The sequence below is a fragment of the Bos indicus genome, chromosome X, assembly GCF_029378745.1.
Source record: "Bos indicus isolate NIAB-ARS_2022 breed Sahiwal x Tharparkar chromosome X, NIAB-ARS_B.indTharparkar_mat_pri_1.0, whole genome shotgun sequence".
Lineage (NCBI taxonomy): Eukaryota > Metazoa > Chordata > Mammalia > Artiodactyla > Bovidae > Bos > Bos indicus.
The window spans coordinates 84961038-85186444 of NC_091789.1; the positions used below are offsets into that span (position 1 = coordinate 84961038).

The 225407-nt window shown below is 39.9% G+C and overlaps 4 protein-coding genes, 1 non-coding gene and 1 pseudogene across 20 annotated transcripts; 2 read left to right on the forward strand and 4 right to left on the reverse strand.

The window, feature by feature from the left end:
* Nucleotides 1–1014: 1014 nt before the first annotated feature.
* OGT (O-linked N-acetylglucosamine (GlcNAc) transferase) lies at nucleotides 1015–43406 on the reverse strand. Of its 2 annotated transcripts, none has more exons than XM_070783751.1 (22): nucleotides 43147–43406; nucleotides 39580–39730; nucleotides 38467–38710; nucleotides 28581–28649; nucleotides 25190–25306; nucleotides 22310–22389; nucleotides 21641–21836; nucleotides 21212–21352; nucleotides 20549–20649; nucleotides 20238–20391; nucleotides 20033–20134; nucleotides 19656–19835; nucleotides 18640–18798; nucleotides 18434–18523; nucleotides 16398–16523; nucleotides 15831–16001; nucleotides 15602–15718; nucleotides 15340–15510; nucleotides 13815–13967; nucleotides 10981–11233; nucleotides 10613–10736; nucleotides 1015–3332 (listed from the first exon to the last, which is right to left on the reverse strand). In XM_070783751.1, exons 1-22 carry the CDS (start codon nucleotides 43181–43183, stop codon nucleotides 3158–3160), a joined length of 3111 nt encoding a protein of 1036 aa, XP_070639852.1. In that variant the 5' UTR covers nucleotides 43184–43406; the 3' UTR covers nucleotides 1015–3157. The 2 variants fall into 2 exon arrangements, with proteins under 2 accessions (XP_070639852.1, XP_070639851.1); XM_070783750.1 differs by having other exon boundaries at nucleotides 39580–39760.
* LOC109554866 (suppressor of cytokine signaling 6-like) lies at nucleotides 43247–48387 on the forward strand (annotated as a pseudogene).
* A 22690-nt stretch (nucleotides 48388–71077) lies between these two features.
* Nucleotides 71078–185087, reverse strand: TAF1 (TATA-box binding protein associated factor 1). Of its 15 annotated transcripts, none has more exons than XR_011565168.1 (39): nucleotides 183740–184868; nucleotides 183484–183600; nucleotides 179010–179129; nucleotides 177662–177903; nucleotides 177050–177268; nucleotides 176446–176676; nucleotides 175887–176094; nucleotides 174517–174693; nucleotides 174030–174157; nucleotides 173825–173932; nucleotides 173533–173706; nucleotides 172615–172788; nucleotides 172278–172382; nucleotides 170563–170763; nucleotides 170252–170393; nucleotides 169750–169880; nucleotides 168996–169076; nucleotides 164750–164899; nucleotides 164455–164574; nucleotides 163757–163932; nucleotides 162808–162986; nucleotides 161129–161342; nucleotides 160530–160695; nucleotides 159015–159226; nucleotides 155692–155800; nucleotides 155387–155485; nucleotides 152415–152592; nucleotides 149323–149390; nucleotides 147888–148010; nucleotides 146995–147087; nucleotides 146826–146910; nucleotides 124930–124997; nucleotides 124265–124381; nucleotides 120405–120530; nucleotides 119524–119625; nucleotides 119112–119268; nucleotides 118380–118557; nucleotides 78120–78340; nucleotides 71078–73640 (listed from the first exon to the last, which is right to left on the reverse strand). XR_011565168.1 is itself a non-coding variant. In XM_070783692.1 (39 exons), the coding sequence occupies exons 1-39, from the start codon at nucleotides 184993–184995 to the stop codon at nucleotides 114924–114926; spliced, it is 5670 nt and encodes a 1889-aa protein (XP_070639793.1). In that variant the 5' UTR covers nucleotides 184996–185087; the 3' UTR covers nucleotides 113489–114923. The 15 variants fall into 15 exon arrangements, 12 of the variants coding, with proteins under 12 accessions (XP_070639794.1, XP_070639795.1, XP_070639793.1 ...); XR_011565169.1 differs by having other exon boundaries at nucleotides 71078–71649; nucleotides 73520–78340; XR_011565167.1 differs by having other exon boundaries at nucleotides 71078–71649; nucleotides 73467–78340.
* On the reverse strand, nucleotides 167237–167308 carry TRNAS-GGA (transfer RNA serine (anticodon GGA)). Its single transcript has one exon. It is a non-coding gene; the product is annotated as a tRNA-Ser (tRNA).
* Nucleotides 184997–199741, forward strand: LOC139181543 (uncharacterized). Its single transcript, XM_070785057.1, has 4 exons — nucleotides 184997–185048; nucleotides 185121–185268; nucleotides 191263–191548; nucleotides 192082–199741. Exons 1-4 carry the CDS (start codon nucleotides 184997–184999, stop codon nucleotides 192781–192783), a joined length of 1188 nt encoding a protein of 395 aa, XP_070641158.1. The 3' UTR covers nucleotides 192784–199741.
* A 1265-nt stretch (nucleotides 199742–201006) lies between these two features.
* LOC109555416 (rho-related GTP-binding protein RhoG-like) lies at nucleotides 201007–211335 on the reverse strand. The gene is made up of 4 exons (XM_019956273.2): nucleotides 211198–211335; nucleotides 210433–210529; nucleotides 205831–205931; nucleotides 201007–205655 (listed from the first exon to the last, which is right to left on the reverse strand). The coding sequence occupies exons 3-4, from the start codon at nucleotides 205831–205833 to the stop codon at nucleotides 205065–205067; spliced, it is 594 nt and encodes a 197-aa protein (XP_019811832.2). The 5' UTR covers nucleotides 205834–205931; nucleotides 210433–210529; nucleotides 211198–211335; the 3' UTR covers nucleotides 201007–205064.
* Between the last annotated feature and the right edge of the window lie 14072 nt (nucleotides 211336–225407).

Below are 225407 nucleotides of genomic sequence, written 5' to 3' on the forward strand. Positions count from 1 at the left end.
GCAATCAGTGGCTAAAAAGTGGCAAGGAGCTAGAATTCAAATTCCAGTAGCACTAATTTAGTCTGAAGCACCAAACTGCCTATCTACATATATAAAGGTACTTTCTGAGTTGATAAGAAATTGGGTTAAAAAAGGTTTATCATTATAACCTTATCTCTTACAAGAAACTTTCAATTTACCTCTATAAGCTGCTTCCATAAAATGAGGCTTACATAACTGTGTGCCTCAGAGGTTTGGGGAAAGAATCTGAACATTAGCTGTAGTTAATATTAAAAGGCACGTGCTTCAAGTAAAGAGTGGATTTAGGACTGGAATCAAATGACAAGTTACACAAGTTTATTCAAGGTACATAAACTCCTTTAGACTGGAGGCAGAAGGAGCTGAAGCAGACTGAAAATAACTGATGCAGATTCCTGATAAATAGTCAAGAGGGTGGTGGTAGGTATTTATGACTAAGTTACTGGATACCTTTCTTGTTCCATCTTCCAAGAAACAAACACCAACCTATATTAGGGCTTTAAGGGTTACAGTCCACAGAACTTAGGAGGTAAAGCACCAGATATTTTATTGGAAACAAATTCTTGTTTATATCTCTGTGAAAACAGGCACCTGAACAGCCTGTTCTGGTCCCTGATACATGGATATCCTCCTCCCTCATACCTGTGGTTGAGTTCAATCACCATACAAAGTGGGAAGGAACAGTCCACATAAAGAATGAGACTACAAGGGTAGATGAAGAAGCCAGAATGGTTATAAGCTAAACAGGAACAAGCACAAGTGAGTGCGCTGGGAGTCTCAGGCTTTCTCAATTCTTAATAGGTTATACACCAACCTCACCCATGCTCCACCACACATGGCTGAGAAAATGAAATAATTCTTACTATCATAGGGGCACTATAAAGAAATTTGGTCCTGTTGTTGCTGGGAACTGTTGAAATATAGATTTCATCATTGGAGGACCCTATTATTCCATCCAACGCTCAATTTAACAGAACACAAAATACATCAGCCATATTAAGGGCAAATCATTCATTTATTGTTTAAAGATTGCAAGACAACATCTGAATTTCTGTAGCACAATTTAAATGTTTTACTTCTTTGATAAAGCAGAGTATAATAGAAAAAAACAAGTAGTTTCCAGTAATATCTATATATCTATTCAGAAATAAGTCCTCCACAGACATGTTACCTGGAAACAAAAGCCTGTTACAATAAGCAAAACTTCAACCAGAGCGGCTACTTTTCGTGCCAGGAAAAGGTTCATCCCTATAGGAGGAATGATGTGCTATGTAAAATGGCTGTAAGGTCACAGCCTTGAGGGCACTGGAAGTATATTATCCTATTCCACATTAAGTAGCTTGGTGAATTTCAAACATCAATTTATCTGCAACCAAGCTGGCAACCTTTAACTGGTATCTTAATCAGATAAAAAATAAATTAAGAAATCCCTAAACTGATGTTCTTTCATTTACATTGTTAAAAGGTACACAAGTTCATTAACATGTAATTCTGGTTAGAATTACACTTGAGACTCTCTGCTCAGATTTTGGTTAATAGTATGAATCTTTCAGAAATTTCAGAAAGTTCTTATTAATCAATAATTTGTCAGCTAGGATACATTCAGGCATCAGCTGCAACTACAAAATAGGTGCACTGCCTCAGCACTTTGGAAAGACATTATAATCTAGAACACTACTAGCAGACAAAATATTACCTGTTACTGGATAGCATATGTGCAGTACAGCAAGACAAAAACATATATTCATATGTTGGCTTATTTAAGCCTCAAGCTCTCGATCCTTTGTTGAAATTCAATAATTTTATTCCTATGGTTTTTTAATACCAAAAAACTCAAGCTCCAGGAGAGCTAAAGTCTAATTTGTACTCCAAACCAAGTAGCAGTGCAGTTTGCTACTACTGAGGCTGAGTCTGAAAAGACTTCAGGATCAAGTCCAGAAGACAGTTATAACACACGATACCCTAGAAGGTCTGAAAAATAATTACTCATATACATTATCTGGTCCTTTTGAGCTTTTTTCCTATAACATGTTTTTGATGAAAGTTATTTAATGTATCAGAGATAACTGTGACTTACTGATCAAATATTTGAATACTTACCTGGGATTTCATTTCTGCTGAAAGAAATAGGAAGAACAGGACTCACTTTAAAAAAACAAACTTCAGAAATGAAGGTAAAAATATTATCACACATTATCACTTTTGGAAGCAGCATAGAGGGACAGTCAAAGGTAAAACACTGGTGAAATAGGTCAAGACTCTAGGCCAAGAAAACCTATATTATTATCATCAATGACAGTACCACAACTGTGCCCTTCATAATTAATAATCACTCCTAAGAATTTTCATTTGGCACCAGATGATATGTTTAAGAGAAACACTCTGGGAGGTTCTGAATCAGACTTGGTTTTGTTAGCCAAGTTACAGGAAAAATTTTAAAGTCGGGGGAGGGGAAGAAGGAACTAGGAAACAGACCAGGAAAAATATTAAGTCATCATCATCATCGTCATTGTCATCATCATCTAAACCAACAAAGCACTGATAGCTCCAGACATTATGTCAGACACTAAAACGACTGATATAGGCTCAAGTGGTTTATAAAACCTATAAAAAGACTACACCAGCAAAGTTCCCATTAATCCGTAGAGTTCAGAAACTAAAACAAGGAAAATTTAGCTTAAAACCTTATCTCAAGAGAATCATATACACTTCACATGAATAAAAATACCTGAAACCAAACATTTTTAAAAGCTCCAATACCCAAAATATAAAGAAAAAAATTAATTCAGAAGACTCATCAATCCATGGAATCACAAAACGGCTGGACAATCTCTCTCTCCCCTCCACACTATCCATCCCATGGAAGACCAAGGGAGATCAGACCTTCGAGACCTATGCACCACCTGGTTGCTGCAAAATCCTATGGAGACTCCTTGTGGAATAGCAGTTTCCCATCTCCTGTGTCTCTCCCTATCATGCAGGAAGCAAGTCTGGCTGTGCTATTGTATTATCATTATTTGTCACCCATCTGCAACATGATACCATACAGATAAGTAAAAAGTACATATCTAGTTCCCTTTCACCAGAAGGTTGAGGCTCAGGTATAGGGGTAATTCTCCTGTGTACATGGTGTCTTTATTTAGGCAGACTCAGTGACTTCAACAGGCTTAATCATGTGATCAGGTTTGTTGCCAGCTGCATAATGCTCCCACATCTGTAGATACAGCCTCTCTAGTTCCATTGTGTATTGTTTGGTGTTGAACAGGGGGCTAGATATTCTCTGCTTCCAGACTTTGCCACGAATTTTCTTCAAGCTGGATAATAAAAAGGAGCCAAGTTTATAAATCACAACAGAAACTCAGAACTAGCTCCCATAAATACCTAAACACCTCTGTGGTAAATTACATGGCCAAACTTATTTTTATAAGATTTTCTCTTCTGACTGGCCCACCATTACCTCAATGCTAAAAAAGTGAAAGGTCACGAATAACAAAATGTTAAACACCTATAATGGAGTTCACCCCCACATTCTGTGAAAAAATTTAATTCTTTCCTAAACAAGTATATCCAAGAGATACCATGCTTTCTCCATTCATCTTATTCCTACCTTTAAAATAAAAACAATTCTTGGCAAGGACACATATCTATTCCTATGTACTACTGGTTAGAATGTAAACTGCTTTACTCTTTCAATAAGCAATTTAGCAATGTGTCTGTTAGAACCATAAATGTTCATAACCGTTATGACCTATCAATAACCTTTTAAATCTATTCAAAAGAAATCATCAGAGATGCAGACACATCTGGCCATGCAAAGATGTTCACTGAAGCACCATTCACAATAGCTAAGGCACAAACAGATGGAAGTATTCATTTTATGAATATTTTAATGAAATAGGAAAACACTCCAGGGGGAAAATGCAATGTCTACTGCTATAATTTTCCCCTTGTACATGAACTGAGTTGGTTATTTAGATACAAAAAAAAGTGTTCCCAATAATAGTGGGGGATTTAATACCCCACTCACTCCTATGGGTAGATCAACCAAACAAAATTAGTAAGGAAACACAAGCTTTAAACTATACAATGGACCAGTTAGACCTAATTGCTATTTACAGGGTATTTCACCCCAAAATATTGGATTTCACCTTTTTCTCAAGTGCACATGGAACATTCTCCAAGATAGATCACATTCTGGGCCAAAAATCTAGCCTTGGCAAATTTTAAAAAATTGAAATCATTTCAAGTTTCTTTTTCTGATCACAATGTACATACCAACTACAGGGGAAAAAAACTATAAAAAAACAAACATATGGAGACTACACAACATGCTTCTGAATAATCAACAGATCATGGAAAAAATAAAAAAGGAAATCAAAATATGCATAGAAACAAATGAAAATTAAATCAAGACAACCAAAAATGTATGGGATTCAGTAAAATCCGTGATAAGAGGGAGGTTCATAGCAATACAAGCCTACCTCAAGAAAGAAGAAAAACATCAAATAAACAACCTAACTTTACACCTAAAGCAACTAGAAAAAGAAAAGAACAACCCCAAAGTTAGCAGAAGGAAAGAAATCATAAAAACCAGAGAAGAGGGCTTCCCTGGTGGCTCAGAGGTTAAAGCATCTGCCTCCAATGCGGGAGACCCGGGATCGATCCCTGGGTCGGGAAGATCCCCTGGAGAAGGAAATGATAACCCACTCCAGTATTCCTGCCTGGAGAATCCCATGGATGGAGAAGCCTGGTAGGCTACAGTCCATGGGGTCGCAAAGAGTTGGACACGACTGAGCAACTTAAAAAAAAAAAAAAGAGAGAAGAAATAAGTGAAAAATTAATGAATGAGACTATAGCAAAGATCAACAAAACTAAAAGCTGGTTCTTTGAGAAGATAAATAAAATAGACAAACCATTAGCCAGACTCATCAAGGAAAAAAGGGAGAAGAATCAAATCAACAAAATCAGAAATGAAAATGGAGAAATCACAACAGACAACACAGAAATACAAAGAATCAGAAGAGACTACTATCAGCAACTATATGCCAATAAAATGGACAACTTGGAAGAAATGGACAAATTCTTAGAAAAGCACAACTTTCCAAAACTGAACCAGGAAGAAATAGAAAATCTTAACAGACCCATCACAAGCATGGAAATCGAAACTGTAATCAGAAATCTTTCAGCAAACAAAAGCCCAGGACCAGACGGCTTCACAGCTGAATTCTACCAAAAATTTAGAGAAGAGCTAACACCTATCCTACTCGAACTCTTCCAGAAAATTGCAGAGGAAGGTAAACTCCCAAACTCATTCTATGAGGCTACCATCACCCTAATCTAACACAACCAGACAAAGATGCCACAAAAAAAACTACAAGCCAATATCACTGATGAACATAAATGCAAAAATACTCAACAAAATTCTAGCAAACAGAATCCAACAACATATTAAAAAGATCACACATCATGACTAAGTGGGCTTTATCCAGGGATGCAAGGATTTTTCAATATTTGCAAATCAATCAATATGATACACCATATTAACAAATTGAAAGATAAAAACCATATGATTATCTCAACAGATGCAGAGAAAGCCTTTGACAAAATTCAACACCCATTTATGATAAAAAAAACTCTCCAAAAACCAGGCACAGAAGGAACATACCTCAACATAATAAAAGCCATATACAACAAACCCACAGCAAACATTCTCAACAGCGAAAAATTGAAAAGCATTCCCTCTAAAATTAGGAACAAGACAAGGGTGCCCACTCTCACCACTACTATTCAATATAGTTTTGGAAGTCCTAGCCACAGCAACCAAACAAAAGAAATAAAAGGAATCCAGACTGGAAAAGAAGAAGTAAAACTCTGTTTGCAGATGACATGATACTCTACATAGAAAACCCTAAAGATACCACCAGAAAATTACTAGAATTCATTAATGAATTAAAGTTGCAGGATATAAAATTAATACAAAGAAATCCCTTGCATTCCTATACACTGCAATGTATATGAAAAAAGAGAGAAATTAAGGAAACAACCCCATTCTCCATTACAAAGAAAAGAGTAAAATACTTAAGAATAAATTTTACTAAATAAACAAAAGACCTATATATAGAAAACTATAAAACACTGATGAAAGAAATCAAAGATGACACAAATAGATGGAGAAATATACCACATTCATGGACTGGAAGAATCAATATAGTGAAAACGATTATACTACTCAAAGTAATCTATAAATTCAATGCAATCCCTATCAAGCTACCAATGGTATTTTTCATAGAACTAGAACAAATAATTTCAGTTTGTATGGAAACACAAAAAGTCTCGAATAGCCAAAGCAATCTTGGGAAAGAAGAACGGAACCGGAGGAATCAACCTTCCTGACTTCAGACTATACTACAAAACTACAGTCATCAGGACAGTATGGTACTGGTATAAAGACGGAAATATAGATCAATGGAACAAAATAGAAAGCCCAGAGAGAAAACCATGTACCTATGGACACCTTATCTTTGACAAAGGAGGCAAAAATATACAGTGGAGAAAAGACAATCTCTTCATCAAGTGGTGCTGGGAAAACTGGTCAACCATGTGTAAAAGAATGAAATTAGAACACTTTCTAACACCATACACAAAAACAAAATGAATTAAAGGTCTAAATGTAAGACCAGAAACTGTAAAATTCATAGAGTAAAACATAGGCAGAACACTCTGACATAAGTCACAGCAAGAGCCTCTATGACCCACTTCCCAGAGTAGTGGAAATAAAAACAAAAATAAACAGTATGGGACCTAATTAAACTTAAAAGCTTTTGCACAATAAAGGAAACTGTAAGCAAGGTGAAAAGGCATCTTCAGAATGAAGCAAAATGAAACAACTGCCAAAGAATTAATCTCCAAAATACACAAGTAGCTCATGAAGCTCAATACCAGAAAAATGAGCAACCCAATCAAAATGTGGGCCAAAGAACTAAACAGACATTTCTCCAATGAAGACATACAGATGGCTAATAATACATCAAAAGGTGCTCAACATCACTCATTACTAGAGAAATGCAAATCAAAACCACAGTGAAGTATCATCTCACGCCAGTCAGAATGGCTGCCATCAAAGTCTACAAACAATAAATGCTGGAGAGGGTGTGGAGAAAAGGGAACCCTCTTACACTGCTGGTGGGAAGGCAAACTGGTAACAGCCACTATGGAGAACAGTGTGGAGATTCCTTAAAAAACAGCAATTAGAACTGCCATCCGACCCAGAAATCCTACTGCTGGGCATACACACCAAGAAAACCACAACTGAAACACACATGTACCCCTATGTTCATTGCAGCACTGTTTACAATAGCTAGCACATGGAAGCAACCTAGATGTTCATCAGCAGGTGAATAGATTAGGAAGTTGTACATATACACAATGGAATATTACTCAGCTGTGAAAAAGAATGTATTTGAGTCTGTTCTAATAAGGTGGATGAAACTGGAGCCTATCATACAGAGTGAAGTCAGAAAGAGAAACTCCAATACAGTGTGTGTGTGTGTGTGTGTGTGTGTGTGTGTGTGTGTGTGTGTGTATATATATATATATATGGAATTTAGAAAGACAGTAATGACAATCCTATATTCAAGGACTTTTGCACTGTGTGGGAGAAGGTGAGTGTGGGATGATTTAAGAGAACAGCATTGAAATATGTATACTACTACATGTAAAATAGATGACCAATGCAAGTTTGATGCATGAAGCAGGGCACTCAAAGCTGGTGCTCTGGGACAACCCAGAGGGATGGCGTGGTAAGGGAGATGGGAGGGGGGTTCAGGATGGGAGGACACATGTGCACCCATGGCTGATTCATGTCAATGTATGGCAGAAATCACAATAGTGTAAAGTAATTATCCTCCAATTAAAATAAATTAATTTTTTAAAAAAGTGTTCCTAATATCACTTGTTCAGAAACAGGAAAAAAAAATCAATTCTTCTGGGAACACAGGAAAGAATTCTCTCTCGATTCTTGTTCTGAATAAATCATTTGTCATGAAACTATTCTTATATAGAGACAATTATTACTTTAAAACCAGAAGGTGGAATACTCCTGAAGAGTTTTTTTTAATTAATTAAAATGTTATTTTATTGTTTGCTGTGCCAGAAACTAGTAAAATGGCTATGCATATCCATTGGCCTCAAACCAACCATAACCATATTAATGTTATCCTCCAAATAAAATTCTGAATCTCAGCAGAATGGTTAAACTGTGCTGCATCCATACACTGAAATATTACTCAGCAATAAAAGGGAATGAGTTACTGATATCAGCCAACAACATGGATGAATCTCAAAACATTATCCTGAGTGAGAAGCCTTCAGAGTACATAATGTATGATTCCATTTGTATGAGGTTCTAATAAGACTAAGTAAATTATGCGCACGCATGTGTGCGTGGTAAGTTGCTTCAGTCATGTCTGACTCTGCGACCCCATGGACTGTAGGCTCCTCTGTCTATGGGATTCTCCGGGCAAGAATACTGCAGTAGGTTGTCATGCCCTCCTCCAGGGGATCTTCCCAAGCCAGGGATCAGACCTGCATCTCTTACATCTCCTGCATTGCAGGCAGGTCCTTCACCACTAGTGCCACCTGGTAAGCCCCAAATAAACTACAGTGGAAAAAAATTCAAAATACTGGTTATCTCAGAGCTGGTGAGGTGGACCAACTGAGAAGGGGTATGAAGCAACCTTCTGGAGTGATGGTAATATGCTATATCTTGTTGGAGCTTTGGCTTATAAAGGTATTTCTCAAAACTCACTTCAGATTTGTGTATTCCAGTTGGGATTAACAGATACTATACACAGCATATACATACACACACATGTATATAGTATATATAAAATAAACAAGGTTCTACTTTATAGCACAAGGAACTATATTCAAAATCCCATAATAAACCATAATGGAAAAGAAAATGAAAAACGTGTGTGTGTGTGTATAACTGAATCAATTCTGCTATACACCGGAAATACAATATTGTAAATCAACTACACTTCAATTAACAAAATTAATTAAAAAAAGATTTGTGCATTCCACTGTATTTAAATTTTACCTCAAAAGAGAAGCAAATATTAAACTCTTAATGATGTCCATTCTGAGGTAAAAACACTGATGTCTATAATTTACTTCAAATAAGATGGATTACTAAATGGGTATAGAAATAAATAGATGAAATATAAATAGATGAAATAAATGTGGTAAAAGTATAGAAGAATATTAGTGGTGGAAGCTAGGTGGTAAGTATGTGTTTATTATAAAACTGAAATTTTTCACAACAAAATCTTGGGGAAAAGCATTATTTATATGAAGTCAGCTAAGTTCCAAAAATGTAAAAAAAAAAAAATACACTCAATTATTTACTGTAGTTATCTCTGGGATGATGGACCTGAAGCTTCATATTTAATGCCCAGTCTCAAATTTTTCACTTATTTTTCTTAGCTGTATGTGATGTTCAATGGAGAAAATTTTGAAAATAAATAAATACTTAACATACATCTGTTGAATGCTTACTATGTACCAAGAACTGTTGTAAGTGCTTCACATGGAGGACCTTTTTAAAATCCTCACATCTCTGCAGGGTAGGTACTATCATTCATCCCCATTTTGCAGATGGAAAAACCAAGGCACATAAAGACTAACTTGTCCAAAGTCACAAAAATTATGAGAGCCTGGATTCAAACCCAGGAAATCTAACTCAAAGAGGGTGCTTCTTTAAGCTTCTACATAATATGCTACTTCTCAGAAAAACAAAAAGAAAAAAAAATCACCCATAATACCCAAAGAAAAATCTCATTTAAGTAATACACTATTTTATTGTATGGATAAAGCATCATTTATCTAAGCATTTAAGTTGTACCTAGATATTATTAGGGTCAAAGAGTCAGCTTTTTTTTTTTAAGCTTTAAAACGATTGCACCAATTTATTTACCAATGTATGAAAAGGCCAGCACCTCAATGCTCCCTCATCATTTGTATCATATTAAGTCTTAGACTTTATAGTCAAATAATGGGTATACCTCAGTGTTATTTTATTTCTACTAGGGAATTCCCTTGTAGTTCAGTGGTTAGGCCTCTGCACTTACCCTGCCCAAGGGCATGGGTTCAGTTCCTGGCCAGGGAACTAAGATCCTGCAAGCAGCATGGCACAGCCAAGAAATAAATATATACATAAATATTTATTTGTATGACAGAGGCTGAAACTTTTTCCTATTAACTATTTGATTTTCTACTTTGGTCAGTTGTCATTTCCTTGTTTACTTTCCTATTAAGGGATTTAAAATGTAAAATTCTTCAGTCTTTATATATTGGCAATCCAGTGGTTAAGACTCCACACTTCCAACTGCAGGGGGCAAGGCATTCCTCACAGCACAGCCAAAATAAATAAATTAAATAAAAAAGAAAAAGTTCTTATCTCATCCAGAGAGCATACAACTAATTCACATATTTTATATTACCCTTATTTTATGATTTCACACCTAAATTCTCTCTAAATTTTCCTTATTTCCTTCACTATACCATATAATTTTTCATGGAAAAGTTTACTTACTATTCTAGATCAGTCCCCAGCTTCACAGCTATGTCTTCATATTCTTGTCTATTTTTAGCAATAAGCTCAAGACAACCTAGACAAGTGAGCTGGGAAGCCGCAACTCGAGAAGCAAGAGTCTCTCCTGCAGTAAAAAAAGATAATAATTGCACATCTGAGAACACAAATAGCACACAGTTATTAATGTTATTTATGTTTAAATATCCAAAAAAAAAATAAATATCCACACAATGCAGATGAGGCATGTTCAGACCTCAACAAGTCTCATTTTCTATCATTTTGCCCTAAATATTGCTTCTAGTACATATGATTTCACCTGGAAGTGTTTCTTCCAAGGAGATTTTAAAAAGAATAAGGAAGCAACTCACCTGGCATAGTCACCATGGGTGTCCCTGCCCAGAGAACATCCATCCCTGTGGTGTGCCCATTACAAAGGGGAGTGTCTAGACAGACATCAGCCAGCTGGCCTCTCCGGACATGTTCCTCTTTAGGAGCAACAGGTGAAAAAATGATACGGTTCTGAGGAAGTCCCATATTCTGTGCATACTGTTGAATATTAGGTTCTCCTACTGCTGGAAAACGTAACAGCCACAGTACACTATTGGGAACACGCTTCAGTATCTAAAATAGGGAAAATAAGAATAAGTATTAATAGCTCTGCCCTTCTCAAGAAAGGCTCCCATAAATTTCTAGAAATTCTACCATATACCGTACTCTATGCTTTTCACCCAGAAAGCAGCCTACTGTGAACTTAAGTTTTTCTTTCACATAGATGAATTAGATCAACTGGGTTATAGTGTTCTGCTTAGCTGTCCCCAAACACAGTTCAAAGAAACAGGAGACTGATGCAAGAAGCACAAAACAAGTAACTAATTAGAATAATCTGAGGCAGCTATGTCCTGTGGAAACTGATACTAGGAGTGGTTTTTGTCCACAAGATAGGAATTTTTCATTTCAACTTTCAAATTCCCCAGCATGGTACAACAAACAAAGTTAGCTCACATTTGCCAAACTTTATTTGCACAATCTAGATCAGGGGTCGGCAGATTTTTTTCTGTAAAGGACCAGAGAGCAAATATTTTTGCTTTTGATGCCAGCATGGACTCTGTCGTAACTATTCAATTCTGCCCTCGTCACTGGAAAGCAGCCACAGACAATATGTAAATTAGTAGGCACAGCTGTGTGTCAATAAAATTTTATTTACAAAAACAAGCAGTTGGGACTTTCCTGGCAGTCCAGTGGTTATTAAGACTGCTTCTACCATAGGGGGTGTGTGTTTGATCCCTGATTGGGGAACTAAAATCTGGCATGCCTCACATTGTGACCAAAAACAAACCAAAAAAACAAACAAACAAAACAAGAACAAGCAGAGGACTGGATCTGGCCCAAAGGCCACAGTTTGTCAACCTGATTTAGATCTACATCTATTCAATTAAGTTCACCATCCCTTCACTGAAAGTCATGAGAACAGACAGATTTCAGAATTTAGAGTATTTCAGATTTTTAAAAAGTAGTACAGTAAGTATAGTGTGGAGATTCCTTAAGAAACTGGAAATAGAACTGCCTTATGATCCAGCAATCCCACTGCTGGGCATACACACTGAGGAAACCAGAAGGGAAAGAGACACGTGTACCCCAATGTTCACTGCAGCACTGTTTATAATAGCCAGGACATGGAAGCAACCTAGATGTCCATCAGATGAATGGATAAGAAAGCTGTGGTACATATACACAATGGAGTATTACTCAGCCATTAAAAAGAATACATTTGAATCAGTTCTAATGAGGTGGATGAAACTGGAGCCTATTATACAGAGTGAAGCAAGTCAGAAAGAAAAACACCAGTACAGTATACTAACACATATATATGGAATTTAGAAAATGCTAACAATAACCCTGTGTACGAGATAGCAAAAGAGACACTGATATATAGAACAGTCTTATGGACTCTGTTGCAGAGGGAGAGGGTGGGAAGATTTGGGAGAATGGCATGGAAACATGTATAATATCATGTATGAAACAAATCGCCAGTCCAGGTTCGATGCATGATACTGGATGCTTGGGGCTGGTGCACTGGGATGACCCAGAGGGATGGTAATGGGGAGGGAGGAGGGTTCAGGATGGGGAACACATGTATACCTGTGGCGGATTCATTTTGATATTTGGCAAAACTAATACAATATTGTAAAGTTTAAAAATAAAATAAAATTTTTAAAAAAATTGTAAAAAAAAAAAATTACATAATGTACTCAGCAGCAACTTCCTGTAAACAAACATTAATATCTTTCCATCAAGATGCAGGAATATTCATACTAAATGGAATAAAATAAAGAATCATAGCTTAACATCATTTCAGGCAGTTTTGCTACCAAATAAATTACCGCAAACTTATGAACATGTTTTTGGTTTTCAGGTTTTTTGAAATGGGGAAGTGAAGACTAAGGGATAGTAAACCTGAACTCATCTGCTTCCTCTTCCCCTCCACCCTCCCTCCTCCTTTAAAGAAAAACAAAACAGACCAAAAAACGCAAATATTGATCAGAAAAAAAGTCAACCAAGAATTATCTCCATTTTAGCTCTATGGAATAAAAGCCAGATATGGATAGCAAAGTTAAGAACCTTCAGAAGTCCTGCTTACACGAAATGGTACGATGAAATGACTGATAGGTAATGGCATAAACCAATTCCTTCCTAGTTTTAATTCTACAATATTCCAAGAATGCTACTAAACACGGATGAATATACATTAATAGCTTTACTATCAGCTTAGACCATGAGTTGGCAAATATAGCCTATGAGCCAAATCGGACATATCTCACGTATTGCCCACTTTCGTAAATAAAAATTTATTGGAACATACCTACGCTCATTCATTTACATAAGTATGGTGTTTTCCTGTTACAATGGCAGAACTGAGTAGATATGACAGATAGTATGGACTGAGAAACCAAAAATATTTACCACTTGGCCTGAAGAAGTTTGCTTTTAAACACGTAAATTTTAAAAGTTCATAATGTGATATTTAGACACATGAAAGAAAATTAAAAACTGCTGAAATCTACAGCTCTTTTGAAAATTAGACATGAGAACAATAGTTCCTGAATGGGGGTGGGGGAGGGGCAGGCAGCCTCAGCAAGACGGCCTATATACAGAATCTTTTCTAGAATCTCTAGACATTAATAATGAATCTACACATACTCACATTTGCCCACATCTGCAAAGTGGAAGGGTCAATTTTATATAACTGATTAAAGTTACAGTACACAATGGCATCTTCCGGTAACCCATACTGAGAACGTGTGGTTACAATAATGGTACGAGGAACCTCTTCTCCAGTGGCAGCCTTATTGTTGATCTACAACAAGAAAAAGAATATGATGATTATACTTAAAGTCAACATACTCCAATATTTTTCAATCAATAAAGAATCCTTATGATGCAAAGTGGTATAACCATTAAAAGTCATATAACTAAACTACAATGGGAAAATATTTGTGACGCATTAAGTTAAAGGAAAAAAGTTAGGGCACTATCTTAATTTGGGGTGGACTGCACTATGAAACATCTCACTCTAGCCAAAGAGTTCTCTTCAAAATCCTATAAATCCAACAGCAAGCTTCTTCTCACTCTTTTCTTCATGAATGAAATGTCCTTTTCAAAGTCACATCCACCTTTCAGGACTAAACTTCAGTTACCAAACAATCTCTGTAAAAGCGCCTTGCCTCACCACTATTTCTGAGCATCTATATACATAATTATAGTCTTATCTTGCAATTCCCACATATCTGGGGACTACCTTACATTGTTATGTAACTATTCCAGGTATGATGGATGTCTCATACAAATGGGCATTGTGTTCTACATTCAAAATTCTTTGTCTTTGTACACTTCAAGAATTACACTTTTTTTTCCTTAAGTCAAGCATGTCTACCCTATTGTTTCAAAGGACAGTTAACCAGAAAGGTGGGGGGGACACATCACTGTCTTTTCAGCCCAATGCACATTATGGGTGATTAATTCCCTAACCTGAATTCACTTCAAGCGCCCTCTTGTATAAATTGCTATACCACTAAAACTTTTAACTCCTAAGAGGTCAAAGATCCTTGCCTTATCATCTCTTGACAGAGCTACACATTCACTTATTCAAGTACACAAGCAATATATATTTACTGAGCACATACAACATTACAGAGGCTAAGACACAGACTCTAAAGTAATTCAATTCAGTGGCAAATGCATTCAAACCCAGGACTTAGAATGTGTTGTGCTGGATGTAAAGATACATCCCAAATATTTCAGAAGCAGAGAATACAGGTACCAATGGAGCAGGGGAGGAGAGGTTACAGATACGGAGAGAAACAGATTGTCGGAGGAGCTGTCTGAACTGAAAGTCTTAAAGATGAGTAAGATTTAACTGGGGAAAGGATGAGTTATAGAAGCAAGAAACTGTATGATGTCTACAGATATTTCACCATTGATAAGAGTAAAGCCACAGAGGCAGGGAATAACAAGGTATTAACACAGAAGACTCTCATTAAGTAATCTGCTGGCTGAATACAAGTGACTTTTAAAATCAAACAAACCTATATAAGATGCCAGTTTTCCCCAAATTCATTTCCTCATCTATAAAACAGGAGTAACGATGTTTACCTCCTAGAGTTATGAGATTTGAAAAAGATAAATGTATACTTGGTGGTACACAGTACATTCTATTATTCTCTTCTTACCTGGGTAGTTGCCAGTCCATTGCTAATACTGAATCCATTAATTGTTATCTGAATTTGTCCTCTGTTAATCATTTCAATAACTGCTTCTGCAATAGTATTCATAGGAATGACAGGCATATTAAGAGCTGTATTACTGCTGTCCACATTGTCTCCTCCATCAGGACATTTCATCTTAAAATAATTACACAAAAATACATCATTAGGGGAAAGATCCCAAATGCAGATAACTTTATTTCAATTACAATATTGACCAGGTTCTGACCTTGACAATTTTCACATCTGGTAGACTATCAAGAAATGCTTTGAGGTCGATGCCATTCAGCACAATCCGATTGTCATAAATGTGTCCATTGGACTTAAAATCGATAACTGCTTTTTTCTAATAAAAAAAAAAGTTTCAAACGTATCTGTTAGAATGCACAGGAACAGTAGTAAGAAATAAATGACTACAGTTCTTTGCAATTCCCCTATAGCACTGTTTTTCTACCTACCTTCAGGTGAGGGAACATATTAGCATGATCACCAATAAAGAAAGTATGAGGCATATAAGCCAGCTTCTCAGAATATTGCTCAGCAACTTCAGCAGGTGAAGTTTCCTGATCAGTGATGATATAATCCATGAAAAGTGCGCCACTAGTCCCAGGATACCCCAGCCACATTGCCTAGAAGAAGAAAAAAAATCATATGAAAAACTAAGAACCTTCATCAAAAGGGTCTAAAATTAAATAAGTAAACAAACGAGGGTGGACTTCTTTAGCCAATCAAGTAATATTTCAAACTAAACTTCCAAGTGCTAAATGGTTTTTCCAATTTATAACATAGAACAACTGTTTACATCAACTACAAACTGCATGTCTCCATAAACATGTACCTGTGGGCATTGTATCCTTACCTTTAATTCTTTGTCCCTATGCATTTTCAAGAACTACACTTTTTTCATAACTTAGGCACATCTATCCTATTGTGTCAAAGGACAGTTAACCAGAGGGGGGAAAAACATATCACTGTCTTTTTAGCCCAATAAACATAATGAATGTTGTTATTATTATTTCCTTTACCTGAATAGGAGCTGGCCTGAGAGCAAAGAGTTCATTTCGAGCACCCTTGGTATAACCATTCATATTTACAAGGATGTGTATACCATCTTGATGGATGCGATCAGCTGCTTTTCCATTGCATGGAATCTACAGAATAAAAAAATAAAAATTTATTATATACAATCTCAGACTGATTCAATTAGCCTTAATGATATTAAACAGAATTCAAATTCCCAGACGCAAAAATACAAGAACACAAATTAAGAATACATTAATGCAGAGTAAAAATATGGTTAAGTGCCATTAAAATGGGCCCACAGTATCACCAACACAGGATACAGAGGAAGGAGAGTTTAATTCTACATTGAATGTATGAACAACTAGGCTTCATAGCAGAGATGGTATTTGAAATGGGTGTCCAAAGATGGATAGGAGTTTGAGGGAGTTGGAAGAATTATAATCTCACAGAGAACTATATGAATAAGGAACCAGAGTAAAGTGCACAGTAGGTTGAAAAAACTGGGTAGATCACTTCTGTTTGCTATAGGGTATAACTGAAGGCTAATGGGGGGTGAAAAGCACTGGCAAACAAGGTTGCAGTCAAACTCAGAAAGGTTGTGAAGGCCATTCTGAAGAGTCTGGACTTCATATATGAAGTTTACATATATGAAGATTAAAAAAACCCTCCAGGTATAAAACAAGCCACAGGGATATAACATATGACATGAGGAATATGGTCATAATACTGTAGTAACTTTGTATGGAGACAGATGATTACCAGACTTTTCATGGTGATTTCATAATATGTGCAAATGTCAACTAACTATGTAGTACACCTGAAATTTTCCCAGGTGGCGCTAGTGGTAAAGAACCCGCCTGCCAATGTAGGAAATGCAAGAGACACAGGTTTGATCCCTGGGTTGCAAAGATCCCCTGGAGAAGGGAATGGCAACCCACTCCAGTATTCTTGTCTGGAGAATCCCATGGACAGAGGAGCCTGGGGGGCTACAGTCCATGGGGTTCAAAGAGTCGGACACAACTAAAGCAACTTAGTGAGTGCACACACACCTGAAACTAATATTGTATGTCAACTATGCTTCAATTAATATATATGTATAAAAGATATATATTTTTTTAAAGAGTTTAGACTTCAGTCAATAAGCAGTGAATCCTGAAAGGTCTCAAGAGATGGAGGGTCGTATGCTGCTTGGTCACAGAAGAGTCCAACCCTACACCAAAAATGGTAAGGTGTACTTCCAAAGCAATAGCTATAATGCAAAAGATGTTGGGTACAAATTATTTATGAAATGACAAGAGTCTTGCAATTCTCCTACTAGGATTTCAATGATTCATCTATATGAATTACTAGATATACCACACATACCTCTGTTAGTCACCAAAGTGGCCAAAAGAGCCTGTAAGAAAAAACTCTAGTCCATACCTTCAGCAACATTCCCTCACAGGTTTCAATCTTAATTTATCGTAAAACTTTAGCTCCTAGAGAAAATAGCAATGGAGCCAAGTATAAAAATAAAGATTTAAAGGCAAAGGTCCTTTAAATGACCTGTTTGTTCTTCTTCCAAGCCACCATCTTGTTCAACTTATTCAGGTAATATTAGATATCTACTGTCACAAGTGCTAGCTCAATCCCCAGAGAAGTTCTATGTCCAAGCAGAGATATATCATATTTCTATTTAATTTGCAACCTCAGCAAAATCCATGATGATTACAAATGTAATGTAATAAATGTAAACAATCAAGGAAATAAGATCAAAGCAATTGCCCACAGGCATGTAGTATGCATGTGCGTGCGTGCATGTGTGTTAGTCGCTCAGTCATTTCCGACTCTTTGCGACCCCATGGGCAAACCCACCAGGCTCCTCTGTCCATGGTATTCTCCAGGCAAGAATACTGGAGTGGGTTGCTATTTCCTTTTCCAGGAAAGGCATGAAATAGCTGATGTTAAATATTTGTCAGGAAAAATACAAGCTAGACGTCAACAGTTTTATTCACTATTTGCTCAAATTATAAAGCTGAAGTGTAAGAGTTACACCTACCTGAGAAAGATCAATGAAATGATTGGCTTCTGCCATCACCTTCACTCGGAAGTTTGTGCCATCATCTGGGCTCAAGGCATAACAGAATACCTGAAAGGTAGCACATAATATGTATTTAATAACCTCGGCTCATATCTTTCCTAAAAAGACACTGGGCTTAACACCTAATGGTGACAATAGCGGCTCTAGGGAAACACTAGTCTTACCTCAAATTTATCAGGATTGTGCATGCCTGGAATAGACTGCATAAGATGAGAAGTAGGATGATTCCCAAAGTCAGAACTCACATATCCTACACGCAGTCGACCATCACTGAGCTTCAAGTCTTTTGGATGCTCATATGGTGGTTTATGAAGGACATTAATCTAACAATGGAATTCAAGGCTTGTTAGTAAAGTTGAGTCTATACGTAAACTTTCACCTAGGAAAACTGACTAAAAACACAACTCACACCTATTGGGAATGGTTTTGTGCCCAGAATACTTCTTTAATTCATATAGCCAGTTCAATGCAACCTTAGCAACTTATATAATATGGTTCATACTGTGACCTGTTTCTGAGGCCAATGAATAGCCCAAGCAAGTCTAAAAGTTATAGGAAGGAAGCAAAGTGGACGGAGTATGACAAACCCTACATTTTAGAAGAAAATTCTGTAGGGGAACATTTTCAAAAAACAGAATTAGACCTAGCACTCCACTCTATTCTGCTAAGTAAATTCCCGCCTTTTATCAAGTAGTGCTCTAATTCTCAAAAGTAAGTATAAAACACATTACTAAAAACTATGATTTTAAAACTAAAGAAACATCAGTCCACTGCTAGTATTTCAGTTAAGGATTCTGCCTTATAGAATGGAAGGGATTATGATCAAGATAGGACAGGGACTTCCTTGGTGGTCCAGTGCCTAAGACTCCATGCTCTCAATGCAAAGGCCTGGGTTTGATCCTTGGTCAGGGAACTAGATCCTGCGTACTGCAACTGAAGATTGCATACGCCACAATGAAGACTGAAGATTCTGCATGCCACAACTAAGACCTGGTACAGCTAAATATAAAAATAAAAGACAGGACACAGTGGAAGGAGCTTCTGGGCTCACTCACAAAGCTTCATTTCTCAACTTGGGTGGTGTTCACCTTATGATAACTCACTAAGCCATAAATCTGATTCAGTTTTTTGTATCCGTGTCTTACTTTACAACAAAAAGATTAAAACAAAAGACTTGCACCTTATCCAAGCAGAGGTTCCCATGCCTCTCAGCAATAGCTTTCCTGAAGCCATGAGAAAGAGGATATAGCATACTATGATGAGGATGCACAGAAGGCAACCTATTCTTCTCTAACTGGTCAGCCACAATGCTAACCAATTTCTTCATTCGTTCATCATAGTCTGTCCAGTCACAGACAATCTAGAGAAGGCAAAAAGAAGATATTATCCAGAAAATTGTATTCCAAGACTTAACATTTTATGTGTCTTTGGCCTAAAGTAATGTCAGATAACCCATTAGAGAACACTGTCTCCAACCAAGCCTGGGTTAATATGGCAGATAACAATTAAAAAGAGATTACAACCCTGAAAGCCAGTTACTGGCCCATTATTCTTTACCTGCAGGCAATGAGCCAAATTACAGTAAGCGTCAGGAAAATCAGGTTTAAGCTTCAGGGCAGTGCGATAAGAAGCAATTGCTTCTGGAATATTCCCTGAATCCTGGAAGTAAATAAAGTGGGATGGTTAAAATGTTCCCTAAAATTAAAAACATTACCTACTAAGATGCACATATTATAATAAAATACATATAAAAGAACAGTACCTTGTGAATGGAAGCCAGATTACTGTGGGCATCTGCAAATGCAGGGTTAATCTGAATGGCACGAGTGTAACACTGCAAGGCTCCCTGAACATCCTGCATCTCCTTTAGAGTGTTTCCCATATTAGAGTAAGCATCAGCAAAGGTAGGACTGATTCTAAAGGACAGGACAAAGATTTTATTTCTCTAGTACTAAAACCTTTAACCCCTGTAATGTTAATTTAGTCTGCTGTTACTAAAAGTGCCATATATCAAATGTGCCAAACACCAAGCATTTAAAACCTTGAAAAAAAATAAGGCTGGGAGTCTCTTACCGAATTGCCTCCTTATAATGCATCAGAGCTTCCTGCAGTTTTCCCTGCTGCTGTAATACACTTGCTAAATTTGAATGAGCAGCAGCAAACTCTGGGAAGACCTATAAAGATTAAAAATGATAACTGAGGTTTAAAAAAATAACTTTAGCTAAAACAGCAGTAATAACTTATAACAAGAACTTGGCTCAAGCACCTTTATTCCCTATACTTCTCTCTACCTTCTCCAAGTCTATGCATTCTTCAAAGCCAAAGAGCTCAAATTCTACTTCTTTATTTTATACCTCTCCATGTTTCAAAACATAACATCTTAATTTATGCTGGTAACTCTAGCATCTCTCTCTTTGAAATTGCTACCACATCTAACCAACCAACATTATAGCCATCAGGCACTGAAATTATATACTTACTGATAACTCCTCTTGAACTGTCGCTTACTGTTTAAATTTTTATGCAGATCTTATCCACATATAAAATAACAACCTCAATGTTAAGGACTTTCTTGAATGTTACACAGGACCTCACTCATACTTTAGGTACTCAATTAATTGGTTCAATGAATGATTCAACCACTATTTATTTTTACAAAAGAGGTAGATGACATGGCAGACTTAATTGCCTTCCCTCTATCACACGAAATACCCCGTCACACCACCCTCAACATACTTCTAATGCTTTACGATACAGGCGAACTGCCTCTTCAATGTTTCCCTGTTCCCGTTTGATATTGGCTAGGTTGTTCAGAGAGTCTGCATGGGTGGGACACAGTCGGAGAGCTGTGTTATAACAATCTTCTGCTTCAGCAACCTAAAAAACAAAACAAACTATTCAAACCCTATACAGAGGAATCAAAGAGCCACCAGTGATATTATTCTAACAATTGCTTAGTTAAGCCTAGTGGCTGGTAATATTCCAGAAACAGGTATTTTTTCTATTCTTCCTCTCAACCGAAACTCCGAAGTCAAACCAAGTATTGAAGTCAAACAAAATATTGAAGTCGGACACTTCAATATTTAATACAGGACAATAAATACAAAAATGACTTTTTAAAAAATCCCACCAGGTGACAAAGAAAAAGTGAATAAAAATCCTTACACTGCCCTTCTCTTTGAGGGCGTTGGCTAGGTTGCAGTAAGCATCAGGGAAATGTGGTTGCAGTTCAATAGCTCGCCTGTAGGTGTCTATTGCTAGATCTATCAGTCCTTGCTCATAGTATACACAAGCCAGGTTGCCGTGTACCACTGCATGATTTGGACTCAAGCTTAGGGCACGAAGGTAAGCTGCCACAGCTCTGTAAATAAAACACACACACACAATATAGCTAACCTTTAGTGGATGCTTTATTACAATTCATGCCATACTATACTTAATCTCAAAAATCAATATTGCACCTTTATAAAATGTATTTTTACACTGAAAACTTTTCTATACCCACGTAAGAAACAGGCTTTCCTTTGAAAACAACACAAAGTTAAAATTCAGGATTTACTTTTTGAACCATTCAGAAGGAATAATTTTGTCTAAAAGATAACCATTTCAATAGTTTTACAATAAAGGAAATTTCAACTAAACCAGTGAGACAGACAGTGACTTTATGAAAAGCCAACAATGCAAAGTCAGGCAATAATAAAAGGTAACACAGCAGATCTGATGAGGGAAAGCAACATAGTAGAAAAGGAGTGCATTTCAACAAACCATTGTAATAATTTCAGTCCAAACTCTCAAGTGTTGATACAACAGACTCCAAATAGAACATTCTCTCACCTGTCAAAAATCCGTGCCTCTTTCAAGACATTTCCTAAATTGATATAAGCATCCAGAAAATTGGGGTCAAGGGTGACAGCCTAAAAATTGCAAGATAGTTACTCAGAGGAAGTTAGAATTTCAGACTCACTTCCCAATTACAATTCTTAATTCTGACATAATTTTAGATCTCCCATTACATTTTCTAGTATAATTCAATATTATTTCTTTCATTTTTAAAACCCAATTATTTCAGTACATTCATTATTCACAAACCTCAATATTATCAAAATAACTTCCTATGTAATATGAGTAAAATGTGTCCTGAAGGAAAAAATTTTAAACTGGGTCTGCTCTAATTTTATTGAGCTCAATACTTCTAATAGCTGGCCCTATTTTATTCTGAGTTAATGAAGCTTAGGTTTTCTAAAAAAAATAATGGCAGGAAGCAGCAGCAAACTCTGAGAAAGGAAATATATACTTCAATAACTACAACTGTATACTCAGACATTAGTAACATATGTAATTAGAGCCATATACTCAGTAAGATACATTACTACAATGGGATGCTAACCATTAAATGGTCTCATCCAAATAGTTCTGAAGCTATCTTAACATATAAGCAGATATATCCACAGAAGTAATTCTCAACCCTGGCAGTGTATCAGAATTTACCTCCTAAATGGTAGGACTTCCGTGGTGGCTCAGTTGGTAAAAAGTCTCCCTGCAATATCGGAGACCAGGGTTTAATCCCTGGGCCAGGAAGATCCCCTAGAGAAGGAAATGGCAACCCACTCCAGTATTCTGGCCTGGAGAATTCCATGGACAGACAGCCCATGGGGTCACAAAGAGTCGGACACGACTGGAGTGACTAACACTTCCTAAATGGTGCCTGAGTTCTATCACAGGGCAATTAAATCAGATTCTCTGAAAACGGGGCTGAGGGACTTTCCACAGAGGTCTAGTGGTTAAGACTCTGCCTTCCAATGCAGGGAGTACAGTTCAATCCCTGATTAGGGAACTAAGATCCCACATGTCTTGGGGTGCAGCCAAAAAGTAAAATAAAAATTTAAAAAATGAAAATGAGGCCAGGACATCCGTATCTTTTACAAGCTCCTCACGTGCAACCAAAGAGAACCACTGAGTAAGAGTAGGTACTCTTTTTTTTCTTTTTAACTTTATTTATCTTGCTGTACCAGGTCTTAGTTGCAGCAGTCAGGATCTCTGATCTTCTGCAGCATGCAGGATATTTAGTTGAGCCACATGGAATCTAGTTCCCTGACCAGGAATCAAACCTAGGTCCCTTGTACTGGGACCAGAGTCTTAGCCATTAGACCACCATGGAAGTCCCAGTAGGTACTCTTATAGTGTAAAAAGTAGAAACCTGAACTGAAACACTGAAAAGGTAAAGGTAATAAGAAACTGTGAATATATTTAAGATTCATTAAGAATACTTCCTCTTCATAGATGGCAACTTTGTTGCACTTAAGTTAGATTATCTATAGTGATAAATGTCCACCCACTAACTTTTTATTATGGAAAATTTCAAATATATACAAAAGCAGAGGACTATAATAAACCCCCAAGTCTCCATTACCCAGATTCAACAATTAAAAAATCATGTTCAATCATATTTAATCTATATTCCAGCCTAACTTGACCTCTTCCCAGATCATTTTGAAGCTAATTTTCAGTGCTCTCAAAAACATTTCAAAATCTATTTCAGGGACAATACAGGAATATTTTTTCCTAGCATAACCACAATACCAATATCATACCTAAAAAATGACAGCAATTCCTTAATATCAAGTATCCACTGAGTGGTCCAATTTCTGATTAGCTTTGATTCAGGATCCAAGTAAGACCCATACAATTAACCATGTGAGTTTAATCTTTTAAATTAAAAGCTTCAATCTCCATTTTTATTCCTGCAATTTGTTGAAGAGATCAGATCATTGTTCTATACAGCTTCCCATAGTTTGAATTTGCTGACTGCACTCCTATGGTGTCTTTAACATGTTTATGCTTCCATCTCATGTTACTTCCTATAAATTGGTGGAACTACAAGCCTAATCAGATTTGGGTTCTTTTCTCTTTTTGAAAGGCTACTTCGCTAGTGGAAGTATCAATACTTCTATCACAAGGTACAAAATGTTTGGTTGGAAAAAAAAAAAATGTTTTGTTGGGTCTCTTTTTTGCCACTGATCAATGCCTAAATTTATTACTGGTGATACTCAGATTCTATCATTTAACCTACTTCATTTATTAACTGGAACACTTGTATAAAGAGAAACTTTCTCCTATCAACTCTTGGGTTACCCTGATGTACAGTTCACAGGAGAGCACAATTTTTTAAACAGTTTTCATAATGAGTTGGTCCTTATCTTCTGAAGATGACCCATGAATTTCTTCTTAGAATAATTATGAACTCATGAATTTAAAGTATTTGATAAGTTTCAATAATATTTCAATTATTATTCCCACTGATTCTCAACGCCCATTTTTAGACAGTGGAAGTCTCTTCCAGTTTCCTCCTGAGTACTTTTGACATAAATATATCAAAACTTCCTTGCTTTCTGCTATGACAGACTCTGGCACGCCAGATTAATTTTGTACATTTCCTGCCCCAGATCTGCAATCAGTCTTTTCACCAAGAAACCCTGCTTCTTTATAACTCTGCTTCTTTTCAAGCTGCCAGTTTAAAAAAGCAATTTTTAATTACTAAAGTACATTTTCAATGCAAAACTGGAAACTGCCATATACCATCCAGCAAATGCTACAATACTGTCAAAGAAAGATATTACGTGTCTACTTAAGTAAAGGACTATTATTCAGTTCTAATAGAAACACCCTGCATACATAAGTATTTCATAAATACCAATTATTAATTTAATGACTAACCTTTTCAAAGTGATGGATTGCAAGCCAAATCTCCCCTTGTGCATTAAAAACACAGCCAAGATTACTCCAAGCTACTGCAAAGTTCGGTTGCGTCTCAATTGCTTTCAAATAACATGCCTTAGGAGGGGTTAATGAAAGAAGAAGATGGGAGGGGAAGGAGGTAAAGGGAAAGGGGAAAATTTGTAAAGGGGAAAAAAAAAAAAAGATTGGGGGAGGGGGAAGAAGGTGATATCATTATTCCTTCTCTGACCAGCCAAAAGTGACCCTGCAGCATAGGCTCGCTTGCGCCAAAACTAATGCGCTGCCACAGCTGGCTGCTCCTGCGCTTGCGCCACCAGAACCCAGGTGCAAACCACCATGTTCAGTTCTGCCAACCGATAACCAACCCTTACACTGGGACTTAACCAGAAAGTCAGCTGCCTTAAGACGCTATGCCAGACTTCTCTTATCTGAACACCCAAGGGCTCCTGCTACTGTTTTCAAATGGTATCTAGAAGGTACAACTTAAGGGTAAATTCTTCCCACCTATCTTCCCTACCCAAGTTTCCCAAAGTGTGTTCTACAAGGTGATAATAGTTATTACCAGGAAAAAAAGATTTCATGATCAAATAAGAAAACGGAAAATAGGTTTCTTGACTATAGGACTTCCCTAAGCCTTTAACAGTATACAGAGGGTTCCCTAGACTTAGTTGATCATGGAATTCCTCTTTTATTGGACATTTCATGATAATACTTATAAAACACATTTTGGGAAATGCTGCTCTAAATAAACAATACTGTTCCTCACTAACATCAAACTATGCTGAGTAGGAAAATGTTTTTCTGCCAAGGCAGATATTAAGGCCAAGCTGTCAGTCACATCCTCACAATGCCCTTGTCTCCAAGGGGGACTGAAGCTGAAACCTCATATGACAGGATTGCACCTAGGTTGAGGTCCCTGTAATGCGAGCGCAAACATCGCTTGCGCAACCTAACAGCATCGCACTGCGCAATCGCTGCGAACTGCTGCGCTACATAGAACACCCCTAGACGCAGCAAACGGCCAACCAGATCCATTAATCTACTAGACAGGCCCATAGAGAATATTTTCTTAATGAGATTAGTTGGACTCAAGGTATGTTAAAACCCAATTTTATCCAAAAAGGCTACAGAATAGGACTGAGGGAGCCAGTCAATCAGATTACTCATCTAGTCAACCGTTCACAGGGGCTCATTTGCACGCATTGCGCATTAACGCTGCGCAGCCTTTGCGCTACTGCAGGGTCACAGCGCATCATCAGAAGAGCAGAATGCTGCAATCCAAACAAAGAAGAAAAAAGGAAAAAATGAACAACAAGAAGAGTTAGAAGCTTTTACTAGTAAATTATCTCTAATAATTTTTAATATCAATTAACTTTTACTTATCTTTGACAGAATTGTGGCTACAGTATAAAACATTTTCTTACATAACTTGCTTGTATTAAAATTATTTTAAGCTGTTTCTGAAGCCACAAGACAGAAGATTCAGGCATGGAGGCAAATTGTTTTGCTGTGGCAGTTACAAACCCGTTACCATATTTCTCATCATGTGACTTTTCGGTGCGTTCCTTGCTGGAAGAGGAGGAGGTGTGTGTCTGCCCTAGATCCAGGCCTCGAGCTCCCTTCAGCGAGGCACCTTACGCATGGAATAGGAGGTTTCACCCACCTGAAACCTTCTAAATACAATATCAATGGTGAAAAACCAAAAACAAGAGAGAAAATAAAAACAAGATCATTAGTAAAAGTTCAACAAAGCAATTGAAATTCTTTGGATGTCTATTACATATGGGAATGAGGACAGTCTCAAGTCTGTAATATGGGAAACATGCAGAAGGGAGAGGGTTAATCAGGGCTATTGCATACAGCAGGGATTTTGCTGGAAGAAAGGCTCTTTATTTTCTACAAAGACAACTGAATTTTGCTTCCATCTACTAGGAATATGCTGGCTTGAATTTTCAAATGCACTGATTACAAAAGAAATACATTGCATTTCACTCAAGAGTATTTTCTTGTTCACTAAATTCTCACAAAAAAACAGAGTAACATTTTTCAAACTAGGTGTCTCCAGAGCTCTGAAATAAAGAAGTCAGCAACCTAAGGCAGGCGCAATGTCTCAGCCTAAACCGATCTCTAAAGCTGCAGTGAAGTGCAATTCATGTTAGCTGTCCGCTTGGTGGGGTGACAATTAATAGAAGCTTATCAAATATTTGTTCTATAAATTACCAATTAGATTTATCAACTAAGACTGAAATCAATTACAATTCATTAGCTGGAAACCTACATAAGGTTAATCCAAAGTGTCGGCAGAATTTATGAGCTATGCACTTAAAACTAGTGCCTTTTAACATCAGATAGCGCTGAAAGCCTTGTCCCTCCCTGGGTGAAGCAAACAGACAGCTACGCTGCGCATACACTCCACGTATTAGCATGCGCGTGGGGCTCAGAGCAACAGGTGGGAGTTTCAGAAGCATTCTGGTTTCTCCCCACTCCTCACCCCTGCAGCGCGGTTGCGTAAGGTGGCTTGTAACAAGACAATTTCATTTACAAATTTAATTTAAAATTATACCAAAAGCTTTAATAACCCAACCTGGTGTTCAAATTCATTATTTGGAAACACAATGCTAAAAGCCACCTTTCCACTTTGGCAAGTTTTCTTTCGATCAGTCCATTTCTCAAACAAACCAGCTTTGTCCTTCTGACTTTTTTTTAAGGAGGTGGGGTGGGAAGAATAAAAGAAGGAAGTAAGGAAGAAAAGAAGGTAAACAACTAGGATTGGAAAAGAGGAAAAAGGAACTTGGGGGAGGGAGTGGGAACAAGAAGGGGGAGGATGTTCCAATTATTAATTTGTAATCATTTAACAGCCTTTCTTCCACTGTAAAAAGGGTGAGGAAGATGAAGGGAGGAAGGTTAAATAAGAACTTTAAATGCCAGTATTATAGGGTAACATTTGGATGAAATTCTTCTCCACTTACAAGCCACAAAGGACTTAGAAGAGCAGCATTTTCAATGGCACCTGCATCATATAGGAGTCTTGAGCCAAATCACAGGCGCTCTGCTTGTCACCAGCAGGCAAGCCTCAGATTTAATGGAATGTTATTTATTCCCACATAAGATCATGACGGAGCCCATTGTTATAAAGATGATCTAGTCAGCAGAAAGGCTCCAAAATGTTCAGGTTCTTGCTTTACCCCCAGATTTAGAACAGAAATGCCAAAGCCTGGCCCTGCTCTAGTCTGAGGCGATTCATGCCGTCAGTTTTCCTCAGTTTCATAGGACTGTTTTGTGAAGATAGCTCAATGAAGAGTTGAAGACTTGGCAAAAAGTACAAGTTTCCATAACACTGATGTTTAAATGTGTTCTATCAAACACCTACCTTGGCTTCTTCCAAGCGACCCAGGGCTTTGAGCAGGTTCCCCAGGTCACTGCGAACACAGTACAAATCCTAGAAACCCAGAGAGATTCTGGCATTAATTACACTCTGCTTCATCAACCAAAGATATCTTGAAATTACTTTTATTCATCTAGCTCTATTTTTTTCTGTCAATTAGAGATGCTGCTTGACAAATTTCAGTACAGAACCACAATCCCTCATCCTCAATTCCAAATTCCAAAAATTTTAAAAACTCATTTGATGATTAAATCTGACTTGAACTGGCATGAAATTATTTACAGAGTTTACTGGTCCCACTCAGTATGAATACTTATATCTTTTGCTGCAGAAATATGTGTTGTACTAGACGGTGCTGCTCCAGACTCACCTGGGGGTTATATATGGTATTATCATCTTTCTAAAGTCCTAAAAATTCTGAATTGTAAGATCCCAGCGGTTTCAGATAAGACTATGGGCCTTGCTACAGTTCTCCTCTCCCCAAATGGTAGTCATGTTTAAAAAAAGCATCAAGTGTTTGTTCAACTATTTTGTTCAAGGTTATTATGAACCACTACTATATCAAGGGTCAAAAACTTTCCATAGTGGAAAAAAATATTTAGCTGTGATTAGTTATCAGCAAACCTGACCCTAAGGCTGTCAGACACATTTAGAAACTTATTTAGTGACTTCATTTCACTATTCTAGACAAAAGGATTACCATCCAACCAAAGCTTTAATCCTGGCACCTGGCACTAGATCACTCATTAGTATTAAGTGCCATTAGAGTTGAGTGGGCAAATAATGAAAAGCAGTTGACTCCACTTTTTATTAGCAGCACAATTGTGTTACTAGTCATCTGATTCACCAGTCTGTTTATCAGTATGAAAGACACGTCAGGACAGTGAGCTTAAATTTTTATTTGTTCTTGTTTGCCTTGTCAGTCAACAAGCAATGGCAATGGCAATAGGGAGTAAGCTTATCATTCTAAATTGTTTCATGGGACTAAGAGCCTTACACTAAGGCCTAGAAAGTGAAATTCAGTCAACTGTGCCAAAGTATCATCATATATATTATTCTATATGCAACTATATCATGGTTTCCAGAATCAGGTGATTAATTTAACTGATAAACAGCTTTTGTGACTGTATATTATTATCCGTCAGGTGAACCAAAAGTCAGCCAGCAAAGAATAGGCTGCCACAGAAAACCCTTATGGATGGCCATTCTGGGTCACTTCCATGAGCTACGTGGTATGTCTGTCCATTGAACAATGATCGGTGTTTTGGGGGAGAAAGGTTGTCTCCTGTGACCTCAAGCACAAAAGGCTAACACTAATCCTCATAGGTATCATTAATCTTATTACAGACTTCTCCTCCTCTAATAAGTCTAAGTACTTTTTAACCCTATTTACACTCTGAGAAGTAATGAATTATATAACCTTGCTATCTTCTCTGTATGACTTTTCCCCCTAAACTTTAAGGGTTACCCTTCTGTTTTGGCAGACCATTACTGAACAATCCAATCTATTCATACAAACTCCTTCTACTACATCTGATTACTGTGGTTATACATCTTTGGACTTTTACCAATTCCTATGCCTTTTCTGAGACATAGTAATCAGAAGTCTTGCAATACTTCAACAATGACCCTAGTGGGCTATACATCTTGGCCAACTGTTGCATAATTTTACCTCCAGTTTCTATAAACTCTTGGATGGATGCCATCCAAGTACTGACAGTGTATGTCATATTTAGTTACATCCCAGTGTATGTAAATATTTAGTTACATCATTTAGATCCATTACAACATGCTAAATCAAGTTAACATAGTGCCCATAGTTTAAAATAGATTATCTTCATGATCACTATAAAATAATAAAGCAATTTTAGAAGGTAAAACATTAAATATCATAGTGAAATCCAATTCTCCCATTGGAAATTCAAACATTCATGCATGAATAACTAATTTCTAGAAAATTCAAAATTCAAGGATAACACTGAAATCCAATTCTCCCATTGGAAATTCAAACGTTCATGCATGAATAACTAATTTCTAGAAAATTCAAAATTCAAGGATACCACTGTTCTCCCCCAAAGTTCAAAACCTAAGACATCAATTCTGCTCCATTCATCGTATCAAAAAAATATCTACTAGAAGAATCACATTTTTCAAACCTGGCCCATTGTATCCATTCCTAGGTTAATATTAGGTTGGTACAAAAGTAATTACAGTTTCAGACTATGAATTTTAAATCATTATAACTTGGCTCAAAAGCATCTTTATTAATAGGAACCATTACAATCAACACATTTTTGCCAATGAGAAATAAGTTTATTTATTCCTGTAGCATAAAAATCTGTGCTTCAGAATTTGATGAACTCTTGGAAAGCATTTTCTGCATCCTGCTGGTTGTGGAAGCATTTTCCCTGCAAAAAGTTATTGAGGTGCTTGAAGAAGTGGTAGGTGGTTGGCGAGAGGTCGGTGAATATAGCCAGTGAGGCAAAAGTAGCCAAATTCGCTCAACTTCTGAAGCATAGGTTGTGTGATGTGTGCTCAGGCACTGTGGCCTGGAAGAATTGGGCCCTTTCGGTTCACCAATGCTGGCTGCAGACACTGCAGTCTTCAGTGCATCTCATCGATTTGCTGAGCATACTTCTCAGATGTAATGGTTTTGCCAGGATTCAGAAGGCTGTAGTGGCTCAGATGGGCAGCAAACCACCGAACAGTGACCATGACCTTTTCTGGTGCAAGTTTCACCTTGGGAAGTGCTTTGGAGCTGCTTCTCGGTCCAACCACTGAGCTGGTTGTTGCCGGTTGTCATAGAAATTCCACTTTTCAGCACACGTTGCAATCTGATTGAGAAATGGTTTGTTGTTGTTGCATAGAATAAGAGAAGACAACACTTCAAAATGATAATTTTTTTGATTTTCAGTCATCTTATGAGGGACTCACCTAACTGAGCTTTTTCACCTTTCCAATCTGCTTCAAATGCCAAATGACCATAGAATGACCGATGTTGAGTTCTTCAGCAACTTCTCGTGTAATTTTAAGACAATCAGCTTCGACAACGGTTCTCGATTGGTCATTGTCACCTTCCGATTGCTGACCACTGTGCTCCTCCTCTTCAAGGCTCTTGTCTCCTTTGCAAAACTTATTGAATCACCACTGCACTGGTATTTCTGGGCAAATGTCTTGTTGATGTTTTGAGTTGTCTCCACTGCTTTACAACCCATTTTGAACTCAAATAAGAAAATCACTCTAATTTGCTTTCTAACATCACTTCCATAATTATAAGTATATAATAAATATAAATATTAAATAAACAGTAAGTATTAGATTGGTGCAAAAGTAATTGTGGCTTTGCACTGTTGAACTTTGCTATTCAATATTGGAATACATTCTTAAATCTGGTTATGTTATACATCATTTTTTTTGTTACACATCATTTTAATGTGTTTCCTGATTTATGTTTTTTGCTAATAACTTATTACTTGCTGTGTATTTTTTATTTATTTTAGACTAAGGAAATGATGTTAGACAAAAAGCAAATTCAAGCAATTTTCTTACTCAACTACAAAATGGATCATAAAGAAGAGACAACTCACTACATCAACAATGCGTTTGGCCCAGGATCACCTAACGAATGTACAGAGCAGTAGTTGTTCAAGAAGTTTTGCAAAGGAGACAAGAGCCTTGAAGAGGAGGAGCACAGTGGTCGACAATTGGAAGCTGACAATGACCAACTGAGAACCACCATCAAAGCTGATCCTCTTACAACCACACGAGGAAGTTGCTGAAGAACTCAATGTCGACCATTCTACGGTTGTTTTTGGCATTTGAAGCAAATTGGAAAGGTGAAAAGGCTCAATTAAGTGGGTCCCTCATGAGTTGACTGAAAAAATCATCATTTTTTAGTGCTGTCTTCTCAATCAGATTGCAACGTGTGCTGAAAAGTGGAATTTATATGACAACCGGAAATAACCAGATCAGTGGCTGGACCGAGAAGCAGCTCCAAAGCACTTCCCAAAGCGAAACTTGCACCAGAAAAGGTCATGGTCACTGTTTGGTGGTCTGCTGCCCATCTGAACCACTACAGCCTTCTGAATCCTGGCAAAACCATTACATCTGAGAAGTATGCTCAGCAAATCGATGAGATGTACTGAAAACTGCAATGCCTGCAGCCAGCACTGGTGAACAAAAAGGCCCCAATCCTTCTCCACAACCACGCTCAACCACAAATCGCACAACCAATGCTTCAAAAGTTGAACGAACTGGGCTATAAACTTTTGCCTCACCTGCTATATTCACCTGACCTCTCACCAACTGACTACCACTTCAAGCATCTTGACAACTTTTTGCAGGGAAAAATGCTTCCATGACCAGCAAAATGCAGAAAATGCTTTCCAAGAGTTCGCTGAAGCCCAAAGCATGGATTTTTATGCTACAGGAATAAACATATTTCTCGTTAGCAAAAATGTGTTGATTATAATTGTTCTTATTTTGATTAATAAAAATGTGTTTGAGCCTAGTTATGATTTAAAACCGTGGTCTGAAACCACAATTACTTTTTCACCAACCTAACAAGTCATTAGCAAAAAAAAATTAATGCAAGAAATGTGCATTAAAATGATGTATATAACATAACCACATTTATTTAGAATGTATTCCAATATCAAACAGCAAATTTCAACAATGGAAAAACCACACTTTTGCACCAACTTAATATCTTTTATGCAAACCTTTATTCAATTCAACAATATGCCTGAAACTGTGGGGAAATATATAGAATCCTTATCTTCAAAGGGCCTACAATCTATGTGGAAAGACAAACACATACATATTTTTTCCCATGTAAAACAATGCTTTTTTTTTATGTATTTTTGGCCGTGCTGGGTCTTCATTGCAGCACGGGTTTTTCTCTAGTTGCGAAGAACGGGCTACTCTCTAGTTGCGGCGCATGCACTTCTCATTGCAGTGACTTCTCTTGTTGTGCAGCACAGGCTCTAAGGTGCACGGGCTTCAGCAATTGCCTCACGTGGGCTCAGTAGTTGCAGCTGCCAGGCTCTAGAGCACAGGCTCAATAGGTGTGGTGCACAGGCTTTAGTTGCTCCTCAGCATGTGGGATCGTCCCAAATCAGGGACTGAACTCGTGTCTCCTGCATTAGCAGGCAGATTCTTGACCACTGAGCCACCAGGGAAGCCCTTGCTCTGAGTTTTACTTTTATTTCCCCAAGACAGTCTACCCTTCACTCTACTTGGATAAATTTTACAAGCTACTTTTCTGCTGCTTCTAGTTTTAAACTTTTAAAAGTATTTCTGATTACAGGGAATGCTGCAAAAATAGTCTAGTTCAACAAAGAGTTATGATCACAAAATAATTTTTATCTATTCTACAGTGTTTCAGAATTACCAACTGATTTTTAAACACAAAGTAGATACAAATGCTAATGATGGTTAATCTGGTATGTTTCTTATAGTAAACTTTTGTTCATGCAACACTAAGCCCATGCAACACTAAACCCATGCATATTAACCAGCCACATAACTGTAAAGAATTTTAGAGTAGTAAATAAACTCAAAGGAGAAATTAAAAGCTGGGCCTTAAAGGAAGAATAGGGTTTTAACAGACAAAAGAGGAGGGCACTGTAGACAAGGGAAAATAGTATGAATAAAGGTAAGATGGAAATGAGTAAGAATTTCCTGTACAACAACCCTTCCTAAGATAGCATCTATTTCCCACCTATCCTCCTAGAGCCTCCCGCCCCCAACACGCAACATCTATGTAGATGGGAAATAAAATCGGGTTGATAAAAGCTTACTGCTGCTGCTGCTAAGTCGCTTCAGTCATGTCCGACTCTGTGCGACCCCATAGACGGCAGCCTACCAGGCTCCCCCGTCCCTGGGATTCTCCAGGCAAGAACACTGGAGTGGCTTGCCATTTCCTTCTCCAGTGCATGAAAGTGAAAAGTCAAAGTGAAGTAGCTCAGTCGTGTCCAACTCTCTGCGACCCCATGGACCGCAGCCCACCAAGCTCCTCCATCCATGGGATTTTCCAGGCAAGAGTACTGGAGTGGGGTGCCATTGCCTTCTCCGGATAAAAGCCTACAGTAGTTCTCAATTGCCTCTCAAATTAAATTCAAACTCCTCAGCCTCTCTATTCTTTCTAAATCTTCCAATTGACTCTCCTTTACTACGCTTACTTCTTGTTACTACTTGACTCACCACTTCAGACAAGGAATTCTACTTGCTATTTACCTTCCTACAGAATGCTTAGGTTATAAGCATCCACTCGAGAAAACTTCATGATTAATACTCTAATAATAATCATCTGAGGAGCTTACAACTTTTTTCCTTTATGGGTCAGGTCCTGCTCATGCTATAATCCACAACCCCCCTCAACACATCTCCCCAATTCCTAACAAAGTATTGTACATACAATAAGTACTCAAATATTTAAATGTGACATATGCACAGCAAACTTAAAAAAAGGCAAAGCAGAGAGGGACAGAAATACAATCAACCCTCCGCATCTTCAGGTGAGGAAGCCATGGACATGAAGAGCCAACTATACTACACCACTTTATATAAGTGGTAAGGTATACACAAAGGGCTTGAGCACCCACAGATTCTGGAACCAATCCCTCATGGATACCAAGGGATGACTGCATAAGTTTTTCTACAGTTTAGCTGTATGAGTGAGGCTTGCAACAGTAACAAATAACAAAAGACAATAACACTTGATGGTCAGGATGCCAGCAGATCTCAGTGCTATGCATCCACAATCAAAACAGAAGTACAACCTACAGAATCAGAAACAGGGCTCCTTATAGCAACTCAGGGTTACAGCCATTTTACAAAGAACATTTTATACATAATTCATAAAAGGGACTGTCAAGAATGAGCAACTCTGTGAGTCATCATGTGAAGATTACCAGCTGCAATAGCACATTCAAATACGATGGACTAAAATTTTAGTGAAATTATTAAATCATCCAACATAATGGAAGCCAATTTAGAATGTAAAAATATGAAACAGCTCTATGTCTTAAAAGTAATTTCTATAACCAAGTCAGAAAATAACTTCCAAATTGACATACCATTAACCTAAAGAGACAAATGAAAAAGAAAAAACACATTGCCAAGACCACCACCAAAACATTTTACTTTTTCACTACAGCAAAACCAAAATAACCTGAGTTTAACTATTTCTCATAGAAGGCCAACTACAACTCTGATTCAGGCCAGCAATGCACTGCCATAGAAGCACAATTTAGGAACAGACTCAAGTTTCTCTGTCAGTCCTGAATTGACAAAGACATTTGACAGTAAGCTTTAATCTAGTTAGGAGCTTCCCAGGTGGCACAGTGGTAAAGAATCTGCCTGCCAATGCAAGAGACACAGGAGATGCAGGGTCGATCCCTAGGTTGGGAAGATTCCCCTCGAGGAGGAAATGGTAACCCACTCCAGTATTCTTGCCTGGAAAATCCCATGGGCAGAGGAGCCTGAGTGGCCTCCAGGCTGTTCACAGTATCACAGAGTCGGACACAACTGAGCATGCCTAGAGTGCATTGGGAAGCTCTTAAACCTAGTTAAGACAAGATACCCTGAAATGAATTAAAGCATGATCACTTATATTTAGATGAAATCAAGGCAGTAGGCACAATCTCTTTCTCATTCTCATTGGTAAAGACAGAGAAATAAAGCAGCACCTTTCACTAGTAGAAACAAAACCAGGGAATGCATAGCTGTTCAATACCTTCAAGGGTAGTCCCATGACTTATTTTCATATTATCTTACTTCTTTGGTAGGGCACAATGATAAGCTTTCTGTTAACAGGTTAGATACTGAAATGCATGGTTCCATCTCCCACTTTAGTTTTCTTTTCTCATCATACTCCTGCAGTTTGGTATACTGTCAGCAGCAATGACTGCTCTGCCACACATGAAACCTGAGCAAAGGGGATCAGAGTTCAAGACGTTTGGGCCCACGGCTAGGTAAGAGGACACAAATGAATGTGTATGCAATCAACAAGTGAAGGATGGGACCAACCTAATTAATATAGGGAAAGAACTTACTATCACAATTAGATGCACAAGTGAGCCCCGAACCTTCGCAAGAACAAGGTCCAAGCCCCAGCAGCAGCACATACAGGGGTACCTAAAACTTTCTATAACTAGCTAGATAGTACTGCAATAAAAATTACAAGAAGTCCTTTAAATTTACATATATATCCATTGAGTATCTCTGAAAGGATACCTAAGAAACTAGTATCAGCTACCTCCAAGGATACATTGTATTCATACAAAAAACAATAAAGTTTAAAATTTTACACTCAAAATTAACTCAAAAAAAAAAAAAAAAAACTGTTAATAGATGTCCTGATAAAAAGTGATTTCAGATCTTTGCATAAACTACTAAATTAAGCTTCAGTCTCCTACCTGTAAAATAAGGATTAAGGGATAGCAGAATGGTTTTCAGAGAAGGCAATGGCACCCCACTCCAGTACTCTTGCCTGGAAAATCCTATGGACGGAGGAGCCTGGTAGGCTGCAGTCCACGGGGTCGCTAAGAGTTGGACATGACTGAGCAACTTCACTTTCAACTTTCACTTTCATGCATTGGAGAAGGAAATGGCAAGCCACTCCAGTGTTCTTGCCTGGAGAATCCCAGGGACGGGGGAGCCTGGTGGGCTGCCGTCTATGGGGTCGCACAGAGTCGGACACGACTGAAGCGACTTAGCAGCAGCAGCAGCAGCAGAATGGTTTTCACACTGTGCTCAAGGGCTATCTTGAGGAATGAGTGCCCTCTGAGCACCTCTTCCCCTTTTTATCTTGTCTGTCTTCTCTCTTCAATGTTTGTTTTCAAGATATTCAGACTCAGGTTTCAATATCCACTTCATCATTCTGTTTACTCCCAAGTTACATAACCCCTCCATTACTTTTAAGTGATAAAATTGGAATACCATCTACTTTGAAAGATCATTGTGAGCATTAAGAAAGACCAATGTCTGACTGGCAGTGTCTGAGCATACAGTAGACTTTAAATAAATGGTAGCCATAATAGCTAACTATTTACCACTTCCTGGGTTGCTGCAAAGCTAAAAGTTGAGGACATAGCTCAGAAACATATTCCTAAATTTTTTTCTGGATTCCTATAATCTCTCTATCACTTTCCTCTTAAATTTATATCTATCTTATTTCCTTAACTACATCAAAAGTTCTAAGGGCAAGTCTTACTTTTTCTGTGTACCTTTCAGAGACCCTAACACACTGAACGTGTCCGCCAACTGGGCCTCACTTGCTTCCCAGAAAACATCTGCAATTTAGATAAAAAAAAATTTTAAGAACTAATCAAAAGCCTTGTGTGCATACTAGTACCTCTATTTTACCACTTCTGATTATGTTGAAAGAAGAGAGAATAGGATATTGAGGGAAAAAATTTGCAGCCTAGTTTTCATGTTATGGATCCATATATTGACATCTCATTTTAACTAGTCTATATTACAGATTAAGGCCCTGCTACCACTATTTCTTGAAAGTCAATTACCTGTTGAATACATTATAGCAGAAAGTATCCAAATTTAATCAAAAGAGCCTAAAGAAACAATATCATGTGTTCTGTACTTTTACAGGCATTCTAAAAATAGATGTAAGACTCTCTTGCAGTAAGGTAATTTTTACGCTAATAACTTGCTAGATAAAATGAATTTTTTAAAGACAACAACGCAGCTCTGAGTCAAAGCAATTTCATCATTTTAAGTAAACTAAACATTTCCAAACTCTTGACTTTATTCCACGCAAAAAAACCTATTTTAGTGTCTAAAGTATCAAACTATGTTTCTTTCTAGGTTTTTGTGAAAGGAAAATAATAACCATTAAAATTATACTTACAGGATTGTACTGAAGAGCAGAGACGTAAGCTTGTACTGCCCCTTCCATGTCGCCTGCTGCTACCAAAGCAGCTGCCAGGTTAATATAACCATCGATGAAATCTGGTTTGAGACGCAATGCATGCCGGTAATGCTCAATTGCTTCCTGCAACTGCCCTCTTTCCTTGTACACATTCCCCAAATTTGAATAGGCTTCTGCCAGAAGGGGGTTCTGTTTAATTGCCAGAGTACTAAAGTGGGCAGATCTGGAAAAGGGGAAAAGTGTTGATGCATGGGTATGCATGTTACAGAAAGAAGGTATGGCCCTTATGCAACAGTTTTTGAAGATCCTGTGTATTGCTCATTATATAATAATATATTATCTTTTAACTAGCTCATAGAAGGAAAAATTGTGGAAATCAAAGTTTTTCAGACGTGGAGGCATTTGGAGTTCAAATCGGAACACTTTTTTCTTAAGAGATAAAATTCTTAGCTAGTCTCATTACCAAACTGCCTCATTATAAACAATGATCAATAAGATCAAGAATGAAAATGCTATGTGCATGAGTCTCATTTTCCATTTGCTGATAAGATTCAATGATGCACATCTTTAAATGTCTAAATAAGCCAGTGACAATTTATTAAAAGGCCAAGAACACAGATTCTTCCCTTTTGATTAATTCAACTGATTAGCTAAAAGTAGTACATCATAATGATTTAATGATGGCATTTGCAACTTGAACTACATATGCGCCTCCTACCACAACATATACACTATTATCTCTGAACACTTCTGTCCCTCAAGGTGACACATCTTACAAAGGTGAGACTGGATGCTCAGATGTAGACTAAGAATAATTTATTACCTGAAAAAGAGTTCTAAAAAAGCAGCCGACGTAGGTGGAAAAATCTAGAAAAGGTCCCTAGTTATACCAATAATACAACCACCACCACAAAAGAAGGGAGGAAAACTGGCAGCTGGGCCTATCACAAGTGGGCAAGAGAGCAGATGTGCGTTGGTGGCTCCAGGTGAAACCCAGAACTGGAAAAATTTCAAGTTCAGATATTTAAGTAACATTTTTCAAGCTCAGCACTCAGAGGCAGCAATCACCAGCATCACCCCCACATCTCCTACCTGTCCAGCCTTCGACACTGGAAGTGTATAGATGAAAGTAATAAAAGCACACCAGTATTGTCTGGCTCTTGTCTCCAGAGCTGCATGCAGTGTCTCTCAGCTGCCTCAAAATCTCCTGCCTGATATTCACGATGTGCCAACTCAGCTAACCCTTGGAAGGAAAGCATACGTTTCGTTGGTTCTGGAGAATCATCAAAACATTTGAGGGAAGGAGGGGGGAAAACAAAAAGTTAGAAATGCAAACAAAAAAATGTAAAAATATGGTATATTAAACTTAAAGATGAAAACGCTTGAAACTATGTAAAGCACTAGAATGTTCTGCACATTATCGATACCCCCAAGTTAACAGCAGGTGCAGAATTGGCATTTTTAGAATTCCCCACCTAGACAGAAATATTTATTTGCAAATGAGATTATATTTTATGACCAAAAATACTTGGTATTTTAAATTACAAATCAGATGTAGCATCTAAAGATTCACTACTAAACATTATTCCTTATACTTCAGTTAACATAGAGAAACGAAATATAAAACATGTGATTTGCGAGGTCACATAGATGTAATAATGTCAGAATAACCTCCTGGGAAACTTAATACTTTGTCCCATGTTTTAGGTTGGATTTGGCGGGGAGGGGGGGTACTGGTAACAATCTACCTCTTAAGCTGGGTGGGGACACCAGATGTGTGGTTAACTCTTTAAATTATATTCATGCTTTTGTATTATTTCACAACTTAATTTTTAAATTATTTAAAGGGTGACACTAGAAACAGGCATAAGGAGAAAAAACTAAAAGTCAAGGTGCTATTTTTAAAACAGCTGATAAACAAGATGCATTCATCTGTCAAGAGCCAAAATATTTAAAGCGGTCAAACATTTTAAATCAAAACCCAAGATTGTATTATATTCTTCCTGTACCATTCCAAACTCACACTGAGACCAAATTAGCTAAATCCCACCCACGCTGGTTTAACACTAGCATTTTCCAAAGAGCTCTGATACTGACTAAAGGGACTAAAACATTGCGAACAACCCTGTATAAACTAAGCAGTTACCTACAACTGCAATGAATTTTTTAAAGAATGGGGAAATGCTAAAATATAAAACCATCTGATAAAGTGCAACTAAATTAATAATAAATGAATGCACTTTGTTGTGTGTAACTTTGTTCAGATACAAAAAGATAAAGAATACACAGCTAAGGCCCAAAGATGGAAAACAACAACAAGCTGCCTAAGTCTCAAGTGTAAATACTTAAACAATGATACATGATTTGGGAATTTGACCACAGTACTTTCACGAGACAGAGTAAGAAACTTTCTACAAATTAAATACTTAAATTCTACCAAGGTCCAAGTGAGAAGCTCATATTGAGCCCAGACCCTCACTCATTAGACCTGGCAAATGAACTGTATACTCAGGAAAGCAAAGTAAATTTCCTAACAAGGCACAGCTAGCTGACCACTAATGTGAAGAGCAGAGAGACCTGCATCCACATTTGTGGACTGTTGTACCTCTTATGGGCTTCCCTTGTGGCTCAGCTGGTAAAGAATCCGCCTGCGATGTGGGGAACCTGGGTTCGATCCCTGGGTTGGGAAGATCCCCTGGGGAAGGGAAAGGCTACCCACTCCAGTATTCTGGCCTGGAGAATTCCAGACTGCTATTGTTCCCCAGCTCACTCTGCTCCTGGTCAATTCGGTTCCATTTATTTTGGGGCTTCCCTGGTGGCTCAGACGGTAAAGCGTCTGCCTGCAATGAGGGACACCAGAGTTCGATTCCTGGGTCGGGAAGATCCCCTGGAGAAGGAAATGGCAATCCACTCAGCACTCTTGCCTGGAAAATACCATGGACGGAGGCTACCTGATAGGCTACAGTCCATGGGGTCGCAGAGAGTCGGACACGACTGACTGAGCGACCTCACTATTCACTATACCTCTTACAGGAACTAGAAAATCACATTTTAAACAAGTCTCTAGAACTCCCTTCCTTGCTCTTTATTTTTAACCCATACTTTATCAACTTTTCAAAAGCCGCCTATCTGCTATTTTAACACTAGAAATGACAACTTTCTCAAATAAAATAACAGGCAGAAAAGGGCAAGCAGGGACTTCATTGGTAGTCCAGCGGTTAAGACTCTGCGCTCCCAATGCAGGGAGCACAGGTTCCATGCCTGGTCCAGGGAACTAAGATCCCGCAAGCCGCATGGTGCGGCCAAAAAATAAAGAAAAGGGCAAGCTAGAACAAGAGAATCTAGGACAGACTCTTAAATCTTTAAAAAAAAAAATCCCTGAGCGAGAGGGGAACACTACCAATCTCACTACCTACAGTCAAAATATAAGATACAATTGAAGATTCATCTCTTAGTGCACAATGTCCAAGAACAATAAAACCCTTGACATCTCAACTGAGAAACCAACAAAAAAATAACCTCGTGGGAAACCTTAGAACCGCAGCCCAATCCCCCCCTCCCTCCCGCCCCAAATAGCCTCAATACGGAAAGGCAGCTGAAGGACACTCTTATAATTTGGAGTTTTCTTATTTTTAGTAGTAAATGCTCTCAGACTAATTGTCTAAAAGGGCAACCGCCTTGCACTTGTGCAGCTACACTCCAGTTGCTTTACAAACTCTTCAAGCAGGGATGAAAACTCAAAAAAATATACCCTCTATGAATAAAGAAATACCGGGCTAAAGAATGGGGATGGAAGACCCAGAGACGGCGGCGGAGGAATACAAGGACAAAGTAACACAAAGCGAGAATCTGGCGGGCAGGGTGGTCAACGCCGAAGCCCCTGCACTAGAGTGGTTTCTCCCCGAGGGTAGGAAACGGACCGCAGGGCTGGCAACCTCGAGAAGGAAAGGGTGTGGCTCCCCGCGGGAGCGGAGGGAGGAGGACAGGGTGGGAAATCCAGGCTGGGGGCAGCGAGTGGAATTGGGCGATGGCAAAAAGAACCCCTGGAAATTTCCAGTCGAAACCGGGACCGCTCAACCCAAGGCACAGCACACAGGCGCTGCCAGGCGCGGTGCTGCTCAAAATCCCCCGTTGGAGAGGTGACTCGGAGCGCACCCAGGAGCTTGCGCTCGTCCTTGGGGGTGATGCAAAGTGAGGATACGATTACACTGGAACGGCACCTCCGCCCTCGATTGACAGAGGACCACCAAATCGGGCTAAGGGGAGCGGGGTGGAGGGGGAAGAGAAGGGGGCGGTGAGCTGAACTGGGGAGAAAACGACTGCGAAGGAGAATGAAAGGCAGCGAGAAGGGCAGGGATTCCAATGCAGTCCATTCTGAGACAGTCTAAGCGCGCAGGTGTAGAAGGGTCCCGAGAGACAGAAGGCTAGAAAATGTATAGGATTACAAAGCAAGAAAGGAAGCAAAAAGCAAGCAAGCGAAAGAAAATGTTTTAGGAACGGACGACAGCAGAAAACCCAGATCAGATGCCGCTAGACGCCGAAAAGCTTAGCGATGCCACTGATGCAATGGGGATGGCCAGAGGGGAGGGAGTGATGAGAGGCAAAGGACGGCGCGAGACCCCAAGGGGGCGTCTGCCAAAGTAGAACAGACACCGGTACCTGTGCTGTCGGCCACGTTGCCCACGGAAGACGCCATCTGGAGCTTCTAGAGCGAGTGCAAGAAGTGGGTGATTGAATCCTGCAGCCGCCACTACTGGCAATGTTTCTAGAGGTAGTAGCACGAAGGCAGCAGCCCTACCAGTGCTTTGGCAGGCTTAAGCAGCAGCAACAGTTACAGCCTTCGAACCCTAGAACTCTGGTTGGCCATCTACCTCTCACGGTCTTGAAATGGCGGCGACGGCTCCTCGGCCGAAACAACACGGACCGGAACTACTTTCTGTTACAATCAAGTACCAGCGCGGAAGTTGCGCGGTAACCAGTGCTACCAACAAAATGACTATAATCAAAGTCAATCGGTCCTATGTAACCTTCCGCGCAGGGCCCATTGCGACAAACACGATTATGTCGAGAGCGCATGCGAGCAGCCGTGTCAGCCCGACTGGCTGTTAGGGCACTGTCTGGGACGGGAGCGACCAAGTTTTTTTTTTACTAGCGAAGCGGATGGTTTAAAAGAAACTGTACACTTGAATGATAATTTTGCCAGTGATATAGTCTGCTGCTGCTGCTGCTAAGTCGCTTCAGTCGTGTCCGACTCCGTGTGACCCCATAGACGGCAGCCCACCAGGCTCCCCCGTCCCTGGGATTCTCCAGGCAAGAACACTGGAGTGGCTTGCCATTTCCTTCTCCAATGCGTGAAAATGAAAAGTGAAAGTCAAGTAGCTCAGTCGTGTCCGACTCCCAGGGACCCCGTGGACTGCAGCCCACCAGGCTCCTCCGTCCATGGGATTTTCCAGGCAAGAGTACTGGAGTGGGTTGCTATTGCCTTCTCCGTGGTATAGTCTACTACCTAGCAAAGAGCATAGATTTTAATAGGAATGCAAAAGGGGTATACAAGTTTCATCAACTTCATTCGTATAGTTGCAAGATGATGAATCAATTCTGAGCAAGTAAATGTAAATGGTTATATTTCAAAGGCTAGAATTCAAAACAGTGGAGAGTTCCAATTTGAACACGTCTTAGTTCTGATTCCAGCCATTGGTTTAAGCGCTTTGATTAAAAGGATTGAGTTTCTCAGGGCCAAATGAACCCAAGCATCTCAGATTTTGGCCATATAGCCCGAAAGTTCCAAATCCTCTTGCTATTCACGATAATTTTGCCCACAGTATTACGGCAAATGCTTCACAACTCAGGGACATGCTGACAGTTTGCACTGCAAAGGCAACAGCCATAAAAATGTTAAAGATTCATATTCTTCGAAATCCATGACCCTTCCGAGTTGACTTCATTTCCACCACATTGCTTTGCAAATTATTACAATCAGTAATACCATTTAACTCAAGGCAGCTCAACAATGATAAATTGATTCATTTGCCATCTACCTAAACCACACATCTAAATAGAGACTAAACTGCTCCGCTTCCTTGAACAAATCAGTTCTTTATGATCCTCCTGCAGTTTCAAGTCCACTGTTCAGACGTTTTGTCACATTGGTATTAATTTATATTGCATCCCTTGTTCCAGAAAGGATTAAAGTAGCTTGCCACATTAGCAAGAAATTACAAACCAATGAAGGCAAGAAGCTGGGTCTCTCAGAGCCTTTTTATTTCCAAAAAAAATAGTCCTTGATCTAAGACAACAAATCCGTGAGTTTATTCAAAATGTTTCTACTACCTAGTCATCTGACCACACTTATTTTTTTAAAAAACTTAGGTCCTCAAATTTTGCTTTAATTTCTTTGAGACAGTTCACATACTGTTAATTATGGATATGAGTGCAGAAAAAATGTTAATATTGATAGTTTCTTCTATTATATCCATAATTAAAAGTCAGGTGCAGTGAAAAAGTTCACTACACAAACTCTCCTGGAAATTGGATACCAGCTTCTTCTCTTAATTTGATTTAACTGGTAAAACCTTCCCCCGACTCCTGACTCCCCCCTGGTGCCCCAACCCTCAGTACAAGTGTTTGATCTGTGGTGAATAAAATCAGCTTTTCAACTTTTATAACAGACTTCTCAAATTCCACTGGCAGATGTTTAGGCCTTCCTGATTAGAGGGTGCTTAGCTAATTAAGTAAAATTCTCCTTCAATGCCAGGTTATGTTGCCAGCTGGGCCAGCTATTTGGCCCATCCATACTTGTATCTAAGTTTCCTTCTCCTGAGAGAGGAGTCAAGGGATGCTTCTGGGGAAAGCTGGGTGGTGGGGCTCACTGTGAATCAATAAGGAAACACCGCCCGCCCCCCCCCCCCCCCGTTGGAATCTCAAGAACCCCCTCCAGGTGCTTTCCAGGAGTAGCACCTGGAGGGTTTAGTTTGAAGGACTTATCAGATAAAACCATCTTCTTTGGCCAATCAAGTAACATTTACTAGAGTCTGTGCAAGGCACTGTGGGAGATGGAAAAATCAACAAGAGAAGATCTTTGCCCTCAAGGAAATTGAAACCCAGTTAGTTAGACACAGACAGCCTCTAGAGCATAAAAAAGAAGAGCATTATAAAGGTGATAAAATACATCAGTGTCTGTAAATATCTGAGGAGGGAACAGTCACTTCAGGCTGGAGAAGGGTGACCAAGAAGGCCTGATCTAGGCGTTGAAGGGGGTGCTTTTGTGTGTTCTCTTTCACACCGATTTCTGTTTAGTGTTTTGTTATGTTTTCTCCCTTTTATGGGTAGCAATTCAAAATTCAGAATCATCTAAAACAAACCAGATGCTTCTTCCACCGCAATCCCAAACTTTGCCACCCTAATAACACCGCTAATGGTGTATTAGTTTTCTGTTACTGTCTTGCAAATTACCACCAATTTAGCGGCTTGAAACAAATACATATTTCGCAGCAGTTGCGCCAGCAATCAGTGAGGGAGCCTGAGACACGCTCTGGCCACCGCCGCCAAACGGTTCAATGAAGCTGTAAGAATACACAGATGTACCACCGCAGGTTCATCAGATGTTTGTGGATACTGTTCCAGAGAGAGATTGGCCTCCACCTCCCGGATTAGCTAACCAGTCATAACGAAGAAAATTTGTTTTAAAACTTTCCAGAAATCGTTGAACCTGAATAAAAGGATGAAACTGATTTCATGGTAGCACAGCAACCATCACTAGCCAGTGAGTTTGGAAAACATGATTCCTTATTTGGTAGCTGCTATGGTAAAGACATGGCCAGCTGGGATAGCAACAGGGAAGATGAAAAAGGTAGAACAAAATAGATCAAAGAGTGAAAGCCTAATGGGTACCTTAAAAAGGCGGCTTTCTGCAGAACAAAAGCAAAAAGGCAAGAGGATCACATCCTCTGGGAGCTCTGCCAGATGAGGATGCGGTTTCCTCTCCTCAGCACCAGTAGTTTTTAAAGATGTGACTTCTGAAAGATCAATAAGGTCCACTTCCCTTAGCAATCATCACTATAGTCCTACCCCTTAGCCTCTTGACCGGCAAACTCTGAGGAGGCCTGTATCAAAATGGAGGAAGTAAGATTCAAAGTCTTGGTTCATTCTTCCAATCCAGATCCAACACAGAATGATGTCTGAAAATATTTTCAGTCTTCAGACTGAAACTGTATGCTGAGAACAAAATAATCGAAGAGTTCAGAATCTCAGAATGGAGATTTGCATCTTCCCTCAATGAACACGAACCTGTAGTTATTGGACTTACGCCTCAAGGCTGCGCTTGGGACTTCCCTCCTGGTACAGGGGCTAGGAATTTGCCTGCCAGTGCAGGGGACACAGGTTTGATCCCTGACCTGGGAAGATTTCACTTGCCTCCGAACAACTGAGCGGATGCACCTAGAGCCCTGTGCTCCTCAACTAGAGAAGCAATGAGAACCTAGGGCACCACAATGGAGGGTAGTCCTTGAAGGAAAGTGACACGGCTCAAAATACCCTCCCGGCTTCCCCACCATTCTATGCAAAACAAAGAACTCTCTCACCTGAAGAAAAAAATGGACATTAAGGTTGATTAAGCTGCCCAGCTCCCAGCCCGTCCCAGCCTCTGGCGTATCTCCAAATTCCTTGCCCCAGCTGTTTAAGAGAGAACTAATCCGAACAACCTTGGAGAAGAACAGGCCCCCTTAAGACAGTAGATTTCCACATATATGCCTATACATACTTACTCTTTTCTTGGGTTAGTGCAGCAGCTCACTAATCTGACTACTGTCCCTTCTCGCCTCATTAAAAGTGATCTGTTCCTGTAAAGTGCCGCTCTTGTTCTTTTTCCGAACCTCACCTTCTCTGACTCCCTTACCCTGCAGTCCCTACTTGCCACGACTAGAGAAAGCCCTCTCGGCAGCAATGAAAACCCAGCACAACCAAAAATAAATAAACAAATTATTTAAAAAAAATACTGCGTTTGATATTCTGTGCCTAGAAATGAGGTAATGTATGATTTGGAAGGATTGCCTAACTATTGTCTGGATACTTCTCCCATGTAAGTTTCTGCAGTTCCTTCTCAACCCAGAGAGAACTCTTTCTCCCAAAATGAAAATCCAGAAGAGGAGGACCTAGTTGTTGCCCTAGAGAACTTTGTGGATCCGTCTGTGTATAGCTTGTTCATTGACACCACAGGTGTCATGTTGCAAAGCCCAAGAGTGAGTCATGATGATGTCCCTCCACACTCACCATTACAGAATAATCAAATCCAAATGAACATCGGTGGACTTACCAGCACAGATGTCCATGTATCTGAAAGCATGTGTGCTATCATATGAATTTTGATCCTGACTCTGCTCCTGTGGTTGCAAGAGTTATGACTCAATGGAAAGTAGTGGTCTTATGGTTGTGACAAGCTTTACAAAGGAGTTGAAAAAACTTGCGAAATAAGGATAGTGCTGGGGACCAATCACATGCTGGGAGAAGGAAGGAAATCGAGCAAAAATGCCAGATGGTTCTTTTCTTGCTCCAGCTAGTTCTGATGACCGTTATCTTTTAAGCTCCAGCTTTCACTTCCATAGTAAAACACTTTACACTAGAATTGAGCGCTCAAATGTTAGGTTTTGCTTTTATGAACAACCAGATGTGGATGGACAATTTGCTGATCTAATTAAACATTCAGCCAGAGACTGGGAAAATAGAGCTTTTTGTTATTCAAGGTCTCCGTCCGTTACCTGGATATGCAGTTTACCCTGTCAGACTGACCAATCAGTATCAAGATTCCTGCAAGTGCATTCTTTGTGCTGTTTTGTTATATGTCAGCATATCACAATAGATTTATTTTAAAAACTGCTTTTGCCAAACAAAATGAAGGATTATTGAAAGATTAGGAGAACCCTCCATCTTGCACTTTGGGTTCCAGAAATGAAACTGGACTATAGTTTATAAACTTACATTACTATCAAAATCTTTCGCTGCCATACCTGTTCAAGATTAAAGTGAAAAGAATAGCCAATTTGTTTAGGGGTGAGGAAGTATTGCCAACATGTCTTGAGTTTATTTTTGGTTCTTTAAAAAGAACCAAAAGGTTTGAGAAGTGTGAGTTGTCTTCTATCATATGCAAAACAATGACAATGTAAATTATCAGATTCTCTTTAATCTATGCCCCTCCAAGTCCTTTGCTGCTATTCATTGTGATTTTTATGCATTGAGAACACATTTCACCTGTGTGCAACCTGAAGTTAAGCTGAAAGAAATTTTTAGAATAAAAATTGTGGTCTATTTAAGTGGCCTGTTTTCAAAAGATAGCGTTGAAGAAACATACCCATGTGATAAAATGTAGAATTTACATATACACTAAAAAAGATCTTTAATCTTATACTGTAGAAAGATTTAGAATTGTGAATTGACATAGATTGGGTAATAAAATGAAGATCTGCAATTTATCTTTTATGACAATTTTTTTCTAGATTGTTTTTAAGGTTGTGCTAATTTTTTGGTTGTGAAAAGTTCAGTTTTTCTGTTGCCTTCATTTTCATCCAATGATTTCTATATTTTATAAAAATGGCCTTGCATTTAAAAATCTTGAAGAAATGTAGCCTGCCAATTTAGAAATTGTTGCCTTTTCTGTCTTTATAAACACTGATACAAATTGACATAACATATAAAGACCTATGGAACTAGAACTATTATTAAATAAATATTACATGAATTTAGATTCCTATGATAGCAATTTTTTACATCTGTACTTTCCTCTGGTGAACGCTTTATCTCAATTTCTTCAGTTTAGTCAACATTTTCTTGGTAGAACTTGATTGTACCACTAATTTGCATAAATGGATTGGCAGATTCTCTTGCAATATTGAAGTTTACATTAGGATTGGAATTGACTTAGATAAAAAGAAAACATTGTTTTGCCGTTGGATTTATATTTCTCCTTAATGTAGTCACTAGTAAAATGTGCTAGATTTGACCTCTGCTCCCACCAAAGACTCTAGTGGAAAAAAGTGTGGAAATTCTGAAGCACTGTGTAAGAAAAATATTAAACCATATGAGATATATGGAAGTCTTATTGCCTATCATATGTACTGCCATTTTTGAAAGTTTTTTACTTGTTTATTTTAAATTTAGCCAAGTCTTGAGTAATTTGGAATCATTAAACATTTTACCTCTGATTCAGTAGTCATGGGGGTGATTATCCCTAATATTTTTTTATTTTGAAATGCAGAGTGTTTATTCATTGCACAATGCTGTAACATAGTCTTTTGATATTGCCCTGTCTAGAATTGCCCTGTTTCCATTTGCACAAGAAAAATGTTTCTATCTAAGATGACACATGTAATTCAAGATGTTTCTCCTTTGTCACTAAGTTTTCCCTAGCCTCATTTAACCACAAGGGTAAAAGTCTTAAGTCAAATTTATTTGCTTTGTCATTCAAACATATCTGTATCCCTACTTTTTTCTCTATTTGTTCTTTAAGGTCAGAATTGAGATATTACCAAGAAAAGGCACAAAGCCATAATATCATGGCACTATTTCTTTTGACTTGAGAGGAAAATACTGAGTTTTGGCAGATGCTGATTATACCTTGTTGTGGAAACTCATCTCTCATTTTCTGATATGTTTTCACCTAATAAGAAGATGGAGACTATTATAATAATACCACTTGTGTTCACTATAAGCTATTCATATTAAGAATTATTACACAGTCTTGTTATCAAATTAATGTAATACATTTAAACCATTCTTTTGGAAAGTTATTTATTTTTAAACAATTTAAAATGTATTTAGAGTGAGTTAAAAATCTTGTGCATCTATATTAGATGGCACGTGTTGTCAGAGAGCCAGTGTATATTAATAGTAACTGTTGGAATGACTTTTCCATGTTCTAGAAGCATTTACATGTGCTTTGTGTGAAACCATGGTGCACAGAAGTCTTTGGACTTCCCTGAAACACATTTTTATTTTACTTTACTATTTTTTTATTGAGGTATAGTTGATGTCGGAGAAGGCAATGGCACCCCACTCCAGTTCTCTTCTCTGGAAAATCCCGTGGACGGAGGAGCCTGGTAGGCTGCAGTCCATGGGGTCGCTAGGAGTCGGACATGACTGAGCGACTTCACTTTCACTTTTCACTTTTCACTTTCATGCATTGGAGAAGGAAATGGCAACCCACTCCAGTGTTCTTGCCTGGAGAATCCCAGGGACGGGGGAGCCTGGTGGGCTGCCGTCTCTGGGGTTGCACAGAGTCGGACACGACTGAAGCGACTTAGCAGCAGCAGCATAGGTGGTGTACAATATTATATAGGGTTTTAGGTGTACAATATAGTGACAATTTTTAAAGGTTTATATTCCATTTATAGTTATTATATAATATTGACTGTATTCCCTGTGCTGTACAATATATCCTTGTAGCTTATTTATCTTATGCATAGTAGTTTGTACCTTTTAATCCCCTACCTCTTGCCTCTTCCCTCCCCTCTCCCCACCAACAGTGTATGAGGGTTTCCTTTTCTCCACATCCTTGCCAACATTTATTTGTGTTCTTTTTGATGACAGCCACTATGACAGGTGTGAGGTGATATCTCACTGTAGTTTTAATTTGCATTTCCCTGATGATTAACAATGTTGAGCATCTTTTCATGTGCCTGTTCATATGTCTTCTTTGGAAAAATGTCTGTCCAGGTCACCTGCCCATTTTTTACATGGATTATTTGTTTAAATGTTTAAATTTTTTTAAATTTTGTGTTGTTTTAGAGGGAAAATGTCAATACTGTTCTATTCAGAAAGACAATTTTTATTGTGTCTTTGTGAAGCTGTATTATAAAATACTTTAAAGAAATAGGCCCTGTTATAATACAATCTGAAATTATTAGGTTCTAACACTATATAAGTGAAGTGGGCCTTAGAAAGCATCACTACGAGCAAAGCTAGTGGAGGTGATGGAATTCCAGTGGAGCAATTTCAAATCCTGAAAGATGATGCTGTGAAAGTGCTGCACTCAATATGCCAGCAAGTTTGGAAAACTCAGCAGTGGCCACAGGACTGGAAAAGGTCAGTTTTCATTCCAATCTCAAAGAAAGGCAATGCCAAAGAATGCTCAAACTACCGCACAATTGCACTCATCTCACACGCTAGTAAAGTAATGCTCAAAATTCTCCAAGCCAGGCTTCAGCAATATGTGAACCATGAACTTCCTGATGTTCAAGCTTGTTTAGAAAAGGCAGAGGAACCAGAGATCAAATTGCCAACATCAGCTGGATCATGGAAAAAGCAAGAGAGTTCCAGAAAAATATCTATTTCTGCTTTATGGACTATGCCAAAGCCTTTGTGTGGATCACAATAAACTGTGGGAAATTCTGAAAGAGATGGGAATACCAGACCACCTGACCTGCCTCTTGAGAAATCTGTATGCAGGTCAGGAAGCAAAAGTTAGAACTGGACATGGAACAACAGACTGGTTCCAAATAGGAAAAGGAGTACGTCAAGGCTGCATATTGTCACCCTGCTTATGTAACTTCTATGCAGAGTACATCATGAGAAATGCTGGGCTGGAAGAAGCACAAGCTGGAATCAAGATTGCCGGGATAAATATCAATAACCTGAGATATGCAGATGACACCACCCTTATGGCAGAAAGTGAAGAGGAACTAAAAAGCCTCTTGGTGAAAGTGAAAGTGGAGAGTGAAAAAGTTGGCTTAAAGCTCAACATTCAGAAAACTAAGATCATGGCATCTGGTCCCATCACTTCATGGGAAATAGATGGGGAAACAGTGGAAACAGTGTCAGACTTTATTTTTCTGGGCTCCAAAATCACTACAGATGGTGATTGCAGCCATGAAATTAAAAGACGCTTGCTCCTTGGAAGGAAAGTTATGTCCAACCTAGATAGCATATTCAAAAGCAAAGACATTACTTTGCCAACAAAGGTCCGTCTAATCAAGGCTATGGTTTTTCCTGTGGTCATGTATGAATGTGAGAGTTGGACCGTGAAGAAGGCTGAGCGCCGAAGAATTGATGCTTTTGAACTGTGGTGTTGGAGAAGACTCTTGAGAGTCCCTTGGACTGCAAGGAGATCCAACCAGTCCATTCTGAAGGAGATCAGCCCTGGGATTTCTTTGGAAGGAATGATGCTAAAGCTGAAACTCCAGTACTTTGATCACCTCATGCGAAGAGTTGACTCATTGGAAAAGACCCTGATGCTGGGAGGGATTGGGGGCAGGAGGAGAAGGGGACGACAGAGGATGAGATGGCTGGATGGCATCACTGACTCGATGGACGTGAGTCTGAGTGAACTCCAGTAGTTGGTGATGGACAGGCAGGCCTGGTGTGCTGCGATTCATGGGGTTGCAAAGAGTCGGACACGACTGAGCAACTGATCTGAACTGAAAACATAGGTAGTACAACAGAATGTAAAAGGTTAATTTTACATGATACTCAAAGAGTCTAGTTAAAAATGGAAGGGAAGGAATTTCATGGTGGTCCAATTTTAGTATATGTGCTGCTGAAGTGAGCACTCCCTGGTGATCCAGTGGTCTGCACTCTCACTGCCAAAGGCCCAGATTGAATCCCTGGTAAGGGAACTAAGATCCTGCAAGCTACGTGACCAAAACAAGTAAAAAAAAAAAAGTATATATATATATGTGTGTGTGTGTGTGTGTGTATGTATATAATTTCTGGGCCAGTATTATTGAAACTGGATAAAAAGATATGTTACTAAAATCTTAATTAGATTATGTGCAATGTCTCTGCTAGAGTTAGAAGTTCAAACATTTTGTTTAAAATGCCTTCAGAGGACTTCCCTGGGAATCCACCTGCCAATGCAGGGGACAAGGGTTCAATCCCTGATCCAGGAAGATCCCACATGCAGTGGAATAACTAAGCCCATGCACCATAATTACTGAGCCCTCACTCTAGAGCATGCATGGGGCAACTGCTGAAGCCTGCAGATGCTGAAGCCTGTGCTCTGCAACCAGAGAAGCCACCACAATGAGAAGTCTGTGCACTGCAACTAGAGAAAGTCAGCACAAAAACAACGAAGACCTAAGGCAGCCAAAAATAATAAATTAATTAATTAAAACAATAATTTCCTCTATAAAATGGCTTCAGAGGGACTTCCCTGGTGGTCTAGTAGTTAAGAATCTGCCTTGCAATGCAGGGGACACGGGTTTGATTACTGGTTGGGGAAGTAAGATCCCCCACACCACAGAGCAACTGAGCCTGAGTACTCAGGGGCCTGAGCATGCCCCGGCTAGAGAATTAGGGTTCTATTCCACGTGAGGCAGCAAAGATCCTGTGTGCTGCAACTAAAATCCAATGCAGCCAAATAAATAAATATAAACTATATATATATATATATATATATATATATAAATGCCTTCAGAAATTGGTTTTAATTATTGTACATTTCATGTTGTGAGAGATATTGCTTTATGAATGATTCAATAATAGGTATTTATACATATATATTGTAATGTAGAGAAGGCAATGGCAACCCACTCCACTACTCTTGCCTGGAAAATCCCATGGGCGGAGGAGCCTGGTGGGCTGCAGTCCATGGGGTCACTAGGAGTCGGACACGACTGGGCGACTTCACTTTCACTTCTCACTTTCATGCATTGGAGAAGGAAATGGCAACCCACTCCAGTGTTCTTGCCTGGAGAATCCCAGGGACGGGGGAGCCTGGTGGGCTGCTATCTATGGGGTCGCACAGAGTCAGACACGACTGAAGCGACTTAGCAGCAGCAGCAGGATATTGTAATGGCTTTTCATCAACATTTTTTTTCTTTTTTGGTTGCACTGCTCCACTTGTGGGATCTCAGTTCTCTGACCACAGATTGAACCCAGGCTACGGCAGTGAAAGCTCAGACTCCTAACCATTAGGCCACCAGGGGACTCTGTGAATCCTCTTTTTTTTTTAATTGAAATGTAGTTGATTTACAGTGTTGTGTTAGTTTCAGGTGTACAGCACAGTGATTCAGTTATACATACATACATATATATATATATATATATATTCTTTTTCAGTTTTTTTTTCCATTGTAAGTTATTACAAGATATTGAATATAGTTTCCTGTGCTATACAGTAGGTCCTTGGTTTTCAAATGTGAACTCTTACTTTGAAAAATGAAATCATACTATCAGCAGTGACAGTTCTGTTGAATACTTCAATAAAGAACAATTGCCAGTTCCATAAATAACTTTGCATTTCTAAAATAAAGTGTTGATATGCTAGTAATCACAAATTTCGTTTCTTTTAGTACTTTTTTAATCTGGTAAAGAAAGTTTTTTTTTATAATCACCCTTTATTAATCAATTATGACATGACAAAATGTTTAGTTGCTGTTTCTGAAAAGTGTTACAAACTCTACATCTATACATGATGAAAAATCCTTATGGAATTTGTGATAAGTACACATGTTGGGTTAGAAACTTTATAATCATGGTGTGTCATGAGATTAATACTTGCAAACCAGACTGCTGTAGTTTATACTTTTTCTCTGTTTCAAATTAGGTGTGTAAAACCATTTGTATTTAGTACCTCACTTATCATCCCAAGTCCACTGACTGCAATATGTGGTTTGGTTTGTAAATAAATAATAGCAATTTCTTGCACACTTTTGGAAATAAATTGTACAAGAATTTATGTATCTACTTCTATATACAGTGTATAAATAAAATTTTCATTTAAAAACATATACCAAACACACACACAACACACACATTTATTTTTTCAGTTTCCATGGATCAGAAATCCAGGCACAGGGACTTACTTGGTTGTCCAGTGGCTAAGACTCCGTGCTCGCAATGCAGGAGGCCCGGGTTTGATTCCTGGTCAGGGAAATAGATCCCACATGCCACAACTAAGACCTGGTGCAGCCAAATAAATAAATACTTTTTTTTAAAGAGAGAGAAAGAAAGAAATCCAGGCACAGGTTAACTGGGTCCTCTGCTTAGGGTCTCATCAGCTGAAATAAAGATGTCAGGCTGTAGGCTCATCTGAGACTTCAGATGTTCTTCCAAACTTATGTGGTTGTGGCAGAATTCTAGTTCCTCGTGGTCATAGGACCACAGTTTCCACATCTTTGATGGTAGTCATCTTGGAAGCTACTCTCAGCTGGTAGAGGCAACCCCGATTCCTTGCAACGTGGTCCCCTCCATCTTCAAAGTCAGCAATGGAGAATCTCCCTCAGGTCAAATTCCTCTTGCACTTTGAAACTCACCAGAAAGAGCCCCATCTCTTCCACTTTTTAAAAATTGTGATAAAAAATAACAAAATGTACCATCTTAACCATTTTAAATGTACAGTTCAGTAGTGCTAGCTAAGTATATTCACACTGTTGTGCAACAGATCTCTATAACTTTTTAATTTTCCAAAACTGAAACTCTAGTTTCATTAAACAACTCCCCATTTCCCCCTTCCCCAGCCCCTGGAAACCACCATTTTACTTTCTGTTTCTATGAATTTGACTACATTAATGTGAGTGAAATCATACAGTATTTGTCTTCTGTGACTAAAGAAAGACCAGTTGGTTAGGTTAGCACACTTAGGATAATCTAGGGTTTTGTTTTTTTTTTTTTTTTTTTTTAAGTTAGATGATTTGGGATCTGAATGACATCTGCATAATCCCCTCACAGAAGCACCTAGATTAGTTTTTGAGCAAAGATCTGGGAGAAAGTGTGTATTCACCAGGAGGGCAGGAATCCTGGGGACCACATTAGAATCCTACCTGCCACAAATGGCAGAGTAGCCCTGGAAAAGGAGACAAAGTGCTAACTAGAGGCTGTCAGTTTCACATACTGAGTTCAACTCTCATATACCATACTAGCCCTTCGTATTCGCCACATGTGAGCTCCAGGCAATAGAGCACAAAAGAGGGAAACAGCCCAATCCCATAATGTTCAAGATATCAAATTCTAGCCTCAGATTAACTGAAAGATTTTGTAGTGGGTGGGGAAAGCAAAGACAAGTAAATTCATTGAGACCAAAATCCTTTGATAAGTGCATACCCTGTCCTATACAGTGGACAAAATGGAGACATTACTGATAATATCAAAGCTTCTATGATGAAGAGCTGGACCATAAAATACATAAACTGAAAGGATAAACCTAGCAGGCTTCATACTGCATATGCCGAAAATAGGTGAAAGGGTGCAGAGCTGCAAAAACACAAATGTGATATCAAAATAGCTCTGAAATTCATCTTCCACCTCCTCTGTCAGTGCCACTTCCCTGGTACTGGCCCAGGCAATTGCCAGAACCCTCTAACTGGTTTCTTTCTTTCTTTCAAATTTTTATTCGAATATAGTTGATTTACAATACTGTGTTAGTTTCTACTGTACAGCAAAGTGAAATAGTTATATGTATACATATATCCCTTTTTTTTCAGATTCTTTTCCCATATAGAAGTGACATGGCACATGGGTCTTCCCTGATGGCTTAGATGGTTAAGAATCTGCCTGCAATGTAGGAGACATGGGTTTGATCCCTGGGTCGGAGAAATTCCCTGGAGAAGGAATTGGGAACCCACTCCAGTATTCTTGCCTAGGAAATCAGCAAAGTGAAACAGCTATATGTATACGTACATCCCTTCTTTTTTAGATTCTTTTCCCATATAGGCAATTATAGTGAGTAGAGTTCCCTGTGCTATACAGTAGGTCTTTATTAGTCATCTATTTTATAAATAGCACAGTACTATATCTAACTGGTTTCTAACCCTACCTGACTCTAGTTTCCCACACTTCACCTTAGAAAATCTAAAACACAAATCAGAATGATGTCAATGCTCTGCTTAAGACCTCTCGGTGGCTGTGCCTCCAATGTCAGCCCCACTTGCTAATCCAGCCTCATCTGCTGCCACATTTCTGTGCTCACACTCATATTGGTTTCAGTTCCCTGAAAATATCAGGCTGTTTCACACCTCCAACCATGCCTTTTCTTAATCTGTTCTATCTAGACTGGTCATCCTCTCCATCTCAGTCTGCTGAGAAAATTCTTAGGTATCCTTCACTCCTCCCTTCTTAAATAAGGAGACTGGTGCCTCGCCCATGACCTCCCACTCCTCCCTAATTCCTGGTACTCATACTAGGAAATCTCATTGTCCATGGAGATGACACAACCAGCAACCTCTGGGTCCCTTGGCCCTCTCAATTACCTTCCCCATTCCACTTCAGCCACCTGCACCCAAAGCACCACATCTTGAACTTTACTGTGGCCTAGAATTGCTCACCTCTAACATTGAACCCTTCACTTTTCCATTCTGAGACAATCTCTTCTCCACCTGATCCCTCAGGAGTAAGGGTCTCACAGGACACTTGTTCTTTTGCCTCATATACCTCTTTTACCCCTTTAGTCCTTTGCACCCTCCATTTTTTCTCCCAATCTCCCAGCCCCTCCTGGCCTCCTTTCCTTCTCTTCCCAACCTTTCTTAATGTCATGCTTGATCACCTGAACTACTCTCTCACCAGCAGCCTCAGTTCCCTTTTCCTGTCTGCCAAACCAGCCCCACAAACTTCTCACTCTGTCAGTTCTACCAACCACCCTTCTCTCCTCCACCTAGTTATTAAATTCATTGTCTAATCTCTTCTACAGACAAACCCTACATTCTCAACCATCCTTGTCTCCATCCCACCTTCCTGTTCAAGATCCACTCACCCACTTGGGCCCTATGTGCCATCTTTTTCAACCTCCTTTAGCAATTTGCCCCATCAATTATCCCTTCTGTTTCTGATTTCTATCTATAATACCTTTTCTTATCCTTAAACCTGCTTGGGTCTCTCCTGTTAAAAAACAAAACAAAACAAAACAAAACTGTTTCCTGACCCGAAATCTTTATGAGGTGCCACTTACTCTCCTTACCTTCTCAGGTTAAGCCTCTCCAAGTAGTAGTAGCCTATGTTTGCTGCCTCTACTTCCTCAAATTCATTCATGCCTCAAACTACTGAAAAATGTTTCTATTGAATTTTCTTTTGGCAAAAGTCACCAGTGACTTCCAAACTGCCAAAGCTTTTCAGTCTTGATGTTATCGAACCTCTCTATGCATTTGACAGTGCATATAATTGCCTCCCCCTCAAAACGTTCTTGTTCTTAGGTTTCCATCACATGGAATTCATTCAGTTGCCTGGTTATTGTATACTTCTCTGAGCATTCCTTATTTTTTTTTTGCCACACTGCATAGCATATGGGATCTTAATTCCCCAACCGGGGATCGAACCCATGCCTGCTGCAGTGGAAGCATGAAGTCTTAACCACTGGACTGCCAGGGAAGTCCCTTTCTGAGCATTCCTATTCTTTTTATTTTATGTTTTTGTAGGCAATTTTATTTTTTGTGGCACATGGGGTCTTCAGTCTTCATTGGGGCATCCAGAATCTTTAGTTGCAGCATGTGGGATCTACCTCCCTGACCAGGAATCAAACCTGGACCCCCTGCATGGGGAACATGGAGTCTTTGCCACTGGACCACCAGGGAAGTCCCTCTTTCTTTTTTAAAATTTATTTTTATTTATTAATCAAAGTATAGTTGATTTACCATATTGTGTTAGTTTCAAGTATACAGCGCAGTGATTCAGTTATAAATACATATGTGTGTGTATGTATGTGTGTGTATGTATGTATGTATATATATATATATATTCCTTTTCAGATTCTTTTCCTGTCTAGATTATCACAAAATACTGAGTATCGTTCCCTGTGCTATACAGTAGATCCTTGTTGGTTTTGTAGGTAATATTATTTTTATTTTCAGGCATTTCCTTTTATTTACTTTTTATTGAAGTGTAGTTGATTTACAATGTTGTGACAGTTGCAAGTGTCACATCTTTTTGCCTTTTCATACTGTTCTGGGGTTCTTGAGGCAAGAATACTGAAGTGGTTTGCCATTCCCTTCTCCAGTGGATCATGTTTTGTCAGAACTGTCCACCATGACCTGTCCATCTTGGGTGGCCCTACACGGCATGGCTCATGGTCTTATTGAGGATAATGAGGTTGTTATCCTGCCAACAAAGGTCCACATAGTCAAAGCTATGGTTTTTCCAGTTGTCATGTATGGATGTGAGAATTGGACCATAAAGAAAGCTGAAAAGTGAAAGTGAAGCTCAGTTGTGTCTGACTATTTGTGACCCCATAGACTATACAGTCCATGGAATTCTCCAGGCCAGAATACTGGAGTGGGTAGTCTTTCCCTTCTCCAGGGACTCTTCCAAACCCAGGGACTGAACCCAGGTCTCCTGCATTGCAGGCAGATTCTTTACCAGCTGAGCCACCAGGGAAGCCCAAGAATACTTGAGTGGGTAGCCTATCACTTCTCCAGGCGGATCTTCCTGACCCAGGAATCAAACCAGAGTCTCCTAAATTGCAGGCAGATTCTGTACCAACTGAGCTATGATGGAAGAAAGCTGAGCACTGAAGAACTGATGCTTTTGAACTGTGGTGTTGGAGAATACTCGAGAGTCCGTTGAACTACAAGGAGATCAAACCAGTCAATCCTAAAGGAAATCAGTCCTGAATATTCATTGGAAGGACTGATGCTGAAGCTGAAGCTCCAATACTTTGGCCACCTGATGCAAAGAACTGACTCATTGGAAAACCCTGATGCTGAGAAAGATTGAAGGCGGGAGGAGAAGGGGACGACAGAGCATGAGATGGTTGGATGGCCTCACTGACTCAATGGACATGAGTTTGAGCAAGCTCTGGGAGTTGATGATGGACAGCAAAGCCTGGCATGCTGCAGTCCATGGGGTTGCAAAGTCGGACATGACTGAGCAGCTAAACTGAACTGATAGTTTCAGGTATATAGCAAAGTGATTCACACACACACATATATGTTCTTTTTCAGTTTCTTTTCCATTATAGGTTATTATAAGATATTGAATGTAGTTCCCTGTGCTACACAGTAGATTCTTGTTGTTTATTTTATATATAGTAGTGTGTATCTGTTCATTTCAAACTCCTAATTTATCCCCCCTCCTTTCCCCTTTGGTGATCATAAACTTTTTTTTTCTTTTTTTTGGTCTGTACAGCATCTGAGATCTTAGTTCCCCAACCAGGGATTGAACCCATGGCCCCTGAATGGGAAGCATGGAATCTTAACCACTGGACTGACAGGGAAGTCCCCAATAAATTTGTTTTCTATATCTGTGAATCCATTTTTGTTTTATAAATAAGCATCTGTATCATTTTAAGGTTTTAAATATAAGTAATATCATATGCTATTTGTTCACTTAGTATAATTATCTCTAGGTCCATCCATTTTGCTGCAAATGGCATTATTTCATTTGTACTCTCTTTTTAAAATCTCTTCCTCCTTCCACCATTTAAATGCTTATGTTTCCCAATGTTTTGCCAAGAACTTTTGTCAAGGGGTCTGAGGTGTTACCCCACTTGCACAGTTATGTACATTATATATATGTATGGATACTAGAGAAGCAGGATACACCTGGATCAGGGATAAGTTTTTTTTTAATACTCACAACCAGGTCAACAGCCAGAGTAATATTACCATGTCAATCCACCACACCCAGATCCATAGGCAACAGGGTGAGAACTGATGGAAACTTTCTATGTGAATGGTGGATTCACCCCCAAGATAAGGGATAGAGAACAGTGGATTTTCTCCATTTATATATTGGAAAGAGACAGCCATCCTGCTCCCCTCCAAAAGGAAAGAGAAAACCCTTTGTTCCTGGGAGGGGAGCTGGAAAGAGTCCTCGTTCTTACACCAATCTTTTGTAAGGTTAGTATGTCCTTCCAAAAGCCAGATAAGTCCTGTGTCTCCAGCTTTTACAGCCTAGAGACATCTCCAAAGTCTGGGCTTTATCCCTTTTGAAGTGTTAATACTTAGGGAAATAGTGCTCAGTCTTCCTGGAATCTTGGGCACTTCACCTGGGGACCTGGTCCAGGCTGTCACTGCTTGGAGCTCTTGGAGAGATAAGAGAGGTTTTATCATCCCTTTGGATCACAGCAGTGAGCTAGACAAATGACTAGAAATATCCTCAAGGTATGTAAAAAGTGAAATGCAGGGGAAGTGAGAGCAAACATTGTCCGTCTTTACATTGTATACATTCCTGTGTTACAGGCTTTTTACAGGGGCACTGAGAAATCCTGGCAAGTTTTCTTTCCCACTCTAGGATTCTGTCCTCTGTCTTCTCATCTCACTCTACATGCTCTCCCTGGACCATCCCACCTCTTTTGTTATTTTAACTGCTACCTCTATGCTGGGACATTCAAATACCCCAACCACCTTCTAGACATCTATAGCTGAGTGTTCTAACTACACAAGTTTGAGATGGAACTCATTACCCTCATCCCCAAAAACTTTTAAAAAAAAGTTTTGGCTGCAACTCACAGCATGTGGGACCTTAGTTCCCCAACAGGGACTGAACCCATGCCCCCTGCATTGGAAGGCAGAGTCTTAACCACTGGACCATAGGGGAAATCTCAAACTCTTGCATCCTCTACGTTAGTTGACAGCAGCACCGTGTGTGTTATACTTGTGGCTGTCCTCATTGTTGAAATACCCTTTTACATATGGAAGTATTTGCACGTTATGAGTTCTGCCTCCCTTGTGTAAGAGTCAGGACTACCTGCTGGCCCCCCTCACTTCTCCACTCAGAAGCATCTGCATGAGACTGATTCAGAACTGAGCACCATGGGGAAACCAGCTCTACGCAGAGCTTCCAGTTTTGCTATCAGAGATTTCCCAGTGTTTTCAGGATTGACTTCTTGCAGCAGCTTCAGTAGCAGTTTCCTTTTGGGCTCTACGTGTATTACCTGTATCATCTGACTGCTTCTACAATGGTTTGGGGCATTGTTCCTGGAAGCTTAGCCTTCAAGCTCCAACCCTCCCAACACTTGTGGGAGCACCTCAATACTCTTTCGTTTAAAAACTGATTTTTCTCTTCAGTCAACTGGAGTCAGCCTCTATTAGCTATCAACTAATACCTCTGACAAATATCATACCATCACACAAAAGAGAAGCCTAGAGTTGTTCTTGATTCTCCCTCACCACCAACATCCACTCAATCCTCAAGTCTTGTTCATTTTATCTCCTAAGCATTTCTTGGTTCTGATCTTTCCTCTTTATCCCAATTACCACTTCCCTGGCTCAGGCCCAGATAATTTCTCAACCAGACTTATGGCAACAGCCTCCTACTAGTCTGCCTGCCTCTAGTCGTATGCCCTTCCAATCCCAGTCTCCACTGTTAACAGAGGGATTTATCTAAAATATAAGCCCGATTGTCATCCTCTTGCTTTGAACCTCATTTGCCACTTCCTGTTTTGAAAATTTTTGCTATTACAACATGGAACCACTTGTAATTACTCACTATACACACACACGCATGCACACACGCATGTGCGCGCGCGCACACACACACACACCCTTTCTATCTTGGTTCCATGCCTTTGCTTGTTATGTTCCCTCTACTAAAATTACTTTCCTTCTCCCTCTTCACTCACACTACCTACCTATCCTTTCAAACACTCCAAGGATGTGTTTCAACAATACCTTGTGCACACATCTATCACTGCACTTACTACAAGGCCCTGCAATTGCCTATTTATGTGTCTGTCTCTCCCAACCAGATTATGAGCTCCCTGAGGGGGCAAATGAGACCTGAATTCATATTCATTCATATACATATATATCCTCAATGCCTTAGTGCTTGGCATTTGCATGTACACGATAAATGTTTGATAGTTGATTCATACATTGATTGACTCAACTCAATTCAAACAATACTTTCTTGAAAACTGCTTTAAACCTTCCCATCCTCCCATCTTCTGACCTCTCCTAAAGCAGCTAGTGGTTTCCTTCTCTATGTACTTTGTACATTCCTTGGTTTTTAAATTGAGGTAAAATTCACATAACATTAAATTAAGCAGTTTAAAGTGTGCTATTCAGTGGCATATACTATATTCAAAATGTTGTGTAACCATCACTTCTGTCTAGTTCCAAAACATTTTCATCATCCCAGTGGGAAACCCCATACCCATTAAGCAGTCACTTCCCATTCCTCCAGTGCCCCCCAGCCTCTGGCAACCACTAATCTTCATTCTGTCTCTATGGATTTATCTATCCTGGATATTTAATAAAAATGGAATCATACAATATATGACCTTTTATGTCTGTCTTTTTTCACATAGCATAATGTTTTCGAGCTTCATCTATGTACCACACATCAGTAATTCATTCCTTTTTATGATTAAGTAAAATTTAATTGTATGGCTATATCACATTTTATTTATTCATTCATCCATTGATGGACAGTTGAGTTATTTCCACTCTTTGGCTATTGTGAATACTGAAATAGATACAATTGTGTACAAGTTTTGGTAAGTTATGGTTTAAATACCTGTTTTCAATTATTTTAATACCTAGGAGTGGAATTGCTGTGGTGGCTCAGAGGTTAAAGCGTCTGCCTGGAATGCAGGAGACCCAGGTTCGATCCCTGGGTCGGGAAGATCCCCTGGAGAAGGAAATGGCACCCCACTCCAGTACTCTAGCCTGGAGAATCCCATGGAGGGAGGAGCCTGGTAGGCTACAGTCCATGGGGTCTCAAAGAGTTGGACACGACTGAGCGACTTCACTTTCACTTTTCACAGTAATTCTATCTTTAAAAAAGATTTTTGTGGAACTGTCAAACTGTTTTCCATAGTGGCTGCACAATTTTACATTCCCACCAGCAATGCACGAGGGTTCCGATTTTACCAAATTCTTACCAACGCTTGTTATTTTACTTTTAAAAAATCATAGCCATCCTAGTGGGTGCGAAGTGGTATCTCACTGTAGGTTTGAGCTGCATTTCCCTAATGACTAGTGACATTGAACACCTTTTCATGTGTTTGTTGGTCATTTGTATATCTTCTTTGGAGAAATGGTAGTCAAGTTCTTTCTTCATTTATTTTAGTAGACAGTGTTTTAGTACAGTTTTTAGGTTTACAGAATAATTAGGCAGATATTACATAGAGTTCTGTATCCTCACCCCACCCACCTCTCCCTCTCTGAACACTCCAACTCTGGCATGCACAATTTTCCCAATTATGAACATTTTGGAACAGTGTAGTACATTTGCGACAGTTAAGGAACCCATGTTGATACACTGTTACAAAGTCTAATAGTTAATAGTTTACAGTAGGGTTCACTCTTTTGTTGCACATTCTGTGGGCGTTGACAAATGTGTATGACACTTATCCACCATTGCAGTATCATGCAGTTTTATTTCACTGCCTTACACGCCCCTGCAGTCTGCCTATTCAACCCTCTCTTCCTTCTTTCCCAGAACCTCTGGCAATCACTGATATTTTTATTGTCTCCAGAGATAAATTTTATTTTTTAGAGCAGTTTTACATTTGTAGCAAAACTGAGAAGATAATACAGAGAACTCTCATATGCCCAACATCCATCCATCCCTATTATTAACATCCTACATTAGTGTGACACATATTACAATTAATGGACCAATATTGATACATCATCATGAATAAAAGTCCACACTTTATTCAGTCTTACTTAGTTTTTACCTAATGTCCTTTTTCTGTTCCAAAATCCCATCCGCGACCCCACATCATATTTAGTCATCATGTCTTACCTTAGGCTCTTCCTTGATCATGATAGTTTCTCAGACTTTTCTTGTTTTTGATGACCTTGACAGTTCTGAGAAGTGCTGGTCAACTACTTAGCAAAATGTCCCTCAATTTGGATTTTTCTGACGTTTTTCTCATGAATAGACTAGGATTATGGGTTTAAGGGAGAAGTCCACAAAGGTAAAGTGCCTTTTCATTGCATCATAGCTGCGATACGTAGTATCAACATGACTTTGCACGACTGATGTTGAACTTGATAGCCTGACTGAGGTAGCATTTGTCAGATTTCTACACTATAGAGTCAGTCTTCCCTCCCTCTTTCCACAGTGTACTTTTTGAAAGAAAGTCACTATGCCCACCCAATCTTAGGAAATAGAGAGTAATGATCCACCTCCTTGAGGGCAGATTACCTATGTAAATTATTTGAAATTCTTCTGCCTGGGGGATTTGCCTCTTCCATTTATTTATCTGTTTATTCAGTCAATCACTTATTTATATCAGTATGGACACAGAGATATTTATTTTATACTTTGCCCATTCTCATTTTTTTTGTTCAATAATTTTTACTTTCTTCTTAATGCAATTAACAGTGATCTGACATCAACCAATCAACCAATAAGACAACCCAAGCACATTGTTCCTGATGCTGGGGAACCCTTCCTGGGGCCTGAAGAAGGGTTTCCTTCCAATCACAGGCAATGATGGCCCTCGGTAAGTACTTACTGAAGTTCATCTTCCACCCTGAGGAACAGATAAAAGAGTTTGAGGAGTACCTTCTTACACTTGTCAATGAAATGAGGACTTCCCAGACTGGATGGAGAAAATACTTTGAAGGATGTATCAGTCAGAGATCAACCAGAGAAACTGAACCAGTAGAAGATATATATTAAGAGATTTATTGCAAGAAACAAGCTTACACAGTTATAGGGGCTGGTTAGGCAAGTCCAAAACCTGTAGGACAGTAGGTCAAGAAAGGCAGGCTGGAACTGCTGCTCACAGGAAGAATTTCTTCATCAGGGAAGCCCCAGCTTAAGGCCTTTGAACTGATTAAATGAGGCCCACCCAGATTATCTAGGATAATCTTTACTTAAAGCCAACTACTTATGGACTTCACATCTGCAAACAAGAAGATTATTTTGATTCAATAACTGGGGACTGTAGCCTAGCAACTTGACCCATCATAAACCATCACAAAGGAGAAGGAGGAAGAGGGGAGAAGTGGAAGAGAAAAAGAAAAAGGAAAAGGAGAACAAAGAGGAGGGAGAGAAAGGGGGAGGGGAGAAAGAGGTGTAGGAAAAAGAGGAAAAGGAGAAGGAAGACACCAGGAGGTCAGCAGAGGGTTTCATAACCAAGGTTATGATGATAAGTAGAAAAACGTGAAAAGAAAAACAAGTTGAACCAGCCACATTACACCACAGAAACAGAGCATTCTCCATGAAGGCTTTGCACACTCACTAGACAAGATGTTTTATCACATTCTCCACAGAAGAAGAGGGAGGATTCTGTAAGTGGAAACAAAAAGTGGAAACAGTTGCCCTTGGCAGCAGTAAGGGAGACTGTGGAAGTGGATGGCTTGCTGCCATCATGTTCAAGAGATCACTGGATAAAGCTTCCTCAGGGGCCAATCAAAAGCAATAGTGCCATAGTCTGATCTAGAAAATCCACTTCAAGGGATGTATTCTATATATAACCTACATATTTAATCTGTATATACTCTATAACTGTATGTTTGAAATGACACATGTACAAAAATATTCACTGAAACACTGTTTGCAAGAGCAAAAAATTGCAAGTAGCCTAAAAGACTGCCAGTGGGAAACTGGTTAAATGAACTATGGTATAACTAGCAGTGCAATACTACACAGTCACACAACGAGCAGCTCTATAGGGACTGACCTAGAAAGATCTTCAGGATATAGTTTTAAGTGAAAAAGGCAAAACTGTGGGTATATGATGCTACAATCTGTGGCTTTTAAAGAGGAAATAAGTTGATAATGTATAGAATATTTCTGGAAGCATATTCAAGAAACTGATAACTGTAGTTATCTCCAGGGAGGAGAAGTGAACTGGGGATACAGAAAGAAGTCAAACTTACTCTTTACCAAATACATTTTTGGAGATTTTAATTTTTGTACTATTAGGTATACAAAAATTAATATTGTATGTCAAGTAATGTTGAAAGCAGTGCCATCTTCCCACTATGAATATGGAGTATGTCATAGCATCCACCTAACTTTCTGACTTCTATCTGCTCCTGGTACCTCCAACAGGGCTGAAGGGCACATCTACAAATAACTTGCAAAGCAGTTCTGTGGAAGGATGCTTGGGCAAAAGCTGAAGATCTTGGGAGTGAAAGGGGGCACTGCCATTTCTTCATTCACTAAAAGAAGGGCTCTGGGAAGAGCAGGGAGGATATCAAATTCTCAGGGTCAGAGAAAGCAATTGGGCCTTTTGGACCAAGACTTAAGATATCAGAATGACAAGGTTTTTGCTACAGAGAGAGCACATTTCATGAGGGCTAGAGAAAGTATCTCCTTGGAAATACACCAATCTGATCATATGAATTTTAAACAGAAAGAAAGAGTTAGAAATATGTTCAAGTGAAACTAAAATCGGTTATAATGGAACACATTAAGAAGGGCATTAAAAACAAATGACAGTAGAGGAGGTGTTACCACCTTTGCAAGATTGGAAAAGAGGTGAAGACTAATATTAGAGTCCCAGATGCTGTTTCTTCCACATACACCCGCAACACGTTTTTGCCACCATTTGATTTCTGAGAGCCCTTTCCACTGTGCCCTCTGGAGGTCCTATTCCATTAGAAACTAACTGCCCTACACACTGCTTTCTCTGCTGAGCTCTTCCTTTCAGTCCTTGTCTTAGCTGATCTGGGGTTGTCTCCTGAGGCTCCTGCTTTCCTCTCCAGAAGGAGGCTGCTTCTTCTCTCACACTCTGATTACCACAAAGGTGAGGAGGAGTAGGGCAAATGAGGGAAAGCTTCTCCTTGCTCTCTGTTGTCAAGTCCACCACTCATGGGTGAACCATTTCTGTTCCTTTGAGGCTGTATCTGGATAAATCCCATGGACGGAGGAGCCTGGTAGGCTGCAGTCCATGGGGTCGCGAAGAGTCAGACACGACTGAGTGACTTCAATTTCACTTTTCACTTGCATGCATTGGAGAAGGAAATGGCAACCCACTCCAGTGTTCTTGCCTGGAGAATCCCAGGGACGGGGGAGCCTGTTGGGCTGCCGTCTAAGGGGTCGCACAGAGTCGGACACGACTGAAGAGACTTAGCAGCAGCAGCAGCAGTGTGCATACATGCTGAGTCGCTTCAGTCGTGCCTGACTCTGTGCAACTCTGTGGACTGTAGCCCACCAGGCTCCTCTGTCCATGGGATTTTCCATGCAAGAATTCTGGAGTGGGTTGCCATGCCCTCCTCCAGGGGATCTTCCTGACCCAGGGATCCAGCCTGCGCCTCCTCCGACTCCTGCACTGCATGTGGATTCTTTACCACTGAGCCACGGTGGAAGCCTATGATCCCACCCTCCTTTATTCAGTAAGAATGTTTGATTCCAGCTTTCAGTTTTCCTCTCTACCTCATGTCCTGTCATCAGCTAGACAACTCCAGAATTAATCTGGATGAGCATCTGACTCCCTGGCTTCCCAATTTCCTTTCTCAATTCCCTTCAAGAAAATATCCAAATTTCTTAGTATAACAGACAGCATCCTTCAAATATAGTCATCAGTCTACTTTATTTCCTGGTATGGCTTCTTGGGTACTTTATATTCCAGCTATAAGAAATATTTTACAGTTCTCTGAAGCTACTGCTAATTTATTCCTCCAGGCCCTTTGCCATCTTCCTCCTTCTGTCTGTAATGCCAGTTCCACCCCCACTTAGTTTGCCAGTTGAGCATCCATATGAATGACTCATTTAACAATCCAGCCTTCCAGTTCCTATTCTGCCTTTACTCTAGGAACTTTGATCTCCATCCCCTTTCAGCCTCCATTCTCAGAGACACATCCTGGGCTTCTTCATTGCTTAGAAAAATAAGACTTCTGAAATCTCATGCCACAGTCTCACAAAAAGCCAGAAGGGATTTCGACTTGTGGCCAAGATAGAATAATTTACCCTCCTGCCGCAAAGACAAAAAGACAGACTATTAAACAAGTTTTCAGGTATTGGACCTCAGGCAGGACATGATAAGGATCACAGAAAGAGGAGAAACAAACAAGCTGAGTCTTATGACTGTTCTAGCATACTATCATTAGAGAGTGTCTAGGCTACTGTGCAGAGAGGTGGAATCTAAGCAGAGCCTAGCAGTTTCTGTGAGCTGAGAAGAGAGAGCTGGGTGTCCAGGGAGGACAAGACAGCTAAAATTCACAGGACAAAGTACTAGAGAGAAGAGGGCTGCATATAGAGAAAGCTCTGGATATCTGCAGAGGATCCTCCTTGAGTCTTCCAGCTGAGGACTGGTTAGTGAATACATGTAAAGAAACTACCTAAAGCTGGAGAAAGAACCACCTGAAAGGATTAAAGGGGAAAATATTCAAAGCTCACAAAAGGACAGATCGTTTGTATTCCCACATCCTGTGTGGGAAAACGTCACAAGACAGGATAAAAATATTGATGAGAGTTTTGCCTCAGTAGTAGAGCAAAATTAGCCCAAGACTAAAAGGCTGCTTTGATTCTGGATTTAGCAGGGGAAAAAAAACAGAAAAACAAGTCTCAAAAAGATCAAATTGTTGCCAAGTAACTTAACTTCCCAGGAGCCAGGAGCGGCTGAGAGGAGCTACCCCCACGTCCGAGGTCAGGGGCGGCAGCTGAGAGGAGCAACCCCAGTCCAAGGAGCGGTGGCTACATAGGCACAGGAGGGCCGAGAGGAGCTACTCCACGTTCAAGGTCAGGAGGGGTGCCGGTGAGGAGATACCCCTCGTCCAAGGTAAGGAGCAGCGGCTGCACTTTGCTGGAGCAGCTGTGAAGAGATACCCCACGTCCAAGGTAAGAGAAACACAAGTAAGACGGTAGGTGTTGCGAGAGGGCATCAGAGGGCAGACACACTGAAACCATAATCACAGAAACTAGCCAATCTAATCACACGGACCACAGCCTTGTCTAACTCAATGAAACTAAGCCATGCCGTGTGGGGCCACCCAAGACAGGCGGGCCATGGTGGAGAGGTCTGGCAGAATGTGGTCCACTGGAGAAGGGAATGGCAAACCACTTCAGTATTCTTGCCTTGAGAGCCCCATGAACAGTATGAAAAGGCAAAATGATAGGATACTGAAAGAGGGACTCCCCAGAGGATACTGAAAGAGGAACTCCCCAGGTCGGTAGGTGCCCAATATGCTACTGGAGATCAGTGGAGAAATAACTCCAGAAAGAATGAAGGGATGGAGCCAAAGCAAAAACAATACCCAGTTGTGGATGTGACTGGTGATAGAAGCAAGGTCCAATGCTGTAAAGAGCAATATTGCATAGGAACCTGGAATGTTAGGTCCATGAATCAAGGCAAACTGGAAGTGGTCAAACAGGAGATGGCAAGAGTGAACGTCGACATCTAGGAATCAGCGAACTAAAATGGACTGGAATGGGTGAATTTAACTCAGATAACCATTATATCTACTACTGTGGGCAGGAATCCCTTAGAAGAAATGGAGTAGCCATCATGGTCAACAAGAGTCCAAAATGCAGTACTTGGATGGAATCTCAAAAACGACAGAATGATCTCTGTTCGTTTCCAAGGCAAACCATTCAATATCGTGGTAATCCAAGCCTATGCCCCAACCAGTAACGCTGGAGAAGCTGAAGTTGAACGGTTTTGTCAGACGAGTGTATGCTCCTCGGTTTTTGTCTCATCACAACAAAAATTTGGAGTGACGGACATTAAAGCCCCCTAGGCATGTCACAGCTCTCGGGTCTTGAACAGTGTTATAGCTCTCAAGTCTCGAACGGACCATGTTATAGCTCTTAGACAAATCAGGATTACAGCTCAGTGTTACTTACAGCTCTATTTTATTTAGAAGATATCAGGAAAACCCATCTTGGAGGCGTGAGGGCACATCGATCCAAAGATGCAAAGAGAAGAGTGCCCCAGCACACAGGGGAGAGAGACAGAGAGAGCTAGCTTTGGCTCCTCTTTTTATATGTTTTTCTCTCCCTGGGCCTGTCCTATGTAAATTGGACCAGCCAGGAGTGTTGTTTGTTTTAGCTGAGGTCCTCACTCCAGTCCTTGGACCTTCTTTTGTTCTATTTTCATGGGCTTTTCCCTTCCTTGTCTTTTAGCCACCGCCATTTTGGGCTCCTTTTCCCTATTCTACCTACCTAACATTCCCCCCTTCAAGAGATGGGAGGCCCAATTCTTTGGGAATAGGAGCATCGAGGTCTTTCTGGCTACTTCCTGCTGAACTGGAATGGCGAGGGGTATTGGGCCTCCCTCTCTTGCTAGTCTCAATCCTCAGAGTCCTTATAGCAGTGTCCATCTAACAGTGTGTGATATTTTCCGTGTTCGGCTGTAGTTTTATATCTTTGTTGAACTGGCACTGCATGTTGTAGCTTGTTGACCTAGGCAGAGACAAAACAGGTTAGACAATTGTCAGTACATGGAATAATCATAAGCATCATCAATATATTATAACAAGGACTAGTAGGGGCATTAGCCAATTTTAAATTCACATCGCCAGGATGGCTCAAGTCCCTCCTTGTTCAGGGATCAGAAGATCTATCTCCTGTCTGTTTTGGAGTACAGTCCCTACCAAGCTGTGTTGGCTCTTTAGAGCTATCCTGAGAAATCTTACCCCCAGAAACCAGATTTTGGGGGTGTTCATTAGAATGGCACTCATTTGTAGTCCTGAATAGGTATCTGAGATCTCCCAGGGGCTCACAGGTGTATTGAGTGTCCTCTTCTGTTTTCTTCCATGGCTTGACTCGTGAGTAGTGAATCCAGGAGTCGTGTCCTTGTACCTTGACTGTTGTGGGGGTAGAAAGTATTACAGGGTAGGGGCCCTTCCATGTAGGCTGGAGTTGAGCCTTTGGGGACCCATCTTTCCAGACTTTAATTAGGACTTGAGTCCCTGGAGCATATAGTGGTGACTCCTTAGAATCTTTTGGGTCCTGGTTCATACCCCACAAACGTATATCCTGTTGGAACTGCCCAATAGCCATGGTGTAAGATTGGAGGGTCTCAGCCTCTGGATCTAGGAAGAGGTCACTGACATAAACAAAAGGTCTCCCATATACCATCTCATAAGGACTAAGACCAACCTGTTCCTTAGGGACAATATGGGTGCGGAGGAGAGCTATTGGTAAAGCCTCCTTCCATCCTAGGGAGGTCTCCTGGGTTATCTTTTTTATCGCTGATTTTAAGAATTGATTGGCTCTTTCTACTTTTCCTGAAGACTGAGGCCTCCAGGCACAATGGAGATAATAAGTAATGCCCAGTGCTTTCGAGACCCCTTGGGTGACCTTAGAAGTAAATGATGTCCCACTGTCACTTTGTAATGACCTGGGCAGACCAAATCTTGGCATGATTTCATGGAGCAGTTTTTTTACCACCTCCTCAGCATTCTCAGTCTGAGTGGGAAAGCCTTCAATCCATCCTGTGAATATATCTATCACGACTAATAGGTATTTATACCCTTGAGAAACTGGCATCTGGGTGAAGTCCATCTGCCAGTCCTCTCCTGGGTAGGCCCCGTGTCGCTGGACAGGATGGGCCAGCTGGGGTCTTCGAGCTCCTTGGGGGTTGTTTAATTGGCAAGTGAGACAAGAGGAGACCACCTGTCTTATAGTTGTTTGGAAGCCTGTTCCTCTGAAGGACCTTTCTAGTAATCTTTGGACGGCCTTTTCTCCTAAATGAGTGGTGGCATGTAAGGAGTTAACCAACTTCCATTGGAGGTTCCCAGGCAGAAAAAGGAGTCCCTCCTTTTGGAACCACCCCATATGATCTTCTTGAAAGCCCTCACTCTTAGCTTTAAGAGTCTCACCTTCAGTATGTGAAGGAGTCTCTGGCAAATTAGTCTGTGGAACTAAGGTGGCAACCCCTATTAGGTCATGGTTCTGTAATGCTGCTCTCTTAGCTGCCTAATCAGTTGCTTGGTTTCCTCGTGCCACTTCCATGCTCTCTTTTTGGTGTCCTTTACAATGGGAGACTGAAACCTCAGTGGGCAGATGGACTGCCTCCAAGAGTCTAAGAATCTGATCACCATATTAGATTGGGGACCCTCAGGTGGTAAAGTGGTCCCTTTCTTTCCAAATAGCAGCATGTGCATGTAGCACCAGAAAGGCATACTTGGAGTCAGTGTAAATGGCTATTCTTTTTCCTTTTCCCAGCTCTAAAGCTCAAGTCAGGGCTATGAGCTCAGCTAATTGGGCTGAAGTACCTGGTGGCAGAGGCTTAGCCTCTATGGTCTCAAAATTGGAGACTACTGCATACCCGGCTCTTCTTTTTCCATCCAAGATAAAGCTGCTTCCATCAGTGTGCCAGATTTCCTCAGGATTGGTCAGAGGATCTTCTGACAATCCCTCTCGGGGTTTTGTCCAGTGGTCCAAGGTTTCTAGACAAGAGTGAAAGGGGAGAGAGCCCTCGAGGGTAGGCAGGAGGGTGGCTGGGTTAAGAACTTCACAAGGCGATATACAGTGAGGCCTGGATTTTCCATCAGCATTACTTGATATTTGAGGATTCTTTGATCAGACATCCATAAATGGCCTCTCTGACTTAGGAGTTGTTTTACTTGGTGGCTGGTAAAAATAGTTAGTTTGCCCCCAGAGGAGAGTTTTAAAGCATTTTCTATCATGATTGCAATAGCTGCAAGATTTCGAAGGCAGAGGGGCCAGCCTCGGGCAGTTGGATCGAGCCTCTTGGATAAGTAAGCTACAGGCTGGGGCTCAGATCCCAACCTTTGAGTTAACACTCCCAAGGCTATTCCCTCTCTTTCAGGGACATAAAGTTAGAATGCTTTTTCTGGGTCTGGCAACCTCAAGGCAGGTGCCTGAGTTAAGGCCTGTTTTAGTGTAGCCTCTGCCTTCTTTTGAGGAGTTTCCCACATTAGTGGGATTGAATCATCTCCTTTTAAGCTTTCATATAAGGGCTGGGCAATTAGACCATAGTTGGGTATCCAGATTCTACAATACCCAGTTAGCCCCAGGAAAGCTCGCAATTGTTTTCGAGTCGTGGGGGAGGGCAACTGGAGGATTCCTTGTACCCGATCAGAGGACAGCCTCTTGGACCCGTGTGTAATCTGAACTCCCAGGTTAGTGACCTTTATCTTGACCATATGTGCCTTAGCATGGGAGACTTTATATCCCCTTTCTGCCAAGAAGTTTAGAACCTGAACTGCATGTTGTTGGGCACTTTCTCATCTGGAGAGCAGATTAGTAGGTCATCTACGTATTGTGATATTTTCCCATTAGGTCCCAGGTCCAGATTTAGGAGGTCCCAGCTAAGGGCCTGTCCAAACAGGTGGGGGCTATCTCTGAATCCCTGAGGTAATACTGTCCAAGTCATCTATTTGTGTTTTTCTCCTGGGGCCTCCCACTCAAAGGCAAAAAGATATTGGGATTCTTTAGCCAGTGGTATGCAAAAAAATGCATTTTTGAGATCCAAGACTGTAAACCACTTGGCACTGGGTGGGATTTCTTCCAAAATTACATAGGGATTGGGTATGTGGGATGGAGGGGGACTACAGCTTCATCTATGATCCAGAGATCTTGAACCATTCACCAGGTTCCATCCTTTTTCTTTACTGAGAGGATTGGGGTGTTACATGGTGAACTATTAGTGGGGACCAATAGCCCACAAGCAAGGAATTCATTTATTAAAGGCTGTAGTCCCTCCCGAGCCTTTCTTTTGAGGGGATATTGTTTCTGGTTAGGAAACCGAGTGGGATCTCAGAGGACAATGATGACCGGTTCAGTTTGGTGGGCTCATCCAGGAATTCCCTAGTCCTACACCTGGGGGTTAATTTTGTCTTCCCATAGTTTTTGGTCCCTCTCTATTGAAGAAGGTGTAATGGGTTCTTCAGTAGTAACCAGGAGCTGTAGAGCTCTAGGGACTGAAAAACTCCCCATCACAAGGGTGGTCCCCAATTTAGTGAGTATATCTCTTCCCAATAATGGAGTAGGACACTCAGGGACCACCAGAAACTGGTGGGAAAATATTTGTCCATCCCAGCAACAAAGAAGTGCTTGGGTGAATCTTTTAGTAGTTGTTTTTTCCTTTAGCACTCAAAATGGTACAGGTTTGGGAGGAGAAGGCTCTGGAGTAGGAGATCAAGACAGAGTAGGTAGCCCCCGTGTCAACCAAGAAATTTTTGGGCCTACCTGCCACATCCAGTTGCACCCTTGGCTTCAGCCCCGTGATGGTTATCTGTGACAGGCGGCTGGCTGGAGTGGGCCGCTTCAGTCCTCTTGAACCATCGTGAGGGAAGGTTTGGTGCTTGACCTTGAGGCTCTTGGGTCCCGAGGGCAGAGTGCCACCCAATGTCCCAGTTGATGGCATTTGTGGCAAGCCATTTTAGGAGACTTGTCACGGTTTGGACACTCTTTGGCCTAATGCCCCGCCTGTCTACAGATTAGGCATTTGCCTAGTGCCTTGTCCTTCAAGGACTCGGGGTTTGCCATAGGGCTTCTCTGGAGGGCGGCCAGCATCTGGGCATGCCTTGTTTCTTTCTTTCTCTCCCTCTCCTGGGCCTTGGCCTCCTTCTCCTGTTCTCTGTTATAAAAGGTATTGGTGGCTGTCTGGACCATTTCTTCTAAAGAGGAAGTAGGGTCCTGCTGCTGTAGCTGTTGTAACTTAATTCTGATATCTGATGCACACTGGGACAGGAATTTGTCCTTTAAAATCACCTGTCCCTCATAAGAGTCTAAGTCCAGATTGGTAAACTTTTGGAGGGCCTCTTTTAGGCTTTCCAGAAAGACAATGGGGTTTTCATTGGGCCCCTGAGTTATTGCTGAGACTGGGCACAGTCCCACAAATAATAGGCTTCCTTCTGATTCCATGGGTGGACTTGCTTAGGGGTGAATCTTTCTGAAGCTTATCCTACTCAGAACTGTTGCAACCTGAGAGCCAGGTGTCGCCAGGTCAGGGTGCAGATCCCCAGGCAGGCTGAGGCATGACAGCCTCCTGAATCCCCGGGCAGGTCGAGGCGTGATGGCCTCCCGAGAACTGGGTCCCCGGGGAGGTCGAGGCGTGACGACCTCCTGGGACCCCTGGGGCTGGCGGATCCCCGAGCAGGTTGAAGTGTGACAACCTTTCGAGGACCAGATCCCTAGGCAGGTCAAGGCGTGATGACCTCCTGGGACCCCCAGACTGGAGTTTGGGCATCCCCAAGGTCTCCAGCATGACCACTGCTGGGTAGAATTAAGGGGTTTATAACTCATTGCTAGCTTGCCCACAGTGGATGGGAATAGATATCATGATGTAAGCTCATCCTACCTAGTACTGTTGCAACCTGAGAGCCAGGCGTCCCCGGGTCAGGGTGCAGATCCCCAGGCAGGCTGAGGCATGACAGCCTCCTGAATCCCTGGGCAGGTCGAGGCATGACGACCTCCTGGGACCCCTGGGACTGGCGGATCCCCGAGCAGGTTGAGGCGTGACAACCTTTCGAGGACCAGATCCCTAGGCAGGTCAAGGCGTGATGACCTCCTGGGACCCCCAGACTGGAGTTTGGGCATCCCCAAGGTCTCCAGCGTGACCACTGCTCGGTAGAATTAAGGGGTTTATAACTCATTGCTAGCTTGCCCACAGTGGACGGGAATAGATATCATGATGTAAGCTCATCCAACCTAGTACTGTTGCAACCTGAGAGCCAGGCGTCCCCAGGTCAGGGTGCAGATCCCCAGGCAGGCTGAGGCATGACAGCCTCCTAGAGATTGAATCCCCGGGCAGGTAGAGGTGTGACGGCCTCCCAAGAATTGGGTCCCTGGGGAGGTCGAGGCGTGACGACCTCCTGGGAACCCTGGGACTAGCGGATCCCAGAGCAGGTTGAGGCGTGACAACCTTTTGAGGACCAGATCCCTAGGCAGGTCAAGGCGTGATGACCTCCTGGGACCCCCAGACTGGAGTTGGGCATCCCCACGATCTCCAGTGTGACCAGTACTGGGTAGGATTAGGGGGTTGGATATTACACAGTATTTCCCTCCCAAGGCCAGCTCCAGAAGATTGTAGAGGCAACCTTGTGGGCCTGGATGGGGCTCAGGAAAAGAGCATGAAACAGGAAGGAAGGGGGGCAGAGCACAACCTTTGAAAGAATGACATAGCACAAGGGTATAACGTAAACCAATTAAAATCAACTGGGTCCAAGATGACAGGTCAAATTCAAGTAGACCTTAATCCCCAATCTATAAGCCAACAGACACACCCAGAGGTGGCAGGACAGCTTCAAGGCACTGTCAAAAGATGGAGGAGTGTGGGTGGTTCCCCAATGGCTGGGATGATCTTCCTACTCATTAGCATATGAATTCATCCCCCTCGCAAAACCTAGCCAGGCCGCATTCCATGGCCAGTACCCTGTAGAGTGGGCGCTTCTCTCTGAATCTTAATAAGTCCAATTCTTTACCTATCGCTTTGTCTCAAACTGAATTTTTGCAATGAGACATCAGAGCCTGAGCTTCATTAGGTCCTGAAGCTGGGCATCCTGGGTTTTGGTAGGGCTCAAGTCCTGGGAAAGAGAGCTGAAGGTCAGGAGGGAAAAAAAAAAAGCAGTGGGAAAAACATGCCAAGGGATCCCCTTCATAGTGTGCGGGAAAATTTGCTAAATATCTGACCGGTGCTCACAGTTTTCATTGGTCTGATCCTTGGCACAAAGAAAAGTAAGGACAGAAGAACCCCCATCGGCTTGTGTAACATCTACTGGGGCTCAGCAGATAGCGCCTTTAGGACATGCTGAGGAGTAGCCTCTCCAGAGTCCCTCAATTGTGCCCACTGCTGCCCGCCTGTTCACGAGAGGTTCGAGGACACAAGAAATTAAAGATTGTAAAGGAATTAAGATTTTGTTAGGCATGTCCCTCCAGCCATAGGAGCGAGGACCTCCTACCTTAACCGGAGGTCTTCTGGAATCTGAGACTGAGCCGCGTGAGCTTTCTGCTGAGTTCATTTTTCACTGTCCCCGTTTCCAGCACGATGGGCCTTCCCCTGCACTGGGTTTTCTTCGCGTTCAGCTTCTACCACGGGAACTTCGCTGAGTTGGGCTCCTGCTGTGCTTGGCCTCTTCCGCGTGGAGGTTGTTTCAGCCAGGTTAAACCCGAGTCACAGCACCTAGATGTCAGACGACTGTATGCCCCTCTGTTTTTGTCTCATCACAACAAAGATTTGGAGTGACAGACATTAAAGCCCCCTAGGCGTGTCACAGCTCTCAGGTCTTGGACAGACCGTGTTATAGCTCTCATGGCTCAAATGGACCGTGTTATAGCTCTTAGACAAATCAGTGTTACAGCTCAGTGTTACTTACAGCTCTATTTTATATAAAAGATACCAGGAAAACCCATCTTCGAGGCGTGAGGGCACGTCAGTGCAAAAAGAAGAGCGCCCCAGCACGCGGGGGAGAGAGACAGAGAGAGCTAGCTTTGGCTCCTCTTTTTATGTTTTTCTCTCCGTGGGCCTGTCCTATGTAAATTGGGCCAGCCAGGGGTGTTGTTTGTTTTACCTGAGGTCCTCACTCCGGTCTTCAGACCTTCCTTTGTTCTATTTTCATGGGCTTTTCCCTTCCTTGTCTTTTAGCCACCACCATTTTGGGCTCCTTTTCCCTATTCTACCTACCTAACAGTTCTATGAAGACCTACAAGACCTTTTAGAACTAACATCCAAAAAAGATGTCCTTTTCATTATAGGGGACTGGAATGCAAAAGTAGGAAGTCAAGAAACACCTGGAGTAACAGGCAAATTTGGCCTTGGAATACAGAATGAAGCAGGGCAAATGCTAATAGAGCTTTGCCAAGAGAACACACTGGTCATAGCAAACACCCTCTTCCAAGAACACAAGAGAAGACTCTACACATGAACATTACCAGATGGTCAACACTGAAATCAGACTGATTATATTCTTTGCAGCCAAAGATGGAGAAGCTCTATACAGTCAGCAAAAACAAGACCAGGAGCTGACTGTGGCTCAGATCATGAACTCCTTATTGCCAAATTCAGACTGAAATTGAAGAAAGTAGGGAAAACCACTAGACCATTCAGGTATGACCTAAATCAAATCCCTTATGATTATACAGTGGAAGTGAGAAATAGATTTAAGGGACTAGATCTGATAGACAGAGTGCCTGATGAACTATGGATGGAGGTTCATGACATTGTACAGGAGACAGGGATCAAGACCATCCCCATGGAAAAGAAATGCAAAAAAGCAAAATGGCTGTCTGAGGAGGCCTTACAAATAGCTGTGAAAAGAAGAGAAGCAAAAAGCAAAGGAGAAAAGGAAAGATATAAGCATCTGAATGCAGAGTTCCAAAGAATAACAAGGAGAGATAAGAAAGCCTTCCTCAGGGATCAATGCAAAGAAATAGAGGAAAACAACAGAATGGGAAAGACTAGAGATCTCATCAAGAAAATTAGAGATACCAAGGGAACATCTCATGCAAAGATGGACTCGATAAAGGACAGAAATGGTATGGACCTAACAGAAGCAGTAGATATTAAGAAGAGGTGTCAAGAATACACAGAAGAACTGTACAAAACATATCTTCATGACCCAGATAATCACGATGGTGGATCACTACCTAGAGCCAGACATCCTGGAATGTGAAGTCAAGTGGGCCTTAGGAAGCATCACTACAAACAAAGCTAGTAGAGGTCAGGGAATTCCAGTTGAGCTATTTCAAATCCTGAAAGATGATGCTGTGAAAGTGCTGCACTCAATATGCCAGCAAGTTTGGAAAACTCAGCAGTGGCCACAGGACTGGAAAAGGTCAGTTTTCATTCCAATCCCAAAGAAAGGCAATGCCAAAGAATGCTCAAACTTCCACACAATTGCACTCATCTCACACACCAGTAAAGTAATGCTGAAAATTCTCCAAGCCAGGCTTCAACAATATGTGAACCATGAACTTCCTGATGTTCAAGCTGGATTTAGATAAGGCAGAGGAACCAGAGATCAAATTGCCAACATCTGTTGGATCATAGAAAAAGCATAAGAATTCCAGAAAAACATCTATTTCTGCTTTATGGACTACGCCAAAGCCTTTGCCTGTGTGGATCACAATAAACTGTGGAAAATTCTGAAAGAGCTGGGAATACCAGACCACCTGACCTGCCTCTTGAGAAACCTATATGCAGGTCAGGAAGCAAGAGTTAGAACTGGACATGGAACAACAGACTGGTTCCAAATAGGAAAAGGAGTACATCAAGGCTGTATATTGTCACCCTGCTTATGTAACTTATATGTAGAGTATATCATGAGAAACGCTGGGCTAGAAGAAGCACAAACTGGAATCAAGACTGCCAGGAGAAATATCAATAACCTCAGATATGCAGATGACACCACCCTTATGGCAGAAAGTGAAGAGGAATTAAAAAGCCTCTTGATGAAAGTGAAAGAGGAGAGTGAAAAAGTTGGCTTAAAGCTCAACATTCAGAAAACGAAGATCATGGCATCTGGTCCCATCACTTCATGGGAAATAGATGGGGAAACAGTGGAAACAGTGTCAGACTTTATTTTTTTGGGCTCCAAAATCACTGCAGATGGTGACTGCAGCCATGAAATTAAAAGATGCTTACTCCTTGGAAGGAAAGTTATGTCCAACCTAGATAGCATATTCAAAAGCAAAGACATTACTTTGTCAACAAAGGTCCGTCTAGTCAAGGCTATGGTTTTTCCAGTGATCATGTATGGATATGAGAGTTGGTCTGTGAAGAAAGCTGAACACCGAAGAATTGATGCTTTTGAACTGTGGTGTTGGAGAAGACTCTTGAGAGTCCCTTGGACTGCAAGGAGATCCAACCAGTTCATCCTAAAGGAGATCAGTCCTGGGTGTTCATTGGAAAGACTGATGCTGAAGCTGAAACTCCAGTACTTTGGCCACCTCATGCAAAGAGTTGACTCATTGGAAAAGACCCTGATGTTGGGAGAGATTGGGGGCAGGAGGAGAAGGGGATGATAGAGGATGAGATGGCTGGATGGCATCACCGACTCGATGGACATGAGTTTGGGTAAACTCTGGGAATTGGTGATGGACAAGGAGGCCTGGCGTGCTGCGATTCATGGGTTGCAAAGAGTTGGACACGACTGAGCGACTGAACTGAACTGAACTGAACTTCCCAGAACAAGACCTTAAGCACATCTATAAAACCCCTGGTGGCTCAGACGGTAAAGCATCTGTCTACAATGTGGGAGACCTGGGTTTGATCCCTGGGTTGGGAAGGTCCCCTGGAGAAGGAAATGGCAGTCCACTCTAGGACTATTGCTTGGTAAATCCCATGGACAGAGGAGCCTGGTAGGCTACAGCCCATGGAGTCGCAGAGTCAGACACAACTGAGCGACTTCACTTAACTCACTCACTTAACTATAGTAGTGTAAGAACATCCAGCACTGAACAAGGTAAATTTCACATCTGGCATCCAGTATGGTTAGGACAACAATACTCCCCAATGCAATCTACAGGTCAATTTAATCTCTATCAAAATGCCAGTGGAAGTACTTTCCTGGTGGTCCAGTGGCTGAGACTCCCAGTTTCCACTACAAGGGGTGTGCGTTTGATCCCTGGTCAGGGAACTAAGATCTTGCATGCCACACAGTCAAAAAACAAACAAACAAACAACAAAAGAAAATACCAGTGGAGATTTTGCAGAAATTAAAAAAAAAAACCTCACCCTGAAGTTCATATTGAATAGAATAGAAAAAGTCACCCTGAAATTCATATTGAATTAAATAGTGAAATTCATACTGAATGTCAGTATAGTTCAGTCACTTAGTCATGTCCGACTCTTTGTGACCCCATGGACTGTAGCACACCAGGCTTCCCTGTCCATCACCAACTCCCAGAGCTTACTCAAACTCATGTCTATCGCATCAGTGATGCCATTCAACCATCTCATCCTCTGTCGTCCCTTTCTCCTCCTGTCTTCAATCTTTCCCAGCAACAAGGTCTTTTCCAATGAGTCAGTTCTTTGCATCAGGTGGTCAAAGTATCGGAGCTTCAGCTTCAGCATCAGTCCTTCCAATGAATATTCAGGACTGATTTCCTTTAAGATTGACTAGTTTGATCTCCTTGCAGTCCAACGGACTCTCAAGAGTCTTCTCCAACACCACACTTCAAAAGCATCAATTCTTTGGTGCTCAGCTTTCTTTATAGTCCAATTCTCACATCCATACATGACTACTGAAAAACCATAGCTTTGACTAGATGGGCCTTAATATGCTGTCTAGGTTGGTCATAGCTTTTCTTCCAAGGAGCAAGCATTTTTTAATTTCATGGCTGCAGTCACCATCTGCAGTGATTTTGGAGCCCCCAAAAATAAAGTCTCTCATTGAATCTCAAGGAGCTCCCAAAGAGTGAAAATAATCTTGAAAATTAACAAACCTGGAGGTCTCACACTTCCTGGTTTCAAAATTCACTACAAAGCTATACAGGAATCAAAACATTGTGGCACTGTGTAAGGACAGACATAGACCAATGGAGCAGAGTAGAGAGCCCCCCAAACCCCTCACATATATGATCAGTTGATTTTTGACAAGGATGCCAAGACCATTTATTGGGAAAGGACAGTCTCATTAAGAAATAGTGTTGGTTTTCTCCCAGAGCTGGTTCCTCCCTGGGAAGATGACTTCAGGGGTGGCCACTCCCCTGTTCTCCATCCTCAGCTGAAGTTTGATGGAACAACTGGTTATTCACATACAAAAGAATGACATTAGACCCTTACCTTACACTATATACAAAAAGTAACTCAAAATGGATCAAATACCTAAATTATAAAACCCTTAGAAGCTAATAACAACAACAGCAAATTCAAAAATTGGTAAAGGACTGAAATAGGCATTTCTCTAAAGAAGATATAAAAATGGCCAACAAACACATGAGATTTTGCTCAACAGCACTACCCACAAGAGAAATGAAAATCCAAATAACAATGAGATACTACTTCACGTCCATTAGGAAGGCTAATATATATATATACACACATATATATATATTTATGTATATATACACACACATATATATTTATGTATATATATACACATATATTTATGTATATATATACACATATATATTTATGTATATATATACACATATATATATTTATATATGTGTGTGTGTGTGTGTATGTGTATATATATATATATATATATATATATATATATGAAACTAACAAGCATGGTTGAAAATGCGGAGAAATTAGAACCCTCATGCATTGCTGGTGGGAATGCAAAATTGTGCAGCTGCTATGGAAAATAGTTTGGCAGTTCCTCGAAAAGTTAAACATAGAATTACCATATGATCCAGAAATTCCATTCCTAGGTATACACTCAAATGAATTGGAAACAAGGACTGAAATAGATAACTTGTACACAAGTATTATTCACAGCATTATTCACAATAGCCAAAAGGTGGAAACAAACCACGTGTCCATCAGTAGAAGAATGGTTAGTAAGTAATATGCGATATATACATACAATGGAATATTTTTCAACCACAAGAAAAGAATGAAGTTCTGATACATGCTACAACATGGATGAATCTTGAAGACATTATGCCAAGTGAGAGAAGCCAGTCAAAACTGGAAAAATACTGTATGATTCCATTCATATGAAATACTTAAGAGTAGTTAAATTCATAGAGTCAAAAAGTAGAATAGAGGTAACTAGGGGCTAGGGGCAAGAGGGAATAGGGAGTTATTGCTGAATGGGTACAAAGTTTCTGTTTGGGTGATAAAGGGTGTCAGAAATAGTAGTGATGGAAGCACAACATTGTGAATGTAGTTAATGCCAGTCAACTATACACTTAAAATGGTTAAAACAGCAAATTTTATGTATGTTTACCACTATTTAAAATACACACACACACACACCACAGCACATCATAATGACATTGTTTACAACTGGTGATAAAGAAAAAATCTTAAAAGCAGCCAGAGAAAAAAATATATCTACAGAGAAATAAAGATAAAAATGACAACAGGTTTCTCGTGAGAAATATAAACTAGATGTAAACCAGCATTCAGCAGAGCAACACCTTTAAAGTACTGAAAGAAAAAAAAATGTTGCTAACTTAAAGTTCTATGCTCAGGGACTATAAAGGGGTAGCATGAGGGCTTCCCTGGTGGCTCAGTGGTAAAGAATCTGCCTGCCAATGCAGGAGACACAGGTTCGATCCCTGATCTAGGAAGATTCCACATGCAGCGGAGCAACTTAAGTCTGAGCGCCATAACTACTGAGCCTGTGCTCTAGAGCCCAGGAGCGGCAACCACTGAAGTCCAAGCATCCTAGAGTTCTTGCTCCACAAGAGAAGCCACAGCAATGAGAAGCCAACTCACTGCAACAATAGAGTAGCCCCTGATTACCACAACTAAAGAAAAGCCCTCGGAGCAATGAAGACCCAGCACAGCCCAAAAAAAAAAAAAAAGTGGGGGGGGAGGGTAGCATGAGCCGTCTTGAGCTGGAACTGCTCTATATTTTGACAGTGGTGGTAGTGGCACAAAACTACATGTGTGAGTGGAGGAAGGAGAGGGTGGGACAAACTGAGAGAACAGCATTGACATATACACTACCACATGTAAAACAGCTAGTGGGAAATTGCTGTATAACACAGGGATCTCAGCCCTGTGCTCTGCAAGGACATAGACGGGCTGGATGGGGGAGTGGGGAGGAAGGCTCAGAAGGGAGGGGAATATATGTATACTTATGGGTGATTCACACTGTTGTACAGCAGAAACTAACACAACACTGTTAAGCAATTATACTCCAATTAAAAGATAAATTTAAAAAAGAAAGCACTGGTTTGCATTTGCTAATCCCAAACTAGCAGATACAAACTAGTTTATACAGGATGGATAAACAGCAAGTCCTACTGTATAACACAGGGAACTATATTCAGTACACTGCAATAAACCATAATGGAAAAGAATATAAAAAAGAACATATATGTGTATATCTGAATCACTTTGCTGTACAGCAGACATGAACAGAACATTGTAAATCAAGTATACCTCAATAAAATAAAAAGATTGGTAACTGTAAAACACATGTGATATTGCATAGAACTAAACACACATACAAACACATGCCCAGATGAGCATACGGAAAGCTGGTGCACTATGAAGGTTTATGGATCTATGTCAGTTCCCTGGTTGTGCAGTACACCATAGTTATGCAACATGTTACCACTGGGAGAAACTGCGTGAAGGGTGTTGGGATCTCTGTATTACTTTTTTTTTTTTTTTAACAACTGTCTGTGAATCTATACTTACCTCAAATTAAGAAGTTAAAACAAAACCATATATTTAAAAACAAAGAAAGCAAAAAAAATTAAGTTAAAAAAAAAAGAAAAAAATCCCTAAACTGTACATTTATCCTCTCACCGTTTCTCATGGGTCATGAAACTGGGCACTGCTTACCTAAGTTCTACAGCTCAGGGTCTCTCACAAGGCTTTGATCAAAGTGTCAGCCAGGACTGTCTTCATCTCAAGAGCTACTTTCACATTCACTCTGTGGTTGTTAGCAGGATTCAGTTCCTTGTGAGCTGTTGGACTGAGGGTCTCAGTTACTTGCCATTTTGGCCTCTCTGTGGGGAAGCTCACAACATGGCAGCTGGCTTCCTCAAAGCAAGCAAGCAACACAGTGCCAGCAAGACACAAGTCATGCCTTTTGTATTTCAGTCCTGGAAGCAACATCCCATCACCTTTGCTGTATTCTGTTAAGTCACAAGGTCCAGGCCACACTCAAGAGGAGGGGATTATACAAACGCATGAATACTAGGAGGAGAGGATCATTGGAAGCCATCAATGCTCCACAGTAGCCAAAGAAAATAATTTGAAGGATGAATAATAAGGTCATTTGACCCCTCAGATAAAATTAAGTGCATAGTAATTAAAAGTTTTATGGTGGTCTAGAAATAAACAAGAAGATTAAACAGAATGGAATAGAGTCCAGGAGACTCGAGCAAAAAATTGGAAAATTAAATGTCTATCAATAGGTTGTTAAAAAATAATGAGGAAAACTGGAGAAATCTGAAAAAGATTAGTGGGTTGTATTACTGTCAATATCCTGGTTGTGATACCATACTAGTTTAGCAAACTGTACAAGAGATCACTGTTATTTTTTACATTTACCTCAATGAAAACTTCAATTAAAAAAGAATGGCTGTGTGGCACAGCCAAAAAAAAAATATGAATGAGGTGTGTGTGTGTGGAGAGAGAGAGAGTGAGATACGTTCACAATATATTAAGTGTAAAAAGAAAGTATACCTTTCAGACTTGCCAGTGGTTAGGAATCCACCCGCCACTGCAGGGGACATAGGTTTGATCCCTGGTCTGGGAAGATTCCACATGCCAGGGGGCAACTAAGCCTGGGCACCACAACTACTGAAGCACGGGCTCCAGCCACAGGAGAAGTCAACGCAATGAGAAGCCGGCACACCACAACTAGAGAGTAGCCCCTGCTTGCTGCCCATGAACAGCAACAAAGACTCAGAGAAGCCAAAAATCAATGTATTTTTTAAAAAGTATACCTCTCATCTAACACACACACACATGACTTCTAGATCCTCACATCCCCCTTGAGATACTATCTCCCTTCTCTGCTCCCCTTAATAGCAAAACTCAAGTGTCTATTACTCACTGTTGCCACTTCTCTCTTAAAACAACTTTAACTAGGCTTTCGCTACCACTGCTGCATGGAAACGGTTCTTGTCAATAATACAGTTACCTTCATTTATTCAAATCCATTTTGCCTCAGTTCTCAGATAGCATCTTACTGGACCTCTGAGCAGCATTTTATATAGTTGATCATGACTTCCTTTTTTTCTAACTGAAGTATAGTTGATTTACAAAGTTGTGTTAGTTTCTACTATACAGCAACGTGTATATATACATATATATTTACACATACTCTTTTTCTTATTCTTTCCCATTATGGCTTATTATAAGATAGTGAATATAGTTTACTGTGCTATACGTCTTTGTTGTTTATCTATTTTATATATTGTAGTCTGTATCTGCTAATCTCAAACTCCTAATTTATCCCTCGCCCTCTTTCCCTTTTGGTAACTATAAATCTGCTTTCTCTGTCCGTGAGTCTATTTCTGTTTTGTGAGTAAGTTTGTTTGCATCATTTTTTTAGATTCCACATATAAGTGATATCATGATATTCATTTTTCTCTGTCTGACCTGCATTATGTATTATGATAATCTCTAGATGACTTCCTTTTTAAAATTCTTTTCACTTGGCTTCTAGAAATTGTACTCCCACCTCCTAGTTTTCTTTTTACTTCACAGTCTGTTCCTTCTTGACTTCCTTTAATGAGTCCTCTGCATCTTCCTGGACTCTCTATTGTCAGAGGACCTCAAGATTCAGTCCTTTAACCACTTCTCTTCTTTGCATTCAATTCTCAGGCATCAATCTCTCCTAACTCTATGGCTTTAAATACCATCTACATAGTGATGATTCCCAGATGCATATCTCTAGCCCCAACCACTCCCTTCAACCCCAGACTCAGAGCCAATTTCTTGTTCATCTCCACTTGGGTGTCTAAATGGCATCTCACTGGGGAGGGAGGCTCAAGAGGGGTGGGACTATATACGCTTATAAGTCGCTTCAGCCAACTCTGTGCGACCCCATAGATGGCAGCCCACCAGGCTCCCCAGTCCCTGGGATTCTCCAGGCAAGAACACTGGAGTGGGCTGCCATTTCCTTCTCCAATGCATGAAAGTTTAAAGTGAAAGGGAAGTCGCTCAGTCATGTCCGACTCTTTGCGACCCCATGGACTGCCACCTACCAGGCTCCTCCGTCCATGGGATTTTCTAGGCAAGAGTACTGGAGTGGGTTGCCATTGCCTTCTCTGGGATTTTATACATATATATATATATATACACACACACACATATATATATAATTATGACTAAAGTGCATTGTTGTATGGTGGAAAGCAACACAACACTGTAAAGCAATTATCCCCTAATGAAAAAAGAAATAAATACAAAAGTTAAATTTAAAAATTAATGGCATCTCAACCTAATATGTCAAAGGGTGTTAGTTGCTCAGTTGTGTCTGACCCCATGGATTGGGGCCCGGCAGTCTCCTCCATCCATGGGATTTTCCAAGCAAGAATACTAGAATGGGTAGCCATTCCCTTCTCCAGGGGATCTTCCTGACCCAGGGATCAAACCCAGGTCTCCCTCATTGAAGGCAGACTCTTTACCATCTGAGCCACTAGAGAAGACTAATATGTCAAAAATGGAACTCTATTTTCCCCTCCAAACCTTCTTTTACCTTAGTGTTCTCTACTTCACTAAATAGGATCTCTAGCCTTCCAGTCTCTTAGGGCTGGGAGTCACTCCTGACTTCTTTCTTTCATACCTCACATCCAATCCATCAGCAAATCCTGTTGGTTCTATCTTCAGAACGCATCCCCACTCTAATCCTTTCTCACCATTTCCGTTACTACCAACCTCATCCAAGCTACCATCATCTCTTGCCTGGATTACTACAACTGCCTACTAACTAGTCTCCTTGCTTCTGCCATTGTCCCCTAATATTTACCACAAAGCTTAAAGTGAAAGTGAAAGTTGCTCAGTCAGGTTCGACTCTTTGCAACCCCATGGACTATACAGTTCATGGAATTCTCCAGGCCAGAATACTGGAATGGGTAGCCTTTCCATTCTCCAGAAATCCAAGATTCCTTTCCAACCCAGGAATTGAACTGGGGTCTCCTGCATTGCAGGCAGATTCACCAACTCAGCTATCAGGGAAGCCCAAAGCCTGAGAGATCCCTTTAAAAAATAAAAATAAAAATCATGTCACTCCATGCCTATAATCTTCTAACAGCTTCCCATGCCACATGAATTTACATAATCTGGCACCTGGAAACCTCTCTGACTTCATCCCCTTCCACTCTCTCCCCGTGTTTACACTATAGCAGACATGATGGCCTCCTTGCTGTTCCTTTAACACGCCAAGCACCTCAACTATCTCAGTGTCCTTGTACTTGCTGTTCTCTCTGCCTGGGATGATCTTCCCCCAGATATCCACATGATTTATCTTTTCAGTTCATTAAGTTCTCTGCTCAAATATCACCCTCTCAGAAAGGCCTTCCCTGAACACTGTCTAAAATAGCAACTCACTCCCCTCCACACACACTCTCTCTCTATACCCTTACTTGACTTCAGTTTTTTCATAGTACTTATCACCACCCTCCATATACAGTCATCCCTTGGTATCCTGGGGGAGGGGATTGATTCCAGGACACCCTCTCCAACACCAAAATCCCCGGATGCTCGAGTCTTTTAATTGCATATAACCTATGCACATCCTTCCATATGTTTTAAGTCATCTCTAGATGATTTGTAATACCTGTGTGTGTACTCAGTCACTTCAGTCATGTCCGACTCTTTGCAACCCTTATGGACTGTAGCCTGCCAGGTTTCTCTGTCCATGGGATTCTCCAGGCAAGAATACTGGAGTGGGTTACCATTTCTTCCTCCAGGGGATCTTCCCAACCCAGGGATGGAGCCCACCTCTCCTTTGGCTCCTGCATTGAAGGCGGATTCTTTACCTGCTGAGCCACCTGGGAAGCCCGTTTGTGATACCTGGTACAATGTAATGCTATGTAAATAGTTGCCAGCATGTACCAAGTTCATGTATTGCTTTTGGAAACTCTAAAGTTTTCCCCTCAAATATTTTCAAGCCATGGTTGGTTAAATCCATGGATTTAACACCCGCAGATGTGGAGGGCCAACAGTATTTATTTATTGTCTCTCTCCCCTCAGGAAAAAAAGGGATTTTATTTTGTTCCGTGCTATATTCCCAGCACTGAGATCACAGCCTGGCAGAGTATTCACTCAATAAATATTTGTTGAATGAATAAATCAATTAATGATTTCTAGACTGAGTGACTTCACTTTCACTTTTCACTTTCATGCATTGGAGAAGGAAATGGCAATCCACTCCAGTGTTCTTGCCTGGAGAATCCCAAGGACGGGGGAGCCTGGTGGGCTGCCGTCTATGGGGTCGCACAGGGTCGGACACGACTGAAGCAACTTAGCAGCAGCAGCAGCAGCTCTTAGAATAGGAAGTAACTACATAATTAAATAAATGTATCTCTATACCCCAGGGCCCAGCCTAGTACCCTATACCTAGATGGTATCAACAAACTTTTGTTGAATAAATGAAAAAAGTCTATAAACATGCTATAAGTATTTTAAAAAATCTGATGATCCCATTTCTCCCTCTAGTTATTACTATTATTCTCCTTCCCTTCACAGCCTTCCAATGATCATTTCTTACCCTAAAACTTTTTTAAAATAGGTATTTTTATTTATTTGGCTGTGCCAGATTTCAGTTGCAGCACATGAGATCTTCAATCTTTATTTCAGCTTGTGGGATCTTTTTTTTTTTTTTTTTTAGTAGCAGCATGTGGGATCTAGTTCCCTGATCAGGGATGGAAACCCAGCCTCCTGCATTGGGAGTGCGGAGTCTTAGCCACTGGACTACCAGGGAAGTCCCAGCTTAAAATTTTTTTGAAACATATCACAAATACAAAACAATAGATACATATATATTCATATGATTTAATTATTTAAATCATATATATGAAGAACAATAAAATCATATATGTATGTGATTTAAAGAATAATAAAATGAATACCCATGTAACCCACCAATCAGCTTGAGAAACAGAACATTGCCTGAGATTTTTAAGCCCTCTGTATGCCCTTCTGCATTGCATTCTTCTCCTTCCCCGCAAGACAGAACTGCCCTGCAGGAATTTTGTTTTTCTTGATTGCTTTCTCACCTATGGTTTTGAGTTTTACATGGAATCATTCTGTATGAATTTTTTTGAACCTGACTTTTCTGTAGGATGTGTTTGTGGGATTTATCCATGTTGATATTGTAGCTGTAGTAAGTATTCATTTTCACCAATGTGTAGTTTTCCATTTTATGATTATACTGCAATTTATGAAGCCAAATATCCTGCTGAGGGACATTTGAATTGTTTCCAGCTTTTTGCTATTAAGATCACTGCTGTCATGAACACTCTTGAACTCTTGTACATGTTTTCTGGAACTTCAATGCAAGAATTTTTCTAGTGCTCATATCTACGAGTAGAGTTGCTGAGTCAGAGAGCATGATCATTTTCAGATATACTCAATGTCAAAATATATCCAAAGTGATTGTATTAATTGGATTTCCATTGCACAACCTCCTTTACTATGGTGATATTATCAGACTTTTTAAACATTTGTCAGTTTGATGGGTATAAAATGAATCTCTTTGTGGTTAAATTTTGAATTTCGCTGATTACTGATGAACTAGTTCATCTTTTCATTGTTTGTCATTCCTTATTTTTCTGTGAAATGCTTATTCATGTCTTTTGGTCAGTTTTCTATTGTGTGGCTTGTTTTTTTCTTATTGATATATGATAGTTAAATATACATTTCATACATCCTATATATATATACATTTTACATATTCTTTATATATTCAGGAGAGTTATCCTTGAAGTTATCAATGAAGTTAGAATATTCTGTCACACCATACACAAAAATAAACTAAAAATGGCTTAGAAATTTAAATATAAGATATGACACAGACTTCCCCAGTGGTCCAGTGGTTAAGACTCTGCCTTCCAAAGCAGGGGGCATGAGTTTGATCCCTGGTTGAGGAACTAAGATCCCACATGCTGTGGGGTGCAGCCAAAAAAAAAAAAAATACATGCCACCATAAAACTCCTAGAAGAGGCCATAGACAAAATATTCTCTGACATAAATCATACCAATGTTTTCTTAGATCAGTCTCCCAAGACAATAGAAATAAAAGCAAAAATACACAAGTGGGACCTAATCAAACTAAAAAGCTTTTGCAGAGCAAAGGAAACCATTTACATAAAAAGATAATCCATGGAATGGGAGAAAATACTCTGCAAATGATGCAACCAACAAGGGCTTAATTTTCAAAATATACAAATAGCTCATACAACTCAATAACAACAACAACAAAATTCAATCCAAAAATGGGCAGAAGACCTAAACTGACATTTCTTCAAAGACGACATTTCTCTAACAGGCACATGAAAAGATGCTCAACATCACTAGTTATTAAGAAATGTAAATCAAAACTACCTTGAGGTATCACCTCACACCTGTCAGAGTGGCCATCATCAAAAAGTCTACAAATAAAATTCTGGAGAGGGTGTGGAAAAAAAGGAACCCTCTTACAATGTTGATGGGAATGTAAATTGGTGCAGTCACTATGGAAAACAATATGGTGGTTCCTTAAAAAACTAAAAATAGAGTTACCATATGATCCAGCAATCATACTTATGGGCAAATATCTGGAGAAAACTCTAATTTGCAAAGACACCTGCACCCCAATGTTCAGAGCAGCAGTATTTACAATAGCCAAGACATGGAAGCAACCTAGATTTCCATCAACAGATAAATGAATAAAGATGCAGCATATATATATATGTGTGTGTGTGTGTGTGTGTATACACATATACACACCCAGTGGAATATTACTCAGTGATTAAAAAAGAATGAAATGAAATGCCATTCACAGCAACATGGATGGGCCTAGAGATTATTATACTTTATGTACTAAGTCAGAAAAATATCATATGATACCACATATATGTAGAATTGAAAAAAAATGTTTCAAATGAACTTATTTACAAACCAGAAACAGATTCACAGACATATGGTTACCAAAGTGGAAAAGGGGGGGGGGAAGAATAGTTAAGATTTTGGGATTAACAGATACAAACTACTATATATAAAATAGATAAACAACAAAGTCCTACTGTAGAGCACAGGGAACTATGCTATATATCTTGTAATAAAGTATAATGGAAAAGAATCTAAAAAAGTACATATATATCCATTTATACATATATATTGTTATATATATATATCCAGTTATATACATATTCAGTTGTATAGATACATTCAGTTATATATAACTGAATCACTTTGCTGTACACCAGAAACTAAAACAACATTGTAAACCAACTATACTTCGATTTTTTTAAAAATTATGTCTTTGGATGAACAGAAGTTTGTCTTAACAATGTTAAATATATCAAACTTTTCTTCCATGGTTTGTGCTTCCTATGTTTTAAGAAATACTTCCTCATACCAAGGTTACAGAAATATTCTCTTATATTTTCTTGTAAAAAGTTGCAAAATTTTGCCTTGTACGTCTAGGTCCTTAATCCATCCAGAATTGTTTTTTGCTTGAGGTATGAAGTAGTGATATCATTTCATTTTCTTCTTCCTATATAAATAAGCAACTGTTCCAAAGCTGTTCATCCAACAGTCCATCCTTTCCCTGCTAATCTGCAATGCCGCTTCTATCTTCTAGGCTCTCTTTTCTGTTCTATTGTCACATTGCTGATTCCTGTGTCAATTTCAAAATCTCTTAATTATTGCTTTATAATGCATTTTGATATATGAAAGTTCAGATTCACTCATCTTCTTTGTCTTTTTGGCTATTTTCAGTCTATTCCTCTTCCATACAAAGTTTAGAATTATTTTGTAAAGTTCTATGAAAAACCCGTATAGAATTTTGATGGAAATTGGTATCCATAAATCAATTTAGGACATCTTTACACATTTACAATATTGGATCTTCCTCTTCATGAATCTGGTGTCTATTTATTTAAGTCTTTAATATCTTTTAGTAAAATTTCATTATTTTCTTCATAAAGGTCTTAGAAACCTTTTATTTAAAATTATTCCTGGGCATCTTATTATTTTTGTTATTTTAAGTGGTATATATATATATATATATAAGAATTATATTTCTGTCCAATAATTATTTGAGTCAGTAAAAATCTAGTACTTCCTACTCCTACCACTCCAAATTGGCACTCTGCCAAATTCAATGGGTGCTTTTTAGTTCTTACTTGACTTCTTTTACACATTTGCTCACTGTTCTTTTGCAATCACCTTGCTGACTCCCCTACACACATTAAATATTGGATCTTTTCCCCAGAGTTCTGCCTTTGGCCCTGATCTCATTTCCATCATTTCATCTGCCATCAGTAGGCTAATGGAATGTGAGGGAATTGAAACTTTCCCTTTCCTATATCAAGATGCATTATAAAGCAATAATTAAGAGATTTTGAAATTGGCACAAGAATAGGAAAGTGTGACAAAAGAACAGAAAAGAGAGCTGCAATTCTGGATGCATTAAGGACTTAGTGTGCAAGGCAAAATTTTTCAACTTTTTACAAGAAAATATAAGAGACCATTTCTATAACCTTAGTATGGGGAAGGATTTCTTAGACAAAACATAGGAAGCACAAACCATAGAAGAAAAGTTTGATATATTTAACATTGTTAAAAGTCAAACTTCTGTTCATCAAAAGACATCATTTTTTAAAAATCGAAGTATAGTTGGTTTGCAATGTTGTTTTAGTTTCTGGTGTACAGCAAAGTGATTCAGTTATACATATAAATGAATATATATATAAAACAATACCTATATATGTATATATACATAACTGAATATATATGCATAACTGAATATATATATACTTACTCAGATCTTTTACATTATATTTTATTATAAGATTTTTAAAAATTAAAGTATATAGTTGTATTTCTTTCCAGAGTCTTTCTATACTTATTTTTTTAACAAAAAAATATGGTCATACTTAATTTTGTATACTGCTTGTCTCACTTGACATTGTAGCACAAACATTTTCCCACTGCCCCTGTCCATCTTGTGGCTGTATCTTAATTTAATTCCTTCTTGTTGAACACTCATGGTTTCCTTTTTTTTTTCACCATGCTGTGCAGCTTGTGAAATCTCAGTTCATCTCTGTTCATCAACCAGGGATTGAACCCAGGCCACAGCAGTAAAAGCCCAGAATCTTAATCACTAGTCCACCAGTTTTTAATATTAAAAATAGAATGCTCCAATTTTTAATATTAAAAATAGAATGCTTCGATGAGCATTTTTTATATAAATCTTCGTGTTCATCTCTGATTATTTCCTTAAGATAATGTTTTTAAACTGGAGTTACTCGATGCAAGGAGAAGGCAATGGCACCCCACTCCGGTACTCCTGCCTGGAGAATCCTGTGGACGGAGGAGCCTGGAAGGCTGCAGTCCATGGGGTCGCTGAGGGTCGGACACGACTGAGCGACTTTACTTTCACTTTTCACTTTCATGCATTGGAGAAGGAAATGGCAACCCACTCCAGTGTTCTTGCCTGGAGAATCCCAGGGACGGGGGAGCCTGGTGGCTGCCGTCTATGGGGTCACACACAGTCGGACACGACTGAAGTGACTTAGCAGCAGCAGCAGCACTCAGTAAAAAGGGATGAAAATTCTTAAGGCTCATGGTGCAGTGTCAAATAGCTTTCAGCCAAACTGAACTAAGTTATACTCCCACACACAGTGTGTCAGGGCCTGCTTTATCATATCTTCATTATAACATTTTCTTTAAAGCAGTATTGTGTTCAAAAACATGGGTTTCAGAAACAGATAGTCCTGTATCCAAATCCTGGCTCTACCATTTATAAATATGTGACTTCAAAAGGTCACCTAATTATTCTGATCTTCAGTTTTCTCATCTGTAAAAATGAGTTTACTATCACCAACCCTGAGGGTTATTGTGAGGATTAAAGAAGTTAATGTATTAGGTTGAAACATATTAAATCACCAACATTCAATCCTTTTGACCTACAAAAATGTTTTTCCCATAGTTCAGTCTAATACATAAAATATGCTATCTGGCATATTATGTGATCAATAAATGATAGTTATTGAAATTATTATTACGGAAATAGGATAACAAAAATGAATGGCATCCTTACTAAGCGTTGCCCACCCCCCTACCTCCCTACCCTCCCACCCTCCCACTCCCCACACCCCAGCCTTAGAAGAAATAAGCAGAGATAAACTCCTAAAGAAAAACTTCTGGCCTTTTTGCAAAAGCAATAGAGGCTCCAAGAACAAAAGGGAAAATGGGAAAAAGAGACTAAAACTAGAGAGAAAGAGTGGGGAGACCACCTACCCTTTCCCAACTGGAAATATTTCTCGTCATTTACATTCAAATGTCCTTACTTTGTGAAAGATGGGAAAATACAAATTTCCTAAATTTGAAAAAGGGAAATGAGGAAACAAACTATATAAACAAGGAAGCTATAAACATAAAGAATATGTTCTGAGTCGATGTTTAGCTATTGCAAAACAGGGAGAAGGGAGAAATAGTGTAAGTCAATGTTTCTCAGACTTGGTCTCATAATAAGAATCACGTGGGATGCTTTAAAGCTTGTTTCCAAGCCCACATCCTAGTCAAACTGAACCATACTGTGGAGGAGGGGCTGGGAAACTTGTTAAACAAGCACCCCAGGGCATTATGATAATCAGACAAGTCTAGGAAACTGCTGTACAAATACCTGTAGCTTTCAAGAAGGCAATAACAAATTCATAATTAACTCCTGGGTGAAGAATAAGGAAGTGGTTGGTGGATAGTGTAGGTAATAGGTAATACTGGTAGTAATAAAATTAAGAGGAGTTGAGATGTAAGGAGTCTGGCAGAATTGCCTGTAGTTCTATAGCAATTATCTCAAATTGCAATTCTCTGCTATTCCTGAATGAATCCATTTTTCTGGTAAAACAACTGGCTGTTTTATTTTTAAGGTCAACACCTTCAGTGGACTTTCATACAAAGCAGCCTTTCCCAACTTCCCTTTTTTTTGAAAAGTAATATTCCTCTCCTTGGTTTCTGGTTTGCTATAGTTTGCATGTCCTTATTTACCATTCCTCTGCCACTCCTAAATAAACTCTTATTTCTGGTAAAAAAGAAAAAAGTAAGAAATCTATCACAGGTTCACAACTTCCTTGTTATTTCTCTCCATAGGAGGTGGAACTTAATTTCCCCTCACCTTGAGTGTGAACTAGACTTAGTAACTTGCTTCTAAGGAGCAGTATGTGGGAAAGAACTAGTAATTTTATAGTGGAGAAACCTGGCAGACAGTTCTTTAACCAAGTGATTGAGCTTTTACATCACTGATAAGTTATCTTGATATTCTGTGGACCACCTGGTATGACGTGACGAGAAATGCACATCACTGCTGTGGCTTTCTTCCTCCACATGCATAACAGCAGGATAATGAGAAAAATATCAGACTAACCCAAATTGAAGGCCATTTTAGAAAATACTGGACCAGTACTTTTCCAAAGCATCAAGATCATAAAAGACAAGAAAAGACCAAGCAATTTTTACAGGCTGAAGGAAACTAAAGAGACATAATTATTAACTGCAATGTGGTATCCTGGATTGGATCCTAGGAAAGAAAAAGAGCGTAAGTGAAAAAACTAGTAAAATTTGAGTGGAGTCACTAGTTTGGTTAATAGAACTGTACCTATGCTAATTTCTTAGTTTTAATAAATGTACCAGAGTAAGATGTTAACATTAGAGGAAATCAGGTAAAGATATGGGGGGAACTCTCTGTACTATATTTGAAACTCTACTATTATTCCAAAGTTATTTTAACTTAAAACTATTGAAGAAAAAATATAATTTCTTATGTGGTACATGCTCAGTCACTCAGTCATGTCCAATTCTTTGTGACCCCATGGACTATAGCCCTCCAGGTTCTTCTGTCCATGAAATTTTCCAGGCAAAAATACTGAAGTGGGTTGCTATTTTCTTCTCCAGGGGATTATCCCCACCCAGGGATCGAACCCATGTCTCCTGTGTTACAGGCAGATTCTTTACCGCTGAGCCACCAGGGAAGCCCTTATGTGGTTGGTACACATTTAATGGCTTTACTATTCTTTATATCTAATATATCCATTATATTATTTTTTTAAGTATAGTCAATTTACAATGTTGTGTTAATTTCTGCTTTACAGCCAAGTTATTCAGCTATAGAGATATATACATTCTTTTTAATATTCTTTTCCATTATGGTTTATCACAGGATACTGAATATAGTTCCCCATGCTGTAAGTAGGACCTTTTTCATCCATTCTCTATATAATAGTTTGCATCTGCTAATCCCAAACTCGCAATCCATCTCTCCCCACTCTCCATTATATTTTTATACACATGAACTATTTCATAATTTAAAAACCAATAAAGGAAAAATGTAAGGGGTCTAAAATAAGCCATCTGTGAAAGGGATATATGAAAAAAATTTTAATAATTTTATTTGGCTGTGCTGGGTCTTCTGGATCTTTGTTGCTGTGCGGGCTTTTCTGTAGTTGCAGTGAGCAGGCGGCTACTCTAATTGCAGCATGCATGCTTCTCACTGCAGTGGCTTCTCTTGTTGCAAAGCGCAGGCTTCAGCAGTTGCCTCACTGCTCAATATCTGTGGTTCCCAGGCTCTAGAGCAACAGGCTCAGTAGTTGTGGTGCACAGGCTTAGCTGCTCCACAGCATGTGGGATCTTCCCAGATCAGGGATTTAACCTATGTCTCCTGCATTGGCAGGAGGATTTTTTTTTTTTTTTTTACTACCGAGCCACCAGGGAAGTCCAGCATATAAAAAATTTTTAATACTACAGATTCAATAAAGTTGATTTGGGAAAAGCACAGGATGGACTGTTTCTGTAGGTAAGAACCTTTTATTTTAGCAAATATACTGAACTCCATCTGATGAAATGAGATACTAACAGAATAAAGATAGTCTGCAAGTCATCAGATAAGACAGTCCAAGGTAGAGGCCAAAGTTATCAATACTCTCCAGCACTGTGTAGGGGGATGTTCTGGTATCAGATCCATTCCTATACAGAAGATGGGTGCATGAGGTTATCAAGCTTGATCCCAGTCACTCAGATCGGCCCATGTAACAACCAGATTTGTTACCTGATTTGTTACCAGATTTGTTACCAGATTGCTTCCTGATGTGATGCAATAGGAAGCACACACCACCACTTATGAAACATCTTGTTCCTCCCTCTCCTTCGAAAATAAAAGTCTTTTGAACTTGACTAACTAAGCCTCCTGGTCTAACTGCCCAGGATATATTAACAGGATATACAGGGAATAGGAGATTGTTGGGGGTGCAATCAGCCACACTGGAAGAAAGTGAGAGTGACTGGTTTTCTAAACAAATGCCATTCTTTTTTTAAAGAGGTGGAACTGTTAACGCTTAGAAACAACTTAAAAGCCATGTGAGGGTTTTCCTGGTGGCTCAGTGGTAAAGAATTTGCCTGCCAATCCAGGAGACATGGGTTCGATCCCTGATCTAGGAAGATTCCATGTGCCATGGAACAACTAAGCTTGTGCCCAGGGATGGCAACTACTGAAGCCCACGTGCCCCAGAGCCCAGGCTCCACAATAAGAGAAGCCACTGTGATGAGAAACCCAAGCACAGCAACAAAGAGTAACCCCAACTCACGGCAGCTAGAGAAAAGCCCGTGCAGCACAGAAGACCCACAAATAAATAAATTTATATATTAAAAAAGGCATGTGAGCCAAATACAATATTTGAATACTGACTTCAACAAGCCAAATGTATACCTTTTTTTGGTGACAAATGGGGACATTGGAACACAGGTGGGGTATCAGATAGTTTGGGGGGATTACTGTTATTTTTGATATATAATAAAGGTAGGGGAGTTCTTAAAGTTTTTATCCATAAGAGATGCATATTGGAGAATTTTCTGGCAAAATGCAATATCTAGGATATGTTTTAAAATACTGCAGCACCCCTCCAGGGCTCCCTTGGTGGCTCAGACAGGAAGAATCTGCCTGCAATACAGGAGACCTGGGTTCAAGCCCTTGGTTGGGAAGATCCCCTGGAGAAGGAAATGGCAACACACTCCAGTATTCTTGCCTGGAAAATCCCATGGACAGAGGAGACTGGTGGGCTACAGTCCATGGGGTCACAAAGAGTTGGACATGACTGAACAACTAACACAAACACACACTAAGAACCTCTCCAAGAAAAGGAGGATTAGATGAAAGAAGACTGGCAAGATGTTGATAATTGTTATACTCCTCTTTCTACTTTTAGGTATGTTAGAAAATTTCCATAGTAAAAATTTAAAGGTAAAATCCAACTTACTGCCCTGGTTCTGATTGTCTCCTCACTGAGCAATATTCTTAATACAGTACCTTCTGATGCAGACTTGTCAACTAGTAGAGAACGTACTAATTAGCAAATATGAGTACTTACCTATTTGTTAAATTTCTCATTGCTGGTTGATAAATTAATAAATGTTTACATATTAGTTGGATTTAAGGTTTAGACACAGCTTCTGATTGGTGAGGCAGAGACCATGGGCTAGAATGAATGCTACCAGCAGTCAGCTCATTGGGTAGCCAATTGGTCTTCCTTGAGTGGACATATTACCTCCCAACAGTTCTACATTCACTGTTTTACCAACATGTCTTGCTTTCCTACTTGAACTGCAACACTGGTAGATGGTGATTTAGGAATTGATGAACTGTAGAATTAGAACAAGGGAAGGTCCACCTCTCTTCTTCTACTCATCATTATTATTTATAATAATAAAATAAGAGTTAAGAGTTAACATATACGTACTCTTGCCTGGAGAATCCCATGGACGGAGGAGCCTTGTAGGCTGCAGTCCATGGGGTCGCTAAGAGTTGGACACCACTGAGCGACTTCACTTTCACTTTTCACTTTCATGCATTGGAGGAGGAAATGGCAACCCACTCCAGTGTTCTTGCCTGGAGAATCCCAGGGATGGCGGGGCCTGGTGGGCTGCCGTCTATGGGGTTGCACAGAGTCGGACATGACTGAAGCGACTTAGCAGCAGCAGCAGCAGACATTATTCAAAGCACTTCACAACGTATTTTTCATTTAATCTTTAGGATTATCCTTCTATCCTGCATTTACAAATGAGGAAACTAAGGCCCAGGCCCATTGCCTAAAGAGCCATATGAGTTTAACTTAAAAGCACTAGAACACGTTATCGTCATCTGAAAACAATGCTGAAGTCATCTGGTTTACTTTGTAAATCACATCCAGGAATGTCTCTCTATTATCTCGAGGCTCTGAAGAAGCATATCACAGAGACTCAGCAAGTAAATATCTCCCTGGCAAAACGCACAAGGGTAGTATATGTTGGAGAACAGAAGAGTTAATGGAAATTCAGTTATTATTTTGTAATGAGTACTGAGGGAAGGGGACAGGGCAGTATAGCCTCAATCTATCTGTATACTGAGAGACTGTCTTCTAAGTCTTGGGCACTATCTGTGGTAGGACATGACACCTAGGGAAAGTGCCAGGCTGTCCTCTTTACACAGCTTCCACTGAATCAAAAGCAGTTTAACTGCTTGAAATTTGAATAATTAAAAAAAAAAGAAATTTGAATAATTAGAGGTTTGCATGGAAAAGCTTAGAATTTCTATGTTATAAAATGAAGAGCCCTTGAAACTAGAAATTAATTGACTAAACTGGTATGTAAAATGTGTATAAACTGAGTGGATGTATTACTGTGTAACTTACTTTGAAATAATAATTTAAAAAATCATCATGCTAGGATGGAGTTAAAGGGAACAACTTCTCATTTAGTTGCAAGAAATTTCTCATCTCACCTTTTATTGTTTGCCTTTTATATTTATTTATTTTTGTACTTTATTGTTCAGTTATACATTTTAATATGAAGGCAGTTGGATTTTAGTTTGGGTAAGTTGATCTGGTAGAGTAACCCTCAGCTTTTTTAAGAATTTATATTTTCTGGCAAATTCTGCCCAGTCTGATATTTACTGCTTACAGTTAGGAGAAGCCATACTTACTTGCTGACCTGAGAGTTAAATATGATAACTTATAGTTTGATTCTAAAGTAAAAAAAAAAATGAAATCATAAGAGAAAATGAAATGAGAAGCAGAAGTTTTAAAACCCCAAGTTTTGGGAATTCCCTGGTGGTTCAGTGGTTAGGATTCAGTGTTTTCACTGCTGCTGCCCAAGTTCAATCCCTGGTGGGAGAATTAAGATTCTGCAAGCCTCATGGCCAAAAAAAGAAAAAACAAGTGTAAATTTTTATTTTAAACTTGAATTTCTGAAACACATCCAGAAACTTAGAAGAAAAGCTAAAATAATATTTAAATTACTAAAGATAGTGGTGAATAAATTCTTATGCTTTTTTCATATTTCCAATACTTTGGCTTTATTATAGTACTTGGAGCTGTCTAGACCAGGGGTCCCCAACACTGGATCAGTAGTGGTCTGTGACCTGTTAGGAATTGGGCTGCACAGCAGGAGGTGAATGGCAGACAAGCAAGAAGAGCTTCATCTGTATTTACGGCTGCTCCCTATCGCTGACGTTACTGCCTGAGCTCCGCCTCCTGTTAGATCAATGACATTAGATTCTCATAGAAGCGTGAACCCTACAGTGAACTGTGCATGTGAGTGATCTAGGTTGCGTACTCCTTATAAGAATCATCCTGAAACCATCCCCCGACCCTGCCCTATTCCATGGACAATTTTTCTTCCATGAAACTGGTCCCTAGTGCCAAAAAGGTTGGGGACCCCTAGTCTAGAGCCATCAGGTATTTGTTTTACTTTAAATATATTTAGTGATTTGGCTGTGCTGGGTCTTAGTTACACATGTGGAATCTCAGTTTCCTGACCAGGGGTTGAATCCATGCCCCCTGCATTGGGAGCATGGAGTCTTAGCCACTGAACCACCAGGGAAGTCCCTTGTATTTTACTTTTATTTGACTGCGTCATTAAGAGTTGTTTATTTGAAATAAAGGAGAGTCAAGTACACTGAAATGTTGTTTTCTGACCCTGCCAGAAAGAGAGATGAAGTCAATACATGGTTCTGAAGCTTTCCCCTCTGTCGGTGTATATTCTTATCTAACAGTGACTCACCAAGGCACTGATTTTCAGCCAAGGGGATAATAAAACTGTAGGTGTGAGTGAAAGTAACTCTCCATGTGGGGGGAGAAGACTAACAGGGAATGGGAGTTTGAAAATGCCTCAAGCAATTCTAACAAGCCCTCCCCTCCAGAGTATTTCTACTTAGTCTGGAATATGACTAACTGGTGTTTGCAATTTCACATTAAGATCAAGATTTCACTTTAAGTAGCTAAAATAATTTAAACTGGTCTAAATGTGTGAACTACTGTCTATTCAGAAGAGATAATAACCACAGCTAATACTTACTGGGTGTGAACCATGTGCCAGGCACTGTGCTGAGCACTTCATCAGCACTATCTCATTTAACTATCACCACAACCTTAGGAAACTGAATGTTACTTAATTGCTAGTAAGCTGTGGAAGCCACACACACACACACAAAAGACTGTATTTCAAACCACTACAAACACTATTTCTAAGACACTTGGATCTGAAATGTGGGATTTTGTTGAATTTTTTTTTCTTCCTTGTAGTCCACAAAGAAATTCTACTGGAATCTGGAGTTACAGCTGGCAATTAGAAAGTTGCAGGAAGTGAAATGACACGTAAATTTCCCTTAAGAGAATGAAAATGCATTGCCCCAATTTTTCTATTGTAAATTGGCTATCCAGCCTATAACTAGCTCATGATTTGCAACTTAGATACTTTTGGAGAGTAAATTACATGAAATCTCAGACTACACCTCTTTTTAGTTTCTTAACCAGGAGTCTAAGAAGCACCTGATATTATACACAAAACTTACGCACACACTGCTATATTTAAAATAACTGACAAGAACCTATAGTACAGCGCAGTGAACTCTGCTCAATATTCTGTAATAACCTAAATGGGAAAAGAATTTGAAAAAGGATACATATATATGTATAACTGGATCACTATGTTGCACACCTGAAACTAACGCAACACTGTTAACATATTCCAATATAAAACTTTAAAAATTCTTTAAATAAAAAAACTTTATGCGTAGTCATATTTTTTGTGGAGGGAAAATTCAGTTTTTACCCTATTTTCAAAATTGTCCATACTCCAAAAACTGGGTAAGATCCATTGTTTTAACCATTGTTTGATAGAGAACAACGGAAAAAGGCTGAAAATTCCTTACTGATAAGAAATCAATTAGTTTTTTTTTTTAATTTTTTATTTTTAAACTTTACATAATTGTAGTTTTAAGTTTACATATTGAGGCCTAGGAATTTTTGTAATGTATCAGTAATATTGGGAAAGCTTTATCAAATTATCTAAATCAGGGATTAGAGAAGGATGGGGCAGGGGGTTGGAACAAGTCTCCCTATCACTTGTTTTTTTGATTAAGTGATGTCCAACTCTTTGTGATCCCATGGACTGTAGCCTGCCAGGCTCCTCTGTCCATGGGATTTTCCAGGCAAGAATACTGGAGTGGGTTGCCATTTCCTTCTCCAGGAGATATTCCTGACCCAGGATCAAACCCATGTCTCCTGCATTGGCAGGCGGATTCTTTACCACTGAGCAACCAGGGAAGCCCACCTGGGAGGCTTTAAAAAAAAATTCTCCTTCTAGACTGGTGAGCTTCACCACTACATACCTAGGAGTTACCTCACACACCCCTCCCAAAATCTAGAACCTTTGTTTACTAATAAAAGTTTATCTTAGTTCAGTTCAGTTCAGTCGCTCAGTCGTGTCTGACTCTCTGCGACCCCACGAATCAGAGCACGCCAGGCCTCCCTGTCCATCACGAACTCCCGGAGTTCACTCAAACTCATGTCCATCAAGTCGGTGATGCCATCCAGCCATCTCATCCTCTGTTGTACCCTTCTCCTCCTGCCCCCAATCCCTCCCAGCATCAGGGTCTTTTCCAATGAGTCAACTCTTCGCATGAGGTGGCCAAAGTACTGGAGTTTCAGCTTCAGCATTAGTCCTTCCAATGAACACCCAGGACTGATCTCCTTTAGGATGGACTGGTGGGTCTCCTTGCAGTCCAAGGGACTCTCAAGAGTCTTCTTCAACACCACAGTTCAAAAGCATCAATTCTTTGGCGCTCAGCTTTCTTCACAGTCCAACTCTCACATCCATACATGACCACTGGAAAAACCACAGCCTTGACTAGACGGACCTTTGTTGGCAAAGTAATATCTCTGCTTTTCAATATGCTTTCTAGGTTGGTCGTAACTTTCCTTCCAAGGAGTAAGTGTCTTTTAATTTCATGGCTGCAATCACCATTTGCAGTGATTTTGGAGCCCCCCAAAATAAAGTCTGACACTGTTTCCACTGTTTCCCCATCTATTTCCCATGAAGTGATGGGACCAGATGCCATGATCTTCGTTTTCTGAATGTTGAGCTTTAAGCCAACTTTTTCACTCTCCACTTTCACTTTCATCAACAGGCTTTTTAGTTCCTCTTCACTTTCTGCCATAAGGGTGGTGTCATCTGCATATCTGAGGTTATTGATATTTCTCCTGGCAATCTTGATTCCAGCTTGTACCTCATCCAGCCCAGTGTTTCTCATGATGGACTCTGCATATAAGTTAAATAAGGAGGGCGACAATATACAGCCTTGATGTACTCCTTTTCCTATTTGGAACCAGTCTGTTGTTCCATATCCAGTTCTAACTTGCTTCCTGACCTGCATATAGGTTTCTTAAGAGGCAGGTCAGGTGGTCTGGTATTCCCAGCTCTTTCAGAATTTTCCACAGTTTATTGTGATCCACACAGTCAAAGGCTTTGGCATAGTCCATAAAGCAGAAATAGATGTTTTTCTGGAATTCTCATGCTTTTGCGATGATCCAATGGATGTTGGCAATTTGATCTCTGGTTCCTCTGCCTTTTCTAAATCCAGCTTGAACATCAGGAAGTTCATGGTTCACATATTGTTGAAGCCTGGCTTGGAGAATTTTCAGCATTACTTTACTGGTGTGTGAGATGAGTGCAATTGTGTGGAAGTTTGAGCATTCTTTGGCATTGCCTTTCTTTGGGATTGGAATGAAAACTGACCTTTTCCAGTCCTGTGGCCACTGCTGAGTTTTCCAAATAAAAGCTTATCTTAACTCCCACTATATTTGAGGAAGAAACAAAGAAACAAAAAGACTGGTTTAAACTCTTGTCTTCAGGGTCATATGTGCCCAGCACTAAACTGATGTTATTTTCAAAGATAGGCAGACTGTCATAATTTGGCATAAAGAAATTTAGGAAGTGAGTTGTCTAAAATAAAGTTTCTAATATACTTTCTCCAGATACAGTTGTCAAAACTGAAGCAAAATGTATCTGGCACCCAACCAATCTTCACTTCTCATTGACAAATTCTTTTTCCTTTCTAAGTATTTAACTATTTCTCCAGTTTTGAGCATTTATTTGCTCCCAGCTTTCCCACATAACCATTTCCTCCCTTTAAAGTATTCTTGATTTCAAAAGAAGGAAGCATGCAAAAAGTGAATAGTTTTGCAATCATTAATATGACATACCCTCTGCCTACTAAAATGTGATTTAATTCTGCTTATTCTGTTATTTGACCACTTTTAAAGATAACTGAGTCAAAATTTTGGTTGATACAAGGTCTTATTTGTACTATGTAAGTGACAGAGTCACAAGGACAGGATATAATCGTACATTTCTGTTCTATAAATCAGGATGAATGGATATTTAAAAGCTGTAATATAGAGTTGATGGAAAAATACAGTACTTCGAGATCCCCAAATGTGGAAAATCCAAACCTATACAGGCAAAATTTTAAAGAAATGATTTTGAAAGTCTCACATCTATTTAAACCAACTTGCAGAATTTATAGTTTATATGTAATATAAACTGTCACTTTATGCATGACGTTTATAAATGATAGATTGAATGCATACCATTAAGGGTAATTTACTATTTTTAAAAAACCTTGAATATTAAGTTATTATGAACCAAAAAGCAAATTTGTAATACTATGTACCTGATAATTCAGTTTAGTTCAGTTTAGTTCAGTTCAGTCATTCAGTCATGTCCAACTCTTTGCAACCCTATGGACTACGGCACAACAGGCCTCCCTGTCCATCACCAACTCTCGCAGCCTACTCAAACTCATGTCCATCATGTCGGTGATGCCATTGAACCATCTCATCCTCTGTCGTCCCCTTCTCCTCCTGCCTTCAATCTTTCCCAGCATCAGGGTCTTTTTAAATTAGTCAGCTCTTCGCATCAGGTGGCCAAAGTATTGGAGTTTCAGCTTCAACATCAGTCCTTCCAATGAATATTCAGGACTGATTTCCTTTAGGATGGACTGGTTGGATCTCCTTGCAGTCCAAGGGATTCTCAAGAGTCTTCTCCAATACCACAGTTTAAAACCATCAATTCTTCGGTACTCAGCTTTCTTTATAGTCCAACTCTCACATGCATACATGACTACTGGAAAAACCACAGCCTTGACTGGATGCACCTTTGCTGGCAAAGTAATGTCTCTGCCTTTTTTTTTTTTTGTCTCTGTTTTTTAATATGCTATCTAGGTTGGTCGTAACTTTTCATCCAGGGAGCAAGCGTCTTTTAATTTCATGGCTGCAGTTACCATCTGCAGTGATTTTGAAGGCCCCCAAAATAAAGTCTGTCACTGTTTCCATTTTTTCCCCATCTATTTGCCATGAAGTGATGGGGCTGGATGCCATGATCTTAGTTTTCTGAATGTTGAGTTTTAAGCCAACTTTTTCACTCTCCTCTTTCACTTTCATCAGGAGGCTCTTTAGTTCTTCTTCACTTTCTGCCATAAGGGTGGTGTCATCTGCATATCTGAGGTTATTGATATTTCTCCCGGAAATCTTGATTCCAGCTTGTACCTCATCCAGCCCAGTGTTTCTCATGATGGACTCTGCATATAAGTTAAATAAGCAGGGTGACAATATACAGCCTCGATGTACTCCTTTTCCTATTTGGAACCAGTCTGTTGTTCCATGTCCAGTTCTAACTGTTGCTTCCTGACCTGCATATAGGTTTCTCAAGAGGCAGGTCAGGTGGTCTGGTATTCCCATCTCTTTCAGAATTTTCCACGGTTTATTGTGATCCACACAGTCAAAGGCTTTGGCATAGTCCATAAAGCAGAAATAGATGTTTTTCTGGAATTCTTACGCTTTTTCGATGATCCAATGGATATTGGCAATTTGATCTCTGGTTCCTCTGCCTTTTCTAAATCCAGCTTGAATATCAGGAAGTTCATGGTTCACGTATTGTTGAAGCCTGGCTTGAAGAATTTTCAGCATTACTTTACTGGTGTGTGAGATGAGTGCAATTGTGTGGAAGTTTGAGCATTCTTTGGCATTGCCTTTCTTTGGGATTGGAATGAAAACTGACCTTTTCCAGTCCTGTGGCCACTGCTGAGTTTTCCAAATTTGCTGGAATATTGAGTGCAGCACTTTCACAGCATCATCTTTTAAGATTTGAAATAGCTCAACTGGAATTCCATTACCTCCACTAGCTTTGTTCATAGACACGCTTCCTAAGGGCCCACTTGACTTTACATTCCAGGATGTCTGGCTCTAGGTAAGTGATCACACCATTGTGATCATCTGGGTCATGAAGATCTTTTTTGTATAGTTCTGTGTATTCTGGCCACCTCTTCTTAATATCTTCTACTTCTGTTAGGTTCATATCATTTCTTTCCTTTATTGTGCCCATCTTTGCATGAAATATTCCCTTGGTATCTCCAATTTTCTTGAAGTGATCTCTATTCTTTCCCATTCTATTGTTTTCCTCTATTTCTTGCACTGATCACTGAGGAAGGCTTTCTTATCTCTCCAAGAGTTCTTGGAACTCTGCATTCAAATGGGTATATCTTTCCTTTTCTCCTTTGCTTTTTGCTTCTCTTCTTTTCACAGATATTTCTAAGGCCTCCTCAGACAGCCATTTTGCTTTTTCGGATTTCTTTTTCTTGGGGATGGTCTTGATCCCTGTCTCCTCTACAATGTCACAAACCTCCATCCATATTTCATCAGGCACTGTCTATCACATCTAGTCCCTTAAATCTATTTGTCACTTCCACTCTGTAATTGTAAGGGATTTGATTTAGGTCATACCTGAATGGTCTATTTCCCTACTTTCTTCAATTTAAGTCCGAATTTGGCAATAAGGAATTCGTGATCTGAGCCATAGTCAGCTCCTGGCCTTGTTTTTGCTGACTGTATAGTTTCTCCATCTTTGGCTGCAAAGAATATAATCAGTCTGATTTCGGTATTGACCATATGGTAATGTCCATGTGTAGGGTCTTCTCTTGTGTTGCTGGAAGAGGGTGTTTGCTGTGACCAGTGCGTTCTCTTGGCAAAACTCTATTAGCCTTTGCTCTGCTTCATTCTGTACTCTAAGGCCAAATTTGCCTGTTACTCCAGGTGTTTCTTAACTTCCTACTTTTGCATTCCAGTTCCCTATAATGTAAAGAACATCGTTTTTGGGTATTAATTCTAAAAGGTCTTGAAGGTCTTCATAGAACCGTTCAACTTCAGCTTCTTCAGCAGTACTGGTCAGGGAATAAACTTGGATTATCATGATATTGAATGGTTTGCCTTGGAAACAAAGAGATCATTTTGTTGTTTTTGAGACTGCATCTAAGTACTGCATTTCTGACTCTCTTGTTGACTATGAAGGCTACTCCATTTCTTCTAAGGGTTTCTTGCCCACAGTAGTAGACATAATGGTAATCTGAGTTAAATTCACCCATTCCAGTCCATTTTAGTTTGCTGATTCCTAAAATGTCGACTTTTACTCTTGCCATCTCCTGTTTGACCACTTCCAATTTGCCTTGATTCGTGGACCTGACATTCCAGGTTCCTATGCAATATTGCTCTTTACAGCATCGGACCTTGCTTCCATCACCAGTCACATCCACAACTTGGTGTTGTTTTTGCTTTGGCTCCGTCCATTCATTCTTTCTGAAGTTATTTCTCCACTGATCTCCAGTAGCATACTGGGTACCTACCGACCTGGGGAGTTCATCTCTCAGTATCCTATCTTTTTGCCTTTTCATACTGTTCATGGGGTTCTCAAGGCAAGAATACTGAAGTGGTTTGCCATTCACTTCTCCAATATCCTGATAATTAAAAATTTGCAATTCTATATTTTTTCTAAAGCGCTTATGTTTACCAAAGGATCATTGTGAATACTGTTACAAGGACTATGTGCATCAGAATTATAGGTATGCATATTAAAAATGCACATTTCAAGCCCAGGAATTTAAATTTACAATAAGCAACCCCTATTTCCATTGATGTAACACTTGTTTTAAAAACAGCTGATACAGAGGATAGCATTAATTTGGGAATGTTGCTGCTTATTTAACTTATATGCAGAGTTCATCATGCGAAATGCTGGGCTGGATGAATCACTAGATGGAATGAAGACTGCCGGGAGAAATATCAACAACCTCAGATATACAGACGACATCACTCTAATGGCAGAAAGTAAAGAAGAACTAAAGAGCCTCTTGTTGAAGGTAAAAGAGGAAAGTGAAAAAGCTGGCTTAAAACTGAACATTCAGAAAACTAAGAACATGGCATCTGGTCCCATCAGTTCATGGCAAATAGATGGGGATAAAGTGGAAACAGTGGCAGATTTTGTTTTCTTGGGATCCAAGTCACAAAATTGAAAGACACTTGCTCCCCGGAAGAAAAGCTATGACAAACCTAGCAACGTATTAAAAAGCAGAGACTTCACTTTGCTGACAAAGGTCCATCTAGTCAAAGGTATGGTTTCTCCAGCTGTCATGTATGGATGGGAGAGTTGGACCATAAAGAAAGCTGAGCACTTAAGAATTGATGCTTTTAAACTGTGGTGTTGGAGAAGACTCTTGAGAGTTTGTCCCTTGGATTGCAAGGAGATCAAATCAGTCAGTCCTAAAGGAAATCAGTCCTGAATATTCACTGGAAGGACTGATGCTGAAGCTGAAGCTCCAATACTTTGGCCACCTGATGCAAAGAGCTGACTTATGGAAAAGACCCTGATACTGGGAAAGATTGAAGGCAGGAGAAGGGGGCGACAGAGAGTATGAGATGGTTGGATGGCATCTCCAACATAATGGACATGAGTTTGAGCAAACTGGGAGATAGTGAAAGACAGAGAACCCTGGCATGCTACAGTCCCTGGGGTCACAAAAAGTCGTACATGACTTAGTGACTCAATGACAGGGAACTAAGATCTCTCAAGCCACGTGGTGTGGGGGAAAAATCACTTGGAAAGAAAAGAATCACTTGGGGTATCTGTAAAATATACAGACCACCAATCTTCCCTAGGCATTGTGACTCAAGAAGGTTGAACTGGGGCCTAGGAATCAGTGTTCCTGAAGCACATCAGTGATTTATCTTCAAAGTCAGGGGGGAATATTAGATTATTATATTCAGCAAATATTTGCAACATAATTCCTAAAACCCTGGAGTTGCCAAAGAAGCTTAACTAAACTACCAATAGGAAAAGATTGGCTATTTTTACACTGATATGGAGCTCATGTTTTGGAAACACAATCCTGAGGTCACCTTTTCAAGCTCAATTCTAGTCCCACTGAAAAATTTCCCACTACTTTCAGGATATAGACAAAACTTCTTACCAGGGTCTACAAATGCCCAGAGGTATGGTTTCCTTCTTAGCTGCTTCTCTATCCAATACTCATCTTTCTGGTCTTAAAGGTGACCCTTCTCCAGTCCAGTTTCCCCATTAGTAAAACAGGAATAGTAACACCTATCTCAGATGGTTCAGGATCAAATGAAATCAGGTAAGAGCTCTCTGTACAGAAGCTGGCAAAGTGAATGACAACAATTATTTAATCAAACCAAGCTCTGTTTCTACTTCTTCACATTGAGTTCTTCAACCCACCTGCCATCTGGTTTTTGTACCCACCATTACAAGGAAACTATTTTCACAAGGCTCACCAACTGCCAAGTTCAAATGACAAATTTCAGTCTTTATTTGATTGACCTTTCTGCAAGTAAGGGGGAGACAGAGGATGAGATGGTTGGATGACATTACTGACTCAATGGACATGAGTTTGAGCAAACTCTGGGAGATAGCAAAGGACAGGGAAGCCTGGTGTGCAGCAGTCCATTAGGTCACAAAGAGCTGGACACACTTTAGCAACTGAACAACAACAAAAACAGTGTATCCTGGTTTCCTCATACTTCTGGCCAGTCTTTCAAAGTAACTTTCTTGGTTCTTTCATTGCTTCCTTTTTCAGACTTTTAAAAAATATTTTATCACAGCAACACATGCTTATTTACACACCAATGACAGCTACTCAGCAAGGTCTTCCTTGACCATTAAATTAGAACCCTCACCCCAAACCCTCTCATATCACTTTGTCTTCAGAGTACTTCTCTCACTCTCATTCACTTATCTGTCTTCCTCTCCCACTAGATCCTGAACTCTATGAGGGAAGGGGGTATGTTTTATTCACTGCTATATTCAGAGCACCAACAATAATGCCTGGTACTCACTAGGCTCAATCAATGTTTCTTCACTAATTAACTGAAATATCCCTCACATTTAATCACCTGTAGATTTTACCTCCCCTCAATTCTCTCAAATCTTTGCCTGTTCTTGCATAAGAACAACTTACTCGTACTTTGCTTAAATGACTCACAACCATATCCAGTCCTATTCTATAGTCCATAGCCCAAACTGCTGCTAAAATTATCCAAATCCTTCAATAGATTCTTACTGCCTTTAGGATTAAGTCCAGATTCTTTTGCCTACAGAGCTCTCTGTGACCTTCGTGTGTGCTCAGTGGCTCAGTTGTGCCAGACTCTTTGCAACCCCATGGACTGTAGCCTGCCAAGCTCCTCTGTCCATGGGATTCTCCAGGCAAGAATACTGGAGTGGATTGCCATGTCCTCCTCCTGGGGATCTTCCTGATCCAGGGACCAAACCTGTGGGTTTCTTATGTCTCCTGCATTGACAGGCAGGCTCTTTATCACTAGCGCCACCTGGGAAGCCTGGTGGCTCAATAAATGCTGAATGAATGAATACCATGTACCCATCCAATCTCCTAAACCAAAATTCTGGAAGTCATCTTCCATTTTTCCTTCTCCACTCCCAAATGCCAACTGGTCACCAAGTCCTGTTGATCTGTCCCCTAAATCTCTCTCAAATTCACCCCCTTCCTCCCTATCCTAATGCCACAGTCCTAGTTCAACTATATTTGCCACCCTCCAAACCATTCTCCACACTACCACTGGAATTTTTTTTTAAATTTTTATTACAAAAATAATATGTTCTTATAAAAATTCAAATACAGAAATAAAAGCACAGTGCCCCACCCAGTATACAAATAAACATTTAGCCCCTTCCCTTCCAATCTCATTGCCTAGAGGTTATCACTGTCAATCATTTTGTGTAAATCCTTTCAGACTTTTTCCTTTGCATATACAAGTATATGTAAACACATATAAATATATACATGTGGTTTTATCATTTACAAAAATGGGATCACACTTGTTACACATGACTCTTCAATTTATTTCTTCATTCAATATACTGAGAATTTCTAAAACACAAATCATATTTTATCACTCCACTAGCACATTTCATTTCTAATTAATATAAAATTCACATTCATTAGCATCAATTCAAAGCTCTTGATGATATGCTTCCTGTCCATCTTTCAGTCTCACCTAGAGCCATTCCAGCATGGAGGGACTGGAACATAAACCACCTTAAATCCTTTCTGGAACAAGGCAGGTACAAACAAACAAACAAACAAACAAGGAACACACTCTGCTATTTGCCATTTCTGGAGTTTGGCCTTTGCATTTCATGTGACACTCTGCCTAGACTTTTCCATCTGGCAAGCTCCTACTAATTCTTCAACAGTCAGCTTAAAAAGTATGTCTAAGAAGACTTCCCTGACTTTTTCAGACATGACTGCTCCTCTATTTTCTCCTATGTTTTATACCTAGCTTAATTGCACTTATCTTACAGTACTGTAATGATTTATTAACATGTTTTGAATTTCCCTCCCCCTCCCCCAACTTAATGGTGAGATCTTTCAATAAAAGGAATGTGTCTTATTTAATTTTGCATCCCAAGGAGCTGATAGAACGCTTATCATGGAGCAGATGCTTAATAACAAATCTGTTGAGGATTTTATGATTCTAGGAACATTTACTGAGTACCTATTCTGCACAGAACCATATCCTAAGCATGAAAAGAAACAGAAGACACAGTCTTTGCCCTAAAGAACTTACCATTTCCCTACCATTTCCCCTGGGGGTGGGGGAAGGACAGAACACATTTACATGGCGACATATCATTTCTGACAAATATGCTGTTTCAAAGATTTATAATTTATTTGCCTCCAATCCACTTAGGAACAAGGCATTGTATAATCAAATAAATAATAAATAATGGGCAGTTCAGTTTGTCCATTAGGTTTATGGTTTTAGTGTGGCACAGAGTCCACCAGAACGCAATTCTCTGTCCCAACAGGGGGCTGTCAATGGTTACAGCCTGCAAATTAGAAAACTGAGGTGATATCATGCTTGGAAATTTTCTAATACATCAAGAGGACATAAAGTTATTAGCTATTTCATAATTTCTCTTCCTTCCCCAGGAACAAAATGATACCAAAAGCAATTAATAGAGTTAAGGAGAGTACTGCAGAAGGAGGAGAGTGCTCTCTTTTTGTTAGTGGTGGGGAAAGGGGGTTGCCTGGTTTTAAATCAAAGGGTGGCACTGCCCCAGAAAAATCAGAAGAGTTAATTTATTATCACTTACTTATTATTTTTTAAAAAGCTACAGTATTAATTAATTTGGTATTTTCAGGATCAGACACTATAACAAATAAATATAAACAAATGGGGGAAAGGTGAGCCACCTAGGCTGGAGAACAGGGAAGGCGGACCAAGGAGGCCGAAAGGAAGCCTCATTCATCAGAGTCCAAGTCACTGTCCCCAGCAATGGAGTGGAAATCCTCACTGTCCTCCTCGTCCTCTGACAGCTGGACCTGGCTTAGTACGCTCGGCCCAGAGCGTTGCTCTTCCTCCTCATCTTCTTCCTCCTCTGATACCTCATACCCACCGATGCTGCTGAAGCTTGTGTCTTGGGTGTTCGACTTGGGATCAGGCTCCTCATAGCTCCCATAACTGAGAAAAGAAACATGTCATCTCTCAAGCTCGGACACCATCCTCTAGCTGACCAGTCCCGTTCTCAGTGCCACCAAGGGATCAGCCCATCTCACCTCCCCTGGCCACTAAAATGATGGCTCTGGACTATTCTACGGGTACCTGAGAGAAAAATGATCCTATTCTAAAACATCAACTTGCCAACTTCATATACGCAAGAATCTGAATGAAACTCCCCTACACCTGAACAACACACTGCTAGCTTACGTGACCATAAATGCTCTGATAAGCCTCGTAGGTTTGTCGACCACTTATAGCCTCACTCATCTACATATCCAATTAGTCAACAGTCCTAAAGATTCTACCTCTTCAATATATCTCACCTTTATCTCCATCTTTCCAGCCCTATTCTGCCTGCTCTGGCTTCATTCTTTGAGATCTCTGGCCTGCACCACTGCCATCAGTCTTCTTCCAGTCTTGCTCTCCCCAATTAATTTCTTCACATTTCTGCCAGAGTGCTCTTTATTTTTGTTTGTTTGTTTATTCTTAATTTTACTTAAAAAAAATCACACAAGTAATGCACGTTTACTGGTTTAAAAAAATTAGAATATACAGCAGAAAAAAAAGAAAAAAATCACCAATAACTCTACTACCCAGAGATAATCTTTCGGTATATGACCTTCCAAATTTTTTTCTATGCCGTTTACTTTGATGCTTAAACATTTTTTTTTTAATTTACAAAATTGGAATGCTCTATATACTCTTCAGGAATCTGCTTTTTCACTAACGTTTATAATGAACATCTTTCCATGTCAATAAACATACATCGATAGCATCATTTTAACAGCTGTGTGGTATTCCACTGTGTGGCTGTAACATGATTTATTTCACAGTCTCTCACTAGAACATTTAACCTGTCTTCAATTATTCCACTATTAGAAACAATGCTGTGATGAACATCCTTGTACAAACATCTTGATGAAGGTTATTTTATTATTCCCATGGAATAACTCCCTAGATATGGAATTGGGAGGCCAAAGAGAATATACATTTTTTAAGCTTCTGATTTGTAAGATAAATTGCTATACCTCTCTCACCTACCCCATTTTTTCAATTTCTATTACCAACCAGTGGTTTCTGAACATCCTTTTACGCATGTCTTTTCCAACACTGGGCATTATTATTCATTTTAATCTTTGCCCATCTGATAGGAAAAAAATTGCATTTGGTTGTTTTATTGCATTTCTTTGATTCTCGGGGAAGCTAAGTTTTCATAATTTATTGGCCATTTGCATTTCTTCTGTGAATTAATTCATGGCTTCTGCCCATCTTTCTTCTGGGGTATAGAGCAATCTTTTAAAATACAGATCTGATCATACTACTCTCATTCAATGTCTGCCCAAAATTCTCAGGCCCTTCATGATTTGGTCCTTACTTACCTACCTCTTTAAACTGTCTCTATTACACCGATCATGATGAAAAGCACCAACCACACTGAGCTACTTGTATTCTTGAGAAGTGTTTCATGTCTCTGTGTGTTCATATATGCTCTTCTTGGTCTCTGGAATGCCTTTCCCTTTCTTCTTCATTTAGCTAACTCCTACTCTGATTCAGCTCAGTTTCTCTAACCAGCTCCCCTACTCCACTCCTACCCAAGCCCCAGAAAAATCCTGTGGTTTCCTATCACAGCACTTTTCATGTTACACTGTGATCATCATCTGTTTGCCTGTTTTAGACTTCCCACTAAACTGAACTCCCTGAAGGAAGGGATAACATCCTAGTTGCTTTTGTATTTGTGACAAATATTTGCTCGATGAATTAAGGCTCTTAACTGCTTGCCTGATGTGTGCTTAGTCGCTCAGTCACGTCTGATTCTTTGTGACTCCATGAACTGTAGCCTGCCAGGCTCCTCTGTCCATTCTCCAGGCAAGAATACTGGAGTGGGCTGCCATGCCCTCCTCCAGGGGCTCTTGCCAACCCAGGGATTGAACCCTGGGTCTCCCTCATTGCAGGTGGATTCTTTACCGTCTGAGCCACCAGGCTTGCTGGTGGCTTGATGGATACCTTTGGCTTAGATGTATCATATGTATCTTAACATATCCAAAGACAAATTCATTTTTTGCCTCCTTTCCCACTCCATCTAATACCTGTTTTCCCTCTTTCTTATGTCAGTGACATTCCCATTCATTACGTATCTAATCTCCTTACCTCTTAAATCCAAATGATCTATCCTCTAAACAGCTCTTAAATATGTCCCTTCCCTTTCCTCCACTCCTAACAGATCCTAGTTGAATTTCTTATTATTGCCCTGAAAGTGAAAGTGAAGGCTGCTCAGTCATGTCTGACTCTTTGTGACCCCATGGAGTCCATGGCATTCTCTAGGCCAGAATACTGGAGTGGTTAGCCTTTTCCTTCTCCAGGGGATCGTTCCAACCCAGGGATCGAACCCAGGTCTCCCACACTGCAGGAGGATTCTTTACCAACTGAGCCACAAGGGAAGCCCAAGAATAGTGGAATGGGTATCCTATCCCTTCTCCAGCGGATCTTCTGAACCCAGGAATTGAACCAGGGTCTCCTGCATTGCAGGTGAATTCTTTACCAACTGAGCTATCAGGGAAGCCCAATCATTGCCCTAGAGTTATTTAACACATAAACTTGATGTTACTTTCTTTTCCTTAAAGTGATGATTCTCATTAACCATAATCCACATGTTTTAGCACGCCAGTTAAGGTCCTCTAACAACATAATCCCTTGCTGCTTCTAGAGTCACAACTCCCAACAACTTCCCTTTGGTCTGGAATTTCTTTGCTATATTTCTGTGCCTTTGAACATACTGTTTCACCTCTAAGAATCTCCTCACCTGCTGCCACTTATATACTTAGTAGACTTCTATTCATCCTGTAAGGCCCAGTTCAAATGTCCCCTCATTTGTGATACTCCCTGATTACTCCAAGCAGAGTGAGACACTTCCTCCTCCTCAGTGTGACTTGGCACTTTGTACTAAACTTATGCTATATAGCTCTTCTCACACTGTACTGCAATGATTTTGTATCACTCTTCCACTAGACTGTGAGCTCCTCAAGGGCAGGATATGTCTTGCTCCTTTGTGTATCCCCAAGGGCCTAGCATAGTGCCTGGCCCTAGTAGGTGCTCAAGCAACGTTTGATGGATGAAAGTAATATGATGCTGGGCCCTCTGACATCATAGCTGAGCACTGATGCCACAGCCCCCGTACGTAGCATGTTGCTATCGATTACCTGATATTGCTATCCTCCAAACCATGAGAAGCCTCCCCACCGTCTCCCTCATAGGACATCATGCTTTCTTCATTTTCCATGCCCATCCTTGTGTTTTCTTGAAGCATGCGGGGCTGTTTGGGTCTTATCCCACCAGATCCTACATCCGAGTCACTTCCACTTTCACTCAGCTGGATAGCTATGAAAAGAGAAATCCTGAGATAAGCTTGACAGAATTAACATCTTTGGCTTAGTCTTCCAGAACTAGTTAATCCCATGCATCTACACAGGTATCTTGCCTGGACTCTCCACCTCAGAGGACTGCCTAGGGTCAACATTGACAAGATGTATAGTTTGGAAAATGAATTAAAAAACCATTTCAGTGCAATCTGGTTTTTTTCCCCTATCATCTCCTTCTATATTCTTCCCCTACCACTGCAATTAATTCACAAAACATCTCTTTTCCTTAATTTTCTTTCCCTTTTGCCACATATAACACATCTTTCTCATTTTTATCCAAGTATTCAAATCAAACTTGCTGCTTTGGCATTGCTTTTCTGACTATCATCTTTTTCTACCTATGCTGTATTTTTTCACCTCTTCTAAGACCAATGAATTTAATCATCCTATGAGTGAATGCTCAGCACCCTGAGGTCTATTAATGGGACTTCAATAAAAGAACAGCTTTTGGTAACAGCATATGTGGCCCAGAGCTTCCTCTGAGCCCTGAGTGTGCTATGGTGAGCTATGTACCAGAGAAAGGATTATCTCCTTCTTCATCACTCCCAGCATCTTCCTCATCATCTTCTCCTTCAGACATAAGCAAATCCTCATACAGGACACTGGCTTGAGGCTGTTGCACAGTTCCTTCCTCTTCATCTGCAAGATCACCATCTGCATCTTCACCTTCCTAAAGGAGACCAGTTGAGACCATTAACTGACCAACTAAGAGACCAGAAGCCACCACCAGCCGCCCCCTTGCTGCCTTACAAGATATAATTTTGGTGGATAGATTTGGTCAGCTGGTTCCAAGGATTAAAGTCATACTGGGCCTCACTATAGAGACCCTATGGTATTGCCTGGGGACTTGGCCTATCCTGTACTTCTGGGGCACCTACCATATAAAGGTATAATGAAACCATAAGCTTTCTGTAAGCATACTCACTGGGGCTGGTGTCTTAGGTTTCCCATCCTCCTCCTCATCATCATACCCTTCAATATCTACATCAGAGTCTTCCTCGCCCAGCCTACCTCGGCCCTGGTGCATCTGAGTAAGGAACACAAATAGTACATCATTGAGGGACATGCCGGTAGGAGGAGTTAACCAGGGGCTCTCACCCAGGACAGATGCTCCTCCCTGATATCCCGGCCAACCCCACAGCTAGTGGGGACTGTTACACAGCTCAAAGCATGTGCATTTTCCCCCATTCATTCTTTGGAAATCACAGGTAGGGTAAAAATTAAACCCAAAGAATAGGAAGGTCCTTGGTCTGTTATTAGTATAGCATCACAAGGAGACTTCCTTCTAAACAAGCTTTTCCTAGCTTGTGTTGGACTCTTTGGGACAGAAAAACCCTCCTGGATTTTGCACTCGCCAGTGGAACCTTGACCGAGATCAGCTGATAAGATTTCTGGCTTCAGATCAGGAGTATCTGCTGATACCTCTAGAAAAGGCCAATTTAAAAAGCTTAATTTTAAAAACAACTTTGATAACACATGTACAGTTAAGGTAGCAGGGCAATTATTTTGAACTATGTCTCTGAATGCAGCTGGTCTTTCCAGTCAGGATACTCTGATGCCTCACACACTTTTCACACTTGTGTCTTAAGTTCTGCTGTGCCTGACTCTGCCCATCATGACAGAAGACAAGCCAGTCACGTGACCTGCCACCATCCCACCTTGAAATCACATTTCCAGGCTCTCACTCCCAGGGCCAAGGGGTCTGATCATCATCCTTGACACATGTCATAGATCACCACCATTACTCACCCATCCCCTACCCCTAAGCATACTACCAATCTCACTAAGAGAAAAAGACTATCCTACCTGTGTCACCTGCTTTTCTGGAGTGGCAGTGGGAATATCCAGGACAGACATATTGCTCTCATCTTGAAATACAGAAGCATCTCGAGACATACTGAGGGATGTGTTGGTATCATACAAATCAGGAGGCTGTGGCACAAATCATACAACTTAGCTTCTATTTAGTAAAGGGAGTAAAAAATTCAGAGAACTCCCCTTTAGTGCATTCACTGAAGAAAAGGTCATGCACAACAATCCATTTAAGGAAAAAAAAAAACATAGTTTTGACACAGTTTTATGGGCAAGTTTTGGGGGCTCTCACAAATATTGCTCATTCTATCAAAGAGGCATCCGATGTATGTGATCAGAAGCCTGAAGCAGAAAAGCATCCAAGCTATGGGACAATTCTATGTCCTAATAGCCTCTCTGGTCAATAACCTAATTTCTTCTAAGTGTGGTCTTATTGCTTTTAGGCCCAGGGCTCCATACCACTGCTATTCTGACTGTTTTGGTGTAGAGACATCTAAAATGGGATAAAGAAATGTCAATTCCAACCAGAACATGGAAAGGGGTAATAGCTTATGAGCTCACTAGAGGATAATATGAGGCAAAATAGCATGGTGAAAAACCACGGACTTTGGAGTAAACTGCCCTAGGTTTGAGTCCTGGCTCCACCATTTGCTAGCTGAGTAACTTAAACAAATAACTTAATGTCTCTAAGTCTTAGTTTCAACTTTAAAACATGGATGGTAATGTCCACCTCACATGGTTGTTGGGAAAATTAAGAGATGTGTATACATGCTCCTTACCCCATGCCTGGCAGTCAAAAAATTATAGCTCCCTTCCCTCTTCCTTCTCCTAAAGTGAAGAGGGATTTAGCAAATGGACTATTCAGTGAAAGGAGGGTGTGCAAAGTAGCTTCAGTCGTGTCTGACTCTTTGAGATCCTACTCTGTCCCTAGGGATTCTCCAGGCAAGAATACTGGAGTTGGTTGCCATGCCCTCCTCCAGGGGATCTTCCTGATACAGGGACTGAACCTGAGTCTCTTGTGTCTCCTACATTGACAGGTGGGTTCTTAACCACTAGCACCACCTGGGAAAGGAGGGCAGGAGGGACTAAAAATTAACAGGCTAGCAAAGCCTGCTCATTTAGGAAAGGGCTCTCTAAAAAGTTGGCTGAGGGTAGAAATATCACACAGTTATTAAAAATGTCTTCAAAGACCATTTAATGAAATAAAATGCTCATAATATAATGTGAAGTGAAAACAAGACACAAAATAATAATGACCAATTTCACGTTATAAATGCACACACACGCACATTACAGATTTGAAGAAACACACCAAAATGTTCACAGTGGTTTGGTTCTTTCTCAGTGGTGGACTTGATTTTTAAGTAATTTATTTATTCTGTATGTTTCCCAATTTGTCACAATGAACATGTACTTTTATCAACAAAGAACCCACATATGTGTTACTTTGCTCTTGGTTTTGTTTTTAAAGCAAACAAACAAGGCTGAATGGGAACAGGGTTCTGGAGAAAGGAAAAACTGAATTCAAAAGGATTACAAGTGCAGATAAAGTAGTTGTGGAACTAAAGAAGAGGAAATTAGGGAATGAAACACTATGTGGAAAAATATAAAGCAAGCAATTTTAGAGAACATGTCAAGCTGAATGTATAGTGCAATATAAGCTGGGTAGAAATAGTTGAGTGAAAATACATTGATTACCACCCATTTAGAGGTGGCAGTAAAGTATGATTACTGTCATATTTCTACACAACAAAATTGTATTAAAAAGGCAAAGGCAAAGCACTCGCTCAGTCGTGTCCGACTCTTTGCGACCCCGTGGACTGTAGCCTACCAGGCTCCTCTGTCCGTGGGATTCTCCAGGCAAGAGTACTGGAGTAGGGTGCCATTGCCTTCTCTAGGAGATCTTCCCAACCCAGGGATTGAACCCGGGTCTCCCGCATTGCAGACAGACGCTTTACCGTCTGAGCCACCAGGGAAACTTACACACATTTTAATATTTAATAGCATTTGGGTTTGAGAGTAATATTAAGTAAGGACAATCACTCACATGCATCTTCCTCAGGTTCAGAGGTAATGAACTGGGCTTACTAAATGTGTATATATGAGTGAAGGCAATGATAAGAGAGTGAACTGGAATAATGAAGAGGCAATACCTACACCCTACTCTTACCAGGAGATCCTCTAACTGCACCAAACAGTTACTGCTCAGGAGGGAGCACAGTTGCCAGGTTTTCCTCAGCTATTTTTGAGACAGCATGGGAGGGGAAGGACTCACCACAGGGCTAGACTGATGCTGTCATAGACCAGAGCAAACCATGTGCCGCTCAGTAGTTAGACTCTCCTGAGGAATGATGGCTAAACTTTAACTTACCAGAAAGGGTCTGTGGAAGCTGTTGGGCCTATTAGCAAATAGGACCTTCCTGGGGAACATCACTCACCCAAGCCCCCTTGACCCAATCTGCCCACATACTCCTAGAGCTTTTCCTTGTTCTGGGCCTGGAGGAAGTATCTTAGGGCTCTTTGTATTTGGCCCCTCAGTGACCTAGGTTTTAGGGTAAAAGAGAGAGTAAAAGATAGATAGGGAGACTGTATGAATGAGATACAGACAGCAATTATCCAACAAAGATCACAAAGGCTGCATTTATTAGTTTAGAGTGAAACCTGAGCAGAATGAAAAAGTTTTCCAGTGGGAATTGGGAGAAACTTGTATTAGAATATTTGGTTAAATTCGAAAGAACCTCTGAGAACCCTGTAGATGACTTTCATACGCATAAGGAAATAAACATTTATTGAATGTCTACTGTGTGCTAGGCAAATGGCCTCATTTAATGTTTACAACAATCCTGAAAAGTACATTTTAGAGAAATGGAAACTGGATTAGAGGGGTCAACTTCCCAAGTTCACAAAGCTAGATAGCAGCAGAGCTAAGACTCAAAGCCAGGACTGTTTTATACCAAACTTCATGTATTTTCCACTTTACCACAGTGCCTCCAACAGTTATAGTCTGGTTAAGTCCTAGTCTTCAAATACGCTGGCCCTCTAAGAGTACAGTACAGATGAAATACTCTCAGTATATTCAAGGGTCAGATCAGAAAGACTAAAAATTTCTTATTAATCTTGCTCTCTAGTCTTTGACATGGAAATTTAAGAACATTATAAACATTACCTTCTTCATTTACAGGGAGAGAAAGTCAATCCAGGAAAATGGGTGACGTCTGAGCTACACTAAGATAATTCAGAGGGAATAATGTGGCCCATGTCTATACTCTTGGGATGTCACAGAACCCTAATGGGGCTTCCCAGGTGGTGCTAGTGGTAAAGAACCGCCTGGCAACACAGGAGATGTAGAGATGCGGGTTCGATACCTGGGTGAGAAAGATCCCCTGGAGGAGGAAATAGCCACCCACTCCAGTATTCCTGCCTGGAGAATCCCATGGATAGAAGAGCCTGGCGGGTTACAGTCCAAAGGTTCGCAAAGAGTTGGACATGACTAAAGCGACTTAGCACAGCATACACAGAACCCCAATGCTGGGGACAAAGGAACTCCAGGGATTCAAGAGGATGCCTTTGGCCATGGTAGTCAGGAGTCTGGTACTCCTAAATACTGCCTAAACGACTAAGACCCCACCCCATTCATACATCCCACGCCTGTCTCTTTTGGATCCAACAAGTCTACCAAGACCCATGGCCCTCACTCACCTTAGCCTTTGAGAAGACAAGAAAGCACACGAAAGGCATATGAAGAGGAAGGACAGAGAAGAAGGGTATCTCAGTAAATACATCTGTTAACATGCTCCCAATTTCCAAAATCAATAAGAAAACTGTAAGAGGAAGTTTCTAGTCCTCAGACTTACCTGAGGTGTGTAAGGCCCTGGGGTCATTGGGTCCAAGCTTTCTAATTCTGCTTCCTCCAAAGCTGCTTCTTTAGCTGTACAAATATCCTTCTCAAGTTGAGTCAAATGCTCATCATACTGAGGAAGAAAAGCAGTGAATTCATTCAACATGTGTTTTAGACATTGAGAAGCAAACAAAAATCCCTGTCTTCGTGGGAGGGAGGTTCAAGAGGGAGGGGACCATGTACATCTATGGCTAATTCATGTTGATGTGTGGCAGAAATTAAACCAATATTATAAAGTAATCATCAGTCAATTAAAGATAAATATAATTTAAAAAGCTAAAAGATGAGCACAGAAAAATAAGTTTATAAAAACCACTTTCTGATGAACTTACTAAAGTGATGTCAGCCTGTGAAAAAAATCCCTGTCTTCATGAAGCTTGTATTCTCGTGGCAGGATACAAGGATACATATGGTAATAAAGTAAATAATTATACAGCTTATTAAAAACATTTAGTGCTGGGTAAGAAAATAAAGAAGGGAAGAATACAGACTGTGGGTTGAAGGTTGGGGTGGGATATTACATTTTAAAAAAGGATAGGCAGAGAAGGCCTCCCTCAGCCCTAGGGAACAAAAGGATTCCAAAAAGTTAGATCCTACAGGGACGTCCTCTTTTTCACTTACTTCAGTCAGTGTCTGGTAACAGACGTTCACAATCTCCTGAGCAGTCTTAGTATACTGACTTTCAGGCCCTATAAATGAAAAAAGAGAATGCCATTGCTTCAGCTCCAGAAATGCACTTTCTGTCATCAGCAGTGGTGTCCTCTTGTCCTAGGTCCAAAAAATCATGCTTCAGCTTTAACTTGGACTCTTGCTCTAATTTTGGAGGGGGAAAATTTCAAACACATACAAAACCAGAGACACTAACATAATGAACTCCCATGTACCTCTTACCCATCTTTAACGATTATCAATAAATGGTCAATCCTGTTTCATTTACACACCAACTTTCACACTCTTCCCAAATTATTCTGAAGCAAATTCTAGCATTTCATCCATAAATTGTTCACTATGTGTCTTAAAGGACTCTTAAAAAGAAATGAACATGGACGACTGTATAATGGTATGTCATTAAACATGTCATTAAACATGTCAAACCCATAAAATGTACAATACCCAGAGTGAACTCTAATGCAAACTATGGACTTTGGGTGCTAATGATGTAGATTCATCAGTTGCAACAAATGTATCCCTCTAGTGGGGGATGTGGATAACAGGGGAGGCTGTGCATGTGTAGGGATACAGGGTTCATGGGAATACTCTGTACCTTCTGTTCAATTTTGCTCTAACTGCTCTAAAAAATAAAACACAGTAACAACTATTAAAAAAAACAACTACTGAGGATTTCCCTGGTGGTCCAGCGGCTAAGACTCCATGTTCCCAAAGCATGGGGCCTGGGTTTGATCCCTGGTCGGGGAACTAGACCCACGTGCTGCAACAAAGAGCCTGCATGCCACAACTAAGACCCAGTGCAGCCAAATAAATAAATAAATTTTTTTTTAATTTAAAAAAAAACCATATTACACCTAAGGTAGCTAACAATAATTCTTTAATATTATTAAATGGCCAGTCAACATTCACATTTCCCCAATTGTTTTATAAATGCTCTTTTACATTTGATTTTTTTTGGGGGGGGAATTATAATCCAAATAAGGTCCACACACTGCATTTGACAGATGTGTCTCTTTAAGATAGTTAACCTATTGGGTGATTCTTAACCAAACTACACAGTTCCCCATATAGATTTTGTTATAAGTTGTAAATTGGTGGCTTGCAGGTCAATCAGTTTTATTTGGCTCACAAAAAATCAGTTCAGGTGGTGATCAGTTTGTGATGTGAAGAAATACCAAATTATTGTATTATATACCTGGAACTGTATGTATATATTATATATATATATATAATATACATACAGTTATATATATGTTATATACATATACATATATATATACACATATATATACATATATATATATAATATACATACATGTTATATACATATATATACATATATATACATATATATACATATATATATATAATATACATACATATGTTATATACATATATATATATACATATATATACATATATATATAATATACATACAGTTATATATATGTTATATACAGCGTAATATATATGTGTCTATATATATACATATATATAATATATTGTTGTAGGTCAATTATACTTCAATTTAAAAATCACTTCAGTCTGTGAAAATGGATTGAGCTGTGTACTCATACACTTCTGTATGTAAATTACACCTCAATTAAAAGCTTAAAAAGAGCTTAATTAGTTGGCAACATTTAACAATCAAGAGATTTCATATAAAAACCCAAATGTCTGGCTTCTCTCAAAAAATTAAAAGGTGGCAACACACGGTCAGCATTCTCGTGAAGCACCAATGGGCTGGATCTGAGTAGCAGCTGCCCCTTTTAGATAAGGCATGTGTTTCACACAGTTCCTACCAGGTCTGCTTGTTTATGCCTGGAGCCTGAAAGCATCTGAGTTGTTATTCCCAACTTAACTGAGTTGTTAAGTGCTTTATAATATTCTTTAATATACTAATTATTCACCTCCTCATTTGTAAAATATTTTTGAGTACCTCTAGGTGCCAGGCATAATACACAGACATGAGTAAGATACAGACGATATCCTCAAGAAGCTTATGGTCTTAGCACAGTGTATGTGTTAGTCACTCAGTCGTGTCCAACTCTTTGCAACCCCATGGACTGTCACCCTGCCAGGCTCCTCTATCAATGGAATTCTCCAGGAGATCTTCCCAAGCCAGGGATCAAACCCAGGTCTCCTGAAATGAAGACAGATTCTTTACTGTCTGAGCTACCAGGGAGCCCAGTGAGACAGACTATAAACAAATGAGGTGATACAACGCAGTGAAAAAATACATAAGAGGGTTTAGTAGAGGCATAGAGGAGGAAGTGACCGATGCTGGGATGGAAGAGGGAAAGAAGAATTAGGAAAGGCTTCATAGAGGAGGTGATCCTTGAATTAAACCTACTATTTATCAGGATGTAAAGTATAAAAAATATACCCCATGTGACATTTTCGTGCCATAACTACATAACTACTCTGAGTATTGTTATTAAGCTATTCTTCCCTGGTGGCTCAGCTGGTAAAGAATATGCTTGCAATGAGGAAGACCCAGGTTCGATCCCTGGATTGGGAAGATCCCCTGGAGAATGAAATGGCAACCCACTCCAGTATTCTTGCCTGGAGAATCCCATGGACAGAAGTGCATGGTGGGCTACAGTTCACAGAGTTGCAAAGAGCTGGACATGACTGAGCGACTAACACTTTATACTTTTTATACAAACAAATAAGTTCATTTCAGATTAAATTTTTCACAAGCAAAGGTCCATCTATTCTTCATAAAAGATGTAAAATAAAGTTGTGTCCTCACACAAGCTGCCAGGGCCAAACCAGAAGGAAAACTTAAGTCAACTAAAAGATATTCAGGACATAAAGACAGCCAGAGCTGGCTCACAGTCAGGAACAGTTTTGAGAGATAGGCGTCCACAGCTGAAGTTTCTGAGTTCTAATCTCCTAAAGCCACCAGGAGGTTGGTCCTCAAAGTACTGATGGAGACAGATGGCAAAAGTTATCATATAAGGTTTCATGCTGATTAGAAATGCATGATGCTAGAGAAAATAGGCTGCATACAAGTCACAGGCTTCCTTTACTGAGCAAGTACATCAGTAGCTTATGGCAGTATCCTGGCTCATACACCTACAAGAACCTGACTCATCGCTAAAATTCCAGCCTACAGATTAAGAATTCAGCTCTTCAGTTCTGAAACTGAAACATAAACCAACCCTTTCAATATCTCAATCTTCTCATTTATAATGCAGGGGAAAATTAATTTTATACATTTGCAAAGTTTTCTCCCTTAAACCATTTTACCAATACAATATTGTAAAGTAAAATAATAATAATAAAAAAAGTTTTTAAAAAGATGTGTCTTCATTCCCCATTTTCTTTGCAACACATAACTCTAAAGAAATATCCACTAATAATACTCCAGAATATAAAAAATATACTTATTTATATAGCAAATACAATTCTCTATGTGTTTTGATTACTAGCTGTGTCTGTTCTCAGTTTTTGACAGTCCATGCTCTCAGGAGTTACAAGTGTTTCAGCTACTTAACTCTACATATATGAAAAGTAACACTGAAGTATTTTTTTTATGTGTTTTTTTTGGTATCCTTTTATTGTAACCTTTTATTTTGTATTGGTGTATAGCCAATTAGCAATATTGTGATAGTTTCAGGTGAACACTGAAGGGACCCAGTCATACATATACATGTATCCATTCTCCCCCAAACTTCCCTCCCATCCAAGCTGCCACGTAACATTGAGCAGAGCTCCACAGCACTGAAGTATTTTTGATGAAAGATGGTGGTGGAGTTGGCAAACCACTGTTAACACCACTGAAAAAGGATAAAAATACCCAGATATCTATACCTATACCAGAAATTCTTGAATGGGGTGGTAATGAGAGATCCATGAACCCCCTGAAACTGCAAACAGAATTTTGTATGTAATATGTATTTTTTTGAGTAGAAGATCCACGCTTTTCCATCAGATTCTCAAAGGGGTCCATAACCACCTCCATAAAACTAAAAATTGTGCTCTATATTCTGCAGTAATCAGGTGCTTACTAAAAGTAGGATGATCAGCTTTAGGTTTCACAGCTAAGGAAGAAAAGAGTCATCCAGTGAAAAGACATACACAGACAACAAGGCCTCTGTGGGAATAATAAAGAAGCTGGGGCTATTGTGGGGGAGAAGAGAGTAAATAGAAACTAAGTTTCAATTTCCCAGTCCCTAAAGAATTACTATACAGAAAATCAGAATTTAGAATAATTTCTGGAATGGCATGAAAATGAATATGAAAGATAAGGCTGTCTATGAATTACCACTGTGCCTTACAAGAGAACAAGTGACCCATTTGCAAAAAAGAAATGTTTTTGTTTGCAAAAATGAAAATTTTTGTTTTTCTTCTCTCCTTATTTAGTAAATCATGGCAAAGCAGCTGCAAATATAAAAAAAATATATTTATATTTATACTTTGCCTCATTCATAAGGACTGGCAGTGGCCTACAGAATCATATGTAATTCAAATTCAAATATCCCTAAATAGTGATAATTTCAGTGACAGCTTTGGAAAGTTGATACTTTACTAAAATCAAAGAAAATTCCTTTTTTCATTTCTAAGTTAATTTCGCTCTTTAGTAATGTCAGGAGAAGAAAGGAAAGCTACAAGCTTTGTAGTTCTAGTAGTGAGACAGCAAACAAGTATTACTGCTATCTAAAAGGTTTCAGAGAAAAAATAGCATTAAAATTAAAAAATAAAATCTCAGTAGCAGTAGAAAGCTTTAAAAAAATCAGTGCCAGATTTAATATACATATAGACACTCACATATTTTTTATTGAGGCATAGTTGATTTATATCAGTTTCAAGTGTACAACATAGTAATTCAAAATTTTTATACATTATATTCCCTTTAGTTATAAAATACTGGCTAATATTCCCTGTGCTATACAATATATCCTTGTACCTTTTTTATACATAGTAGAAGCCACAGTATTTGTTTAATTGAAGTATAGTTGATTTACAGCATTGTGATAGTTTTAGGTATACAGCAAAGTGATTCATTTATTTATATACATTCTTTTTCAGGTTCTTTTTCATTATTGGTTTTTATAAGATATTGAATATATTAATAGTTTCCGATATTTAGCTATTTTACATATAGCAATGTGTATCAATTTCAAACACCTAATTTACCCTTCTTCCAACTTTCCCCTTTGGTAATTGTAAGTTTGTTTTCTTTTTTCAATGTTTTATTTATTTATTGACTGCACTGAGTCTTTGCTGCTGCGAGAGGCTTTCTCTATTCATGGTGCATGGGCTTCTCGTTGTGGTGGGTTCTTTATTGCAGAGCACAGGGTCCAGAGCATGCAGCCTCGGTAGTTGTGGTGCACAGGCCTAGTTGCCCCATGGCATGTAGGATCTTCCTGGACCAGGGATTGAACTCGTGTGCCCTGCATTGGCAGGCTGATTCTTAACCATTGGGCTACCAGGGAAGCCCTGTAAGTTTGTTTTCTATGTCTGTGAGTCTATTCTATTTTGTAAATAAGTTCTTTTGTATCACTTTAGATTTCACATAAAGTAGTATCATAAGATTCTTTTTTATGGTTGAGTGATATTCCATTGTGCGTGTGTGTGTGCATTCTTTTTTTATTCATTCATCTGTTGATGGACATTTCGGTTGCTTCCATATCTTGGCTGTTGTAAACAGTGCTACTATAAACACTGGGGTGCATATATCTTTTTGAATTAGAGTTTTCACCTTTTCCAGACAAAGGCCTAGGAGTACAACTGCTGGATCATATGGTAACTCTATTCTTATTTATTTTTTCTTTTAAAAAAAAATTTTATTGGAGTATAGCTGCTTTACAATGTTGTGTTAGTTTCTGCTGTACAACAAAATGAATCAGCTATATGTATACATATATGTCCTCTTTTTTGTATTTCCTTCCCATTTAAGGTCACCACTGAACATTGAGTAGAATTCCCTGTGCTATACAGGTTCTCATTAGTTATTTTATACATAGCATCAATACTATATATATGTCAATCCCAATCTCCCAATTCATCCCACCTCGCCCTTCCCCCCATTCCTCTCTGGTATCCATGTTTGTTCTCTAAGTCTGTGTTTCTATTTCTGCTTTGCAAACAGGTTTATTTTTAGTTTTTAAGGAATCTCCATACTGTTATCCATAATCAGTAGCCACAGCAGTTTTAAAACAAAGTAGAAATTCAATTTTTTTCTGAAGCATTCATAATGCTATACAGTTCATTCTTTTGCCTTTTTGAGTCATATAGAAACAGAATTTACTTAAACAATATCACATACTTAGATGAATGAAAAATTGTCCATAACAATGTCAGGTGAAAACTGTATAACCAAATATATGCTTTCATTTGTTAAAAAAAAAAAAATACATGGTATGTATAAAAAAGGCCCAGATACTTCACACCAAACCCAATGGTACTCTGGAGAACAGGATGGGTAAAGGGGAAGGACAGGGAGATTTTTCTTTTTCACTTTATACAATTTTATATGGTTTGATTTTTTTAATGCGCATGTAACTTTTTACGATGGAAAATTTCAGTTTAAGTTATATACTTGAATTTTACAGACATAATTTGGCAAAGACTTTAAAACACTGATAATCCCAGAGTTGGAGAGGTTGTAGGGAAACAGACATTCTCCTTCACTGTCATTTTTATTATAAACAGGTACAACCCTCTTAGAATACAATTTTAGAACATCTATCAAAATTTCCTACAAATGTACAAGGATATCAATTATGATACAAATATACATGCTATGGAATACATTAAAAAGAATGATAGAGATTTCTATGTACCAACAATAAGACAGGATCAGTAAAGATGTTAATTTTCTCTAAATTGATCTATAGGTTTAACTCAATTCCTATTAAAATTCCAGCAAGACTTTTTTTTTATAGATATAGACAAAATACTTCTAAAATTTATGTGGAAAGGCAAAAGAACACAATTTATAAAAAGAATAAAGTGAGAGGAATCACTCTACCTGATGTTAACACTTACAGTAGCTTAGCTACAGTAATCACGGCAGTGTGCAGAGGGATAGGTCAGTGGAACAAAATAAACCCAGAAACAGACCCATGCACTTAGCTGATTTTTCACAAAGACGCTCAGAACAATTTACTGAAGTAAGAATAGTCTTCTCAACAAACAGTAATGGAACAGTAGAACATCCATTGGCAAAAAGAAAACAAACCTCAAGCTAAATCTCATATTGTATATAAATTCAAAATGGATCATGGATTTAAATGTACAACACTAAAACTATAAACTTTTAGAAAAGAAAATATAAAAGGGCTTTCCTGGTGGCTCAGAGGTAAATAATCCACCTGCCAATGCAGGAGACACGGGTTTGATCCCCAATCTGGGAAGATCCCACATGCTGCAGAGCAGCTAAGCCCATGTACCGCAACTACTGAGCCTGTGCTCTCGAGTCTGGGAACCCCAACTACAGAGCCCATGTGCTGCAACTACTGAAGCCCAAGAGCCCCAGAGCCTTTTGCTCTGCAACAAGAGAAGCCACCGCAATGAGAAGCTTGCACACTGCAACTAGAGAGCTGCCCCCACTAGCCACAACTAGAGAAAAGCTTGCACAGCAATGAAGACCTAGCAGAGCCAGAAATAAATAAGTAAATAAATAATAAAATTTTTTTAAAAAAGAAAATATAGACAAAACCTTTGTGATCCTGGGTAAAGCAACAACTCCTTAGAGACGTACCAAGAGTACAATGCAAAAAGAAAGACCTGATAAATTGGATTTCACCAAAATTAAGCATTTCTGTTCTTCCAAAAATACTGTCCAAAGACTGAAAAGATACAGACTAGAAAAATTCTTTGTAAATCACATATCTAATAAAGGAAGCATACCTAGAATACATAAAGAAACCTTAAAACTCATTAATCATAAGAAAACAATGCAATTAAAACTGGGGCAGGACTTCTCTTGTGGCTCAGTGGTAAAGAATCCACCTGCCAATGCAGGAGACATGTGTTTGATCCCAAGTCCCAGAAGATCTCACATGCAGTGGAGCAACTAAGCCAATACACCATAACTACTGAGCCCACGTGCTGAAACTACAGAAGCCCACACACTCCAGAGCCTGTGCTCCACAAGAGAAGCCACCACAATGAGAAGCCTACACACCACAACTAGACAGTGGCCCCCACTCGCCATCACTGGAGAAAAGCCTGAGCAGCAACAAAGACCCAGTACAGCCAAAAAAAAAACCTGGGGCAAAGAAACAGACACTTCACTGAAGAAAATACATGGGTGGTAAATATGCACATGAAAAGATATTTAATATCAATAGCCATTAGGGGAATGCAAAGTAAAAACACAATGAAAAAGATGAACAGATACAATTTATTTAAATAGTGGTAATACTAATACTGCAGAGAAACTGTATGATTAGTTCATTGCTGGAGAAAATGCAAAATGGTACAGGCATTCTGGAAAAGAGTATAGCAGTTTCTCACGGAACTACACATATATCTACCATCTCATTCTTGGGCATTTATCTCAGAGAAAGGACAATTTACATTCATACAAAATCTTATACACGAATGTTCATACCAGCTTTATTCACAATGGCAAAATATTGGAGAACTGAGTATCTTTCAATGACTGAACGGCTGAACAAACTTCTGGTACGATGAACACTACTCAACAACTTAAAACATGAACTACTGACACATACAATAAATTGAATTGATCTCGAGAATTATGCTTAGTGAAAAAAAAGTCAATCTCAAAAATATTGTACTATTCTTTGTATAAGATGCTCAAGTATCAAAAGTACAGAGATGGAGAACAGCTAGGTGGTTGCCAGGGAACAAGGAGAAAGGTGTGTGCACGTGGAGGGACAGGAATACAAAAGGTATCATCAGGGAGTTCTTCTGTGATGACAGACCAGTTCTAAACCTTGATTGTGGTGGTTAGGTGATGGCATAAAACTGCATAAAAAATACACATGCACAGATGAATATAGATTTTTTTCAAGGTGCAAACTGAATAAGGTCTGTAATCTAGTTAATGATAATGCATCAATTTCCTGATTTTGATATTGTACCACAGCTATCTAAGATGTTGCCACTGGAGGAAGGTACATAAAGGGTATACAGGTCTCTATAGACTATTTTTGTAATTTCTTGAGTCTAAAATTATTTCAAAATAGAAGCTTAAAAAAGAGGATCAGGATATATTCATGAACAAAGAGAGCAAATTACAGAATAATTATCTATAAAAATGTCCATTGTTGCCAAAAGAAAAAAAAAGACAAAAAGTTAAAAACTAATGTGTAATTATTTACCATGTTTTGAGTCAAGTACAGAAAAAAGTATAAAAGGATATACACCAAACTGTTACCTCTAGGGAATAAAACCATAGAAATAGGAGTGTGCGGGTAGAAAGAAGCTTTTCTCTTCTTTTTCAGGAGAAGGAAAGATTTATTACTTGCAGCAAGTAAGAACACTAGGGATCTTTCCCAAAGCAGTGTCTCCGGAAGTGTTAATATTTAATTCTATCTATTTCTCTATCATTTGACTTTTTTTATAAGAAGTATGAATTATTAAAGAAGTCTGTTGTTTAGTCGCTCAGTCATTCCAGCTCTTCATGACCCCATGGACCATCCACCAGGCTCCTCTGTCCATGGGATTTTCCAGGCAAGAATACTGGAGTGGGTTGCCATTTCCCTCTCCAATTAAAGAGGTCTATCTGACAAAAATGCAAATGATAGGTGAGAAGTCTAGGCTGGGATATTGGCCAGGTGACTATTTATTGTAATAATTTAGGCAAAATATAATGAGGGTTTTAGTGATATGCTGGAAGTCAGGGATTTATTCAACAGGAAGAATCAAAAATAACTGTGAGGTTTCCAGCTGCTACTCAGTGATGCTCAGTTCAGTCGCTCAGTCATGTCTGACTCTTTGCAACCCCATGGACTGCAGCACGCCAGGCTTCCCTGTGATCACCAACTCACCCAAACTCATGTCCATCGGTCGGTGACGCCATCCAGCCATCTCATCCTCTGTCATCCTCTTCTCCTCCTGCCCACAATCTCTCCCAGCATCAGAGTCTTTTCCAATGAGTCAACTCTTCGCATGAGGTGGCCAAAGTATTGGAGTTTCAGCTTTAGCATCAGTCCTTCCAATGAACACCTAGGACTGATCTCCTTTAGAATGGACTGGATGGATGTCCTTGCAGTCCAAGGGACTCTCAAGAGTCTTCTCCAACACCACAGTTCAAAAGCATCAATTCTTCGGCGCTCAGCTTTCTTTATAGTCCAACTCTCGCATTCATACACGACCACTGGAAAAACCACAGCCTCGACTAGATGGACCTTTGTTGGCAAAGTAATCACTCTGCTTTTTAATATGCTGTCTAGGTTGGTCATAACTTTACTTCCAAGGAGCAAGGGTCTTTTAATTTCATGGCTGCAGTCACCATCTGCAGTGATTTTGGAGCCCAGAAAAATAAAGTCAGCCAATGTTTCCATTGTTTCCCCATCCATTTGCCATGAAGTGATGGGACCAGATGCCATGATCTTAGTTTTCTGAATGTTGAGCTTTAAGCCAACTTTGTCACTCTCCTCTTTCACTTTCATCAAGAGGCTTTTTAGTTCCTCTTCACTTTCTGCCGTAAGGGTGGTGTCATCTGCATATCTGAGGTTATTGATATTTCTCCCGGCAAGATGCTAGTAACCCATTAAATCCAGACTGGAAACAGTAAAGGAGTGAGTCAAGTAAAGGACAGAGGGAGAAAGTTGGAATAGAGAAGGATAGTAGAATATTCAGATTGAAGCATGTTTCAAGTTCCACTGGGACATCCAAGAGGGAATGTTCAGCAGGTGGTTGGGATATATATAGATCTTTGCCCAGAATAGAGTTGAGAGTCATCAGAAAGAGGTGGTGGTTAAACTTGTAGTAACAGGCAGAATAACATTCAGTAAAGGAGACTGAAAAGTAATGGTCTAAGAGGTAAGAGGAAAGTAAGAGCTGAAAGTTGTCATGAAGCCAATCATACTATAATTTCAAGGAAGAAATGCTCAATGATGTCAAAGAGTGGGGTGAGGTAAAGATAAGGACTGAAAAGTGCCCACTATACCTGGCAATTATGTGATCCTGTTCATTTGGTATGCTTGGCAGGGTAGAAACTAGATTAAAGCTGAGTGAGACATGAATGGCAGGTAAAGAATAGGAGAGACACATTACATGTTCATTAAAAAAGAAAAAAGAAATTCTGACCCATGCTACAACATGGATGGTTGAACCTTGGAAGCATTATGCAAAGTGAAATAAAAGCCAGATACAAAAGGACAAATATTCTATTTATTGTATGAGTCTACTCATATGAGGTACCTAGAAGAGGCAAATTCATTGAAACAAAGTAGAATAGAGTTTACTAAGAACTGGGGGAATGGGAGAATGGGGATACTGAGTTTCTGTTTGGGATAAAGAAATGGTTCTGGGAACCGATAGTGGTGATGGCTGCACAACATTATGAATGTACTTAATGCCAGTGAACTGTAAACTTAAAAATGGTTGAAAAGGTAAATTTTTATTTCATGTATATTTTACCACAATAAAAACAAAAAGTCAGCTATGAAAAGAATGGATGGCAGCAAGGGGCTGAAGTGATATCAAAAGAGATTTTATTCTCTTTAATGATGTGAGACTCAACCTCTATGTAGGAATACTTATACCTTGGCCCCAATTCAAGGAAAGTTATTAACAGAAAAAAAGAACCTTAATATTTATTAATGGCCAAACTTACAGACTTAGAAACTAGTATACAAAAATACTTTAAGCATTATATTAACCTGTTAACAATACTATTCTTCAAACTGATTGAAACCTTTAGATTTAATAACCACTTTGCAGGAGGGGAGCACATGTACAACAGTAGCAAAACTTTTAAATTAGCCAGGAATAAACTCAACAACAAAAAAAGTAGATGCTCAATAGCAATAAAAACTATAAAATATATAGAAATAAACAAAAGATGCCTAGAAATTATACAACATAACCTAAAAGTCTTTATTGACAAAGGTAAAAGAACATGCGAATAAATGAAGAAACATGAGCTTCTAGATGGAGAAACATATTACAAAGATACACATTGTCTTCAAATTAATCCATAAATTAAAATAAGATTTCAAAATTATCTGTCACTGACAAGTTAGAATTTAACAGAAATGATCCTAGAGTTTATTTAGGCTAATAGAGGAAAGATAGTCACATCAGAGGAATTTAAAATTATAAAGTCTGAATGATAATCAGAGACACTATCTGGTGATAATAGTACAGATTAGATAAACAAATAAATAAAACGGAAAGCTCCAAACTAGGTTAAAGAATATATAAGAATCTACTACATGATAAAGGTAGCATTTTGTACTAATGTACAAAAGGACAGACCATTCCATAAGTACAACTTGGACACTTTGGCTAATTCTTTGGAAGAGAAAATAAGTTAGATATTTACCTTATATCTTAGATTCTATTTTTAAAAATCAGTAAATGTTTAAATACTATACATATTAGAAGAAAATATAGTTGGCTATCTCAGAGTAGGGAAGGTCTTTTAAACAATTATACAGAAATCTAAACAGCAAAGACTGATAAATATAACTACATAAAAATGAAATTTCTATGTCAGAAAATACAGTAAACCTAAAGACCTTCTTGGGCACAATAGAGTAACTGCTATTGAATTAGTCTGCCCACTGTAACCAGAAAACTGCAAAAAAACAAATGAAACAACTGTTTCCAACCAGGAAGTATAGGACTGTCATTCTTGAGAGAAAGGAAATAAAGGAAGTAAGCCCTACAATCGTCCTTGGCTTTCTGCTGAATCCAACAAAAGCACAGCAGTCTGACTAAGCCATAGAAACAGATACTGGAGTCTGAAGAGGCTAGAACAGTTAGAAACGGCAGGACAGAACTGGAGAGGTGGGAACTCCACAAGACAATCTAAGATCTGCAGAAAAGCTCTCTTAAATCTTCAGCTGAATGCTAAGCTGCACATGTGTATATGATGAGCTCCATAAAAGAGTCCTATACACAGAACTATTAGAGATCACACAGGGTTGGGAGTTACTCAAACAAAAGTGTAGAAAAAACTTCCCTGGAGATTTTTTGGGTAAATTTATTGTTTTATCTAATCTAGATTGTAGGGTCCTGCTAAGCATTCTAAAACTTCAGGCACTGAGATTTTATGATGTGTGATCTACTTATCATAGGTAAGATGGCTTCTTATTAATTTTTGGTTTGAAGAACACTGGAGGAGGAACTTGTTAGGAAATTCTTTGGGAAAAGGGGTTTCATCACGAATAGTTTGGCATCATCTATTGGTACAGACTATGCGGGCATGCGTGCATGCTCAGTCATGTCCAACTCTCTGCAGTCCCATTGACTGTAGTCCGCCAGGCTCCTCTGTTCATGGGATTCTCCAGGCAAGGATATTGGGAGTGGGTTGCCATGCCCTCCTCCAGGGGATCTTCCCAACCCAAGGATCAAACTTGTGTCTCCTGTCTCCTGCATTGGCAGGTGGATTCTTTACCACTGAGCCACCTGGGAAGCCCACAGACTATGCAGTTTATCTTAAATTTAATCAAACATTAAGTATTAAGGCCTCTGCCAACTACTTTATGGTTTTGCTAAGACTGGTATAAAGTTTGGGTTGTGTTTTTCAGACAGGATTTCTTTATCTATATCATTCTCACTGACATGGAATGTTATGTGACTTTTAAGACTATTGCGAATAGTTCTAATCCCAAGTTTTGGGTTTCTCTGATTATTAATATTCCTTCAAATGTAATCTGAACATGAACAGAGGCTCTGCAATTGATTTAGCACCTATGTGGTAGGTGAACAGACCTAGAGGCTTGAACACTAGTGTGCAGTCTATCACCACCTCTAGTACAAGACCTGAGTCCTCCAACGTGTACTGCATACTTCTGGGTGAAGTATTACTTATCTTTCACTTGTTGCCCAATGATCCTAACCTTAGTGCTAAGCATTCTAGCTATGTACAACTTAGCTCATATGTTACATACATGATAATCAAAGTATGTAAAATGCTATAGAAATATGCCATATGCAGAATGATATGTGTGAAGAATTTGAATGGAAAGGGTCAAAATAATGTTAATCAGAGATACCATTCTACTAACTTTGCTAGAAAATTTTTTTGAAATAAAAATGTTAAAGCAGGGAATAGATTCCACATGGACTTTATTACTATTAATTAGAAATAGAGGCAGGTTCATATCTGGCCAGACCAACACAGTTTCAAATAAAAGTATTATTTTGTATATAGTACCTGATGGTAGGAAACATCTCATATGTGCCTTCAACTCCATAATGGATATCCTTTTAGCACAAAACAAAGATCACATTTCTTATCTCATGACACCACTAACCCTTTCTGCCCTATTCAGAGGTTTCTTATACTCTCACCCACTGATTAAGGATGAGGGGAAGACAGCCTTCTAGGCTGTCTACTGCTGCTACCAAATTATTATTTACTTCCCCTTGGGGAAAAAAAAATTCCTCCTACTTTTAGGCTTGTTCTCTACCATGCCAGAGGTTGAAAACGAGCTGCCTTGGAGCTAGATTGGGCCGGCAGATAGATGTTTTTATTTGGCTTTCAGAGTTCAATCCACACTTGGCCCACCTCAACTCATTTACATTACTAGCCTGGCCCCTATAGGCCACTTGAGTTTGAGATCTCTGCTCTTCAGTTTTACTCACCATCATTAACCAACTCACATTACCAAGGACTTACACACCTGGCACAATCTTCTTGGCTCCAAATCCCTCTCCACTATGATGGGTTACTCTAATGTTCATATGTACCACCTATCCAAAATCCTTGTAAATCTTCATGCCAATGGTTTGCACCTCCATTCCAGCCAAACATATCCATGGCTATATCTAGAATGCTGTCTTTACTGCTAACTGTTAAGCAGATTTTACTGCTTAACCTCTGAAAGTTTCAATTCCAATATCCTACATTTCCTTATCTCAGCCTTGTATCTGTCCAGTCTCTTCATTCTCTCTCTGATCCAAAGGAAACTTGCATCCCCATTAAATCCTGTCTCTATCAGGCCTCTCCTAACTTTAGTTCAAAAACTAAGGCAATGTACAGCAGTATACCAAAGTAAGCTATAGGACTGCTGTTATTTATCTTTCTTCATCAGGAGGTGGGGGTGGGGGGATTTAAAATAACTTGGTAAGAAATTTGAAACATGTTAAACTATAAACAGATTTTCCCTAATACAAAATTTGTATTAATTCAAACCTTTATCTACATTTCTCTTCAAATTCTCTCTCCCACCACCTCACTCATTCTTAGCAAAAGGCCCTGTTTGCTATTTTGCAGAGAAAATGAGAGGCTACTGGGCAGAAACATTCTCAATGTTTATATTCCCATTCTCACAGGGATCTTATCTCATATTCTTTATTTTCTTCTCTTTCATCTATACAAAGATACCCTCTGTCCAACTGACTCATCCCTTCTAACACACTGATTAGAGTCTTCCTTCTTCCCTTCTTAGGCAAATTTCAGCCTCCACTTTTTAAATTCTCATTCACTCATATCCTCTGTAGTCTGGCTTTTGATTCTACCACTGTACTAAACTAGCTCTTCAATGACCATTCTCTTTGGTCTTCTCTGTAGCACTTGATCTGCTGGCCATTTTCCTATTCTCTTGGTTTCTAGAGCATTACTCTCTTCTGGTTTTCCTTTTTTTCATCCTGGTCACTCCCCAGTATTCTCCACCCTATCCCTTAAATGCTGGTTTGGTATCTGTCAAATACATTCTCATCCTACATTCTCTCTTAACAGTGGTTCTTGACCTTTTTGGGTCACATATAACTTTGATAATCTGATAAAGCTATGGTCTTTCTACCCAGAAAAACATACAAGTGTATTTCAGCTATAGCATCAGAGGGTTCAAGGAATGTACCTGACTCCCTATTTGAACTCATCCACTTATATTTTTATATGCTGATGATTTGAAAAAATATCCATATATACAAACAGTACAGACTTCTCTTCTGAGCTCTGGACCTCTATTATCTACTCAAAGTCTTTACTTGGATATCCTACCTCAATACAACACAGCCCAAATTGAACTCTACCACTTTTCCTCCAAAACTACTCCTCCTTTATTTCCTATTATAGTCAGCCCTCTGTATCCATCCATGGGTTCCACAATGATGGAATCATTGGGCAAAAACATTTGTGAAAAAAATTTCAGAAAGTTCCATATTGCAAAACTTGATTTTTCTGCACACTGGAAACTATTTACATTGTATTTATAACTATTTACATAGCATTTACATTGTATAGGTATCGTAAGTAATCTAGAGATGATTTAAAGTATATGGGAGAATGTGTGACAGTTAGATGCAGATACTATGCCATTTTACAAGTGACTTGAGCATCTACAGATTTGGTATTCCTGGGAGTTGTGGACATCGAGGGACAACTATATTAGTCAATGATACCACCAGTTTGCCCAAGTCAGAATTCTGAATGTCATCTGACTTATCCGCCCTTCTAAAAACCAGATTTTTTAAATTAACAAAAGTACTTCATGCTCAATTAAAAAAATTCAAACATCTAAGTACAAAAAAGCATAAAGTGAAGATTATCCTCCACCTCTCCCTTTAGTAATTCTTCCTTATGACAACAATTGAACTAGTGACTGAGCCCTTTAGATGGGCTCTTCAGTTCATCATTACTACTGAGCCCATTTCACTCATTTATGTTACCTGTCTGGCCTCCATAGGATCTAAATGTACAAATCCTTCTGTATATACTGTTGAGTGATCTAGTTTTCATCAATACATATCTTGGATATATTTGGGTATCAGCATATACAAGATACAGCTTTATTTGTTAGCTAATCTACCATTCTGATGGCTAAACAGTATTCCATCATATAGATGTACCATAGTTTAACTATTAATAATTTCTTATTGTTGGATATTTTAGAATGCTGTTTCCTTAATTACAAAGTTGCAATTACAAACATATGTACATTTGCACATATGCCTTTGCAAACTTGTATGAAATATTCCTTTGAGATGAACTTGCTTAGTCAAAGGGAATACACATTTATAGTCCTCTAAAAAGTTTGTACCAATTTCTGTTTTCACCAAGAGAACAGGAGTACTTGGCATCATTTTTAATTCTCCCTGTCCTTTACCTTGGAGAAGGCGATGGCACCCCACTCCAGTACTCTTGCCTGGAAAATCCCATGGACGGAGGAGCCTGGTAGAGTGCAGTCCATGGGGTCGCAAAGAGTCGGACATGACTGAGCGACTTCATTTTCACTTTTCACTTTCATGCATTGGAGAAGGAAATGGCAACCCACTCCAGTGTTCTTGCCTGGAGAATCCCAGGGACAGGGGAGCCTGGTGGGCTGCCATCTATGGCATCGCACAGAGTCGGACACGACTGAAGTGACTTAGCAGTAGTCCTTTACCTATACCCTCAATTTCTAGCCATTTATGAAGGTTATCAATTCTACTTCCTCAATATCTCTACCATCTGTCCCCATCTTTCCATTTTTATCGCTTCGTAACTTAGTTCAAGCTCTCAGTGCTTTAACTTGGATGGTTGTCAATAGTTTCTTTATTGGTGATTTGTCCTTTTAAAGGCTTAGTAAGACATACTAGGTGCCTTTCATGATTTGGGCCCACCTAACTTCATTGGATGCTGGGAGGGATTGGGGTCAGGAGGAGAAGGGGACGACAGAGAATGAGATGGCTGGATGGCATCACTGACTCGATGGACGTGACTCTGAGTGAACTCCGGGAGTTGGTGATGGACAGGGAGGCCTGGCGTGCCGCGATTCATGGGGTCGCAAAGAGTCGGACACGACTGAGCGACTGATCTAATCTGAACTTCATTGGAAGGATTGATGCTAAAGCTGAAACTCCCAATACTTTGGCCACCTGATGCGAAGAGCTGACTCATTGGAAAAGACCCTGATGCTGGGAGGGATTGGGGGCAGGAGGAGAAGGGGACGACAGAGGATGAGATGGCTGGATGGCATCACTGACTCGATGGACAGGAGTTTGAATAGACTCTGGAAGTTGGTGATGGACAGGGAGGCCTGGCGTGCTGTGATGCATGGGGTCACAGAGTCGGACACGACTGGACGACTGAACTGAACTAAACTTTAAAAACTCCTTTATTAACACCAAAACTAGTTCCCACTCTGCACCACAGCCAAACTCAACTGTTTGCACTTCCCTGTCCAAGGTGCTCTCATCTTTCTAGCATTTGCACTCTCTATCTGGAACTTCTTCCCTACCTTTCTCCACTTGACTATCTGCTCAGCACAGCAGGTGCTCAATAAAGAATTAGCTGCAATAATCAACATCCTTTAAATTTTAGCTCAAAAACGACCTCCTCTTGAAAGAGTTTCCTGCTTTCCATACCAGTAGAAAACTTGGAAAACTATAAAAGATGAACATGAAGATAATCCTAACCTTACATCTCAGAAATAACCACTATTACCATCACTTTTTTTTAATGTATGTATCTTTTCATAAAAAGCATAACTGAGATGAAATTAAAGTTATGTGTTTTACTTTTCTCACTTAACATTCTAAGCACTCTTGTCATTAGTTTTTTTAGAATAAGCTTTCAATCTTTATACAATAATCTATCATGCAGGTGGCACACTAACTAGTCATTCCCTTTACATTAACCGTTCCAAAGTTATTTCTCATTAATATAAATGACATTATTGTGAATAGCTTTTTCTGTATCTCTGATTAGGACAGATTATCTTACTACATGCTAAGCACTTACACTCATTATTTCCTGTAATCCTCACAATAGCCATCTGAGGAGGGTATTATTATTTCCCTCATTTTACAGATGAGAAAGCAGAGTCTAAGTTGCTTGTCCAAAGTCATACTGCTATGAAGTTGGGGGGGGGGGGGGCAATATTCAAATTCAAGTCTACCTGACTATAAGATCTGTTCACTTAACTATTTTTAAGTCACAGTGCTATCAAAGAGCTTTCTAGAAATGTCTCATAATTTTATACTGCATATGTAAGAGTACCTACCTCACTAGCATTTTGAATACTTCCATTAAAAAGGAAACCAAGCTCATCTAATAGGCAAAAAACAGATGGTTTATCTGCTTCAATTTTTATTTCTTTGATTACCAGATACAACCGAATATTTATTCATTTTCACTTTGCATTTGATTTTTGTCTTGTGATCTGTCTACTGCCCTCTGCTCATTCCAATTACCATCTTCTGGGTTTTTCTCCTTATTGCCTTACCTAAGCTCCTCATAAACCTGCCCTCTATCTTAAGGCAGCTATCCCCAGGCCAAGCATCATCTCTGTAACATTCCTGCTAGCTTATTACTTGTTATATTCATTTTAAGACACCTGTGAGGCTGCTAACTTCTATTACCAGAATTTGGGCTGATTAGCTTTAGGTATTTTCAGGAAACAATAATGGAAAGATAAATGACCTGCATTTCCACTTTACAATCAGCAATAAGAAGGATACAAGGGACAAAGTAGATTCTTTTAACCCAACCTAGATGGAATAAACTAGAAGGCTCATCTCATCTCCTACCACTTCTCTTAATGAAATATATAGGTTCTAGCCAAGTACAGTTCCCTGAACTTGCCCTGTTCTTTCATTCCTCCATGATATTCTACCCTCTATACCCAGAATATCCATTTTCTCATCTGTCTTTCCGGTTGTCCGCTCCTTCACCTCCTCCTCCTAATTCTCTGTCCCTTCTGATGAACTTAACAGCCACACTACTTGGGCTGCTGAATACTGTAGGAGAAAAGTCATATAGACATGTAGATTTTCAGTTGAGACCTCAGTATGCTAGGCAATGCTCTTAAATTCCCTTAGCTCCCTCTTCTTTTTTGCTTCACGAGCTACATGGGATTGTCATTTTACTGCTTAATTCTTTCAGTGTTCTTCCATTTAGGATAAAGTAAAGGAAATCAGTTCTGAATATTCATTGGAAAGACTGATGCTGAAGCTGAAGCTCCAATACTTTAGCCATCTGATGCCAAGAAGCTGACTCACTGGAAAAGACCCTGATGCTGGGCAAGACTGAAGGCAGGAGGAAAAGGGGACAACAGATGGTGAGATGGTTGGATGGCATCACCAACTCAATGGACATGAGTTTGAGAAGCTCTGCGAGTTGGTGATGGACAGGGAAGCCTGGCGTGCTGCAGTCCATGGGGTCGCAAACAGTCAGATATGACTGAGCGACTGAACTGAAAAACATTTTTTTTTTTTTGGCTGTACCATGTGGCATGTGGGATCTTAATTCCCTGACCAGGGATTGAACCCCTGCCCCCTGCATTAGAAGTGTGGAGTCTTAACCACTGGACCACCAGAGAAGTCCCTGAAAAACTCTTAAGTATGGCATATGGCATACACTAGGTCCTCTTATGGAGAAGGCAATGGCAACCCACTCCTATACTCTTGCCTGGAAAATCCCACGGATGGAGGAGCCTGATAGGCTGCAGTCCATGGGGTCGCTAAGAGTCGGGCACGACTGAGCGACTTCACTTTCACTTTTCACTTTCATGCACTGGAGAAGGAAATGGCAACCCACTCCAGTATTCTTGCCTGGAGAATCCCAGGGACAGAGGAGCCTATTGGGCTGCTATCTGCGGGGTCGCACAGAGTCGGACACGACTGAAGCAACTTAGCAGCAGCAGCAGCAGGTCTTCTTATGATTTGACATCTACTTCTCTACATATAACCAGTCATTCACTACATTTAACTCTACACTTAACTGCAACCCCAATAACTCATTTCTTGAACCCAAGATGTAATTTCAGGCTTCTGTGCCTTCACATATGCTATTCTCTCTGCCTATAATGCTGTCTCCTCCACATCCTTTGCTTAGTAAACTCCACTGATCCTTTAGAACTCAGCTTAAGAAAATTCTATTATAGGAAGCTTCCTCTCATCCCACTCTGATTAAGATATTTTGTTTCTGCTTTACTTTGGCACTCTGTGCATGCATCTAGCATTACAACAAGTTCTGTGATTTTTCTTTTGTTTTCCCAACTAAACTATAGCCAATTTGGGGGCAGAGAACATATCTAATTTGATTTTATACCTGTAATATCTATCAGTGCCAGCACATACTAGGTGCTCAATAGATGTTTATTTAACAAGTAAGTTGTTCAAAACTGAAATTTATTAACTTGTTTACAAAGCCTTCCTAACCCTTAGGTGAAGGTGCTCCTTCATCTCCTCTAGGGCACTCTGTACATCCTTCTAATATAGTCCCTGATAAGCTGCATTTTAACTGTTTCTCTTCACTGACTGGACTGTGAATTACATGAGGACAGTGATGTCTTTCCCATCAGTAGACGGGAGTAGCTAGCACAGAACCTGACACATATCATTCAATCAGTTCATATACTGAGCAGGAATTCCATGCTCTGAGGAAGCACACGATTGTCTATGTTAGCACATTTCCCTAAGTTCCATCAAAGGGCCTGGGGAATAGGTAAGCTTTCACAACTCATGGAAAGTAGTGATGGCCCAAAGTGACATCCATATGATTTTTATTCTCATTTCATTTGTCTGTGCTTTTGAAGTTTAGAAAATAAATGTACATTGCTTTGTCATCATTAAACATTATTAGCAAACTTTACAGAACACACTAAAATATGTCTTTTTAAAAAAATGCAGTTAAGTCATTTGATTGACTCTGCTGACTATCACAGCTCAAGCCTGCTTTATGCACTTAACTTTTAATAATGCTAACTAATGTTGGGTGGATATACTGATGGAAAGAGAAAAAAAGGAGAAATACTCACCATTGTATTTAACACTGTTGGCCAGAATAAGGTTGACATCGTCTAGAAAGCTCTCCCGACTCTGATACTTGTGCTTGGAGATATTCTGTGATTAAAAGAAATCAAGGGACTCAGATACACATATAAAGTTACTTGCTTCCAAAAAGATATTTTAGACCAAATCACTCACTTTACGTATGGTCTCTAAATCCATTGGACTGACAATTACTTTGTAATAATCTGGAACAAACTTCTTATTAACTGGGTGATGAAACGGCCAAGACTTGTAAAAAGAAAGCATGAGAAATTAAATGGAAACCATTCTTTATACCAGAGCTTCTCAACCTTCACTGCGTCATAATGTTAAGACCCTGACAAAAGCTATGGACCCTTTTCCCAGAAAGACACATAATCATACAAAACTTTGCATATAATTTAAGGGGTTCACGGATTCTTTTAAGAGTTCATGTGCCCTGACAGGGTAAGGACCCCTGCTCTATATTCACAATTAAAATCTCGCATCCCCTAGTCCCATTGCAGAGGGTTCACAGCATTATTGCATACACAACATATGCCTATAACACAAAAGGAAACTCAGTTCAGAATTCCCTAGGGAAGATCATTATAACAAAATGATATAGAGACCCAACATGGTAGCCCTGTCATAAAGTTGCAAAAGGGAAAAACTGAAACAAAAGACAACAAATGCTGGGTAATTATCAAACTCTCCTTTGTTAAGAAGCACCTCTAAATCCAAAGCCTCCCATATTACCTGGCATCCTAATTTCTCTCCTGAGCTACTCAGAAGCATTAAATACTGAATGTCAACAACAGGAATAAAGACCCTCTCTATATCACAGATTCCTGGCCTCTTTGATTTCAATGATAATGCACTCATATAGCAAAAAGGTTTCTTTTTAAAATTATATACCAGTTTGAAAAAAAGAAAAAAATTACATACCAGTTTGAATTGACAAACACCACACTCCAGACTCCCCAGTGATACACACACATGCAGACACTCTTTTGTCCTTTTCTTTCCTTTGTACTATCTTCACAATATTCAACATACAGACCACTTACATCTGGAACTGCCATCATTTTCTGGGTGACAATGTTGTCCAGAATAAAAGAAAATGCCACTTGGTCATCATCATCCAGCAAGGGGTTGATTGCTTTCTCTAAACGAGCCAATTTATCTTCTTTCTGACATGAAACAAAGCAAAGGAAACATAAAGGCTTTCCTGAGGTATAATCATCATAGAGTATTAAGGACAATTAATATTTCTCTTGTCCTAAAAAGTCTAACTTTGAATTGTAAACTCATCTGTTCCAGACAAAAATTCAGATAAGAAATAATACTCCAGTAAAAGGATCAAAAGAGATGTGTCAACCATTCTTATAGGTATTCTATCTTCTAGTCTTGTAGATCATCAAAAATATACACCCTTGGGCAACAACAGCTTAGTTCCCACAACAAAAACATCTTCACCAAATTAAGTTTTAATATCACACTGTTTTTGCTGTAAGACTATCACTGAAAACACTGAACACATTATTGTTGATTAGTAACTTTTATACAAGGGAATCTAACCCAATAAATTCATTTTAGACTACACTACGAAAAAGTCTGTATATCAATTGCTCCATGTCTTAACCCACTAAAAATCTTCTTAAAAATTATTTTTGGCTGCACTGGGTCTCTGTTGCTGTGCATGGGCTTCTCATTGCAATGGCTTCTCCTGTTGTGGAGCATGGGCTCTAGAGCTTGGGCTCAGCAGCTGAGGTACACGGGCTTAGTTGCCCTGTGGCATGTGGAATCTTCCCCCTCTAGGGATCGAACCTGTGTCCCCTGCATTGACAGTTGGATTCTTAACCACTGGACCACCAGGGAAGACCATGCCTTTTGTTTAAGTTTTTTTTTTTTTTTTTTTAGCCTTTCTAAGTGGGTATGAAGTATTAACTGGTTTAACTGGTTTAAATTTTTATTTCCACAATGATCAACCAAACTTATAATCTTTTCATGTTTATTGGCCATTTGGCAATCTTCTTTTACGAAATTTCTACTTCAATATTAACATCATCACATTTATATTTTTTAGGCCTGTACAGCTGCCATATTTTGTTGTTGTTAAGAAGATAAAATACAGATTATCTTTTAAAAATTAAAATTTATCCCTGCCAAAACAGTCTCTTAGCTTCAGCTGGCTTTCCAGGAAGTCAATTTCCTTAGCCCTTTCTAAAGTGTTATGTGGATTTTAGATTTTAATCCTAGCTCTACTATTTAACAGCCACGATGCCCAAGACAAGTTAGTTTCTCCTATGGACCTCAGTTTTTCCATCAACAAAAGGGAGGTAATTAGACTATATGATTTCTAAGGTCCCTTCCAGACTCTAATGTACAAAAGATCTGCTTCTCCCTCATTTCTCTAATCTTCTGTTACATTCCCTACTTCCTCAATTCTGGTACCTGCCAGCTTCAAATTCTACCGCCTTTCTCTCATTTTAAATGTCTTACCTCTTTAAGTTTTTCATCACAGAGATCCAGCATTGATTGAGAGATCTGGGTCAGTGAGTGCTTTGGCCCTAGATTACAGAGAAACAAACAGGAAGAGATGAGACCACGGACACAGGAGGCAAGAGTACCAACACCTTTCCAGACTTGCACCAACCTAGCTGCTGAGTCAGACAGATGTTCAGTCTTACCTCTATTTTTCAGTGCCTAACACATACCAGATGAATAATATGGATGAATACACTAATTTTAATTCTCTCCCTTATTGTGTATATCCACACACAGCAGACTACCTTTGATACTGCTGCCTTTAATACCTTGAAAATAATACTATGGATAGGGAAATGACAATTTATTTAAGGATGACTAAGGAGATCATCTTTAGCATTCAAAATTTGTGACTGCAATTTTCATTTGCAGAACTCATGGTTTGTGATGTCTGCCCAACACATGGCTAATCCAAAGCCTTTGTCAGAAAACAATCTCCATCCTAGCTCAGACTACTACTTTAGTTTCCCTGAAGTCCCTAACAAGAGTTTCACAAAATCCTCCAACTATCACCTACATTCCCTGCTTATGGCTACCCTAGTTTAAGCTCATCATAGGGATAGTCAAAACATTTTCTTCTAAACAGTAATTCTATTTCCTTGCAGTATCCTTTGTTTATCTTCCTGTCAATTCTTTCAAAGTAAGTGCTCCCCAGAGCCTAAACCTTAGCTCTATTCTCAACTACTTATTAATTAATTAGCTGGCATTTATTTGTTCATTCAGCAATTTTTTAATGACTGTGATATGTTCAATGATGAGATTAAAGGGAAAATAAGACACAAGTCCTACCTTAGAGAGTTCTTGGTTTAGTCAAAGAAAATGACATGAAAATAAATTGCTATACAACAAGGTATAAGTGCTGGAAGTATCTATGAGTGAAATGATATGATATCTGGAAATATAAATAATGAACAAGACTGGCCATATGCTGGTAAGTCTTGAACTGGGTGAATAGGTGTACTGAAGTTTATTTACTTTCTCTCTACTTCTGTATATGCCTAACAATTTCCATAATAAAAGTTTTTAAAAAGTGAGTGTAAGTGCAAATAGAGGAATATACTGATTACTATGAACTGTGGAGGGTTTGCAACAGTTTTAAAACAATTAAATCTGAGTACCAGGAAAGGCTTGTTGTGACTGATACTTGAGCAATGTCATTAATGAAGAGAAGTCCACCAGGTAGATAGTATTGTAGAAAAACATTCCAGAGGGAAGAAGAAGTGTGCAAAAACATTTAACTAAGCAAATTCATGGAAACATGAAGCAACACATTTCACAACAGGAATCACAAGTAGTTCTGTACAACTGGAATACAGGTACGTGTGAGGAAGAGAAACCAGAAATGGAACTTGGAAAGGCTGGACGGGACATATTACAGTGGTCTAATAGGAGATACAAAGGCACTGAAGATTTTAAGCTAGAGAGTAATTTTTCAAACTTGTATATCAGAAAAAAATACCCTGTCAACAGTATGAAGAACTAAGGCAAGCAGCAGAGAGAAAGTCTGGAAGCAATTGCAAGAGGTCAAAGAAGAGATGACAAGGGCTTCAACTAAGACAGTTGCAATGGAGACCAAAAGGAAGGGAATTTGTTCTAGCAAAATTTAGAAGGTACAATTTATGGAACTTAGTGATCTATGAGTGCGGGAGAGGGAGAGTGAATCAACAATGACTCATATTTCTAGGTTGTATAACTGGAAGGATAGTAATACCACTGATGGTGGTATCATTACTATTATCATCATTTGGGTATAAGGAAAAAAGAAGATTGAGCTAGAGGGGGATGTAAGGAGAAAATCATTTCCAAATTTTTACTAACATTGCCCCTAAATGACCCACAGGTACCTCAAGCTCTGCATTTTCAATGTCAGCTCTTAGCTACCCATTTTTTTTTATGCAATTATGCTTGCCAACTTAAATGATAGTTGGACCTAACAAATTTATTCTTCCTTTGTATGTGTCTGGTACTCTGCTAGGCCCTTGGAATACAAAGATGAATGGTCTCTCTAGGAGGTCACAAAGTGGTAGGAAAATCAAATATATAATCAATTATATGTAACATAATAAGAGCTATAAAAGTTGATTTAATTGTGCTAAGGGGCACAGATGATTGAAAAATGGGTACCGTGAGCAATGTGAATACATCTTCATGAAGCGAGGATATGAGCTAGGCTGGAAATATGAATGGAAAGAGAATAAAGGGCATTCCTTACAAAGGGCAAAGACTGTGCAAAGGAATGAAGACATGGGATAGGATATTTAGTGAAATACAATGCTGAGTGTGGCAGGAATCTATATCTATAGTAGGTATGGGAGCCAGTCATTGGAAATGAGACTAGATAAACGGGTCAGGGCTGCTTGTGAAAGGTATTAAAATCTAGGTACAACTATTGTCGCATGCGTACAGGTGAAAAAACGGAAAAGGTTATAAGATGCTAAATAAGTCATCTAAGGTAATTCAATTATTAAGTGCCATGGTTAATCTGTACCCTTCCTTAATCTCTATACTTCGAGATGAATCTGTGCTCAAGGATACAACTGGAAATCAGAAAATTTTATCCTTTACATGGGCAAAAGCTGTATGTACTATATCTTGAACTCTTTAAGACTCAGAAAACAGATTTCTTCCTCCTTATATTTTCAGTTTTTGAGCAAAGTAGAAATATAACAGCCCCTATAACGTATTTGTAGATCAAATCAAAGACAAATACAGTCACAAGCACATACTCTGTGGGGGTTCCATCCACAGCAAATGCCTCTTCTATTTACCTAGGCTCACTTCTTCCTCCCATACTCCCCATCCAATTGTTTCATTTCAACAGATAGACTCCAAATTCTCCAGAGGATACATTAAAAAGTGGGAATAAAAAGCAGCAATATCTATTAAATGACTAAAAACACACGTTACCTGATTTTCATAACCCTCAAATTCACTAATACATTGTAGGTCCTTTTGATCAGTCCAATCTACTTTGAATTTAGGACTAGTAAGGAATTAAGTAAGGATCTGAAAGGTCACCTTTGCAGTCAAAGACAGGAGATTCTTACCATTGTAGGTTGCACTATTTTTCACAATTAGCTCCAAATGCTCCCTGAACTCTTCCCGAGATGGGTAGAGGCGTTTACGCACATTTTCACGGAGTGTCTGTAAGTCCATTGGCCGGGTGATGATCTTGTAGTAGTCCTTTACGACCTTTGCATTGACTGGAGTGTGGAAAGGGTATGTCTGTGCAAACAAGAGCCAGCACCATCCATGAGCAAAGAACATTTGCCATAACCAATTCCTCAAGACTCTCTCACATCTTACCTGTCTCTATCTGGCCATCAATTCTCAAAGGAATCTCTCTAGATGGAGCAGGTCTGACTGTTTCCTCTACTAACTGTTAAAAAATAAATAAAAAACTATATCCCAAAGAATAAGGAGTTTGAGGTTCTTATGATCTCTGTTCGTTTCCAAGGCAAACCACTCAATATCACAGTAATCCAAGTCTATGAGCCAACCAGTAGTGCTGAAGAAGCTGAAGTTGAACGGTTCTATGAAGACCTAAAAGACCTTTTAGAACTAACACCCAAAAAAGATGTCCTTTTCATTATAGGGGACTGGAATGCAAAAGTAGGAAGTCAAGAAACACCTGGGGTAACAGGCAAATTTGGCCTTGGAATATGGAATGAAGCAGGGCAAAGGCTAATAGAGTTTTGCCAAGAAAATGCACTGGTCATAGCAAACACCCTCTTCCAACAACACAAGAGAAGACTCTACACATGGACATCACCATATGGTCAACACCAAAATCAGACTGGTTATATTCTTTGCAGCCAAAGATGGAGAAGCTCTATACAGTCAGCAAAAACAAGACCAGGACCTGACTGTGGCTCAGATCATGAACTCCTTATTGCCAAATTCAGACTGAAATTGAAGAAAGTAGGGAAAACCACTAGACCATTCAGATACGACCTAAATCAAATCCCTTATGATTATACAGTGGAAGTAAGAAATAGATTTAAGGGCCTAGATCTGATAGATAGAGTGCCTGATGAACTATGGACGGAGGTTCATGACATTGTACAGGAGACAGGGATCAAGACCATCCCCATGGAAAAGAAATGCAAAAAAGCAAAATGGCTGTCTGAGGAGGCCTTACAAATAGCTGTGAAAAGAAGAGAAGCAAAAAGCAAAGGAGAAAAGGAAAGATATAAGCATTTAAATGCAGAGTTCCAAAGAATAGCAAGAAGAGTAAGAAAGCCTTCCTCAGCGATCAATGCAAAGAAATAGAGGAAAACAACAGAATGGGAAAGACTAGAGATCTCTTCAAGAAAATTAGAGACACCAAGGGAACATTTCATGCAAAGATGGGCTTGATAAAGGACAGAAACGGTATGGACCTAACAGAAGCAGAAGATATTAAGAAGAGGTGTCAAGAATACACAGAAGAACTGTACAAAAAAGATCTTCACGACCCAGATAATCACGATGGTGTGATCACTCACCTAGAGCCAGACATCCTGGAATGCAAAGTCAAATGGGCCTCAAAGTGCTGCACTCAGTATGCCAGCAAATTTGGAAAACTCAGCAGTGGCCACAGGACTGGAAAAGGTCAGTTTTCATTCCAATCCCAAAGAAAGGCAATGCCAAAGAATGCTCAAACTACCACACAATTGCACTCATCTCACATGCTAGTAAAGTAATGCTCAAAATTCTCCAAGCCAGGCTTCAGCAATACGTGAACCATGAACTTCCTGATGTTCAAGCTGATTTTAGGAAAGGCAGAGGAACCAGAGACCAAATTGCCAACATCAGCTGGATCATCGAAAAAGCAAGAGAGTTCCAAAAAACCATCTATTTCTGCTTTACTGACTATGCCAAAGCCTTTGACTGTGTGGATCACAATAAACTGTGGAAAATTCTGAAAGAGATGGGAATACCAGACCACCTGACCTGCCTCTTGAGAAATTTGTATGCAGGTCAGGAAGCAACAGTTAGAACTGGACATGGAACAACAGACTGGTTCCAAATAGGAAAAGGAGTACATCAAGGTTGTATTGTCACCTTGCTTATTTAACTTATATGCAGAGTACATCATGAGAGACGCTGGGTTGGAAGAAGCACAAGCTGGAATCAAGATTGCCGGAAGAAATATCAATAACCTCAGATATGCAGATGACATCACCCTTATGGCAGAAAGTGAAGAGGAACTAAAAAGCCTCTTGATGAAAGTGAAAGAGGAGAGTGAAAAAGTTGGCTTAAAGCTCAACATTCAGAAAACGAAGATCATGGCATCTGGTCCCATCACTTCATGGGAAATAGATGGGGAAACAGTGGAAACATTGGCTGACTTTATATTTTTGGGCTCCAAAATTACTGCAGATGGTGACTGCAGCCATGAAATTAAAAGATGCTTACTCCTTGGAAGGAACGTTATGACCAACCTAGATAGCATATTGAAAAGCAGAGACATTACTTTGCCAACAAAGGTCCGTCTAATCAAGGCTATGGTTTTTCCAGTGGTCATGTATGGATGTGAGAGTTGGACTGTGAAGAAGGCTGAGCGCCGAAGAATTGATGCTTTTGAACTGTGGTGTTGGAGAAGACTCTTGAGAGTCCCTTGGACTGCAAGGAGATCCCACCAGTCCATTCTGAAGGAGATCAGCCCTGGGATTTCTTTGGAAGGAATGACGCTAAAGCTGAAACTCCAGTACTTTGGCCACCTCATGCAAAGAGTTGACTCACTGGAAAAGACTCTGATGATGAGAGGGATTGGGGGCAGGAGGAGAAGGGGATGGCAGAGGATGAGATGGCTGGATGGCATCACTGACTCGATGGACGTGAGTCTGAGTGAACTCCACGAGTTGGTGATGGACAGGGAGGCGTGGCGTGCTGCGATTCATGGGGTCGCAAAGAGTCAGACACGACTGAGCAACTGAACTGAACTCAACTGAGGACTATACTGCCCTCTATCTGAAATCAGACAGAACAAAGGGCCTTGCAATCCATACTGCAGACCTGAATGCGGTGAACTCACATTCGGAAGATCTCTCATGTCATTGATGATAGACTCCAAAATGGATGACAATGTCACCATGGGGTCTGTCCGGCGCCGGTGAATGGACTTATGAGGTCTCTAAGGAGAAACAAAATATCAGAATGCTTCTTTAAATTAAAGAAAGAATACATTTGGAAACCTTGTAATGAGCAGTACATGTAATTCTCAGGGCAACGCCACAGTGAGAATTTAAGGCTTAAGAATTTAAGAATCTCACGGCTTAGAGGACTGGGGGAATTAATGAGAATCCCATCTGGTCAGAAAGCAGCAATGCAGATACTCACATTCAGATAGTCACAGTGAACAGTAGTTCCAACTCGCCGTTTCTTCTTGGGAGGAAGTTGCTGCTTAGGGAATTTGAGAACCAGAGATTTTCTGCGAACCTCATCTGCACTGTAATAATCACAACACTTTCATAGCATGCAGTCCGTATTTCTAGCCCCCAGAAAAAAATCAACCACAAAGAAAAAGCCCAAAGTACCCGAGCATGAGTCTGGGGGGTAAAAAGCCAAACTAAATGCCAGACATCCACATCCTAAGGCTCAGATTGGGCAAGACCTCATAGTATCTCCAAATTAATAAAGAACTAGGCAAGCCACAAGTTCACCTCAGTTTCCTACTTAGAAGATAAAGGAACTAGGCTAAAGGAATTTCAAAAATCTTTCTATCTCGAACATTCTATCTCAGGATAAAAGGGCTAGGAAATTTAACTTATTCAGAATAGAAACAAGGGAAGAAATTAAAGCTTGTTTGAAAAGAAAAACTAGGGACTTCCTTAATGGTCCAGTGGTTAGGACTCCATGCTTTCACTACAGGAGGCATGGGTTCAATCCTTGGTTGGGGAACTAGGATCCCGGATGCCACACGGAGTGGCCGAAAAGAAGAGAAAAAACTAGTTTGAGTTTCCCTCAATTATTAAAAGCCCAACTACCTACTTCCCTTTAATCATATATCAAGATACTATATTTTCTTTTTCTAAGGTGCTTCAAAACATTACTATAGATGTTGATAAATTAACTAGGAAAAAACTCTCAAATCTAAACAGAATAAATGAGTATAATTACATATTAAATTAAAAATTCATACTCAAAAAATAAATATATTTTGAATGTAATACCCTGACTGTACAACGTCAGTGGCATATAATCCAAGGACAACAAATTACAGAAAATATCTTGAATCTACTTTACATGTTTGTTGTTGGTAGTAGTATGTGTGCTCAGTTGCTCAGTCATGTCTGACTATTTGCGACCCCATAAACCGTAGCCTGCTAGGCTGCTCTGTGCATGGGATTTTCCAAGCAAGAATACTGGAGTAGGTTGCCATTTCCTTCTCCAAATTCTCAAATTATGTTGCACATATCACAGGATGGGCAAATGTATAAATACACTGATGCTGGGAACCAAACAGGATATAAATATAAAACAGAAAAAGAATAAAACTTAATGATGTACAAATAGAGGTGATATAATGTTTTCATTTTTTTAGTTAAATCAAGAACCTAAAAAGTGTAAGCTAAAAATAAAATGCAAACTATAGCTAAAAAACAGAAAAAGACAAAGAATCTATAGATATAATTTGTATTGGAAGTATTGAATGAGGTTGTGACTTACAATATTTATATATTTCCTAGTTCTATCTACTAAGAACCTAGAAGCAGTGACATCTCAGTGCCAGTGAGCATACCTAACACCTAGATATTGGTTCCAAAATACTATTCCCCAATAAAAGGAACCAGGACTCTCTGAGAAAGGGCTGATTCTGGGTCTGGGACAGAGAAATTTCAAGGAAAGCCTGACATCTAGTGCCAGAAAGCAAAGAAGTTTGCAAAATTTATAGGTTCATTTCAAAAGGACACAGGTTCTGGCTTGAAGGGATCAAATCTGGGACAATCTGGGCATTCAAATTAATAATGATGTTAACAAATTTTAATATAGTTTACAAAAGGAAGAATTTCAGAATCCATAGTAATATTCAAAAAAAGAGGGAGAAGTCCCGCTTTACAGAATGTCAGTTAGTATAAAGAATGATAGAATTAGCAAAAAAAAAAAAAAAACAACTAATTTCTAAGAATGATAGAATTAGAAAAACAATTAAGCAACCCTCTATGTAATAACTGAGTTAGGTAATGATCATCAATGGATGTTAAAACTATTGAGAGAAATATTGTAAGAGAACAGGATATTCACCCACAAATTAATTACAATGGGAAAAAAATATCTTTATTATAGAGGAATCTGAGTATTACCACTTTAATGAAATGATCAAAATACTGAGGAAACCTGACATTATATGCTTGTCATGTGGTGCAGTAAATGCATAATATTACTTCTGCTGTAATCTTGCCAAATAATCAATACAAAAACAGACATATCTAGAATGTGGAATATTTTATGAGACCATTGACCTGGACTCTTCAAAAAATTCAATGTCATGAAAAACAACATGGGGAAGACAGTTTTACATTAAGAGAGATTCAAAATACTTAATGTTTGAACTGGAACTGGATCCTGAATGGAAGTAGGGTGTAGGCAATAAATAATATTGAGACAACTGGGGAAATTTGAATAAGGACTGAATATTAGATACTACTGAATTAATGTTAAATTTCTTAGGTGTAGTATCATGTTTGTGCATGCTAGGTCACTTCAGTCATGTCTGACTCTTTGTGACCCCATGGACTACAGCCTGCCAGGCTCTACTATCTATGGGATTTTCCAGGCAAGAATATTGGAATGGGTTGTCATTTCCTTCTCCAAGTATCATGTTTGTTATGTCCTTATTCTTTGGAGATGTGTGCTAAAGAATTTGAGAGCAATGTCATGATGCCTACAACTTCCAAATGTTTCAGCAAAAAAGAAAATGTTTTAGATATATAAAGATGAAACAAATGTGACAAATGTTAATGGTTGGTGAATTTAGAGAAAAAACATACTATATTATTACTTCAGCTTTTCTGTAGGTTTGCAATTTTCAAACTAAAAAGTTGGGGGTCATAAAAAAATAAATAAAATAAAATGCCTGGAAAAAAAAAGTTGGGAGGATTTTTTTTTAATTTAAAAACTTTTCTCATTGTACAGCAGAAACCAATACAACATTGTAAAAAATGAATTAAAAAAAATAAAAACTTTTCTACTTGATTATCAAATTCTCTGACGACAAGGGCTAGGTAAGTATAAGTATAGTCTGTCTCCTCAATCTTTTTGGCTGGTCCATTATCAGAACATCTGAGATCAGGAACCTTACAGATATTACAAGTGCCTGGAATTAGAACAGGAAGAGCATCTACTATATACCAGGTACTGTACTACTTGCTTTATATAGTCTCCTTCATTTTATCTTCATAGTTACCCTTGAAAGGGTGATTTTATTTTGTAAATAAGGAAACTAAGACTCAGAAAAGTTGAACAGCATGCCCAAGGGCAAGTAGGTGGTGGAGCCTAATGAGTGCTTTACAAGACTGTAATTTCCATTACTGGCAACAATTACTGAGGAAAGTCCATTGAAGTTCCTATGTCCTCAGTTCCACTTCAGAGAATACATCACATCCACCCCTGCCCCCCACCAATATCACCAACCTCCAACAGATCTCTCCTACCGCTCTTACCTCTCAATTAGCTGTTTCCCTAGGACAATCTTGGTCCCTTCAACCTTGATAAGTTCCTCATTATCATTATGAATGACTGTCTTTTCCAACTCCTCCTCCTGCTCCTCTGTCATGGCAACAGGGTTGGAAGGGGGAGCATTTGTTTGATAATAAAGAGGGCAGAATTTGTTTGTTCTCATGTGCCCAATGGCACCACAAGCCCCACATTTCAGCTGTAAAAGGAAAAGTATCAACATGTCAGAGGTAAGCAGGCTTCTCATGTTAGCTTTAAGAAATAACACAGAAGGCAGAAGAGAAACAAAGGCAGGCCCAGAACTTTTATTCTCACACACCTTTCAACCAGAAGCCACCGAACAAAAGTATATGTATGGAAATGACACGTTAAAAACAAAATGAAATCCAGAGACTGAACATTACTTTAAAAATCAAGTGAGGAAGAAAAGGCAGAGGATTTTTAACCCAACTTAAGTTGTAAACTATGAAAACATTAAAAATGCAGAAGAAAGGCTATTGAAAGCCCAAGGTTGCATTCAGCAGCACAGGTAGCCAGAATGAGTATATTCTCAGTCTCAAGGAAAAGGCTTAATAATACTAAGTCTCTTGAAATTCCCTGGCAGTCAGTGGTTAGGACTCTGTGTTCTCACTGCAGAGGGCCTGGGTTCAATCCCTGGTCAGGGAACTAAGATCCCACAGGCAGTGAGTGCAGTGCAGCCAAAAAAAAAAAAAAAAAAAAACACTCCACACACAAAACAGCCAAAACAACAACAAAACAAGTCTCCATCTTAGTTGTGCAATTGCCCTCACTGTCATCTGTAAAATGGAATCAATACTGTATCATATAATATCACATACAAGAAACATTAGAATACTTAATGAGCTCAGTACATGTTAATAGTTCACATTTGTTGAGAATTTTACCAGGTATAAAGTGCTTCCCATGTATTACATTCCTTAATACAATACCACTGTGATATAGGTATCATTTTAAAGAAGAAAAAACAGGTTGGAGAGGCTATGGTCACAGTTACTAAATGGCAGAACAAGAACCTGAACCCAGATTTTCTGTTTCCAAGTCCACGGCTCTTTCCATTGAACCACAGTTGCCCCATTTTGTGCTGCACGTTACATTGCACAGTGATACCTAAACTATGCAAAGCAACCTGTATTGTATGTTTTCTCAGTCACTGCTTTTAACACATGCAATTTAAAAACAAGATGTGTCTACATATGTACATAAATATACATGTCAAAAAAATCCACCACACCTGTCTCAACTCACAGAAAATATTTTCAATGGATGAAGCATAAAATGACACCCAATGACACCAAATTAAATCTGGTATTGTCAGTTCCAGTTGCAATAGCATTTATAACACCAAAGTGGCCACATCAGTTCAAACTAGCTTTCCATAATACTGCCTTCATTCCCAGTAAGGGAGGATGCCAAAAGCTAAGGGAAAAGGTATGCTTTCTTTCTCTGCTTTGTTAGTTATGATCATATTACACTATACTTACTTTTAGGTCAGGACGCTCCTTCATTTTTTTGGGCTTCTTCTCAGGAGGACCCTTAAGCTTCTCCTTTTCCTGGTTTCGCTTAAGTCGTCTCAGTTGCTCTTGAATCCTCCGCCGTTCTTTTCGCATCTCTTCTCGATGTTGTTCATCAAAAAGGGCAAATTTTCGACTATATAAAGGGGAAAAAAATTCACGGATCCATAAGCGAACTTAAAACCAAGAAGACTGTCCTGATAACAAACATCTCAGAACTAAAGTAATACTGAAACAAAAGGGGCTACATTGTATTCCTACTTACCCTGCTCATCAGTCTTCCATGTGCAGAGGGGTACCTCTCTCAGAATGAGGAGCCCTGAGGAGTCCCTAAGATTTTTGCCAACCAACCAACAAAAACACAAAGGACCCAGCAAACTGGGGATTCTCCCTGTGATCTGGCTCTGTTCAAACCCCAAGTTCTAAAGGCAAGATGGTTCACAGTTAACACAGATTTCCAGGGACAACTGTGCAGAATCTTGTCACTAAAATTCAAGTGTCCGTCCTCACCCACTTCCCCATCATTATCATTCTCCTTATCACACTGGCAAGTGGGGAGTCAAACTCACATGAATTCCTCGTCTTTTGTGGTCCGTATGCGTACATAGGCATCAATGACAGCTGGCTTTCGGACCGTCTCACAGCGAACATATTCTTTCCCCTCCTCATCTCGAAACGTGCGATAAATCTTGAGACAACGGCCAGTGGCAGAAGAATTAAGGCTTGTCACAGAAGCAGTGTCATCATCTCTGTGATTGTTTCCTGCTGCTGCTGAGCCTGCTGCTGCAAGGAGAAAAAGATTTCCACACAGTCCCCCTACCACCTAAATGGCTATTTTCTTGGGGTTGAGTGGAGACCCCAAAACTCAACATGCCACAGAACTATTGTTCTATAGAAAGCATCAAAGTCACCACCAGCCCCAAGGATACACTAGTTGTCCTTTCCTGACTTCATTTTATCACTGTCAATGTTCCCATTTTTATAAGTACAGAAAGTTCTGAGAGGATCTCAAAGAAACACGTTTGTCATATGGAGGACAGCAGAGCAATAGCTGTATTCTGATTTCTTTGAACCAATGCACAAAAGGAAAGTCCAAGTAGGAAGTACTTGATGATCACACTATAGAAAAGCACCCAAGCACTGGGGATGACGGGGGTGGGGGCTAGGGTGCGGCAGGCAGAAATGACACCACAGAAAAACTCCAGGGTCTTAAGGCCTAGAGTATGCTTCTCAAACTTTAATATGAATGAACAGGAATCATCTGAGGATCATGTTAAAATACAGATTCTAATTCAGTAGGTTTGGAGTGAAACCTGATACTGCATTTCTAACAAGCTTCCATATGATGTAGACATTGCTGGTCCAAGACCACATTCAAGGAAAGGCTTTATCATATTTTTACAAAGTAGTCAGAACAACCGAATCACACAAAGCTTTTACAAAGGGAAAACAAAGGAAAGACTACTGTGAGTGTAGGCATTTAAAGCGTTCATCTTCAGCCTTTATCCTCTCTCAGTATCTACATCCAAGTTCTCAATTGCCTGTTTGACATCTATACTGGGGAGTGTCATAAGGACCTCAAAATCCACATATTATACCTTTCCTTCTTAAACCTGCTTCTTTTTCTGAAATGTACTACCCTAATCAATGGTACCACCATCTTTACAGCAAGCCAGAGTGAAACCTTAACTTTGATCTCTCTCCTTTTTTCATTCCCAATGACCACATCTCAAACCAGTTCAGGCCTTCATCATCCCCACCCTCAATTTATGCAATTTAGGGTTGGTGAGTTTAAACTCTTTTTAGAATCCAAGACTCCTCTGAGAATCTTCCAAAAGCCATGGATCTTCTCCTCAGAAAAAGTACACCTGTACAGACTTCTACATGTAATTTCAGAGGGTTCATGAACAACCCCCAAATTCATCCACGGATTTTGTATTAAAAACTCTTACCCTCTAGGATGAATGCCCAGAAAGCTCAAGTGATGTAGAGCACTGATAGCCCTGGTTTGGCCAGGCCTGATACAAACAAAGGCAGTAGCAGACTGGCAGCATCTCTTCAATTTGTGCCCCACAGACACACCTAGAGTCCAGTTTGCAGAATCTCTCTAATTCATCTATGGGCTTTTCTATACTCATGTCCTACTTCTCCTGCCTCCATCTTTATCTTAGTTATCAGTGAGCAGTTATTTACAATTTTTTGATCTTTCTTTTTTTTGTCTGTGTATCTGTAAAGTCACTACCCTTACCCAGTATCATCCTCTGTAGTTCCTTCCGTTCCTGCTCCTCCCGTTCACGTGACAGCTGAGAGCTGGTTTTCTTATTCTGCAACATGTTCTCTATGTTTTTTCCCATTTCCTCAAAGTCACTGTCTTCAGCTGAGCTGCTGTCTGTGTCAGTTGATAAGATTTCAGTTGATGATAAAACCCTAAAAAGACAAAAGAATGTTAAATTAAAAAGGAGGGGAAACATAAGTTTTAAAAAAAGCTGAAAAAACAATTTTAGTTTAGGCAAGAGTAGGAAATTGAGAAATCAACCTTAAAAGAGAAATATTCAAAATCCACTAAAACATGGAACCCTGAACAGAAAAGCTCTACAAGTTTTCCTAGAAATTTAGTCAACGAGGCAAGTTCAAAATATGAAATAGTATAGCAACTCTTTCAGAATTCTTGGAAAAAGCCTGAGAAACAACAAATCAGCATAGTAGTCATTTTTAATAGGGCATTATCATCCTCTAAACACTAAGCCTCCAAAAAACTCCCACAATCCCCTATTACCACTATAATGGCTGCCAGGCTCAAGCAGGCCACAAGATTTGCCATGGAACCTAGCACTTCTCGCCAATGAAAACCTCTGCCAGGCCTGGATGGGAGTGGAGTTTGGGGAAGAATGGATACATGTATATGTATGGCTGAGTCCTTTTGCTGTTCACCTGAAACTATCACAACATTGTTAATTAGCTATATCCCAATACAAAATTTAAAAAAGCAAAAAAAAAGAACAAAAAAAACAAAAACTTTGCCTATTGTTTTGAAGGGAGTAGGTACCACAGCACTATCATGAATAGATATCACCTGAAATCTCAGATACCTGACCACGTAGTCACATTTTTAGGTGACCTTCTCTCCCCTACAAAATAATGTCTGAGATCCCCTCCCCTTTCCAGCTTAGATCTTCTGCAGTACTAAAACAACACACTTGTTCTGCAGGTCAAAGATGCGCTGACATTCCTCTTTGTAACGCTCTTGATGCTCAGCCACAGAAAACCTTGATCCACGGGCAAATTTACTCATGGGTCCCTCTCCAGAGCGGGCTTGTTCTGTTGACATTGTGCGTACTACATCGATCACTTCCCAGCGGGACAACTTCTTAATCTACGAGAGACACACACACAAATCATTTGGAGATTTCAAAGGAAAAAACCAGTGCACATGGTTAGAAATCATATATGAAACGAGTCGCCAGTCCAGGTTCGATGCATGATACTGGATGCTTGGGGCTGGTGCACTGGGACGACCCAGAGGGATGATATGGGGAGGAGGAGGGAGGAGGGTTCAGGATGGGGAACACATGTATACCTGTGGCGGATTCATTTTGATATATGGCAAAACCAATACAATATTGTAAAGTTATAAAATAAAAAAAAAACTAACCATATCAGAAAAAAAAATAAAAATATAACTGAAGAGAAATCAGAAAAAAAAAAAAAAAAATCACCCAAAGCAGGTTAGACAGAAAGCTTTGAGAAAGCTAACTCCTGAAGAAGTCTCTAAGATTCAGTCTACCACAACCTAAATGACAAAATCCTCCAGATAGTTCTTAATATCTGCCTCTAAGCTTTCCCCTCTCTATAAAGAGCCCCAGGGAGCCTCTAAGTTTTTCTCTTCCATGCCCACCTCTTCCTCAGGCACACCAAATTTACGGAGAAGTTGCTTGGCATTTTTCAGTGAAAGGCGACGGAGGTCTGCGTCTGTTCCTGTCACTGTCTTCTTCACTGGCTGAGGCTCCTTATCATCCTACCTCAGAAACAAAACAAGAAAGAATCCTAGTAAGCTGAACTCTTTATAGTAGGCACCTAAGATATACTGTTAACATTTCCATGGCTTCCCAGATCCCCATCCATTCATCTCCATTCTTTAACCTCTATTTCTTCCTCCCCTGATTTTTCACCTTCCAGATATTCAGTCTCACCTTCTGCTGTGTTGGTTTGTTTGGAATCTTCACATAGGAGAATCCTTCACCACACCCTGTGGGATCTGCCACCCCAGTCACCTCCAGGAGACACTTGCCCTTCATGGCAGCAATGAAAGCCCGTGTGGTGTTCCAAGGAGCAGTGCGAACCTGAAGTATGAAAAAGATTCAGGGGGTGGTGAAAAACATTTGCTCTATGTCTAGCCACACTTAGAAGGTGGGGATAATAACAATAATGTACAATCTGATGCTTTCTTAAACTGTTCACAGAGATCAATAGCTACATAAAGCTGCCCAGGACACAGCCTGTTCTTTTCTATGGTACTTAAATCATGATAATAAGTAAGAGGCCAAAGTCTCAGTCAGTGTAAGTAGGAATATGTGGAAAAGTGGTACTGCCCTCTTCAGCTCCATATCACTTGGGTTTGACTGAGAGTTCTCAAAGACAGTGTTGTCCTCACCCTCATGATTTTCAAAGAGTTGAGTTAGACTGATGACCACATTTGATTGTCTAATTGCTCAAATACCTTCTTTAGAATGACCCATATACATACTTTCCCAATTAGATGATAAACATGCTCTACAAAGTACTGGCCCCAGTCTCAGTAGCAATAAACCAAAGTGTATTCCACCTCTGCCACAGGTTTGGTCAAAAAGACCTGTCCTCTCCTAGAACCCTAAATGGTGTTTATTGATCACATAAAATAAGCAGGCAATTAAGAAAAGGGGAATGTGCTTGTCTAAACATACCAGAAAAGGTATATGTAATTAGCTTAGCTATAAAGTGGCCAATTCTCTATTCGAGATTCAATCTTGAAGGCCGTTCAAAAGAATCTTTCATTTCAGAAATTCTGACATCCACTCATTGTTCACTCCAACCTCAAAAGTACAGTACATACAACAATGATTCTTTACTCACTCTGCCTGACCTCACTGACAAGCATTCACTCATTTAACAAATATTTATTGAATATCTACACATCAAGCACTACTTTCTCAAGGGCCTAATGTCAGTGAGGGAGAGACAAATAAACCAACCAAATTCAATACTGCCATGATAGGAAAGTAAAAAGTGCTATATGTATACAAAGAAGGAAAGGATGGTGATCCAATCTGAATGAAGGGTGGGAGTGAGGGCAAGAGTCAGGGAAAGCTTCCAAAAGAATATAACTTGCAGATGAAGGTCAGATGATAGAGAAGGGAGAGGAAAATATTCTAGGCAGAGGGAATAACAGTTGCAAAATCCTAGAAAGCAGCAGAAATAAATTTAGGGAACTGAATGAACTTTAGTATGTTTGGAGCTTAAGAGTATAAGATGGTCAGTGACAGATGAGAGGAGATGAGAGCTATATTACAAGACCAAAATCACACAGAGCCTTGTGAATCATGTTACGGATTACTTCCTAAAACAAATGAGGACCCATAGGAAGTCCTTGAGCAAGAGTGATATGATCAAACTTTTGTTTTAAAAGATCAATTAATTTTTTGACAAACGGTACTAGAATAACTGGACATTCATATGCAAAAAGATGAACCTTAATCTAAACATCTTGCACCCTAAACAAAAATTAACTCAAAATGGATCTAAACCTAAAATCTAAAACAATAAAACTTTTAGAAGAAAATAATAAATCTTTGCAACTTTGAATTAGATAAAATTTTTGACCTGACACAAAATCCGTAAGCATCAAAGGAGAAGGTTTACAACTTAGACTTCTGCTCTTCATAAGACACTGCTAAGATAATTAAAAGACAAGCCTTAGATTGGGAGAAAATCTTTGTAAATCATATACCTGATAAAGGACTGGGACCCAGAATATATAAAGAACTCTCAAAATTCAAGAAGAAAACAAGTAACTAATTAAAAATAAGAATGGGCAAGAGATAAATAGATCCTCAACCAAAGAAGATTACTGGATGATAAGCACATAGAAAGATGCTCAACATCTTTAGCTATTTGGGAATGCAAATTAAAACTGCAATGACACACCCACTATAGGTGGGCAATAATATAATAAATGGAAAATAACAAGTGTCGACAAGGATGTGGAAAAACTGGAATGCTCATACACTGCTAGTAGGAATGTAAATGGTGTAGCCACTGTGGAAAAGTCTGGTAGTTCCTCCAAAGGTAAAACAGAGCTACCATACAATCCAGCAATTCCACTTCTAAATATTTACCCAAGGAAAAAAAAAAGAAACATATGTCCATATAAAGATTTATACATGGATATTCATAGGAGTTTTATTCACAATAGCCAAAATCTGGGAACAACCAAAATGTCCTTCAACAGGTGATTAACAAACTGTGGTACATCCATACTATGGAATATTATACAGCAATAAGAGTGAAAGTGAAAGTGAAGTCACTCAGTCGTGTCCGGCTCTTTGCGACCCCATGGACTGTAGCCTACCAGGCTCCTCCCTCCATGGGATTCTTCAGGCAAGAGTACTGGAGTGGGTTGCCATTTCCTTCTCCAGGGGATCTTCCCAATCCAGGGATCGAACCCGGGCCTCCTGCATTCCAGGCAGACGCTTTAACCTCTGAGCCACCAGGGAAGCCCAGCTTTAATACACACAACCACCTGGATGAATCTCAGCATAATTAGAGTGAAGAACACAGACAAGAAAGAATGTACACTTTTAACAAATGGTACTGGGAAAACAGAATACTCACATACAAAATAATAAAGATGAACCTTTACACCATATACAAAAATTAATTCAAAATGAGTCAAAGACTGAAATGTAAGAACTAAAAATGTAAAACTCTTAGAAGAAGAAAAAAAAACAGAGAAAAAGCTTCCTGACGCTGGATTTGGCAGTGATTTCTTAGATGTGGAACCAAGAGCATAGGGACAAAAGTAAAATTAGGTAAACTGGACTAGACTACATCAAAATGTAAAATTTCTCTGCATCAAAGCACATGACAAAGTGAAAGGCAACCCACACAATGAGAGAAAATATTTGTATAACATACACCTGAAAAGATGTTAACATCTAGAATATGTAACTCCTACAACTAACTCAATCACAAAAACCAAACAACCCAATTCAAAAATGAGCAAAGGACTTGAATACACATTTCTCAAAATAAGACATACAAACTGCCAACAAGCACATGAAAAGATTCTATCAGGGAAATGCAAATTGAAACACCACCAAGATACTACCTCACACCCATTGAGATGAGTACTTTTCAAAAAAAACAATAAATAACAAATGCTGCTTAAAGTGTGAGAAAACTGGAACCCTTATACATCATTGACAAGATGTAAAACAGTGCAGATGCTTTGGAAAACATTATGGAGGCTCCTCGAAACACTGAAAATAGAACCACCATATGATCCAGTAATTCCATTTCTGGGTAGATATGCAAAAGAATTGAAAGCAGGGTCTTGAAGAGATATTTGCATGCCCTTGTTCACAGCAGCACTATTTACAACAGCCAAGATGTGGAAATAATACAAATGTCCATCAACGGACAAATGGATAACCAAAACAATATTCCATGGTTTGTGTGTGTGTACATATATACCAGAGAATATTACTCAGCGTAAAAGAGGAAAGAAATTCTGATATATGCTACAACATGAATGAGTATTAAGAATATTATGCCAAATGAAATAAATCAGTGACATAAAAACAAATACTGTATGATTCCACTTAGGCGAAGTACCTAGAGTAGTAAAATTCATAGGGACAGAAAGTAGAATGGTGGTTGCAGGGGGTTGGGGGAGGGAAAAAGGGGGAATTACTATTTAATGAGTAATCAAGTTTCAGTTTTGCAAGATGAAAAGAGTTCTGGAAATTGGCTGAATAGTGTGAATGTACTTTAACACCATTGACCACACACATAAAGGTTTGATGATAAATTTTATGTTACGTGTATTTTACCACAATTAAAAAAAGAATACATAATATAACTGTATGATTCCATTTATCTAAAACACTAAAAAATACAAACTAATCTGTGACAGAAAGCAGATCAATGGGTGTCAGGGGACAGGGAGAGTTAGAGAGAAAGGAGGAGAGGGGAGAAAGGGATTTTAAAGAGGCACAAACTTGTGGAGGTGACAGATACACTCATTATCTTGTCATGACAATTTCACAGGTATAAACATGCATCAAAACGCACCAAATAGTACACTTTAAACATGTGCCATTTACTGTATGTCAATCATCTCAATAAGCCTGTTTTTTTTTAAGGATAAATGGGATGTACTAATAAAGATTAAAATCTCACCTCATCATCAATCTTCATCTGGAAATCTTCCTCATTTTCCTCTTCTGGAGCAAAAAAGGACTTCTCACCATAGCCAGCATCCTGGAAGAGGACAAATCCGTGTGTAAGTCAATCAATAAATTGGAAAATGCAAAGCACAAGTTTCACCAAATACCAAGCACAGAACACCAATGCACAGTTTTGCATAGAGAATGGAGTCTGTAAAGTCTTAGGTATACCTATCACCACTCTACACCCTTAAGCTAACATATGTGGATAGTTAGGGCCCATGAGGAAGCTGAATAGAGATGCTCATTAACTCAGTGGGACACAACTGTGCTGTCCCACCCCAGCTAGATCTTTCCTATTTTGGCCTAATAAGAACATTATCCTTCTCCAAACCACATGTCCAGCACCATCAGCATCTCTGCCCACCTGGAAGGCTATGGAAAACAACTAAGAAGCACTTTCCTTGCTTATACACCTGTCTTACAAAGAATAGAGATTAAAGCCATCACCCAAATGAATGAGCAACCATTTTCAAAGCAAAACAATATTCCCCAAGTCCCTCACTAAGCCTTCCCACTGGTATTTATCTACAATGTAGTTTACCCCAGAACTGGTATTCATGAAGTACCTTATACAGTTTGACTTTTGAAATAATTAGTAATAATCTAGTATGCATCATTCCTAAGCTAGTGAGGAAAGTTCTTCACCCTCATCTCTCTGAAAAACACCCACAGGCATAGGTGGTGCCTAAAAGGAAAGTGTTCACCTTCAGTCGCTGCTCTGCAGCTATCATGCTGTAATAAGCACAGCATTGCTCTGGAGACACCATAGCCCTGATCTCCTCTTCAGTTGGTAAACGAAAATCAGACTTCAGAACCCACCAGTTTGAATCCATGCCTAGAACAGATAAGAGAAAATGAGACCATTCGGAACTCTAAAGGCCCTTTCATTGCCATTAACAGGGATACCAAACCAAGACTGAACCAGGCAATGTCCCAGAAGGTATCAGGCTTAGCCAGTTTGAATGTCTGGCCAAGAAAAGCCCTGCTGCTAGGTTTCCTACATCTAAGACATCAACAATCAAACTGAATTTCCTGACTGGCAAAATTAAATTACCAATCAGAGCCTCCATAATTAGAAGATTTGCTACCTCCTTTTGATGACTTCAATTTTTTTTCTATTTTATTAGTTGTATGCTTATCCTTTGACTGGAAGCCTTAATCCTTTCTTGGAAAGAGGCAGAGAAACATAATCAGTCAACTGAGGACCTGTGCGTTTGAAGTCAGCGCAGAGCTTTAGCCTCTTCCGAATGCTGCTTTCTGAGTGAGAAGGAAAGGCTTTTTTTATATCTTCCATTCGGATCCGTCGTGGGCGATCTTTACTCTTCCAGAACAGGCGATAAATAAAAACCTGCTCAACATACCAAATTTTTTTTATTTGGCAAAATAAGGATAAAATTCCTCACCAGGGTCCCTTCCCCTGCTAAGCCCATAATATGTTTTATCTTCCCTGATATGACCCCAAATCCAAATATCCTTTTATGTACATCCAGACCCCCTCCGTATCCTCTCATTCTTACCTGGAGAAAGTCTCGAATATGAGTATTGGCCCTTTTGGAGTTGGGCCCAGGAACTTCAAACAAAGGGCACTGCTGGCCAACCACAAAAATATCCACTAATTCCCGAATATAGTAACCTTGTCTTGTGCGAATAATAAGGAAGTCAGTTTCTGGCATCTTATGAAGATAAATTGGAGCACGAAAAAGGTTGTTCTCAAATGCCTAACAAAAATAAAAACACAAAAGTAATATAAGAGAAGCCCTGGAAATTTAGTAAACTCATGAGAATGGAAAATCAAGCTTGGTGGCTCTCCATCCCCATTATGCCATCTAAGGTCTATTGAGTAACATAAATTAAAATATGGAATATCAAATGGGATTAGACAGATAATTTTTTACCCATTGGTCACCTTTAAGAGTCAGTAGTGGGGAAACTATAGGATTTGACACTATAGATGACACTGGCTGTGCTAGCTCACTGTATGATGTCAGATAAGTTACTTAATATCTATGAGCTCAATTTTCCTCATCTACAAAATGGAGATACTTAAAACTCCTATACTCACAGGATTACTATGAAGATTACATCTGAAAATCACTTTATAATCTAAAAAGTACCATACTGCTTATCTTAGATCCCAGCAGAGCCCCTGACATAATATGTGAAATCAAAACATTTGTTAAGTAAATTAATTTAAAAAACAACTAATGAATTAGAAACTATGCTTAAAATAGACAAACTAAAGATGCAGGACAGAAACATTTGAGCTTGTTTAAGTGGCAGCCGGATGAGGATCAAACGGTCATTAAGAACCTGTCGTTAAGATTCTAAAGAAAGACTTCTCAAAAAAATACAAAAAGTAGACAGAAAGAGGGAGGATCCAATACGTAGGTGTGGAAGGAAAATTCTAAATGTGGAAAAAGAGTCACAGGGGAAGATGAAAAAGGATATCTGAGAGACTACAAAAGTAGCCACAAAAGGGTAGGAACTGGTAGAAAACTTCAACAGAAAGTTATAGGGACAGGAACTCTAGCAACAGTATGAAGGTGATACTCAAAATCTGGTGGAAATGGACTATAGATGCAAAGGATTAAAAAAAATGTGCTTTGTAGATGCTTTAAGAGAATAAGCAATAGAAACAATGGGATAAACTAGGTATAAGAACAGTTAAATTGGTTAAGATTGCCAAGGGAAATAAACTGGGGAGGGGGTGAGGGGGAAACAAGGTAGTAGAGTGCTAAAGATTTCCTCACATCATTCGTGGACCTCTATACCTTCCCTTAACAAAGTATGTAAAAGCTAGGTTACCAGAAGGCATTTCTATACCCATCAGAACAGAGAGGGGAAAAACCATTTCACTATAGCTGGGGTGTAGTTCAATACTCAAAACACACCGATCTTACACATACAAATTAAACATTCATAAATTAACTATAGTAAATTATTAATCCAGTTGACTTCCCTATGCTACCCAGATGTTTTTGGACTTCTTACCACTATGTATTTCCAAAAGACTATTTAAAATTTAACTTATAGAATAACATAATAAGGAGCCAGTTTTAATAAAAAGATGCAAAAACAGATTTTTGGATTATAATAATTTTTAGCTTTTATTGTTCTTTCCCATACTTTAGTTAAACAGTGTCTCAATCAAACAGAATTGGTTCTTTCTGGGCTGACTAGCTCATCTGTCAATTTCCTTAGGAAAAAGTTATAGCAGGAAATAATTCCTCACCTGCAGCAATTGTCCAGGATGGAGTGAGCCTAGAAAAGGAGATGTATGGCAGTAAACAGTTTCTCCATATTTACAATCTGGGGCTCCAGGATCTTTTCCGGGTTTCTATAAGGAATGCAACAGACCCAGTTACTATCCCAGAACATAATCAATAAGCCTAAATAAAACATTCCATGAGCATAGCATTCTACTAATACTACTAACTGCAAAACAGATACCATTCCTTTCTCCCAATAAATTTCTAGTATTAAAAAAATATATGTATGTTCACATATGGTTCCTGAATATTTAACCACAATTATTTATTAACAACAAAGATTTTTCTGAGAAGACTCACCCGCTTATAGTAGTTTTTTATCTTGGTTGCCATGCCAACTTGCATCATTAATGGTCCGTTTTCCTCACTATATTCTGCAAGAATAAGATCTCCATCTTTGCCTGTGAGGTCCTGAGGTGTGCGCATGAAAAACATCTCTCCACCACCTGAAGCTTGCCTCTCTTGTTCTCTCATCTGCCGAGAACAAGGAGAATACAGTACAGCTACTGACAGGACAATAATTACATACAGTGATATTGTTCACTGAGACATCAAAAACTTTACTTGCTTTTTTTTCCTATTTTATTGCAAAAATGTTTATGCATAAAGTCAAAACTATGAACACTTATTATCCCACCACTTATATATTACTTTATATTTTACCATATTTGTTTAGCTATAACTATCAATAGATTTTGCTTAAACCTTTTTCCTTTTTTTCTTTTTGGCTAAGCTGGGTCTTGGTTGCTGTACACAGGCTTTCTCTAGCTACAGTGAGTGGGGACTACTCCTTCACTGTGGTGTGTGGGCTTCTCATTGTGGGTGACTTCTCTTGTTGCAGAACACTGGCCCTAGAACATGCAGGCTTCAGTAGTTGTGCACAGGCTTAGCAACTCTGTGGGATATGGTATCTTTCCAGACCAGGGATTCAACCCATGTCCCCTGCATTGGCAGGTGGATTCTTAACTACTGGACCATCAGGGTAGTCCATGAACCATTTTTTAAAGTTGAAGTTATCATGACATTTTACTTGATTTTCACATGCCATGCATCTCCCAAGAATAAGGACATTCTCCTAAATAACCACAATAATATTTTATCACTTCTAAGAAAATAGACGATTTCCTAAAAGCATCTAATATCCAGTCCATCTCCCCCATTTGTATTCCAATGTCTTTTATAGCTCTTTTTTTTTTCCTAACCAAGATTCAATCATACCTTTGCCTTCTTTTTGATGTGCTTTAGCAAGGGCTGGACTGAGTGGGGACCTGGCTGAGATAGTGCCCCAAAAGAGTACTTCTTCAGAGGTGGGCGATGGAACTGCCGGAGTTTGATGGGCCCCATGTGGGTAGGAAAGAAGGGCTGCCGTAATTCCACAGCAGGAATTGAATGCTAAGATAGAAATATAAGGGTTCAAATTGAACTCCAGTCAAAGAAAGATTTACTCATGTCTACACCAAAACAAAGGAGTGGTTCACATTCACCACAGAAAAAAAAACACTACTTTTACCTGAATAATATTTCCTCCAAAGGTGCCTCGAAGACCCTGTTGCTTAGGGTAGTAATATTCATCATTGGAGAGATTCCATGGATCTTTCACTTCTGGTTGAGACATGTTCTAATGACAGGTTATCAAATAAACCTTAGTCAGACTACCCTTCTTCATTACCTTTCTTTGTTCTTCTAAACACCAAATCCCTTTTCCCTTCACAGACCTGCTGTGGTTCCTCCTTGATGACTCCTGTTTTCCCTAACAGAATTCGACTCTTCTTCAGAGATGATTCCTTCTTACTCTCCTTGGAGGGAGAGTTAGAAGTAGCCTCTTCCTTCTCATCTGGAATTTCTAAGGAGGAAACAAGTCACCCTGGAGTTGTTATCCCTGAAGATTCAACTTTCCTACTGACACCTTTGCAATTCCTAACCAGATTTTCATCTCCCCCAAGACCACTTCTAGTCCAACCAATCAAACTATACTCCTGACATCTCCAAGGTACTACTTTCCAACATTTCTACATTATGAGTTTTCCCTAAAACAATACACAATATTAGAAACTGAGAGCCACAACTTTGCTGTCTCAAACTGCTATCTAGAAGCTTCCAGTCTTGACCTTCCCAACCCTTCTGATTTCCTCTTGCCCGCTGACATTAGGACAGCAAGCTATCAGTTATGGGGAAGGAACACTGACCCAGCCAGTACCATACCCAAAATGAGGTTCTCATCATTGGGATCAAGTGTCAAAATAGGAGGCTCCAAGAACCGGGGCATGGCCTGAGCATCCCAAATGATATTGTCCTCCCAACGTCCATATACCAGCTCCTCATTGTCAATGGGAAAAATGGAGTACCAAGGCTTGTCATCATCCAGCGTTGCTGCAAAACCTAGTCAAAACAGGAGGAAAGAATAAACAAAACATTTCATGCTCCCTTCAATTCTAGCAAAGGGAAAAGGAGTAAACGCTAGTAGTTACTCATGTAGCTACTGAAAAAGAACCTATTAGAAACAATGTATTTCTCACTGTTAAAAAATGTTGCAGACAACAAATGTTCACTGCAGTATTTTTTATAATAGTCAAAATTTAAACAACCAAATATTTAACATAGGACTGATTAAACAAATTATGGTAATAATACGATAAGATATGCTAACAATAAATGTAACAAAGTATATTTAAAATACAATAGTAACTAAAAATTATGAAGATATCCATATATGACTACTATGTAACCAATAGTGTTTCTAGATAGAATGGAAGGAAAAAAGAAAAAAATTATTTGTTATATTTAAAAAATAAGACATTTTTGGTTTTCCACTGAATTACAAAAGAAATCCAGATTAAGACAAGAAAATTTGGAAAAGACAGAAAAGATATAAAGAAAACTGCACAGCTATCTGTGATCTTACAAACTAGAAAGAACCACTGTGAATCTCATGGTATTTTCCCTTTCAGGAAATTTTCTGTTTATATAGTGTGCATATCTAGGCTTTTTTTTTCCATTTAAAATGAGTTTCCCATGTCATTAAACATTTTTATGAAGAATTTTAAATGACATAAAATAACATTAAGTAAAAAGCACAACACATAGAACTGTACCTCTAGGAATAAGCTCAGCTACATACACATACAGGATAGAACACTGAAAGCATAGTACACCAAAAAGGTAGAGCTGATAGTCTCTAGAATTACCAGTTATTTTTGATACTGCATTGTATTTTCAAAGTTTTCTACATTAAGCATAGCATACCTTTTTTTGTGTGTGCATGTGTATTTAAGGAGGGAAAAAGCAAATTCTAGAATGATAAAGGGGCCTTTGGAAACAAAAGTAGACTATAAAGATAAAAGCATTATTATATCTCAGAAATATTTTTAACTTTAAAGTACTTTTCACATTTTTTTAATGAGAAATCAGAGTCCATCCTAGCTCATTAACAGTGTAAAAAAACTACGGACTAGAATCAGGGCTCAGATCTAAAACATTTCACTGTCCCTCGGCAGCAAAGATCACAGCTAAGCTTATTTAAGATGACTGAGGTGAAGGGCAGGGTGCTGGACACAGTGGGCACAGATGCAAACCTTGTTGAACATTGTAAGCCATGGCATTCCTAGTCATGCTGGAAGGAAGCCAGCCTGCCAGGCTAGCACGCTGTGGTTTTGTCCCTTTGTGTTTAACATCCTCCCCATCCCAGATGATATCATCTTCCCAATGCAGCTGTGTCACCATCAGGAAGTTTTCATCAGCCAGAAGATCGGTGCCACTGCTTTCCTCAGGTATCCTGTATTCCTACAGAAGTAGGGGAAGAACAACAAATCCCTGAATGGTCACTGGTCAGAGTTCCCATTTCAAATCCCACAGCAGATAAATCAGATACATCAAATGTGGTCCTGACTTGAGAGACACACACCTGATAATGAAGGAATACCTGCCTCCTCCCACTCCTAGTCTGGCACAACACTCATTTCACAAACAAGAATCCTTGCAATAGGGCCAAGTTGCCAGGGCGATATACCACACCAAACAAAAGGTTTAGACACCTCAATCTCCCACCAAAGAAACCCTACTCAGTGTCTCCCCAATTGAAAAGTAAAGTAATACTGATAGGGCTCTGGGCACAGTGATTCCTTTCTTACATACCGTGTTGCTTACATCCGCCATTCTACATTTCATCACAGGTTCCTGTTCCATCTTTCTTAGTTTGAAGCCATAGTCAAACCCACTGCCATCTTCAGGGACACCCAGCATATCATACCACAGTCGAGCAGGCCCATAACGCCACTCAGCCACTCTTGGTTTGGTGTCTGTCACTTTATCTGTATCTCCAGTTGACTGGGAAAACTTGGATTCCACAGGTGCCATCATTGTGATCTGTAACAGAACAAAGTAGAAGGGGAGGTAGACATCCTGATCCCAGATGCCCTAAGGCTATAGGGAGTTAATGGGCAGGAGGGGGAACTTAGAGAATCCATAAGGACTGAGGTTAAAATGCAAACAATGGAGGTGTATCATGTCACACTCTGCCTATCATTCAACTTTCCTATTCACCAGTATATCACCATCTGCCTGCCCAAAATACTTCTCTATTACAACAGGGAAGGGATAGCTACTGGGACTGAAATCATGACTACGTAATGATAATAGGCACAGGACACTAAGGTGTTACTTTCAATTTAGACCTAAGCTAGGAAGAACTCATTTGTTGCCCTCCTGGGTCTTAATTCCAGATCTCTATTTTGCCTACTTCATCATCAGAGAGACACTGCTCTGGAGGTGGTGGTGGGGCATAGTCATAGTTCCACAAAGATTTCTGGTTGACTTCTGATTCTACTGAGCACTCCGTCTCCTGGATCTGCTCTTCCTGTATCAGTTCACGGTGTTTCTTCTTCCTCTTTCTCCGAGCACTGCGCCAAACAGATGGGACATTCTTTCCTGGTCCAAAAAGACGTAGGAAGCGTAACACCTAGAACACAAAACATGTTTCTATGTAAGAGACCCAATGTCAGATAAGACGACAGTAGCTCTGAGCTAGAACTCCTTTGAGAAGTCTACTCAACTGTGAGGGAGGGATCAAGAAATGCCGAACTCAGATTTACAACACCAACCAAGAAAGTAAAGTATTCCTTAATAATTTGGACTAGTTCTTTTAAGAGGGAAAGGACAATTCCTAATGAGAACTATATAAATCACATGTATTAATATGATCAAGGCATAAAACTTAAAAAAAGACCCAATACAATATCACTGAATAAGGAAACCTTTACTTTCTGCTCATTCTATATTCAATATCTCAACAAAACTCAGTATTTACAAGAGGGCAGTGGTTTGGAATGCAGGCATTCTCCACCAAAAGTACCTTCCCAGGACGAAATTCTGGGAAAAGTTCCGTGACACTCGGCAACAGCTTGGTGGCATCGTGCTGCATAATCCCAGCCAATGGTAGGGTCAGCTTTCCATCCTCAGATTCTGTCTGTGCTGCTTCCTGAGGTCCCATCTCAGATTCTGAGTCAGAGGAACTACTGAAGTCCACTTTCTCTGAGGCCAAAGAGGAAGGGGCAATGATGGAGGGCAAGATGATGCCTTCTCCATCTTCAGACACTGCAACAAGGAAGAGAAACCCCTTTGGCATGTAACTGTGAGCATATTTCCTCAAATTCAGCCAACACCCACTCTAGGCTTAAGCATGGCTCAATGGCAGGGGATACAGTTCTAAGCACCCAGATTACTAGGTATGCAACCCGGAAAACTCATTCCAATGCATTATCTCCCACCATCCACAACTCACCTTGTACCTGGTACCCTGGGGTTGTGATGAGAGAAAACAAACACTATTACTACATTTACTACTTTCTATATTAGGTTAAAGAAATGTGACCAATAGAAAAATTACATAACACTTTTATACCAATCAGGCCTTTTCATGCCCGATTCAGGAACCCATAAACTGGAAACATTTAAGCCCACAGGGTAACCATGAAATTATTTAGCATAAAACAAGATCTAAGACACAAAGTTACCAAATGCTATTTAGCCTGCAGACTAAAAAGGAAAGGGCTTAAAACTCTACTAGGAGACATGTAGGTTGACATAAGCCTCAAAACACTAGAGATCAAAGACACTGCTCTTCCCCAACCTTCTAGCCTAGAACAGGATGACTTACCACAGTTGCAGACATAGGAATAGGTGAGATAAGTCCCTGACTTTGAAATCTCTGAATCTGACAGCTGGCTGTAAATGATTTATACCCATTCTAGGTACCTTCTCATTTAATCATTTTTTTAAAGAGAATCATCTAGACAGGTAGTTTCCAAATACCAGTACAGATCAGTTGCATCAGAAATTACTTGAGGAAATTCTGTGAAATCCCTGGGCTCTACCCCAGATCTTCTGGATCAGATAGATTCTCCAGGAGTGAGAGCCAGAAACCTGCAATTTTTTGAAGACTTGAGGTGCCTATGATGGGCAGTCAGATTTGAGAACCACATCAACCTAAACTACTTTTTCTTGAGCCCATGTTAAAATACTATTGTCAAATGTTTTAAATTTTACCTTTAACACTGAAATTTTAAAATTGTATGAATTGCTTATAGAAGTTGTATCATTTCCTAGTGGCTTAATCTGAATAGCCCCCTATGAGCATGCCAAAAATCTGGACCAGAAATAGAACTTGCTCCTTAGATAAAAGTAAGTAAGTCTCTACTTACCACCGGCAATTGCATCCTGGTCCTTATCCTTTTTCACTGGTCCTGGAGGTGGAGGTGGAGGAGGCATCAACTTGCAATCAATGTCTTCACAATCAGCATCATAGTCATCCTCATCATAATCTAATAAAACCAAGAAAGTGAGTTCAATATCCAGAATGACACACAACAACCTTGAGCTCCTTTGTCACTCAATATTTTAAAGCATCATATGAAGAACTATGCAGATTCCTTGAGAACACACAAGAGGTACAGCTTCTGCCTTCAGAAAGAGATGACAATGTATCGCCAAATGCTGTAACACTATGTATATCTCATACAGGAATTTAGGGAGCCCCCAAGAACTGTTTATTAATAAAACCTCTGCTCTTTCTCCTGGTCAAACACTGTTTCTTTTCAACCTGCTCAACCTCATAATTAAATTTAACAATCTTCTTTCTCTGTCAGTTTAAAACTGGACTTTCTTCTCACCTTCCAAGTCTTTGACACTTTTTCTGTCTGACTTCTGTAGCCTGTTATTCCTTCCACTAACCTTCAACCACTGAATTCTTCATTCCCTTTCTCAAGAATCGTCTTTATCTAGACTAAATCCAAACCTCTATGTCTTGCCCTGACTTAGCCCCTCTACAATTGTACTGCATGTTCTGCTGCCTAAAGAGGTTTTCCATTCAGCTATTCAACAATTATACTTCACTATCACACTGAAATATCCTTCAACTCTTTTAAATTCCCTTTTGTTACTATCAATACCACCTCCATCCTCATTTTCCCAGCTTATGATTTTAGCCTCCTGTCTCCTTCATCAATCTCTTACACCCAACACATCTTTTCCAATAAATCATTAATAGCAGTCATTAGGCAACTTCTATTCATTGAGCTCCAGGTATTATGTGCCAGGTATTTTTAGTTATCTATAATCCTCCCAGTAACGCTACAAAGCAGAAATTATTCTGAGCTACAGAAGTTAAGTGACTTCCTTAGGGTCATATAATTTTAAGTGACAAAGTCAGAATTTAAGCCTAGTTTAACAACAGTGTCTTTCCAACACACTTTCTCACTTACCAAGTCCTACTGATGTTTTATCAGGAACTCTAAAGTCTGACCCTGCCTATCATTTTCCACAACTGTCACCCTACTCCAGACCTTAGTAACTTTTGGTAACTTTACATCTAGCTCACAAAAACAGTCTCTCAGTTAGTTGGCCTCTTTAACCTTTTCCTTTATTATTTTCGGCTGCACTGAGCGTGATGCTTTGTGTGGGCCTTCTCTAGTTGCAGCACACGGGCTTATCACTGTGGTAGCTTTTCTCATCCTGAAGCAGGCTCTAGGCATGCAGGCCCCAGAGAAAGACGGCTTCAATAGCTGTGGCATGTGGGCTTACTTGCCCCAAGGCATGTGGGATCTTAGTTCCCTGACTGGGGATCAAACCCATGTTCCCTGAATTGGCAGGTGGATTCTTCATTGCTGAACCACCAGGGAAGTCCCCCTCTACCCTTTTCCTAATCAAAATCCCAAAGCAACAAGTATCCATTTTCATTTTCATTTAGGAAGGGAAGACAAGCAACATTTAAGGAGCTCCTACCATGACACTGTTCTATGTAGGTGATTTCATACCATGTGATAATGAACTTAAATTCCCACCAAAGTCTTATTAATGAGGTAAATATTAACACACATAAGCAGACAAGAAAATTGAGGGATTATTACAGCATGAAACTCCAAGTAATGTGTACATAAAGGTGCTGTCTAACTGCTCCATGGGCGACTTCCCTGGTGGTACGGTGGTTAAGAAACCTGCCTTCCTAGACCAGAAGATTCAATATAGTGAAAATGAGTATACTACCCAAAGCAATCTATAGATTCAATGCAATCCCTATCAAGCTACCATTGGTATTTTTCACAGAACTAGATCAAATAATTTCACAATTTGAATGGAAATACAAAAAAACTCGAATAGCCAAAGCAATCTTGAGAAAGAAGAATGGAACTGGAGGAATCAACCTGCCTGACTTCAGCTCTGATTTTCAGGGAATGTTATAATTTTCAGATTTGGATTTGTTGTCATGGCTAGGGATAGTAAGGAAGAAGCTAGATACGGGGTTCTAAATTGGATTGTATGAATTGACTTCCTGGAAAAGGAGGATGCTATATTTGATAGTGTTGGTGCTCTGGAAGCTCATTTCCAAGTTATCTTGTCTTCTGAGGGTACCTTCATCTATGCCCTTAGCTTCCTCCTTCCCTGGCATTGGCCCCTTCACACAGCTTGATTTACAAGGGTGTTTCTTTGGAATAATTAGAAGTAGGTATAAGGCATTCTAGAGGCTTCATGGAGGTGAATTTTGAAAGATAAGGTTTGACAGAGAGGAGCAGCAGGAGCAGCATGACATTTTGGTTTGGTAACATGGCTTCGTAAAGGTTTGGAGATAGAAATAAGTAGTATGAAGGTAATTGGCCAGCAGATTTTCTTTCTTTTTTTTTTTGGTATTTATTTTATTTATTTATTTTTAGCTGTATCAGGTCTTAGTTGTGGTGCATAGGCTTAGTTGCTCTGTGGCATGTGGGATCTTAGTTCCCTGACCAGGGCTTGAACCCACTTCCCTGCATTGAAAGGTGGATTCTATGGTGCATGGACTTATTTCTGGATTTTCTGTCCTGATCCATTGATCTATATTTTTATTTTTGTGCTGGTACCATACTATATTGATGACTGTAGCTCTGTAGTATATAGTCTGAAGTCAGGGAGTCTGATTTCTCCAGCTCCCTTTTTCTTTTTCAAGATTCCTTTAGCTATTCAGGGTCTTTAATGTCTCCATACAAATTGTGAGATTTGTTTAGCATTCGTTTATTTTGCCTTTTCCAAATGATAATAATATCCCTGAAAGTAAAGCTTGTATTTTCTGTTTTTCTAAGTTACTTCTTGTGTATACAGTGTAGTTTATCTCTTTATATAAGAAGCACCCAGGGACTTCCCTGGTGGTCCAGTGGCAAAGACTCTGTGCTCCCAATTTAGGGGGCCCAGGTTTGATCCCTGGTTAGGGAACTAGATCCTACGTGCTGCAACTAAATATCAACTAAAAATCTTGCATGCTTCAACAAAGACTGAAGATCTCAAGTGCTGCAACTAAGATCTGGCAGTCAAATAAGTAAATAAAAATAAATATATTAAAAAAAGAAGCACTCAAATCCATTAACTGACTCTGAAGAAACTTAAGTTCAGCTATTTACCAAGGTTTTACTTACATTTCTCCACAAGCTGAAATCTAATTCAAAGAAATGGATAATGAATAAACAATGAACAACTTCATACAAAAGTCCCAAGATGGTATAGGGCAGTGGAAAGAATGAACTATGACCAGAATGGAGCTCCTCAAAAATCAGAAAATGGATTTTATTATCTTTGTACAATACTATTTCAGTTTATAGTATATAATGGGTGCTCAATGTTTAATAAACTGAAATGTTTAATTAGTCAAGGCCTGCCACTAGCTAATTATAGAACTTTTAATAAAGTTTCACATTTTATTAAAGTTCTCTGAAGTTCAAGTCTATCTATGATGAGGTTAAGAATAAATAATCACTAAAACCCCTTCGAGCTCTAACATTCTGATTCTATAATGTAGCACCTTATACCAGGAAGGAAAACCAATGTTGTGAGCATGCATTAAGTGCACTGTGTTAACATACAGGTAGTGAGTGATCAACAGAAGCTGAACCAATAAATACATGTGCTCATTTATATATGAACTGGATACTTAATTTTTCTTGAATTCCTTGAGGGCAAAGACTGAGTTCAAATAGCATCTAAATTAGTACTGTGAACCCCACAGGAACTCAAATACCAGATGATAAGGAGGAAAGCATTATCATTCTTATTTGGCATTCACCAAGAATTTGGGACTAACCAGTATAAGGAATAAAAGCCTAAGTATAAAAATGCTGCCCCAGAACACAAAAAAGGATAGCAGCTACTTGGAACTGAGCTGACAAAGGGAGAGAAGCAAAGACATAAAAAGCAGGTACAATGACAGAAAGCTTGGATAAAAACAAACTGAACTACACAGCAAGAAAATGTACTAGGGGCTTCCCTGGTAGTCCAGTGGTTAAGAATCCATCTGCCAACCCAGGGGACTCAAGTTGAATCCCTGGTCTGGGAAGATTCCATATGCCTCAGAGCAACTAAGCCTGTGTGCCACAACTACTGAGCCCTTGCTCTAGAGCCCGTGAGCCACAATTATTGAGCCCATGCACCACAACTACTGAAGCCTGTGACTAGAGCCTGTGTTCTGCAACAGGAGAAGCCACCACAATGAGAAGCTGGTGCACCATAACTAAGAGTAGCCACTGCTGACCACAACCAAAGAAAGTATGCAGCAACAAAGATGCAGCACAGACAAAAAATAATAAATAAATAAATCTTTTTTGAAAAAAAAGAAAAAAAAGTACTAGAATGCTCTTATTGATGGCACTGACGAATCACCTGCATGGCAAAGAGGCTGCAAGCTCCCCATTGTCTGCTGGTATCTTCGGCTTTCATCTTCTGCTACCTCGTTGATGTCTGAATAGTCAACAGCATCTTCTGTACTCCTGACCCATCCTATAAATAAAAGTGGGGGGGTAGATCTAAATAAAGTGCCAGGAACTCTCACTCCCTTAGATAATTCCCACTGAAAAGTACATGTACAGTAAGTGGCTAGCTTCCTCCCCCACCATACTCCCCATGACCCAGACTTCACCTTCATCATTTACCAGGGCAGCATCAGTACCAGTCAGTTCTTCATTTGCTGTGAGTTCAGTTATCAGGCTGCCCAGCCCCAAAGCCCCCAAGCCTGCCAAGTGCTTCTTACACTCCTGAAAAAGGGAGTCAAAACCAGAGTCAAAAACAATAACTAAACCTAAGTTTCCCACACCACAAGGTTTACTTCCAGATCCACAACAAAGTTTAAACCCATATAAATGACTCCACAGCATGCTAAAAGAAGCATCACATTTGAGAACTGTGAAGTACATCTTCGACGTCCACATTGATCAGATATAACACATCATATTCAATTTCATCACCATCCTTTAAAGTAACGTAAGGAAAAATTATTCAAGGAACCACCACCAAGACTAAATTAAATAGCATATCAGTGAATAAAGTCTAAGAAAACAGGTAATTCCGACTAGAGAAAACAAATCAAGAACTTTATTGTTATCTTTACTGTGTGTTGCAGCGAAGGAGGAATACTGGTCAGTATTTTCTCCTTGAGAAAATGAACTTTAAATGAAGATAGGTTTAAGAGTCGACTGGGCACAGGAAACAATTTCATGAATGTCAGTGAATGGTGGAAAAACTATGTAAGCAAGTGTGCACTGGGACCAGAAGAGGCCTGCAATGGATGGTCTTAACACTGGCTGTTTTAAGAACTGGGGCCCGAACCACAGGATTTGGTGCCGGTCTGCCCTCTCGCTCTAGCTAATTAGAGCCATCTCCAGTCAGTGATGTCAAAAATGCAGACAGTTTCAAGAATCTCCAAGGTTCTCATAGCAACGATTTGAAAGTAATCTCAGTAGCTTAGGCTATTTTTCCGCCAAAGCCACCCATCTCAGCGCCACTTGGCTTACCGTTCACCTCTTGTCCCCACCCTCGCCCAGAACTGAGCCCCCTCACTCTCTTGCTAGTAGATTGTTACTACACAACCTACTAGCAAGGCAACCGCTTCTCTCTTCGCGTACGTTAAGTGCGCCCTCTCACTAAGGGAGGGCCACATCTTCCTCTCTTCTAGTTTCCTAAGCACTCTCAACTCTCCAAGCATCCTAAACTCTGCTCACGCCACCTTTTCCTCAGCCGATATACCCTCTAGCTCTATGCCCACGCCCACCCCCTCACATCGTCCAAGACGCTTTCTCCCTCCAACTGCCCGGCTCCATTGATGTTGCCGAAAAGGAAACCAGCTAAAGAAAATGGGCCGCCTCCAGCGGAATCTTCATCGCTATCCGTGTCTGACATGATGGCGGCGGCGGCAGCGCTGCCTCAGCGGCTACAGGAGGCTAAACGGCACTGTCTTGTCCCATAGCCCGGAAATAAAAACCATTCGCCCAGAAGTAATTCACTGAGTTCCTGGCTACGATAAGCTCCCACCGGAAGCCGAATAAGGAACCGGAAAGACCGCCCGTCCTATGAGAAAAGGAGAATTGGTAACACTACGTTACTAAGGGCTTTTGATTGGACAATACGCGATCAGGAGGCTGGATCTGTGAAAAACCGTTGGTCGAAGAGACTGTTTGGCCCCTCCCCCCTCTGCTAATCTGCGCGGGCGCTGTCTCAGTACCTTGGGGAAGAGCGACGGATCTTCCTCCAATCAGAAGGCGATTCGTGGATCACGTGACCCACTTCCTCGTTGCCACGAAAATGGGCGTTAGAACCGTTTCTTCGGTTCTGTGGGCTTCTGGGATGGCTCTAGTGGTAAAGAATGTTCTGACTGCAATGCAGAGACACAGGAAACGTGGGTTCGATCCCCGGGTTGGGAAGATTCCCTGGAGGAGGAAACGGTAACCCGCTCCAGTATACTTGCCTGGAATGAACAGAAGAGGCTGGCGGGATACAGCCCATAGAATTTGCAGAGTCGGGCACGACTGAGCACGCACGTTCACGTTCTTCCCGTCTGCTCTGTTGGCGCCTTTATTGCACCGTCCCAAAGAGAAACTGGCTGTGTATCGCACTGTGCCGAAGGCACTAGTGCAAGTTAGTTGTTTTGAATTGACATTCCCTTATAAAAATAGATTTCCTTCCCTCCTTTTTTGGAAAAAAAGATGGTAAGAGATGAGAAAAATGAACAGCCGAACCTTCACCTAGATTCACGATTTTAATATTTTGCTAGTTTTTTTTTTCTCCTGAACCATTTGAATGTGGGTTACAGATACTGTGATTCTTCACCCCTAAAAATAGTCTTCCCTAGTGGCTCAGACGGTAAAGAGTCTGCCTACAATGCGGAAGACCAGGTTTTGATCCCTGGGTCGGGAAGGTTCCCCTGGAGAAAGGAACAGTAACCCACTCCAGTATTCTTGCCTGGAAAATCTCATAGATGGAGAAGCCTGGTGGGTCCCAATCCATGGGCTTGCAGAGTCGGACTTGACTGAGTGACTAACACTTTTCTACATAGTTCAGTTCAGTTTAGTTGCTCAGTCGTGTCCGACTCTTTGCGACCCCATCACAGCACGCCAGGCCTCCCTGTCCATCACCAACTCCCGGAGTTCACTCAAACTCATGTCCTTCGAGTTGGTAATGCCATCCAGCCATCTCATCCTCTGTCATTAACCATAATACTATTAGCACATCTTTAAAACTTAACGTTAAGTCAATATCATTTAACATAAAATCCACATTTAAATTTCCTCAATTGTCTTAACTGGAGCATTTTACATTTCAATCCGAGATCAACTCAAGGTTCATGCATTGCATTAATCTTTAGCCTCTGAATTCAGAATCCACCAGCATTTTTCTTTGTATTGCATGACACTACCTATTTGAAAGAATCCAGGGAAATTGTCTTGAAAATATGCTATACTATGAATTCTTGTAGTCTTTTCTTCCAAGTGATTCTGGTTAAATATCTTACTGGCTATCAGAAGGCACAATGTCAGGTTGTCCCAATGTTGATAATGCTAAACTTGAGCACTTCAAGAAAGTGGTGCCCAACAGATCTCTCCATTGCAATGGGACATTTTGCCTTTTGTAATTAGTAAATAATCTATGGGGGTGATACTTTGAAATTGTATGAACGTTCTGTTCCCCATTGTCCTTACACCCAAAGGTTGTAGCATCTGTCGATGATCCTTTCCTGAATCAATTATATTAGGAGAGTGTTCAGGCAGTTGGAACACAGTTGGAAGAGAATTTCCAGACAAAGCATTTATGAAGGGAGTGAGTTTATTAAGAACAAAGAGAGATAAAAGTGGGCACTATGAGTGAAGCAGGCCGACCTCCTGACAGAGACCAAGGAGAGTTGACGGTGTTCATGGGTTAATAACCAATTTATATAACCTTAAGACAAAATTCTGGCTGGAAGGTTGATGTTAGGTGATTGGCTGGGATGCTATAGGGTATTTACTGGAGTGGGCATCTTTGCTTAATTGGGAGTCAGGAAGCTTGTTACTGATGATCAGGGGGCTTTTGGCAAGGTTACAAAGGGGCTCAGTCAGCTTCAGAGGTGACTGGTTCTGGGCTCTGCTTCTGAGGCCTTGGTGCAAGGCCTCATACCTATGGCCTAGGGCAGGATTCAGCATTCCCCCCTTCTTATTAATGGGCCAGATCTTTGGCCCCTTAACACCCTGCTCATGTCTGACTACCTGCCTATCTCCGCGGGACATGGGGACACAGGTCATTGGGAAAAGGGGTGGAGACTGCTCTGGCTTCTTCCTGCTGGACAGGGGCATCATGGGGTCTGGGTCCTGATGCCCACTCTCTGTCAGGGTGCACATATGGAGGAAGATGAGAGTCCATGGAATGACAAGACCACTTGTTCCAACATAATCCATATGTCAGCCAGCTTATATCCTTGTAGTACCATCTGGAGATTTATTTACCATTTTTTAGAAGAAACAAACTTAACAGGAAGTTAGAGATACATAGCCCCAAGATGAATAGAAGTAGAAAAGCTGCTAAGGGGCCTAGAAGAGGGGCTAGCCAGGAGAACCAGGGCTAGATGTTGGCTTGTGATGTTGGTATTTCTCTAGGTATGAGAAGATGCAAGAATTTGGGCTCATGAAAATCTTTTCTTGAAAATATATAACAATCTGAGGCCTGTTCTGCCAGTTTTCCCCAGAGCACAGAATGCCTCATTCATGATTTCTACCCTGAACTCCTTTGAGGGGGTGTTGAAAGTCAGCAACTGGAGTGGCTCCTGATTTACTCTTTGTAGAGGCAGATGGCAAGTACCAGTTTTCAGTTGGCAGGGCCCCTTCATTGCCTTAAATTTGACCACTGGTTTAGGGGCATTTTATGATCATTTTGTCCCACGTTGCTAGGAAGGCACATTCCCAAGTCTAGTGAAGACATTTTGATTGGCCACTCAATGTTCTGTTACTGGACTAAGCCATGAAAGTAGCAAAAGTCCTGGACCTTATCTGTGTTACTAATGGTCTGTTACAGTCCAGGAAAATACTCCCTCTTGTTACTTCTTCCCATCTAGAGTTACATTATTACAATCATTGATTTCATATGGAACTATGTATCATTATTTTATTAGAGGCTCAGTCACACATTTGGTAATGTAAGAGAATAGTCTTATAAAACTGGCAATATAGAAAATAATATAGTTTGCAGTAATAGTAAGTTCACAAGTAAGAATTAAAGAACTTTTTTTAGGTGTAGTCCAGTATATACCATGTGGTCTGACTTAGTCTGATGTTAATCTGCTGGTTGTAGATCATGAAGCATCTGAGTTTTATCTTGTAACAGTATAACATAACAGCAAGGGACTAAATGAGAAGTGAATTTTCAGTAAACACAGACCTTAACTAACAAAACTAGAATTTAATATTCAGTGAAATATTTTTTTTTCTAAAATTATTCCCATTTTTTTTAAACACAGCCAAAACTAATTTGTTTTTAAAATAAATTTGGTCCATTGACTACAGATGCCACAGGCCTGTCATCAGTTTTTGTCGAGGTGGAGTTTTTTCTTCTAGAGGTCCCCACTATACTTTGAGATGTCTATATTTGTCAGGAGACAATCTTTTTATTTACCTGATAAATCTATTCAGAACTCAAGTGTCTCCGATTTCTAGAGGGCCAAGGCAGAGAGAAAAGAAAAATGTTTTAATTTTACCCACAGGTGTAGATTACCAAATTGTTTTAAACCATAAGTAGCTTGAGGAGAAAAGCTTCTTGATATCTGAAACAAAGATCAGAAGCTAGTAATATGTCAGACAAAAAGTCATGAATTGTAATCATATTTAGCAGTTTATTTAATCCCATGTAATTAGTTTTCCTTCTGTTGTCTTTGCCTAATGATTGAGGTTGATAGTGACAGTGATAGTTTTCAGAAGTTTGAAAAGTTTTTGTTAATGATGATATGATTTGTCCAGTGAAGTGTGTGCCTTGATCACTGGAGATTGTAGAAAGTATACCCAAAGTGCAAAGCACATTTTTAAACATTTTTTCCTCTTTTGTGAGAGCATTAACCCCGAAGTTAGGAAAGACTTTATCCCATCAAATATAAGTGAGGTATGTCAGGGAGCCAGGAAAAGCCAAGCGGATTTCCCATAACTCTGATTTATGGCCATTGTTTATCCATTTTAAATTCCCTAATTTAGCAGTCGATGAGGGATTAATTTTTGTAGAAGTGGAATGAGCTTTGTCTATGTGTGCCATAGTCTTCATAGATCATTGTGAAATAATAGTTTACCAAAGTAACAAAAGATTTTAAAAACAAATATAAATCACTTAAAGGCAAGGGAATTTACATAGTCTGTTATCAAAAAGCTGCATTCTAAGAAAACTTTATTCATTTAACAAGGAGAGAAACCAAATTCCAGTTTGGTACCAGCTTATATTCACTGTGAAATAATAGTTATTCACTTAGGCACAGTAACAATAAAAGATTTCAAAGGCAGTTTAATGTCTTAAGAAACTTGTACCATGCACAAAACTCTCTTCTCGGGGTCCACTTCTCACAAAACTTTCTTTCACTTTCTGTATTTATCACTTTATTTGCCCATTCAGAGAACAGCCACCAGTAAGTTCAGACTTACTTCCTTTTTCCCTTCAGTCAGTTCAGTTCAGTCGCTCAGTCGTGTCCGACTCTTTGCAACACCACGAACTGCACCATGCCAGGCTTCCCTGTCCATCACCAACTCCCAGAGTTTACTCAAACTCATGTCCATTGAGTCAGTGATGCCATTCAACCATCTCATCCTCTGTCATTCCCTTCTCCCACCTTCAGTCTTTCCCAACATCAGGGTCTTTTCAAATGAGTCAGTTTTCAGCATCAGTCCTTCCAATGAATATTCAGGACTGATTTCCTTTAGGATGGACTGGGTGGATCTCCTTGCTGTCCGAGGGACTCGCAAGAGTCTTCTCCAACACCACAGTTCAAAACCATCAATTCTTCGGCACTCAGCTTTTTTTATAGTCCAACTCTCACATCCATACATGACTACTGAATAAACCATAGCTTTGACTAGATGGACCTTTGTTGGCAAAGTAATGTCTCTGCTTTTTAATATGCTGTCTAGGTTAGTCATAACTTTTCTTCCAGGGAGCAAGCATCTTTTAATTTCATGGCTGCAGTCACCATCTGCAGTGATTTTGAAGCCCCCAAAAATAAAGTCTGTCACTGTTTCCATTGTTTCCCCATCTATTTGCCATGAAGTGATAGGACGAGATGCCATGATCTTCGTTTTCTGAATGTTGAGCTTTAAGCCAACTTTTTCACTCCTCTTTCACTTTCATCAAGAGGCTTTTTAGTTCCTCTTCACTTTCTGCCATAAGTGTGATGTCATCTGCATATCTGAGGTTATTGATATTTCTCCCGGCAGTCTTGATTCTAGCTTGTGTTTCTTCCAGTCCAGCATTTCTCATGATGTACTCTGCATGTAAGTTAAATAAGCAGGGTGACAATATACAGCCTTGATGTATTCCTTTCCTGATTTGGAACAAGTCTGTTACTCCATGTCCAGTTCTAACTGTTGCTTCCTGACCTTCATACAGATTTCTCAGGAGGCAGGTCAGGTGGTCTGGTATTCACATCTCTTTCAGAATTTTCCATACTTTGTTGTGATCCACACAGTCAAAGGCTTTGGTGTAGTCAATAAAGCAGAAGTAGATATTTGTCTGGAACTCTCTCGCTTTTTCTATGATCCAACAGATGTTGGCAATTTGATCTCTGGTTCCTCTGCCTTTTCTTTTCTTTTTTTTTTTTTTAATTTTTTTTCTTTTTTTTTCCGATATATTTCTCTCTCATCCTCGGTTTCTCTTACTTTCTTATTCTTTTTGTCTTTAATAAGCAGTCCTGTTTATATGTGTTATTTTATTATCAGATATCTCAAATCCTTTTTATTAGAAATTGGTGACAAATTTAAAATGTAAGTAAATAGACACAGTCTATAGAGACACCTGATTTTGTACAGTGCAGCCACTAAGCTCCTCTTCATTCTGAGTTCCGGTTCTCACCTCCTGGTATGATTCTGGGTTCTCACTTCTTGGTGTGGTTTTGGTTCTCACTTCCTGTAAGGGTCGCTTTTCACTGTGTGTCTGTGGTCTGTGACACCCTAGGCTCTCCCCAGGCCCCCTCCCAAGGGTCCTCCCCGATGTCCTCACCAAGCCCCACCCAGGACAGGAGTTGGCTCATGACAGGATTCCCATCTTCCCAGGGAAAACCCTGCCCTCCTGGGGCCAGGCACTGCTGTCACAGGACTTTGAGCTGCTGTGCCAGGATGGCACCAGGGCTGATGTCACCGAATGGAGGCAATGCCACTTGGCTCGGGTACCAGCTCACGCCGTGGTGGTCCGGGCCGACACAGATGGAGGCCTCATCTTCCGGCTGCTCAATGAAGGCCAGGTGAGTTCAGGGCACCCCACACAGCTTCTTGGGGTGGCAGGACCTTCTTATCTTTCACCAGGGTGGGAGCTCAGAGCCATCCCAGGGCTGCACCAGCCAGAGCAGGGGCAGGACCCAGAGGCAGAACATACAAGCAAGTAAACAAAATGACTAAACAAATAAATGTCAAAGTACACCATTAATTAAATGTGGTGTATAATGTTTTACTGATACCGCTGCATAGAACAGCAGCAAGTTTCTGCCCACAGGCCGCACCAGCTTTGGTTAGTTTTGTTCATCCTGCCACCGAATTCGGCCCCACTGCTTGTGCTCAGTACATTTGCACACCTGAGCCTTAAGCCATGTGTTCAGTCAGCTGAGTGTGAAAAGGCAGAATGCACTGGGGAGCGCAAGGGAAGGAGAAAGCTCATGCAGTCCTCAGAGTGGGTGCCTGGCCTGCAGGCACAGGAAGAAGGAAGCGGGAGCTGAACTAGGAAGAAAGGATTCTCCCCACAGTACATCATCAGCCCCCACCCCTGCCCCTTGACACACAGCGTCTGTTCAGCCATGAGGGTAGCAGCTTCCACATGTTCAGCTCTGAGGCCTATGGCCAGAAGAACCTGCTATTTAAAGACGCCACCTCCGAGCTGGTGCCCATCGCCACACAGACCTATGAGGCATGGCTGGGCCGCGAATACCTGCATGCCATGAAGGGTCTCCTCTGTGACCCCAACCGTAAGTCTACCTTTCTCTTCTCCTGCTGGCCCCAGCCTGACTATGGGTGTGGTCAGGCTTGCTGGAGAGTTGGCCACAGGAGGACACACACCCCAGGAGGTGTATGTGCTTCTTGGCCTCAATGGGAACCTGTTTCTTCCACCTCCCTGCCTCTCATGGTTGGGGAAGAAGCATCTCTGGAGTCAAATGGCAGCACTGTACCCTGGAAACCCTACCTGCTCTGGGGGGTGGGATCCAGAACCCCAGGGTCTGTCTTGAAGGGTCTCTGCCCCTCCACCCAGTATTTGTCAAGTCCTGTCTTTCTCCCTCCACAGTGGCTTACTCCTCCCACAATGCCCCCATCCTCCCACAATGCCCCCATCCTCCCACAGTGCCCCCATCCTCCCACCTCCTCTGCCTTTTCTAAATCCAGCTTGAACATCTGGAAGTTCACAGTTCATGTTCTGTTGAAGCCTGGCTTGGAGAATTTTGAGCATTACTTTGGTAGCATGTGGGATGAGTGCAATTGTGCGGTAGTTTGAGCATTCTTTGGCATTGCCCTTCTTTGGTATTGGAATGAAAACTGACCTTTTCCAGTCCTGTGGCCACTGCTGAGTTTTCCAAATTTGCTGGCATGTTGAGTGCAGCACTTTCACAGCATCATCTTTTAAGACTTGAAATAGCTCAACTGGAATTCCATCACTTCCACTAGCTTTGTTCGTAGTGATGCTTCCTAAGGCCCACTTGACTTTGCATTCCAGGATGTCTGGCTCTAGGTAACTGATCACACCATCCTGATTATCTGGGTCGTGATGATCTTTTTTGTATAGCTCTTTTGTGTATTCTTGCCGCCTCCTAATATCTTCTGCTTCTGTTAGGTCCATACCATTTCTGTCTTTTAGTGTGCCCATCTTTGCATGAAATGTTCCCTTGGTATCTCTAATTTTCTTGAAGAGATCTCTAGTCTTTCCCATTCTATTGTCTTCCTCTATTTCTTTGCACTGATCATGGAGGAAGGCTTTATCTCTCCTTGCTATTCTTTGCAACTCTGCATTCAAATGGGTATATATTTCCTTTTATCCTTTGTCTTTAGCTTATCTTTTCTCAGCTATTTGTAAGGCCTCCTCAGACAAGCATTTTGCCTTTGCATTTCTTTTTCTTGTGGATGGTCTTGATCCCTGCCTCCTATACAATGTCACAAACCTCTGTCCATAGTTTTTCAGGCACTCTATCATATCTAATCCCTTTAATCTATTTGTCACTTCCACTGTATAATTGTAAGGGATTTGATTTAGGTCATACCTGAATGGTCTAGTGGTTTTCCCTACTTTCTTAAATTTAAGTCTGAATTTGGCAATAAAGAGTTCATGATCTGAGCCACAGTCAGCTCCCAGTCTTGTTTTTGCTGACTATATAGAGCTTCTCTATCTTTGGCTACAAAGAATATAATCAATATGATTTCAGTATTGACCATCTGGTGATGTCCATGTGTAGAGTATTCTCTTGTGTTGCTGGAAGAGGGTGTTTGCTATGACCAGTGCGTTCTCTTGGCAAAACTATTAGCCTTTGCCCTGCTTGATTTTCCCTTAATAGAATGAAATTCCATTCATTATACCTTTTTCTTAAAAATACACATCATACTTTCCTTCAGCAACCATGAATTCTCCTTTATATCATCATTTTGTAGATTGGTAAACATAAATCACCCAAAGCTCTTACATTATTTGCATTTTCTTTCCTTAAAAGTTTCTTCACAGTGAGTTCTTAAGATACATCTATATTAATCACATTAACAAATGTTAATACCAGGTATTAATTTAATAGTGAATATTTCCCAGTTCACATGAATCTGAAATTCATTTAGTTTCATTTTTCTTGAATTTAGAATTATTTTATTTATAAGCACTTACTTGTCTTTAGGCCAATTAAATAGAGCTCATTGACAAAATAACCTCAGCCGTATTATTCAAAGACAAAGACACACACTGAGACATACATAAATCTGGACTGAGATCTCACAGTTTCGCCTCAGATTTAAAATGTCTCTTTGCCCTTTTTTCTCCTTGGCTTGAAGTTCTACTAATTTGCTCACAGCTGGAGTCTCAGGCAGAGTGGGCTCTGTATCTCAAGGACATGATAGGCGTTAACCTCAGGTTTTTTTTCCTAGGCATGTTTCTGTTTTCTCAGGTAGGGTCAAAGCTCTAAAAAAAAAAAAAAAAAGGTATTTTAATAAGCCAGCTTTTTCCTAATTAATTGCACATACAAAAAGAACCAGTTTTATAATTTCAAAAAGATTTCATTTTAACCAGTTTTTTCCCCGGGTCTAAAGAATATCATGGCCATCCAGTGTCAAAAATGTCATCTCTCCTTTTTGTAGTCATAGTTTCATAGCTAAATTTAAATTAGAATTCTCAAATTGGCTCTGATGACAGGGGCAGACTGACTGATAAGATGGTGTCCCCACAGGGACTCTTTTCTCTGGGGAGGTGGGATCTTAGTTTGATCAGAAGATTCTGAAGGAGTAAGAGAACTTGAAGGATTAGGGGAAGCTTGTTTCTTTTCCCACTTTCTTCTCCCCCGCCCACCCCCACCCCTAGAGATAGGAGGAGTTAGAAAGGGATTCTTTAGAATGTTAGGAGAATTTTTTCCTGGCTTTTGATTTTAGGAGAAAGTCCTGAGCTAGGAGATCTGATGGAGAGGGAAAGACAGAGGGGGAGTGGGGATAGGGCAGCAACAGAAAGACATGTGGCATGAATCCCTTAGGTCCAGATTCTGACTGAGTACCATAAAGGTTTGAGCATAAGGAACAGCAAAAGAGGTCAAGGTGGAGCATTATGTTATAATTTAAGCGTGCCATTCAGAGGCCATTTTTCTTGCTTCCCCAATTTGTACTGGCTCCAAGTTTTGTTGCAAAAGAATGTGAGCCTTTTCTTTTTTAGGATTTTCAGGGTCAAATTTTTTCCAGGTCCTGAGAACACAACCCAGAGGTGAGTCTGAAGGTGGTTCTTGAGACATACCTGAGCCCATTCTTGGAATGGGGGTACTGAGAGTTCACCGGCCACAGAAAGAGTCCTGCATGTCCCAATGAACCCTCTGCATGCAACAAGGCACCGTGTGGCTAATGGCCAACTGTCCTAACAATTGTGTCTGATAGTTAGAGGTGACCCCTGAACATGTGACAGAGAGTGGCACAAAACCCTGTGGCTAGGAACAAGCCTAGGCACAAACAGTGTGAAAATGCACGTGGTGACTAGGGCCAGAAAGGACAGAAAAGACTTTCCCGGAACCAACAGTGACTCACCTTTTAGCAATTCCCTGAAACATGGAAGGCACTCTCTAGGATGATTCAGAGGTTGCTCCTAGGTTCCTGTAAATTAATCCTGACAGAGAGAAGAAAGTGAGAGACAGAGAAAACAGGCTGAGGAATCCACCTTATAGTCCTGCCAGGAAGGCGGTGGCCTGGGGAATGGGCTGTGTTTTGCTTGAACCAATACGTGCCTAATGTGGTGCATAGAAATGGTCTTGCTGAGGGCAGATGCTCTGGTAGCCTGGTCTGTTCTATGACCCCCTTATCCTGCCATGGGAGTCTTTTCTAGTGGCTTTTAAGTGCCTGACCTGTGCCTGCACAGTTTTATTGGCCTGGTCCTCAGCTCAAGGGAGAAGGAGGAAAAAGGAAAAGAGAGCCCTCGCCCACTTGGGTGGTAGCTACTGGGGTACTGTGGGCAGTGGAGCGTTTGGAACACACCAGAGAGTAATTCTGGCAGAGTTCTTGAATTGCTTCCACAGCCACTTGCCTGTTGGCAGAGGGCTCAAGGCAAAAGAAAAGAAAGAGGAAAGGAGAGTGGGGGCTCTCTCACGGGGAGAGCAGTCCCTGTACGGGCCACCAAATGTTGAGACAGTCCAAGTGCGGGTTGGAAAAGAATTTCAGAAGGGAGTGAATTTATTAACAAAGAACAGAGATAAAGTGGGCACTGCAAGTGAAGCAGGCAGACCTCCTGACAGACCAGGGAGAGTTGACGGTTTTTTCATAGGTTAATAGCCAATTTGTACAGATAGCCTCAAGACAAAATTCCTGCTAGAAGATTGACGTTAGGTGATTGATTGGAACACTATACAGTATTTACTGGAGTGGGCATCTTTGCTTAACTGGGAGTCAGAAAGCTTGTTAGTGATGATCAGGGGGCTCTTGGCAAGGTTACAAAGGGGTTCAGTCAGCTTTGGAGGTGACCTTGATTCTGGGCTCTGCTGAGGCTTTGGTGGCCTCACACCTGTGGCCTGGGGCAGGACTCAACAGAGAGTTCGAGTGCCAAAGGGTGATTTTTCTAATTCTTAATTCCTTCTACATTTATTAATCGGACTTACTCAGTAAAGCAGAACTTTCCCTTTTCTTACCTCCTTTCTTGCATTTTTATTTTAATGTGTTACAGTCTAACACCATCATTTTCCTTTTTTGATCCTCAAACTGTTCCAAATTTGTCACTCTGGCTCCTGTGTCCTTTTGACATGACTCCATTAGTCTTTGAGCACTTCTTTGCTTTTTGACACAAGATGTTCCAGGATCACTCTGCATTCCCTGTCCTGGACCTGGTACACGTTATTTGTCCAAGGAGCCCTGGTTCCTTTTAGTGGGGAATGGTGTTTAGAAACTGGGGCATCATCGCTTTTAGGCCCTTTCAGTGGAGAGAGCTAAAAAAAAAAAATGACTTTATAATAATACCTTCAATTCAAATCTAACACCACAGGGTCCTCCCTTGTCTTCCCCCATTTCATATTTGTATCTTGCTTCTCTTACAATGAAAACTCTGGTCCCCAACACCAATATATATATATATATATATATATATATATACACACACACATACTCTTCAGAATTATAAGACCAATACCACTACCAAAAATTAGCCTAAGTAAAGTTCAGAAGTTCTTTGCAGTCTTCTGTCCTTAGACTATATCCTATTAAGGATATACAGTGTACTATGCTTAAAAATTACGTGAATCAGGGCCTTCCCTGGCAGTCCAGTGGTTAAGACTCCATGCTTCCACTGCAGGGGGCACAGGTGCAATCCTGGTCAGGGAAGTAAGATCCCACATGCCTTGCATCCTGGCCAGAAATAGGAAAGAAATTTTTTTAAATTACATGAATCATTTTTTTTCCTCTGTGGAGTTTTTTCCATTTATATTCAAGTTTAGGATTTGCTTTTATCATCCTTTTTAGTAAAAATGATACATTATTTTTAAAATATGTAAACTTTCATGTGGATCAAAGTCAAAACTATATAAAAAGCTATTGCCAGACAAGTCTTGCTCCCATGCCCTGTGCCCCATTGCCACCCACTCCCTGTAAGTACCCATTTTCATTAATTTCTTATTTATCCTTCCTGTTTTGTTTTTTTTTTTCAGTTGAAGTATAATTGACACTAACACATTAGTTTCAGGTGTACAGCATAATTCACTATTTATACTTTCTGTGTTTCTTTCGGCAAATATATGCAAATGAGTGTATATATTCTTTTTTTTTGTTAAACACAAAAGATAGCATACTATATATATTCTTTTCACCTTGCTTCTTTTTTCACTTACTAATATAGTCTGGAAACCACACTGTACCACTTAATAGCACTCTTCCTCGGTTTTTTTATGTCTATGTATTACTTCATTGTATGAATATTCCGTGGAATTTTTCTTTTTCAGAGACAAATGTTGGTCTGGTTCAGAACAAGAGAGGAAAACAGAAAATAAACCCAGGAGGAGACTGGAATATTTTAATAGTAGTTGTATTTCTAGACCAGATGACAAGTCTGCCAAAACCTGCATGTAGCTGAAATGCATTTTGGTAATGAAAAGTTAATAGAATACTATTGCCTAACTAATAAGACAAAAAAGCAAAGTGGAATGCTTTTTAATGTATCTTATATAGTCTCTTGAATCTTGTGCTTATGGAAAAGCAGGTTCAATGAGGTAGAGACTTGTAGAATGTGGAAGGGGATTTCAGTTACTATAAATATTAAAGATGCCATTCTTGACTCAAAATGTGATTTGCATTAATTTACTATATGACTTTATTTTTCTGGGCTCCAAAATCACTGCAGATGGTGATTGCATCCATGAAATTAAAAGACGCTTGCTCCTTGGAAGGAAAGTTATGACCAACCTAGACAGCATATTAAAAAGCAGAGACATTACTTTGTCAACAAAGGTCCGTCTAGTCAAGGCTATGGTTTTTCCAGTGGTCATGTATGGATGTGAGAGTTGGACTATAAAGAAGGCTGAGAGCCGAAAAATTGATGCTTTTGAACTGTGGTGTTGGAGAAGACTCTTGAGAGTCTGTTGGACTGCAAGGAGATCCAACCAGTCCATCATAAAGGAGATCAGTCCTGGGTGTTCATTGGAAGGACTGATGTTGAAGCTGAAACTCCAATACTTTGGCTACCTGATGCAAAGAGCTGACTCATTTGAAAAGACCCTGATGCTGGGAAAGATTGAGGGCAGGAGGAGAAAGGGATGACAGAGAATGAGACGGTTGGATGGCATCACCAGCTCAATGGACATGGGTTTGGGTGGACTCCAGGAGTTGGTGATGGACAGGGAGGCCTGGCATGCTGCAGTTCATGGGGTTGCAAAGAGTAGGACACTACTGAGTGACTGAACTGAACTGAACTATATGACCCAGCAATTCCACTCCCAGGTATACACCCGAGACAGTGGAAAACACACCCACACAAAACCTATATGAAGGTTCACAGCAGCATTATTTGTAACAGCCAAAGGGTAGAAACAATCCAAACGTCCCTCAACTATGAGTAGATAAAATATGGTGTACCCCATACAGTAGAATATTATTCAGTAATAAAAAGAAATGACTACCCTGGAGAAGGAAATGGCAACCCACTCCAGTATTCTTGCCTGGAGAATCCCATAGACAGAGGAGCCTGGCAGGCTACAGTCCATGGGGTCGCAAGAGTCGGACACGACTTAGTGCACTGTCTCACCCCAGAGATCCTGCCACATATACCACAAAAACCAAACATCCCCCAATGACCTTGGCCCCACTGTTCCAATCACTCCCAGGTGGGAATTCAGGCACATGTCCACAGAGGTCACAGACAACATACATACGGTTCTGTTATGTCCCATATATTACCCTTTCATGTCCCAAGGAAGACATTTTCTCTTAGAGATTTTCATTTAGTGTATCTTTAAAAAAATCTTGTGTTAAACTTGCCTCCATCTTTTTCTTGGGTAAGGACAACCCAGAAATGGCCCTTTTGTGTCTGTGATGTTGCCATTCACAGCTTTCTTGATAGGCCTAGTACAATCTTGAGAACAGGGTTGCTGTATGCTGAATGTCAGACGGTAGCTCTTAGCTTTGCCTATCTTAGGTAGTTACGCTGTGCATTTTTTATTGGTGTACCATGTTTGATTTGTCCCTAATACCTTTGAAGTTTTTCTGAGAAATGAATAATGCAACATGAACTTATTAAAATACATTTTAAGCCTTTTTAAAAAAAAAAAAAAAAAAAGAAATGACTACCCATATTTGCTACAAAATGGATGAAACTTGAGAAGATTTTGCTAAATGAAAGAAGAGTTTCAAGTGGCCACATATTTGATTCCATTTATATGAAAGGCTGGGGATGGGAACGGGATTAACCACATGAGGGATCTCTTTGAATTTTGGTAATGGTTGCATGACTCAGTAACTTTACTCAAAATTGTTACATTGTACAGTTAAAATGGGTGAATTGTACAGTATGTAAATTATACCTCAATAAAGTGGCTTTTAAAAACAAAAAACATGGTTTTGCTCTTCCTGTGCACTTACTAGTATACCAGCATTATTTACAGTTGCCAGCCAAGATTAGGTATTTTGGTGGGAGGAGGGAGGATCAAACCCGTGCCTTCAGTAGTGAAAGCACAGTCTTAACCACTGGACCACCGGGGAATTCCTTAGTTCATTTTTAAAACAAACAGGAGGAGATTTTCCTGAGCTAAGTGGAAGAGGCAAAAGACATTAAATGCAGAATCTTTCCTACCCCTGGCACAGTCAAGCCTGTAACACAATAAGAGCTTGAGAATTGTTTACTGAATGTCATGTAATAAGTGAGAAAAATCACCAACAGGCAACTCACTGGTCCGTCATTATTGAAAACCAGGATATGAAGCTAAATCCTGGAGATGAATAGGTGAGGGGTGGGCAGGAACTAGAGAATCAGTGTTAGCAGGACAGACAATTCCTTATGCTGATTATTTGATGTAGAAAAATAAGTACAGTTACACATAGGCACCATGTGCAATATGACAGTTACAGTTATTTCTTCTTTTGCAAGCTGAAAAGCATTTAGAAACCATTCACTTTCCCTGGTGGCTCAGACGGTAAAGAATCCACCTGCCAAGGCAGGAGACCCGGGTTCAATCCCTGGGCTGGGAACATCCCCTGGAGAAGGGCATGGCAACCCATTCCAGTATTCTTGTCTGGAGAATTCTATGGACAGAGGAGCCTGGTGGGCTACAGTCCATGGGGTTGCAGAATTGGACAAGATAGCAATTAACACACACACAAGACAAAGGGGTGGTGGTGAGGAATTGCTTGGATTTTTAGAAAACAACAGACCCAGTAAAATCAGAAAAGTTTATTAGCATTCCTTGTGAAAAATTTAAAAGTGATATTAGCAGTTAGTCTTCATACAAATTACATATAAAAACCAAGATGTCAGTGTATACTTAAGACTATTAAATCAGAGCAAAACAAAACCATTCACTCAGACTTGTGGATCACACCTCCATTTATTAGAGAACACAAGTTTGCCCAAACCAAACCCAGGCTTACATTTGTGAATTTGACAGGCAAAAGAGGAGCAGGAGGCACTATTAAATTAAAAGCTAATTTAAAAGATTTCAGTAGCTAAATAGAAAGTTCCCAGAGACCCAGATGACAGCCATGTGTCTAGCCCCTTTCAACCATAAAGTCCTGTGAGCACCCAAGGTGGCATCAATCAGAACATCGTGAGACTGGAATACACTTCCATTTGACTGTCTTTGGAAAAACCCAGTAACTTTACACAAGGGCAGTGGGCCCAGTGCCCAGAAGCCAGTTGACTTCCACAGTGGCCACATTACGATAATAGCCCCACTTTCCAAAGTGCAATGCCAAAGAATGCTCAAACTACCGCACAACTGCACTCATCTCACACGCTAGTAAAGTAATGCTCAAAATTCTCCAAGCCAGGCTTCAGCAATATGTGAACCGTGAACTTCCTGATGTTCAAGCTGGTTTTAGAAAAGGCAGAGGAACCAGAGATCAAATTGCCAACATCCGCTGGATCATCGAAAAAGAAAGAGAGTTCCAGAAAAACATCTATTTCTGCTTTATTGACTATGCCAAAGCCTTTGACTGTATGGATCACAATAAACTGTGGGAAATTCTGAAAGAGATGGGAATATCAGACCACCTGACCTGCCTCTTGAGAAATCTGTATGCAGGTCAGGAAGCAACAGTTAGAACTGGACATGGAACAACAGACTGGTTCCAAATAGGAAAAGGAGTACATCAAGGCTGTATATTGTCACCCTGCTTATGTAACTTGTATGCAGAGTACCTCATGAGAAACGCTGGACTGGAAGAAGCACAAGGTGGAATCAAGACTGCCTGGAGAAATATAAATAACCTCATTTATGAAGATGACACCACCCTTATGGCAGAAAGTGAAGAGGAACTAAAAAGGCTGTTGATGAAAGTGAAAGAGGAGAGTGGAAAAGTTGGCTTAAAGCTCAACATTCAGAAAACGAAGATCATGGCATCTGGTCCCATCACTTCCTGGGAAATAGATGGGAAAACAGTGGAAACAGTGTCAGACTTTATTTTGGGGGGCTCCAAAATCACTGCAAATGGTGACTGCAGCCATGAAATTAAAAGACGCTTACTCCTTGGAAGGAAAGTTATGACCAACCTAGATAGCATATTCAAAAGCAGAGACATTACTTTGCCAACAAAGGTTCGTCTAGTCAAGGCTATGGTTTTTCCTGTGGTCATGTATGGATGTGAGAGTTGGACCGTGAAGAAGGCTGAGCGCCGAAGAATTGATGCTTTTGAACTGTGGTGTTGGAGAAGACTCTTGAGAGTCCCTTGGACTGCAAGGAGATCCAACCAGTCCATTCTGAAGGAGATCAGCCCTGGGATTTCTTTGGAAGGAATGATGCTAAAGCTGAAACTCCAGTACTTTGGCCACCTCATGCGAAGAGTTGACTCATTGGAAGAAACTCTGATGCTGGGAGGGATTGGGGGCAAGAGGAGAAGGGGACGACAGAGGATGAGATGGCTGGATGGCATCACTGACTCAATGGATGTGAGTCCCAGTGAACTCCGGGAGTTGGTGATGGACAGGGAGGCCTGGCGTGCTGCGATTCATGGGGTCGCAAAGAGTTGGACACGACTGAGCGACTGAACTGATCTGATTGAGCCTTAGCTGAGGAGGGCCACATTCACCCTCTTCAAGTTAACACACTGCTCATACAGAATCCCTGCCAGCCTCAGGAGACCCTGAGTTGCACATTGGAAAATAGACACAGTACATTGGAACTGAGAAGGCAAGTGCTGGACAACAGTATTCATCCTGGATCCTCCACAGCTTCAGACAATTAACATTGTAGACATACACACCAATGGAATATTGCGTGAAGTGGCGAGTACAGTGATGAAGGAAAAAGAAAAAGCACTTTAGTGCACTGTGAGGGAAAAGGGAAACCAGAAGAAAAGGAGGAAGAACAGAGTATTTATACAACCTTTTATGTTCTATCAATACTTGATATTTGCTTGACCTCCAGGTTCCAGATTCTCAAAGAGTAGAGTTAACAGATTTAGCAAATAAAAATACAGGATGCTCCATTAAGTTTGAATCTCAGATAAACAGAAAATAATTTTTTAGTGTTAAGCATGTCCCAGATATTACAAGGTACACACTTACACTAAAAAATTGGTTAAAAAAATTATTTTATCTGGCAACCCTATCCAGGAAGTTCAGTCAGCTTGAGGTTACTCTGATCTTATCCTGTCAAAGAGCAACAGCAAGACAATCACAGAGCAAAGCACAGGCACTTCACTCACCCCAAGGGGAGGTATGAGATCCTTTTAGCTCCATTTCCCAAACTCTCAAAAATCCCATGCTATTCTGGCAGGATGAGAGGACATGTGCATGGTGAAGTTGCTGATCACTATCTGTCAGGTAGAGAAGTTTTCCTTCCATATCAAATGAAGGTCAAAAATACAGCTAGGGGAAGGATCAGCAGGTCCACGGGGAGACAGAAGTCAACTCATCTCGCCCCAGAGCAGACTGAGGAAAACCAACAAAACTGCCACAAGGGTGAGGACAGCCCCTTCGGCCTGGAAACCCAACATACTCCAACACTCTTGAAGCAAACTCAAAAGGCACACAGGGATGAACACACACAAACAGGGAGACATACAGAGGAGGAACAGGAAAAGAGCAGAGTAGCCTTTGTAATGGCTCAGAGGAATGACAACAGAAGAGAAGTCTCAGAGGGAATCACAGAACCCCTTGAGGGTGACTGGCAGGACATCTTACTTGTTTGGTTGTTTCATTGGTTTCATTTAGAGGGTTAATCTTCAGTGGTCTTTCCTTACAGTGGAAGGGTGATGTGAGAAGAAAGGGCCACACAGAAGCCTCAGAGACACAGTTTTTCACTTCACAGGGCCCAGAATGCTAGCAGAATCAGAAAGCAAATCTGAACATCAGATCCCACAGACAATGTACTGTTATGACTAAGTGCCAAACCCACCTCCTGAGGATTGGAAGAGGAATCAATAACAAGGCCATGACCGGTAAACATTCCTTTCAAAGGCACAGAGAAGGAAACATCGCAAAGAATAGGACCACGTTACACTTTTTTAAGTCTCCACCATGGGAATACCCAGTCCCCAGTAACCCAGCATCTCTGAAACTGTGTTCCCAGAGATGTTAATAGGTGCTGCATGGGACCAAAAAACAAAAGGTCAGTGAAATAAGTTTGGGAAATATTGCATACTTATTAAAAGTTATAAAACTTCCTGCAGTAAAAGAAACTATTTGGCATTATTTAAATCAATGATTCTTGCCTTATTTGACCACAGAACCATTTTTTGTTTTAGGTAACAAGCAGACTTATTAAGAGAGAAACACACTCCACAGATGGAGTGAGTGTGAGCCATCTCAAAAGGCCAGAGGCCCATAGAACGCTTTTAAGAAACATCTGTTACGATCTCACAGAACTCTAGAAATGCTGCTTAACCATTATTGCAAAAATGTCTCATCTCAAGAATGGAAAGAATATGTCAACACTGGGAACACCCAGGAATCACACCTAAAATGGTTTCCAAAAATTAGTATATCAGAAAGCTTCAGGTAATGATTTGAAAACAGAGAACCCTGTCCTTCTGTGAGGTACTAGCTCAATGGTAAATACATCCAGGAAAGCTGAAATTAGATTTCAAACAGTCAAGCAAAAGCCTACAAAGAACAGTACTAGGCTGATCTGCTTAGTTGTGGCCTGGCCAGTGCCGAAAAGAACACCTGGTGACGTCTCCTCTCATCACTTTGACAGGAGAGACACACACTCTCTCACTCTCAAACTTTCTCTAAAAGGTTCAGACTGAATTTCAAAGCAGTCAAGTACAAACTAGCCTCTCTTCATTCCTCCAAAAGCCAAATAACCTGGAGCCTAGGGTTTCTAGGAGAAGAGATAAGTGGCTCACACTGGCAATGCTAAATGCTGTCAAGGGAATTTCCCCTTTTTTCTCTGTGGGTGCAGTCCCCAACCAGCATCCCAAAAGCTATAAGAGGACACACTTTTTGGTGTTCTTCTTTGTGGCAGGGTAAAGCACAGCCCGGATGGCTTCCAAAAATACCTCACGGACCCCATCATGCATCAGGGCTGAACATTCCAGATATTTCACAGCCCCCACCTGCTTAGCCAGGGAAGTGCCTTGCTGAGGACTTGTGGGCACTAGGCTCTGTTCCTTTAGCTTCTTCACTGTCTCAAGGTCACTTCGCAGGTCCCTCTTGGTGCCTACCAGCAAAACAGGTATATTGGGGCAATGATGGGACACCTCGGGGTACCACTTATGCCTCACATTGGCATAAGAAGATGGGTTGCCAATGGAAAAGCAAATGACGAAGATATTGGTCTGGGGGTAGGAGAGTGTTCTCAGTCGGTCATACTCTTCTTGGCCAGCTGTGTCCCACAGGTTCAGGATGACAATCTGGCCATCCACAGATGTCTGGGCACTATAGTTGTCAAAGACAGTGGGGATATACTCCTCAGGAAAGGCATTTGTTGTGTAACTGATGAGGAGGCAGGTCTTACCTACAGCCCCATCTCCCACAACCACACATTTGATCGTCTGCATTCTTCCCTTGGAGTCCTATGTATAAGAGAGAAGGAAAGAATGTTCATAGACGTTTGGTTAATCTAGGGAGCCTAAGCTATATAAACATTTCTCTCTGATAAGAAAGGAGGTAAGGCCCTCCCCCCACCCACTACCTGGCCTCCTGACACCACAGAAGCTGGGAAAGGTTGTATGGGGCAAGAGTTCTTACCATGGAGTCCACGGCCTGCTAGAAGATAGGCTTCAGAAGATTCTAGAAGCCACCTCTGCAGTTGTGCACAATATTATGTGTATGTGCATAGGTAAATTTTTCTGGAAAGAAGATCCAAAACTGTCATCAGACACAAAAAGGACTGTGAGCCCCACAAGATTAAAAACTATTATATACAAAGGTTACAATATTGTCATAAGGCCTCACATACACTGTATCAAAGCTACTAAAATATTATAGATACTAAATAAATGTTAACTAATTTTTAAAAATTGGTGTAGAAAGAAGAAACCTTTGTTTCCCAAAGTTGAAACAAAAGGAAAGACAGCTCTCACTTCAGATCTGTGGCTACAGTCTCAGCAAAGATACACTCTGTTCCTGAAAAACAGTTGTTTGTTATTGTTCACTCACTCAGTCATGTCTGACTCTTTGCGACCCCATGGACTGCAGCACGCCAGGCTTCCCTGCTGCTGCTGCTACTGCTAAGTCACTTCAGTCATGTCCGACTCTGTGTGACCCCACAGACGGCAGCCCACCAGGCTCCCCCGTCCATGGGATTCTCCAGGCAAGAACACTGGAGTGGGTTGCCATTTCCTTCTCCAATGCATGAAAGTGAAAAGTGAAAGTGAAGTCGCTCAGTCGTGTCCGACCCTCAGAGACCCCATGGACTGCAGCCTTCCAGGCTCCTCCATCCATGGGATTTTCCAGGCAAGAGTACTGGAGTGGGGTGCCATTGCCTTCTCCACAGGCTTCCCTATCCTTCACCATCTCCAGGAGTTTGCTCAAACTCATGTCCATCAATGATATCTAACCATCTCATCCTCTGTTACCTCCTTCTCCTCCCACCTTCAATCTTTCCCAGCATCAGGGTCTTTTCCAATGAGTCAGCTCTTCGCATCAGGTGGCTGAAGTACTGAAGCTTCAGCTTCAGCATCAGTCCTTCCAATGAAAATTCAGGGGTGATTTCCTTTAGGATTGATGGGTTTGATCTCCTTACAGTCCAAGGGACTCTCAAGAGTCTTCCCCAGCACCACAATTCAAAAGCACTAATTCTTCAGTGCTCAGCCTTCTTTATGGTCCAACTCTCACAACTGTACATGACTACTGCAAAAACCATAGTGGCATCAAAATACTGGAGAGAAAAGTAGGCCAGTCAGATTCAGCCATATAGAGAAGTGGCTAAGAGTGCAGACTCTGAAGTCAGATCACCTGGAATCGAAAACCAGTCCTCTCTTCCTAAGCTCTGTGAACTTGGGCAAGTTTTTAACCTGAAGCTTAAATGAAAGAATGCATGTGCTGTACTCATTAGTGCCTGCCACATAGGAAGTACTCATTAAAGTGTTAGAAGCTATTATGACTTCACAAAAATTACTATTCTGCTGGGAAGGCAAAAGTTCTATAATGTGATTACAATGCTAGACAAACCCTTCTGCCTCATCCCTTTTGTCCTTATCTGAGTAAAACTACAGTTTATAACACCACTATATTCTTGTCCATTTCTTCATGAATCGAGTACTTGCGAGTTAATGATGAAACACAGATGATCTCCAAGGAACATGTTTACTATGAGCTCCCATGTTCCCAGGTGGTGCTAGTGTTAATGAACCCACCTGCCAGTGCAGGAGACGTAGCAGATGTGGGTTCGACCCCTGGGTTGGGAATATACCCTGGAGGAGGGCATGGCAAGCCCTCTAGTATTCTTGCCTAGACAATCTCATGGACAGAAGAGCCTGGCGGGCAACAGTCTGTAGGGTCGCAAAGAGTCAGACATGACTGAAGCGACTTAGCATGCACACATCCATGTTTACACCCCCATATTCATATCCAGTCAATGTCCTGCTGTGTCAGTGCCCCCATAGCACTCCATTTTCTTTAGCTTCTTAACTACTGCCCTAATTTCATACTTGATCCTCATTGCATTAACTTCAAGTATCAGAACATGGAGGAAAGGGGATACATTATCATATGTATTTGATCACAGGAAAAAAAATTGAGAATCAGTTTCTCACCTTGGGAATTCAGAGGAATAGATATATCCTCCATCCTGTTGTCTTATTAGGCCCATATCATAGCCAAAAACTAAACCAAACCAAACACTTCATTTTGGGTCAAGGTAAAGAAAACTTAGCTTCCCTGATGGTTTAGAGGGTAAAGCATCTGCCTGCAATGCAGGAGACCCGGGTTCAATCCCTGAGTCGGGAAGATCCCCTGGAGAAGGCAATGGCAACCCACTCCAGTATTCTTGCCTGGAAAATCCCATGGATGGAGGAGCCTGGTAGGCTATAGTCCATGGGGTCGCAAAGAGTCGGACATGACTGAGCAAATTCACTTTCCTTTAAAGAAAAGTTGGCCCTCTCAGTATGCTTTGCACAGGCCCACTAGGAATAGCTTTCTGCTCACACAGCCAATTCTGACCAGTGAGGTATTCCCCCTAGAAGTCTTCCTTTCCTTGGCACAGGTCCCACAGCTAAAAGTCCAGAGCCTAGTAGGCAACCATCCCAGAGTATTCACTGACCATCAGCTCTGTCTTTTTCCATCTAGGAACAGACATGAGGATCAAACATACAAAGTCAATGGAAATAATTTGGCCACCTGATGTGAAGAGCAAACTCATTAGAAAAGGCCCTGATGCTGGGAAAGACTGAAGGCAAAAGAAGGGGACAACAAAAGATGAGATGGTTGGATAGGCAGTGTTCTTGCCTGGAGAATCCCAGGGACGGGGGAGCCTGGTGGGCTGCCATCTGTGGCTAGACGGACCTTTGTTGACCCTGTTGCTCAACCTTGGGGAAAGGGAGGGAAAATCATTCCTATGGACTGCAAAGAAAAAAAAGAAAAAAAAAAAAAAAAAGAGATGGTTGGATAGCATCACCGACTCAATGGACATGAATTTGAGCAAACTCTAGGAGATAGTGGGACAGGGAAGCCTGGCGTGCTACAGTCCATGGGGTTGTGAAGAGCTGGACACTTAGCAACTGAATAACAACAGTAGAAATAGGGCAAAGTCACCACCGCATTCCTTGAAAATAAACTTCCTTGGCTTTCCCAGTTTGGATTAATTTCTTTTGCATCTGAATGCAATTACTGCCTGTATGACTCATCTTCCCAGCCTCCTCTAGGTACCATTCAGAGTGACTGCTTTAAGGACAACAGTGCATCTGATGGGGATGGGGGGGTTGGTGGCTACTGAACCAGAGAAAAACTCTGAGGCACAAAGACCACTTTGCACCCTAAGTTTAGCTCCTCATCTCTGTAACTAGGAAAAGTCAACTACACTCTTTTCTACTAGTTTACATCTACCAGTACTCCTGGTATCTATAATAAAATGATCTGCAGATAGGCACTCAAGTCACTGACGGCAGGCCTAGATGATGAAATGTACCTAGAACATCGCAGGTCTGAACAAAACAAAACATAATCATCTGGTGCAAACTCTCAATGAAAGGGAGGGGTTCAGCAAAAGGAGGGAGGTGCTTTGTACAGCTGATTCATTTATCCAGCCCACATATTCATTATACGATTTTCTCTACTTGTGTGTATATTTGAACTTCTCCATAGTCAACAAGTTTAAAAATAATACTAAAAAATATAATTCAAGAGAAATGAAGATAGGATCTCAAAAAGATAATTTCACATCCATGTTCATTGCATCATTATTCACAATAGCTAAGAGGTGGAAGCAACCTAAATGTACATCGATGGATAACATATAAAGAAATACACACACACACACACATACATACATACATAGATCAGCCTTCAAAAGGAAAGGAAATCTTTTCATACACTACAACATGGATGAACCTTGAGGACATTATGCTAAGTGAAGTAAAGTCACAAAAAGCCAAATATTGCATGATTTCACTTATATGAAGTATCTAGAATACTCAAACTCATAGAAAGTAGAATAGTAGTTGCCAGGGGCTGGGGGAAGGGGAAATAGGGAGCTGTTTAAGGGGTATAGAGTTTCAATTTTTCAGGATGAAAAAATTTTAAAGATCTGTTGCACAAAAATGTGCATATAGTTAATGTACACTTTAAAATGGTTAAAAATACTGAAAATAAAAACAATGCTTTTTAAAGGGCTGGGATCTCTGAGATAAGGCTAGGAGTTACAAGAGAAAGGCAAATATTCTGTTTATCACTGTTAGGAGAAAAGCTTGTTTCTTTCAGCTCCAGCATCCAGCACAATGGTTTCTCCCTACAGACAGATTTCCTCTCATCACCACCACTATCCACCCACTCTCCCTGGTACTACTATGCACAATGTACTGCTAGGAGGGACTCAAAATAGGGTTAAAAACAACAAATGATGATAGAAGCTTATAGTTTTATGGTAAAGGCAGGACTTTTATAAAAAGGTAAACAATAATACACAGTAATGCATGGCCCAGAGGAAATAGTTGCTATGAGGAAGCAAGTGGAAAATAAAAACTGAGAGCCTGTTATAGGCATTGTGTAAAATACTTTCACATATCTTATTTAAGCTTCATAGTAGCACTGTGAAGTAGATACCAGCTCAGTTCAGAGATCAAGTATGCCTCTAGGATTGGAAACTGAAAGTGGCCTCAATCTGCAGAGACCAACATCTCAGAAGGCACTCACTTTTAACCTTGGAATTATAGTTTCTTCTAAAATCTTCCAATCTCATCTGACAAAGCATCCTTCTTCAGATATACACTGCTCAGCAGTCAATTTTCTCCTAGGTTAGACACACAACATAAAAGACACAGTAAGGACAAAAATGCAGTTCAAAGTATTACTATTTCTAGCACATTCTCCCCCAAGTCTCCCCCTTTCTAGAAGTCTAATTCACTTTAAATCACTCTGCAACTTTCTGAAACAAAACAATTCAGAAGACCCTCATTTTTATTTATTACTTTCTGCAACTTAGTTATCTAAGTCCAGGAAGCTTTTTCACGTTTAAGAGTGATTCTTTTGGTTCAAGTGCAGTCAAAGACAACTTCGAGAATCTCGGGGACGAAGGAAGCCATGTGAACACTCCCCAACTTGGAGCCAGGGGAGACTATCCTGTGCCTGGAAACTTAAACCAGAGACGCAATTGTAGTGACCCATCCATAGCCACCACAAGCCCGCTCGGCATTTCCTTCGCAGCCTTTCCACCAGGGGTACTTGGTTCTGGAACTCTGGTTGGACTCGTGATCCTGGGACAGATAAGTGCCTAACGTCGGCTTCCCAATAGGAAGGGCAGGCTCAATCTCCCCCGAATATATACAATTCATCTCATTCTCAAATCCCTTCCATCCAAGGAAGTGGATCACTAAGGCAACCGTCCTGGAGATGGGGAGACTCAATGAGAAAACAGCGAACAAGGGGCCCGCCTAGCGGGTGGTTCTCGATAAGGATTACCTGGCAAAGCGGTCGTCTTCCAGCGCCGTTCAACCGCAGCTCACAGAGCCTCCCAGGTTTCTCATGGCTGGGCGAACAAGGCGGGATCCGGGCATCATTCCGGCAGCGACCGAGTCCCACCCCTGTCGTCAGACGCAGTCTCCACCCTGTGCCCTGAGACCTCCTGGGAAATGGAGTTCTAGCGCCCTCTGCATGGTCTGCAAGCCACTGGCTTTTAAACTACACTTTTGGGTAATCAAGGATCAGTGTGATGTGGACCCCAATACCAGTTCCTCGGTTCAGAAGTCCCCAAGTTTCACATTTCCTGTGGCAAAATGAGACCACTTTCTCCTCCGCAGACCTGTGTTTTCTCAAGACAAATATTAACATAAAGAGGCAATCAGGGAATTGAAAAAGTGTTAGGAAAAATGGAAGCAGTAAAAGAAAATGTGGTAGTGAATTAAGGCAGCTGTCACCATATATAAGTTTGTATTTTCTAGAGTTTTATATAAATGAAATCATAAACTATAGACTCTTTTTTTAACAGCTTTATTGAGATATAAATTCACATACCATACAGCTCACTCATTTTTTTGTAGCCACGCATTCTGGGAAACAAACTCACTCAGAAGGACAATGCAGATAGTGGAGTGCAGTTTTTTACACCATGGGGCCCAAGGCAGACTTGGGCCCTCCTCTTAGCCAAGGACCAGTTTTTGTGAAAACCTTATATACCTTAAGTGTATGTGCTCAAACCCACCTCCCCAAATTCCTTGAAACTAGTCTGGACAAGGTAAAAGAGAGATATGATCAAAGTTAACCCATGATTCATCTGTCATAAGCCTAGATAGTTAAACAGTGGACATTTATCAATAGGCCTATGGTCATACCCCTATAAGCATAATGGGACTTACGACTTTGTTCCTGTTCCGTTACAGAGATAATTAGTATATTCTTTTAGGTGATGGAGCATCTAGGTACAAGTCCTGAGGCTCCTTCATCCAGGGGGTCTGGTTTTCCATTGGTATGTCGTTTCCATAGATACTGGGCATATAGCTCAAAGTCCACAGTCCAGCCCAAGATGGAATCCTGCTTTCAAGATGGAGCCTGTTCTGTCTGTTTCCTCCTTCAATTTAAATTGTACAATTAGATAGTTTTTGATATACTACATTATTAATTTTTTAAAATTGTAGTAAATATATATAACACAAAATTTGCCACTTTAAAGTGTACAATCCAGTGGCATTTGGTACATTCACAATGTGTGCAACCATCAGGATTGTCTATTTCTGAAACTTTTTTGTCACGATGTCAGGGAGTTTGTAATTTCCTCCATTCTGTCTCATTGCAACAAAAATTTGAAGTGACGGACAGACCAGCCCTTAGATGGACCAGTGTTACAGCTCTCAGATGTAACCAGTGTTACAGTTCCATGTTACAACTCAGTTTTATTTAGAAAGTAAAGGAAAAATACATCCTCAAGGCATGAGGGCATGCCTACCCAAAAGACTCCAAGAGAAGAGAGGCCCCTGGCCCAGTTTTGGCTCCTCTTTTTATATGTTTTTTCTCCTCCCCCTGGGCCTGCCCTATGTAAATTGGGCTAGCCAGGAGTGCTGTTTGTTTTACCTGAGGTCCTCACTCCGGTCCTTGGACCTTGCTTTGTTCTATTTCCCCAGGCTTTTCCCTTCCTTATCTTTTAGCCACCGCCATTCTGGACTCCTTTTTCCTATTTTTACTACCTAACAACTCCAAACAGAAACTCTTTACCCACTAAGCAATAGCTTCTCATTCCCCTCTTCCCACAGCCCCGGTAAGTCATCCTATAATCTACTTTCTCTCTCCATGGATTGAACTTTTCTGGCTGCTATTTATCTACTGATGGACATTTGGGTCATTTCCAAATTTGACTATTGTGAATAATGCTGTGATAAACATTGGCATGCTGAAAGAAGCTGAACAGTTCTATTAAGACCTACAAGATCTTCTAGAACTAACACCAAAAAAGATGTCCTTTTCATCATAGGGGACTGGAATGAATAAGTAGGACATCAAGAGCTACCTGGAGTAACAGGCAAGTTTGGCCTTGGAGTATAAAATGAAGCACAGCAAAGGCTAATGAGTTTTGCCAAGAGAATGCACTGGTCTAGTAAACACCCTCTTCCAACAACACAAGAGATGACTATACACATGGATGTCACCAGATGATCAATACTGAAATCAGATTGATTATATTCATTGCAGCTGAAGATAAAGAAGCTCTATACAGTCAGCAAAAACAAGACTGGGAGCTGACTGTGGCTCAGATCATGAACTCCTTATTGTTAAATTCAGACTTAAATTGCATAAAGTAGGGAAAACCACTAGGCCATTTAAGTATGATCTAAATCAAATCCCTTACAATTATACAGTGGAAGTGACAAATAGACTCACAGGATTAGATCTGATAGACAGAGTGCCTGAAGAACTATGGATGGAGGTTCGTAACATTGTACAGGAGGCAGTGATCAAAACCATACCCAAGAAAAAGAAAAAAAAAAAGAAAAATGATTGTCTGAGGAGGCCTTACAAATAGCTGAGGAAAGAAGAGAAGCAAGAGGCAAAGAAGAAAAGGAAAGATACACCCATCTGAATGAGAATTCCAAAGAATAGCAAGGAGAGATAAGAAAGCCTTCCTAAGTGAACAATGCAAAGAAATAGGGGAAAACAATAGAATGGGAAAGACTAGAGATCTCATCAAGAAAATTAGAGATACCAAGGGAATATTTCACAATAAAGGACAGAAACGGTATAGACCTAACAGAAGCAGAAGATATAAAGAGGTGCCAAGAATACAAAAAAGGTCTTAATGACCCAGATAACCATGATGGTGTGATCACTGACCTAGAGCCAGACATCCTGGAGTGTGGAGACTAGGGGGCCTTAGAAAACATCACTATGAACAAAGCTAGTGGAGGTGATGGAATGCCAGTTGAGCTATTTCAAATCCTAAAAGATGATGCTGTGAAAGTGCTGCACTCAATATGCCAGCAAATTTGGAAAACTCAGCAATGGCACAAGACTGGAAAAGGTCAGTTTTCATTCCAATTCCAAAGAAGGGCAATACCAAAGAATGTTCAAACTACCATACAATTGCACTCATTTCACCTGCTAGCAAAGTAATTCTCAAAATCGTTCAAGCAAGGCTTCAACAGTACGTGAACTGAGAACTTCCAGATATACATGGTGGATTTAGAAAAGGCAGAGAAACCAGGGATCAAATTGCCAACATCTACTGGATCATTTAAAAAGCTAGAGAATTCCAGAAAAACATCTATCTCTGCTTCACTGTCTATGCTAAAGCCTTTGATTGGGTGGATCACAACCAACTGTGGAAAATTTTTCAAGAGATGTGAATACCAGATCATCAGACCTACCTCCTGCAAAACCTTTATGCTGATGAAGAAGCAACAGTTAGAACTGGACATGGAACAATGGACTGGATCCAAACTGGGAAAGGAGTACATCAAGGCTGTATAGTGTCACCCTGCTTATTTACCTTATATGCAGAGTACATCATGCGAAATGCCAGGCTGGATGAAGCACAAGCTAGAATCAAGATTGCCAGGAGAAATACCAATAACCTCTGATATGCAGATGACAGCACCCTTGTGGCATAAATCTAAGAAGAACTAATAGCCTCTTGATGAAAGTGAAAGAGGAGAGTGAAAACGTTGGCTTAAAACTCAACATTCAAAAAACTAAGGCCATGGCATCCGGTCCCATCACTTCATGGCAAATAGATGGGGAAACAATGGAAACAGTGACAGACTTTATTTTGGGGGGCTTCAAAATCACTGCAGATGGTGACTGCAGCCATGAAATTAGAAGATTGGGAAGAAAAGCCATAAAATTAAAAGACTTGGAAGAAAAGCTATAACCAACCTAGACAGCATATTAAAAAACAGAGACATTACTTTGCTGACAAAGGTCTGTCTAGTCAAACCTATGCTTTTTCCAGTAGTGATGTATGGATGTGAAAGTTGGACCATAAACAAGGCTGAGCGTCAAAGAATTGATGCTTTTGAACTGTGGTGTTGGAGAAGACTCTTGAGAGTCCGTTGGACTGCAAGGAGTTCAAACCAGTCTATCCTAAAGGAAATCAACCCTGAATATTCATTGGAAAGACTGATGCTGAAGCTCTGGTACCTCTGGTACTTTGGCCACCTGATGCAAGGAGCAAATTCATTGGAAAAGACCCTGGTGCTGGGAAATATGGAAGGCAGGAGGAGAAGGGGGCGACTTAGGATGAGATGGTTGGATGGCATCACCGACTCAATGGACATGAGTTTGAGCAAGCTCTGGGAAATGGCGAAGGACAGGGAAGCCTGGTGTGGTGCAGTCCATGGGGTCACAAAGAGTTGGACACGACTGAGCAACTGAACAACAACAAACATTGGCATACAAGAATATGGTTTTGTTGATCTTCTCTATTGTTTTTGTTTTCTATCTCACTGATTTACACTTTGATCTTCATTATTTTTGTTAATTTGAGTTTTATTTGCTCTTCTTTTTACTGAGTTGAAAGCTGAAGTTATTGTTTTGAGACCTTCTTCTGTTCTGATACAGGTGTTTAGTGCTTGAAATTTACCCCCTAACTATTGCTTTAGCAGAATGTCATCAGTTCAAAATATGTTCTTACTTTTTTGATTTCTTCTTTCTCCCATGTGTTATTTCAGTTCAGTTCAGTTCATTCGCTCAGTCATGTCCGACTCTTTGTGATGCTATGGACTTAGCATGCCAGGCTTCCCTGTCCATCACCAACTCCCAGAGCTTGCTCAAACTCATCTCCATCGAGTTGGTGATGCCATTCAACCATCTCATTTTCTGTCGTCACCTTCTCCTGCCTTCAATCTTCCCCAGCATCAGGGTCTTTTCTAAGGAGTCAGTTCTTCACATCAGGTGGCCAAAGTATTGGAGTTTCAGCTTCAACATCAGTTCTTCCAATGAATATTCAGGACTAATTTCCTTTAGGATTGACTGGTTTGATCTCCTTTCAGTCTAATGGACTCTAAAGAGTCTTCTCCAACACCACAGTTCAAAAGCATCAATTCTTCAGTGCTCAGCCCTCTTTATGGTCCAACTCTCACATCCATTCATGACTACTGGAAAAACCATAGCCTTGACTGGACGGACCTTTGTTGGCAAAGTAATGTCTCTGCTTTTTAATACACTGTCTAGGTTGGTCATAGTTTTACTCCCAAGGAGCAAGGGTCTTTTAATTTCATGGCTGCAGTCACCATCTGCAGTGATTTTGGGGCCCCCCAAAAATAAAGTCTGTCACTGTTTCCATTGTTTCCCCATCTATTTGCCATGAAGTGATGGGACCGGATGCCATGGTCTTAGTTTCTTGAATGTTGAGTTTTAAGCCAACATTTTCACTCTCGTCTTTCACTTTCATCAAGAGGCTCTTTAGTTCTTCTTAGATTTATGTCACAAGGGTGCTGTCATCTGCATATCATAGGTTATTGGTATTCCTCCAGGCAATCTTGATTCTAGCTTGTGCTTCATCCAGCCTGGCATTTCGCATGATGTACTTCAGCATATAAGGTAAATAAGCAGGGTGACTCTATATAGCCTTGACATAATCCTTTCCCACTTTGGAACCAGTCTGTTGTTCCATGTATGGTTTTAACTGTTGCTTCTTGACCTGCATACAGGTTTCTCAGCAGGCAGGTTAGGTGGTCTGGTATTTCCATCTCTTGAAGAATTTTCCACAGTTGGTTGTGATCCAGTCAGTCAGTCTTTGGCATAGTCAATAAAGCAGAAGTAGATGTTTTCCTGGAACTCTCTTGCTTTATTTATGATCCAAAGGATGTTGGCAATTTGATCTCTGGTTCCTCTGCTTTTTAAATCCAGCTTGAACATCTGGAAGTTCTCAGTTCACGTACTGTTGAAGCCTGACTTGGAGAATTTTGAGCATTACTTTGCTAGCGTGTGTGTGAGATGAGTGCAATTGTGTGCTAGTGTGAGCATTCTTTGGCATTGCCTTTCTTAGGGACTGGAAGGAAAACTGACCTTTTCCAGTCCTGTGGCCACTGCTGAGTTTTCCAAATTTGCTGGCATATTGAGTGCAGCACTTTCACAGCATCATCTTTCAGGATTTGAAAGAGCTCAAATGGCATTCCATCACCTCCACTAGCTTTGTTTGTAGTGATGCTTCCTAAGGCCCACTTGACTTCACATTCCAGGATGTCTGGCTCTAGGTGAGTGATCACACCATCATGGCTATCTGGGTTATGTAGATCTTTTTTGTATAGGTCTTCTGTGTATTCTTGCCACCTCTTCTTAATATCTTCTGCTTCTGTTATGTCCAATACCATTTCTGTCCTTTATTGTGCCCATCTTTGCAAGAAATATTCCCTTGGTATCTCTAATTTTCTTGAAGAGATCTCGAGTCTTTCCCATTCTCTTTTTTTCCTCTATTTCTTTGCTTTGATTACTGTGTTATCTAGAAGTGGATTGTTTATTTACAAATATTTGAGGATTTTCCAGAGATCTTTCTGGTTTTTTTTTTTTTTTTTTGATCTTTCTGTTTTTAGTAGGTAATTTCAATTCCATTATTCATATTTTGTGTGACTTGAATCCTTTCAAATTCATTGAGACTTGTTTTGCGGACTATAACATAGCCTATCCTAGTAAATATTCTATGTACACTTGAAATACATATTCTATGTTCACTTGTGTGAAGTTGCTCAGTCACGTCTGACTCTTTGTGACCCCATGGACTGTAGCCTGCCAGGCTCCTCTATCCATGGGATTCTCCAGGCAAGAATACTGGAGTGGATTGCCATTTCCTTCTCCAGGGGATTTTCCCAACCCAGGGATCAAACCCTGGTCTCCTGTATTGCAAGCAGACGCTTTATCCTCTGAGCCACCAGGGAAGCCTTCACATCCTGGTAAATATTCTATGTACACTTGAAAAGAATGTGTATTTGGTAGAGTGTTCTATAAATATCAACCAGGTCAATTTGGTTGATCATTGTTCTTTGCTCTACTATATCCTTGCTGATTTTATGCCTACTCTATCAATTATTAAGAGGAGAGTATTGAAATAGCTGATTAGAACTGTGGATTTGTCTATTTCTCCTTGCAAGTTTATCAGTTTTTGATTCGTGTATTTTGTAGCTCCTATATTAGAGGCACAAACGTTAGAGTTATGTCTCTTCATTCATTAATTTTCCAGAGAAGGCAATGGCACCCCACTCCAGTACTCTTGCCTGGAAAATCCCATGGACGGAGGAGCCTGGTAGGCTGCAGTCCATGGGGTCACTAGACTGAGCGACTTCACTTTCACTTTTCACTTTCATGCATTGGAGAAGGAAATGGCAACCCACTCCAGTGTTCTTGCCTGAAGAATCCCAGGGACAGAGGAGCCTGGTGGGCTGCCGCAGTCTATGGGGTCGCACAGAGTCGGACACGATTGAAGCAACTTATTAGCAGCATCAGCAGCATTCATTGATTCCTTTGTCATTACAAAATCACTTTCTTTATTCCTGGTATCTTTGCTCTGAAACTTACTTTGTCCAATATTAATATAGCTCCTGCAGCTTTCTTTTGACTAGTGTTATCATGATACATCTTTTTTTATATACTTTTAACCTATTTGTATCTTTGTATTAAGAATATTTCTTGTAGGCAGCGTATGATTGGGTCTTATTTTTTTACCCAGTCTGATCATCTTTACCCTGAAACTGGGGTCTTTAGGTCATGTACATTTAACATGATTGCTGATATGATTAGGTTTGAGTCTGTCATCTTGCTATTTTTTTCATTCCCCCACTCTTCTTTGTTCTTTTTCCACCTTCTTTTGAATCAATCAATATTATTTTTATTCGTTTATCTCCTTTGTTGGCTTCTTAGCTGTACCTCTTTGTTGTGTTATTTTAGTGGTTGCTTAAAAGTTGACAGTGTACATCTATAACTTAGTCTACCTTCAAGTGTTATTATACCACTTTACAAAAAGTATAAGAACCTCATATTAATATCGATTCATTTTTCTCTTCCTGGAGTACTCTTATTATACATTCTACTTGTATCTCATAATACATGTTATTTTTTTTTAACAGTTACTTTTTCAAAAAATATTTATTTATTTGGCTGTGTTGGGTCTTTGTGGTGGAATGTGGGATCTTTAGTTGTAGCACGTGGGATCTTAGTTCCCTGAACAGGGATCAAACTCTAACCCCTGTCCTCAGCATCGGAAGTGAAGTTGCTCAGTCGTGTCTGACTCTTTGCGACCCCATGGACTGTAGCCTACCAGGTTCCACCATCCATGGGGGTTTCCAGGCAAGGATACTGGAGTGGGTTGCCATTTCCTTCTCCAGGAGATATTCTTGACCCAGGGATTGAACCCAGGTCTCCCATATGGTAGGCATTGTAGGCAGACGCTTTACCGTCTGAGCCACCTAGGAAGATCAGCATTGGAAGGTGGATTCTTAATCACTGGACCACCAGGGAAGTCCAAAACATTTACTTTTTAGTACTTCTTGTTTTAGAGCAGTTTCAGGGTCACAGCAAAGTTGAGTGGAAGGTACAGAGTTCCTATGATACATTTGTTACAATCAACATACCTACATTGACACATCAGTATTATCCAAAGTCCATAGATTACATTAGGATTTATTCTTGGAACTGTACATTCGATGAATTTTAACATAAGTATTCACCATAATAGTATTATACAGAATAGTTTCACTGCCCTAAAAATCCTCTGTGGCCTGTCTATGCATCCCTCTCTCCCTCCTAACCCTGGCACCCACTGATCTTTTTACCGTCTCTTAGTTTTACCTTTTCTAGAATGCTATATAATTGGAATTATACAGTATGTAGCATTTTCAGATTGGCTTTTTCCACTTAGTAATATACATTTGAGGTTTTTCCATGTCTTTTCATGGCTTGATAGCTCATTCCATTTTGGTGCTGAATAATATTTCATTGTCTGGATGTATTACAGTTTATCCATTCTCCCACTGAAGGACATCTTTGTTGCTTCCAAGATATAGCAGTTATGAACAAAACAATATAAACATCTAAGTGCAGGTTTTTGTGCAGACATGAGTTTTCAACTCATTTTGATAGATATCAAGGAGCGTGTTTGCTGGTCAATTACCTTTTAAAACAGCTATATTGAAATATAATTTACATACCATAAATTCACTCATTCTAAGTGTACAATTAAATGAATTTTAGTACACTTAAAACTTTGTACTATTATCATCACAATTTGATTTTAATATATTTCCATCACCCCAAAATATCTCTCATGCCCAGTAACAGTCACTCCCTGCTCCCAACCCCCAGGCAACAACCACTGATCTACTTGTTTCTAAAGTTGTATTTCCTGACCATTTCACATGAATGGGATCACACAATATATTATCTTTTTGCCTTTGGCTTCTTCCACTTAGCATAATGTTCTTGAGTTTCATCCACAATGTAGCATGTATTAATATTTCATCCCTCTTTATTGCTAAATTATATTTTTTCTTTTTAAATCAGATTTATACAGGTATAATTTATATGCCATTAAATAAGCTTGTTTTAAGTTTATAGTTTGATGACTTTTGACAAATGTATGCATCATGTAATTACTACCACAATCAAGACATACATTTCCATTACCCCCAAATAGTTCCTCTGTATCTCTTTGCAGTCAATCCCAACCACCCCCAGTGGACCACTGTTCTGCTTGCTATCACTAAAGATTAATTATACTTTTCTAGACCCTCATATAAATGGAATCACAGAGCATTTACTCTTTTGTGTCCACTTCTTTTGCTCAGCATATTTTTTAGATTTATTAATGTTGTGGGGCATAACAGTAGTTTCTTCCTTTTTATTGCTTAGTAGCAAGGATATGCAATTTGTTTCCAGTTTGGGGCCATTATGGATAAAGCTGCTATGAATATTTGTGTATAAGTCTTACTGACAAAAATAATAAACAATAATAGGAATAGAAAAGAGTTTTATTTGAGCCAAACTGAGAACTGTAGCCCAGAAGACAGCTTCTCAGATAACCCTAAGGAACTGCTCCAGATAAGCATGGTTTTCAACACAATTTTACATCTTGCCAGAACAAAGAACATCAAAGAAGTCATGGATACATTCTTTTAAGGCTTTCAAAAACAAACCAAAAAAACAGATCAGCATGTACACCCTGAGTCAGTACTGGCCTTGCTATTGCTAAGTCACTTCAGTTGTGTCCGACTCTGTGCGACCCCATACACAGCAGCCCACCAGGCTCCCCCATCCCTGGGATTCTCCAGGCAAGAACACTGGAGTGGGTTGCCATTTCCTTCTCCAATGCATGAAAGTGAAAAGTGAAAGTGAAGTCCCTCAGTCGTATCCGACTCTTAGCGACCCCATGGACTGTAGCCTACCAGGCTCCTCCACCCATGGGATTTTCCAGGCAAGAGTACTGGAGTGGGGTGCCATTGCCTTCTCCAAGTACTGGCCTTAGCACCTGGAAAAGACATCTTATCTTGAAAGGATTATCAGTATCGACATCTCTAGAAGGGAGGAATTTAATCTTTATTTTTAACATGGACATTTTTTACTTCTGGTCAATGTGTCCTTTTCTTTACTAATTAAAGCAGAGTTAGAATGTATGCTTGATAGGCCACAAACAGGCTGTGTGTATAAAATTCAAGTTAACTCAGGTATAAGCCAGAATCACTTCCCCCCACACCTCAGTGCTTGAACATTTCGTTCATCAGTCTGTTTTTAAACACATATTTTTATTTCTTTAGAGGGATACCTAAGAGTGGAATTGCTGGGTCATTGGGTAGGTGTATGTTTAACTTTGAATATTTAACATCTTGAGAAACTATCAAATAGCACACCAAAGTGGTTGTACCATTTAAAATGCTAATGTATGACAGTCTCAGTGACTCCACACCTTCACCATCACTTAGTCTTAAGTCTTTATTTATTTATTTGATTGTGCTGGGTCATACTTTCGACTTGGGATCTTCATTCTTCATTGCAGCATGTGGGAGCTCCAGTTGCAGTATGTGAACTCTTAGTCGTGGCATTTGGGTTCCAGCTACTGAAACCAGGCCCCCTGCATTGGGAATGTGACATCTTACCAACTGGACTACCAGGGAAGCTCCTATTGTCTTTTTATTTTTTAATATTCTTTTTGGGGGGGAGCTATGGTGGGTCTTCCTTGCTGCATGTGGGTTTTCTCTAATTGCAGTGAGCAGGGGCTACTCATCCTTTTGGTGTCCAGGCTGCTCATTGCAGTGGCTTTTCTTGTTGCAGAGCACAGGCTTTAGGCACACGAGCTCAGTAGTTGTGTCTTGCAGGCTCTAGAGCACTGGCTCAGTAGCTGTGGTGCATGGGCCTATTGGCTTCACGGCATATGGGATCTTTCCAGACCAGGGATCAAACCAGCATCCCTTGCATTGGCAGGTGGATTCTTAGCTACTGGATGACCAGGGAAATCCCATATTGTCTTTTTAATTTAGCAATTCAGGTGGGTATATATAGTGGTATTTCATGGGGGTTTCCACTTGCATTTCCCTGATGCCCAATGATTTGAACAGCATTTCATTTACTTAATTGCTATTGATATAGCTTTCCTGTATAGTACTTGTTCAAATCTTTTAGATTCAAGGGATTAAATGTGATAGAGTGCCTGAAGAACTATGGACAGAGGTTCATAACATTGTACAAGAAGCAGTGATTAAAACCATCTCCAAGAAAAAGAAATGCAATAAAGCAAAATGGTTGTCTGAGGAGGCCTTACAAATAGGTGAGAAAAGAAAAGCAAGAGGCAAAGGAGAAAAGGAAAGATATACCCATCTGAATGCAGAACTCCAAACAATACCAAGGAGAGATAAGAAATGTTCTAAAGTAAATAATACAGAGAAGTAGAGGAAAACAATAGAATGGGAAAGACTAGACATCTTTTCAAGAAAGTCAGATATACCAAGGGAACATTTCATGCAAATGTGGGAACAATAAAGGACAGAAATGGCATGGACTAAACAGAAGCAGAAGCTATAAAGAAGAGGTAGCAAGAATACACAGAAGAACTATGCAAAATAGAGCTTAATGACCCAGATAACCATGATGCTGTGATCACTCAAGTAGAGCCAGACATCCTGGAGTATGAAGTCAAGCGTCACTATGCTTGATACTTCCAAAGCGTTAGGAACCATCATTATGAACAAAGCTAGTGGAGGTGATGGAATTCCAGCTGAAATAATTCAAATTCTGAAAGATGATGATGCTAAACTGCTGCACTCAATATGCCAGCAAATTTGAGGGAGCAGTGGCCACAGGACTGGAAAAGATCAGTTTCCATTCCAATCCCAAAGAAAAGCACTGCCAAAGAATATTCAAACTACCATACAATTGCACTCATTTCACATGCTACCAAGGTCATGTCCAAAATCATCCAAACTAGGCTTTAACAGTACACGAACTGAGAATTTCCAGATATACATGGTAGATTTAGAAAAGATAGAGGAACCAGAGATCAAATTGCTAACATCCATTGGATCATAGAAAAAGCCAGGGGATTCCAGAAAATCATCTACTTCTGCTTCACTGAATATGCTAAAGCCTTTGACTGTGTGGATCACAACCAACTGTGGAAAATTTTTAAAGAGATGGGAATACCAGACCACTTGACCTGCCTCCTGAGAAGCCTGTATGCAGGTCAAGAAGCAGCACTTAGAACCAGACATGGAACAACTGACTGGTTCCAAATTGGGAAAGGAGTACGTCAAGGCTGTATAGTGTCACCCTCCTTATTTAACTTATATGCAGAGTACATCATGAGAAATGCTGGGCAGGATGAAGCACAAGCTGGAATCAAGATTGCCAGGAGAAATATCAACAACCTCAGATATGCAGATGACACTACCCTTTTGGCAGAAAGCAAAGAGAAACTAAGGAGCCTCTTGATGAAGGTGAAAGAGGACAGTGACAAAGCTGGCTTAAAATTCAACTTTCAAAAAACAAAGATCATGGCATCTGGCCTCATCACTTCATGACAAATAGATGAGGAAACAATGGAAACAGTGACAGACTTTATCTTCTTGGGCTCCAAAATCACTATGGATGGTAACTGCAACCATGAAATGAAAAGCTGCTTGCTCCATGAAAGAAAAGCTAAGACCAACCTAGACAGCATATTAAAGCAGAGCCATCACTTTGCTGACAAAGGTCCATCTAGTTAAAGCTATGGTTTTTCCAGTAGTTATGAATGGATGTGAGTGTTGGACCATAAGGAGTGCTGAGTGCCAAAGAATTGATGCTTTGAACTGTGGTGTTGGAGAAGACTCTTGAGAGTCCGTTGGACTGCAAGGAGATCAACCAGTCAGTCCTAAAGGAAATCAGTCCTGAATATTCATTGGAAGGAGTGATGTTGAAGCTGAAACTCCAATACTTTGGCCACCTGATGTGAAGAACTGACTCATTTAAAAAGACCCTAATGCTGGGAAAGATTGAAGGCAGAAAGGAGAAGGGGATGACAGAGGATGAGATGGTTGGATGGTATCACCGACTCAATGGACATGAGTTTGAGTAAACTCTGGGAGTTGATGATGGACAGGGATGCCTGGTGTGCTGCAGTCCATGGGGTTGCAAAGAGTTGGACACAACTGGACACAACTGAGTGACTGAACTGACTGGCTGACTGATAAGTTTCAAGCAAAGGTGATCATTGAAACAATAATATAGATTAGTTACCTGAAAGAAGGAAAGGTAGAGAAAAAGAGAAGCGAGTTCCACATTGGGCCTCAAGGGTGCAGGTAAAAGGAAGTACAGGAGCCAATAAAAAGGATTTAGAACAGAACATGGAGAACTAAAGACTCCACCAGAAAATTACTAGAACTAATCAATGACTATAGTAAAGTTGCAAGATATAAAATCAACACACAGAAATCCCTTGCATTCCTATACACTAATAATGAGAAAACAGAAAGAGAAATTAAGGAAACAATTCCATTCACCATTGCAACGGAAAGAATAAAATACTTAGGAATATATCTACCTAAAGAAACTAAAGACCTATATATAGAAAACTATAAAACACTGGTGAAAGAAATCAAAGAGGACACTAATAGATGGAGAAATATACCATGTTCATGGATTGGAAGAATCAATATAGTGAAAATGAGTATACTACCCAAAGCAATTTATAGATTCAATGCAATCCCTATCAAGCTACCAACAGTATT

What these genes read in the sequence shown, in the direction of transcription:
- LOC139181543 (XM_070785057.1), top strand. Translation starts at nt 184,997, where the DNA reads ATGGCGGCGGCGGCAGCGCTGCCTCAGCGGCTACAGGAGGCTAAACGG. An exon ending in AACCGTTGGTCGAAGAGACT is followed by an intron (nt 185,269 to 191,262) that starts GTTTGGCCCCTC and finishes GTGACACCCTAG; the next exon opens with GCTCTCCCCAGGCCCCCTCC. An exon ending in GGCTGCTCAATGAAGGCCAG is followed by an intron (nt 191,549 to 192,081) that starts GTGAGTTCAGGG and finishes CTTGACACACAG; the next exon opens with CGTCTGTTCAGCCATGAGGG.
- TAF1 (XM_070783688.1), bottom strand. Translation starts at nt 184,028, where the DNA reads ATGTGGACGTCGAAGATGTACTTCACAGTTCTCAAATGTGATGCTTCT. An exon ending in ATCCTGGACAATTGCTGCAG is followed by an intron (nt 170,764 to 172,277) that starts GTGAGGAATTAT and finishes TATTTTTGTTAG; the next exon opens with GCATTTGAGAACAACCTTTT. An exon ending in ACATGAGAGATCTTCCGAAT is followed by an intron (nt 152,593 to 155,386) that starts GTGAGTTCACCG and finishes TTGTTTGCACAG; the next exon opens with ACATACCCTTTCCACACTCC.
- OGT (XM_070783750.1), bottom strand. Translation starts at nt 43,183, where the DNA reads ATGGCGTCTTCCGTGGGCAACGTGGCCGACAGCACAG. An exon ending in ACAATCCTGATAAATTTGAG is followed by an intron (nt 18,524 to 18,639) that starts GTAAGACTAGTG and finishes GCTACCTTTCAG; the next exon opens with GTATTCTGTTATGCCTTGAG. An exon ending in TCAGGCCAGCTCCTATTCAG is followed by an intron (nt 16,002 to 16,397) that starts GTAAAGGAAATA and finishes TTCTTCTTCTAG; the next exon opens with GCAATGTGGCTGGGGTATCC.